The 224,758-nt window shown below is 42.8% G+C and overlaps 44 protein-coding genes, 1 long non-coding RNA gene and 4 other non-coding genes across 80 annotated transcripts; 24 read left to right on the top strand and 25 right to left on the bottom strand.

The window, feature by feature from the left end:
* Nucleotides 1–14,940: 14,940 nt before the first annotated feature.
* LOC108104608 (V-type proton ATPase subunit S1) lies at nt 14,941–17,049 on the bottom strand. The gene is made up of 5 exons (XM_017210782.2): nt 16,931–17,049; nt 16,743–16,845; nt 16,568–16,670; nt 16,224–16,485; nt 14,941–16,159 (listed from the first exon to the last, which is right to left on the bottom strand). The coding sequence occupies exons 2-5, from the start codon at nt 16,826–16,828 to the stop codon at nt 15,483–15,485; spliced, it is 1,128 nt and encodes a 375-aa protein (XP_017066271.1). The 5' UTR covers nt 16,829–16,845; nt 16,931–17,049; the 3' UTR covers nt 14,941–15,482.
* Nucleotides 17,050–17,333: 284 nt separating this feature from the next.
* On the top strand, nt 17,334–19,902 carry LOC108104612 (N-acetylglucosamine-1-phosphotransferase subunits alpha/beta). The gene is made up of 3 exons (XM_017210787.2): nt 17,334–17,508; nt 17,569–18,989; nt 19,050–19,902. The coding sequence occupies exons 1-3, from the start codon at nt 17,418–17,420 to the stop codon at nt 19,536–19,538; spliced, it is 2,001 nt and encodes a 666-aa protein (XP_017066276.1). The 5' UTR covers nt 17,334–17,417; the 3' UTR covers nt 19,539–19,902.
* Nucleotides 19,903–24,387: 4,485 nt separating this feature from the next.
* On the bottom strand, nt 24,388–27,835 carry LOC108104453 (homeobox protein unplugged). Its single transcript, XM_017210517.1, has 3 exons — nt 26,922–27,835; nt 24,898–25,148; nt 24,388–24,834 (listed from the first exon to the last, which is right to left on the bottom strand). The coding sequence occupies exons 1-3, from the start codon at nt 27,739–27,741 to the stop codon at nt 24,481–24,483; spliced, it is 1,425 nt and encodes a 474-aa protein (XP_017066006.1). The 5' UTR covers nt 27,742–27,835; the 3' UTR covers nt 24,388–24,480.
* A 2,754-nt stretch (nt 27,836–30,589) lies between these two features.
* On the top strand, nt 30,590–36,012 carry LOC108104582 (mitochondrial folate transporter/carrier). The gene is made up of 5 exons (XM_017210743.2): nt 30,590–31,374; nt 33,476–33,629; nt 33,690–34,044; nt 34,418–34,563; nt 35,569–36,012. Exons 1-5 carry the CDS (start codon nt 31,221–31,223, stop codon nt 35,726–35,728), a joined length of 969 nt encoding a protein of 322 aa, XP_017066232.1. The 5' UTR covers nt 30,590–31,220; the 3' UTR covers nt 35,729–36,012.
* Nucleotides 36,013–36,440: 428 nt separating this feature from the next.
* On the top strand, nt 36,441–44,519 carry LOC108104579 (ras-related protein Rab-32). 2 transcript variants are annotated; one of them, XM_017210736.1, is made up of 4 exons: nt 36,441–37,554; nt 43,099–43,494; nt 43,583–43,726; nt 43,788–44,519. In XM_017210736.1, exons 1-4 carry the CDS (start codon nt 37,051–37,053, stop codon nt 43,896–43,898), a joined length of 1,155 nt encoding a protein of 384 aa, XP_017066225.1. In that variant the 5' UTR covers nt 36,441–37,050; the 3' UTR covers nt 43,899–44,519. The 2 variants fall into 2 exon arrangements, with proteins under 2 accessions (XP_017066225.1, XP_017066224.1); XM_017210735.2 differs by lacking the exon at nt 36,441–37,554 and adding an exon at nt 41,152–42,708.
* A 662-nt stretch (nt 44,520–45,181) lies between these two features.
* LOC108104558 (dnaJ homolog subfamily C member 13) lies at nt 45,182–54,516 on the top strand. 2 transcript variants are annotated; one of them, XM_017210701.2, is made up of 22 exons: nt 45,182–45,270; nt 45,584–45,828; nt 45,884–46,024; nt 46,084–46,228; nt 46,389–46,587; nt 46,653–47,157; nt 47,214–47,392; nt 47,449–47,656; nt 47,718–48,128; nt 48,185–48,526; nt 48,586–48,794; nt 48,851–49,019; nt 49,075–49,842; nt 49,900–50,478; nt 50,538–50,649; nt 50,710–51,883; nt 51,943–52,465; nt 52,530–53,023; nt 53,086–53,461; nt 53,518–53,640; nt 53,716–53,974; nt 54,030–54,516. In XM_017210701.2, the coding sequence occupies exons 2-22, from the start codon at nt 45,637–45,639 to the stop codon at nt 54,143–54,145; spliced, it is 7,224 nt and encodes a 2,407-aa protein (XP_017066190.1). In that variant the 5' UTR covers nt 45,182–45,270; nt 45,584–45,636; the 3' UTR covers nt 54,146–54,516. The 2 variants fall into 2 exon arrangements, with proteins under 2 accessions (XP_017066190.1, XP_017066189.1); XM_017210700.2 differs by having other exon boundaries at nt 46,386–46,587.
* A 64-nt stretch (nt 54,517–54,580) lies between these two features.
* LOC108104560 lies at nt 54,581–55,341 on the top strand. Its single transcript, XM_017210703.2, has 2 exons — nt 54,581–54,845; nt 54,906–55,341. Exons 1-2 carry the CDS (start codon nt 54,760–54,762, stop codon nt 55,339–55,341), a joined length of 522 nt encoding a protein of 173 aa, XP_017066192.1. The 5' UTR covers nt 54,581–54,759.
* LOC108104559 (DNA repair protein RAD51 homolog 3) lies at nt 55,338–56,477 on the bottom strand. The gene is made up of 3 exons (XM_017210702.2): nt 56,220–56,477; nt 55,648–56,162; nt 55,338–55,585 (listed from the first exon to the last, which is right to left on the bottom strand). Exons 1-3 carry the CDS (start codon nt 56,468–56,470, stop codon nt 55,338–55,340), a joined length of 1,014 nt encoding a protein of 337 aa, XP_017066191.1. The 5' UTR covers nt 56,471–56,477.
* Nucleotides 56,478–57,150: 673 nt separating this feature from the next.
* Nucleotides 57,151–59,712, top strand: LOC108104467 (proton-coupled folate transporter). The gene is made up of 9 exons (XM_017210531.2): nt 57,151–57,491; nt 57,550–57,659; nt 57,715–57,865; nt 57,919–58,108; nt 58,165–58,487; nt 58,697–58,842; nt 58,909–59,098; nt 59,163–59,319; nt 59,380–59,712. The coding sequence occupies exons 1-9, from the start codon at nt 57,245–57,247 to the stop codon at nt 59,435–59,437; spliced, it is 1,572 nt and encodes a 523-aa protein (XP_017066020.1). The 5' UTR covers nt 57,151–57,244; the 3' UTR covers nt 59,438–59,712.
* A 1,049-nt stretch (nt 59,713–60,761) lies between these two features.
* On the top strand, nt 60,762–63,854 carry LOC108104604. The gene is made up of 9 exons (XM_017210775.2): nt 60,762–61,165; nt 61,232–61,341; nt 61,407–61,557; nt 61,906–62,676; nt 62,736–62,872; nt 62,937–63,126; nt 63,216–63,263; nt 63,328–63,436; nt 63,532–63,854. Exons 1-9 carry the CDS (start codon nt 61,039–61,041, stop codon nt 63,587–63,589), a joined length of 1,701 nt encoding a protein of 566 aa, XP_017066264.1. The 5' UTR covers nt 60,762–61,038; the 3' UTR covers nt 63,590–63,854.
* Nucleotides 63,739–66,952, bottom strand: LOC108104605 (proton-coupled folate transporter). Its single transcript, XM_017210776.2, has 9 exons — nt 66,641–66,952; nt 66,467–66,579; nt 65,707–65,857; nt 65,465–65,648; nt 65,223–65,409; nt 65,027–65,162; nt 64,642–64,968; nt 64,431–64,587; nt 63,739–64,371 (listed from the first exon to the last, which is right to left on the bottom strand). Exons 1-9 carry the CDS (start codon nt 66,813–66,815, stop codon nt 64,308–64,310), a joined length of 1,494 nt encoding a protein of 497 aa, XP_017066265.1. The 5' UTR covers nt 66,816–66,952; the 3' UTR covers nt 63,739–64,307.
* A 182-nt stretch (nt 66,953–67,134) lies between these two features.
* Nucleotides 67,135–70,396, bottom strand: LOC108104555 (proton-coupled folate transporter). The gene is made up of 9 exons (XM_017210697.2): nt 69,859–70,396; nt 69,675–69,787; nt 68,847–68,997; nt 68,600–68,783; nt 68,349–68,535; nt 68,154–68,289; nt 67,761–68,087; nt 67,536–67,692; nt 67,135–67,477 (listed from the first exon to the last, which is right to left on the bottom strand). The coding sequence occupies exons 1-9, from the start codon at nt 70,061–70,063 to the stop codon at nt 67,414–67,416; spliced, it is 1,524 nt and encodes a 507-aa protein (XP_017066186.1). The 5' UTR covers nt 70,064–70,396; the 3' UTR covers nt 67,135–67,413.
* Nucleotides 70,397–70,477: 81 nt separating this feature from the next.
* LOC108104556 (pre-mRNA-splicing factor 38) lies at nt 70,478–71,679 on the bottom strand. The gene has a single exon (XM_017210698.1). It carries the CDS (start codon nt 71,522–71,524, stop codon nt 70,526–70,528), a length of 999 nt encoding a protein of 332 aa, XP_017066187.1. The 5' UTR covers nt 71,525–71,679; the 3' UTR covers nt 70,478–70,525.
* A 70-nt stretch (nt 71,680–71,749) lies between these two features.
* Nucleotides 71,750–73,576, top strand: LOC108104557 (charged multivesicular body protein 4c). Its single transcript, XM_017210699.1, has 4 exons — nt 71,750–72,030; nt 72,409–72,586; nt 72,643–72,929; nt 72,989–73,576. The coding sequence occupies exons 1-4, from the start codon at nt 71,853–71,855 to the stop codon at nt 73,027–73,029; spliced, it is 684 nt and encodes a 227-aa protein (XP_017066188.1). The 5' UTR covers nt 71,750–71,852; the 3' UTR covers nt 73,030–73,576.
* A 168-nt stretch (nt 73,577–73,744) lies between these two features.
* On the bottom strand, nt 73,745–74,013 carry LOC108104554. Its single transcript, XM_017210696.2, has one exon. It carries the CDS (start codon nt 74,003–74,005, stop codon nt 73,868–73,870), a length of 138 nt encoding a protein of 45 aa, XP_017066185.1. The 5' UTR covers nt 74,006–74,013; the 3' UTR covers nt 73,745–73,867.
* Nucleotides 74,014–74,177: 164 nt separating this feature from the next.
* LOC108104553 lies at nt 74,178–76,861 on the bottom strand. Its single transcript, XM_017210695.2, has 3 exons — nt 76,646–76,861; nt 75,590–75,902; nt 74,178–74,287 (listed from the first exon to the last, which is right to left on the bottom strand). The coding sequence occupies exons 2-3, from the start codon at nt 75,817–75,819 to the stop codon at nt 74,275–74,277; spliced, it is 243 nt and encodes an 80-aa protein (XP_017066184.1). The 5' UTR covers nt 75,820–75,902; nt 76,646–76,861; the 3' UTR covers nt 74,178–74,274.
* A 1,190-nt stretch (nt 76,862–78,051) lies between these two features.
* LOC108104575 (5'-AMP-activated protein kinase subunit beta-1) lies at nt 78,052–80,524 on the top strand. The gene is made up of 3 exons (XM_017210731.1): nt 78,052–79,014; nt 79,853–80,083; nt 80,143–80,524. Exons 1-3 carry the CDS (start codon nt 78,367–78,369, stop codon nt 80,287–80,289), a joined length of 1,026 nt encoding a protein of 341 aa, XP_017066220.1. The 5' UTR covers nt 78,052–78,366; the 3' UTR covers nt 80,290–80,524.
* LOC108104574 (phospholipase ABHD3) lies at nt 80,517–83,367 on the bottom strand. 4 transcript variants are annotated; one of them, XM_017210728.2, is made up of 4 exons: nt 83,313–83,367; nt 82,542–82,828; nt 82,110–82,281; nt 80,517–82,038 (listed from the first exon to the last, which is right to left on the bottom strand). In XM_017210728.2, exons 2-4 carry the CDS (start codon nt 82,712–82,714, stop codon nt 80,827–80,829), a joined length of 1,557 nt encoding a protein of 518 aa, XP_017066217.1. In that variant the 5' UTR covers nt 82,715–82,828; nt 83,313–83,367; the 3' UTR covers nt 80,517–80,826. The 4 variants fall into 4 exon arrangements, with proteins under 4 accessions (XP_017066217.1, XP_017066216.1, XP_017066219.1 ...); XM_017210727.2 differs by having other exon boundaries at nt 83,087–83,356; XM_017210730.2 differs by lacking the exon at nt 82,542–82,828 and having other exon boundaries at nt 82,829–83,356.
* Nucleotides 83,368–83,452: 85 nt separating this feature from the next.
* Nucleotides 83,453–91,983, top strand: LOC108104564 (DENN domain-containing protein 1A). 6 transcript variants are annotated; one of them, XM_017210708.1, is made up of 10 exons: nt 83,453–83,822; nt 83,938–84,132; nt 86,603–86,873; nt 86,938–86,991; nt 87,050–87,310; nt 87,380–87,838; nt 89,124–89,156; nt 89,274–89,789; nt 90,133–90,612; nt 91,127–91,983. In XM_017210708.1, exons 1-10 carry the CDS (start codon nt 83,806–83,808, stop codon nt 91,565–91,567), a joined length of 2,727 nt encoding a protein of 908 aa, XP_017066197.1. In that variant the 5' UTR covers nt 83,453–83,805; the 3' UTR covers nt 91,568–91,983. The 6 variants fall into 6 exon arrangements, 5 of the variants coding, with proteins under 5 accessions (XP_017066197.1, XP_017066196.1, XP_017066198.1 ...); XM_017210707.1 differs by having other exon boundaries at nt 91,124–91,983; XM_017210709.1 differs by lacking the exon at nt 89,124–89,156 and having other exon boundaries at nt 91,124–91,983.
* A 5-nt stretch (nt 91,984–91,988) lies between these two features.
* LOC108104565 (glutathione S-transferase 1) lies at nt 91,989–92,974 on the bottom strand. Its single transcript, XM_017210712.2, has 3 exons — nt 92,822–92,974; nt 92,716–92,764; nt 91,989–92,662 (listed from the first exon to the last, which is right to left on the bottom strand). The coding sequence occupies exons 1-3, from the start codon at nt 92,914–92,916 to the stop codon at nt 92,126–92,128; spliced, it is 681 nt and encodes a 226-aa protein (XP_017066201.1). The 5' UTR covers nt 92,917–92,974; the 3' UTR covers nt 91,989–92,125.
* Nucleotides 92,975–93,246: 272 nt separating this feature from the next.
* On the bottom strand, nt 93,247–99,237 carry LOC108104566 (E3 SUMO-protein ligase PIAS1). 5 transcript variants are annotated; one of them, XM_017210714.1, is made up of 9 exons: nt 98,928–99,237; nt 97,552–98,226; nt 97,255–97,495; nt 96,965–97,199; nt 96,738–96,904; nt 96,589–96,677; nt 96,377–96,524; nt 95,504–95,582; nt 95,220–95,422 (listed from the first exon to the last, which is right to left on the bottom strand). In XM_017210714.1, exons 1-9 carry the CDS (start codon nt 99,054–99,056, stop codon nt 95,380–95,382), a joined length of 1,806 nt encoding a protein of 601 aa, XP_017066203.1. In that variant the 5' UTR covers nt 99,057–99,237; the 3' UTR covers nt 95,220–95,379. The 5 variants fall into 5 exon arrangements, with proteins under 5 accessions (XP_017066205.1, XP_017066202.1, XP_017066206.1 ...); XM_017210716.2 differs by lacking the exons at nt 95,220–95,422; nt 95,504–95,582 and adding an exon at nt 93,247–93,538; XM_017210713.1 differs by lacking the exons at nt 95,220–95,422; nt 95,504–95,582 and adding an exon at nt 93,656–95,035.
* A 102-nt stretch (nt 99,238–99,339) lies between these two features.
* LOC108104577 (phosphorylated adapter RNA export protein) lies at nt 99,340–101,085 on the bottom strand. The gene is made up of 5 exons (XM_017210733.1): nt 100,990–101,085; nt 100,203–100,935; nt 100,055–100,146; nt 99,724–100,000; nt 99,340–99,664 (listed from the first exon to the last, which is right to left on the bottom strand). Exons 1-5 carry the CDS (start codon nt 101,032–101,034, stop codon nt 99,444–99,446), a joined length of 1,368 nt encoding a protein of 455 aa, XP_017066222.1. The 5' UTR covers nt 101,035–101,085; the 3' UTR covers nt 99,340–99,443.
* Nucleotides 101,086–101,253: 168 nt separating this feature from the next.
* On the top strand, nt 101,254–103,712 carry LOC108104576 (protein SDA1 homolog). Its single transcript, XM_017210732.2, has 2 exons — nt 101,254–101,824; nt 101,888–103,712. The coding sequence occupies exons 1-2, from the start codon at nt 101,348–101,350 to the stop codon at nt 103,538–103,540; spliced, it is 2,130 nt and encodes a 709-aa protein (XP_017066221.1). The 5' UTR covers nt 101,254–101,347; the 3' UTR covers nt 103,541–103,712.
* On the bottom strand, nt 103,636–104,416 carry LOC108104578 (RNA-binding protein 8A). The gene is made up of 2 exons (XM_017210734.1): nt 104,259–104,416; nt 103,636–104,169 (listed from the first exon to the last, which is right to left on the bottom strand). Exons 1-2 carry the CDS (start codon nt 104,317–104,319, stop codon nt 103,733–103,735), a joined length of 498 nt encoding a protein of 165 aa, XP_017066223.1. The 5' UTR covers nt 104,320–104,416; the 3' UTR covers nt 103,636–103,732.
* A 360-nt stretch (nt 104,417–104,776) lies between these two features.
* Nucleotides 104,777–107,350, top strand: LOC108104527 (glucose 1,6-bisphosphate synthase). The gene is made up of 3 exons (XM_017210659.2): nt 104,777–105,273; nt 105,335–105,436; nt 105,494–107,350. The coding sequence occupies exons 1-3, from the start codon at nt 105,113–105,115 to the stop codon at nt 107,100–107,102; spliced, it is 1,872 nt and encodes a 623-aa protein (XP_017066148.1). The 5' UTR covers nt 104,777–105,112; the 3' UTR covers nt 107,103–107,350.
* Nucleotides 107,351–107,739: 389 nt separating this feature from the next.
* Nucleotides 107,740–111,306, bottom strand: LOC108104528 (vang-like protein 1). Its single transcript, XM_017210660.1, is given in 3 exon segments — nt 107,740–110,660; nt 110,719–110,884; nt 110,887–111,306. Coding segments are annotated over 3 exon segments (1,746 nt in total). The 5' UTR covers nt 110,962–111,306; the 3' UTR covers nt 107,740–109,155.
* A 70-nt stretch (nt 111,307–111,376) lies between these two features.
* LOC108104526 (tetratricopeptide repeat protein 37) lies at nt 111,377–115,899 on the bottom strand. Its single transcript, XM_017210658.1, has 13 exons — nt 115,731–115,899; nt 115,460–115,671; nt 115,213–115,405; nt 114,563–115,158; nt 114,427–114,504; nt 113,953–114,367; nt 113,720–113,902; nt 113,475–113,659; nt 112,625–113,413; nt 112,116–112,547; nt 111,884–112,058; nt 111,638–111,825; nt 111,377–111,576 (listed from the first exon to the last, which is right to left on the bottom strand). Exons 1-13 carry the CDS (start codon nt 115,821–115,823, stop codon nt 111,417–111,419), a joined length of 3,699 nt encoding a protein of 1,232 aa, XP_017066147.1. The 5' UTR covers nt 115,824–115,899; the 3' UTR covers nt 111,377–111,416.
* Nucleotides 115,900–115,922: 23 nt separating this feature from the next.
* On the top strand, nt 115,923–117,121 carry LOC108104529 (cytoplasmic tRNA 2-thiolation protein 1). Its single transcript, XM_017210661.2, has 3 exons — nt 115,923–116,029; nt 116,083–116,240; nt 116,296–117,121. The coding sequence occupies exons 1-3, from the start codon at nt 115,982–115,984 to the stop codon at nt 117,119–117,121; spliced, it is 1,032 nt and encodes a 343-aa protein (XP_017066150.1). The 5' UTR covers nt 115,923–115,981.
* On the bottom strand, nt 117,115–119,159 carry LOC108104530. Of its 2 annotated transcripts, none has more exons than XR_001772304.1 (8): nt 119,060–119,159; nt 118,774–118,822; nt 118,460–118,510; nt 118,207–118,272; nt 117,932–117,988; nt 117,673–117,717; nt 117,440–117,490; nt 117,115–117,214 (listed from the first exon to the last, which is right to left on the bottom strand). It is a non-coding gene; the product is annotated as an uncharacterized LOC108104530 (long non-coding RNA). The 2 variants fall into 2 exon arrangements; XR_001772303.1 differs by having other exon boundaries at nt 117,115–117,195.
* Nucleotides 117,562–117,640, bottom strand: LOC121529685. Its single transcript, XR_005993595.1, has one exon. It is a non-coding gene; the product is annotated as a small nucleolar RNA Me28S-Gm3255 (small nucleolar RNA).
* Nucleotides 117,788–117,867, bottom strand: LOC121529694. The gene has a single exon (XR_005993604.1). It is a non-coding gene; the product is annotated as a small nucleolar RNA Me28S-Am982 (small nucleolar RNA).
* Nucleotides 118,065–118,144, bottom strand: LOC121529695. The gene has a single exon (XR_005993605.1). It is a non-coding gene; the product is annotated as a small nucleolar RNA Me28S-Am982 (small nucleolar RNA).
* Nucleotides 118,339–118,423, bottom strand: LOC121529684. The gene has a single exon (XR_005993594.1). It is a non-coding gene; the product is annotated as a small nucleolar RNA Me28S-Gm3255 (small nucleolar RNA).
* A 357-nt stretch (nt 119,160–119,516) lies between the features above and the next one.
* LOC108104571 lies at nt 119,517–121,573 on the top strand. 2 transcript variants are annotated; one of them, XM_017210723.2, is made up of 4 exons: nt 119,517–119,650; nt 119,716–120,674; nt 120,808–120,864; nt 120,968–121,573. In XM_017210723.2, exons 1-4 carry the CDS (start codon nt 119,611–119,613, stop codon nt 120,968–120,970), a joined length of 1,059 nt encoding a protein of 352 aa, XP_017066212.1. In that variant the 5' UTR covers nt 119,517–119,610; the 3' UTR covers nt 120,971–121,573. The 2 variants fall into 2 exon arrangements, with proteins under 2 accessions (XP_017066212.1, XP_017066211.1); XM_017210722.2 differs by having other exon boundaries at nt 120,808–121,573.
* LOC108104570 (NAD kinase 2, mitochondrial) lies at nt 120,889–124,298 on the top strand. 3 transcript variants are annotated; one of them, XM_017210720.2, is made up of 7 exons: nt 120,890–121,161; nt 121,593–121,640; nt 122,351–122,597; nt 123,010–123,250; nt 123,312–123,518; nt 123,587–123,989; nt 124,056–124,298. In XM_017210720.2, exons 2-7 carry the CDS (start codon nt 121,601–121,603, stop codon nt 124,157–124,159), a joined length of 1,242 nt encoding a protein of 413 aa, XP_017066209.1. In that variant the 5' UTR covers nt 120,890–121,161; nt 121,593–121,600; the 3' UTR covers nt 124,160–124,298. The 3 variants fall into 3 exon arrangements, with proteins under 3 accessions (XP_017066210.1, XP_017066209.1, XP_017066208.1); XM_017210719.2 differs by having other exon boundaries at nt 120,890–121,381; nt 121,440–121,640; XM_017210721.2 differs by having other exon boundaries at nt 120,889–121,640; nt 123,022–123,250.
* Nucleotides 124,250–126,233, bottom strand: LOC108104569 (probable ATP-dependent RNA helicase Dbp45A). The gene is made up of 6 exons (XM_017210718.1): nt 126,100–126,233; nt 125,502–126,043; nt 125,276–125,442; nt 124,856–125,214; nt 124,642–124,795; nt 124,250–124,580 (listed from the first exon to the last, which is right to left on the bottom strand). Exons 1-6 carry the CDS (start codon nt 126,173–126,175, stop codon nt 124,289–124,291), a joined length of 1,590 nt encoding a protein of 529 aa, XP_017066207.1. The 5' UTR covers nt 126,176–126,233; the 3' UTR covers nt 124,250–124,288.
* A 249-nt stretch (nt 126,234–126,482) lies between these two features.
* On the top strand, nt 126,483–129,343 carry LOC108104602. The gene is made up of 10 exons (XM_017210772.1): nt 126,483–126,763; nt 126,818–126,984; nt 127,049–127,155; nt 127,211–127,425; nt 127,490–127,644; nt 127,695–127,806; nt 127,865–128,012; nt 128,065–128,236; nt 128,302–128,602; nt 128,653–129,343. Exons 1-10 carry the CDS (start codon nt 126,512–126,514, stop codon nt 129,244–129,246), a joined length of 2,223 nt encoding a protein of 740 aa, XP_017066261.1. The 5' UTR covers nt 126,483–126,511; the 3' UTR covers nt 129,247–129,343.
* LOC108104603 (uncharacterized transporter YutK) lies at nt 129,204–131,453 on the bottom strand. Of its 2 annotated transcripts, XM_017210774.1 has the most exons (6): nt 131,294–131,453; nt 130,934–131,237; nt 129,995–130,759; nt 129,604–129,931; nt 129,369–129,549; nt 129,204–129,317 (listed from the first exon to the last, which is right to left on the bottom strand). In XM_017210774.1, exons 1-6 carry the CDS (start codon nt 131,436–131,438, stop codon nt 129,304–129,306), a joined length of 1,737 nt encoding a protein of 578 aa, XP_017066263.1. In that variant the 5' UTR covers nt 131,439–131,453; the 3' UTR covers nt 129,204–129,303. The 2 variants fall into 2 exon arrangements, with proteins under 2 accessions (XP_017066263.1, XP_017066262.1); XM_017210773.2 differs by lacking the exon at nt 129,204–129,317 and having other exon boundaries at nt 129,352–129,549.
* A 66-nt stretch (nt 131,454–131,519) lies between these two features.
* Nucleotides 131,520–134,768, bottom strand: LOC108104443 (solute carrier family 28 member 3). Its single transcript, XM_017210504.2, has 8 exons — nt 134,596–134,768; nt 133,765–133,818; nt 133,503–133,698; nt 133,245–133,446; nt 132,410–133,174; nt 132,003–132,330; nt 131,757–131,937; nt 131,520–131,689 (listed from the first exon to the last, which is right to left on the bottom strand). The coding sequence occupies exons 2-8, from the start codon at nt 133,816–133,818 to the stop codon at nt 131,604–131,606; spliced, it is 1,812 nt and encodes a 603-aa protein (XP_017065993.1). The 5' UTR covers nt 134,596–134,768; the 3' UTR covers nt 131,520–131,603.
* Nucleotides 134,769–135,842: 1,074 nt separating this feature from the next.
* Nucleotides 135,843–144,036, bottom strand: LOC108104600 (protein anachronism). 3 transcript variants are annotated; one of them, XM_017210769.2, is made up of 5 exons: nt 143,475–144,036; nt 139,029–139,414; nt 138,424–138,690; nt 137,544–137,616; nt 135,843–137,058 (listed from the first exon to the last, which is right to left on the bottom strand). In XM_017210769.2, exons 1-5 carry the CDS (start codon nt 143,768–143,770, stop codon nt 136,635–136,637), a joined length of 1,446 nt encoding a protein of 481 aa, XP_017066258.1. In that variant the 5' UTR covers nt 143,771–144,036; the 3' UTR covers nt 135,843–136,634. The 3 variants fall into 3 exon arrangements, with proteins under 3 accessions (XP_017066258.1, XP_017066259.1, XP_017066260.1); XM_017210770.2 differs by having other exon boundaries at nt 139,038–139,414; XM_017210771.1 differs by having other exon boundaries at nt 136,935–137,058; nt 138,428–138,690.
* A 7,029-nt stretch (nt 144,037–151,065) lies between these two features.
* On the top strand, nt 151,066–152,456 carry LOC108104464 (leucine-rich repeat-containing protein 34). Of its 2 annotated transcripts, none has more exons than XM_017210529.1 (2): nt 151,066–151,551; nt 151,614–152,456. In XM_017210529.1, the coding sequence occupies exons 1-2, from the start codon at nt 151,131–151,133 to the stop codon at nt 152,354–152,356; spliced, it is 1,164 nt and encodes a 387-aa protein (XP_017066018.1). In that variant the 5' UTR covers nt 151,066–151,130; the 3' UTR covers nt 152,357–152,456. The 2 variants fall into 2 exon arrangements, with proteins under 2 accessions (XP_017066018.1, XP_017066017.1); XM_017210528.1 differs by having other exon boundaries at nt 151,593–152,456.
* Nucleotides 152,457–152,683: 227 nt separating this feature from the next.
* On the top strand, nt 152,684–167,203 carry LOC108104533 (putative sodium-coupled neutral amino acid transporter 11). Of its 4 annotated transcripts, XM_017210663.2 has the most exons (11): nt 152,684–153,118; nt 153,421–153,758; nt 156,524–156,583; nt 161,580–161,891; nt 162,094–162,208; nt 162,641–162,893; nt 164,495–164,565; nt 164,661–164,822; nt 164,987–165,099; nt 165,172–165,363; nt 165,943–167,203. In XM_017210663.2, exons 2-11 carry the CDS (start codon nt 153,696–153,698, stop codon nt 166,183–166,185), a joined length of 1,584 nt encoding a protein of 527 aa, XP_017066152.1. In that variant the 5' UTR covers nt 152,684–153,118; nt 153,421–153,695; the 3' UTR covers nt 166,186–167,203. The 4 variants fall into 4 exon arrangements, with proteins under 4 accessions (XP_017066152.1, XP_017066154.1, XP_017066156.1 ...); XM_017210665.2 differs by lacking the exon at nt 156,524–156,583; XM_017210664.2 differs by lacking the exon at nt 152,684–153,118 and having other exon boundaries at nt 153,130–153,758.
* An 874-nt stretch (nt 167,204–168,077) lies between these two features.
* Nucleotides 168,078–170,546, top strand: LOC108104532 (phenoloxidase 2). The gene is made up of 4 exons (XM_017210662.1): nt 168,078–169,151; nt 169,211–169,306; nt 169,363–170,124; nt 170,188–170,546. The coding sequence occupies exons 1-4, from the start codon at nt 168,168–168,170 to the stop codon at nt 170,398–170,400; spliced, it is 2,055 nt and encodes a 684-aa protein (XP_017066151.1). The 5' UTR covers nt 168,078–168,167; the 3' UTR covers nt 170,401–170,546.
* A 118-nt stretch (nt 170,547–170,664) lies between these two features.
* Nucleotides 170,665–173,099, top strand: LOC108104534 (angiotensin-converting enzyme). The gene is made up of 6 exons (XM_017210668.1): nt 170,665–170,760; nt 170,904–172,160; nt 172,224–172,441; nt 172,500–172,622; nt 172,681–172,859; nt 172,917–173,099. The coding sequence occupies exons 1-6, from the start codon at nt 170,716–170,718 to the stop codon at nt 172,925–172,927; spliced, it is 1,833 nt and encodes a 610-aa protein (XP_017066157.1). The 5' UTR covers nt 170,665–170,715; the 3' UTR covers nt 172,928–173,099.
* Nucleotides 173,100–182,435: 9,336 nt separating this feature from the next.
* LOC108104580 lies at nt 182,436–194,405 on the top strand. Its single transcript, XM_017210738.2, is given in 9 exon segments — nt 182,436–183,017; nt 189,198–191,329; nt 191,390–191,520; nt 191,745–191,975; nt 192,838–192,949; nt 193,006–193,259; nt 193,521–193,736; nt 193,739–193,813; nt 193,877–194,405. Coding segments are annotated over 8 exon segments (2,571 nt in total). The 5' UTR covers nt 182,436–183,017; nt 189,198–189,893; the 3' UTR covers nt 193,993–194,405.
* Nucleotides 194,403–195,481, bottom strand: LOC108104581. The gene is made up of 4 exons (XM_017210742.1): nt 195,116–195,481; nt 194,966–195,051; nt 194,763–194,913; nt 194,403–194,708 (listed from the first exon to the last, which is right to left on the bottom strand). The coding sequence occupies exons 1-4, from the start codon at nt 195,366–195,368 to the stop codon at nt 194,536–194,538; spliced, it is 663 nt and encodes a 220-aa protein (XP_017066231.1). The 5' UTR covers nt 195,369–195,481; the 3' UTR covers nt 194,403–194,535.
* Nucleotides 195,482–196,153: 672 nt separating this feature from the next.
* On the top strand, nt 196,154–198,777 carry LOC108104461 (serine proteinase stubble). Its single transcript, XM_017210525.1, has 7 exons — nt 196,154–196,522; nt 196,585–196,754; nt 196,809–197,098; nt 197,571–198,090; nt 198,143–198,250; nt 198,426–198,524; nt 198,578–198,777. Exons 2-7 carry the CDS (start codon nt 196,688–196,690, stop codon nt 198,643–198,645), a joined length of 1,152 nt encoding a protein of 383 aa, XP_017066014.1. The 5' UTR covers nt 196,154–196,522; nt 196,585–196,687; the 3' UTR covers nt 198,646–198,777.
* Nucleotides 198,778–199,644: 867 nt separating this feature from the next.
* On the top strand, nt 199,645–205,685 carry LOC108104607 (serine proteinase stubble). 4 transcript variants are annotated; one of them, XM_017210778.2, is made up of 6 exons: nt 199,645–200,198; nt 201,772–201,951; nt 203,646–204,167; nt 204,380–204,557; nt 204,623–205,001; nt 205,062–205,685. In XM_017210778.2, exons 1-6 carry the CDS (start codon nt 200,012–200,014, stop codon nt 205,275–205,277), a joined length of 1,662 nt encoding a protein of 553 aa, XP_017066267.1. In that variant the 5' UTR covers nt 199,645–200,011; the 3' UTR covers nt 205,278–205,685. The 4 variants fall into 4 exon arrangements, with proteins under 4 accessions (XP_017066267.1, XP_017066269.1, XP_017066266.1 ...); XM_017210777.1 differs by lacking the exon at nt 199,645–200,198 and adding an exon at nt 201,066–201,680; XM_017210780.2 differs by lacking the exon at nt 203,646–204,167 and having other exon boundaries at nt 199,648–200,198.
* A 708-nt stretch (nt 205,686–206,393) lies between these two features.
* Nucleotides 206,394–219,593, top strand: LOC108104596 (serine proteinase stubble). 4 transcript variants are annotated; one of them, XM_017210759.1, is made up of 9 exons: nt 206,394–206,476; nt 211,368–211,587; nt 214,814–214,971; nt 215,036–216,635; nt 216,708–217,142; nt 218,065–218,242; nt 218,297–218,449; nt 218,507–218,778; nt 218,836–219,593. In XM_017210759.1, the coding sequence occupies exons 2-9, from the start codon at nt 211,368–211,370 to the stop codon at nt 218,997–218,999; spliced, it is 3,180 nt and encodes a 1,059-aa protein (XP_017066248.1). In that variant the 5' UTR covers nt 206,394–206,476; the 3' UTR covers nt 219,000–219,593. The 4 variants fall into 4 exon arrangements, with proteins under 4 accessions (XP_017066248.1, XP_017066252.1, XP_017066250.1 ...); XM_017210763.1 differs by having other exon boundaries at nt 206,436–206,450; XM_017210761.1 differs by lacking the exon at nt 206,394–206,476 and adding an exon at nt 207,544–207,687.
* The last annotated feature ends 5,165 nt before the right edge of the window (nt 219,594–224,758 follow it).

Raw genomic sequence — 224,758 nt, 5'->3', positions numbered from 1 at the left:
AGCCACAGGAGCAGCGGAAGCAGCAACCGAACCCGCACTTGAACTTTCCCCGGCAATTGGTCCCCAAGGAGCATTTTGTTGAGCACCGTGCACTAATTAATCCAACAGCCGCAGACACCTGGTGGGTGGTGGTGGCAGGTGGAGGACGCGCTATAAATCCCCCGGCGATGCAATGTGGGAATTCCCTTGGCATTCCATTCGATTCAATTCCAACGCATTACGCATACGCCACGCTGGCTGCTTGGCTACAAAGTGATTTATTTGCCAGGCGGGAAATTAACATTTAGATTAAAGAGCGCGGAATTAACATTTTCCATAAATATTTATTTGATTCCGTAGCCGCAGTATGAAAAGAAGTATAAAATATCTCCAACCTCTTTTTTAGCTGCAATCTAACTTGGTTACTTCTTGGCGGCCAAAACGTAGCGAAAGTATTTTGCATTTTCCACAACGTAATCCAAATCGGATGCGAAAACGAAAACCAACAATGAGGCAGTCGAAAAAGTGGATAAATGGACCAGTGTTGACCGCTTTGCCATTGCTTCTCAGATGTGTTCTTTTTTTTGAAGGGTCCTTGCTGGTGTAAAGTTAAAAATATTTTAGTCATTTCAAAAGTTTAAACTTAAGACTTTAACAAATCTTAAATTGTATTTTAATGTTACAAATTTGGCTCCAGGCAGCACTGATTTGAACAGTATTTCCACTTCTGGCTGTAACAATTTCCATTCGCATTTTCTGGCCAAGACGCAGCTGGTCCTTATAATGCTGATATGCCATCTCGTTTTCATTTTATTTCGTCTTCTGTTATCAAAGATAACAAGAAAGGGAGCCGAAGTATCGAATCGATATGGGGCAATCAACTGCAACGGAGTTTCAAGCACAATGACAGCTTACTCCGAGGAATGGAGAAATCTATCTCAAGATAGATTCCCCATTAAATGTTTAGGGCATCTGGGATTTTCTTAGATTTATTTTTCCTTAATGCTCTGGGCGTTGATTAGGCAGGAAAAAAAAGAAAAAACTTAGTAAATTTATATACCTAAGTTATTTGATTTAAATTTTAAGATCAACTAGATAAAAATTTCAATTAAAATATTCCATTAAATAAGGCAATAAGATATTTTTGCTGGCGTATGCATAATTTTCAGTAGCTGACTGGAATTTCCTTCAATTATTCGTGAATTATTCGCACAAAAAGCCTAAAATTTGATATGCAAATTAACGAAGCGAATGCTTTAAGCCAGCACATAATACCGAACAACACCCTTGGAGAGCCTTTATTTCAATTCAAACATTTGCATTCATAAATATTTTATCAGATATACATACGCAATGGCAACAATTTATTATTGTATCTACTATGCAGAAGGATCCCTTTACAGAATATCCGAATCCGTATCTCGTCGGCTGTGAATGCAACTTCCGGTTTGATGCTTCCACCTCAGTGATTTTTAATAATAAAACGAATTGGGGCGACAACACACAAATTGATAACCCGCTGTGTGCACTTCATAAAATGTAAAGAGCCGAAGGGAAAACTTTTTTACACCTTCTCCCAAGTCTGGTGTAATATAAATAATACGTATACGCCCTGACAGCCCTGGCACAACAGGAACAACAAACAAAGGCAATAAAAGCGTAACAACTCGTCCAAGACAAAGTCAAGTTGAAGGCAACAACAAAGGCAGTTTCAAGTACGAAATGACAATTGACACGAGCTGGCACTCCACCCCCTTGGAAAATTTCACACCCCCGCAACTGCCCCCCTCCCCTCCCCCACCAACTACAACACAACGGTATACACCTTAACCCGGGGAAACTCGATCCCCTCTCGTTTTTCCCGCTTCGCACAATTTATTTTATTGTTGTTTGGCAAACAACTTTCATAAGTTTCCAGCTGTTCACAAACGGCACTCAATTTTGGTCGCCATAGCAATCGTCGTAGCTGTCGCCTTCTGCATTCTCCGACCGCCCACGGGGTTTTCCCCGTGAAAAGTTATAAAGAGAGAGTTTTACATTATTAGTTGGCCGTTGGTGTGACTGCGTTGGTCGACTCGCAAACTGCCGGGAAAACTGCCGGACAATCGGACTATGGACTGCGCACTATGGTCTCCGGACGACGGACACAGGACGAAGGACGCCGGTGAGTTGGACAGACTCATTACCATAAGCAGTTGCAGCTGCTGCGGCATTTAAATTTGCAATTCGTTGCGTGGTCGGTCTGCTGACTTTGAAAAAATAAACGTAAAGGAAACACCATGGAAATCAATGCAAATTTGAATGCTAAAAATGCAATATTATGGCTACAAAAAATGCGGAGCAAATAGGTGTAAGAAAGGGCGAAGTTTAAATGCTCTGAAAATCAGGTAATATGAAATATATCTGAGATATGAATCTTATTAAGAGACTACTTAACATATTTTGGCAACTCTAAGCTGAGAAATGTGAGTGTTTAAATATTTATTGCACTATATTTCGAGCTTTCTGAAGTTCTGAAGCCTTCTTAAAGTAACTCAACTGTTCTTATTTGTATTTAACATAGTTATGTCAAATTATATCTAAGAACATCACCCACTTTAATTAGTTCAAACCAAGAAATTCAATTAACGCAATTGTCCAACCTCTAAACACTTGTTTGCCGCCCAAACCGTTTTACCCCGAAAATCCATCAAAATACGCAAATAATTGCTGGCCAAAACATTTCTATTTGGCGTTTACATACGACAGGCGAAACGAGTCGATGCCAAAAAGTCAATCAAACTGTTGGAAATAAAAGCAATATTTGCAGTTGCAGCGTCCAGTTGGGTTATTCTGCATTTCCCTGGACCGTTCGAATGTCCAGAATTCAGGATCGTGTACACAGCATCTGTCCCTGTTTGTGGTTGAAAGGGTGCAACCAACAATAAATAAAGTCTAGCCGGAGTGCACTTCACCAAAAACAATTATGGCTGCCAGCGGGATATACACAAACATATATATAAAATAGGAGCATATATACATGCCTCTGGGTTTTTTGGGTTAGAATAGGTCACTGGCCATTGAAGGACAAAAAGTTTGTTTTTCCCATTGCCCGACAATCAATAAAAATATTAAGAAATCTGGCAAACGGAAACGGAAGTGGCCGCATAAACAAAAACCAGTCAATAATTGTTTACAACTGAAAAGTTCAACACAAAAAGAGAGAAAAGCGCAGGGCTTATTGATGGTGAGTGTGTGGAAAGTTAAATATATATGTGTTAGCTATGTGTTGGTTTAGCAGGAGTGGCGGAAATTTCTGCGAAAAACACATTCTGGCTCTAAGTCAATTAGATCTTGGGCTTGGCCAAAAAGGTTTCTCCACCAGCTGTCAGCCGGCATTTCGACGACAGGATGACAAGTTTAATATGGCTTGAAGGCAGCCCCAAACCACAATCAGTTTTTCTGCTTTAAATTGCTTCAAGATGGGAAAGAAACTGGCTTAATTTAATGCTCGATTACTGGGGAAAAAACCTAAGAGAGAGCACCCACTCAGACACACCGTTCCACAATTCACAGATGCAATTACCCCAGACCCTGGCCAAGATCAAGAACCAGAGCCAGAACCATACCCACTGGATATGTCTGCGCCTGGGTCGTAAATTGCCAGCGTGATATTGAATTACGTGTGACTTTCTACTTCCGTTGGCCCGTAATCCGTTTCCGGTTCGCTGGCTGGGTTTACATTTACCGTTAATCTCGCGCTAAGCGTCTCCAATAAATTATTGCCAGCGAAAAGTCCAGCAAGCATTCCACAGAGTGGCCCCAACTGTATGGGAGGAAAATTTGCAATTAAAATGCAAGCGCTGATAGCCGACCGAGTCAAGCGGACCAAGCATTCTATCCGACATTTTCTGCTCTTTTTCAATACCCCTTAGTGCATTGGGAAGAGGATTTGTTGGAATTGTGGGTCAACATTCCCTATAAATTACAAAGGTTATTATATAATACGTTCCTAGAGAAGATTTAGGAACACATACAAAAAGTGTTTATGATTTTATGGTAATTTCTCTACAAACTGAGTCCATCCAGATCAGGCTTAAATTTCCCTTAAACTAATAAATTGTAATTTAATTGGTAGTCAAAAGTCGAAACCCACTCTCCCTCCCAGCGGTTTTTATTCGTTTCTGTATGTGCTAGTGCTCTTTGCGGGCACCACTCTGACCTAATTCGATGCATCAGCCAGAATCCGGCAAGCATTTCGTTTCGTTTGGTCAGCATTCAGCATTCAGTAGTCGGGGTGGCCAGCAGCAGGCAGCCAGTATCCAGTATCCAGTCAGAGTCCCAGTATCCAGTGCTTATGTAGCCACTGCATTGTCGGTTAACGCATTCAACGCTAAAATGTGGCCACTTGCCCCGCAGCATCTACCGCACCACTGATGCCACTGGCACCACTCCCAGCATCATAACAGTCCTTGCCACGCGAATTTTGTTTCCCTTTTGCGGCTATCCCACCAGCTAATGCAGATTTTGGTGGCTCTTTTGACCATTTCTGTTCCTGCCCCTGCAACTGTTCCACTTCCTGCTGCGGTTTCCAGCTGTTTATCAAAACTGCAGCGTATGTAAATGGTTTAGTTAAATAAAAGTGTATCGGTTAACGATTTTGACAAATCCGACATGTGTTAAATGAATTCCTACAAATAGGGTTTGATTGAGTTTTTAAAAGCTTAAAGTTTGAACTATAAAGTACCTTAGCCTTAACTTTGATTGGTGTAGAAGTTCAATATTTGAACAAAATAAATCTAAATGTAACAAACTCTTAACCTTTTAAAGGAAATGTACAAGTTTATCTTGTTTCGCAACATCCTTTATCAAATGAAATGCCCGGGAAATGAGGAAATGGCTTAAAGCAGTTACCGTTCTCTCTATCTCTCTGTTGGCCACTTCAAAGGCGGCGAATGCAGTTAATTGAGTGGTCGTTAGTCCCGAAGGAGTCGGCAGAGCCAGTGCCAGAGCAAAGGCAACCAGATCAAAGGAGCTCAGACCAGTCAGAGAGCAACGTCAATCGGACACCTCCATTAGCCCAATCAACCTCGGAATACGCGAATGGAAATGGAAGCGGACACTCAATTAAATGCTACTGCGTATTTTGCAACAATTGGCCAACTACTTTGCAGAAGGCTTACTGCTTGTAATAGCCAAATGGTCATCTGGCCGGAATCTGTGTCATCGAAGTTCCCCGATTCGCCAATACGCCATGGCATACAGCTGGGAGGCGCTCATTACAAGTGGCGTGGCTTTTAAGTACCTTAAATTGCCACTCGCATGCACACGGAGGCATTTATCACATTCGCTGATGCTGCACGGCGGGAAAATCTGACATAAAATTTACTTAAAAATATAACAAATAAATTATATTTTAAATCTATTTTGAAGCTGAGGAATTAAGTCTTTTAAAATTCTTATTTTTTTCCAAAAACTTAAAAAACATGAATACTCAAATTATGTAAAATAAACTTAAGATGAATAATATTTAATAATAATATTTTCGGTCAGTGCATCTGTTGCTGATTTACGCTTGTGAAATGCGACAGCAGAACTTTTTGCTTGCGCCTTTATCGCTTTAATTGTGGGTCGAGCTGGGCGCGGGGGGTAACGGGGGGTGAAGGGCTCATCTCCGGCTTCCTGTGTCATACTTTTACTTCCTGTTGCAGGACTGCAGATCCTGCACCACCTCCTTCAGCCGTTGCCCTTTCATCAGGATTGTTTGCCACGCCAAACAGCGCAAACAGGCCAACAATGCTGCGGATGCGATGATGAGGCCGATGCTGGATGCTCGGTGCACGGATACTGAAAGCTGATGTTGATGCCACGATGATGCATCCACGGCTGTTTGGCCTGACAGCGATCCAGGTCACTGCACTGAAGGCATCAATTACGCCGGAGCTGGCATTAAAGTAATTTTAATTTTTCAACTCCGCTCAAACGGACGGATTTCTGTTTTCCTTCGGTGCGAAATTCAATTAGGCTCAGTGACGATGGCCACGACCGCAGGCCGCAGTGGTAATAATTACAAAAACGAAGGCTAACAGGTGTGGCGGTGGCTTCGCAATTAATTACTGCAAAAATCTATAACGGCCACTGTTTTCAGCAATTAAAATTCAGTTGTTTACTCACAATTCTGTGGGCTATAATAACTCTTTAATGAACAGCTCTTTTTCATAATCAATTTTTCAGCTTTAAACAGATTTATTAAACTGCTTAGTCATTAGAGAGAGAAATCTGCAATCCTTATCCTAAGTAATCCTCATCCTTTGAAATATTCCAATGCTAAATCAACAAAGGAGAATAATGGCTGCGCCCAACTCAATCTAACTCAGCCGTGCATCTCAAATAAGCATTAAATTATCATTATCCTTCTTGCCAAGGCATAATTCAATATCCCAGGCCACCGCACCAATATCAAATGGTTGGTTCAAAATCAAAGCTGTTAACTATTAAACATGATCTCATGGCCATTAGGCCAAAGCCGGCTGAAACCGTCCAAAGTCAGAGCCACAAACAGATGCACGGCCGCATTCGCATCTATACATTAAATGAAAGCCAGACTGGCATTGTAAATCAAATTACGCATACGACGCATGGGCCGCAGTTTGAAATTTTGCAGTGGTAGATGCAGGCACTGAAAGAAATTCCTCTCCATTCGTTTACTTTATGAACTTAAATATCGTAGGCTATTCATATGTAACTTACAGTGTCTTATTAAAGTAAACGTTTCATCAAATTAATCTTAAATTCCAATCAAGAACCACTGTAAACGTTATAAGTTTTTCTTTCCCTGTAGACATATATCTGAGGTATGGCCTGATGTTGCATTAGCTTGAGCTGCAGTTTAATACACATAGCGCAAATAATTCACACAATAAGCTGCCGCCGGTGCTGCTGCTCTGTTTCATGGCCATTATTCATGGGCTGGCCAGAAGTGGAGGTGGTCTCGAACTGGCTAGTGCCACTCGTACATATGTCCCTGCAACACCGTAAGCAACCAAAACTACGGCAAAGTTGCAGTTGCATTTCGGGGCAGTATGAGTATAAGAAGTAGGAGTAGTAGTAGGGTAGCCAACCGACAGTCAGGCCCCGGAGACCAACACGTTTATGGCATTTGCCAATGGCCGGAGTACGCTTTTCACTTTTATTGTGGCCGCACTCGATGGCTGGCAAAGTGTTTGCAGCTCGCAGTCGACTGGGTAAGGCCGACAATATATCTGTCTGGCTGTCGGTGAACACAAGTTGGAGCAGTAGTAAGAGGAGAAGAATACAGAGATCGACATGGGAAACTAGGAGGGGAAGGAGGCAGAGCTAGAGCTCGAACAGAAGCAGATGCACCACTTGCTTTTCCAAAAAGCTTGCCTGCTGTTTTTCCGTTTTTATGACAGCTTCCGGTGGAGTGGCATGCTACATGTGTTCGCATTCGTGTACAGGCTTCTCTGTGTTTTGGCACCTGGAAATACCTCAAAGAAAATAATACCCCCACAGCCCTAAAAATTGTCTAAGCTTCCGCACGATTCTCTCCTGAAGGCTTACTTTGTCTTACTGGATAGTGCTGCACTTGAAACTATAATGATAACGTTTTGGAAATTTTATCCATAAATCCTATTCTTAAAATCCAATTCAATCTTTTAAAAAGTAATTTTTAAAAATATATTAAAGTTTTAATAATATACATACCAATTTTTCCTGTATAGTTTAAGTTTTAAAGCTTTGAGGATGCATTTCCATTTTCCCCTCATAGCTATGTATGTGCATTTATTTATCAAATCCATCGCTTATGCGATTGAGGTTTGACAGAAATTTGTTTCCTCTGTCCAAACAGGATGTGTGCTCGGGTTGTCCAGGACAACCCCAAACAAATCTGACAACGAGATTTGTATGCGTGCGGAATTTTACGATTTTATTGCCCATCGAATGGGGCTTAAAGGGGTAAAGATTAGGGGGCGGGATCGAATGGCCTTCGAATGGCATTAATGTGCGGCATTTAAATGGTTTGAAACCGCAAAACAAAACACCAAGAAGCAACAACATCAACGGCTGGACACAAAATTGGGCATTTACATGTTGCCAAACACAAACAACAGGAAGAGGAAAGAAAGTTAAGACACTGAAATACCCACGGAAAGTAGTAAAAAGGAGGATTTGAAAATGACCAAAGTATTTTATATAATTATATATTTTTTTTAACTTCTAGTTTTCTTTTTAAGCAAATTTAAAAATGCTTAAAATATTTTTTAAAAATACTTTCTAGCCGGAAATAGCCTTAGAATACCTTGGCCAAAACTTCTAGGCAAAAACGGACGCACAATTCGCATTGTTTGGCTTTTGGTAGTAGCAGCTTAGCCAAGGATTTGTCCTCTCTTTGCCAGTCGGTGTGTGTGTTCGTTTGTGTGTGAATGTTTATAGGTCTGTGTGTGAATGGAAGAGTTTTCTCATGACTGTGAGTCTGTGAAATTTTCTGATTTATGGCATTAAACGCACACAAAAAATTGTTGAATTGGATTTTATTTGAATTTAATGGGTTTTTAGTGTATTTTAATGGGATCCCTTTGTGGTAGTTTGCAGATTTTCAGATTTAATTTGGTTATTTTCCATGTCTATGTGCATTCGCACAAAAATGTGTAGCTATTTGTGGCCGATTCGGGGCTAATTCAATTGTTGGCCAGTTAGGCCTATCAGAAGAATGAAGATATGCTTTAAAGCTCAAATTCGAATTTAATTGCTTTTCCATTCTGAATGTGGACAACTTATTGAATTGTCAAACATAAACAATAATGGAAATGTCATCAGTTAACAAGTTTGAGCTTGTATAATAAAAAATAGAATCAGAAAAACCTATTAAATACTAGTTTTCAGCAAACAATGCGTGTGAATATTACCCATACGCAGTGTGTCTTAAGGTTTAACCTTATTCAAGTATTCATTTAAATTAACCTACCGATTAATATATAGCTTGCCATCATGATAAAGAACTTCATCTTAACGCATCTATCATTTTGCCACATTTCAGTATGCAATTCGCAATATCGCGTATACGCCATGTTGCACGAGGCGTAAAGAGTAGAGCAGAGCGTGAAAAGGAGCCAAAGGAGGGCCAACTGAACCATATGCACTACCAATTTATGGCTTCAATAAACATAAAGTTTATAAACTCCCGAGGCGATGTCGTTGCTCATCATCTGCAGCGGATTGTCGAGGAAACGGCAGGAGCAACGATGGGCAAATAAATAATGAAAAAGAAAAGTGATGTCATAAAAATTTTATCTCTTAACTGAAATTGAGCAGCATGAACAAGCTCGCAGCGGCAACAAAAGGTAGCAGCAGTTGGAGCATCATGGCTTGGTCACTCCGACAGCAAAAAGAAAAATAAAGAAAATAATAACAACAATGGTGTGTGTGTGTTTGAGCGGGAAAGCAAGCGGAAAATGTGAAAGCAGACTTTTCCCAAGCAGCCATATAATGGCAAACAGAAAAGCCGAACAAGGCTGCAGCAGTTCAGTTCAGAGAGTGTATATGTGTGTGGGCGTGTGTGGGGTGGAGGGGTCTTTATAAAGTTGCAAAGCTGCAAAACCCTATAAAGTATATGCTATATACTTTACAAAATGCTCGACACTGGCAACAACAGACATGTGAGGGACATCAACAATTTCTGGTGACATAAACTTGTTTGCTCCACTCATGAGTTTACACCTTTGAGCTTCTGAATCATGGCAACTAGTTGGTTTCTAGTTTAAGCACAGGAAATATTTTATATTTAAATAAAAAAGAGCATTCTCTTATTCCAGTCCTTGGGCATTGAAAATTTAATTAAACTATAAGTCAAATTAAAAACCTGCTGTATTTGCCGACCTTCAATATTTACCAATCAATGCTGCTTTAATTCAATTTCCAAACGAACATGCAAAAAGACTCAATTACGAGTTTCGCTTAATTGATAACAAAGACTTGTTGACACTTTGATATCAATTTAAATATCTGAAATACAAAACAATCGATTCGTGTACACATTTGTTCATGCAAAAGTGAAATGAAATATTCAGTTAAATACTGGCTCGATATCAGCGGGTTAAACAAAAGATAAAAGCTTTAACAACATACAAATTGTGAGACTTAATTACTTCTTTAATGTTGCATGTTTCTACTTTCTCTTTTTTAAGCGGAATGGGGTTTTGCCACTTAATAAAACATATTTTCGCTTACCCCAATAAGCGACATTTTAAATTAATGTTTAACATAAATCACAAGGCATGTAAATAGATAAAATGTCATATTAAGCAAATAAAAAGTTGATTTAAATATTTATTTAATATATTTTATTCAAATCCTGGTGTAAAAAACTAATCTTTGTAAAGTTTGTTAAGTAAAGTAATTTAATATTGACAAAATAAGCTAACATGATTAATATTCCTAACTTCCAAAAAGATTAAAGTTTTTTAACCACAGGCAATATGATAGTAATTGATTACGTAAAATTTTTGGAAATTTAATTATTTATTTAAGAGCTGCAAAAGATATTACCAAGGCAAACAATGTAAATTTCCGGCACTCTGGCAATTTTGAACTTTTACTTTTTGGGGGGAAAGCCATGGTGCCTTTTGGGAGACGCAGCTAACTCATTTCACAATTTGCCAGCATGAAACGGTTTTAATGTGAAAACTTTTGCGGCAACATTGTGGCAACACGAAAAGGTACGAGCTCAACAAATGCGGCATGCCTGCCAGACAGATGGTTTCTCCTGCTGTTGCTCGAATCCTTGAATCCTTGGTCCTTGGTCCTTGGCCCCTGGCCTGATACCCTGCTCTATGATTAAGTTGTGTAAAAGTTGGGTTGGGTTCAATTTTTGGCCAACAATGTCCGTGGGCAGCGAGTGGAAAGCAAGTCAGTGGGCCAAATGCAATCAAAAGTACAAAAACAATTGCAAGAGCAATCGGTAACCAAGTCTATATGGGTTGAGGTTCAGTCGAGTGGATGGGATGTTTAGGTGGAACAAACAAAATATTGAATATGATTTGCAAACACACATGTGACGCCTGCTGCTGCTGGTTCACTCAATCAATAAAGTCGAGGGGGAGAAAAGGAGTCACCGAGAAGAGATGTAAATAGAACGCCAAGTTGGCTCCTTTCTATTCCAATTTACCCCCGTTATGGAAATCGAAAGCTCCCCCCCTGCAAATCTCCCTCGTGTCGTCTTTTCTACGCATTTTCACTTTGCCACACAATACATTTACATAAAAATGCACTTGATCCGCTTGCCTTCGAATGGTGTTCAGTTCCCATCCACATCTATATATACATCTATAGATATATCTCCATTCAACTGCCAGTGCGATTTATTTACACTTGGTGATGAGTATGTCCCCTTTATCCTCTCGCCATGTTTGGGCTTGTCTTACATGGTGGGAAAGCTAATCGGCTTTGCATGGGGAAATATTTGCGCACTAGCCATGTATTTCCCTAAAATTTGCATTAATTCGGGCCATCTTTATGCCTGAATAGCTTCTATGTGTGGCATCATCATCGAGATATTTTTCAAAATAAAAGTTGAATGTGAAAGCCATAGTTCTTACCTCTTAAAATAATATTCAAAACTAGATTAAAGATGAAATTACATGATTTAAGAGGGTGCAGTTTTTCTTTTTATTTTCTTTAAATCCAAGAATCGCAATGGTTTTATTTCATGCTAAAGTCAGAAAACTGAGCCTGTCACCTTGGTTTATGAACTGTCCCCCTCCCTACCTCATCACTCGACCCCTGATGGACTAATTAATTCCTGGCCCTGCCATCTCAGGTGTAGAGTGGAAGCAGGTCAGTGGTGGAATTACACGCTCCGGATTACACCCTAAGCCGTAGCTTTGAGCTCTCTTAAGTTGGGTCAGTGCTTGCAGCCCTGTCCAGGCTTCATGCGCTCTAATCCTTTTGCATGTCATTATGGCTGAGCTGTTGCCTAATTGCCGGACCGCTGGTTAACTGGGGAGCAGAGGCTTTAATTTGCTGAGGACTTCAGCATCCGGACATCAATAATAAATGGCAGTCGACAAAAGTTGTAAACCTTTTTCGGCACTTATCTGTCACACGTCACACGGCGCCAACATCATTTGTCAATTGTCACAGCTTCTGGTTTAACTCCGAACTGGAACAGAAACGCAGCCCTTATCTTTCCATATCCCTTTCCCGGAGGGAGAGGAGGAGGACCAGGCGGAGATGGGCTTTTCCTAGTTAATTTGCAACCGCCCACAGAGAGGCAGAAAAACAGAAGTTCGGTGTTTGCCAACATTTCGTTTCCCTTGTCACGCTCAATTGTTAAAAATGACAACTAATTAATGTCTGTCCACCCAACCCACTGACCAATGTACCACTCTATGTACGAGTGCCGGCACTTCTTGGCCCAGAAATCGAAATTCTCTATCTATCCTGCCCGGTTACAGCATCCTCGGAGTCAACTCGATTGAGCTTAATTTGAGGTCAACTGGTTCGGAATTTCAGAGTGATTTGTCGGTTTAAAGGTTAATGGGTGGTCGGTCTGTGGGTTTGGTCAGAAGAAAACTTAACTGAAAACTGAAACTAAAACTGGTCGGAAAATCAATCACATTAGCTACGGTTTATTGATGGAAATGTTACAGGAATAGCCTAACAATATTCATGAAATTAAAGTATCTTCAATTTAAAGGTCAGTCATTTGATCTTAGCTGTTTATGATGATGGCATAATTATGAATTCATTCACCCCATGTTCCGAAGAGGAGTCCTCAATCCTTAAGCCAACCTGAAATCCTATTCAAAACAGCGACACAAATGACTTCATTAGCGCGCTATACGCGGAATCCCCTTTGAGGAATCGCTCATCCCTCCTCCCAGGCGGTTGTACTTATTAGTTAATCATGCCCCGCAACCTACAAAGCGATTCCACATCCACTTAGTGGAGATAAGTACCAGAAATGGGTGGCAGATGGATGGATGAAAACTCCCGGACTGCACAAATGCCATCATTAAGTTTAGCCCAAGCCGCTCGCCCTGCAGCGATTTTATTGTTTTTGGCTTTGGCTTAAGCTCTGAGATCCCAGCTTTTAGTTCCCAGCTCCTCCAATCCTCGTTCTCTGGTTCCTGTGCCTAATGATTCGCACTGTGGCTCAGCTTAATGACAGCAAACGGGCAGCAACTTTTCAAACTGCATTGGGTGCATTTACTACTGCCACTCCTAGTCGTCCTCTTCTACTGGCAGACGAACAGGACATGTGTTCGAGCACTTGGACTCGCCTGTTTCCTCCTCCGTTTGGCCGTTGGCCATTCCCCATTCCCATTTTGTGTTTGTGCCTGCCTAATGCTGCAATTTGTAGACCGCTGGGTTTATTACGGCCTGTGGCTGCTGGCGAGGAGAGAGCGACACTTTAACCTCAGGGGTTCTCGCAGCAGGAAGGTCCAACGGCTTGCCAGGGTTAAGAACCCAACTTGCATACAAGTTCTTACAGTTGGCTTCAAAAATATAGTTATAATTATATTTTTTTTCTATAAAATCACGAAACAGTTAAAACTATTATCTTTAGCGTTCCCAGTGGTTACATCTAGTGGAAATCCTTATTTATTACGAGGGTTAAAGTATATGTGATAAATTCAGAAAAACTTCTTACGCCAAGGGTACTATAGTTCTGACCACATCCGTTAAAAATTCCACATGCCATACTTACATAGAGAACTCGAGGCTGCTTTAGGGTTGGCCGGAAACTTTCGGCAGCTGGCAAGTTGGCGACATTTTCGGCTGCCAAAAACTTTGCGAACTTGCGCTATGGCTGAGAGTCCGCAAAGTGCTCGTTCCGCTTTGAGTGGAGTTCATTACGAATGCCGCGTGTTGACTTATGCATAATTACTGTTTCCTCGAGCCCCGGATACCCTCGAATACCGCCGGTTACCCTCCAATAGCCAGCTCCCAGGACCCCACTTGGCACAAGTTTTTTGGGCGCGCTGCACTCTTCCATTGGCGGGAGGCACTGTGCTCCAGTTGGGTCATATGCTCATTTGTGTGCATGACGCACTGACCTGTTTCTAATGCAACAAAAACGTTAAGCGCCTGCCAGCCACTCGCAGTGCAGTCAACCGTGTCCTCTTGGCTCAGAGAACACAGCGTCCACCCCGCTGGTACACCCATACGCCCACGTACTCTGGTACCCCGGCCGTAGCATACTTTTTTGCGCTGTCTGCCGGAGAGTTTATTTTACGCACGCCTTGACCAGACGGAGGCGGCTGCAGCTTTCCACTTTGCACTCGCAGGCAAGTGGAAAAGTCAAGCGGATAAACAAGAGATTAAAATGTCATAAACAATGCTTTTTGCCACTCCAGCTAAGCAACTTAATGAAAGCCGGGGAAATGGGTTTCCTTTGCTGCAGTTTGGAAAGTTTCAACTTCAAGTTTCAACCGAAGAGCGGTGTGAGTATCTCTATCTCTCGAAAATCCCATCGATGCAACCCAATAAATTTCCATTAAACTTTTGATTTGTTTCCATGACTTTTTACGCCCTACAAGACCAGAGAATTCAATTGAAATTGTTTCCAAAACAAGCTACACAAAAAGTTGTTATCAACTATTTGGATACCAGCCAATAAATGAGTCTTATCGCCTACGTGATATTATAAGTACATCCCGCCCCAAATTACATATAATAATATTTTAAGCTTATTATTGTCAAATAGATATGGCCAATTATCTTACCAATTTCTATCTAAAGTTGGGATCACGGAATTGAAATAGATATCTAGAACTATTTGACTTTTCATCGACTTTTACGTTGCTTTTATGTTATTTTACATTCTCCAATGCTGGCTGGTTTATTTACAGATATTGTTCATTACCATTATCTTATTTTCAATGTCATAAATTGTAATGTCTCAGAAATCATTCTGAAAGAGTATCAAACCATCGACTTTTCTTTAATAAAAACTTTTCATTTGTAACACAATTGAAAAAAAACTTTATTTTCGTTGGGCCTGCGAACAGGAGGGTTGCACAAATGACAAACTATCATACAGAGGCATAAATTAGTCTCGCATATTTGCGCCAAACAAGAAACTATAAAACACTTAGATATATTAAAGATTAGATTTACTGCCTATGGGCACTCACACATACACACAATCGTACACACACACGTGTGCGTCTTTTTATAATTCCTTCGATTTACGACATTTAGGGGCTATACTAAATGAAATACTGGATGCCAAGTCGGTGCAAGCAAAACCTCAGACAATTTTCGGCGACAAAAACCAGTGGCACTTTGATGCTGGGCGTCAACTGATCTTTGCCGGCAAAAATTACAGATATGATACAAATTGTGAGTACTAATTTCCCGGTTATGTGTTATATGGTTACGGTATTAAGTATTGAAACGTTTACAAATATATGTAGATAGACTGAAGGAATAGAGGAATGAATATTGAGTGCGTATTGAACAATCAAATAAGGAGTGAATTAATGAAGCTAGCTAGCCGTTTAATCAGCAGCGGCATTGATGGTGATAGTCTTGCCCTTGGGATCGTCGAAGCGGTCCATCGTGTTGATATCCATCATCCAACAGACGCCAAGGAACATGATGACCAACAGTAAGGCGACCACAAACAGTCCCATTAGAATTCCGGGCGTCACGAAGCCTACACAATCCCAGGAGTCACCAAAAGCAAAGTTTGCCTGGTAGCTGTCATCGAATGGAGCCTGCAGTTGCAGGGACTTGAAGCTCAGGGTGTTGTACATGTTATTCACGGCATTGGAGTCGAGGGTGAGGTTTCCGCACGAGTAGGAGAACGTGGTGGGGGCATTTACACCGCTGGAGCGGAAGGTGCTGCCGTCGTAAGCCAAATTGCTCAGGCTAAAGTATCCACCATCATATAGAACGTCAAAGGTGATGTCCTTATCTCCCTTAAGAATAACGGAAAACTGAGTGGCCGAGCTGATTTGGACCGACATTCCGGTTCTCGGAATGGAATTGCCGTTGTAGAGCAAATCGGTGTAGAAGATCTGAAACGTTTTGTTCGACCACATGATACCGCCGGTGGTGGCGGCTGTGTCACGGCGGGTGCGACGCTGCACCACAGGAGAAGTTGAAGGGGTGGCCAGGTATAGATAAGCCACCTTGCAATCGAACTGCTTGCTGATAGCGGCAATGGCGGCATCTGAAAATTATTTTAAACATAGTAACTTAAGTGTGTCAAATTTGCTGTTTTTGGTATTACCCACCATGTGACTCCAGGCTGGACTCTCGGCTCTCTGCAGAATCCTCAAAGCTCACAAAGAGGGCCGTGCCTACGGAGCACTTGGCTGGGGTGGTCAACTTTCCGCTTGCATCGATGGAATTGTGCTCCCGCTTGGCAGCGACCGAACGGAGTGCCTCTGAGGGATTCTCCACGCTGGTGTAGTAAGTCTTGGGACTCACTCCTTGCAGCTGAGCGTAACAGGACTGCGACTGGGAGTTAGAGCACAGGAAGTCTTTGCTGCTCAGCTATTATATTTCATTATTGTAGGAATCGAAAAGTTTCACCGGTTAAGTTATCTTCTATTGACATATGTAAGCAAGCACTTACGCCATTTTCCTCGAAGGCCACAACCATGTGATCTTCCAGCAACGTTGCTAACTGCTTAGCAAACTCCGCCTGGGGGACCGTCTTCAGGGAGGGCTTCGCCGCACTAATATAATGATAATAAGATATTCGAATTTATTACACATTCAACTGGTGAGATCGCATTTGCAATACCCACCTGTTGGCTCCCCACAGAAACACGGGCGTTTGCTCCGCCAAGGCAGCCCCAATGACGCACAACGCAATCAGCGATTTCCACAACATCTCGCTGGATTCGCTTACTTCGAGGGTTTTATAAAAACAAAGGAAAACAAAGAACTCATAAGTTAAGAACCAAGGAGAACACAAGAGGCACTAGAAACCAACCGAAAAGTGAACTGAAACTACAAACGAAAAATGGTGGTGAAAATTTTCGCTTTGCCTTGCACGACGTCGCCTATTCCAGTGAGAAAAAAACCTTATGACGGTCATGTGATGTACACCAGCTGACCGTAGTGTTGTCAAATCGGGTTAAAAATATGAGATTAGAAAAATACTAAAAAATTAATTGCAATGTTTATAGCATGTTATATAAAGTGTTTTGATATTAATATCATACTTACTTTAATAATTACCTTAAATTAATTTGAAATAATCGGTATATACCATAATTCAAACAAGGGTGTGATATTCACTTAGTCGTGACATATACCTTTTCCAATTGGTGGAACCTGAACTCCATAAACCTGGTATTCTTTGATAATTTTATCAAGTCGCGCTGCGGCCACACTATCCTCAATAAAAACAAACTTTTTATGTTATTGTTTTTACTGCGGGAATTATGTATGAAATGTGCCATTTAAGGACCTGAGGAATGCGCCTTCGGCGCCGCTGGCCGCGAAGGATGAGGCGAGCCATAGAAAAATTTCGACTGCAGTCACGCAGGAAGCTGCAGTTACTCATGGGTAAGTTGCTCCACATACCCTTCCTATTACTTAACTAAATTAAGGAATACTCAAATCCAGTAATTGGTGGAATTTGTCTGGTGATTTGGGTAACTGCCAACTATTTATCCGGATCGGAGGAGTTTCAAACCGGCGGTTTTAGCAGCTCCTGCAATGCCATCGACGCTGTTTACACTTGGGTCAATGGATCCGATCCCAGCTTTATTGAGTCCATCCTTCGTTTCGATTCCAAATACGATCCATCGCGGTTCGATGACAAAAATGAGCTCCGGTACTCTTTAAGATCCCTGGAGAAGCACGCCAGCTGGATCAGACATGTCTACATAGTGACCAATGGACAGATTCCCAATTGGTTGGATCTCAGCTACGAAAAGGTTACGGTGGTGCCGCACGAAGTTTTGGCTCCCGACCCCACGCAGCTTCCTACCTTCTCCAGTGCGGCCATCGAAACATTCCTGCACCGCATACCAAAGCTGTCCAAAAGGTTTCTTTACCTCAACGACGATATATTCCTGGGGGCACCGCTGTTCCCAGAGGATCTTTATACAGAGGCTGAAGGAGTACGGGTCTACCAGGCCTGGATGGTGCCAGACTGCGCGTTGGACTGCCCATGGACCTACATAGGCGATGGGGCATGCGATCGGCACTGCAACATCGACGCCTGCCAATTTGATGGAGGAGACTGCAGCGAAACTGGGCCAGCGGATGAAGCCCACGTCTTACCACAAAGCCATGAAGCGCTCGATGTGGAACCTGCCGTTGTTCTAAAAACCACGGTCCACCGCTTCCCTCACATGGGGCTTCAAAAACTTTTTAAACAAAGCTCCGCTAACTTTAAAGATGTGATGCGCCACCGTAATGTGTCCACGCTTAAAGAACTCCGGCGTATTGTGGAGCGCTTTAACAAGGCTAAATTGATGTCATTGAATCCTGAACCAGAGGCGACGAGCTCCGAGCCGTTGACAACCCAACGCCATACACTCCACAAAGAGGACTTCAAATCATCTACTGACATCTATTCACACTCGCTGATTGCCACCAATATGTTGCTAAATCGAGCCTATGGCTTCAAGGCACGCCATGTCCTAGCGCATGTAGGCTTCTTAATAGAAAAGAATATTGTGGAGGCAATGCACAGGCGTTTCCGCCAGCAAGTCCTTAACACTGCCCTACAACGTTTTCGGGCCCCCACGGACTTGCAGTTTGCCTTTGCTTATTATTCCTTCCTCATGAGCGAAACAAAGGTAATGGGTGTGGAGGAGATCTTTGATGAGTTCGACACGGATGGCTCGGCAACCTGGTCGGATCGAGAGGTACGAACCTTTCTCACACGCATCTATCCACCGCCACTCGATTGGTCAGCCATGCGTTACTTCGAGGAAGTGATTCAGAACTGCACTAGAAATCTGGGCTTGCATTTAAAAGTTGATGCTGTTGAACATTCTACGCTGGTGTACGAGCGATATGAAGATTCTAATTTGGTTAGTACCTCTAAGTCATTTAAAAAAAACCTCACTAACACATTACTATTTTTAAATTAGCCCACTATTACCAGGGACTTAGTAGTGCGATGTCCCTTGTTGGCTGAAGCTTTGGCGGCTAACTTTGCTGTCCGACCCAAATATCACTACCATGTCAGCCCTAAGAGAGCCTCGCACAGCAACTTTATGATGCTCACCTCGAATCTCACAGAAGTGGTGGAATCCCTTGATAGATTGCGTCGAAATCCGCGCAAGTTCAACTGCATCAACGACAATCTGGATGCCAATAGAAGCGAGGACAACGAGATGGTGCGCCACCTGCTAGAAGATTTTTACCTATCTTTCTTCCCGCGGCGCAGCAAGTTTGAGCTTCCGCCGCAATTCCGTAATCGTTACGCAACCTGGCGGGACTATCAGCGCTGGAAGCGAAGGAAGCGGGCCGTTCTGGTAGTTGGATATGGAGTGAGTTTGTTACTGGTCATCTGTCTGCTGCGTTTTATGTGCAACCACAAGGCCAAGTTCGTAAGGCGGTGTGTGCAGCGTTTGTAGGATTAAACTTCTAGATGTTTTGTTCTATATTCTACAATGTTGTGATATGTTGTGAACATTTATGTAAATTGGCCATTTCTGCAAGCGATCATAGTCAAATCTAGTTGTAGGCCATGTGTAGGCTATTTTTCTAGTTCTTAAATGCATGTTAGACGCTACTATTAAGATTAGTCATTAAGAGTGAATTCGTAGTGAAATTTTCTAGAATATTCTGCTGCAGTAAAACTGTTTAGGTTGAATTAAATAATATTTAAGTTTCTTGTACTGATCGTCAATAGCTTTTAATTCTAAGCTATGTATGATGGTATGAATTCTCCAAGATGACAAATATCAATTAAAGTGTTACCTTTTCTTAGTTCAAACATATATTTTTGTTTTAAATATGTCAAATAATTTCTATTAAATATGATAATGTCTATCCATGATTTGTCTTACGAATTTCCATATGCTCTTTATTCTAAGGAAAATATACAATTTCTATTGATTTCCGCTGCTCTGGAAATTGCAAACATTCGCATATAGACGTTTTATTAAATTAGTTTTTTTTATGTTTATTGGTTGGCTGCTATCCAAAACTACAGATTGCTGGCAGCACTTAGCATCAGTTCCGGAGTCAGGACTTTGGATTCCGGATTCCCTCGCGCGTCGATGATTACCGCAAAATTTGACCACCCGCTGAGCGGTGGGCGTTGCCAAACAATTCACTGGTGGCTCGCAAACACTAACTACGTCATCACATTTTCGGTCGGTTTTTTACGCTTACGGCCAAGGGCCAGTGGGTGGTTTATAATTACGGACGAGAGCCACCCACTCACCATCCAACTCCCTTGCAGTATAGTTGGAATTATGGTCACAAAAAACCCAGACTCCGCATTTTACGGGCCGGAAGTCGGTGGGCGGAACTGGAGCGAGTCCAGACAGACTGACACGGGTCTCCGTGGTCCCCTTTTTGGGGCGTGGCATAAGCCTGGGCGATAGCTCCCCAATGTCTTGTACATATGATGATGATTTGCTCTTTTTGCGAGCGGAACATCTTCGTTTTTTTATTATTCTGCCTTCATTGGATTTGCCGTTTTATTTTGCCAACTCATGAAAAGCACATGAAGATGGGGAAATAGTGGGTGTAACCTATACGGATGCTGTGGCATAAATTGCGTCCGCCGTTTTTTATACCACTGGACGGAAAATCAGGGGTCAGATTACTATATCGAAGTGGCTCAGCGGGATGTCTGCCATCCCCCTATTGCGACTATCGATGGACAAGAATATCAATTACCCAAAACAGCAGCACGGATCTTATCTGATCCAATCTTTTATCAATTATCTGCACGTGTGTTCTGAGTTCTACGGGCCCCATAAACGTGTCCCTATATACAGGACACGTAGGCCATAGCATTCTGGCCTCGTAACTCATTCTAAATGATCTCTAGTAGGGCCACCCAGATTCTCGGATCCAGACCTGAAATACGTGCACACGCCACAATTTGGTTTATTATGGCTTATGGTGTTCCATAATCTCGATTCTTGGTTTTATGTGGTCTACCACAGAGCGGAAGTGATTGTGGGTTGTCAGAGGATTGTCCTTTGATTAATGCCGGATCGTTATGCCAAATTATGCAAAAGATAAAAACATAAGAATCTCTATGTGTGTGGGATCAGAATGTATCTGTGTGATTTAGAACGAAGGAAGTGTTTATATCCTTTTCGTCGTAGTTAGTATATGGTTGGTTTGTAAAACGTTTTAGTTTTTTATTGAATTTCTTTACCAAACCCCCTATCCGATCTTCAATGAGAACTTCCTTTCTCAATTCCCATCAGATTCAATCGATCGCAACCTATCCAGAACCCACTCCATCACCAAATCCTCAGAAGTGCCGACGCTTTGACCGAATCCCAGACATTTGGACACCCGTTTCTAATATTTTCCACCGAAACGTTTAGCTTTCTTGGGAAAGGGGTTAGATGGGTGTAATATATTTATATTTAATTGGCTGGTACACACGAAATCGTTGGACAAAATTTTGACAAACGGCTTCCTTCGTGACCAGAAAGTAGCCGCAAAAAGTCTTTTGAAAATTGATCAATTCAAATATGCATTCTAATAATATTTTCAAAATGCATTATTCCACTTATTCTTTATTGCATTATTCATGCGGTCGGCACTTTGATTTGTTGGTCACTGCATATAGTAATAATCATTATCAAATTGTTTGAATAACTCCCGCCCCCAAAAGAAGAGGGTGAGAACAGGGGGGGCGTGACTGCAACGACATATATGAAAATGCAGTATAAATAAAGAATTAAGTCATTAAATCGTTCTTTGCGGCAATTTACATTCATTATTATTACGAGCTCACCGATACGTGCCCATAAGCCATGGGAATTGGAATACGGACGGACGGCGATGGGCATCGGCGGACAGAAAACGGCGACACTGCCCCATGGAGAGGGGCTTTGGTGAGAGTGAAGGAGGAGGTAGATGGGGCGACAGCAAGAACGGCCGCCGCTTGCATGCTTTATGTTTCGGTTTTGGAAATTAATAAAATCATAAAATGGTAATTAATTAATTCACCAAACAAAACGAAAACCAATGAGAGTGCAGTAGTAGGTGCAGGGGATCGTACTCTAAAATACCCTAGAAATTATGAAAATAAATCTATAAATCTTTGAAGACTATCTGATATGAAAGGTTGGATAGATGTATTTTCTTATTCTAACAAAAAATGGTTTATTGGACCAATCGTTCTAATATACCCCACCTGCTACCGATTCGATCTGACTCGTTCCCAAAAGCCAACAACCAAATGCATTGCCGCCGGTAGCTGCCGCCTGTCCACCCTGACGGATCGTCATCGCTGTCCACTGATTAGGGATTCAGGTGCGTGAATGCATTTTCGTTTTGATTTTTTTGTTGATTCTCTCTTCGGCGGAATTTCAACTGGCGGAGTAGCTGTGGGTGCCCGACCGTCCGTCTTTCGGGGGACTGACAGATCGCATGGCAATGCCAGTAGTACCCCCTCCACACCCTGGATACCTGTACCCCCGAAAGTACCACCCCCTTTGCTTACAAGCCGTTTACATTGCTGATTGCCGCTGATTGTTGATGAGTGGCAGCCAATTCATGGGCAGTTAATTCATGGAGATATTCCCGCTGTCTTGGGCCGTTGACAAGTGCACTTTAATGAGTCGTCCTCGGTGCCTTTGAAGGCCTGTAAAGTCCGTTGATCGCCATGGCAACAAACTTGCCGCCAAACCAAGCGAAGCCCGGAGAACTCCTCTCCGCCACATGTGTGTTTTTTAAAAGTGGGCGTGTCCACGGCCTTATGACAAATTATGACAGCGCGCATTTCTGTCTTGATTTATGAGCGTCCGTTTAGAGCCCTGCATTCAACTATGACCCCCTTTTGCTGCTAACAGGATCCGGATTTGAATCTCTACCCTCGCCAACGGCCGCAAACTTCCTACCATTTTTTTAATGATTTTAAAGTGATTTTTAACGCGCTGCCTTTAGGTTGCTCTGGGCGACACAAATCCGCACGTAATTAATGGCAATATAATTTACAACAAAGGCAAAATGTACTATACATGATGGAACTACATAGAAGCAATCAGCGGTGGCTGATGATATTCCTAATGTCGACATGGCGGTTTGGTTGTCACGAATTGCGAATGCACTACAGAAATAAAGGATAAGCAAGTATATTAATATTATATTTCATTTATGAATTACTAAATGGTAGTAAAACAACCTCATTAAACATAGGAGTTACTCTTCTACTTTAGCATCTTTTTATTCGTATATCCCATATCCATAACATCCTTACTTCTTTGTAGCTCATTTCCTGAACCACCATAGCCGAACCTCGATCCTGCCGCACTTTGTTCATTTGCCGCAAAGCCAGCTTCCATCTCTCGACTTTCAGCTTCCGAATTTAGATTCCAAAAGAACATCGCTCCGCAATCCCGCAGCCGGCAGCAAATTGCCTGCAAAGTGTTACAATAATAAAAACCCATGCTTGGAGGCGTGTCCCAACATAAAGCTGCGAGGACGAAACACGAGGGTGATACCGTATAGGGCCTGTTCCCAGTTCGATTCCCATATCCTGGGGTGGTTTTTTTTTGCCCTTTCAGTTTAGTACAATTAGGCAGTTGAGAGGCGGAGAGGGGCGAACAGGGGAGTTACAACAAACAAAAGTCAGGAGGCAGCCAATAAGTCGCTAATGCAATTAAAAACTCACACACAATGGCAGGGAGATTCCCGCTTGCTAATAAGTCATGAGGCAAAGGGAAGAGAGTCCTGCATTCAGGATTCCAGTCTGGCAAAGAGGCGTGACACGTGAGACACCTGGAGTGATTGCTTGTCATCTCTCTCGCTCTTTTTCTCACAGGACATTAGGGTATCCTTTCTCTGACTCTCATTTCGTGACAATTTGGTGCGTTAAATTACAAAAATTAGTCACAGATAAATCGACCCGAACTCGAACTGCAACGCTCGATTTTCGACACTCCAAACGGCCACTTTGGGCCGTGCTTAATCGCACAAATTGGCAGTTTAATTGTTCCAATTGACATCGAGGCGAGATTTGTGCCCGGGGTCCCTTAAGTGGCTCCTGGAGGCATTCGACTTCCGCTTCTTAGCTGGGCGTGTTTTTACGCCAGGACGATTTATGTCCTTTCATGTGGTCAGTTGCACAAAGGATATATTACCAATACTAGGTTCTCAGTGTGTCTCATGACAACATCAATCTAAGTCACCCGGCATAACCAATTTTAAGTTCAATATTTTAAGAAATTTCTTTTGGAAGTCTTAAGACTTTTAACAAGAATACACTTAGATTTGAATTTGATTTTTTGTTCGTTTATTTACAAAAAGAAAACTCCGTTTGCAGCTGAACTGCCTCATTAGGTATTTACACTCGCATGTCTTGGCAGCCCAACTCTATCAATAGATACTTCTGGCAAGGGAGAGAGGTGTGGATACGCCCAAACCTACCCCCACTCCCAGTCCCACAGTTCCACCTGCTGGCGGCGGGGCATTTGTAGCTCCACTGAACTTCTCAAACCCTCCGATCGCCTCTGCCGAGAGCTTCTTGCGCAGATCCGGCTTCGGTCCACTGAGGCACATCTTCTCCAGCTGCTGGTGCTGGGATCGTACGGCAAAACGGTTAACATGCACTGGGATGGGCACCACGATCTTGGTGCCACTGGTGCTGCCATTCCTACCCAAGCCATGCGACGTAAGTCCAGCCTTGACCCTTTTCCACTTGGCTCGTCGATTTTGGAACCAGATTTTCACCTATTGGGTAAGATTTATTATTAACTTAGGTTTTCCTTTCATTAATTATTTTAACTAACTCACCTGAACTTCGCTTAATTTCAGACTGGTGGCTATTTGACTACGCTCCGTGAGGCTAAGATACTTCTTGGCATGGAACTCCCGCTCGAGTTCCAGCAACTGCTCCGATGTAAAGGCTGTACGCCGGCGACGGGACTTGGAGCTGGAACTAGAACCGTTACCCTGCGAGTCCTTGCCACCCAAACCGCCACCCTCATGCCGAGAATGTGCTCCTTCGTCATCACTGCAATCCTCACTATCCGAATTGGTATATGCTGGAAGAGGTATGAAGGATGCATTAATATTTAACTTAACTTTTATTAAATGTACAGAATATTTTCATAGAGTAATGAAGTTTATAACAAGTTAATCCCTGAGATACCCAATATCATCTGTTTAGTTTGTCTCTTCACTTCAGAGTCAATCTAGCACATTGCGTTAAATAATGTTGCCTCGGTCCAGCCCACATCCTGACTGATTCTCCTCGGGCTCAAGACACTCTCTTCAAGATGTCCATTAATGGGCCCCTAACGAGTTCGGACTTCTGGCGCAAATGGCCCGTGCCATAACTTGTGGCAAACATATTTATTTATAACTGGATACATGTGTCTGAAGGCTTGCCCCCTTCCCAGAAGAGATGGGAAGTCATCACGAATACTCGAAACTTAATCTGTTTGTTTTGGATGGACACAAGTTGAGCGTGAAAGCTAAATGCTCCATTCGAGGAGGGTGACACTCCACAGCAAGATGTACAACCTTTCCCCCTCCAGATCCTGTTAGTTTTAAGTACACGGTTAAGCGGTTTTTTAACACTTACACGCTTCAAAAGTGCCCGCTGTCACTGATTTATCTGCGTGTTTGATCCCCTCAGTTTTCCTGACAGCACCCACAAAGGCATATAACCACCCCCATGTAACTCCCTTAACCTGAATACACACCCCCACTTGATCCAGTTATGAATATATTAGTCGGGAATTTGTTGCGCTCTTTATAGCTTCGCTGGCAAATTGATTATGGCACGGCTGATGGCTCTGTTTTCAGACACTTTGCCCAGCAGCGGGAGGCTTCGGATGATTATGGTGATGTCGTGAGGTGGCGGCTGGGAGTGGTACATTTCCACTTCCATTTTCATTTCGTTTGAATGACCAAACTAAATCGTTATGATTGTCAAAACGTCAGCACTCCAGTCTCTCTTCTATTGTGGTCGAGTCTCGGGGTCTGGATCCCAAAGTCGGAGTTATGAAAACTTTTCACAGCTTTGATTGACACCAAACATTGGGTCTTAATGCATTCTATGCTAATTTTGATTATGACGTGGCAGCTTCAATTTTAATTACCGTGACAACATCACTCGACAAAATGAGTAACCGCAAAACTGGACAGGGTTTCCAAAAAGGGGAAGGGTTTGAGATTTGATATTACAAGAAGTAATTCTCTTGAGATGTTTTTAAAGGTTTTCATATAGCGGCTAAATCCTTAATAGGTTGAGTTAAGTTTTGTTAAATTTAATATATTTAAAAGGCGATTTAAAGCCGATTTTTAAATATTTTTGTGTTGATGATTTTATAATACAATATCAATAAAAGAATCAAAGTTAAATAAGTCCTTTCTTTATATAAAGATAACTTTCTTCATTTGCAACATTTGTTAATTAACTTCGGAGATCAGTGATTAATGTTTTTAGTATTATAGCAATAAAGCTTTATATATCCTTAAAATACATAAGTTATTCCAGAAGAATCTTCCAAAAATACAAGCTAGATATTTTACTTACAATTTCCACAACTTTTAAGAAGATCATATTTGGGTATCTGATATTACGTAGTTGACCTTTCATCATATTTTATAAAACCTATGCTTATGAAATCATCTAATCTGATTTTGAATCTCTTTTTCTTAATTAAAATCGAATACTTTTTTAAAAATAGTACTTGAATGCTTAGATGAAGATCTTTAAAAAATGTGTAGCGACATAAAGGAAACTATCTATCAAATTCCCGCAAGAAAATCAAAAGCATCCCAAATGTTATTCATTTTCTTGTACTCACCTCCATTGCGGCTCTTGTCCATCTCTCCGTTATAGTTCCTGGGGGACATGGTCAGGCTAATGTCACTGCAGGAGTCACCGCTGCACTCAAAGTCCTCGTCCATGCCCACATCCAGTGTCGGCTCCGCAGGACTATGGCTTCCTGACTTTGCTGGCGACGAGTGAGCCTGCGGAGGTGATGGCTCCTGGAGCTGTACCAAGCCGGGATTTGATTGATCCTCGTGGATCCTGCCGGCGGCGGCCATATGCTGCAGTCGAGCATGGACACTTAGGCTATGGACGTAATCCTGGTTCATGAGCTCAGCCAATCGCCGGTAGCTCAGATCTGTGGGCGCAACTCCGGCGGCGGCGGGATTGAAAGGCAGGAAACGCGTATCAAGCGGATGCGGTAAGGTGGGTGGAAGCTGCTTATCTAAGGCATGTGGTGGTGGCGGCGGCGGTTGTTGAGGCTGTTGTTGCTGTGAAGCCGGATGACTAGCTGGATTGGATGGCAGGTAACAACCGCCGGCAATTAAATGCGTTAATCTCTCGTGGTTTTGGGCGAAATAGCCATGCAGCCAGGGATTGTACAGCGGGAACTGGGTGAGACCCAAGGCGGAACTGGCCACCATGGCCCGGGCACTCAATTCCTGCTCCTGTTCTGGCTCCTGCTCCTGATCCCGTTCTTCTGGCGGTGATGGTGGTGCGGTATTGGCAGGTGTTTGGTTGGCAATCAGACTCTCAATCGAGAAGGGCTTGGGAAATGGCTTGCTAACCAGCCTGGTTGTAGAAGAATCCATGTTGCCAATCTCTCCATTCTGCAGCAGGGCCGGACGTTCCATTGTGCCCTCTCAAAAAGTCACTTTTCCGAATATTTAATGCTATTTTTCTAATTTTTGTTTGTTTGTTTTCCGGACCAGACACGACGCAGTGAACCGTTCAGAGATCTGCGAGCAACTGACAAACTGCAGCAGACATCACGTACGCGTACGGCACCCAAGTCAAAATTCAGAGACCGCTGAGCAACCACCACAAATGTGCTGTGGCTCCTCCTACTTTTCAATATGGCGCATGACAAACTGCTGGTGTCTCTGTCTGGCGGGGCAATACCATTGGCTGGCGGCTAATTGCCGGGTGGTGCGGACAGCGAACCAGTTTCCGGCAATGGAGCTACCCCACCACCTACACCCACCCATCCCGGCCACGCTGCACCACTTTTCCCGCTCCGTAATTGCGTTCTGCTCGAATCGCTCGGTAATCAGACATCGCCGGACTGCTGAAGAGAACGCCCTGCCATTAATGCGCCGTCATCGTTAGCTTCTTGCCGGAATAGAGGGGCACTCTGGAGGCCGGAGGATGGGGTTCTCGCGAGGCATATTAGTGACCAATTTAAATTCAAACATCAGTTTGCCAGTGGGTGTGACTGTCGGGCATCATTAGCAGACACTCTAGTGTGTGCTCACCGATTTGTATCTGCAATTTAGTTACATATCTGCGGTAAATATATCTCTGAATGAGATACTCCCATTTGGGTGCATCTATTTGGAGCCGAAGATAATCAGGTAGGCTTACTGATGGTTGGGTTTTCAATATCAGGTTTATAGTCAATATAAATAAATATTTGAAAGTAACAATCAATTCTGAAAAATTGATATTAGTTCACAGGATGTTTTGACTTTGTTGGTCTGTATATCCCATTGGATAGAATATATATCATTGTTTAACTATAAGTAAGCATACCTACTAAATGTTTTCAGTAATTGAGAAAAAGCTTTGATATATCTAAATAAATATAGGAAACATCTTATTCATTCGTTACTTCAACTTTCACATAAAATACCGATGACTCTATTATTTTACTACATCCGCTGTAGGCATATTCATATCCGTCCCCAAAAGTCCCCATAAGCCTCCATAATTGAAATGCCTATCGTTTTTCACACAGCAGGTGGCAATACTAATTTGCATGTGTATGGCTTAATTGATCGTAATTGACCAAATTTTTGGCCATAAAAGAAGAAGTGTCTATTGATCGGAACACAAATTGGCATTTGTCACGTTTGAGTGTTTGAAATCTTTTACGAGCATCGAACATTGCAAACATTTTAACCAATTCGGCGACGGCATAAATTACAATATAATTATGCGGCTCGTTGATAATTTTGGTTTTCTGATTATGATGAAAGCCTTCGGGTTTTCCTTAGTATTTTGGCAGTTTGTCAAGGATGGGCGGGGATGAACACTCATAGACGGGCAAATATTTCTGATGGGCTGATTCTCTTTTGGCAGCGGAAAACGGGCAAATTAACGAAATGCAACGAAGCGTTGAATGCGCTCAAATAAATCAGAGCGCTGTTGACACCCAGTCTTATTCCCATTCCCATTCCGATTCCCATTCCCAGTCCCCAATCTGCAATCTCATATCCCATTTGCAGTCAGCAGAAAGGAAAAGATACAGATACTATCGTATTTGCACTCTCTTTAAATTTTGACTTTGTTGACTTCGCGCAGACGGAGAACCATTCGAAATTATTTACTGACAAATTGTTGTGCATTATTGAAATAGTTGTGACAAAGAAATGCGCACACAGAACAAAACGAAAATAATTAAAGCTTTATCGAGACGTATAATGAGATACAAAAGTATCTGCAACTAAGTACCACGAATTGCTCGCTGTCTGCGGTCTCTAAATTATATCGTTCGACTAATGAAAATTAAAATTTCATGGCATTCGACGACGGGATGTGAAGGCGAACATGTGTTCCCGTGACCGCAGAACACGGAGCTATAACCCTTCTATATGTATATAGCTGTCAGATGTTTACCCAACACTGGCCACGCCCCCACTCAATTTGCTTCCTTACTTCGGATCCGACGGTTGGCTACTGATACTCTAGTACGTAATTGTGTCATTTTACCCCCTCCGTATCCCATATCCTTCTACCTGTAATTAAGGACCTCTGGCTTATGCCAAATTGTTTACACAATTTAATTGGAATATTGATGGCAAATTACAGTTGTCGATGCTCGTTTGTGTGCAAGCATGGTTTATTCAGTAATTAACGGGTTCCTCGATTGCATGACCACTCATCGAATATTCAATAGATAGGTTAATGGGTATGCATGGGAATTAGTTATATAGACTGCCATCAGGAAAACATTCACGCTGATTAATAAAGTTTTTATGATGGGAATAATAGGAAATATACATCTTGAAAATCAAATATTGACGATTACTTTCGGTATTACCCATTATTCTTTTTATCAAAGTTCTGCATTAAAATAAACATTAATACAAATTCGCGTATCTTAATTTTATTTGAAATGCCTGCAGATCTTTTAAATACTTCTTGTATAAATAAATAGTTCTTTTACAAAAGCAATTAAATTTAAACTTTAATTTTATACAACCATATAAATATATTTTTAAAATAGTAAAGTTTCCACAAGTATTTAATGTTTAATATAAATTCTCGCAATTATCAAGTCCTTAAATTTGAATTTAAGTATCAGTTTGCAAAGCGTTACCAAAATATTGACAACTGAAAAATGCCAACTTTTTATATTGCGACGGTCACCTTAAACTATTGGTAAGCCTATTGTTTTGCGATGTAGTATGCCCGTACCCGTGCTAACGAAAAATACCGCTAAAGGAAAATCCCAATCAAGTCTTAGTGGCACTAACAACGGTCACTTTTTTTCACATTTACCTGCCCGCGCGTAGAAAACTTGCTACTAAGTTTTTAATTCCCGTTTGCTGCCGCACGTGCTTGATTATTAATTCCTGCGCGCTTAATAGTCGCTTGTCAGCTGTGCAAATTCCAAAAAACTAAAACAATTAAGCAGGCTGTTTACGAATTTGGCGTTACATAAGAAACGGATGGCCAAGGGAAAATAAAAATAACAACTACGGAGCGATTATTTCATCAGCAACTTCTGGAAACGGCAGAAAAGAAAAAGGCAGGACATATAACTAAAACAAAAGTTTAATTTATTGGTAACAAACGAGTGAAAATATGAGCTGGGCAACAACAAAGCAAAGGCAGAAATGTTTGAACTGTAGCAGCGGCAGCAACAAAAACAACCGGAGCAGCAGCAGCAACAACAACTGTGCGCCTAGCAACAAGATAAATTCGGCGACCGATTTTCTTTGATTTGCGCCCATTTGTTGAAAGCACAAAAAGCCAAAGAGTGTAAATAATAGCAAGTAGTTATAGTACAATTCACCGTAGCACAAGTGAATTTCACATAGGGCAGCGATAAAGCCCACGATAGCAATAATAATACAGAAGAAGCGCTTTAGAAATCAAAAAACGCAAAATGAATCCGATTAAAGCACAATCAACGGGCAGTCCCAAGAAATTCAACGTTTTCGCCCATGTCAAGTACGAACATATGGTGGCTGGAGTTTCCGGCGGAGTGGCCTCCACACTAATTCTCCATCCCCTGGATCTGATCAAAATTCGCTTTGCAGGTGAGTCATCTATATATTCGTACAGGGGAATTCCGCTCTACACAGAAAAAATAGTTAAGGTTTTTATTTTCATGGGTAAGTGTCGATAGACCAACCAAACAAAAATAATCAGTAAGGATCGCCAATAAACATCTTAATATTTTTATATTTAAGCTTCCAAATTATCCCAAAGTTTTTACACAATTGAATTTATGTTAATTCATAATTTTTTATACTCGAACGCAGTTCTCAACTTATTATAAAATTTAATACAAAAATAGACTTTATTATGATGTAAACAGTTACTGATAAGAAAAACTGAATCCCCATTATAAATCTTCCTCTATTGCTGTGCAGTGAAGAACCCCTGGCACGTGTGAGGAAAAATGCCGCCAGTCTGGCTGCAGATTATTATTGCACTTTATTCGCTGCTCGCTTTTTGTTTGCGCTTTGCCTTACAAATTTTCCATGGAAAATTTGAGACGCTGGCGTATCCGAGAAGTGACGTATCTGTTTCTTTTTTGCATCATGGAAAATTTGAGAAGCTTGCGTATCCGAGAAGTGACGTTTAAGTTTTCGCACATCAACAAATCTCAAATGGGGCCACGGGCACGGGAACTTAGTTTTTCTTTTATTCGATAGATAGACTGAAAATTTATGGGCTTGTTGACAATTGACCGAAACACTCAAATTAGTCTAATCTGGATTTTGTGGGCCAGTGACTGGCCAACAGCAGTTTTCATTGTTTACTTGCTGCTATTTTACTGTCTGGTTCAAAGATCGATACTGGCTATCAACCTTTGATATACAGATATGATATACTGGTATTTATTAATGGCAGTTATGGAATTCATCAGGCCATTGTGCTTATGCGCCATTTGCTAAAAACTATGTTATTGTACTAAATCCGAATCTGAATCATATGTATGTTTGTCCTCGATTGCGCTTCATGCGCAAAATACGTGAACAATATTTCCGTATAGTCTGCTTTAAAATGCCAAAACAACAACAAGCTGAGCGGGTTTATTGTTTATTAAATGTTATTGCCGCCCAGTTTGTCCGGATCAGCGCTAAAAATCGGCAAAGCAGTAAAGTAAATATGTAAATTCACCAGAAAACTGATCTGTAAACAGCCACAAGCCGTGTTGTTTATGTGAATTTAAGTCGCACCATGCGAATTTTGTAAGCTGATAAAGGGAGCCAAAGTTGGGATGGTTAAAAATCCAAAAGCTAGTGGGTCTCCCTCGCTGTGAACCTCCTCGAATCTTGTGGGATACTCGATTTGGCAACAGCTGTTTTCTATTGACTTGCGCAAGGCCTTTTTAGCGATGACGCATTTTGGCCAAACGAAACCCGTTTATCTTGCTTTTGCTTTTTTGTATTATTATTATTTTGCTCTGGCTCGTTTTTAATCACGTGACCACTTGACTTGACTGTACATTCGCTTTGTTAACGGCAACTTTCAGCGGCAACTGTCCGGTTTATGGGCTGAAAACAAGTTCCAACTGTTGCCAAGCGGGAAGTTGGCTGATTCAGCTCTTCGGCGACCTTATCGCAGCGACTAAAATCGAGTGCATGTCGAAAAACTCATTACTTTGCCCAAAGCCAATATGGTTCATTGTAATACCCCCCTCTGAGTGGATAGTTGGGTTGTCCAGTCCCATTTCAAGGTCACACGTGGGGCACAAGCAGTTATTAATAGCCTAGAAGCAAAGACGAGCCCCTTTCTTCTGCCTGGTGCTGTTGTCAGGCCAGATCTTATGATTGCCTCGCTTATATATGTAGAATATATATTCTCGTATAAATAGCTAAATAGCTGCTAATGGACGCGAAAACAAGTAAACTGCTCGCTTTCGACACTCCCCGCTTATCGCATCCGCTGGCAATTAACGCTATCTATCTGTTTTTTTGGCGAAAACAACTTTGGCCACGGGCCTGGGCCTTTATGGAGTCAACAACAGATTTCCCCGTAGACGTACAGTTGCCTAAGTGAAGAGTGATACTCGGAAAATGACGTATTCTTAGACCCTTTAGTGCCAGTATCCATAATCAAGCAAGACCCAAGGTTGCAATGTCTAGACTTGTTTATCATTTACGAGCGTGATTCGTTCTTCACTTGCAGTGAACGATGGCCGGACAGCGACGGTGCCACAATACCGGGGATTGAGCAGTGCCTTTACCACCATTTTCCGGCAGGAGGGCTTCCGTGGACTCTACAAGGGCGTAACCCCTAATGTCTGGGGATCGGGCTCCTCCTGGGGCCTGTACTTCATGTTGTAAGTACTATGACGTGTAGCTTAATAATAACAAAGCTAATATACAAACATCCTCCTTAGCTATAACACCATCAAGACGTTCATCCAGGGAGGCAACACAACCATGCCATTGGGTCCCACGATGCACATGCTGGCTGCTGCTGAATCTGGAGCTCTCACCTTGCTGCTGACCAACCCCATTTGGGTGGTAAAGACGCGTCTCTGTCTACAGTGCGATGCCTCGAGCGGTGCCGAATACAGAGGTATGATCCATGCTCTGGGCCAGATCTACAAGGAGGAAGGCGTACGGGGTCTATACCGCGGCTTTGTTCCTGGCATGCTGGGTGTCTCTCATGGATCCATCCAGTTCATGACCTACGAGGAGATGAAGAACGCCTACAACGAGTACCGCAAACTGCCCATCGATACGAAACTGGTGAGTACGCAGATCGCAGATGAGCAAATCATCACATGACCGAAATGCGCGTGGCGTTGACATCGGATATATGTAAGAAATTGGATGGACAGATGCGGTCAACTTAATAGCACAAAATTGATCAGAAAGCTTCTCTTTTCTTAATTATAAAAGATATCACAATTTGTTTTTGTCTTTGTGAATCTTATCAAATACCTATATTGGTTTAACTTCTTCATATAAAAACAATATTTGCTAGCAATGTTATTGTTCTGATGACCACTTCTGTACACAACCATATCCGAATTTATCCGGCTGTGATGACGTCTCTGCGAATTGGCAGCCATTCAGAATATTCTGTTCGCCTCATTAATATGTTTTCCTTCTCCCACAGGCCACTACCGAGTACTTAGCCTTCGCGGCTGTCTCCAAGCTGATCGCGGCAGCGGCCACCTATCCCTATCAGGTTGTGCGAGCACGTCTGCAGGACCACCACCATCGCTACAACGGTACCTGGGATTGCATCAAGCAGACTTGGAGGTACGAGCGCATGCGCGGTTTCTATAAGGGCCTGGTGCCCTATCTGGTCCACGTCACGCCCAACATCTGCATGGTCATGCTGATCTGGGAGAAGCTGACCAGCTAGATGGAGTATTAAACTAGAGCTGGGAATCTAGAATCTGACACAGAATTTAAGCTAAGCGCCTAGAATACACGAATCTTTCTAGTTTCTTCTGATGTGCAGCTAACAGCAGAAAATGACAAACTTATTCTGTATTATTGTTGTAATTCAATTTCGGTTTAGTCCTAGCACCTAACCCTAGCCTTAAGTGTATTCCATAACTAGTTTATTGTATATCCTTCACACCTAAACACTTCGAAAGTAACTGATGTGATGGAGGCCACGGCAAAAGTTGCCTCTACCTATGAAATTCAATTTCAGAGACGCATTTCTTGCACTCTTCATCAAAACAAAAACACACATTTAGTTCGTAGTTTAGTTAAATTATTTATTTTGTAATTGCTCGGAATTGTGTAAGCACAATATAAAACCAGTTTACTGTTTAGTTAGTTGATACAAAATTTCGTTTTGGCAAAAAGATTCTTCATAATTTTGAAAATGGTTTATAATTTTAAGGATAAACCTTGTGACACTTATGTAAATAAGCATGAACGCATTGTGAACCCAACTAAGCCAAACAGTGGAACAATCTTATTGAAATCAAAGAAAAGAGAAGAAATGCGAAATTGTTTACATATATTAAAATGCAACGATGGCAAACACGAAAGAAAAAACCAAGAATCAAACTAAAGCAAACACTGTCAACGCGTCCAACCAGCGTCTTTTCATTTGTCAAAGGGCTCAGGGCAGCTTCAGTAAGTAGTACTTGCTCCTTCCGCTCCTTTAGCCATCAGTAACCCCCCAAATTGTGCAGAATCTCTTTGCTAATCTGAAACAGCCAAATGAAATGGGCGCTTACTGTAAGTAGTTATAGCTCTTGGTTCACAGTCACTAACCCTCATCGTATTTGGCTCTCTTTGCAGATTCGAGGGCTTCAGAGGTTTCTACAAGGGTCTTCAGGCAAGTCTGACCCGTGTGGTGCCTGCTTGCATGATCACTTTTCTGGTTTACGAGAACGTATCGCATTTCCTGCTGGCAAGGCGAAAGCAGATTGAGGCTGAAAAGAACGACTCGAACGAGTGATTCCTCCCTCTCAGCAAACCTTTTAGTTAAGCTATCTTACCTCAGTACGACATTACCATATGTCTTTATAGTCAGCGAGCAGTTGCAAACGTGTTGAGCATGCGCAGCTGCTCTTAGTTTAAGCTCAATTAGACGTGGTTGTTAAAAAAAAACCTGGCAGCTTTTCTAGTAAGTTAGTGAATGTTGTTCCTAGTGTGTCTCAGCAGGGGTTTTTGATTCTGACCGAACCCCACGAGTATGCTAAAATTGTAAATAAAATATTAAAGATACTTTTAAAATTGTAACAATTGTTGAAAATAAACCAAATTGTTATCCAAAGTATTTTTATATATTGTTTCTAAATGATTTGAGATGGACTTTATATCCTTTAATTTATATTTCAAAATTGAAGCTGCACAACAGTATAAAAATTGAAAGTAAGACAATCTGGCATCTTTACAGATCGGGTAAGCTTTAAAAAGCAGCCACAGTGGAATAAACTAAAACCATTATAACATATTTTACAACATTTGAATTAATGGCGCGGAAATTGTGAGATATAAAATCGATTTACCGACAAGCGATGGCGATTTTTAATTTATTCCTATTCGGAGTCCGATTAACGGTTTTCTATACGAAGCTTTTTGCAAAGCTCTCGCTTTCAGTTTCGGTCGTGCGCCGAAGTTTTCCTCGGCTGTCTCAGTTATTTATTTCAGTTAAAAACTGGAATTACTCGGGGGTGGACGTCATCAGTCCTCGCTATTGTTGTTGTTTTGTACCGTCTTGGCTCGATGTTATTGCCGTTGTTGTTGTTAGCGTAGTTTTGCGTGTCTGAAAATCGAACGTGTGTAAATTTAATTTACGGGTCGTAGAATTTGCCGCCAAACGCGTAAGGAACAATAAAAACAACAAAAGCCCGTTTAAATCTTATGCAAGGAAAGCGAAGTAAGTGGTGACCACCGAAGTGCTCCATTTGCATTTCGAAACCAGTTTCCAGCAATTCGAGTGCACAATTATTGTCCAAAAAAGTGCAACGGTCGAGTTCAAAAAACCGATCAGTTGAGATAACGACACAAATATCAGTGAAATTTGCAAATAAATACCCATGGTGATGATAAGTTCAAGAACAGTCTAGTCGTTGTTTACCGTTAGACTAACTAGAGGGAACCTTGAAGAGTGGAAGAGCAAACCACATGTTGCTCGGGATCTGGATTCTAGAAAGAAAGAGCGGGACAGCTAGAAAACGGCAATAGAGCGCGTGTGAATGACCTTGACTGGGCGGGGGCGTGAGATAAACCAGCAGAAGGTCTAAAGATCATACACTAGCCCATATCGGTGGTTGCATGGCAACCAGCGTCATCCGGAGCAGTGTTGTCTCGACCTCCGCCGGACGCCGGAACATATGTGACTGCCTGGCCCAGGAATCCTCAGTATTGGGAAAGTCCTTGCCCAAATCCAAGTCAGCCGACCAAATAACGGATCTCTCCTGCGCCTGCCTTCGCTGTCAGTACCTGGCCAAGGACCTCCAGACAGGCTACCCGCTACCTGTGGAGCATCGGCACCGACCCGTGAACTCAGGTTCCGGGTCTCTGGGAGCCCTCAGCGCCAAGGAATCGCCCATCTTCGTGCGTCGCCAGGCCTGGGTCCCGCCTGCAGTGTCTCAACTTCATCAACCCTTCAGCTCTTCGCAGTTCTCCCTCCGAAGTGCCGTTCCGGCCTACGCCGAACCCACCCCGGAGTTGGATCTCGGTGCCGTTGAGGCACTGCCATCCGCAGCGGTCATGCCCGCGGGAACCAATCGGAACCACATGGACATCAACCGGAACAACGGATACCTGCACAACGGAGTAAGTACCAAATCTCACAATGAATGGAGCTTGTTTACGACCAGCACATGGCGAAGTAGCTTTCGAGGTCAGGCTTAAAGTGGGGGAAGTAGGATACAGCCCAAGAAATAAGAGAAAAAATAGGTAGGTAATTATGTGTATTATATTACCGCAAAAGGTTTATTTTATGTTTAGCATAACACCAAAAATAAAATTTAAGACTGACTTTTAAGAAAGCCAAGTTAACATACTAAACTATTTTTGCAAGTGTAGGAAATGCCCAAAAATAAGTTGGCCAAGTGTTGCAATAACTTTAGCTATTTTGCCTTGTCAGGCCGTTAACACAACCAGCGTGCACTCATTAGCCGATTAAGTCGCTCAGAGAACTTGGCTAAAACTCATTGCTCGCCAGATGGGATTTCAGAACGAAACAAATGTGCGGAATGCGAAATAATTAAAATACTCGCATTGCGGAAAATCCCATAGCACTTTTATTCATTTCCATGCCCACAATGCCGGACTCCCCTTTTCAGAATTAGTTTGTTTCTAATCTTTAAACAATCGATTGCCCTTCTCCCTTACATTAAGCTACCAATTAAATGGTAATGAAATTAAAACCGTTGTTACATTTGAGTCCCCAGCGAAGCTATAAACAAACCGATAAAATCAAAACAATGCCAAAACAACACAAAAATTTCACTCTCTTTGTAGCTACGGATATGGATATACTGTATTCCATACCATACCATACATTAGAGACGGATCCGGGGGCGAGCACCATGTGGGTGTGTTCAGCTACTTAAGTGATTGCCGGCTAGCTAGATATAGATATCCGCTGCTGTTGAGAAACTATAATGTATAATGGGAATTGGAAGGGCTGCTACTGTTTTAATCGAAAAGCCAGACAACGTCACGTTTTAAGGTCAATTATTGGACAAAAGACAGAGAAAGTGTGGGGGTCTTTAAGTAATTTTAGCATTTTCCAATTACACATCGCACATGTATGTAATACCCTCGATGAATCACAAGGTCTCATTGCATTTTTGGTCACAATCTAATCAGGGCTCGTTCTCTTCCTCCTCCTTTTTTTTTGCTGATGACTCCATGGAATGATAAGATATGAACTGACACTCCACTCCATGCTGCTGATAATACGCAAAGTTGCGTGTGCAGAGTCCATTGAGGAATCGTTGTCAGCCACACGGATAGCATCCTCCTCCTTATGTAATCATCTCGAACTCCCTCTGCGCATCGCTGCCTGAGGCAATGCACTCCATATTATTATTGTTTGTTTGATTTTACTTTTGTTGCCGACTGATTTTATTTACATGACAATTGCCCAGGCCAACTGATAAGCATATGTATAAAGAAATATTACTGGGAGTTGCTCTGGTATCACGCAAACCAAGGTGGGAATCTTGAAAATTTACTATCTTATATACTCGTACATAAACTCCGTGTTGACAGTTTGAGAAATATCAACCTGTAATTTAAATGAAGGTGGCAAGTTCACATTATAATACTTAAAAAATTCATAATAAGCATGGATCGTTTTATTCCTAACGTGACCCATTAAAAGATTCAAATATATAAAAATGTATTTGGAATTTAAACTTCCTTGATCTTAGATCTGTTTTAAGTCGAACTACTTTTTGTTGAGTTCTTGTGAATGCTTATTTAACGTAATACATCCGTTCTTACTATTAAATACACACCTAGTAATACTTTATACAACATTTTGTGTACTTTTTATTAGCTTATAATTTTCAAAACAAACAAACGATTTGATAACTATTATATTTAGTCTTACATGCATTTTACATATCAACATGTAAAAATTTTAAATTTACTTCTACATTTCCTTACCACATTAGATTGCATACTTTTTGGGGGCCATTTCGAAATCGAACGACTAAAACAAATTGTTTAGCAATAAAAGTAGTTTTAGTAACTATTAAAGAAATAAGTGTTGCTCCACATTGCTCGATTTAACGCTTGGCGTGAAACATGCAATCCCAGTAGGCTCCATTCCAGGAACCCATCCACGTGCTTAGGTCCTTTTATGTGAACATACAAGCACGTGATTCCCAGCACATAGATGTGGAGACTTCTTGCGATTTCCATTCCGTATCCCATTTACAGGAAAGAAGTCCGGGCAGGACTTCATCACATCCTGGCATCCGTGTGGCTTTTGTTCGGAATGGGGTCGTTGGGGTAATTGCAGGCGCCTGTGATGGTGGGACAAATGTTTCACATACCACTTCTGTTTTGTTCCTGGATTGCGTGTAAACATTTGCAGGCATAAAAGGAATTCCTCTACGTTCGACATTTATGCGAAAGTGAATTTCTAATGCTTTCGGTTTCCATGGCATAAAATAGTTTAAAAGCCCTCAGTTCTGTTCCCCAACTGGAATTTTGAAGCCTGAGGAAATGTGTTTGCTCTAATCTCCGATGAATTATGTAAGCTGATTCGAGTGTTGACTTGTCCTCGATTTCAAAATGTACATACCGGTGTACCTATAGACAACACACTTTATTGTGTCTTGTATATAGCATCTGAGCAATGGCAATGTCTAGCCAGAACTTACGTAAATCTATGAACAAACGATGAAATACATTTATATTTGTTAGAATCTTAAATCTTAATCTATCTTAAGAGCTTAAATTATAAATATATAGAAGGTATTGGAACTAAGATTATATCTTAGTAAAGGATTAGTTAACCAATCCCCTTCTCAATGATATTGCAACCACAATATTGTGTCTATATTAGGAACTGTAATATCTAATTAACTCAGACTTGAAGCAACTTCCGTACATCTGGGGGATTGAATAAATCTTACTAAATGTGGACAGATACATGCATTTGTGTGCCATCCCGTCTGCGTTTTGGGTTATTACTTTAGTAATCGTATATGGACAATGTATCTCTTTCCCTGTCGCTCTGCTTTATGCACTGCGGCTAACCACGTTTTGTAATAAGCGTAATTCTATATAGTCACGTCGCAGCAGTCAGTCGACAATCAGCCAAGACAGCGCCCAACCCGCCAGATTGATGTGTCGCCCACTTAATGCCGAGCGACTCTTTTGGGACAAGTTGATGCGGCAAATCCTCAGCTTAAAGGAAGCCCTCCAAGTGCCATGGAGCGTGTGTTCTTGGTTGTGCTTGGAGAGGTCAGGTCCAGAAATGGACACTGAGTGCTCCTTGCTCCACTGATTGTGCCGGATGATTGGTTACTCTTCATAGAATCACGTCTTACCTTGATCCCAATGTTAGGGCCCAGTAAATCCGGAGCAGGGCTAACCAGGCTGGACAACTAGTGACCATTATATACTGACCGAACCAACGGACACTGGTCAATCTTTGTCCGGAGACAGCTTGATAAGCGGGTGTCAGCCGTTCAAACGGACCATTCAAAGGCCCACCGGCTCTTCTCACGCTCATTTCGTAAGCGATTTCGAGGCGTCAACCAGTGTTGGTAAGCACCTGGCCAGATATAGCTTTTTCGTAACTGTAATGCAAAACCTCTCACCACAAAAGAGGCGGGGCAGGGGTGATGCCAACGGGGCGTATTAAAATTTATAAAAGCCTAGTCGTCGTCATTTGGGATTTCAGTGCGCGTTTGTTTTGTTAGCGCTGTGGTTGTTAAAAAAAATCGAGGAGACCAGAAAGGATCAGGGTCAGGATAAGGATAGTATATTAATCGGTAGCAGATGGAAACCATTGAAACATTTGATCGGTAGAGATCATCAACGCCAGTTAAAAATATGCCCAACGTGGACGATCAGAGGATAAAGGGCATAAAGCGAGCGGAATCGGAATTATCAGAGGAAAAGAGTGATCGCCAAGAGGGGGAGGGGGATCCGAAAGAGGAGTCGGAGGAGGCCAGCGGCAAGATCAAGGGCCGTTCCCGATTCTCTGCGGCTCTGCGAAGCCTCTCCAAGACCAAAACCAAAAGGGAAAGGGAGCTGGATAAAAGTACCGACAGGGAAACCAGAAGCGCGGAGGAGGAGGCGCAGGAAACCCCAGGTGAGCTGGAAGACGTGGCCAGTTCCATTTCCACGGACAGTGGAGCTCTCGCCAAGACAAAAAAAAAGAGCCTGACGCGCCGCCTGCTCTTGGGTGGTCTGAGGAAAACTGGGAAAACCTCGAAGGTTCGTCCCCACAGCCTGGCCACCAGCGACGACCTCAGCGTGGAGCACCTGGATGCCACACCCTTGCCATCCCCACCCGGTTCACCCTCTTCCGCTAGCAGCAGCACACTGCAGATCACCATCAGTGGTAAGAAGGTGGAACCAGCACCCGCCAAGAAGAGCGGTAAGAGTAGGCCGAAGAGCGACACGGATTATCTGACACCCGCTGCCGAGGAGAAGAAGCCGAGAAAGAAAACCACTACCACCACGGTGACCACTAGAGATACGAGCAGCAGCACCCGCACCACCAAGCTGCTGGTAACCAAGAAGAAGCCCCAGAGCCCCGAGAGAGAGTCGCCGTCGCCCCTTATCACCACCACCGAGAGCACGCGCGATACGCCGCCCAGAGAGCGGGCACCAGCGAAACCGAGTCGCGTTCAGTCTGCCAGCGGCACCGGAACTGTTCGCAAGTCCCAATCTTTAAGCGGATCCAGCAGGAAGCTGGAATTGATGCAGCAACAGCAGCAGCGCGGCCACCGCCTTAACGCCAGACCACTGGCTGAAATAGCGAATACGGAACCCCAGCCATCCGGGCAAGAGGCCCTGGACCCATCCATATCTATAACCACATCCCCTCCGGCCGCTGAAGACGGTGTCTCGTCGGCGGAAAGTGCCCAAACCATTGCCAGTCCCCCGCCCGTAGTACGTTTTGCCGTTGGCAGCGCCGTTAGGAGTCCTTTAAGCGCCTACGAAGCCGCATTAGCTGCCGCTGCCAGTCAGCAGCCCAATTCCAACGAGGAACTCAGTGACTCCAGTCTCCGGCGGCTTAACTTCGCTCAACAACAACTCATAACCGGCGACCACGACAGCATCGAGGGCAGGCGAGAAACCTTGCGCTATCAGTCCGTAGCTAGTGAATACTCCAACCAGGACTCCGGGTCGGAGGACGAAAGCGAGGAGCAAGCGGAAGCCAGAGAACCAGACAGTGCCAAGTCCATGCCGGCCTTCGGTGACCTGACCATGGATCAGGAAATGGAACCGGTAAGGTGTCGCCGCCGTCGTCGGATTGTTAGTTTGCCATTTTACCAGCAAAGAAGCCCCACAAGTGTTATGTTATGGCCCCCTTCTAGTGTGTGTGCCTGAGTGTCATTCAACTGTGCGGGCGGGGGGAACGAGGTAATTGTCCAAGGGGTCTCGTCAACTAACCAGCAAATCTCAGTGCGGATTGACAAGCTGGAGAAGGTGTAACTAATACCCGACTTAGAATTTATTAAATCCTATGTTTGATGTTTTGAATTTGAAATTGTTAAGAATAGTCGGTTATATAGTGGTAATTAAGTTACATTATGTACAAATAATTAATGGGATTGCCTAAAGCTACTGTCTTGTGAAGATTTGACTAACTATAGTATCTTCTATCCCTGATTCCAGGCCATTATGACGTCCACCAGCGATAAGCGCGAACATCTGTACAAGATTCTAGTCATCGGTGAACTGGGAACCGGAAAGACATCCTTCATCAAGCGGTATGTCCATCAGTTCTTCAGTCAGAACTACAGGGCCACCATCGGCGTTGACTTCGCCCTGAAGGTGCTCCAATGGGACGCTAACACGATAGTGCGCCTGCAGCTGTGGGATATTGCCGGTCAAGAGAGGTTCGGAAACATGACCCGTGTCTACTACAAGGAGGCAGTGGCTGCATTCATCGTGTTTGATGTGACACGCAGTAAGACCTTCGATTGTGTAAGCAAGTGGAAGGAGGACCTGGACTCCAAGGTGCAGCTGCCAGACGGCAGTCCCATTCCGTGCATCCTGCTGGCCAATAAAGTGAGTATTAAGAAAGATTGAAATTATTTTTCAAATATTCTATTTTTCTTTTTTCCTTTTTGTAATTCATTATAAATCCAATTTTCAGTGCGATCAGGAAAAGCAGGGCATTATAACGCAGCCCGAGAAGATGGATGAGTACGTGAGGGAAAACGGTTTTGCCGGCTGGTTTGAGACTTCCGCCAAGGAGAACATCAACATCGACGAGGCAGCCCGTGCCCTCGTGAATAAGGTGATAATCTGTGATAATCCTTAGCCAAAGCTGAGCTAATCTTTCTCTATTCACCCGACAGATACTCATCAACGATAAGCTGATATCTGCCGATCTGGCCGATGCCGACAAGTTTAACCTGAGCACGGGCGATGCAGCCGGATTGGATACCAAGAACAAGTGTTCCTGCTGACCTGGGACCGAGGTCCGGCAATTTGCTATACATTTCAATTACCATTCCCAGTCTGAGCACGTCCAAAAGCGAGTTTCGAAGACAGAAACGCAATGTGCCTACGTCCACTCCATGTTCATGTTGTTAGAAGTTAGCGATAACTATGCTTAGGGTTTCAACGTAACATTTGTCTAAGACTTAGTCTCATCCGCATCCCGATCATCCCGTCCATCCATTTATCGGATTGCCTTTATCTTTAACACCCAAGCCCCGTAAATCCCGATAAGACATTTCTGTGGGTCTACATTGTAGAATTGGAATCCGGGTCACTGAGTGAATTTATACCGTGGAACATAGAACACCTAAGCATTCGCCCCATTATTATTATCATTATTATCGCGAGGATTAGCCAGAGATAGTGCAGCATCCGTATCATAGAATTCTACATTTGTGTAAAATACGAAACGTGTTCTTGTTTTTGTTTGTTTTATTTGCCTACGCTGGCGAGATTGTTTTATCTTGGAATTATTACTCTCACACATGAAAACACACTCTGCCATCTTTATTTGCATTTAGATAAAAATACGTACGATTTATGCAATACGAAATGAGAAATAAAGTTTTTAATGGTAGTTAAGTTAAGCGGGAGTGTTTTATTAGCGGTCTGAAAGCGGAAAATTTACGGGGGATCAAGAAAGGTGTGTATTTTTCTTTATTAAATTATTGTCAATCAGAAGCAATTTAGTCGACTTGGAATTTTGAAAAAGTATTATATTACTTATACGAGATGTCTAGATATTTAAATTTAAAATAACTACTTTTTGTCGTAAAAAACCGCCAAACCCCGATAAGTGATGTTTTAAGAAAAAAAGCCAACATTATCAAAAGTATCGATATTTAATAATAAGAGGGGTGTCCGTATTAAAAAAGTGGTTTGAGACAGTTCAAAATGTTCATGTTTAATTTTTATTTATAAGAAATTAATCGAATTATTAAATATATTTCCAAAAAAACACAATTAATTTTAAACATATTTACATATTATATTATTGTAAAAATGGAAAATATTTTTTACGTGCTCCCTTCTTTCTTCCGAAGTTATGGATTCCCACTAATCTGGTATATTGAAATAGTTTAAGACTACTGAATAATTTTCCTAAAATAAAAAATTTTAATTTATGGAAAGCCGACAATATTATATTTCAGCTCAGTGTTGCTGAACAGGGCCACTATCGATAGAAGTTAAATAGCCATGGGTTAAGAGTAATCGAGTGTCACCGATATTTATTAGTGTTGTGTAGCCGTGTTACTGTAAATTGTTTATTGCAAAAATTCTGCAAAAGAGAACAAATATCCAAGAGTTCAAGTGTGCAAAATGTGTTAGATGTTTAAGGTAAGCCGCCGCAAAAATTGGAACACTGCGTATAATGGGTAGGATCGCCATATCCGCTGATTGCGCTTTGGGGCCGCAGCATTCCGCAGTCGTCACGTTTACTCCCCTTTTCTGGTCTTTGTTGGGGCTCCGCTGGCACTTCTGCTGATAAGTGCCCCAACCGACTTAATTAATCAGTGCCCTGGAGTCGGGGTCAAGTCAATTGGATATTTGGCAATCGCTGGGAACCAGATGTGCGCCCGAAATATCAGTTGTGAAAAACTGTCGCTCTGATTGGACTCCCATTCCCACACTCTATATCTTTCATTTTCAGTTGCTGACTAATACTGGGCGGAAGGTAATCAGTTGGAATCCCTGCAAGAAACGATGTTGCCGCCGAGGGAAAATGTTGACCTGGAGTGCTTTATGGTGACAAAGCACTCATGGAAGGGCAGATACAAACGCATCCTCTCTATCGGCACGGCCGGCATATCCACCTACAATCCGGACAAGCTCGACCTGACCAACCGATGGTCCTACTCGGACATAGTGGAAGCAGCACCCTCCAAGACCTCAAATGTGAGTTTGTTATTAATCAAACTATGAGCAATTATCATTTTGGTTTTGCCTTTAGATACCCAATGACTTTGTGGTGACCATCAAGAAAGATAAGAAACTGGATACCATCAAGTTGTCGTCGGAACACCGCAACGACATACTCACCTCGATATTGAAATACTACAAGGAGTTTGCAGACAAGCCCAAAAATGCTCAGGTTGGCTATCAAAAATATACAAAATAATTTATATCCAAACTCATTAATATCATGTACAGCGCTTCAGTGCTTACAAGTACCACTGGTCAGGGATCAGCCTACCCACTGTGCTGGAGGTCACGCCCTGCTCACTGGACCAGCTAGATCCCACCACCAACGACGTACTGGCCAGCTATATGTATAAGGATATCGAGGGAATAATAGGTAGCTATGCACACTCAACTCGCTTTCATCAATTAATGTGTCTTGTTTTGTCTTCATATGCCTATATTTTAATTCACTTTATGCTTTGTTGTTGTTTTCTGTTTTCCGTTCCGCACTCATCTTTCTGGTATTTGTTTACGTTTGCGCACGTTTTAAGCAGGCATCTCGGACTATGAAGGAGGCATTGTGATGGCCTACGGCGGATTCAGTCGTCTGCATCTGTTTAAAGCGCTAAATCACCACGAGATCGTTCAGAATATAAAGCAGAGATCGGCTCAGTTTTTGGGAATCGAAATCAAAATACTCAGGAGTCAGATCACGCTAGAGCAGTTCGAGAGGCAGCGTTTTGGCAAGTTCAGGTAAGATTATAGGGAGGGCTATAAAAGATAAACATTGGCTAAACAAAACTTCTTACATCTTCTAGCGGAGACCAATTTCAAACTTCGTCGACCGAGTTTTCCGTGCAGAAGATAACGCCCCGCCATCCAGATCCGGTAAAGCGCATTCTTTGTCTCACCGAGGTAACTCTGCTGGAGCGGGATCCTCAAACCTATAGCGTCTGTACTCTGCGTCCCCTCACCGATGTGTTCGCTCTGGTTCGCGACAAAGACAATCTGCAGCGATTTAGCATCGAGTACAAGAATGGAATCGTGCGTAGCTATAGTACCAACGATCGGGACTCCTTATTGGCTACTCTGCTAGATGCTGTGCGCTCTAGTGGCAATCAAGATGTCCATGTCCGCATTGGTAACACGCCGCGAGGCAAGCGGTATGTGCCTCTGAGTAGCTCCGTAGACGAGGAGACAGAGGCGAACTTGATGCGCATGGTCATCAATAATTTCCAAAATCCATCAAAGCGGTATGAGATCCTGGAACGATTCAATGCCAATGTACCTCACAGTGGCCTTAACTACAGTGTTACCCAGGATGTATGTTATTGTAATGAAATTATTGAATATCATTCTAACAAATGAACCAATTCCAGAGCTTGTTTGCTGAAAACAAAGATAAACTTATCCTAAGTGCCCTACAGGCTTTGGCGCAAAAAGAGTTAGACAGTCCCACGGCTCAGTTAAGCAACCTCGAGCTGGAGGCTATATTCCATGCCCTTACGCGTCTACTTGCCAGCAAAGTGGGCTATGCAGCCTTTACCAATCTCACGGGGTAAGGAAATGTTTTTCCCATATGAAATCTGTGTTTAACCTTGCACTTTATTTTAGGTTTCGCGAGATCATCGGTACAAAGGTGGTGGCCGCTCTTAGGCGGAAGGATTTGGCTGTGACATATTCTGCCATTGACATGATCAACTCCTTAATGCATTCTGTGAATTCTGACCATGACTTGAAGCAAGAGCAACTAAACAAGTCATCCATTTTGTCCTCTAAATCGTTTCTGGAAACATTGCTAAATATGTGGACAACGCATGTGGTAATTCAATATTACAATTTCTTAAAAGAATGGTTTAGAATAACTGTTTACTTTTTTCCAGAGCCATGGAAGTGGTGCTCTGGTACTGTCAGCCATGCTAGATTTCATGACGTTTGCATTGTGCGTGCCTTACAGCGAGACCACCGACGGCAAGCAGTTCGATATTCTCCTGGAACTGGTCGCTGATCGTGGTCGCTATCTGTACAAACTGTTTCAGCATCCCTCGCTGGCTATCGTGAAAGGAGCTGGATTGGTGCTCCGCGCCATTATTGAGGAAGGTGAACTTCAAGTGGCCCAGCAAATGCAGGCCTTGGCTCTAGATGAGGCGGCGCTTTGTCGGCATCTACTGGTGGCCCTGTATACGCCCTCCAATGATCCCACACAGACCACGCAACGTCAGTTGTCGCGACATTTGATCGGACTGTGGTTAACAGACAGCGAAGAGGCCATGGAGCTCTTCAAACGTATCTTCGTGAGTTATTTTCATTTTATATTTTAACCACGTGTATCATTTTATTTAATTTCCAGCCCGCTGGCCTGTTAACCTTCTTGGAATCGGAGGAATCGGTTCCAGAGTCAGACTTGGAGGAAGACAAATTAAATTTCCGTGACAATCTCAAATTTGCAATACAACATTCCAACAAAACTCGCAAGAATGTGATAGAGAAGCATTTACAAGGCATCAAGCATTGGGGAATGAACCTCATAGAGAAGCAGGATGGAGCAGCTCAGGCATTAAAAAATCGACCTGTAGTTCTAAGAAATAGGCGCCAGAAGAAAAAGACATCTGATGTCGTTGTGAATCTGCCTTTCTTTTTTTACAGCTTTGCCAAAGATCACAGTTTGCCTAATTTAATATGGAATCATAAGGTACTTATTCCAAGAACTCTTAAAAGTATAAATTTGATTATTGAAGAAACTTTTTTTAGACCCGCGAGGAGCTGCGTATGTGTCTGGAAAACGAGCTGCGGCAGTTCCTCAACGATCGTGACTTGGCTGGCCAGATGATTGTGGCTTGGAATTATCAGGAATTCGAAGTGGGCTACCAATGCCTAGCTGATGAAATCAAAATTGGTGACTACTACATTCGCTTGATACTGGAGAAGGACGACTGGCCGCAAAATCTTGTGAAGGATCCGTGAGTTTACCAATATGTCTTACTAATGAAATATCTAAAATAAATTATCGTTTCAGGATTGAACTGTTCAATGCCCTGTATCGACGGGTTTTGTGTCGGCAGCGCGTAAATGATGACCAGATGACTGTGTTTTCATTGCAAGCTTTGGCTAAAGTTTATCGTCGATACCACGCTGAGATTGGCAAATTCAACGATATGTCGTACATCCTGCAGCTCAGCGATAGGGTATATATGATAAAGATTTTAAATACGGGTCTTTCATAATAGTAAAATCTTTCAGTGTCTGTCACCCTCCATGCGTGATGCCCTGATCAATCTTATTTCTTGCCTTGTGCTGGAAAAATCCAACAGTCGAGCACTTGTCGATCATGTGCAGTGCCTAGTGGATCTCATTACTCTAGCCCATCTACACAAAGGACGGGCTCAGCTCAATACCAAAACGAATGTGATTGAAGCAGGGCCTAATATGGCTGTTTACGAAGAGAAGGATTGGTACTACAACATCGAGAAGGACGGCCAGAAGCCAGAGCGTCAGGGACCTATCACTTATTCGGAGCTCAAGGAACTTTGGCAGAAGGGGCTAATAACGCCGAAGACACGTTGCTGGGCCATTGGCATGGATGGTTGGCGATCGCTGCAGCAGATTCCGCAGCTAAAGTGGTGCCTCATAGCCAAAGGCACACCACTCTACGACGAGACTGAGCTGTCTTCAAAGATCTTGGACATACTGATCAAATGCACTAGCTTCTTTCCAAGTCGTACTCAGAACGGAGAGGCAGTGCTCATCCCAGGTCCAAAGTTGTCCCGAAAACTTTCGGAGTTCATCTGCCTACCCCATGTGGTACAAGTTTGCCTCACCCACGATCCTGGATTGCTGGAGCGCGTAGCAACGTTGCTCTATCAAATTATGGAAGACAATCCGGAAATGCCCAAGGTCTACCTTACGGGTGTTTTTTACTTCATGCTCATGTATACTGGCAGCAACATTCTGCCCATCACCCGATTCCTAAAGATGACGCATATGAAGCAAGGATTCCGCAGCGAGGAGGTAACGCATAAAATAATCCATGGCTGACAACAATCTCAATTTTCTTTTAATCAACAGACCTCTCAATCTGGTATTATGCATCGCAGCATCCTAGGTCAGTTGCTGCCCGAGGCTATGGTTTGTTTCCTGGAAAACTACAGCGCAGAAAAATTTGCCGAGATCTTCCTCGGCGAATTCGACACGCCCGAGGTTATATGGAGCTCAGAGATGCGACGTCTTCTTATAGAAAAGATCGCCGCCCACATAGCGGACTTTACGCCTAGGCTTCGGGGTCACACAATGGCAAGGTATCCTTACTTGGCCATTCCAGTCATCAGCTATCCACAGCTGGAGAATGAGCTTTTCTGTCACATCTACTACCTGCGTCACCTGTGCGACACCCAAAAGTTCCCCAACTGGCCCATCTCGGATCCGGTGCAGCTCCTAAAGCACACTCTCGACGCTTGGCGCAAGGAGGTGGAGAAGAAGCCTCCTCAGATGACAATCCAACAGGCTTACCAGGACCTAGGCATCGACCTTACCAAGACCCCGAAGCCAGACGAGTCTATGATTCGTAAAAGCTACTATAAGCTGGCCCAGATGTATCACCCCGACAAGAATCCCAATGGGCGCGAGATATTTGAGAAAGTGAATCAGGTTAGAAAATGAGGTTCTATAAATACATTGTGATATACTAAAATGATTCCTTTTCTTAGGCCTATGAGTTCCTTTGCTCGCGCAATGTATGGAGTTCAGGTGGGCCAGATCCCAATAATATTGTGCTTATACTTCGCACACAGAGCATCCTTTTCGAACGTTACCCGGATGGTAAGTGTTTTCAAAATATTACATTTTGTAGTGTTCAACTTCATTATTTTAATATTACAGTCTTGCGACCTTACAAATATGCTGGCTATCCACAACTTATTAAGACCATTCGTCTGGAGACTCGGGACGATGAGCTGTTCTCGAAAGAGGCTCAACTGTTGACCGCTGCGTCTGAGTTGTGTTACCACACTGTGCACTGCTCTGCCTTAAATGCTGAGGAGCTGCGGAGAGAAGAGGGTATTGAAGCGCTTCTGGAAGCTTATACCCGTTGTGTCTCAATTCTCGGTGTGGACTCTAAGCCGGACTCTCTTCACTACCAGGTCATATCAAACGTGACGCGTTGCTTCGAAGTTGCCTGTAACTTCGAAAAGTGCAAGCAGAAAATTATTCAGCTGCCGCAATTGCTTTCTGACGTGTGTCGTGTGGTATATTTTAAGCACACGCTCTCGGTGAGTCTGGTGACCAGTTTGGCAGCTAATAACTATGACCTGCAATGCCAATTATCACGGAATGGTGTACTCTGGTCCCTGCTACTATTCATCTTCGAATACGACTACACGCTGGATGAGAGCGGGGTAGAGGTGAGCGACAAGTCCAACCAGCAACAGCTGGCCAACAACCTGGCAAAGATGGCCGTCCTTGGGTGCATCTCCTTGGCTGGTTATAGCATGGAGCTGAGACAGAAACCGATAACGGGAAGCGAGGCGAACTCGCCCGCGGCCAAGGCGCCACCAGCCATCAAACCTAAGCCAACGGTGACCTCTGCTTCAAGTTCAACGTACACCCAGAACGCCCACAATCCGCTGCAAAGCAAACAACTTGCTATCACGAGCGGAAAGGAAAAGGAACCTGACACTTCCTCTGGGAGCAGCGACACCTCCAGTTCCACGCCCACCGACAGTGAGCAACAGCAGCAATTGACAAAGAGCAGTACCAGTGCCATTCAGCAAAAGTACATTGTGACGGGGGAGGCGAAGAACTCGCTGATCAAGCAGGTTCTCGATCGCCTTCTCACACGTTATATTGCTAACCAGTTGGCAACGGCTCGCGATAGCGACGTGCTCAAGCTGCTCACAGCTAACACCCGCAATCCCTACCTCATCTGGGACAATGGCACCCGCGCTCAGCTTAAGGATTTCCTTGAACAGCAGCGAACAGCATCAGCCAAGGAGACGCACGAAGACATTTCCCAGGTCTCCGAGCTAGTTTCCGGCTTTGAGTTCGATGCACACAAGTAAGTCGTTTGAAGTGCAGATAAAATAGTTAGTCTATAACGTCGATTCTTTCTTCCAGAGACGAGCTGCAGATCGGCGGAATATTCATTCGGATCTACAATGATATGCCCACCCATCCAATTGCTCATCCGAAACTCTTTATCATAGACTTGCTGGAGTACCTAAAGCACTCCTTTCAGTTTCTGCAATACAAAAAGAATCCGGCATCATCTACCGCTGCCGTTAGCAGTACACCTAAAATGGGTAATGATGGCATCCTAACACCCACTCTAGCTCCCAATCATCCCCAGTTGCAGCAGGCTTCGACGGGCAAAGCCGGCAGTACTTTCGACGAGGTTCTTACTGCTTACAATCGTTCCAAGAGTCGGAAAAAGCTTGAGACGGATGCACAGACAGAACAGCAGTTGGCATTACAGCAAAGCAAATACGACTTTGGCAGCGATGGAAAACTTGAGCAGCACATCACAATGGTGCTAAAGGCATTGATAGCAGTGATCAAGGCAAATGCCGAGGTGGAGATCCAGTGCATCGGAAACTTTGATATGATCTTTGGTTTCTTGGCCAGCAACATATTCACCGATGTAAGACTTTGTTTTTTAAATATGTATGGAATCCAATTAGCCTTGTTTTTTTTTTTTTTTTTAGAATTCTACTGTAAAAACGGTGGCTTTAGAGGTGGTTTCTCTGGTTTCGCGAAACAAGGAGTGCGTCTCGGAGGTGGCAGCTTGTGAGATCTTGGGCAACTATTTGGTGGCCCTTAAAGACCCAGAACTTCGTGCCAGCCAAGTGAAAGTGCTGGAGACTCTTTCAGGACTAATGAACGTGCAAGAGATGATTAAGGAAGCCCAGACCAAAGGCGCCACCATCTATCTACTTGACCTTTTCTGCAACTCCCGAAATCCGCAGATCCGTGAAATGTGTGCCAGTGTTCTGGCCAAGATGACGGCAGATCGCCTGAGCGGTCCAAAGGTTCGGATAACGATATCGAAATTCTTGCCAGCTCTATTCATCGACGCTATGGTGGAGTCGCCTCCCACGTCTGTGCAGCTTTTCGAGTCTATACACGAGCATCCAGAGCTTATTTGGAACGACAGCACGCGATCGAATGTCTGTGATGCTGTGGCAGACACGTGCCAAAGGTACTTAAAAGCAAACTACTGTTTTGTTATTTATATTCTGATATTAACTGTTCTTCTCGCAGATTCTATCAGCTGCAAAAGGCAAATCCCCGCCATGTGTGGAAGGATCCGGAAATTCTTAAAGACATTGTATCCAATGAAATCGTTGTGGCAGGCGTTTACCTCAGACTATTTGTCAGCAATCCCGCTTGGACACTTCGCAAGCCCAAGCAATTCCTCTCCGACCTCCTGGACTTTGTCGTAGAACAGATCGGCAAAAGTTCCTCCGAGCAAGATGTACTGGACCTGTCTACCACGGCGCTAGTGGAGCTTCTACGGTCGCAGCCCAACTTGGCAGACGACATCCCAGTGCTTGGACATATACCGAAACTGTTCAACCTGCTCTCGGTGCAGCCAAAGAACACGCTATCAGTATTACATCAGCTTTCGCTGTCTGAGGTTGGACACTTTTATTTATTTGGTTATAGCATAACGCAAGTTTCAATATATTTTAGTTCTGCGTGAGTGCCATCTCACAGACGGAATGTGTAGCGCCATTAAAGAAGTGCATGGAGCACAATAGGGATTGCATCGAAAAGGCCTGTGAAGCACTGAGTCGTCTTTTTAAACACCAGCATGTAAGTTTTTTATGAAAAGATTAAATAATTTCTAGATATGGTATAATCCATTAAAATCCATCTTAATTTTTATAGGACTCATTGATCAGCCAATCGCTGGAGGTGGGACTTATACCATTTTTGCTGGGGCTGCTTGACAGCCGTCTGGAGTTCGTGGACAATCCATCAGCTGTTAAGGCGCAAATTGTAGCGGCACTTAAAGGCATGACGCACAATCTTAATTACGGCGATCGAGTCACGCAAATTTTGCTCAAACATCCCGTATGGGCCGAGTTTAAGGACCAACGTCATGATCTATTTATTGCCGATACCAGTGTTCGTGGCTATCTGACAGGTGGGTGAAGAATTCTTATAGTAGTACGACATATAATTAATTTCACCCTGTTAAGGTGTCAATCCGACGGCTGGTTACCTGACGGCGGGTCCTGCGCAAAGCGTCGAAGTTCTTACCTCACCGCCTCCCATCGATCGCGACGATCCTTCGGCCCGTCCACCCATCGATTAGCGATTCGTTACTCGCCGGACCAAAGCTAAAGCTTAGGCTGGCATTAAGGTTGAAGGCGCAATCAAATAGCCTTAGATTGCCACGGAATCTGACATATGGATAAACGAACACGGACTTGCACGGGTTTTACCCAAATTATTGTATTAAACTTTTTCATAATTTTTACACTCGCAGCCAATTGTACGTAGCGTGGAAAGGGCAGGCGTGGCTATCGTCAGCCAACATATTAAACTGTAACAAAGTTTCATTTTTTATATTTATAAAAAATTGTATAAATAATTAGTTATTAGTTTATACACCGAACATAAACCTAACTAGAGCATGCATAAAGTGATTATACATATTATGGAATAAAGCCGATTCATTACAAATGAAAAAAAAAAACTATTTCCAAAAAAAAATTTTTTTTGATGTATCTTAAATATTAGGAAAAACAATTTTTCTAATTTTCAAAGTGTGCTCAAACTCTTTGGGTTGCAGTATACAGGGTATGAAATTTTCTGTCAGTATTAAAAAGTATATTTTTTGGTATATTTAATGTGCTACAAAAAACGCGCTAGGTGATTTTTCATAACATATTGTCTAGTTCAACGTTTGTAAACAAATAAATAACCATGTCGCTGGTGGCAGATTATAGCGATTCCTCCGAATCCGAAGATGATAGCAGTAGCCAATCCTCTGGAGATGAGGACAAAAAAATGTGTGTTTCCTGCTTACCTCTAGTTTGTACTTAGATTTCATTTCCATTATTTTCCTTTAGAACTCCACCAGCAGAAAAGGAGAAGTCACCTCCTAAGTTGCCCAGTGCGAGTCAAGCTCTTTCCCAAGGAGCAGGCAAGGGAGATGTTTTCGCCAATCCCTTCCTGGAGGCGGAACTCCAAAAGACCGCCTCACTGGAACGACACGTAAAGATGGTGGATAACGATGCACACCTGAAGTTAAAGAACGGTCTCAAGATTTGCTGGAACTTTAGAAGGGGTCGCTGTCGCTTTGGGACCGGTTGTCAGTTTGCCCATGACTCTGACTTGTCGGTGGATGAATCGGCAGATCAAGCAGTGCCTGTGGCCATGGAGGCTGTCCCGGTGAATTCCAACAGACGCAAGCGTCCTGGACTGGGTGATGCGCTGGAGCCGAGTAAGAGAGTCATGAAGGCCTACAAGCAACAGAATCCGCAAAATCCGTTTGCCCGGCCCTAAACTACGCCAGTCTTCGTGATACGTAGCAGGCAGTGTTCACCCGCGGAGCCATAGCTGTTCGAAATGATATGCATCAAACGCAGGCCGTCGTCTTGGCGAGTGAAGTCATTATCAACAGGCAGCTCCAGTGACAATCTCAGAGTGCCCACCGATTTCCAGTAGGCACCAAGCGTGGGCTCCAACTGCTGTCGTTTAGCGGTTTTCCAATTGTTGCCGTCGTCCTCGCCGTCATCATTACAATTATCTATTAAGACAGCATAGAATATACATAGTTTCAACTCCGTTAGATAAAAATAAATTGCATACCTGTATCTTTTCCAAGGAAAGACACATTGCCAATGATGAATGCCACGCCGCGTGCAGCCAGTTTTCGAATTTTGCTTGCTATCTCTACTAGCAGGGATTGCCTATGCACATACATCTTCCTGCCGCGGTAGTGGACAAAGCAAGCAGCTAGGGAATCTATCAGTACCAATTTGGTTTGCATGGTTTGTTTAACTGTAAACGTGAGTTGTTGATCGAAGGCTTTAAGCACATTAATTAGATCATTGGCTTCATGTGCATCCACCACATGGATAGCTTTCATAGCTTTCTCACAAGTTACCGGATCTGCGTTTCTGGCCCGGAGCATGTCCTGTATTCTCTTGCAGGAGAAGTCCCGTTTGGTGTCGATGAAAAGTGCGTCCAGGGCATGCTTCCACACGAAATTCAGAGCCAAGGTGTGTAAAACCTCTGTTTTGCCAACGCCAGGCTGGCCACAGAGTTCCCAAACCCTTCCTTCCCTAAAGGGCTGTTCCACTGATTCCGCAAGTTTGTCCAACCTGGTTTGTAATCAATGACATGCTTACCAATCTTTTTAATGTAATAAAAAAACTCACTCCTCGATTCCCGTGCCATAGTCCGATTCAGGAATGATTTTTTCTTCAGACACTTTGGGCAACAGCGCCAATTCCCTCTTCAGTTCTCGAACAGATTGTATATGGATGTCAAGCAGCTCATGGATCTTCCGCTCATCCGCTTCATAGAAATCGTTAACGGAATTCAAATTGTTTTTCCTGAGCAAATTTAACTGGTATACGGATAATAGTTTTCCAGTAGATGTTTTTAAAAGCTGAAATTGAAGATCCATTTTTCGCGGTTTTATTTGTTTATGTTTTTTAAGTTTCGAAATCGAAATATTGTCATCGATTTCTATGAAGTCGATACCTTTTTGATAGCTGCGCGGCTGTTTTTAAAATATGTCTAGCATTGTACGAAATTTAATCCAAAATGTAAAGAGAAAAATTAAATGAAAATATTTTAATAAATTAATTAATAATTTTAAACAATTCATGTCTTATATTTTTTATGGATTAAGTATGTTTCACTTTGAGCGAATAAGTCAAAATATATTCAGTTCAGTTTACTTTTGAATTAATTAACTAAGCTAAGCTCACTTGACTCACAACATACATATTAATGAGGGTTTATCGTTTTTACAACCGCAACTAAAATGTCAATTCAGATAAGGCACGTCAAGTCAATAAAAAAGTCCCTAAGAGCAAATGCTGGGTTTAAAACTGATTCACGTTTTGGGGATCACAGCAAAACTACAGTACAAGCTTGATATATACAAATAAAAATAAATATTTATTATCTTAACATTTTCTAAAATAATTTGGTTTAAAACTTCAAGAAAATAGGAGGCCAAAATAGCTAAACAATTTTAATTTTTTTTTTTTTTTTTTTTTTTTGTATTTTCGATAAGATCTTGCAAAATGAGAAACTACTTTATATACATAATTACCGAATGGAAATCCCAGAAAAGAGAACAGCTCCCACACATAAGTGTATTCCGTCTCTTTATCTGAAATGCGTCCACTGTCGTCTGAGGCAGAGAATAAGTCTCAGTTGAATTACAGAGATGATGGAGGAACCTCACGCCCACGAAAATCTCGTGGCTAAGGCTAGCAAATTAAAGGGTGATGATCCTGAATCTGGTAGCAATAGTAGCCAGGAGAGTCTGAACGAAAGCCTTAGTTCCCTAGACGCAGCCATTAGAACTACGACTGAACTTCCGAGAGATCCTCTGATATTAAACCCTCAATCACTGGGTATCTATCTACTAGAGCCGTTCATTTTAATCCTGCTCTTTGCCTATAACTTTTCATGTAAGTGCCTTGGGAAGAGTAAGGTTAGCCGTGATCACTAATCTTTTTCCAATTTTAGCAACCGTTTTGAAAAATGAAGTAATATATCAAAGCTGCACAGCGGGTTTCGGTTATCCGGATAATGTGTGTCAGTTGTTGGGCTCCAAGAATGCCACAAATGAGACAAAGGTTGAGATATTGGTTTGGGGATTTATTTCATTCATTTAATTTCATTTTATTTCAGCGAATTGAAGAGATAGTGCAACCATATGCCGCAAAGGTCACTCTGGTAATGCGATTAGTGGAGTGCTTTATTCCAGCCTTTTGTGGTCTCTTCGCCGGAGCATGGGCGGATCGTTACGGCCGTAAGCCACTGCTGATGTTATCCTTTTTGGGTGGGTGTTGAGCTTTCTTCATCATAGTCTTTTTTTCTTATCCCAATAAGCAGGCTACGGTCTGCAGTATCTCAATTCAGCCATAATAGCCTATTGCTCCAAGCTAAATCACGGTTTGGTTAGTCCCTGGTGGTATGTGCTCTCCATCATACCGCCTTCTTTCGTCGGGAGCAGTGTCACCTACCCAGTGGCCGCAGTTTGTTTCATTGGCGATGTATCCGAGGGCAGAGCGCGATCCTACAGGTTCTTAACCACATAATAAAAAATTTAAAAATAAAAAATAACTTTTTTCTTCTTAGAATGATCGCTTATGAACTGGCCATATATGTGGGCCTGCTTCTTGGCAGCTTTGGTTCTGGATACGCATATGAGGCCACCGATTCCTATATTGTATTTAGCATTTCTGCAGTTTCCATCCTCACAGCTCTCTTCCTAATAAAAGTCCTACTTCCGGAGAGTTTACCTTTAAGGAGTCAAACAGGAACAGGTTCAATAACTGACACAAGTGTGATCTCTTTATTAAAGAATCTGTGGAAAACCTGTTGGAAGTCCCGAGAGCACAAAAATCGCTTTATTTTGCTTACCATCATGGTAGTACTATTACTAACCGCTTTTGTTTCTGGTAAGTCCCGAAAATGATCAAAAATTCAAACGCCGTTTAATAATAAATAGTTAACGTCAAGGTGCTTGCTTATAATGCATATATTATATTATTTAATTTAACTAGACCTCTAAAAGGTTACTCAACTACTTATTTAATTAATAATCAATATTTCATGGGTAGTATATAATTTAAATTTTTTCTTTTAATGATAAATCCCCTATCTCCAGATGGTAGCAATTCTGTTTTCTACAAGTTTATGAGAATCAAGTTCCATTGGACCGTAAAGCAGTTTACGCAATATGAGACGGTCAGTATTTTGGTTCCAGCAGTGGCTGGTTTCGGCGGAGTACTCTTCATTTGGACACTGAGGAAGGTAATTTTATTTGTGTGGGTTTCCAACTGAGGACTTTCTTATTTAACCAATCCTTATGATTGATAGTGCACCAAATCAGCAATCATTTTGCTTGCCTTGGTCTCCCTGTTGAGTCACTGTTCCAGCAGCCTGATAAAGGCTTTTGCCATGGTAGACTGGCAAATCTATGTGGCCATTGGGCTGGGAGTGTTCAAGTCCCTTGTGAATCCCATGTGTCGTACCATGATCACCAATCTAGTGCCGGCTGATGAACGGGGTAAGTACAGATTGAATACCTTGTTTTTCTGTTCTTTACCCACATCTGTGGTTTCCCATAACAGGTAAAATTTTCTCCCTACTTGGTGTCTTGCAAGCACTTTCCCCCCTTATCTCATCTACACTGTACGTTGCTATCTACACCCTTACACTTAACAGTGATCCGGGGATTTTCAACTTTTTTAGCGCCTTTCTATATGGCATTGGTATTATTCTTCTGGGGTAAGTTGTTTTGACCCATATCCGATTGGCTTTTATAAGTTTTACTAACATAAATTTCAGCATTGTTTGGCATACAAAGTCAAGAAATCAGGTGTATTATGAACCGGTTTTTAAATGATCAGATGACCATACCAAAGTCCAGAAAGAGCAAAAGAAATCGCCAGTCATGCCAAATTTTGTCTATCCCAGACTTACTCATTCATTACCCATTTCGTACTTATTTACATACCTGATTGTCGATCATTCAAATGTGTGAAACTGTGTGAGGAATTGCAGTTTCGTTAATATCTCGCAATCTCACTCTCCCTTAACTTGGGAAAAATTATTTAATTACAGAACTCAAAACATTTTCTCATTAACAAAAATATGGGTTATTATTGCTGCAAACCTGTGGCGTGTGCGCAGTCACTTGACAATTCTTACGGAATATCTATAAAAACATTAAGAATGTGAATATGTTTGTATGCCCAATGATTGGTGCTAAATACAGATTTGATCAAACGCTAATTTCACTTGCTAATTTTAATTAGTCCCCAGGTTTTTTACACCCTTGATCAAGATCGGTCTTATAAGAGTTATAAGCAAAAAACGGTATGAAACTCAATTTACGCATGAATTTATTGCCTCAACAGAGCAGAACGAAATCCCGGGATTGTATCAGACCGTATCGCATGAATTGTCATCAGGCCAATTAAAAGTAATATAAAATAATTATCAAAACAAATACAATTAAAACTATAACTATTTCGTGAGTTCTCTGACTTTTTTCTTATATAACGTTTTACATTAAAATTTGAGATTTGTAATTTAATTCTTTGATAGGCGCTTTTTGAAATAAATATATGTTAGTTTTTCTAGTAACACAAATCTATCAAAGAACTTATATTTACAGTATCTAACATGTAAAAAGTGTGTTAATATTTTTAGTTCATTATGAAATTTTCTCCAATATTACTAAACAATTTTTCAACTCTAACTCGCATGGGTCTGGCTCGTGCTACTCATTTGCACGATCCAAAAATACGCAAATTACTATGAATTGCCATCGAAAAGAAAACAAACGAACGATTCAAAGCTCGGACAGCGTTTCTCACGTTTCCCCCCTTTTAGTGGGCCAAGTTGGTAGTGAGGGCCCAAATCTAATTTAAGCTCGACCGACAATGAAATTGAATTTAGCCGAACTAGATTTGAATGGAATCGAATCTGGTTAGTTGAGGCTGCAACACATTTTTTGACTGTCAAATGCAATTTAACGTGAATCTAGCGAAGCTATCCACTGGAATTGATTCGGCCCTAGATGAACAACTGTTCACCTGTGTGATTGTGTACCTGTTGTATACATTTATACCCGTTGGTGATTCTGATACTGCCGAGAGCTCCACTATATAAGCCCACGGATTTCGCGGTAGCCGCTCATTTCGAGAACGAAACTCTAATTGCGAACCGTGTTTCGTTGCTGCCGGATTGGATGTTGAATTCGGTTTCGTGTTCCCGGCTATCGCATCAATCAAGCGCTTGAATAATAATCGAATTAAGCATTAGTAACCCATAAATCTGATCGGAAGTGCCGGGCGCCAGGGAATTCTCTCCCATCGCGGTTACGTGACAGGTGTTGCAATGTGCCATTGAAGGCCATCAAGTTCAAGAACCCCAAAACCATTCAAACAACCGGCTAGACATTAAATTTGGTTCAAGAATTTGTCCGTAGCCAAAAAAGCCATGGTTGAGAAGGCCTCGAATGCATTTACGCTGGAAAAGCTACGAAATCTGCAATGGCAAAAGGTGTTTCATATGTTCTACGTAGAACCGGTTGTCTTTATGCTGCTGTTCTCGCACACGCTATCGGGTGAGTGACAAAGCTCCGCCAATCCTTCGAATCTATCATCTATTTAATATTGGCCAACACACCCAGGCACTATCCAGAGGAACCAAGTCATCTACCAGACGTGCACGGTAATCTTCCACTACAATGAGTCCGATTGCAAGCAACTGGATGTGAAGAACGCTAGTGCTGAGATAAATGTGGGTTACCTAAGCTTCAAAGTTATAAGTGCACTCTGACCTGATCATGCTCCTCCGCTTTGTAGGCCATCGAAACAGAGCTACAGCCATATGTGGCCAATCTTTTCCTAACACGCACCCTCCTGGAGAGCATTGTTCCAGCTTTCTGTGGCCTATTTATCGGCTCGTGGTCGGACCACTATGGACGGAAACCCCTTCTCATTGTTTCAATGATAGGTGAGACCAGTTTTATTGAGATTTGTCCAATCAGATTATCCAATTTAATGAATTTCAAACATGTAAATACATTACCCAACGTAAATTACACAATATGGGATGCAATGTAAACGCAATCAAGCATCTCTAACTCATCTTTGCATACAGAGAACACATAGAGAAAGGGAGGTATAAACAACTATAAAGCTTTAGTTCTCTGTAGTTCAAACTTATTAGCGACAGACTCTAGTTCAAGTTATAACAAATGGGTCTAATATTTTTTGCTTATTAGGCCTTAACCCTTAAAGGGGACCTACGAAAACTAAAATATATTATAAGACTTTGGGCTTTCCCTCCTTTCCTGTTCAGGTTTCTCTGCGTCTTTCCTAATGATGGCTGCCATTTGTGAACTGTCCAGCTACTATGTTATCAACCCTTGGTGGTACATCCTTGCAGCAGTGCCACATTCCCTGCTCGGCGGGAATTGCGTTTTCTCGGTGGCAGCCTTTTGCTTCATCTCAGACATCACGGATTGCAAGTCGCGTCCCTACCGCATGATCTTCATGGAGTCGCTATTCTTCATCGGTTTGACAAGTGGATCCCTGCTGTCCAGTTTTGTGTACGCAGCTGTGGGGTCAGCGGCGACCATCTGCCTTTCTGGCTGCATAGTGACTTTTGCAACGCTATTCGTAATCTTCTGTGTGCCCGAGAGTTTGCACTATCGCCAGAAACAGGATGCAAAGAACGCAATCACCGCAAATGGAGAAAAGGATGGCAAGGAAAAGGACTTGTCAATTACTGCCTCCGATCTGCAACTTGAGTGTGTTGCTATCGATTGTCTGCCAAACTTTATGGACAATGAGGAGCCCCAAAAGGATAAGAAGATGGAGCTGCCTACTCCGGCGACTCCAGCGATGAGCTTTGATGAAGATATGCTGGCCAAGTATGTAGAGCGATTACCTCAGAAGGCAGAGGAGCGCAAGCGCGAAGAGGCGGAGGAGCTCGCCAAGAAGGCGGGCCTGTTCAGTATGGTCCACATTAGAGACATGATTAGCACCTGCTTCAAGCGACGCGATCATCACGCGCGTGCCATCATCTGGCTGGTCACCCTGGCCATGTTCCTGTCAATCTTTGTCTTCGGTAAGTTTCGGCACGATCTTCCTATTAATTCCCTAGCTTATGCAATTGATCGCTGCCAGATGGCGTGATGACTGTGATGTACCTGTTCGTGCGCGAGAAATTCCACTGGACAGTGCGGGATTACACTTTCTTTGAAACTGTCAGCCACCTGGTCCCCATGATTGGAGCACTCATTGGATTCCTTATCCTGCGAAAGGTGTGTTGCCTTAATTCGCGTCCAATGTGTGACGTTTTTTTTTAATATTTCTCAAAATTTGTAGGTCTTCCGCTTGTCTGTTGTGACCCTGGCACTACTCGCATTCGCTTCCGAGATTTTCAACAATCTAGCTAAGGGCTTTGCAACCATGCCCTGGCACATGTATCTCTCAGTCGTTTTGGGTGTTTTTCGCTCCATCTCAGGCCCCATGTGCCGTACTATAGTATCAAATATTGTGCCTCCCTCAGATCTGGGTAAGTTTCGTGGTTTATAGGTATACGTTTACCTAGGTTATAGACAGATGTTTCCTAAACTAAAATATTTTACCTCTCCCTTACTGCAGGCAAGATTTTCTCCATCAAGAATGTTTTGCAGTCGTTCGCACCATTTGGTAAGTGGAGCTAGTGCCGCTTGATTGTTTATCATTTTATTGACTCTTTTACTGCTAATTACAGTGGCGGCCCCCCTGTACACCCTCATATATAAGCAATCGCTAACCACGTACCCGGGTCTGTTCAACTTCGTCAGCTCGTTCCTGTACCTGCTGTCGTTCGTGTTTATTGGGTGAGCTTACTGCCCCCCCTATCCGTAATGGGACGGGGAAAGCCCCTCTTCAAACCCGCTAATTATTCACACTTTTTCTTCTTCTCTTCCAACAGATACGTTTTACGGATCAAATACCGACACAAACAGCACTACGCCAAGGTTCTGAAGTGAGGCGGCGAGTGCGGATTTGTGGCCAAATTAACATGTGATCACCCCAACCAAGCAATAAAAATTTACAAGTGGAGCGAATTTAAAGATGCAAATCCGGAAAACACGCCCTAAACTGTGAGGCATGAGTAGTTTAAGGCTGAACGAATGGATCTTGTTTGACTTGTTTATTTATATTTTACCCCTTAGTATTTTTAAATTGTCTTAAGATAATATTAAGATTTTTCTCCCATTGTGGACAATTAAATTGTTATGATTCAGAAAACAATATTTTATAGTTGAAAAGTTCATGTTCAGTATTACTTTTTATAACTTTTAAGCCTAGTGGGATTGTACATGATTTCTAAGTAAAGAAACTATATTGTGTAGTCAAACTGAATTTGTGCTAATTTAAAGTGTACATTTCTTGAATTACGCTAAAAGAACAGATACAAGCAACTTTAAGCAAAGAGCCTCTAAGCCGATCCAAATGGTGCGAATTAGAAAATGCCACTCCATTTAAATAAGAAAACTGTTTCGCTATACATATATTAGCCTTTAGTCTTTGGTAAATTTTGTATATTATAATTTAAAAAACCTTTCCTAGAGCTTGATATTTACACTTAGCTAGACTTAGCCTATTTGGGATAGCTAATTTACAATAATACAATACGGAATGAAAAACTTCTTGATACATTGGCTTATTAATGGTAACGATTTCACTATCTTTTGATTAAGGAGATCAACTTCCTATAGCCTGGTAAGCGCTATTGCTACCCATGGATTTTTGAATTCCAAAGACCGCTCTGCAATAAGATGTTAATTGACTTTTATACAATCTTTGCAATTATCAAATTGGACTTACGCTGACATGCAGTAACACAGGAAGTAAAGTCCAACGCTGATAAAGTTGAAGATGCCCGGATAAAAGTTAACTGTGGCTTGGTAAACGGCCGTATAAAGTGGTGCCGCTCCTAGCGGGGAAATGGACTGCAGGGATGTGGTTAGTGAGAAGATTTTACCTAAGAAAAGAACTGATTAGTACTTCTAAGGCCTTTAGAATATAGATAACTTACCCAGCTCGGAGCTGGGAGTCACATGCGACAGTATAGCCTTGCACATCGGCGACATTACACCGCGCATCATGCCCACAATCAGGGCCAAGTACAGCTCGCTTCTATATACGGCCGTGCCCCTGACCGTGCTTTCGAGCACGCAGCAGGCAAAGGCCAGGAGCGTCATCATGATGGTCGATAATCCCAGAAGGCGACGCAGCAAGATCATGGCAATGGTACTGCCCACCACTTGGATGACAACCTTTGCCGCGTTGAACACACTGTAGTCCTGGACTGTGTAGTCAAACTGCTTTCGCATGAACATGTAGTTCACTGTGGACTCACCCTCTGAAAAAAATTACCATTTAGTCCCTGGTCATAGAGCAAGTATCAGCTTATAACTAACCCATAGCAAAAACGCACAAGGTCAGCGACATCATTACAAACCAGATGATAGCCCGATCGTAATTCTCGCGTTTTTTAATGCAGGTCCTTACGAGCACCTTCACCAGATCCAGACGGAAGAACTCACGAATGCGGGACTAATGGAAAGTTTCATAAATTAGCTATAGTTAAGATATAGTCTTATATAATATACTTACCCCAGTTTGCATATCTTCAGACTTGAGACTCTCCGGCACAAAGAAGTAGACGTATATTAGCGCAATAGATATGATGGAACCCACCAAGATAAAAAGAATTGACGCTCCGGTGGCGGCATAGATGTAACCACTAGCCACACCGCCAGCCAGCAGGCCCAAGCCTAGGGATGCTTCCATTGTCACCATTCTAAAGGAAATAATAATATAAATATTAAGAAACCACCTTTAACCTCTACACTCACCTCATTGCTCTCTTGTCCTCGGTGGCAACATCAGATACATGGCAGTAGAGGATGGTGATCAGAGCGCAAGTGCCTCCACTGAACACCGATGGAATACTGGATAAAAGGAACCACCACGGACTGATATTGGTGGCTGCCGATATTTGAGTAAGGACAACCAGAATTATGGCACTTATGAAGTATCCTATGAAGGAAATTATTAATCAGATATTTTAAAGGGCTTAAGTAGTATTTCATCTAACCTGTAAACGTGGACAGCAGGATAGGTCGTCTCCCGAATTTATCGGACCAGGGTCCCAGGAATAGACTTACTATGGCGGGAACGGTGCTCTCCAGCATTGAGCTTATCATAGTGATGGTGGAGGCATACTCCTGAACTTGCCCCTCGATCTTCTGCAAAATCGGAAAAACTGTTGATAGGGGATTCTCTAACGCTGATAAGGCTGAAAAGTTGTCGTCACATTTCCATGACTCACTATGTGGGTGGGGGTTTTGGAACAGCTTAACTATCTGCACATATGCATGTCAAAATAATATAAACGTATGTATGTATGTACAGTGGTCGATAACTTTTGTGATAAGACAATCCATTAGTCATAAACAATTTGGGCTTACTTTTGTTTTGGTCAAATGATAAGGAGAAACAGGTGGGACAACCTTTTATACAAACATATTATTGTACATACATATATGAAAATACAAAAAGAACATTAAATTCAGTTTCTAAATTAAATATTTTCAAAATAATAAACCAAATTGTAACTATTGAAAGCATAGGCGACCCTGGGAATTGTAATTATTAAAAAAAAAAGGATACACTATTGTTATAGAAACCAAATTTAATTCACCGAAACAACTTTGTCTCAAACACAACCCCTCTATAGTATACACCCATGCAGTTGATGAACTTTGCTAACGTTGCTAGTTTGTTATAATCGTTGAAATTGCATGCATTAATGCATAAAAATACGTATACGGCCTGTTGGCTAATGCTTTACTTGCCTTAACCTCATCGGAGGCACGATCTGTACCGAGAAATGGCTCGCATTCGGTGGCATTATATTTCATGACTGTGACGCAGGTTTGATAGAGAATCTGGTTCTGATAGACAGCATCTGGTTGAAAAAAAAATCAGATTTACAAACGCCTACAACAAGTGTTGCGATCCATACACACCTGTTAGGAATCTACCAAAGAAAACCAGAAATACGGCGGGCTCTAGAATCAGCGAGCGGGGTCGCTTTAGTTTTAGCCAGCTACCGCATGTCCAATTTCTGGGTGGGGCGAGTACTTCGGTATCCAACAGCTCATCATCACTGCCAATAATTGGCTCCTCATCATCTCTCGGCATTCTAGTTAATCAAAGGTCACGGCCTTATCGCACACCTCTTCAGACAAACTGATCGCAGCAATTATCGTGTAGACAAAGGAATTAGCGATTCATTCAGCTAGGCAATATATCGTAGAGGGAACCTCCGCGCGCGCCGAACTCGAGTGCTACACTAACTGCTGGGAGCAGCTGAATTGGCGTCGTAAACAAACAAAGCGAGCGATTGCCAATTTGAGCGCACAAAACCGTTTGCTGCTATCTTCACCCGCTCCAACAGCTCCCTCCCGAGAATCTCCCACTCCTCGAGGCACTATCAGATTTATGCTTCAAGATATTGATATTTTGGCGTATATACATTTTATTGTCATTGCAAATAATTGAATCTTCTATTCTTAACTTTATAATGCTTGCATATGCAAAGCACAGTCTAGATAGCAGATACATGCATACAGATAAAAATCATAATAATACTTGCAAATAGAAATACAAGGAGTACAAACACTAGATTAAATTACAAAAATAGTTTCTAATCGTTTAAAATGAGAGCTCTTTCCAGCACTTGCAGAAGGAATTTAACTTATGAGATACATTCAGCTAAATCGAATCGCCATGGAGCTTGTTAACTTCCTATAGCCTGATAGATGCTGCTGCTGCCCATCGATTTCTGGATGCCGAAAATCACGCTGTAATAAAAATAAATATCAATTAGGCTGATTACAAAATCTAACAGCTAATACTTACGCTATCAGTATGTAACACACAAAGTATAAAACGGCGCTAATGAAATTAAAAGCACCGGGATAATATTCCAACGTTGCCTTGTAGACGCTTGTGTACAGAGGTGCTGCGCCCAGGGGCGAAACCGATTCCATTGAGGTAGTTAAAGCGAAAATCTTGCCTAGAATATATGATAGCGTATTAGTTATTTGTGGGTACATCCCCTGATAAATGCTATAAGTCACTTACCAACTTCCGTTGCGGGCGCAACGTGCGAGAGAATAGCACGGCACATTGGTCCCATGACGCCCCGCATCATTCCCAGTGTCATGCCGAGATACATTTCCTGCCAATAGACGGCTGTAGCTCGCACTGTGCTCTCCAAAACGCAACAAGCCAGTGAGAGCATTGCCATGGTTACAATGGACATTTTCAGGACACGTCGCAGAACCAACATACCGACGATGCTGCCCACAATCTGGATAACGATGCGGGATGCGTTGAACAGGCTGAAGTCCTTGATAGTCCAGTTAAATTGATCCTGCATAAACATGTAGTTTACTGTGCCCTCGCCCTCTGAAAGAAGTTTTGCAAATTCAATTAGAGCCAAAATTTGGAGATCCAAAGTCTGAATTCACTTACCCATATCGAATATGGCTATAGTGAGGGCGATCATAGTCAGCCAAATGATGGCGCGATCGAAGTTAGGGCGTCTTTTGAAACAGGTACGAACCAAATCCTTAACCAGATCGAAACGGAAGAACTCACGGATTCGGGACTAGGATTATGAAACAAATGTTAGCAATTGATATAAATTTATATTACGAAGCAGCGTACTCCCGTATGAATGTCGGATGGACTTAAGCTCTCCGGCACAAATAAGAAGACGTACATCAAAGCCAACATCATCAGGGTGCCAGCTATTGAAAATAGGATCAAAGCATTCGTTGCAGCATAAATGTAGCCGCTGGCCACATTGCCCACCATCATTCCAGCGCAGAGAGAGGCCTCATTGAGAACCATTCTTAAGAAAGAGGATGTAAATTTGGTTAATTTATAAGGATTACTTTCAAAAAGAGTACACTCACCTCAAAGCCTTCTTTCGGTCTTTGGCTACATCCGATATGTAGCAATAAATTCCCGTTATTAAAGCGCAAGTTCCACCGCTTAAAACCGAAGGAACTGAGTAAAGGAGGAACCACCAGGGGCTAATATTTCTAGACATCGTTACATAGGTAATAACTATCAGAATTAGGGCGCCAGTGAGGTAACCTTCAGAGACAAAAAAGGGAATTAGGGAAAGTGTCGAAAGGAGCCCCAATGGTAAAAACCAACCCGTAAAAGTAGTCAGCAGAATTGGCCGCCTTCCGAACTTGTCGGACCAGGGTCCCAGGAATAGACTGGCAAAAGCTGGTATTATGCTCTCCAGCAATGAGGTTGTCATCATAATATTTGCCGAATACGTCTGTACTATAACCTCGACTTCCTGAAAAAACAGAAGTTACTTTTATAACTTACTTTTGCTTGAGTCATCGTTGCATAGCTCGTAAGTATTATTATAATTTTATATAGATACTTTTTCTAGAGTTCGATACTACTTTGAAGTTTAGTCACAAAGGATTTTGTTTACTTCAGTTTTGCCCTCCGATAAGACTTGAATGCCGATCTGAATACCTTATCTCTAAGCTTCAAACAATGGAACTGGTGCATTAGATTACACCGATTTGCTAAATTGATTTGTGCTGTGTCACGGCAGATACTAATACATACTTAGCATAAGGGGGTCACGTCTTAGAAGTATGTATTAATCTCAGTACGCCAAATACTATAAACTTTACAGCAAAGGCTACAATATTAGCATTTAAACCACATTTGTAAGATACTATGCGTGCATAGTTTAGAAAGTAAGAAAATCATAAGATAAATGACACGTTAATAATATTTAGAATTTTTTCCAATCCTTTAAATTTTAGAGCTATTTTTCTGTTCGCTACTATTTACTAAAAAGGCCGAAACGCCCAGCAAAGCAGCAAAAACAATTGGTACAGAGATAAAAACGATTCAAGCGCAAACCAGACACGAGAACAGCAAAAACAATAAGTACAGATACCAAAGCTATATAATACATTTAGTATATAGCTGTAGGTCAATTTATACACTTACTTTATCCGCATCCGATCCCCGATCGATGCCCAGCAATGGTTCACATTGTGTGGCATTGAATTTCTCAATGGTGACGCAGGTCTGGTAGAGAATCTGATTTTGAGCAACCGCCCCTAAAGCACACAAAAATATAGTTAATTGAATGATGCACTCAATCTGAGATTTAGTCTGCTTGCCACCATACCGATTAAATATCTGGCAAAGAAGATAAGAAAAACTGCGGGCTCCAGAATGAACCATCGATAGCTGTTGTAGTCATGAGGCGGGGGAACTGGAGATGGATCTACCTGCTCATTGCTGGCCGCTGATGAGGCGTCCAGAATGCGTGGCGCCGAATCCTCGCCAGTCTCCACATCGTCCACTAAGGCCTCCGTATCAGAGCGAGGCATTCTGTCGTTTGACTCTGCTCCCTACTTTGTAGTTATCTGTTAACAAACTTGGAAGTCGTCTGCCTTCCACCAGACTTCCGGAGATAATGGAATTAGCAATTCATTTACTAAAATGCAGCGCAGTTTCTCTGATTCTCTGACTTCCAAACGTGGCGCTGGTTTTTCAGATACTGAAGCTCCAGCTGCTTTATTGCTGATTAACGTGGATTTATCGTGGTTTAAAAATAATAATGATAGTATGTGTATTATTTTCACTAACACACTTGTCTGGATTTTTCCGCAATTATTGTCGTTATTTAAAACTTTCTAAATGCAACAGCTGATTGCGTCTGCTTCTTCTATGTTTTTGTTTTGATTTCGATTGTCGATTCTTAATTCTGGGGATGCCAACTTGCGGCACATTAAAACCAGCCGTTTATTTTTTTCATATTTTTTACTGGTCAATTCGAATAAATCTTAAAATTAGTAGCGGCGTCTCTCTCGTTCTCCCCGCGAATCTCGTTCTCGCTGATCGTGACGGCCACGGTCGCGTTCCCGTTCCCGATCCCTATCCCGACGATCTCTGTCTCCGTTTCTTTCACGCTCTCTTATCCTGTCCCGATCCTGGCGTTCCCTCTCTCGTTCTCGGTCCTGGCGTCCACTGGTCTGCCGACGGTCGTAATCCTCATTTTGGTTGTCCCTATTGCGCGCCCGATTTCTCTGACGGTCGTAATCTTCCAGTTCGTCATAATAATCCCGAGAGCGAGCGGTATTGCCCTGTCCAGATCTTCGTTCGCGTTCCCTGCTGCGCGACCTGGACTTCGAGCGACCTCTTCGCGGACGTCGCACTGATGTAGAATTCTCTTTGGGCCTATTGGACTCATCCACTTTCTCCTCATCGCTGGGCAGCTCGTCGTCCAAATCCTCGTCCAAGACTGACACTTTGGGCTCGATCTCGTTGTTCTCCTCCAGAATGGAACGCTTTTGGATGCGGGGCAGTATTATATCGCAAACGCGGTCATTGCGAAGCAGCTCATCTATGTACTCGTCCATATAAACTATCTCGAATTGCCCAGCGCGGTTCTGGCGGCGCAGCTTGCGATTGTCAATGTACAGCGGCTCTAGGTACTTGTAGCAGTCCAGGGCGGCTCCGGTGAGCCGAAGATAGAATGCTCCCAGGGCTCGCACGTACTTGAATTCCTCGTTCTTGATAAACTCCACCACGATGTCTTTCTCCGGTTGAATCTGCAGCATCTTCAGTGTAAGGCAGAGGAATTGAGTGGGCTTGATGTTTCCACCGTAGACGCCGCCGACGAAACGCAGCTCCATGGCCTTGTCCACCAGCAGTTCTGCGGTTAGGGCGAAGCACTGCTCCTTCCAATATTTTGAGTCGTATATCCTCGAGCGGATGATTTTCTCTATGAGGTACTGCGGATTGGTGCCATGCACGTTTTTGGCTTCTTTTACCGTGCGATTGGCCATTCTTCCTGGATTCCTGTTTCCTTGTTCGCCGTAAGAATCACGAAGCAAACTGCTTCTTTAATTCAAGCTTGTGGCTAATGTCAGCGGAGTTTATTACAAAAATGCACAGAATATTTATTTTCCGGCATTTGCTAGCCAGAGTGACCAGCTATCAGACATCGAAATATAGCACCCTCCCAACCGCATACACAAATATAATAACGATAGCCTATCGGTATCGATATCGGGTGACGCATACGGACAACAGCTCCCAGACAACCAAGAAACGCAATAGCAGGGAAAAATTTACTTTTTCGCTAAATCCAGGTGAAAAAACAGATCAGCCAGGATGAGTTTCTTTGGAAAGATGTTCGGCGGCAAGAAGGAGGTGGCCCCCACCACCGGAGAGGCGATACAAAAGCTCCGCGAGACGGAGAATATGCTGATCAAAAAGCAGGAGTTCCTGGAGGCAAAGATCGAGGACGAGCTGAATATAGCTCGCAAAAATGCGTCAAAAAACAAAAGAGGTATGTGTGCAACCTGTCAAGATCCTGGAAGAGCCAGTTTAACAGTTGGATGGGCCAGGGAATAATGACTCATTGCTTTGTTATTGTTGTGGCCGAGAGGCCTTCGCTACTAATCAGTCCCCATGCTGCCAGCAAATAGAAAACTCAATAAAACAATCTGTATTTCTTCGCCCTTCTCATCCGCATACCATTCGATGCCTGGACGTGTCCGGAAATCGCTAAGAACGTAATATAAACATTCCTTTTGATACTCAAAACAAACACAAGCTATGCAGTAGAGTAATTCGATTCCACGCATTGCAAATTGGCCATATCATATGTAGAATAAATAATCCAGTATTGAAAGCTTTCTTATTCGCACACTTTACAAATTTTCAGTGGCTCTTCAAGCCCTTAAAAAGAAGAAGCGTCTGGAGAAACAGCTACAGCAGATCGATGGCACCCTGTCCACCATTGAGATGCAGCGAGAGGCTTTGGAGAGCGCCAACACAAATACTGCCGTCTTGACCACAATGAAGAATGCCGCGGATGCCCTCAAAACCGCTCATCAAAATATGTTAGTCATATATTCGAAACAGTATGTTCGATGTACTAACTTTATCTATCAAACAGGGATGTGGACAAGGTGCACGATATGATGGACGATATTGCCGAGCAGCAAGACGTGGCTCGTGAGATTTCCGATGCCATTTCTAACCCTGTGGCGTTTGGGGCCGATCTTGATGATGAGGATCTTGAGCGCGAACTTGACGAACTGGAGCAAGAGAACTTTGATAAGGAAATCATTGGTATTCCCGAACCGACGCCCACATTGCCCGAAGCGCCCACAGAAGATTTGCCCGAAAAGGCCAAAGAGAAGAAAAAGGCAACTACCACGACGGCTGTAGCGTCCGATGATGGTGAGTTAACTCGCAGTTTATAATTTATGCTTTTATATAACACCTAAATGGCATTACAGATGATCCAGACATGAAGCAGCTTTTATCCTGGTCCAACTAAATCAAAGCGCTATCGAAATCTCCACACTGTTTTGCAGATTCACCCACGACCCAAATCGTTTTGTTTTAATTAATAATCAATAATTAATTAAGCCAAATTTCAGTTAGAAGAGAGGGAGAGAAAAACAAGGCATCAATTCCTTTGGAAATTTATCAAGTGGCACATAAAATAGGATTGTGATTTAAAAAATAAACGAAAGGAGCATAGTCAGGCCATGCATCAAAAACCGTATATAATCACATTGAAAAAAATATATTTATTTGATAATTAATTTGTTTAAAGTTGATTGGCCATCAACAGATTGTGTATTCAATATTCCAACAATAGTAGCTTTTTGATAAACCAGCAATATGTTTTGTGGCACTCATATATCCGCAGACTTAGCTTTGTATTGAAAGATTCACATAAATAAAATTAAGATGCCGCTCGACTGCAGAGAATTCAGTTCAAACGAGAGGTGCAAAGAAAGAATAAACCAAAATATTTTATTAAAATGAGTTTGCTTACAGCACGGTTCTAATAAAACACCGGAAATGGAGCTTGGAAATTCTGGTTTTTAATCTTATCTTACCTGTTGGTAGGTTTCTCCATCATTTAGTTGACAATGCTCGTACACTTTTAATCATCTTTAAATTTGTATTTTACGTTTCTGTGGGATTTAAAAAAAAACCTCTTACCTTACTAATTTAAACGCATTACATATTTAATTTAAATGTATATTTGAGTAGATTTTTATTACAAATCGATCGGTTGTACATCAATTTAATTTCAGCTATGACTTGATTAATTTATGTACTACGGACTTGGATAATTATTGGTCAAGTAGAACTGAAGGTACTTAGGTCTGCTGCCTCAGACTCTTCACATATCGCACCGGAACTTCGGGCAGGTAAACGCAGACAAAGAACATCAACGGCCCGAACAGAATCATGCAGATCAGCCAATAGACCAAGCCGAAGATGGTGATGGCGTCCATATAGGAGTTTTGGATCGATCGGACAGTACGTACAAATATGGTGGGGGTTAATATGAATGTTTTTGTGTATAATTGTAAATAAATAACTAGTATCACTAAACACCGGACTCGGCCAATGGAGATGGTGCAACAAGGCAAAAGGCTGTTGTTGACGTTAGCGCTCCGATGTTCCTAATAGGGTTACAGATACATATATAGCTGCAGGTCACTTTAGATATGGATCACGACTCATCCGACTGATGCTCCGATCCACAATCGTCTGGTAATCTTCAAGCGCGCCACCTAAAACGAGACGAAACAAGAGATGGTATTGCATCAGTTGTTGTTTGGTAACTATAACCGCGATTGCGGATCTTACTGCGTGCTGAGAGTCGGAATGCCCAATGGTAACTGCCCAGCTGGTCCACTGAATCACGCACTTTATACGTATGAGTCTACCACCTGGCAAGGCCCACGCCCAGATTAGTTATTTTGGGGGCTATCCCCGACCACTCACATTCTAAATACGGGACTTTCTCAGCTGTTCGCAGCGGCAGTTGATTCGAAACTGATTCTTAACTGGTTATGCAGTTCCAGTCCAGATCCCCTCCAAATATCAGGCTATCTCGCTCAGAACTTTGAGCCAACTTAAGCCGAACAGCGCTCAAGGTGAGCTTACGAATCTATGACCGCACAAACTGGTTTGCCAGACTCTAGAGAACGTTCGTTTACAGTCTTTTGACATTTAATTAATCACATTGATAGAGCTTAACCCCTGTCGTAATCGAAAATTGCAGGCATTGAACTGAATATCAGGGATCCGAAATAAATGCAGTTACTAAATACAATTTACCCATGGGTCTTCATGTGCAATGACTGATAAGGCGGCTCTAAGATAATCAAATTATTCCCTAGAACCAAGTAAACAAAATAATAAACAAGCACAGGAAATAAAAACCTCTTGAGAGCTACTCAAAAATAGTAATAAAAGGTAGAAAACCAAAGAATGGGAAAGAAAGACAAAGATACGAATATAGATATCCACGTACAATCGTAAAACTGTGTTGTTCATTAAACAACTCCAAGGGTCATGGATCAACTATTATATTTACTTCCTATATACAACATAAAGTCTCCTGAGGTTATCATTCTTTTCTTAGAAAGGAAGCTAGGATTTGGTAGTATTAGTTTTACCAGTAACTTTGCCGAATAAATTACTAGGCAATAACATTTTTAATGAAACACAACCAGACACATATGTATGTATGTATGTTTTAAAGCAAAATTACATACATATATTATTGGAAATAAAAGTCTGAAAGATGATAATCATCTAGGAATTGAACTCTAGACTCTGAATGTTTTTGGACTATCGGGAAATATGTTGCTGGAAAATAATATACATCTTTTTAAAGAAAGAATATAATAAAAAAGAATATAAATAAGTTATATATGATATTACACCCTTATAAGAAATAAAACTAGTGGACTTTACCCCCAGGAGACCAACCAGATGTAAGTTCCCTAGGTTCTATCTTATCTAAACTCTTAAGAGTAGACTTCGGCAATTCATTATACAAAATTCTAAAAATAAAAACAACTTACATAATGTAAAAGTAGTTATCACTATCCTTGCGCTTGACATCGCAGGGATTTCCGCTCTTGCTGGCCGGAGAGTTGGAGGATCCTGGTTCAGGATCCGTCTGCTGGGAGCTGGTGCTCCAGCTCCGACCCCAACGGCTGCTAATGGATGATCCAGGTACATTTGACTGTTGATTATTGGTCAGGTTTCCATCTTTGTTGGAACCGGCGAAGAACGACTTGACGCTATCCATGTTGCGACCCTCGCTGCGAGTCTCGTTCCGATTGGCTGTGTATATTTGTCGAGCCTCCGAAGAAACGCCCGAAATTGATAAAGCTAAAAATATATAGATGAAGACACCATAATTTATTTATTTTGACTGAAATCTTGTTTTTCGGTGGGCTCGTGCCCACCAAGTTGTTTCCCAGTGTGGGATTTTTTTTTTTTGGCTGTCATACGATCTATGTATATTGAATTAATTTAAGGTGCAGTTAGAAAACAAGTCAAGTTATTGATAAGGCAATATGGTATACATTTAATATTATCGTATCTGCTCCAGGTGGGGTGGCCATCTTGAAGGTTTCTGTTTGCTTATTTCTGTTTTTTTTTTTTTCAAGAAAGTGGTAGTGGGGTCTTTTGTTCTCCATTCGAAAAGAGTATATGAATGTACATATATATAGCAAGTTATTTTTCATTTACTTTGGCTGTTCAAACAAACTTTGATAAAATTGCAGGTAAGTGGCAAGTGCGTCGTAGTTTCGAGTTAAATCGCATGCCAATCTAAATATATAGGTGTTGCCGCATACATATTATCAATTAGCAGTTCAAAACAGTTCACTGACTAAGCTGATAATCTTCTGGTCAGGAATCGATGGGAACACGCGCCGCCCTCGGGAGCCATGGGAAATAAATATTTAAGTTGTTTGGGTTCTCGTTTGCTTAGATTAACTAGTTGGTTAGTCGGACGTGGCACGATAAGAGGAGGTGGAGGGCCTTGGAAACACATCGATATGAAGAAAGTAGTATTGGGTATGCGGGACTGATAACCGGGCGAGGTCAACTATACAACCAAGACCTACCTCAATTGCGCGCTTGCCACTTGCGTCGTGATTAAAATGTTTGACTCTGTTGCAAGTTTAATGAATCCCAATCAATTTGACACCGATATTCCCGACTTCTTTCTCAGTGCACTCCCACAAAATATAACAGATCACTTCCAGTCGCGAGGAGAGAACTGTGAACCGTTTTGCACAATGTCTGCGATCGCACTGAAAACGAAACAAGGCACGGCTTCACATCGGCATCGAGTGTTTTTAGTTTTAATCAATTTGAAATGCGAAGGCGTCGGGTTTGTACGAGTGTGAGTGTCTACCACGCAGGCACCCATACAAAACACCATTTATACGCCGAAAGAAATTGTGTAAATTTTGATTTTCAAAAAAAAAAAACGACGATTTCAAAAATATTAATATGCCTATAATATTAATAATGAAAACCATAAATCTTTTGATCTTTGAAAAATTTGTCACATTATTTAATAAGGTTTATATAAATACTGTTAGTATTTGAAAGTATAATTTTAAATCGCTTAATTTTTCCAAAGTGTATACATAAGTATGTATGTTTGCTATAGCATTGTACACATATGTGTTTTCCTCGAGTTTGTTTGGGTATTGTTTCCACTGTCTGGAAAGCGTCTGATTTCTAGTATTCAGACCTGACTTTTCGAGGCGGTTTTTCTAGTTTGTTTTGATCATCGTTTCTTTTCAGTAATTCGTCTGTTTGGTCTGTTTTTTGGTTGCATCTGCTTTGGCAGCTAAATTTACGTTCTACATAGTTCATCACAGAGTAGCCTTGCCATCGAACTTCCGCCCTCGCTCTTTGTTTTATTTTTCTGTCTTCTCTTTTCTCGTCATTCTCTACTTTTTTGTTGTGCTGATGCATCTTGATTGTTTGTAGTGGACTTTGTACCTTTGGCTTTTCCTCTGTTGTAATGCTTGTTTTTACGCACTTACAAGGGAATATGCGACTTTATAATCACTCTATTTTTAGATTTGATACGCTATTTTTAAAAACTTCATTCATTCACCCACAAATTCTCTTGAATTCCTATATTGATAGTAAACAAAATGATTCATTGACCTAATTAAAATATGAGTGATATCTATATAGTTAACTGTCTGCCTTAAATTCAATAGAAAAAGGCAATCTATTAATTGTATTGATATGATCAGTAGAGGTAATTTTTTGGCATTTTGTATTTTAACTTTGTAAAAAAAATCTGACAAATGCAGCACAATAAAATTTTTAAAACAATTAAATGAATACAAAACAAATTTTCTTTTAAAGTAATATTATTAACAAATTTCTATCCCTTATTTTTAAAGTAATTTCAAAGCCAGTGGCAGCACCGATAACTGTAGCAGCTGTTACAACCAGGGCGGACAAAGCTATATTATCGCCCGATAGCTTCTTTGTTTTGAATCCCCTCCCCCGAGAAATGCAACTCTGCATAGGTTCTCGCCAATTGGAACTGTATATATGTAAATTGTTTAAAATTAGCCATTTTTCTACGAAACAAATGATTAAATAATGCAGTTTTCTGCACACTGAATGCCAAATATAACAAACAGACTGCAAGCCGTGACAAGTGATTTGATTAGAGCAACGAGAAACACTAGACTTATAAACAAGAAAACGCAGTGCCAAAACAAAGGGGGGCCATAGAACCCAAACCCAAACGCAAATCTTTAAACTCGGTCCGTGACCTGCCGAAGAGCGAGTGAGAACGGCAATAAACATGGGTAACGCCAGCTCCACCGTGCACATGCAACGCGAGCGTCATAAGTCTACCGACTTGTCCACGCCGAGCTCTCCCGCACATTTCCGCGATTCGGTTGTTGGTGGAGGAGCTGGAGTAGTTGGTTCGGGAGGGGGAGCGGTACAGGGTGGCAGTGCTGGCGCAGCAGCATTGGGTGGGGCAACGGGGGCGGCGGGAGGTGGAGGTGTCGGAGGCCAAGCTTTCTCGTTCGACAAAAAACATACGGCAGTCTTGAACGAGGGTTCGTCGCAAGAAGACGACGACCCGTACTACACGGGAACTGGAACTGGATCAACTAGACGCGGCACCACCGACGACTCGGCATCAGCTGTTCCGCGAGAACAGTCCAGCATGGATAACAACGAGGAGGAAGAGACAGGAACGGAGCCAGCGACGGGATCACAGTTACTCGGCGAAGAGGATGACATCCGAAAGACTGCTCTGCCTACCGTACTCCGGTGGGATGGCGGCGGCAAGAATGTTACCATCTCGGGCACCTTTTCGAACTGGAAACCAATCACAATGGTCAGGAGTCACCAGAACTTTGTGACCATAATCGATCTGCCGGAAGGCGACCATCAGTACAAATTCTGCGTGGACGGCGAATGGAAGCACGATCCCAAGCTGGTCAGTTGGGCGGAAAATCAATATAGTACCCTTTTCATGGGCAGTGTTTACGATTCGGGCGCCCGAATGACGCAGTTACCGATTTTCGCCCGCGGGTTGTGTAATCATCGTAAACAAAACGAACTCTCCCCAGTAATCAGTAGTGGATTTCAATTGGGTTCAGAGATGCTCATCCAGCCAGATTTAGCTATTTTCGGGAACCCTTTCAAAGTGGTTTGCTAAGTGGGATTTTCGAGATAAAACTCTTTTTAGATTATTAAAAACGGAAACAATTAATTAGTTTTAGTTGTTATCAAGCAGAGATTTATTATTATAGATTACAGTTTGGGGAAACCCTTCTTATACAATTGTCTAACTTTATACTTTAATCAAGTCATCATCCTTTATAAACATTTCATAAAAATTCAATTAAGCCAGCGCAAACTAACTAAACTTTCTACTCAAAGAAAATATTTAGCCTAGTTTCATTACGATACCTAATTTCGCTGTGCGAACGATAATATGTTTGTTTATCTCAACAAAAAGAAAATTAATATGAATGTGTATATTTATCCTATCAACGGCCATATTTCATATAAGTTATTAAACCCAAATAAGAAGAAACCAGATACCCCCTAGAACTTAATACATCGAATAGTCCACCCAATTTCTATTTTATCGCTTATGCCGCAATTTAATTGCATCAGTTTTATTAAAACCAACAGAATCATGGAATTGTATTTGGGTTCTTGCCCATTAATGGCAGGCATCTAAGGGGCTAGGAATTATTACTTACGTCACTGCTTACACAGCTTTAATTACAAAAAATTAATTATTGCTCATGGTTTTGCGATTTCAGAAAAGCGTTGAGAACGACGAGGGACAAAGAAATAATCTGGTGTCCGTGCGAGAATCCGATTTCGAAGTGTTCCAGGCCCTGGCCAAAGACAGCGAGAACGTGACAAACTACGCGGAGAAAGAGTACTCTCAGGAGGTGCCCCAGGCTAAGCCCTGGGAGAAGGTATCAGGTCCACCGGTTCTGCCGCCTCACTTGCTGCAGGTCATCCTGAACAAGGATACACCGCTCTCTGTGGGTATTTCCATGTATATCGAGAGTTGGCTTCTTTAACGAAAAATTTTTTTTTCCAGTGCGAACCCACTCTGCTGCCAGAACCAAACCATGTGATGCTGAACCACTTGTACGCACTGTCCATCAAGGATGGCGTCATGGTCCTGAGTGCCACACATCGTTATCGCAAGAAGTACGTGACCACACTGCTGTACAAGCCTATTTAGGCAACTCGCAATTGGTATTTTAGCTGTAGGAACCTGGTTTTTATGTGTGGGTAATCCCGGAGCCCTTTAAACGATTCGTGGAATACCCCAAGCCCAACATACGTCTCGCTTGTCAAATTTACCTTATAATGCAGTGAAAGTGTTTTTATTTTTCTCTTTATTAAGCGTTGTATTTTTATTAGTTATAAATATATACGGAACTTGTAAAAATATATAAGATTATTGCATTGTGTCAGATAGTTATCTTTTTTTTTATTTGAATTTAACACTACGATTTGTAAAGCCATTTCAACTTGATATGTCACTAATGTCACGTTCTAAGAGTAATTTAAGCAACTATGCGTATTAACTGACAATTTGGTTCCCTGTTCGCTGACTTAGAGTATAACAACACTTTGGATTTTGTTCAACGTTTCATATCACATGTGTACGAAAGTCTTCGGTCACGGAAATCTATCGAAATACATTTTCGAATATCTATGTATTTAATTGGAAATCCTAAATGGACAAAAACTGAGCAAGAGTAGCACATCTCGTTCACATCAGCTTGACCTTATGGTCCAACTGATCGGCGTCTAACTTCTTGGCAAGCAGCACTGGTGATGAGGCTGCCATGGCCACTGTTTGCTTGGCCAAAAATCGTTCATGCATCTTATTGGCCGTATGCTGGAACTCCCCATCTTCGTCAAACAACGCCTTGGTGAAGTATTCAGTGAACAGACGACCCATGTACTGGTCTTTAGTGGATGGCCACCAACCCTCGAGGAACCCGATGTGCCCACCACGTGCAGTAATCACAATAGCCACATGAGTGCACTGGTTGGCCGCCTTGATGGGGATGGCATCCAGTGGCTGGAACGGATCATCGGCAGCACTTAGGCAGAGCAGCGGCACTGAGATGTGATCCAGTTTGTTGTGCAGTGTGGCATCCGAGTAGTAGTCATTCACATGGGCATAGCCGAACTGCTTGGCCGTGAACAGTTCGTCGAACTCTTTGATGGTTTTACAGCGCAGAATTCGTTGAATGTCGATGTCAGAGTCCTGGTAAATATCTCTGTATATGTCAAGGTGGTTGCGCAAGGTACGACACAAGCTTCCAGCCAAATGGCGGCCGAGCAGGCTGTTAATAACGGGCTTCTCGATGCTTGCGCTGCCCTTGTGAACGTCCCAAGGCACCGATATAATCTTTGCCGCCGATAAAATGTTCCTAGCCTCGTCGCTCTTACGGGCCAAATAATTTCCTAGAATCAAACCACCCATGGAGATTCCAGTGGCTCCAAGCTTGCACTGTGCGGGCAAAGTGCGGCGCACATGTTGAATAACTTCACACAGATCTTCACAATTGGCGGCACAGTAAAGGCGCGGTGTCTTAAGCTCTATGCCACCGAGTCCGCGGTTGTTGAATACCACCACACGCATTCCAGCCTGCTGGGCGGCGAAGACCAGGCATTTGATGTACTCCGCTTGCGACTCTCCGGTCAGACCTGGTAAAATTATGATACATGGAGAACTGGCGTCGCAGCCTTCTTCCATCCAGTCCAGTGCTACCTCGCCACCATCCTTTAACGACAGAATTTCACGGCGGTAGTTAACGCCAGGTAGACTCTTGGAGCGCAGCAGGCTCGCAAGAACGGTCTGGGCACGGCTCTCCACACACCAGAAGGTAGGCCAGAACTTGTTCTCTAGCGTTGGGACCTTGCGAATAAGATATTGCTTGAACGGTCCGTCCGAACAAGCGATAATCGGTCGCTGTAATTATAAGCCCAATTTGATGATTAGTCACGCGTCGGATGTGATGCAATCATTGGCATTACACTCACCTTGACCACCTGGATTAGGTAATAAACTACATAGGCCACCACTGCCATGCCCAAAACATGAAGGCGTGGAAGGTTGGATAGGTAGGCGTACATCGAGTAGAACATGGCGTCGTGCTCCGAGTGAAGGCTTCGCACTGATAATTTTGAACTCTCCGCTAGCCGGGAAAGTGAGCTGAAATAGCGAACAAGCCAAAAATGAAATGAAATTACAGACTGGCACGACTTGCTAAAGGTATGAATGGGCTATTTTGGGCTAATAAGTACAAGAAGGCATATCTAATCGCCGCGCGGTAATGTATGCACATGGATTTTGATTAAACGAGTGGTCGTCCGTATCAAAAGGCAGACGACACACGCCCTTAATTGGGTGCAGGCGGGACGGAACGGGTTCAGGTACACTTGGCTCGTTTACGGCGCTTATCGCTCACTCACAGCAGATCTTGACGGTGGGTTGGGTTCTGGAACTGTGACTGGGGCTGCCGCTGATAGACGCCTCTTCCGGCGGACAGCCAACGGACATCGTGAACCGCGCCAAATAGCTCGGTCACGGAGCGATATAGGGCCTTCTGACCAGTGGATGGACTACGAACAAGGGCGCACAGCATGGCGACTTTAATCTAAAGACTACTAGTATGGTGTGCTTAAAACGAGGATTTGTGTCCGGGGGTTCTGCCAATTGTGCTGCCTGGCATTAAGTTCCAGAATTTTTGGGTGCTTACCTTAAAATAGAGGTTGAAATAAAAGAATAAATACAAATTTAGACAAGGCGACTTCAAAAATCTGTGACTGGGTTGTGACACAAATCGAAACTATGCCCGCAGAGCGATAGTATCAGTAATTATTGGATTGACCCCGGGCTTTCGGACTTCTCCTCGGCGTCATCACGTGCAGCAACAAAACAATGAGCGTGAGTGGGTGGTGGGCGGTAAAAATGGTGTTCTATCGATTCCCCCAGTTTAGTGGGTGCAGGTAATTACCGTGCCAAGTATGACGGAATCGAAACTATTGTATACTACGTATTGTAGTTCGTAGACATATATACAGGAACTTTTTTGAGGCAAGCTGGTCCGTCGGTTACACGCACTTATGTAACCTTTTAAAAAATATTATGCATTTTTTGTACGCCCGCCGAGAGAGGAACCTTGAAAAAAACCTTCTGGGATGCAAAGAAACTTAGAAAAAATGATGCAGGGCGCACACTACCAAAATATAAACACATTTGCGGGACGCTAACGGTGCAACTACAGTGTGACCAAACTGAGGCGAGAACTAAATAGTACGTGGTTTGAGACTTGGATAAGCCAGTGGATTTTCAGTTAGTACGGTTTTCTAACAGACAAAGGACGGTCACATTGTTCGCGATTTTTGTTGTAAAAGTGTTTTTGTTCTATTTGCTTGCATAAAACTGCGGGTTCCAAGTGAAACATTTATTGTTGTGGAATAAAAATGCCAGAAAATTAGTGAGCAGTGCTTCCCGCCCCGAAATTAAAGCAAGCAGGTGCGAAAATTCCGCGAACAACGAACACTAACCAATGACGTCGCGAATCTGTGGCGACAAAGAGCAGTAGGAGGAAAGTGGTGGTCATACACCCGTATTGTGTCAGCATAATCAGTATTAGCAGCCCGGATTGAATACACAAGTCAAACGAACATCCCCCACTAACCGAAACAGAAACATGTGCTAGATCTCCTCGAAATGGGATCGCGTATCAAGTGAGTATGCTGCCCAGTTCCAGCTAGTGGCTGCTGTGGGCGTTCCGCTCCACTGGTCACTATCGCAGCACTTTTACTCCCACGAGTCATCGCCAATCTCCCCGCTCCTTCCCAGAAATGACGTGAAGAAGCTCTTCGAGTTCTGGTGCGAGGTCTCGCCAACGCCGGGATTGGAGAGAGGCACGAGTCCCAGAAGCGGTGGCCCAGCGGCTCCCGCCGGTGTCATCGTAGAGAGCTTTCCTGAGGGATTCCGCGACCAGGAGGTGCTTACCGGCATCCCATCGTTTGCCTTTCCCTGGGAAACATTAAGGTGCGTATACAAGTGGGGATTATTATTTAATCCTCCTCACTTCCGGTAAGAGTTTTTTATTTCTCGGTCTATATCGCTAAAAGATCTATTAAATGATACTTTCAAGATTCCCTCAAAAGTAGTATAAGTCGACAACAACCACATTTTTACACAATTATTTTGAAAAACAATCGACGTCAGCATTAAAAAAGTAAAATGTTTTATGCCAGCTAAAGCAGATAGTAATACTCCCCCAAACTTTTAAAGCGTACATTAAAAAGGAACGGGCACTTTTCAATCAAGCTGGTGATGCTGATCAGCAATGTCTTTGATTTATAGGATCCGGAAATGGCATTAGTCAGAGGGGCGTCCGTTTTATAAATAATATGCAACACTAACAGGCTAGCCAGACGCAGACGAATAACCAACGATCGTCCATAGACAGACATAAAGAGGGTTCCGGCGTTGATGAGTCACCACTCGACCCGACCACTTCCACCAACTAACAACAGATATCTTGTCCATGAAACGAATAACCTGTTGTGCCGTTTCTGTTTCTGTTGCTGTTTCGCTTTCGGTGTTTGTTTACACAGCGAGTTCGCGTAATGAACTGTATTATTCAATGGCCATTGTTCGACGCAATTCGCTTAGCATTTCCTGGATGACCTGGAACTGTATCAATTGGCTCCTTGGTGGCCACCTGCTTAGTCATATGTTTGCGAGTGCCCTCGGACTCATCCCATTCTCGCTTATCTGGCCAGCTGTCCGTGTTACACCGCTAACTCATCACTTGATAAAACATTGGGGAAAAACATTATTGGCGATTAATTAACTTTTCGTTGTTGGTATTTCTAAGTTTGTCTGCCAGATTACCTACTTTTGCTTTAGACAAAAATTGGTTTGACCTCATAGCTTATCGTTTCTTGGAAGCCACGCCAGCCACCGTTGTTTATATTCGAGCAGGGATTTCATTTACTCATAGACAGCAGAGGTTAAAATAATAGGACTACAAAAAAAAAAATGGAAAAGTATTGAATGAATATAAAATTTTCTAATGAAAAAATTTTCACTTAGCCGAAGTCTGTAATAAAAATAAATTAACTAGCTTAAAAGTACGTTTTTATGAAAGCTTTGCACAAAAAAAATGTTGTGCGAAACATTTTGATAGTTTGTAAAGTTGGAAGGGCAAACAGTTGATTTATCTTAACCGCAGCTGTTTATTCGGACACAGAAAGGGCGATAAAGAAAGTCAAGTCCAAGTCAACGTCCCAACCGTCCAAGATAGCCTCCCTTACACTTCACATTTTGTCTCCACTTCCTCGAGCTCTGGGAGCAGCGGTATCAGCTGCGGATTCGGCGTAGTCCGCCGCCTGACTTTGCATATTAAATTGAGTAATGGCACGATCCGAAACACTTAGATCTAACGACTTTATGTAACTAGGCGCGAAAAGAAAAAGAGACGCATTCGAAGCTGAGGCCAAACAATATGCAAATCGCCTCACAATGGGAAACGTGCCCGAGTAATGAGACTGCGCCGTCATTGTTGCAAAATTGCGATTTATTTAATTTGTTAAATGCGATTTCAACACAATAATAATTAATCCGGACAGCGCGTCGCATAAAAGGCAAAAGAAAAATATCAAACAAATGGAAAGAAAGCAGAAACTAGGCATGTTGACTTCAGAGTAGTCCCCTTTGTCCAAAATTCCCACCATAAAGGTAAAACGATTGAATCACCAAAAGGTGGAGAGTATCATTTGTCAATGAGTGGCCAAGTAAAACAATATTTTGAAATCAGGATATCAAAACAAGTTGTTTACTATTAACTTTGAACACTAACGTATTTGTTAGGGTATTTCTCAATTGGGCATTGGGAAAATCGCTGAAAGTGGAGCGGAAAGAATAATAAAAATCTAAATGATTTGTATGCTTTTATAATTAACCCTGAATTCATTAGCCAAGTTTGTTGGCATCTTGTTTCGTCACTTTACGACTAAAAAGCGTAAGTCGTGCGAAAAATCACATTTATGTGGGCTATGAGTTGAAAATCAAGAGGAACTCGGGGTATTACTCATGGAGCATTGTACACTTGGGGCAATTCGTGGTAGCTCGTACTCATCCACAGTTGTGGGGAAAATAATCGATTTGAACTTTCTACTTTGTATATTTAGAAAACTAGCCTTATTTAGTTGCTCACCAGAAACATTGATTACATATAGAAATAATTTCTCTAACACCAGTAAGACCAATCCAGTTGACCGCAAGTGTAGTATATATTTATGTATACATATTTATTTTTATCCGGTGCTCAATCAAACATCATCGAATTCATCATGCATAACATTGGGCAACGCACGATGAGCAAGGCCAAACATTCCGCGGCTAGGGCAAATTGACTTTAAACTTACGTTGGAAACATAGCTGTTGTTAGCCTATTAAAAGTTATTGCATATTTTATATAACATATAATATTTTCTTCGTGAACTTTCAGCTCCTCGGTGCAAACATATTCCTTTGTGCATACCACCGGCGATTCGAAATGGCGGTTTGGCTTCTGTCGGCAGGATCCCAGGACGAACACGGCCATGGTGCTTATAACCTACCTGCCGTGGCACGACACCTTCCTGAAACTACTACCCATTCTCTCCGAGCTAAAGCGTACGGATTCCAATGGATTCCGCGTCTTCCTGTCCGAGGCCTACAACCAGGGGATACCAGACTGTGGTGGTAGTCTAAAAGTTTTCTATAACGCAGGGCAAAGTGTAAGTGAATAGTATTTGATTAGTTATGTATAAATTTTAATCCAATTTCCTCTCTTTTAAACAGCACTTTACCTTTGAGCGTCCACTGCAGTTTCAGTTGCCCAGCATGCCGGAAAATGTAAGTTTTATCAAGTTTTTTAAAATAATGTGAAAGTTAAAAAACTGTTTCGTTTTAGCACAACTTGAATTTATATTACAATTTCGTGGAACCCAAGGAGATGATTGCTGTGTTTGCTGCTATGCTGGCTGAGCGTCGAATTATCTTCACATCCAGACACCTGGACCGACTGTCCTCCTGCATCCAAGCGGCGAATGCATTCCTATATCCTATGGTCTGGCAGCACATCTTTATACCAGTGCTGCCGTGGGAGTTCAAAGACTACCTGGGGGCGCCCATGCCATATCTGATTGGTGTGCCAGAACCAGTGCTCGAAACTGTAAGCTCCAAAACAAAACAAAAAAACTTTAGGTTCCAGAAAATACTTATGATTTCCTTTCTCGACCAGGTGACCAGCGATGAACTTGGTGAAGTTGTGATCCTGAACTGTGATACGAAAATATTCGAAAGCCCATTCGACGATGTGCACAATCTGCCGACGGAGATTGTCTCACAGCTGAAAAAGTATCTAAATCATACACATGACCACATCGGCGACCGGATCTCGAAGATTTTTCTTAATGCTCTTGTACAACTGATCGGTGGCTATCGGGACGCAGTCGAGTACCATGAGAACAGCAAGACTTTCAACTCCCAAAAATTCATCGAATCTCGGCCGGCGCATCTGCGCCCGTTTCTTGCCAAAATGATGGACCTGCAGATCTTTGCACAGTTCATCGATGATCGCCTGAAGATGCTCAACAGCGGACTCGGCTTCTCCGACGAGTTCGAGCTGGAGACGGTGCGCTATGCGGAAAAAAAGAAGCGCGGACGAAACTACACCATTATGAAGAACCTGAAGGACAAGGTGAGCCGAGGAAGCTGTGGCTACCCCACTGGCCATCACCGTTGGGCCAATACTCTTAACCTAACCCTCATGGTGTCACATCCGCCTTAAAAAAAACCACCATCATCCTCCTCAGTTGCCTGGCTTGGAAGGTACCTGGGAACAGGGCTTGCATTTCGTTATCGCCTCTCTCTGCGCTGACCCGCTAACTCACTGTATTCTTAAGTTTTACTTTTACCACCTTTGCCCACCTTATGATGTTCTTTTATCTGATTTGATTTAATCTATTCCACAGTATTTGGGAAAGCGCAGTTTGTCGCGATTGTTTGCCAAGAACAATATTTAGACTGCCAACCATGCCAAATCCACCAAAACCAAATACCAATATATAAACGAGTAGAATGTAAATTCCCACACACCTTATTTGCAATGTTAGTTCAAATTATTTCTTATTCTTATGCAAACAAATTATTTAACGTCCTAACAAGCAACCGCACCGAATAATTTATGTTGCCATAAACTAAAAAAGAAACGTCTAAATGTTTGTTAATTTATTCTCAATTTATATCTTATAATTTATCATTCTATGTTTAGTTAGCAATTGTTTATTATTCTTCTTTTTTGTCACCTCTAGGTGTGCAACCAAATTCTAAACATTTTTGTTTTCCAAATTAATCAATTGAAATTTTATTTATTCAGACTAAAGGCATAAGTAACCTTGATGAATTGGTGATGGTCCCGTGTACTTAAACTTCCAAGAAGCTTTCATACTAACACATTGGCTTAAAATGAAATTCTCTTTCGAAACTTTGATAAATTTAATATGTAATTTTAAAAATATGTAAACAAACATTTAATCTACTTTCTTGACAAGTGCTACCAGCGCAAATGTAGATCGAATTACTAAATATCTTGTAGTTTTGCTTTTGAACTAATCCCTTAACGTATTAACATTCTACACTGCAATATATGGCCTTCAACTTGGGTTTCGTTTAGAACGCACCTTTTAATCGCAGGTTATAATCATCGACACAACATGTCAAGCCCCATTGCCCGTGATCCTCAGTACCCATTACCCAAATCAACTTTGTCATCGTAGTCATTAAGCCGTAGTTAGCCGTAGCTTAAATAACCCACTGGTTGTTCTGCGCATCTCATTCACACCGTGTCTCGCTCGTATCTTGTGTGTCTCTCTTCCATATGCCGCTTGGATCGCTCATCCTACACTACTCTGTGCTTTCTGCTCTCGCTGCGGTTTGACCAATCGTTTTCTGATCCAAAACATGCGTCTGTCTAACCATTGCAGACTAATCCGGCTGTAAAGTCTGCCGTCAAATCGGTGAGTGGTCCAATCCCCCCGTTTAATGCCCGTTTCTGTGTTGTTCCCGCGTACGCTTTTGTTAATTTGTTCAGGTTGTGGAAGATCACTTGACTAATTTGATTTACATCCCCTCAGGTAAAGGAAGGCTCACGGGGCATGAAAACAGCTTACAAGGGATTCAAGACAAAGCTCCGCGAGAACGGCAACCAGTTTGGCGGTACTCACTTTCACTTTGGCCTGGGATCTCCGAACCACTCAGATCGTCCGGACGGTGCCAGCGGAGGTTACGTTCGCGGTGGCAAAGCCATTGGAGCTGCACACCATTCGGCACCCAGTTCACCAGTGACTAGCAAGCGGCTAGATGGGATTGCCTCCGTCACAGGAAGCAGCAGCAGCGGTGGAACCGGCGCCAGGGAGCAGAGGGAGTTCTTGCGACGTGGTCCCATACCGCTGGCCATGTCTAGCTCAAGCAGCCACATTCAGCCGAATGGCCATGCGTACGGTTCGAGTGCTGGTGGTCATTATGGTCATCACCTCGCTGCGTCTCCTGCTGTTAGCTCAGCGAGCTCGCTCTGCTCATCGTCGGAGATGAACCTATCCCAGGAGCTACAGAACCATCCGCTCTTCAAGACGCCGGCCGTGGACCGCAGTGTAAGTAGTCTGGTGCGGGCGTACGAGCTTCGGCTGCAACAGCTCCAATAATTGGACAGCAAAAGTGCAGCCGTACACATGCTTGCCGCTAAGCTTAATCGACCACTCATCTTGATGTGCTGTGAATTTATGTTGTTCTCATGCTCTTCTTGTTTTTGTTTCCTTGTCTGTGTCGTGTCTGTGTCCAACTGTATGTCGCCATCGATCGATCGTCTGCTCCCATGTCATGCCCACAAAAACATCACACTCCACACCCAACACACCGATATAACCGATCACACTCGACTTCCATTTGCACCCACCCCCCATCCCGGCATTGCCCATTGCCCATTGGCCCACGCAGCTTAAGCCAAACGCAGAGCACAGGAGAGGAGCAGCACCGCCAGCGCGACCACCGCCTCCGCAGTCCACGCCCGCCTCCTACTACAACCATCCCTATGCCGCGCATCCTCATGTGGAATCGAAGCCACCGAGGCACACTTCTACGCCAACCAGAGCACGCCAACCACTGCCCACCGCTGATTCTAGCTTTGATAGTCCTCCGGATGTGCAATCTCCACCGATTCCGCCCCGAAGGCAAGGCAGCTCGAATACTATTGTTGCAGCAACAGCAGCAGCCGTCAGTGCAGAAATCAGCAAGCTGGAACGCAACTGCTGGGAAGACGAGCCTACCGGAAACGACTCAGTTCGCAACTCGAATGCATCTTCATCGTCGGCCACATCATCCTGCTCTTCGGGCGCATCCTTTGTGACGGCGGCTTCGACGTTCTCGCACCTAAATGTCTCCGATCCGCCTATTCCGACACCGCGGACCAAGAGAGAGGTACACCAGCTGCGACGTTAGATAACTAAGCCCATCCTGGTTGTGGTCTCCCAGTCAAAATCACACTAACACTCATCAAAGGGCCCTCATGTAGTCTCTCCATGAATCTAAACTAACGCCATTTACTAGCTAAAGTTAACCTTTTATATAAATTACTTCCATTTAGGATAATAGTACCATGAATTCATAACGAACTTTTTCCTGCAACCATTAGCTCATTATCGTATCCCATTGTAATTTATTTGCTTACCCGAAAGGGCGTTTAATTTGATTCCGGTGGTTTAAAGATCTTTATTATATTTTTATCCAGCTTTTTTTCTTAAATTCATTTCACTGTTCATTATTCTACTGCACTCATTGTAGTTTTCAATCGTATTTAGATGCTTGTAACTGCTTTAAAGTAACTTGAGTTGAATGTATGTATGTTTCGTATAAGTTGCGATAAGCACCGTAGAGTCCAAGAAACTCACTCCCAGAGCTTTCTAACAACCCGTACCTCCCCAACCCGCAGCAGCACCAGCCACTGGAGGACAGCATGAACGATCTGATATCGCTGAGCGATAGCAACAACACCAGCTTTGACCTGGAGGACTTCGATCCGCTGAATCAGAATGCTCGTCCGCTACCGCCGCTCAGCAAGGCATTTGGTAAGAAGTGCAGCACACTGCCCGCTGGCGTCAACAGCAGTGTGGTGGCGAATAGCGTCAGCAATCCGCTCTACCCATACTTCGCGCCAAAGCACATGGCAACAGTAGCAGCGGTAACAGGACGGACGCCGCCGATGCATCCACCGTCGCAAAACCAGCGTAGCACCATTGCCGCTAAGCCCGATGACGATTTCGAGCTGCTCCGCAAGTACGGACTGGATCAGTTCACCCTGAACGCCAATGGAACGGAGAAGCCTCAGCAGCTCACCACTGGAAAGGGGATGAACAACTGGACAACATTCGATTAGAGGGACATTGGTGTGGACAACTCGCTTCAAATATGATACCAAAATAAGTGTGATTAATACATTGTGTTGTAAATAGCTAGGAGAGATAGGCAGAATCAAGGATAAGGAGACCGATGATAGTAAAGTAAACCCTAAATACCCAAATTGTATGTCAACCATAGTCAGTTAGTTATATTCAGTGGCCCCGTTCAGCAAAGGATCAAAGTAAAACGCTTGTTTGTGTAAATAACTGTTTAGTGGCAAGTTTTAGCAATTTGCATGAATTGGAACTGTTGCTAACATATACATATTGTACACTGGACTTCCAAATCAAAAGACACAAGAATCTAGAGTAGCATGAATTTAAGCCAACTAGCCTAACAAATTACAAATAAAATACAAAATAAATTCCAGTAAAAATATCTGGCTCAAGATAATTGGCTTTTACAGTTTTCGACTGAGTTTTACTGACAATTGTTTAATATCCTCCTCTGTAAGGATTGAGTATAATTTGGAGTAATACCATATACCACTTAAAGGTAATTTGTCAGAATGGAGATTTCGTGATTAATGATCAATCTACTGATTTTTGGTTTTGTTATCGGCCATGCAATTCCGAATGCGGGTCTGCAGGGCCCGTGCACCGTTAAGGTTGATTTCTTCGTTGTCCGGCAACAGCTTATTCATGCGCTCCATCCAATTATTGGTCTGTGGATACTTCTCCAACTCCACTGGTATAAGCAAATCCAAAGTCACCAAAGTAGTGTGAATAGACACATCGGCCACGCTCAGCTCGTTTCCCACAACAAAGCTACCTTTCTGCAAAAAGTGCTCCAAATCGGCATAGGCGTTTTGGCAGAGGGTCAAAGATCGAGGGTTGAACTCTGCTTCTCCACCGTAAATGTTTCGAGCCACAATGTCCTTGATCACCTGAAAGAGAACTCCGTTCTCATAGTGCATGCGATGGTCGATGTGGGCTCGCCTTTTTAAATCTTTCGGATACAGCTGGTCGTTTCCAGCGTACTTGGCTACCAGGAAACACACGATGGCGTGACTGTCGACGTACACCTCCCCATCACTGTCCACGAACACCGGAATCTGATGCTGTGGGTTGAGCTATAAGGAACCATTGTTACATAACGAACTTTTAGATTTGAGATCCCTCGAACCTTAATAAACTCTTCGCTGAGGTGCTCCTTCTTGGCAAAATCAACGGGTCTAAAGAATTAAAAGGCGCCATTACTTTCCACTATGGATGAAAATGAGTTGACTTACTTAAGGTCCAAGTCCAGACCAATTAGTTTGGCTATGAGGATACAAGCTCTGGCCGGAGGGCTAAACAGGGCGTAGTACAACGTTGGCTTCGACATTCTCTTAAAGATTTCACACAATTAATGGCGATCAAGGTGAACGAGATGCCAAAAGCATAGGCGTAGCTTTAGACGGAACAAGGTAAACCTTTCACCAATTATAATTTTTAATACTACTAATTGGAATTCCGTTTTGGTTTTCAATTCAAAACCGAGCCATAATATATATAAATTATAACTGTCACCCGAGAAGTTACATATTTTTTTTTGTTGAATCCCCCTACAAAATGGGTAATACGTCTATGACCGAAAGAGAAAGTTAATGTAGAGCTGCCAACCTGTGGTGTCGCCTAACACAGCTGATGCGCGGGAAATTCAAAATGCCACAAGTTGACTTCAACTTTATTGATGCAGTGCTTAGATATATCTATGTATTAGCCACATTGTCTTACCCTAACGAATACTTTTTTATACAATAATTAAATTGGTATAATATTAACCAACGAATTGTGGCGCATTATAAAATGCGCTAAACAGTCCAAGTCTAATTCTTTGGGGTCGCCCATTATTGCGTAGGATCTTACTTGTAAGATCGTGCGGCGGGCTGGCTATGGTGAATCTAAAAGTTCAATTACGGAATCCTCTTTGACCACCTTATCCGGAACGTTTCCGTCAATCTCTTCTGCAAGTAAAGAAAAGGTTTCGGGTGGGCTCAATTAAAAACGGGATGCTAAATTAAAGATCGGTATAAACTTAAAACAGAACTTGACCCCCGTTGGTAAATAAAACAACAGCAGGGTTTGGTTGAAAATTGTTTAATAATATAGTTAAAGTACACATCTCCTTGTACATTGATTTCATATTTGTTCGTTCAGATATTTAAGGGGTTTTGGCATCAAATCAAAGTCAAAGCATTAATTTAAATTTTAAATCTTAACATATAATATAAATCCGTAATGGTACGGTTTGAGCTTAAATAAACGACAAAAGTCTGGGGGCTTGCTTATCAATTGAGTGTCTAACTGGACGTCATGAAAATACCGCCCGTTCCCAATCGGGTTTTATCAATAAAAATGCGTTCGTTTGTTGCCATTTTACGTGTACATTTAATGCAACTTCGCCCCGACTTGCAAACACAATATAAATACGTACTTGATAGGCAGCACCCACCGCTCCACACACTCAGTATCCGTAAAGCAAGTAAAATAACTTAACTAACTTAAATGTCGGCGCCGCGGCTGGCTGCCGCCTGGCCTGCTCCTCTCGCGCTTCTTGAATAGGAATATAAATACGCCCAACTTGCATTGGCAGGACTTAGGACTAACATCTGATTCAGGCTTAAGCTTAAGTTATAAAGTTAGTAGTGCGTAGGGCGATTAGGTTTTCAGGACAATGCTGTGGTCATTCAGCAGCCTGCTTCAAAATAAAATAAATTAATTGAGTTTCCTATGGGAATTGCTAATTAATGCTGGTGCTAGTTTGTATAATTATATCTAGGATTATTTCAGTTGGTATGTGTAGGAGGGTGAGTTTGTGTTGCTAAGAACCCTGGGGAAGCGTTACACAACTACTCGAGACAATACAGAAACGAAAGACACAACATAGCCAATGCAGGGTGAGCCAAATTAAAGGGGGCAGGAACAATCTATCCGATGGGGGATCAGGAGCTGTTACTAAGAACCAGGGGATCCTATAAAGCCTGTCTGTTTTGCCTGCGTCCTGCAACACAAGAATTACAAGCATCAGTTGGTGGGTCGCGATCGAGTGCGTATGAAAGATGAGGTGACTGCGAATGGAACGCCGATAATAGCCTCTAACTCTAAGGAAAGGTCTGGCCGTATGCCGCCGAAAGAGAAACGAAAAACTAAACTGGGTAGCCAAATCAAGAATCATGAGAATGAGGTGCTAGCCATGAGGTGTGCGATGGATGTGGGTCCTGCCTACGGGCCGGCATTCTGACTCTGGCCGGAAGACGCCGTGGCAGCTGCAGCAGCCGCAACCGCAGCCAGATCCAACAGTTGGAAGTGCTTTTGATCCGCGACCGCAGCAGCTAGGGATTCCAGGAGAGAGGCATGGACGGCTGCCGCCGCTGGCTGCTCGGGGTGTTGCTGCTGCAGTTGCTGGTCTAAAACTGGCTGCATCTCTGGCGATTGGCGACGGGCCTGCTGTTCTGGGGACTCTACAAGTTTCATCGGCGGCAGCATGGACGGGTCACACAAAAATATCAGGGGAAGAAGAGAAAGAGAGAGAAAGAGAAAAGACAAAGAAATGCACAAGTTACTTCAATTAGTTCAATTATAATGATCATATCAACGTGGGGTTAAAAACAACAGCAATTAAAAAAAAGCTTTCTAACAAAAACCTCCACTAACCAAAATAGAATGATTTATTTAAATATCACTTAACATAAGAGTACATTTTGCGGAATAATTTAGAATCGGTGACAACACAAAATACATATCAAATGACAATGCATGGACAACAATTAGTGGTTTTGAAACCGAAAAATATGCTAATAACTAGTTAGCCCACGTTTGGGCGCCTTGAACTGTCTGGCTTGGGCTTTCTGTAAAAAATATACTTATTTAAGTATGGGAATTTGTTGGGCACCCGAGCCATGTCACGATTGATCGATGGGGAAACCTACCGTGAGCGCAGATAATCTCGTTTATTAACACGACGGTAAAGCTCCGTTGTCGTTTTAGGTTTCTTAAAAACTTCACCATCTACAATACAAACAACCAAATCGAAGAGAATAAAAAATCAAAATCTGTTCCTAGCTTTTCTGTGCAGTGGAGAATAATATCTTTGCCTACTTAGTCTATAAAAGTCTTGGCTAGGAAATATATTAAAATTTAAGCACATTCTTGAGGCAGGCTGGATTTTCTTTTATCCTGTGCCGCACCTAATTTTAGCTCAACAAAATAATCCGTTAATCCGTTTAAGAATGTTAATAGTTAAGTTTAAGTTATATACGCAAACCTAATAAAAATCTAAAATGGGATTCATATGAACTGTGCACTAAAATCGATTGAGGAACTAAAATTTAAAGGAAATGACGATCAAAAATATTCGAGTAACAATCTTGTTGTTAGAAAATTGAAACCAGAAGATATTTTCTCTTTTAATTTAAAAACACCTTTTTCTTAAAATCCCAATGCAAGTTTCGTTTCAAGTGGTTTATAATTAAAAACAAAGACATGTATACTCATAAATATTTGAGATAAATTATGCACCAAAAATAATACAATCGCCGCAGAGCAGGCGAAGTGTTTTTTTTTATATTAAATGTGAAACGAATCTTTCATGGGGAGACTTGAACTTGGGATGATGTTAACTCTGGTAAAGGTTCTTGGTTCGAAAGCGTGAGTTTGTGTGAATGAAAATGGGATATGTATGGATTCTTATATATACTTTAACCTACAGTCTACAATTAGAATTTTTGTAAACTTATAAAGGTTTCTTGGCTATACAGTTATAATTGGTTTACTGGCTTATTGCAAAAAGGGATCCAACGTACCGGATTGCTGCGGCTGCTGTGCCGGGGTGTAGGCACGTTGGCCGCCACCGCTGCCATTCGACGTTGAACTGGCAACAGCTTGCTTCGCGGGCGGACGACGTTTAGCCAGCGGCATGTCATCGTCGGAATCACTCAACGTTAGATCAACCTGTTGCATAGACGGAAGACAATCACATTATAGCACAGATTTCCAAATTCAGCATTCAACTTACAGTTTCACTGTTTGACGTGGAGGTTGGCTGGTCGTCCTGTGCTGGAGTCAAATCGCTTTTTACAGGCTTAGCATCGTCCGAGATGAGCTCTGGTAGCAACGTAAGTTAATTTATGGCAATGTTATTTATCACTAGCAGAGAAAGTTTACCTATATCGTCCGATATAACTTCCACCTTCTGAACGGGCTTTGAGGGTGTATCTAGAATCTGCGCCACGCTTCGAAGTCCTGGTGTGCTCCACGACCCATCTTGGTGTAGTTGGATCTCAGTGTCATCACTCTTCAGCAGCGACGAACCTAACACCTCTTGGAAGTACCTGCAAAATAATGATGGAGTCAGTTAATTGCTCGTGCTTTATGAATCGTTATTACCATACCCATCTATAACCAGGTTGTCATATATGGCTGGTTTGTCGCACACGGGGCAGTTCCATGTTGGCTTTCGCTCGTTCATTTGGAGGTATAAACTAGCGTCAAAACATTGCAGGTGCGAGCAAGTTGATGCTCGGCAAGGCAGCAACATTTTCATCTTACCCAGCGGGCAGTTGAGTGAAACTTTAAGCATAGTTGTGGCTATCTCACAATCGGCATCCTCAGTTAGTTTCTCCTTGACTATATTTAAGGTTTTCATTAGTAACGGTAAAACTTTTAGGCAGTGGAAACTCACTCAGGCCGCGGGTATAGTCGGCAGGCTTAACGCCTTTGGTCTTCATTCGCTGTAACAGCTGCGCGGAGGTTAGCTTCTTTACCAGGTATACGGCTAGGCAGTAGCTGCGCGTGTAATCGGGGCACCACTGCACCATGATGGTGTTGGTCACGGTTGGCGACAGCTTAACATTGGAGGTGACGTTGACAGGGCGCGGTGGCCGCTTGGGTTCCACATTTGGTCGATTTGTAGGAATGACATTCTGTGGGATTAGGAAGATATAACTTTGTTCCGACTGGACGCTTGATGGATACTCACAGGCAGCTGACACAGCTTGTTGTTGACTTTAACGTTTACGTTTGGCGGAAAACAATCTTCCTGATCGCACGAGGTCTCTACGAGGCAGAAGCGTAGCTGCACCTGAATTGCATGCTCCACTTTGGAGCTGTTGCGGATGTCTCGATTAGAGGCAATCTCGGTGGCCTGCTGTGGCGTAAGTGTGAAGTAGAAAGGCACCTCTTGAACGCGCTGTGTGTTGCGTGGCACCAGCGTAGAAGGCTTGATCAGTGTGCCAAGGACATCGTAGAAGGCTAGCTTCTTTAACCGGACATCTGGATGGATAGGCAGCTGACTGTTGATGTTGTGCGTGTGGAGGAAGGGTGTGCCGCCGACTACGTTCATCTGGCCACCAGGCACCTGGACGCCTGGACCTCCGCCCACCAGGCCCACCGGATTCGCCTGAACGGCGGGCGTCAGCTGGATGTGCGAGTACATCCTGGTTGGGTCGATGTACTGCAGCGTGGCGCTTTGCTCCTGCACGGACTGGGCGTAAACTTCCTGGATCTTCGGGGCTAGCAAATCCAAATTGGTGCGCAGAAACGAAAGGATACGGCTCTGCAAGTCAGTTTTTCGTCCAGCGAAGGAGATGTTCAGAAACGACAGAACTTTTTGTAGCTCAACCACTCGGAGCATCTGCACCATTTGCTCACATTCCTGGAAGGATGGCGTACAATGAAAAGGGGATGAGATAAATTGGCAAAATGTCTGAGACCGAATAGCGGGACTTCACACCAAGCACCAACGTTCACACACACACAAGCGCGAACTATGTGCGAATATCGCGTTTTCGCAAATATGTACACATGTGTATGTACCCGTGCGGCATTATAAACTGAAGTTTCAAATGCTTGAGCCTTTCCGGCAGATATGTGATATTCGAGCAGAGCTTTAGCTCTACATATTTTCAATTCATCTGACGTTAACAGGTCCCGAAATTCTGGCATGCCAACATATCTTTACCTAGCTGCTCAAACATGGCGTTCACAAAAAGAGCCTCATTTGGTTAAACCGATTCGCTTTCAATGGCTTATAATACAGGACAACTGTAGAACTTGAGTACATCAAGTGGACACAACGAGCGGATTTCTTTTTTTCCGCAAAATGCTCTAAAACAAATGACCGCAAAAATGCTCTTTTTTGTCACCACACGAATTTTGTTTTGTCCGCACGGTCTGAAGAAATATGGCGGATAGCAGTGTTGAATAGCGAAAGCAGACTATTTCGCGTTGTTCACCCACTCGGCGGGGGGCAGCCACACTGTTTTTGCTGCGGCCACTCTGCCTATATAAATTTATCCCCCCATATTTATGGAAAATATTCATGGATTGAATTAAAAGCTGCTGGCGGAAACAAACCTTGTATTTGCCCGCATCAAAGGGATTCACTGCTATTGGCGCTGATGCTGTAGATTGGTGCCCAGGGCTCGAAGATGTTGCGGCATTTTCCGCCTGCGTGCGAGCCGTCTGCGAGCGGGTCTTTCGCATTACTGTTATTTTCTGTCCTTGGCGGCGTTTAGGCGGTCAGCAATTGCAGTCGCGGACTTGGTTGCATTTGCCTGCTACGCGGACGACATATATAAACAAACACTTTAAGCAGGTTTTTAACTATTGCGGCCGAAACAGAAAATATTTTCCTCGGCGTCGTCGCGACTTGCCAGTTCTAGAGTTGTCACTATCGATCGACACTCATCCAAAATACCCTAACGCCTCGTCAGCTTCGACGCTGGAAAATACCCTAACGCGTTATTTTGTTTACTGTTTTTAGCCGTTACTTTTTTAGTCCTAATTCGCTAGGCATTTATTTAATTGTACAAATATGGGTCTATCTATGCAAGTTCGTGGTATAAAAGGGGCCCAGCGCTTGGCGTGGGCCTAGAAAAAGTCCATGTCCCCGCAATTGACGTCTAGAAAGTCGTCGTCGTAGCTAATTAATTCCTTGAGTGGTTCTCCTTTAGCCGCTGCCGCCGCCGCTGCCTTGGATGTAGAGGGTAGTTCGGTGTTGTCTACTAGATTTATGTTGATTTCGTGCGTCCTGTATTCGGGACTATCCTGCTCCTGACCAGCACCAACGGGAGAGGGCGGCGGATTGGACACTTTGGGTATCATTGTACCAGTTAGTAAAGGTTTAAATATATTTATGGTGTATCCTTACAGTTTTCTGGCTGATTATCTTCTCTAAGCTCGTCGCCCTGCATGTAGTGCTCCTTTCGCTGGCTCAGGGTAGGCAGCTCAGTGACTTGCTTGCTGAGGCACTTCTTTAACTCCTCCACTTTGCGGTCCCGCATCAACGTCTCGATCTGTTTTCTCGACTTGCTGAGGCTTTGGCGATCCTCGCTAAAAATGGACTTCTGCTGTTCCTGGGTTATGCTGTCGTGGTGTTTTAGTAGGAACAGAAATACACCGCCTGGTGTACGTCTCCGGTTGCCGTTCTACATGGGAAATGGTAATCAGTATATTGATTGGAGGTGTTTAGGCTCACTCACTTTGATCATCATGCCGCCATCGGCTTCGATGCGCTGTGTTTCTTTGTATAGCTCAAGGGGCAAGTCCACTCCGAGGACTTCTACAACCCGAACTGATGAAAAAAATATTACAGTAAATAAGTATGATATGGATATTCCACCATCTCACCTAGTAATTCATCTTTTTCCTCGTATAGTTTGCTTGCCATCTCTGTGGCCACATCCGAGGGGTCCCTACCTGCCACTTCGTTGAGATCCAAAATGTGCCTGGGCTCGCAAGAATCTGATGAACCGCTGGCCGATGAAGTGCCCCGTTGTGACCGGTGGCCGAGTCGGCTTTTGACCGATCCGCGCTGTGGGTACTCGTCTGTGGGCCGGCTAGAAGGCCTTCCTCGTTTGTGGGCTGGGTGAGAGGACTCGCCGCCGTCCTCCGAAGAATTTGAGAGCCTTCGTTTTAGGTTGTTTTCGCCGTTGAGCCGGTAACGCAGCGAAAAATCGTAGTTCTCCACATTCCGATCCCGGCCGCTACGAGTAACGTCGCAGCCACGCATGTTCTCACTGAGGGCGTCTTCCTGCAGAGCTGAGGCCCATACGTTGTACTTTTTAAAGCGTGCTCGATTGGGTTGCATTTCGGCGTCTGTAGGCGGTACGCGTCGCATAACCGTACGCCGAATCCGCTTTTTTCGCTTCTTGTGCCCTCCCTGTCCACTAGAATCAGTGCGCAGTTTCTTGATGCACCCATCCTCGGAGGACTCAGCCGTCGAGGATTCGCTGTTGCTCTGTGATTCGTCCTCTAGCGCCGTCTGGATCTGGTGGCAGGTGGTAAGGGGGCTGGCCACCTTTTCCGCACCTGCAGGTCGCTGCAGCGGCGTATAAACGCCGTCGCCGTCACTGTCAGATAGCTGAAACGGCAGCAGAGGTGGTCATTGGTGGCTCCAAGGAATGAGTGGTGTTACCTCGCCGTCCTCCAGATCAACGTCGTTCGAGTGCAGCTCCATCATTTTTCCAGCCAAGACGAGAGAGCGGCAGACTGACCGTTTGTTGTTACTTCGGTAATGTTGAATTGTATTCCCAATTTATTTTATTTATTTATTTTTTTAAATAATTCTAGGTTTAAATAAAATCTAGAATAGCTATTTTTTGCAATTGAAAAATAATTTGTTAAATATGCCTGAGTTATAAAACCAAAATTGGACGTTGGTCAGGTATTTCAATTCCACCCTCAACTGGTCACACACCACACGTGCATTTGCTTTAGCCGAACATAACGTGGTTGGAAAGAACGTAATTTCTGTATAGAATTCACGCCTCACCATGGTGCGGCCCAACAACAATCAGCTGCCGGAGAACCTGCCACAGCTGCAGAACCTGATCAAGCGAGATCCGGAGTCGTACAGCGATGAGTTCCACATCCAGTATCAGCACTTCCTCAGCTTGCTAGAGGTGTTCGCGTTGAATCCCAGCGAGGAGAACAAATCCCTGGATGACATCGTCATGTTCGTTGCCCAGGTAGCCCAGTGCTATCCGGCCGTTTGTGAAGAGTTCCCCAAGCGCCTGGCCGATCTGCTAAAAAACTACGCCACCGTCCTGGATCCCGCCATGCGCAATTGCTTTGTGAAAGCCCTTATCCTGCTAAGAAACAAGAATCTTGTGCCCGCCCTGGATATACTGGAACTTTTCTTCCAACTGCTCCGGTGTCCGGACAAGAATTTGCGAACCTTTCTGCAAACTCACATCGTGACCGACATTAAAAACATGAATGCAAAGCACAAAGATATGAAGCTTAATTCGGTAAGATAGAGAACTACATAATCAGGTTTAAATTAATTTTAGTAATCTGGCATTTCATTATAGAGCTTGCAAGCATTTATGTACTCCATGCTGAAGGACGCTAATCCCAAGGCGGCTAAGATGTCAGCTGATATCATGATCGAGTTGTACAAGAAGAACATCTGGAATGATCCCAAAACAGTAAACGTAATAGCCACCGTTGGCTGCTTCTCCAAGGTGACGAAGGTGCTGGTCACCTCGCTCAAGTTCTTCCTTGGTCACGACGAAGAGGACGAGGAGGAGGACTCTGATAGCGAAAACGAGGTGGACCTTAAGGGCGCTCTGATGGCCAATCGTGTCAACAAGAAAACTAAGAAGCGGACTAAACAGTTGGCGCAGATTAAGAAGCAGGCGATAAAGGCGCAGAAGAAGAAGAAAAATGCTCCCGCATTTAACTTTTCGGGCATTCACCTGGTACACAATCCCCAAGGCATGGCCGAGGGTCTCTTTAAACAGCTCCAGGCCACCAACGAGCGATTTGAGGTTAAACTGATGCATTTGGACGTCATTTCCCGCCTTATTGGCATCCATGAACTATTCCTTTTCGGTTTCTATCCGTATATAACTCGCTTTCTACAGCCCCACCAACGTCAAGTGACTCGTGTACTTCAGTTTGCCGCTCAGGCGTCTCACGAACTTGTCCCTGGAGACATCATCGAACCTATCCTTAAGACGATAGCCAACAACTTCATTACAGAGCGAAACTCCAGTGATGTAATGGCCATTGGTCTAAATGCCACTCGTGAAATTTGCATGCGCTGTCCTCTTGCCATGGGCGAGGATCTGATACAGGACCTTGCAATGTACAAAACTTATAAGGAGAAATCTGTTATGATGGCAGCACGGTCCCTAATCACACTATATCGGGAACAGCTGCCGGCTCTCTTGCACAAGAAGGATCGAGGCAGACAAACAGAAGCCCAGGCCGAACGAAAGGTCCGAGCCTATGGAGAGCGGGAAGTCCACGATACTGTGCTGGGTGCAGAGGCTCTACTCAGGGACTCCAAGACCATTGACATTGAGAGCGATGACGATACGGACTCCAATGATGGGGAGTGGGTTAATGTTACACACAGTGATGGTGAAGGAGGCGGAGACGATTTGGATGAAGAAGATGTCGACGATGATGAAGAGGAAGATGATGATGAAGAGGACAACAGTGACCAGGATGATGAAGAGGACGAAAACTCCGATGAAGGCGTGGAAAGTGGAGAAGAATCCGCAAAGGCCAAGAAGGAGAAGAAAGATATTAAAATCCTCAACCAAAAAGAAGCAGCTCAAGAACTGGCTCTTACGCGCATATTTACGGACGAGGACTTTAAGCGCATTAATGCGGCAAATCTGAAGAAGACTGTTACCAGTGCACGGAAACGTCCCTTAGAACAGGACCGTGCCGAATTCGTCAAACTAAACAGCATCGAGATGATTTATAAGAAGCGCAAGCACGACAAGGAGTCGCGTCTGGAGACTGTGCAGGCGGGCCGGCAAGATCGCGAGCGCTTTGGTTGGAAGGACGGACGGGTAAACGAGAACTGCTCTAAGACGAACCGCGAAAAGCGGAAGACTAAGAACTTTGGCATGCTGCGACACAAGGCGCGCTCTAAGGTCAAAAAGAGCTTTAAGGATAAGCAGCAAGCTCTGAGGAAACATCTATTACATCAGAAGAAGATGAAATAGTAGTCTTTGGGTCTAAAACCCCTGTATTAGATAAATACTAATATAAGAACTATTTCTAACCATTTGTATCCAATTGAATGTATAAAGGTAGTCGATAGAGTTTAGTATCTGCTTTATTTCACTTCAAATAGACTTTGTACGGTTGCCTATGCATTAAACTAATTAAAATGTATTCTTGTAATCGGGAGACGTCTATCTGCGGCGCTTGTCGGACTTTTTCACGCGCTTTGGTCCCTTGACAAAGCACCAGTCCACTTGGATGGTCTGTCCCATTATTTCAGAGCCGTTCAGTGCCTCCTTAGCAGCGAGTGCTTGCTTGTGGGTTTCGTATTCGACAAGGGCGTAGCCCTTGGAGAACCCAGTGCGCCGGTCGAGATTTAGGTGGATGTTCTTGATCTCGCCGTAGTCGCAAAACTTTTCCTGAATCTCATCCTCCTGCGCTTCCTCGTGAATGGAGGTCACGAATAGGATCCAACCCTCGACGGATCGCTGTGGTCCGGGCTCCAGCTCATCATCATCCTCGTTACGCACTCGCTCATAGCTGTGGATAGCTTCCCGTGTATTGCTGTCGCTCCCAAATCCGCGTCCCTTGCGGTGCTTTGCCTTCTCCTTCAGACGTACAATGCCCTCTGTTTTGAGTGTAGGGTGTACGGTTCGGCGTGGGAGAAAAAAGGAAGCATGACGCCGGTGGAAAAAAAAGCGCATTTGCACTACTTACGGTCACCGTCCTCGTCCACTTCAAACTCCTCCGCATTATCAATGTCCAATACATCTGCCATTTTCTTTATTGAATTAGTTATTTGAAAGGAAATCAAATGGTTTATTTTATTTTTGTTCCGCGTCTGGTCAGCCGCAAGACTAGAGATGACATGTGTTGTAGTGTTGGTTAATACAGATATATCGGTTAATGTTCGGAAAAAATGTTTGAAGAATTTACTGTGAACATTATTTTAGTTTACGATGCGATCAAAATATAATAGAAGTTCCAGGTCATTTTAATTTGATACACGACTAAAAAGGGCGTACGGGCGCAACACCGCAGGTAACTTTAATATATGGAACCCAGAAACTTGTTACTTAATTATTTCTACAACTGACATAAAAAATGGACTTTAACTAATTAAAATAAAAGTACATACATTATTCAGCGGAGGCTTGAATCAATTTCCCCACAAGTACACTTTCTAATCCGACATAACGTCGATATTTCTGCATCCCTGAATATCGTGACAGCGCACAGTCACGCCGCCATCTCTACCTCACGGCATTCAAAAAGTCGCCGTGCCGCATTGTCAAAATTAGCGTATAAAAGGGGGCGTGGTAGATTGATTGTGTGTATGTGGCCCCACCAGCGAACTTTATCAATCTAAAGCAGCACAACCTAACCAGTCGATCGTTAATTGTCGCTCACAACGGCAGCTCAGTGTGCTTTGTTGCCGGGCTGTGACATCACTGTCAGGAAGCGAGTGCTCCCTTTTCTCCGCTCCCGTTCGGCTTCCTTCTAAATTCTACTTGAAAATAAACAGATTTTCCGCACAGCGATCTTTTGGTCAAAAACACTGAGCCACCACCATGTGTCAACCCACGGGGCAGATGGTCTGCGAGATCAAGAACATGGCGCTATCGGGCGATCCGGAGCTGGACGGCCAGATCCGTAAGTGGATTCGTTGGGACAAATGCGCCAGTACCGCTTGCCAAATCATGGACGCCGTTCGGGCGCAGGATTGGGATACGTAAGGTCAATAATATCTAAAGCTATTCTAGTTTAATTGGCTTACCTTTATCCTTGAACAGGCTACGCAAAAGGTTGTGCAACCGCATCAGTTTCGGCACGGCTGGATTGCGGGCCTGCATGCGAGCTGGCTTTGACTCTATGAACGAGCTAGTAGTCATCCAGTAAGTTCAATTTTAATTAAATCCAACGAGTGATTACCTAATCGAACCTTTTGACAGGACGGCACAGGGCTTATGCGAGTACATAAAAGAGCAGTTCCCGGATCCGGAGGACTGGTCCAAGCGTGGCATCGTTTTCGGGTATGACGGTCGATACAACAGCCACCGCTTTGCCGAGCTTTCTGCTATTGTCTTCTTGAACAACGATTTTAAGGTGTGGAAGTACACACGCTATATAGCCACACCCATGGTTCCATACGCAATCTTGAGGTTGCAGTGCCTGGCCGGAGTCATGGTGACTGCCTCACACAATCCTAAGGAGGATAATGGTTACAAGGTGTACTGGAGCAACGGGGCCCAAATCATCCCGCCCCACGATGAGGGAATCCAGGAGGCAATCCTGAATAACCTAGAGCCCAAAGAATCTTCCTGGGACGATTCAGCTATGTGTTCAAACCCCTTGCTAGAGGATCCGTACGATATAGTTGTGCCGCCATATTTCGATTTCCTTAAGAAAGATTTGCCTTGCACACTGCTGGAGGTAAACGGAAGGTGCCCGATCTCCTTCACCTACACCGCCATGCATGGCGTGGGTTATGAGTTTGTAAAGCAGGCTTTCGCCCGAGTGAATCTAAAGCCATTTATTTCGGTGTGCGAGCAGCAAGAGCCGGATCCGGAGTTTCCCACCACCCCCATGCCAAATCCGGAGGAGGGAAAAACTTCGCTGGATTTATCCATCAAAACGGCGAAGGCCAACGGCAGCCAAATTATTCTCGCCAACGACCCGGATGCAGATCGTCTAGCAGTAGCCGAAGTGCGTGACGATGGTAGTTACAAGTTGTTTAGCGGCAACGAGGTAGGCGCCCTCCTAGGCTGGTGGGCTCTGGAGTTGCACAAGATGCGCGAACCCGACTGCGACGTAAGCAATTGTGTAATGATAGCCAGTACGGTGAGTTCGAAGATTCTAAGAGCTATGGCCGACCGGGATGGTTTCCAATTCTTTGAAACGCTGACAGGATTTAAGTGGATGGGTAACAAGGCCATTGAGCAGCAGCAGGCGGGCAAGACGGTGTTGTTTGCCTTTGAAGAAGCTATTGGATTCATGGTAGGCACTGCTGTGCTGGACAAGGATGGTGTCAGTGCCGCTGCCCACGTGGCCACCATGGCCACCTACCTACGCTGCAAAAAGTGCATGACGCTGCAGGAGAAGCTTCGCGACATCTACGAGACGTATGGGTTCCATACGACCATATCTTCTTATGTCATCTGCCGCTGCCCGCCGGTAATTGTGCAGATCTTCGAGCGTCTGCGCACGTGGGATGAGGGTAAGGCGGACACCTATCCGACCAGCATCATGAACGGCGAGTTCGAAATTGAAAACGTTCGAGATCTTACGACTGGCTATGACAGCAGCACCGGCGACAAGAAAGCCACACTACCGACCAGTTCCTCATCCCAAATGATAACATTCACCTTTAAGAACGGCCTAGTGGTAACACTACGAACAAGCGGCACGGAGCCTAAGATGAAGTACTACGCCGAGATGTGTGGCAAGCCGGACGAGAAGAATTGGGCCAAACTGACTAACACAATGAAGATTATGGTGGACGCCCTTGTCGAGGAATTCTACGAGCCAACTAAGAACGGGCTGCAGCGCAAGAAAGACTAATCTGAGAGGCCTCTTTTGAGAAAACAATGGGAAATGGACGAAATATCTGTCATATTTACCTGGCTAAAATTATTAAGATCTATAATAACAGCACTGACGCACAAGCCAAAAAGCAACAGTTGTGCAAGCTGTTGACTATTAGTCTTAAAAGTATATCTGATATGTTAGTACTCGATTTACATTAGGCGAATATTTATGAAACCGTGTAAATAAAAGCGAACGCTATTATCCACCAGGCACCACCAGAATCATATCAGTTGCATAAATTTGATATTTGATTAGCCAAACAGAGCAATTGTTCATTTTACTTCCTTATCTAAAAGATGTGGTAGAGGCAACCGCCAGGGGTCTCACCGCACTTGAACTAATTACACTTAACGCCTTATCATCAAAACTTGAGTCTTGGCGATAAGCAGACTTTAAAACTGATTGATGTGGGATTAAATCTAGACCTCATATATTGTACTTATGTGCAATATGGTAACCCGCAGCTGGCTCATTTATCATTATCGGAACTGCTTATTAATCGAAAGCTGATAAGGTCTGTTTCAGGCAATATTATAAGTGCTGAATGAATAAATTAATTACGTGCGTATTGCCATAATTTGCGTCATCGTATCGACAGAAAAACATCTCGTTTAAAGCTGTTAAAAAAGTGGGTTTCAGTTTATTTTACGCCATGTGTTTTTATAAGCTAATTACAGTTACAACAGTTACAGTTTGAGAGTTGATATATAGATGGTATGTAGCTTAAAAGTTTTCCAATTGCTTTAAGTAATTGCTATAGAATTGCAATATAAAGGAGTGCTTCGTAAGAAGACATTTAGCTAGAAAACGAAAATTAAATCAAACCTCAAGCAAAAGTTCTCTAAGTAGTTTTGTAAATAGGTATATATACTATATAAATATGTATATGATTGGGCTCACTGGAACGTACATATTTTCAAATACGAATTCGCGCTCTTATCGCTATAATTTTGTTTCTAAAAATACACAGTTTTTGTATATATGTGGTTGCTATGCACAGGTTAGTACATACACCTGTTAGTGGCTGTTGGCAATTTGTGTGTATAAAATGCATATTCAGGCAGTCTTTGCTTAAATTATGTATTTGTCATCAGTTGCATTCGAGTTATAGTTTTGTCGTTTCTCAACATTCGTGGCAGATGAGTTTAGGACCTTTCGGTTTCGGCTTAAAATGTGCGTATGTAAAATCCTACTGAGTCGCGCTAAAAGTGTAGCAGCCACTTTTCGCGCAAGTCCGAGACTTAGCTAAAATTTCTTGGGTTAGCCAATGGCTCAATCCACATATCTTAAGGCTAGCAATGGGGCTTAAACGTCACACAGAAATTCGGTAAAATAATAGATATTCCGAGACGATTAAGCTTAACTTTATACTAAACATATTTCCTAAAATAAAAAACGTGTATAAAAAGAGCTGCACTGAAGAGTTGATATCTTATGTTTTGCGGTTCTGCAAGCCAAACCATTATTCTTATAATTAATACTTTGGGAACTTGTAAGTCATGGTTTCGTATCAAAGGGTCGTGTGATATGTTCGAGTAGGTTTAGGATAATACATTGGGCTTTTGAGCATTGGCGTTGATATTGGGGGCATAAGTTTAAGTTCATAGCTGATAAGTATGTAAACAATAATTCATATGAACAAACAAAGTAAGGACCTGTTTTGACTTTTTGATTTTATAAAATTTGTTCGCTTTCAACCTAGCTATCAGTTTCTGTTTTTCAAAATTCAAGGATTTTTTCTATTTCCGGACAGCTAGTTTTTTTCGGGTCATATTCATTAATAAATAATTTTGATTGCTTAATTTGATTGATTATGATGAAGTTTTAGTATATAAATATTAATTACTTTTTAAAAGTCCCTCAAAATCAAGACCTAATACCTAAGGGAATTCGCGATCAGGCTGAAACATTAGGAATAGGAATATAAGGGTACTAGTTGGGATTATCAGACAAACACATGGAGATAGGACGATTGGGTCTGGTTGCTGTGCGTAGGTGTTACGATCGGGGGGGCATTGTGGTGGTGTCATACGGATGTTTCAGAATTCAGTTTCAATACAAACTTATTGCTTTTGGGATCCACAACCTCCTCGGCCAGGTTAAAGTGTGGCAGCTTGTGCACGGTGACCATAAGGGAAACATCGTTCTGGATAAGCTGAAACGTACATTCGTTACCGATTGGCCGGGACACGATCTCATCACAGATCAGTGACCACGACTGAACCCAGCGGCGCTCCTTCTCGCTTTGCATTACCGGCGATTCGGTCAAATATGGTTCCAGGAAGGCGCGTGGCGATAGATCGTGCTTAAGACAGTGTGCCAAATGCTTCAGGATGCTTTCAAAGGTGTGTCGGGGCTGTTGGCGTGTTACCCGCAAGTATTTTTGCAGGGCTCGGGCCATTGAGGGAAAGACCGCCGATGCTGCTTCCTGCGGATCGAGCGGAAGGGCAGGAGCTGGTTCATTATGGATGCGCTTAATGTGGGTGAATGCCTCCTCAGCAGCGGTAATAAGACGGGCACGCCGCTTCTTCACGCGACGCTCGTACTCGTGTTCCTCGTAGAATCGCTCGTTATGTGAAGAGTCGCGCCTTCTGGCATTGGCCGCCAAAACTGCCCGGCTTTGGCTTTGCTGCTGCGAATTGCTCACCCCGTCCACTTCGTAGTACTTAAAACTGTTTGATATTTTGTTGCGCTGCGACTTGGAGACCGAGATGGGAATGCGCTCCAGGTACGGGTTAAAAATTGGGAAATCTACGTAGTAATGCTGTAGCACCCACACGGCTGCACGCTGTATGCTCAGTTGGCCCAGCATGTAGGAGCGCGAAACGCCATCCGGAGAACGAATAATCTTGACATAGTAACAGGGTTGTTGATGGCGCAGCTCCAGTAAAACCACTGCCACGTAATGGATGAATAGCAGAGTGTCCACAAAATTGGTGGCATATCCCACCAAAGATTTGTAGTCCACGGCATCGCCGCCCGTCTCCACCACGATCTTGGCCCCATTCGTGACCTGCACAATGTAGAATAGCCAGTACGCGAACGTGCAGATAGTGACCAGCAGGAGAACCAATGCACGGTACAGGAAAATCCGTGGCATGCTGGCCGAGGTGCGTCGCATGAAGACCGCCCACAGACCGATGGCCAGGAGAAGAAGGCGTGCAGTCAACGAGACCAGTTGGCCCTTACACTGTTCGCTGCAAGCCAGCAGCTGGGTTCGCACTGTCTGCGTCAGCTCCGGGTGATCGAAAGCTGAGGGAAAGAAGCCCACATAGGGCATCACCACCATGGCCACTGGCGAAAAGAAGGCGCCGCATCCGAGCAAGAAGTAAAAGATAGACTCCACGTAGCGACGGCAGGCAAAGCCGAATCCTTTGTCGTTCTCGCGGTGCCACATGTTGTTGATGTCCTCCATGGAGATGCTCTGCTCCGAGGTGTTGCCCGTCACAGCAGTGGTATTCTCACCCCAATTCTCGTCCTGTGGCAGGATTTGCACTTCAATAACTTCCTGACCATCGTGACTGCCGTCTCCTGGTGAGCGAAAAATGTTTGAAGGGTGGTCTTTGACTAATATATCCATGAAACTCACCTGTCATATTAACACTGGTCTGGTAAGGTGCCATGTCACTTCGCTGGAATCCCTTGCCAGACTTGGAGGAGTGCGTGCTGCGATGCGAGTGCCTCGAGCGATCCCGTTCCCTATGGTAGCCGTTGTTTACACTGCCACCTCCGCCGCCACCGCCTCCTCCTCCCCCCCACCACCGTTGTTATTGTGATTTCGCGAGCGTCTGGAGCGTCCACTGTGTTCCGACTTGACGGATTCGTTTTCCATTGCAGTTGGGCTAGAGTGCGTGGGTTACACCCGATCCCGAAACCCCTTCTCTCCTAGTTGAGAACCCCAAATCACCTCGCAACCTGACCGTGCAGCTATTTTAGTGTCTAACTGTAATTACGGCCGCGGAAGCAGGTTTTTCATATGCAGGTATGCAGGGCGCAGTGCATACCTTTCACAGCGATCTTGAGCTGAATCTCTGACAAATTTTACGGAACATTGTCACATTGGGTCTCTTTGCTTGCTATTTCATTTGCATTTTTACCATTTCATACACATTTTACGCTTTTTATTCACTTTTTCGTGGACTTGGCTTCACCCCCGACGCACTGCGACCGTCGTACTGAAGCTAGCAGTACGGTCACACTGCTCTTTGACGTTTTTCAACACTTTGATCTTAGGTGGCAAAAATATATAAGTTTAAATCGCTAATTTACTTTTATTAGATATTTAACTTAATGGGCAGTGATTACGGACAGTAATTGCCTGGCTTGCTGATCAGTTGGGCTCAGCCGAATGGCACGTTGTACCAACTTCAATGAACAGGCCTTGTCCACTGGACTTACCGCCTGGCTGGCATATATTGCCATCTGCGCTTCCTCGCTAGCCAATATGCTATATAAAAAAGTAAATGTAACCAACAAAACATATTTTATAGAATATCCTCTAATCTCACCCGTTTTGCTGGTTGGTGTGGCCCAGCGTGAGAGCTTTCAGAGCCATATTTGAGGTGACCAGTTGGTAGGATCGATCGTCGTGGAAATAGTCAAGAAGAAACTTAAGAAAGACCCTTCGAAGACTGGTGGATTGAGGAAACATGCGGACACGGGTCTGTAGAAAGCACAATGCCTGCCGGACTCCTTCCTGAAACAATTTAAGCATCATTTTTGTAAACCCAGCACAGTTAGCCACTTCAACGCACATTTATCAATATATAATAGGCCTTTAGATAAGACATATCGGCACAATATTCCTCCTCAAAAGCGTATGCTTCTAGCTCCGTCATTATTGTCCGGCTCAATTCATTATCTCTATGAATTATTCCCAAGGCAAAGGCCGAAAACAAAGCCTGAATTGGTACTTCCTTCAACAGAACACTTTGCAAAGTCTAAATGTTAGGAACAGTGGAATCAATAAAGTATTCTTGCACAAACCATTGATAGAGTAGGGTTTTGGTGTCCGCTTCTCCCTGGAATGCGTAAATCATCGATGCCATCGCCACTAAAATGGTAGCAGCTTTGTCATCATCATGACCAACCACGTTACTGAGAACAGAGTTGTAAATCGAATAGGATTCCTGCAGCTGACCAGAACGGTAATAGGCTTGGGCCAGACCTATAATTGGCTTAAATGATGCATGAGCTACAGTGTTCAGCGCATTTGCAGCTTGCTCTGGCTGGTCAATCTTCAGGTATAGGTATCCCAGATTTGTGTACAGCTTATCACGATCCTCTCCAGGCTCGCACAGCTTGCAGGCTCGGTTAAGGGTTTCAATTGCTTGATGATACAGCTTTTTCCTATCGTACAAAAATCCCTGGAATGACAGAGATGCTATACTAGCATCAGCCTCCTCATTTTGCACGTACCTAATATAAATAAATATATAAATAAAAATATAAATGCTTTTTAAAATGTTTTAAAACTTAAATTCCTTAGTACCTACCAATTAATGGCATCCAGTGCATAGACATCCGCATACATATGCTCGATAGCGTGCCTGATGTGCGGCTTATTCCGGGAGCTTGGATCCGACAGCATTTCGCACACCCAGTGGGTGAAACCCAACGCTGCTTCCGGATGATAGTCAAATTGCTGGCAGTGGCGGAACAGGTCAAAAGCTTCTTCTCGGTCACCAATCGTCTCGGCCACCATTGCCTGGCCGATCCAAGCATTGGCATACACAGGACTCGACTGTTGCGCTCGCGTAAAAGCATCGTTGGCTAGTCGGATTTCGTTCAACTTAATATAAAGGACACCAAGATTGGTCCACGCCGTATAACATTTTCTTTCCAGCTCCACAGCCTGAATTAAACAGTGCTGAGCCAAGGGCAGATTTTCATATTCGGAATGCATGTTAATCACCCCTAGTAGATTCCAATTCTGCCATCGATTACAACGTTCCTTTATGGCCATTTTGCATACCTTAGCAGCTGTCTCTAAATGACTTTTTGCTTCTTCCGGAATATAAATGGCACTGTAGTAGCTGGCCACAGACATCTCGTACCACAAGTAGGTATTCTGCTTCAGCTTTAAAGCGCATAGATAAAAACGCTGCGCCAGCTGCAAGAGATCCTTACGAGACAGATACGCAATGGGTTCATCGCGCTTGGCCAGACTGCCGGCCACATCGAGGTTGGCCAACGAACGCGGTAGTTGGGCTGTCTGAACAAATACACTGGCCGAGAGACGCCACAACCATACCATGGTCTGAGCCTCTGGCTGAAGAAAGGCGCTGAAAGGGATGTCATATATATATATATCAGCTGTATTACTAAAATACTGAATTTTTAAACCTTTGAAGGTGTCCGGACGCCAATTGGAAGTGCTCCTTAGATCTTCCGTACAGATTCTGAGTCTTCAGACTAAGCGCCATGCCAAAATGCGCCTCAGCTGCTCCTCGAAGACCAGGCAGGTAACTAGGATTCATCCTTAACAGCGCATCGTAATCTTCAATAGCCTCCGGATACATGCGAATTGTCTAAATAATATAGTAATTATTATTTTTTTATGTTTTATGTTTTGTTTATCATCTTTGCACCGTTTTAATTGAAGCAATCTGAAGCAGTGCATAACTATTCTCCGGGGACAGTTCCAGGATCTTTTGGAAGACCCGAATGGCCGAGTTGTAGGAACCACGAGCCGCATAAGCATCGCCCAGTGACTCCCAGTAGACCATACAGCGTGATTCATGCTTAATGGCAATGCGAAAACATTGAATTGCCTGCAATGAATGTGTTAAAAAGTGTACTTCATAAATAACCAGTTACCTACATTGTCCCACTTTTTCACTTGCAAGAAGTGCAGTCCCAGCTTATACTGCAGTCGGATTGATTCGTCGTTGCCTAGATGCCGCAAGGTATTCAGTAGCAGCGTCTCGTTTAACTCCTCCTCGCCCAGTTCCTGGTAGATAAAGCTGAGAGCATCCACAGCTTCCTCGGCTAGGGCATTGAGGCTAATACACTTTTCATAGCACTTACGGGCACGCGCTAAATCCCCGGTGGCCAATGGATACAGTTTTCCCAAATATCCGAAGCATTCGGAAAAGTGGGGACGCAGACGAGTTGCCTTTAAAACATAGTTCAAGGATTCTGAATAGTTTTTCAGGGACATGTTGAGCTTGCCACAAAGCAGATGAGCTTCAAACGACTCCCGGTTTCCAATTGCTTGCAGAGCTTCAACTGGAGATCTAGATAAGGTAATAACTATGTTATCAATTATTTTTTTGATTTTTGTTACTTCACTTACAAGATGAATTCCGCTTTGGAAACTTCATCCAAAGGCAAATCTTTCAACAACTGCACTTCACCCAGCTTGAAGTAGCAACTGAAATAAATAAATTTTTTTAAGTGGATAATTTACTAGAATATTATTGATAGCTTACCGAGCCAAAGACTTAACATTGTCCTCGGTCTTCTCTAACGCTTGCAACATACGAACGGCTTCCCTTAATTTTGAATCATCCTTTTCGTGGGACAAACATAGAGCATAAGCACTATTTTTCTCACCTAATTGCTGCCACAGGTGAACTGCAAGCTTATACGCGCCCAGTTCCATGTGAATGCGAGCCAACAGCTCCAGTGTAACCTTGTATGTGGGATGACTTTGCTGCGCCTGTAACACCAACTGTCTCGATGCCACAAACTGACCCTCATGATACAGATCAAGTGCCTTGATCAACAAAGCCAAGTTAGAGTTTGGATTCAGTTCCAGGAGCTGCTCAGCGTAAATCTGAATGGGATGCCTTAGCTCTTTCTGCCACAGTTCTTTTTTGGGTTGATCATGGTTTTCGCAGTATGTCTTGCATATCCACTCGTAGCCATAGGCATCTTTTGGGTGCGATTCGGTCATATTGCAGGCGTTCCGCACACAGGCCAAATAGTCCTTTTCCTTATAAAGCCATTTGAGATAACGCTTGTAGACGACACTCTTTGCATTTGCATCCGAGCTCTCCAGCAGAGTTTCTATCGTTGTCTTGTACTAAGAATAATTTTAATTAGTAGCTATAAACCGACTTAGGATTCGGTTGCTTACAAGTTGAGTATCCTCTGGGTTTATTTCTAAATCGTTAGCGAACCAAATACGTCCCAAATATTCCTGTATTTTTAAAAAATTATTATCCTTTATGTTCTTAACTCTCTTTTTCAGAACAGAAAAGCAAGCGGGTGCAATACTCGCGTCCGAGGCCAAGTTAAAAAGCTTTTCCCAATATTCCAGGGACTGTTCTCTAAAAATGTAAGACGTGAAATCAATTTACCCACGAAAGCGACCACTTTCTTACGGTTGCAAATCAGCCAGTTGATCATAGATTTCCGGCAGTTCGTTAATGGGCGCACAGTTGGCCAGCCCCAGAAGTGCAGCGGTGGCGGGTCCCTCAGTGAATTCGATGCATTGCCTCAGGTTCTTAGCAGCCTCTGCCTTGTCCAGATTTTGGTAGGCGGCTCCGAGCAACAAGTAGCCCATTGCGTTTTTTGGTTCCGATTTCAGTAAGCGCTGCAATAAACGTCATTAGGATTATGCGCAATAAGGATATTCTACCACGGTGACGTCACTTGACACTTGGGTATGGCCTCTGCATGTTTGCCCAGCTTGATCGTATCCCGGATGTCCTTGATTAAGGCCTTTATCTCTTTTCCGGCGCTCATTGTAAATATAAATATTTATTATTTATTCTAAAATGCCACAGACTGTTCGGAACAGTGATGGATAATGTTTTCTCTAAAAAGCCAGTGTTAGTCAGTGCAGGAATACATGCAACAGCTGGTTTCGTTTCTGGTGGATTGAGAATTAAATGTGACTCAAAATGCCTATAAACTGCAAATCCCAGTGCGGCAATCGAGCTGCCTTGAAGGTAAGCCTTTTTAACATAAAACTGAAATAAATCCAATAATTCATCCTTTGAAGCGTCCCAAAACCGGCGATGCCCTATGCAAGGAGTGCTTCTTTGCCGCCTTCGAGGCGGAGATTCATCACACAATCTCCTCGAGCAATTTGTTTCGGCGTGGTGAAAAGGTGGCAGTGGCAGCTAGTGGAGGCAAGGATTCCACTGTCTTGGCTCATGTGTATGTTCTTGATTTTCCCTAATCCCACCAATCTAACATTTAAATTATTTGTCAGCATGAAACTGCTTAACGAACGACATGATTATGGTCTTGAACTGGTACTTCTGTCCATTGACGAGGGGATTACTGGTTACCGGGACGACAGTTTGGAGACAGTCAAGCAGAATCGTGATGACTATCAAATGCCCTTGAAGATTTTGTCCTACGAGGAGCTCTACGGATGGACTATGGACCGCATTGTAGGACAAATCGGACGTTCCAACAACTGCACCTTTTGCGGAGTTTTCCGCCGACAAGCTTTAGATCGCGGGGCCAAGCTGCTGGGCGTGGACAGTATAGCCACCGGTCACAATGCCGATGACATTGCAGAGACAGTCCTGATGAACGTGCTCCGCGGGGACACGGCACGCCTCCGACGCTGCACTGACATACGGACCGGCGGCGGAGAGGATTCTATTCCGAGAGTAAAACCCCTTAAGTACAGCTACGAGAAGGAGATCGTTATGTATGCTCACTATAAAAAGCTTGTCTACTTCTCCACGGAGTGTGTATTTGCTCCCAATGCGTATCGTGGACATGCCAGAGCATTTCTTAAGGATTTGGAAAAGGTGCGCCCTTCGGTTATCATGGACATCATATACTCTGGAGAACAGCTACGGTTCAAGGACACCGTAAAAAAGCCAGTGCGCGGCATCTGTACTCGATGTGGCTTTGTTTCCTCACAGCAGCCCTGCAAGGCTTGCGTTCTCCTCGAGGGTCTCAATAGAGGATTACCCAAGTTAGGCATAGGCAAAAAGTCTAAAGGCGAACGAATGATTGCTAAGCAGGATAAGGAACTAGCCCTTCGGGAGCGTGCAAATTTAGTAAAAAACGATTTTTAACCTTTCAAATTAAGAATTTTATTCATTGTATGGGTTAACAAGATTTTAGTTGGTGTCCTGCAACGGATTGAAATCTGAAAAGATATAAACGGCCTGGATTAGTTATATTTCTGAAGTCATGGATAAAGTTAAAGGTTTATTATAAGACTCAGTGCCAAGTTTTTAACCAGGGTCCATAACCAGCCAAGCAAGACTCGCTATCTCCAAAAGAATATTGGAGGAGTTTGTCAGCGCTTGACCTTTATATGTTGTCTGTGAATGGTTTAAGTGATCATCATAGAGCTTTATATCCCTCATAAAACATATTTTTATACTAACCTTGGGATTAATATCTGACCAAAAAAGGATTTCTTCTTCTGTTTCAATAACCTGTAAAATATTAAAAAAAAAAAAATGTATTAGCACAAAAATATACCAGATTCGCTTTAATTAGTTTAAAAGTCATCAGTTGAATATAGTATGGAGATTGAATCACAACGGTTCATTAGAGATGTCAGAAAATTTAAGCATCATATAATCTTAATAAGGTTTTGAAGTATCTTGTAAATTACCTTTTCAATATGATATTGGGGCATCGACTGTGGAATGTTCCTCAACTGCAAAATAAAAAAAAACCTGTCATTTAGAGTCAACATTTTTTTTTTTACATAAAAACAAAATTTAAGAAAACGAAATCAGTGAAAACTTGTATAGCATCAATACATTTTTCAGTCGAAAGATGGTGTAAGTTTCATTCATCACTAGTTTTTTCTTCTTAAATATTAAAATATTCAAACTGAATGTTTGATGTTAAATGAAGAAAACATTTACCTTTTCTAGTTGCCTCTAGATTTCCATAAGACAAAATAATGGACTTGTTTCTACCGACTGTAATCAGAAAAATAAAGTTGGGGTAATGAGAAACAAGATAATCCCAAGTTTTTACAAAAATCCAACATTGTGTGTTAAAATTCAGTGAAAACTTATATAGCATCAATATATTTTTCAGTCGAAAGATGGTGTAAGTTTCATTCATCAGAAAGTAATTGCAATTCTACGCTAAGAGGACTGTATATATTTTTTTTCATAATAGGAATATAAATTACCAATTTAACATGTTAACCCTCCTCCCAACTGTAAAGATGGCGATCGTGATAATTTCATATTTAGATCTGTAAATAAGCAGAAAGTTTTAATTAGTTAAAGCTACTAGGTATAAAACGATTGTTTAATTGTTTAACTTCAGATTTAGTTATAACTGATTTGAATCACAACGGTTCATAAGAGATGTCAGAAAATAAAATAATAAATCATCATAGAATGACGAGAGACTATCATAAGATTTCAAAGTATTCTTACCATATTGATCTTTTTAGAAAGCACGTGTTGGTCTGCAACTCCATTTTGTTTCTGAAAAAAAAAATTTATACAAATTAAACACTACAAATATCATAAGCAATTAATTTAGATTTAAAAGTAATGTCGGCTTTGCGAATAAAATATGCACCGCAAATTCGGGTATACAAATTTGGGTTATGCTTGGGCAAAGTATTTGATCTGCGAACAAGTAAAAAGCACTAGCTAAAGGTAAGTTTCTTTACACCAGCGACTCGTGTTCGCATAGGAAAATTTTAAATATAAATTTTATATTTATGGTTAAAGATTTAACTTACCATTTATCATTTTCGAGCGCTTGAACGCAGCATCCCATAAGTGGATCACCTACAATATAAGAAAATTCATCATTTAAATATAATACTTATAAAATTAATTGCTTGTTGAGATTGCAAAGGATCCTTAACCACGTGACTGCAATTTGAGTTGCAACCGGTAAAGTGCATTCCCTGCGCATCGCAAATCAATCTTGCAACATTGAGTTCTGCAAACAAGCCAATAGAACTCTATTCGCAGTTATATTGGCTGCAATTTTGGGCTTATCCATTTATCTAAATTACTTACATTTTGACAGCCGTTTTTGAAACAAAGTGATGTTCGTTCCACGTTTTCCAGTAAAGTGAGAAGTCGGTGAAGTTGGCTGCGATAGTCGCATTTTTGCAGTGTGCACACAGCAGGTATCTCTCAAAATACTGAAATGCCTGTCAAAAGTGGTATCTGGTCGCTCTGCTGAGCCGGAAAATGTGTTTTCCCGGTCTTTGACATTTTTGAAAATATGAGATTATATTTTCGAAAATGTGGGCTAAGAAGCTAAACAAAGATGTTAGTAAGGGTGTAAAAGAAAATTTGTTATTTTAGTTCCTCATGGGTTTCACATCATCTAAATGTTTGCTCTCGCTAAATATTGTAATTCCAAATTGAAATTTTTAAAATATAAATTGCGTTCAGTGTTGGTAAATACATTCTTTGCATCGACTGAATTATTCGATAGTTGAGATTTCACTTGTGCGACAGCGGCTATTCTATTTTAACAGTTATTTTCGGTAACCAAAGAGACGCGAGCTTTTGCTAAATTTTAAAACTTCTTGATTTTAACGCGGGAGGGAAAACACAAAATGACGCATTTCAATGCGACTGGCGCAATGATGCCTTTGGGTTTGTATTAGTTTCTTCTCCATTCGAAATTCCCATCTTAAAAAGTTCGCTTGCCAATACAACAGATGAATACTATGAGCAGTGCGTAGTACCAAAACCCAGAGTACCACGCCGGTACTCTAGTAATCCCATCCCAAAGAGGTGCAATCGTCAGGCGGGGAGGTTGCGATCTTATAAAGACGTAAGACAAGATGATGAGGAAGACGAAGAGGATGAGGATTTCCTGGACTCCGAACTGGTGTTAAATGATGATGTCGACGGATATGGTGCCAGCGAGATCCATTCTAGTACGAGCCAAAATAACTTTGAAATTAATGACTTTAACAAGGTGTTCTGCGAGGAGTCGTCCGAACCGGAACACACTAAAAATTCTGCCCAATGGCGTATTTACGGCAACAACATTAACCGGGCAGACGGAGCAGCTCCATTGACTTCCAATAACCAGGCACGTGATCCTGTCAAGTCACGCCTTGATCTTAGAGGTGGCTCTCGTTTCCGGAATCAACACAATCAGTGGCGCAACCTTAAAAACCTCAAGAAACGTAACGAGTTTCACCGTCGTCAGCAGCAGACTCAGGGAGCTAAGGAGCAGCGCCTGCGTACCCCCTATAATACCTTCAACAGCCAAACGAACCAAGCCAAACAGTCAGCTGACATTGTAATGACTATAAGGAATGAATATCAGTACACTAACAATGTACCCATTGATCTCCATACAAGCACCAATCTATACAACAGGACCAGCTCCAGTTCAATCAGCTCTCTAATCGATTCGGTATCCCGCATTCCGGATAATCGCATCAATAATCGTTTAGCCTCTGAAACCATCTCGCACTCTCCGAATCTCTCTAACGAAGTATTTGCCGCAGGAGCGCCGGCTAATTGTCTTCTCGAGCCGAGCCTGGACACAACCACGGCGGATTCCGAGAGCATTAAAGTCAGTAAAATGGCACATAACGTTCTGCTTTTGCTGAAAAGCGTCGCCCAGAAGACAGCTCAAGGGGAACCCTCTGAACTTTTTCAGGTAGTGCTATGACAAAAATAAGATTTTTATTTTGAGATAACCTATACGCATGCTTGTACAATTTGTAAACTCAGGGGCTGCATCCTATTGATCCCATGTTTATAAAGATATACTTTTGAATTCTCTTTTCTAGAATCTAGACTGGTTAAACGGGCTGAAAGATGAGCCCCAAAATGACTCGATTCAGAATGTAAGTGGACAGTACCAGCAGTAACGTTTTAACTAGACAGCGGACAATCTAAATTAAGTTTACGTTAAGTACCAGCTAATGATGTTTTAAATCAAATTCGTAGTAGGATTGGCGCGAAAATTCTGTTTGAATTGCTAATCCGGCAAGAAGAAGACTTCAATGTGTACAAGTGAATGGCAGAGAGTGAATAGTCGCCAACGGAGTTTTTTTATATACAATACATATTTCGGCTGATAAGAACAGGCTGGGCCCCTTATCAGCAATGCACAACAAGATGTACACACGGACGGGAGAGATGTAAGAAGCGAAAGCGGACGAAAATAGAAACAAACGGCGATAAATTTACAGCAAATGCGAATTTTCATACATAAGCGATGTGTCAAAGAGGAATAGAGTAATAATTAATCAGTTAATCTGCAAAATCGCCGGAGAGTGGACGTGAAAATGATGAACGGAAACGGATAGCAGTGAGCAGTGATCGTAAATCCGAATAGGACTAACAATAACCTCAACCTATGTATTCTGCTTGTCGAATATAGAGCACGGCCACTTAGTTATTTGGTTTTTTTTGTTAGGTGCCGACAGCAGCCAAGAGAACAAAGAGCCATCGATTCTTCGTTTAGTAACTTTTAGATCAGAAACTTGTCTTAAGCTACATTCTTTTTTTTCAAAGAATTTGAAATAGACTTAAATAAATACCCTAAATGTGTGTGGTTGGTCTTTCCTAGTGCTCAGCATGTTGAAATCGAAGCAGTTGTTCCAGCAGTTTTCCAAAGGTAAGGATTCCTATGTTCCGGAGTCGAAATGGCGCAATATAAGTTATATTTACACGCATTGGCTATCTGTGTTTTCGTTGCCGCCTGTATTATCAGCATTAGGCATGTGCTGGAATAAACATAATACTATATTACCAGACTAAACGTAGGCTCGCCTTGACAGGCCTTAATCGCATCTGACTCTGGCCAAGCCGAAGATTATCAGTAAACACTTTTTTTTTGCCAAATTCTTTGTCATGATGAACTTTCCCCAGCTACACTCGTTAAGAAAATTATTCTCTCAATAAATTTATGTTACCTAAAAACATACAATAATTATATTTATATAATACCTATAATAGCTTTGAATTGATTTTATATTGTTTAATGGGTAATATTTGTCAATAATGATAATTCAAAGATAGCAAATGTGTGTTCAGATAAGCTTGCCTAAAATAAAATGCTGGCAACAAAAAGTTAAATTTCGAAAGGAAAATAATGATAGGAAATCAAAAGTAGATGGGAAAATACTTTCGTATCTCACTGTAAGTTTCATCAGCTGCTCCAGGAAATCCCCATCGAAACCGAAACATTGGCTTTTCTTATTTGGGCGCAAAATGATTAAGAGTGGCAGGAAAATTGTCCCAGAAGGGTTGCGTAAATTTCCTGTCCGCAGGACACAATAAATATTGGACTAACAGGCCATCAACCTGAAATTGAATATTTTACAGAGTACGCGAAATTTACGCCGACTAACTTTAAGCTAAAACGGGCACTAGTGGTCACCAAGTTGTCCCGCTATGAGTTCGAGCAGCTTCGGTACCCGGAACTATCTCCAGATCAACTGCAACAAAAACTCCGGGACCGGGGCACAGACGTGGAGATGGTCCTTCACCTGCACAAGGTGCACAAGGATTTCGAGCGGCGGGTAGTGCAGAGTTTCCAGAATGTTGGTTGCGAGGTGAAGTTATCCAGCAGGTGCGTAAAACAAGTCCCAATTTGCCCTCCAGATCGGTGATCGGATTTAACCGTAGGGAGGCTCCGTACATGATTTTGATCCAATTCACTTGTTTTATAAATGACTATACCTCAAAATATGTTTGTTAATTAGAATTCATACAGAATTCTCCCTAAGACTTTTGTTTTTGTACTATGATTACTTTATATATAATCTACGAATTAGGATATGTACCGAAAAACCCTATCTAGAGACTTCCAATCACTGCTCCCAATGTTGTGTTTTGTATCTCGTCACCTCGTCACATACTATACTTTATATGTATCTTCGATTCGTGACTACTATCCACTACAATTGATCTCTACCATCCACACACTACGTGTCTCCCCATGCGGCCCATCGCCTTGTGTGTTGACTTTACTAAACGAGCAGACTTGAATTTAGAAGCTCGTTGAGCAAGGATGTCATGAGCTGGGCGGACGTCATCGTGCCGGTGGGCGGTGATGGTACCTTCCTTCTATCAGCCGGTCGCGCCAGTCCACTCTTCGCCCTCAGCCAGCAAAAGACACCGATCGTGGGCTTCAACTCGGATCCTCTTCATTCCGAGGGTAGACTTATGCTACCCAAACACTATTCCGACAATCCTGCCGATGCCGTTTCCCGAATAAAAAGTGTAAGTCCTGAAATCAGCAATTTCATTTGGTTATACTATGAAATATTTTGATCCCTTACAGGGTGACTTCAAGTGGATGCATCGCTCTAGGGTGCGGACCACGCTGTTGGGCAGCAACGGTAAGATCCCGGAGTCGACGGACCTCTTCCGGCATACAGAGGTTAAGATGGAGCAGGTCACCACGGCCCCAGAAATGCTTGATCAGAACATGGCTTATAAATATAAAGCCAAAATGAAACGTATTCTCCCGTACTTGGCTCTAAACGAGGTATGACAGTGAAGTTATGAATAAGGATTAACCACTAATCACTATGTTTCATAATTTATGTTCGATAGGTATTTATCGGCGAACATCTCTCAGCACGAGTGTCCCACTTGCAGCTGGTGCTGGACCACCAGGACGTGGTTAACAAGACCAAATGCTCCGGGTTATGTGTCAGCACTGGGACGGGCTCAACTTCCTGGCACACCAGCATCAATCGCATCACCAGCCGGGATGTGGACGACCTTTTGCGCTCGCTGCCCAACAGTGGCTCCAAGGAAGTTATGACTCTGCGAAAGAAATCGGGGGAGATTGCCCAGCGGTACAACCAAGGGCTGCTATTCGCGCCAGATGATCCTCGTCTCTGTTACTCGATCCGGGAACAAATCTGCGTAGGTGTGTGGCCCTCGCCAAAGACGTTTAAGGAACGCGACTTTGCGCAAACTGTGTTTGTGAAGTCGCATTGCATCGATGCCAGTGAGTAGTTTTATATCAAACCACAAAACAAGATATAATTCTGTAATGTTAATTACCATTTCACAGACCTGGTTATAGATGGAAGCATTTCGTTCCCTTTCAATGATGGCGCCAAAGCCTTGCTGGAGGTTCATCCAGAGGATGCCCTTCTGACAATCGCTTTAGACTGAACCCAGTGATGCGTCCCAAGTGCCTGGTTATCTAGCATGTCTGAATTTTTGAAATTATTTAAGTATGCATTTTGCAACTACTTAGAAATGTAAGCTCAAAAGTTATTTTGTTATTATATAAACGTATATTTAAACATCACGCTTAAGCTTCCCCTTTGACTTTTTGATATTTGGTTTGCCCTTTTGGAAAAGTTGCTTGCTTTTGTCGAACCTTTTTAACGGTTTATTTTTTATCTCTCTACCGTCTTTAGGCGCACGACCTTTTCCTTTACCCTTTTTCTCGAAACGCGCACTGTCTACAGATTTAAAGCGCTCATCTTGCAGTAGAGCCTTGCCTTCCTCACTAGCAGCTGACTCCGCCTGCTGAAGTTTTCTTTTCCTACGTATTTCCTTCAGTTTATCCTTTTGCTTTTTCTTATAGCTGAATTTTAAAACAACAACGTTTAGGTATATAAGGATTGGGAGTGTTTTTCAAAGCTTACAGCGCTTCCATTTGATCAGGATCTTTGCCCTCCATAATCCACGTCTTCCTCCTGTAGTTCTGCGCTCGTTCATCGAAATCGTTATTGTCCAATTGCATTTCAGATTCACGACGCGTCACATTCACTTGCATAAAGATTCGCTCCACCATGCGCTCTAAAGTATATTTAAGTTTATTAACAAAGGGAAGACTCAATTTTTCTCTTAAAAACTTACGATCGATGGGATGCTCTGTAAGTTTAGTGTTGATTTCCTCTTCGATTGCGCCTAAGAGTTCCAGATCACGCGGAAATCGAAAAATAGAGATGGACATACCCTTGCGTCCCGCTCTGGCTGTTCTGCCGACGCGGTGGATATACTCTTTGGGTGTCCTGGGAAGCATGTGATTCATAACAAGCTGGACACTGGGTATGTCCAGACCTCTGGCAGCCACATCCGTTGCGATAAGTGTCCGTATATGGTTCGACTTAAACCGGCTGAGAGCAGCCACGCGTTCCTTTTGCCGCATGAAGCCATGCAGGCATACATTGTCAATATCCATATTTTTTAGGGTCATGGAGAGAAGCTGGCAGTATCTAAAAATGATTTTAAAAGATTTTAAAATATACTTAGATGCCTTATGCTTTTTAGACCTACTTTTTTGTGTTGGTAAATATCATTACATTGGCGTTTTCATTATCCTCCCGATATTTCCTGAGTGCCTCGATCAAAACCATGTCCCGATCGTAGTCGGCGCAAAGTAAATACCGCTGGTCCAAAGTATCCACAGTGGCTACATCTGAGTCTTGTGACCACTCGAGACACTACAAACAGAACAAAAGCATTAAACAAATCAGCCCAATAGCAAATCTTACAAACTGACATCTTGGGCAATGGGAAAGATGCTAGACTCCTTCATAAAGTCCTTCATGGTGGCGGAAAAGAAAAGGTTCTGCCTTGTCTTGGGAAGACAACTTTCTATTATGGACAGGCTTTCGTCAAAGTCGCCGTTCAGCATTCGATCAGCTTCGTCGACAACCAGATATTTGAGATTATCGAAAGAAAAAGTGTCGCAGCCGGTCAGATGATCCGCCAAGCGTCCGGGCATCGCAACAACAATGTGCGGCCGCTGCATAAGCTTCTGACTCTCGATCATCTGGTCTGTGCCGCCAGAAACGACACACACCCGCACACCCATCGCTTGTCCAGCTACCATGAACTGCTCTGATATCTGGTAGGCCAACTCGTGTGTGGGAGTCAGTACCAGGGCGAAGTGACTAACCGGTTCCTCGCTCAGACGCTCCAGAATGGGCAGGGCAAAAGCGAAAGTCTTTCCCGAGCCTGTCTTGGCCGCTCCAATGCAATCCTTTCCTGCCAAAATCGCCGGAATGCAGTTTTGTTGAATGGGAGTTGCTCCTTTCAGGCCTGAAATGAGTAGTGGTTTATTTCCTTGGTTCAGACATCGGCAGTCTTGTCATTACCCAACTTGGTCAGTTGCTTCACAAGCCAAGGACGCAGGCCCAGGATCTGGAACGGATTGGCCTCCTTCCGTTGCATTTTAACAAATAAAAATACAACGAAATAAAAAACGAAAACAACGTGCGCATTAACTAGGGATGAGAAAATGTTTACAATCGGTAGCAGTATAGAACTGTCGATAATTAAATTATTTCTAATATCCTCTATTAAATCGAAAAAATACAAAATATTTGTTAGGAAATATATTTATTTATTTTATTTAATCTATTTAAATAATTTAGATCCTAAATTCAAACAAATGAATTTTGTATTTTAATAATTTCTTTCTCGGCTATCGATAGGTTGGTTTTCTCATCTCTAGTTCTCTATTGGCGCCATCATTTTGTAAACACACAAGGGATTTTAGATCCCAAAATGTCCAAGGAGTCTGGTGATTTGGGTATATCCGTAAGCTACAGCGAGTTAGAGGCTATAGACCAGGATGATATTATCCTGCTTATAGATGTGGACTCCGCTATAAATATCTCCAAAGAATGTGTCACAGACAAATCGGCAAATCCTGTGGATGTCTTGTCCCTGTGGTTCAGTAAGCTATTAAGGGCGTACATTAATAAATCTGTGTGCTGCGTCAGAGCGGCTAAGGAAATGTGCAAATGGTTTAAAATTGTAGGTTTCGTTATATATTATTTTCAAGTTAATAAAAGTTAACTTCATCCTCAGGAAATGGACTCTGGTGTTGAAATTCACAAAGCCCATATAAAACTGCTTAAAGATGCGCTTGCCTTTATAACCATATCTAGAAGTCATTTGTTGACAGCAGGCGAACGTTTGATTCATATCTTGGCCTACCTTTTATTTTCATTAATTGAATTTTTTCTGGGAGGAAGGTACTCTGCGTCCAAATGTTATAAATAGGTTTAAAATAGTTATAAATATTTATATTTTATACAGTGACAGTAGTGAACATCACCTCGTTGTAGATCTTCAGATTGCTGTGCTTTCACTGGTAAAAGAGATTACCACTGGATCAGAAAAGGTTCACCCGCTCCTCACACCCTGTAAGTTAGCGACACTGCGATAAGAAACATCAAAATTATATTCTCTAACTTTTAGTGATGCAGAAGATAATGTATGTCGGCGATATTGAAAGAAAGAATATTAAGGATGTAATGATACTCGTAAAGACTAGCGAGACGTTAACTTACATCAGCTTGCACTACATGTCTTACGTTAATTTCAAGGATGAACAAATACCCGAATGGCTAAAAGAAACTATATCGTATTTATGTGAAATGATTCACGGTTACTTGGAGGATCTTTTTAATAAGGTATGTCAGACATAACAAGTCGAACTCCTATCAATAACTTATTATAATTACCATTAATTTTTAGGGAAAACTAACTGTTACCATGGATAGTTTGGAAGATTATTTGAAAATTGTACAAAGTTACTACTTAATGTTGCTTCAGATTTTCAATAATAATATGACACAAATTAACGATGATGTCGCTACTTGCATCATGGATTTAATTATGTGTGAGGAAACGTAAGTTTTTTAAAATGAATAAACATTTTTATTAATTTCCCTTTCTTCAGGAAGCTTTCAAATTATTCCGACAACCATGTTCATCAACTTATATCTACATATGTGAGTCCCTACGAAATGGATCTTTTTAAACTGGTTTACTCATTTGACGAATGTCAAAAGGTAAAAAAAATCTTATTTTCTAATCCCAGCTTATAATAATGGAGAGTTTTTATTTCAGTACTTAACCATAAGTATGCAGTATACACCAGAATTCGATTACTTCGACGTTTGCATAGATTTTATAACTGCTGTATCTGCAGACAACTCAGCTTTCCTTCCGAATACTTGTCAAACAATGCAGAAAATTTTTGAGTATTTGTTTAAAGGTAAGGGTTCCTTCAGATTATCTTCTTTTCTTCTTATCTACTTGAACCATAGATGCAACCAACTTTATCCATGCTGAACGCTACGAAAGAGTACTGAATGCCTATGCATGCTTCTTATATTTGGTGCCTGACAAAGATATACATAGATATTTCTGCGCCGGCTTGTTTCTAAAGGATATCATTTCATCGCAAGTGTGTGCGGATATACTTATGTTGTGCTTTCAGTTAGTAAACGCATTAAATTAACTTTTTAAAAACAAATTATTTTTAATAGAAATCTATAATTTAGCTTGAAAGAGGTTAATAAGTGTTGGACTGACAAAGCCATACAGCAAGCTGCAGTTTTTTGGAATAAGTGCAATAATTCCTATGCCATGTTTTCTACAAATATCAGCCAATTGCATGTGCAAAGATTTCTAAAGTATTTTCACCGTCTGGGAAAGCAAGGACTTCCGGCCATGAGCACCCAAAACTTTCGTCACCTATCTGCGGTAGCAAAAGCAAACGCGCAATTAGGAAGTAAACTATTGGAACGTTTAGATCACATCTCTGTTGCAGTGCCTACGAAAGTCGAGATCTACTATGAAATGGTAAGCCTAAATTGAGTTTTAAGCATATCTAAATTTTGACTTACCTTTAGGCGGCTCTTCTAGAACTGTTAGTGCAGCAGAATCAAACTGACTGCTCCCAGTGGTTTCAGAGGACATCAGATATGGTCAAGAAACTTCTAAGCATTGGCAAGAGTTCAATTTTTACCAGTGCTTATTTCAAGCTGCTTGCCTTTGGAAATAAATCTACTCAATTGCTGATATTACGAGGATTGGATCCAACTACTGATTGCACAAACTGGCATCGACAGAAATTCGTGGCAGCTTGTAAATTCAGTGATGATGGTCAATTAAAAGCGTTTAGTGCCCGCCACGTCATTGGGTGTGATGAGCTATTGTATAAGGCTTTGCAGCAGAAACTGGGAACTCTGGATAAAGCATCCATTGAGGGTTTAGTAAATGTAGCTAAATCAAGCTACACGCGCCAGTCTGAACACAATTGCCGAGGCTCTGGGCTAAAACGTAAGCGGAGTATAATGCGGCCTAAGGAAATCCTACGTGAAATCTATGAAGGCACTCTTCAGTTAGGCCAGTGTAGTGAGGATTTCGATGCTTCCGATTGGGATCTTCATAAAAAAGTGATGTCAAATTTAAGTAAAATCGTTCCAGGATCCAACTTTGTTTAGACATATATCGCCCAATGAATTCCGATAATTATGCATTTAAATATCGCAGAGTTTTTTTTAATAGAGAATGCCTAATAAAGACAAGGTGTGGAGTTAATAGTAAAATTAAAATATAATATTACCTGCAAAGGAAGCTGATGTAAAGCTGACGAAGCTGCCAGCGAAATAGGCTCGAAAGGCCACCTTGATGATGTCTGTTCGTCGAGATGGTGCCATTGCACTTAATGCAGCGATCAGAATAGCCAATGAACCGGGGTTCGCAAATCCGCAAAGCGCGAAAGTAGCAATTGCAGCGCTTCGTGGCTATAAGTATTATTTTGTTTACAAATAGTAATGGTGCATAAAATGTATACTAACTTCAACACTATTTTCACTGATCAGCTTTCCTAAATGTTGAAAGGCGACAAACTCGTTGATCAGCGATTTCTCAGCCACCACCAAGCCAATGTCTTGACAATCATACCACGGCACTCCCATAACGAAGACTATAGGTATAAATATCTGAGAAAGAATAAAAAGCAGGGTGATTTTTTTTAGGCCGAGCAGCTCAAAGCTCCACTCTGTTACGGCATCAAGGAAGAAAACAAGAGACAGAAGAGCAATGATGTTCGCCACGATTCCCAGAACAATCCACATGGCAGTCATAGCTCCACTGGCGGCTGCATCCAGAATGGACGAATCGGGTCTAAGCAAGGATTTAAGTTATAAATTTCCTAAATGTAATTATTCCACAAGAAATATAACTTACGATTTTTCAAGCTGAATGTTATCGGACCTGGTCTGCGATTCTTCGGTCTCCGGATAGAACAACTTGGAGAAGGCCAGCGACCCAGGAGCAGCCATCACGCTTGCCGCGATCAGAAGGGCGGGTGAGGCACCAAAGGCGACATACGCCCCCAGAACGGTACCTGACGCTGAAGCATAGCCAGAAGTACAGATTGTATGTAATTCACTCACTGTTAGTATTAGGATATACGGCCGGATGACGAGAGGGCTCTCGGACATACTCAGGAAGACGTTAGCCGCTGCATTTACGCTTTCACATACCGTGGTGCCCACCGTGGATTGCAGTAGAAACCCAAAACAGTTCAGGACGAATTGCATCCAGCCCAGGTAGTACATTATGTTTGTGATCACGCTGAAGAAGAACACCACTGCCAGTATGGCAAAAGCAAAAACAAACTCATCACATATACGGTCTCCGTAAACAAAACGGGCTCCATGCTGAGCAAAGTGCAGAAATGTTGTCATCTTTTCCCCAAGACATTGGAAGATTGAGCGTCCAATAGGGACGCGCAGGCAAAGGATACCCAGTAGAAGCTGGCCCAGTATACCGTGTGTCACAATGCGCCAAGGGACACTTTTATGGTGTTTGCTCACTGCATATCCGATCAGAATAAAAAGGAATGGACCCAACAGTCCGATCGCCTTGTAGCCGTTATCGCGACACTCGAAGCCAAGGTACGCCACCGTCAGTGATATTACAGCCACCAGCATTACGCCGGAGACTATCCTAGATTTGAAAAATTTAACAAATATTTTGGAAAATATTTCGTTTTAGTTAAAAGTTAAAGTTAATGATTTGTTTTATTTTGTAATCGTTGTTAAAAAAATATATTTCGTATTTTAAAATTAAAACCAAATAGTAATTTTTCAAACATTCAGTTTTTAACCATTTACTACTTACATTTGGCGACTAAACTCTATCCATTTGTCGATAGCAGGTTCCAGGAAATTGTTATATAGCTTGATGCCAACGTATGGCTTGAATACCCAATAGTACAGCCAAAATATGTAAAATAAAACAAATAGGATGATAAGTAGCCCATAACCAGTGCACCAGAACATTTCACACAGAATATATGGCTTAAATTTGTCCTCTTTCGGCTTTTCAGTAGTTTCAGTTGCTTCTGTGGTAACATCGTCAGATGCAGTAGAAGCTTCTGTTGTTTCTGGTTCGGGAGGAGGAAAGCAATCGTCGGATCCCTTGTCTGAATTCGTTTTTCTTATATCAGTTTATAATTGATAGGGCGGGTTATACACTCACCATACAAACTAAAAATTACTGTTGCTGCAATAAAATACGAAATGAACAATACATGAAAAAGCACATGGAGTATAATTCGAATGATTCTTTGGGCCTTCGTTGGAGGCGGCTTTTCCTCTGGAGATTCCTCTTCCGGTTCAGCCATTTAACATAAAATTTTATTGTGCTCCTTTTAAAGAAAAGGGTATGTATGACTAACAAATCAAAGCCCTCTTTTAACTTGAAATAATCTTAGAAACAATATTTATTTAATAAATAAGAATTTGTTGTATTTCATCAGCTAATTATTACGATCTAAAATTGCAAGGAACTAAAACTGTGTGGCGTTTGTCCGACCCAATTTTTGAAATATCTTGTTGTAGTTTGCCCGTTCATCGTCTTCTTGAATAAGGATTCCTGCAATAAAACAAAAATATAATATTAAAATAAATAAATAGATATTTTAGATAGCTTAACTACTGACCTGCAAAACTGGCGGAAACAAAGCAGACTATGCTGCCCACCACAAAGGCTCGGAAAGCCACGGATGTGATGGTGGAGCGTCGATGAGGCGCCATGGCACTGAGGGATCCGATGAGGATACCCAAGGAACTGGGATTGGCAAATCCACAAATGGCGAATGTGGCGATACCAGCACTGCGGGCCTGTGTAAATTCAATGGGTTTTAATTTCCTGCTAAATGGTTACTTTTAATAATTTGATAACTTACAGTGATTTCTCCACTTTCGATGTATTGACCGAGACGCTCATAGGCCACAAACTCGTTGATTATGGTCTTGGTGGCCACCACCTTAGCAATGATATCGCAATCCTGTGTCGGCACACCCATTGCCCAAACGAGCGGGATGAACAGCTTAGAAAATATCCACTCAAAGTCGATGTCGTCCAGACCCACTAAATATCCAAACCAGCTAACCAGACCATTGAGGAAAGCGACGAAGGCCACAAAAGCGACTATGTTGGCGATAATACCAAGGACAATAGGCACGGCGTTGCTGGCTCCACTGGAAGCTGCATCTAATAGCGACGAGTCCTGTCTATAAAGAGACAATTCAATGAATTTTTCGAATTGATTCCAAAATTTTTGCTAAGGACAGGCTTTTTTGAGATACTTACGATTTTTCCAGTTCAATTGAATCCGATGAGGTCTGGCTCTCCTCAGTCTCGGGCATGTAAAGCTTGGATATGGCCAGCGTGGCGGGAGCTGCCATCACCGAGGAAGTGATCAAGTGAGCAGCCGAGGCGCCAAAGGATAAGTAGGCTGCCAGGACGGTTCCAGACACGGTCGCAAAGCCGGAAACCATGATACTATGGATTTCGCTCTTTGTCAACTTGTTGATGTATGGCCGTATGAGCAGAGGACTCTCGGACATTCCCAGAAAAATATTTGCAGCCGCCGTCACGCTCTCGCAGACAGTGGTGCCCAAAAGCTGTTGAAGGATCCATCCCAGCTTGATCACCACCCATTGCATCGTACCCAAGTAGTACAGAATAGAGATGAAGAAACTGAAGAAAAAGATCACCGGCAGGATGGCGAAGGCAAACACATCGTTTTTCACTAGAAATTCGCCAAAGACGAACTCGGCTCCCTCGGTGGCGTAGCCCAGGAAAGTAGCCACCTTGTTACCCAAACATTCAAAGATTTTGCGCCCCACATCCCAGCGAATGCAGAAGATGCCGAGCAGGAATTGACACGTAATCCCTGTGATGACGATGCGCCACTTAATGGCACTACGCTTTGTAGAGAAAACATAGCCACATAGGATAAAGAAGCATGGACCCACTAGGGATACTAGCTTTTGTGTATCGTTACGGGTCTCGAAGTACACGAAAATGGCCAAGAGAGCCAAGAGTATGGCGATACTGGCAAATGAGACAACCCTAGAGAAAAATGAACGGAAAGTTTTAACTTTATGAGAGTTTATGAGTTTAAAGTTAGTGATAGTCCTACCTAGTTCTGCTGAAGTTGTGCCACTTCTTGGACAAGGGGCTTAGGTAGTTCCTGTGTAGGTTTCGACCAACCGTTGGCTTAAAAATATAGTAGTAGAACAGTCCGAAATAGATAAATCCGAGGAGGAGCAAGAGCATTCCATAACCAGTGCAGAAGTTAATCCCACACAGTGGGTTTTGTGACCAGTAGCACTCATAATTGGCTTCAGGAATAAAGAGATTATTATCTGTATTAAGGATTACTTCGTGGTATACTTACATATGTCGTGATAGTGATAGGTCGCATATGAGAAGTAACCCACAACAACGAGGTGAAGCAGTATATAGCAAGAGATCTTTACAATACGCGCCACTTTCGGATTGTTATCGAAATATCCATTTTTCTGTGAGTCCTCGGAATGGTCTACCGGTGGCAGCTCTTTGAATTCTTCAGAGTCATGAATTTCCAATTCTTTCTATAATAACTCTCTTATATTTAAACCAAATTTAATCATGATTGGCATTTTAAAAAGATAACTTACGTGATCCAGTTCGTAGCCATTGTTAATAGCTCCTTTTGGTGATTCGGCTGACATCTAGAACGAAATTATAGCACACGACATTATTGGTTATGGGCCGCAATCGTAATCAGGTATAATCTGTATCAAAGTATCACAGCCATTGAATGGGCAGATATGTCAAGTGTCTAACGGCACAAGATAGGTTTCTTTTGGCCAGCTAAATCAAGATTGGACGAGTTGGACAACTCATGCCCACTCAAAAGAAAGCGATAAGTGTTGAAAAGACGTTTTCCAAAACTGCACGTGGGCGCGAGTTCATTCCACTTGGAGATTATTATTTTAAAAGTCAATGGCTTTACTCCACCACGCGGATTGATAATCATATAACTTCCGGTTAATGCATCAAAGGGTTAAGGGCTGGTATCGGTGATAAACTATGAAATTGGTCGTATATATGCCACTTTAACTTTTATTCTTGATAAGCTCAGGTTGTAAATCCCCTTCAATATAGTATAGATCCACGTTGGGAGGTATTTCGGTTAGGATTTTCCATTAAGGGTAATCGAAAGCGTGTTGATAGCACTATCTGAGTGGCATTTAGCCAAACTCGTGAAAGTTAATAAAGCTCTTGTGTATAATCATAATGTTCTTAGAAAACGGAAATATTTTCCGTGTTCTGTGCACCTCGTAAACATGTCACTAAACCACACGTGTCTACCCTAGATAATGTATTTATTTCACTGTAAATTGTAGCAAAATAATCATATTTAAGTTAAACTCCTCTTGCAACACAGCTAAATAAAGTCTTTATAATTATAGCACCTTGATGTCGTGCAACACCTGTTGATTCACCTTTTTATATTGTTTGTTTTCGCTTTGTATTTAATGAGTACTGTCGGTGTATAGCCGAAACGGGTTTTCAAAGTCGTTACTCTCGATGCGTACTGGCCGAATACTAATGACTGATTAATGCATCTGCTTAGCCTGGCTAGAAACTGTGGCTAACTGCCATCGTTGCCCGTTGAAACTCGCGGAAAGACTAAATTTTTTTAACTCCGTCCGGGTGTTTTTAATACGATCGCAAGTACACGGTATTTGATAAGGGAATATCAGGTTCGGGTCGACACAGCTCGATTAGTTACTTTTGTATCTAATGATTTATAATATATTGATACCATTTGACCTTGTCAATTAAGAGAGGTAGTATAATTTAAAGGCAAGTCTAATCTCAAGTTTACAGAAATTCCGATTGAGAATTTCTCTATCTGTTTTACTTAATTTCTATTAGCCATGGGTACCTCTCAGCCGTTACTTTATTTAGCTACGTTTTTGGTAAGGCGTTAATTTGCTTAAATACACAGGGAAATAAATATTGATTTCTTGATTGAGTTACAGCATTTTCTCCAAGCCTATTAAAGTAAAATGACAGAAACATTGTTAGAGATTTTTATTATACAGTTGCTAGAGCCGTTTTAACTGATTTTGAAGAGATCTTAACGTGTGGATCCCCTTCATTTGTCTTCTATATTTAACCCTATTTTTTTGCTGTGCAATAAAAATTATTTCTGTATTTTTCTCTCTATTTATCTGGCCAATTAAGCGGAATACATCTCCAATGGCAGTGTACCGCTGAATAGGTAATTGGGATGACATGTATGCTGTTTTATCAGCTGCTTGTTTAGAGTGATACGCTCTCGGCCTGCCTTCCATGCCGATATTATAGCGAGATAATTTCCAGGAGGGCCATAAACCAGATTTTTAGCGATAGCAATGACGTTTGAGGAATATGATTACGATAGTGTAGAGGTACTAAAGGTGTTCGGCTGTCGCGATACGGAGTCGTACACCCGCCCATTGATAAAGTCCTCTACTGGTGGTCGAGGGCACCGGCGATTACAAAAATGTTCCAATTGATTGGCCAATCGGTGGTAGTCATAAATAGTCAAGTGCAAAGTTGAAAGAGATTAGCAATCGGATTTTATAAGAAAACATATCTTATCGTCAAGCCCCTGGTGTGGCAACAAGATCCAAATGGGGGGATAACATAAGGGAAACGGTAGTCAACTGTATTAATCTTATTCAATTCGCAACTTTATACGTTTGCGTCTTATATTTATTTAATATATTTATTTTTTTCATTTTTTATTCATAATTGCAATCGACATACAAATGCACTTAGTTAGGATGGAGGTGAAGGATTAGGCATCGTAAGCTGTTTGACTTAATGAACATGTGGTTCTTATGAAATCTTAAAAACAAAACAGAACATTGGGTTCCAAAGGTTCCAATTTGCAAAGGAATTTCGAGATTTAGGGCTGCTCATTGGCGCTCTGTTGCTAGCAGGAAGGCACTTTTAACCTAGTGACTTATTTATATAACAAAATTGTGTGTCGGGACTATAATCGCTTATCAATGGAATCGAAAATGCTTGATTTGGTTCGTCCTTGGCTTGCTGGTTTTTCGAGTGGATTGTGCAGAAGTCTGGGATTGTAATGCTTCGATAAGGCATCGATTAATTTTGTTTACGATCTAAAAATATTACTTAAATTCGTATTAAATGTTTTCCGGGTTTGTTTTCCATTCTTGAGGTTCTAACAATTTTTTTTTGTTGCGCAAAAATGTACGAATTCAACCCCATCTAAATCACAGGCTTCTAATATAAGAGAGATTTTAAAAATTAAAATCAAATTTCGACCGAAAATTGGCTTAGCTTACAACGAATTTTAAAAATATATAATTTAAATAAGGTTACGCGGTAGAGGAAACCGTTCAACTAAAAACTAATTAAGTCAACTGGCCCTAAAGTTACAAATATAAAACAAGAAATTAATATAAGACCAGCATGAGTGTGGGTGAGAGAGAATGTGGGTTCGGTTGGATGATTGTGACATCTATTCCTGCTTGTGGGTCTGGCTCTTATGGTGTTTGGGATGACGATGATGGTGCTGGCGATGCTGATGCAGCTGATGGTGCGTATGGTGGTGGCCAGTTCGATGGCGATGGTGATTCGAGACAGGCTCCATCTGCTGTTCGCTATTACTCGCCGAAGACATCAGCTCCTCGGCCTCGAGCTCGGCCTCAATTTGGGCGGATTCGGAGTCCGATTCCGGGCGCTGGTGACTGTGGTGGTGGCGCTGATGGTGCTGGTGAGTCCGACCTCGCTGCTGACTGTCGTAATCGCCGCTCTCGTCCAGCTGGTTGTCGATCGTGGGTGAGTTGGATGTGGTGGATTCGATGTGCACTTTGTTCTTGGGTGTGTTGTAAATGCTCTTCATAAAGCTGCTGCCGTTGAAGAGAATATCTAACCTTGGTTTTCTGTAAAATAAAAAAGTTCATTTGTTTAAAAAACTAAAAATTTGAATTTTAATTTCGAATTGTATTTAATTATTTCCAATTTGAAGATTGAGAACCTAATGCTAACTAATAAATGTTTATAAAAATGAATATTAAATATTTAAAAGCAAAAACATTAATTGGATAGACATTGTATTAAAATATAAATAAATAAATATTACACTTTTTAACTACGAACAGTTTGAAACAAACAAATATTGTATTTAAATAATTTAAATAACTAATTAGGCACTAGTAACTGAACACCGTTATTCAAACAAATTTAGTAGGGTCATACACTGCTTAGTGTTGTGAAACGCCATAACCTTAGCCGAGATCATTTGCAAGCAGTTGACAAGCACTTGACAAGCAGTCTACTGTCTAAAGCAGTGCTTGGCGGCAAGATTTAAATCGAAATCGAAAGTTGGAGAGCAAAACGACTAAATGCAATTCCATTTTACACTTACCTTGGCAATGTCCAACTCTCCAGATAAGACTTAAACGGTTCTGTTCGGTAAACGCCCCATGGGACAGCAACGTCTGCAATAATATATGTGGCCAAAGAATACCATTAAAATTCTGTCAAAAATATATGGTAGGTCATGCAATGCAAATTGAAAATCGGGCAAATGAAGGGCATGCAAAAGAGCAAAAAACAACAACAATAACACTTTTGGCCAGTGAAAAGCGCATAAACTGAACAACAATGAAAGCCGAGCACTGCGCACAACGGTGCGTATGAGCAATTTCGATTAGTAGCACCTTGAGCTAGATCTGCATCTGCGATTTTGTATCTTACCGATCCAGGGCGATATCTTTCAAGACCTGAGTCAATCCTAAACAAACAAATCTCTGCACATTCGTTACTTCCGCTCCACTTTGAGCACCCAAAACCCAAGCCCATGAATTTTAAAAATATACGGACGGAAGCATTTCGTAAGAAAAACGTGCAGGCTGCTAAGGTAAATTGTAAATTGAGACTTTGATTCTGCCGACTGTGCAGCCACAATTCGATGACTAGGTAAATTTTGAATTACGTCTACCGATATTCGAATTCGGTCTGAAATTACATTGGAATTACATTTTTTTGTCTCTTTTTTATTCGATAAGCTCAATTTACGTCTGCCTGCTGTCCGGCCCCCCAAAATCGCCTGAGTAATGACCTTTTCGGGAATGTAAATAAATTCAAGTCGTCGAGATGGTGGGAAAGGGGCCTGTCGCTAACGATATGGATGGGATATAAATGTGAAAAGTGAGAGATAGTGAAAGTGACTGATGGGGAGGTCTAGGCACCTCCACTCCATTCCCAAAGAGCAGTTAGTTGGACATGGCAAACAACACGCTTACCTGCCTGATCACAAGTGGGTGGGTCGAAGTAGAGACCCGGCTTCAGGGGATTCTCTTCGTCGTCGTGCACCTCGATCATCAGAATGCCCACCATACTGGAGGTCAACTGGGGATGTAGTGGTTGCTGTTGGCGTAGTAGCTGGCGGTGCTGTTGCTCCTGGCGGTGTTGCTGCTCCCAGTAGGCGAGGGCGCACTTTACATCGATCTCCACCCAGCCAGTGGAGGAGGTGCTCAACATAGCGGTGTTGCAGGTGCGCTTCTTGCGCTCTGGAAATGGAAAAGAGAATCAGGTAAGCTACTTTTAAACATGTAACATTTTAATATATTTGGTAGTACTTGTTATGTAAGCTAAATTATTGCCAACATGAAATATTCCTATGCTGAATGCTGGGTTTTATGATATAAATAAATAAAGGAATATTGCTGACAAATCAAAGCTTCCGAATTAAGGCAATTTTTGTTTTATTTTTCCATACAATATTAACCAGCATATTATTTGATTTTGCCTTTTAAAAAACAATTCAAGATTTAAGTTATTTTGCATTGCAATTGATTAATTGATTGTTAGTAAATGTAACTATAATAATTTTGTGGAGTCTTCCTACCTAACTTACGTTTCTTCCTCTGCTGATGGACAATGGAGACGGTGACTCGGATTTGGGGACCTACTGGCGGCTGCTCGGCGCAATTTGCCATGCTGCCCGGAGTCTCTGTGCTCACAGACTGAGATGGAAGCTGAGTGGGATTTTGGTCGCGATTCTGGCCAGGATTGATCTTGTAGAGGCGAAGCAGTGCACTGCTCAAACGGTCGCCATTGTTGGAAATGAAAACGCTGCTGGCAAACTGAAGAGTCACGTTGTTGCCCAAAGGCCACTCCTCCGGACTGGTAGTTTCCGTATTACAAATGGGAAATCCGGCCTTTTCCTTGGAGACACTGCCATTGGGTTCATTGGAGATGGCCTTTTGCACGCGCTTATAGATGTCATTGAGTCTGGAAAATATTAGAGAACAAATAATGATATATATTATGACATTTTTTGACTTGGAATTCATATAGTCCCCCTTCTCATGGTTGATGTGTACTAAGAACTGGCATCATTCCGTGGCTCATCTCAAAACTATTTGTATGCCCGAGTTGTCCAGTTCAGAAAATTTAGTTCAAGTGTTTATGTAAGGCTCACTTAATTGACATTAGAGAGCGGTCAGCGTTACAGACATTCACAATAGAAAAGCCCAGAGATGGGCAGCGTGAAATACGTGCCCGCTTCCATTTGACGAGAATTTATAACTTTGATTCAATTTAGTCGGACAACACTCGCAGCGAATAAACTAGTTCTTATCGAGGGACTGGCAAAACTGCCGCCAAACGGGAGCCAAATGTGTTGGGAACCACCCATAATGATTAAACTATTTTCCATCCATAAAAACCAATCGCGTGATAGCCAGAGTTCAGTGCACTGTTTGGGCATAAAACTAATTCCCAAACGTTTATCAATTTATGATAGTAAGCATTTTAGAAACTAAGATAATCCATCTACTTTGGACTGACTGCTCGCCCTCAAAATCTGAGATTGCAGGAGTTCTTAAAATACATCATTGAAAATGTTCTTCAATATTCAGGGCAAATAATTATTTATTTACGGAATAAACTACGTGAGCACTTCAGACTATGACCAAATATTCGACTTGCCGCCTACTTAACTATTTTTCTTCCTTAAACTAAAAATATAAAAAATGCGACTGGCCCGTGATATCTGTGCTGATTAAATGCTTCCACATGATTCGCTCGCTTGGGATATTTCCCAAACTTGATTATTAGCTAAGTGCGCATAGTGGAGCGAATGACAGACCCGTGTCACTTAAAAACCCATTCAGATCGAGACAGGAATCTGTCTGTGAGTGTGCCAATACACTGAGAAAAAGGTTAAAAAGGTTAAAAAAGATAAGTAGTTAGTTAAAATAATAAAAATGATGTTTCCAGTCAGAACATATTACATTAGTTTTTGTTCTTTAAATGTAAAATGCAGAGAAAATAATTAGATTATTTTATCGAAGGCTTGAACAAATATGAATGGGAAAACACCTTAGATGCTAGAGCAGATTTGAAACTGAACTTATCCACAAATAGGAATAGGCAATAACACCTTTTCTCTAAGTGCACGATCTTCGGAAGCCGGACAGACAACAATAGTTAGTTAGCTATGATCTAATCTGTCCACACTCAGTTGCCAGAGAATTGGACAATTGTATGCGTCTGGATCGGTAATTGAGAAGCTCTTGATGTTTCGTTTTTTTTATATGCCCCCCTTTCCACCTCTCGAAATGCATAAAAAGATCACGAAAAAATAACTGATTAATTGTTTTTGGGTCTTTGGTGTTGCCCGCGGCGCAATTTGTCTAGCCAAAAATACAATTATGAAACACGGTCGCCGGCTGACTGTCTGCCTTCCAGTTTTCAGATCTTTTGGCCTTTTGCTCCGTTCCAAAACTGAACCAAGCCCCATGGCTGATTATCGGTTCTTGTTTATGTTTATGTTTACTCTGTGATCGCATCAATCGCACCGAATCGAATCTGTCTGGCTAGCTGGCTAGCCAGTTAGCCAGGCTAACTGGCTGGCTGGTTGGCTGGTTGGCTGGCCAAGGAATGCCAGAATGCGGAGTCGTCTGGAGCTGGCTGTGTGGCATGAACTTGAAAACTCGTTGAGTCGTGCCGTCTGTCTGGCCACCGTCTAGACATATTGTCAGTCTGTCAGACAGGCGGTCTTTCCGTCCGCTTGTTGTTTGCTTTTGCTCGTTGCCTGTCTGCGGGCCTAGATGCTGCACCGAAAAAAACTCACACGGAATCCAGGTCGATCTGATCGAATTCATGCTAAAAATGGCCTAATGTAAAGGGTAATAGGTAATAAGCGGATTCTGGTTAAGATTTATGTTTACTTTTCTATTCCTATTAAGCAGTTTTTTTTATGGTTTTGTGTCTATTTTTGGCTTATTATTCTTTTTTCCGGTGCTCTATAGATGCTACCGTGATACTCTGCCCGCTGTAGATACTATTTCTGTTCATGCGTGAGTCACGCATGCGCAGAGGCAGGGTTCCAATTTGGGGGGCAGGTGCCTTGGGGGCAGAAGGAAATTTGCATTGGCCTCCATTTGCTTGGGGCAGACATCTCTGAATGCATCGCCTCAGTGTCTGCGTCTGCGGTTTTGCAGTCCGTTGCCTTTGGCCACAGCAGCAACAGCAACACCATCAATACCAGTAGCAACAACGGCTAGACAGTGTCTCGCCGGCTGCACTTCATTATCATGCAACCAACAGCGAACTGCAGTCGGTCTTAAATGCACACGCCTACAACTGTTTGCATTGCACCATTGCGCCAGTTGCTGGGGGCAGACATGTCTGCTGTCCCGATATTACTCATACGTCATAAGTTTTGCCTTTTTGCCCGTTTTTGTTTTGTATTTGCCTGTGTCTGTGCTGAGCGGAACAGAACAAAACTCTGCCAAAGCAATCAAATAAGATGAAACAATTTAGATATCAGCTGTTGGCCCCCACGAATGCCCGACTGGCATAGCAACGACCTACAAAAAGTTCATTACCGGAGACCCGGAGACAGAGACGGAGTCGGAGTCGTACTCGGAGCCCGGATAGCTAGACATGGCCCAGACTGCTCCCAGACATGTGCCAGACATCCATACAAAGATACAGAGGTCGCCGCCGCTGCCGCCAACGACGACGACGACGGAATTCGATGCAGCCTGCAGTTTTCTGAGAGTGCGGGTGTCAGAGTGTCCGCATTGTGCAGCGGCGTCGCGACAGTTGCACTACCGTATCTGATGGATACAACAGATACCATTGATAGATCTGGGGCTGCCAGGCCCTCGTCGCTTTGATCTATTTGATGGTGAGTGGTCAGAAAGTTGGTTAAACCGCATTAGAAATTCTTATTTTGAATAATATTTTAGAAATTAGGGTAATTGGAGTATCTGATGGATACAATAGATGCCTTTTTAACTTGGGATTGTTGAAAATTGGTTGGTCAGAATGTTGGTTGAACTTCATAAGGCATCAGGTATAAATTCCAGTAAAAAATAATAAATGATGTGCCTATTGATAGATCGATGCAGTCATACCCTTGTCACTTTGACCTATTTTATTTTGTAACTTTTACATTTTACTGAAACTGTTTTAAAGGAAAACACATACCAGCTCGACAATCCCATAAAAAATTCAATTTAAAATATTCACTTTATAGTAGTTAAATAAAATCTTTAAGCTTTTGTGATCCTAATCGGTCTTCTTTTCCGATAATCACAAACAAAAGGCGCAATTTGTGGGCACGCTTCTCGTGTATAGCTAAAATAATTTATTGATCATAAGTTTCGGTCTGCTAAGCGAGGCCATTACATTTATGACTTTTGGTAAGAACATCATGCATTCGGTGAAGCATTCAATCAATAAATAAAAATATATAGAAATTAAGTACACATATGGAAAATTCCCATGGGAAAATCTATATTTTCTTAACTTATATATATTAATTCGCCGAATCGGTTTCCATGAGGGCAAATCGTGTTGAAGATAAACCAAATGAAGCAAATCGTGTACAATGTACTTTTCAAAATAAACTCGAATAAGGCGCTATAGATTTTTTGTTCGGGTTTTTGGCCACAATTGCGAGATGCACAAATGGTTTTAGCCTTGACTGAGACTGGCCCGTGTTTGGACAAATCTCTCACTTAACAGACGTCAAATATTCAAATATTTTTTCTGGCAATTTGGCAGCAGGGAAATTGTGTGTTTATACACATTGTATGGCCGAAACAGATTGAGCATTTAATTGCGAAGTGCACCGTTTGAAATTGTTGTATACAATTTAGCTAGCAACTTTTTATTATTTTTTGTTACACATTTCTTTTCGGCAAGTCATTTGTTTGAGCAGAGCGCTTTGTTTGGTTGATTTTCTATTTAGCTTTCTATTCTTAGGAAAATGGGTTTCTATTCTGGGAAAAGGCGTGTGACAGTGATTGACAATTTCGAGGTGATTGGCACTTACCGGTGAGTGGCGACCTGCTGCAGATATTGCTGATTAGAAGACTGGGCCGTATCGTCCCTCATGTTTGGATTGCTGCGGTTCTGGATGCTCAGGATTTGCTCCTCGGTCAAGTTGAATCGGTTCAAGATGGTCCTGTTGAAAGGATTGACCACCTCTGATTGCACACCCTCTATGAAGAAGGCAGGATCGAAGGGAGTGGCCTTCGAGTTTCCGGACATTATGACCAAAAACAGGACCATAATTAGCCCTCTCAAACGATTCCTTCCACATTTCTCACCACGCACAGCACTTGCCATTTTTCAGTTCTATTTATTTTCTATTTTAACCAAGCTAAAAATGTTTTCACTGGGAAATTGTTGTCTCTTTTTGATTAGCCAACACTAGATCGTGAAACAAATTAATTTTTATTTATTTCTTGCACATTGTTCACTGCATCTTGGCCACCAATTTTAAATGTTTTCTTTTCCTTCAACTGGATTTTGTGTATTTTTTTATAGGTGATTTGATTTTTGTTTCTTGCTCTCTGGCCGTTGTTCAGCTTCTCGATGTGTTCGCTCTAAGAACCAAGTATGAAGTGATTTGCGCCAGTCGGTTTTTTAGTCTTAAATAAGAAAAAATTTGGTTGTGCCGGGGCATATCTACTTTGTTATGGTCGTAAACGCTGCGTTGCTGCCGACACTGCTAGAAAATGTTGGCAATTGGGAATGTCAGGAAATGTTGGAGGGCTTGTTTAATGCTGATTTTAGTTGGAATATTTTTTCATTTTATTTTTGATAAGCAATGGGTAATTCGCTATCTTAAAAATAATAAAAATATAATAAGCCATGCTAAGGTAAGGGTTATACTTCATCTAGTAGTATTTATTATTATCATTGGTTAGTTTTTATTAGCTTGTTTGATATTTTAGCACTTTATAAACATAATTTAACAATCAAACACTTACTAAAATAATACTGTGATTTATTTTTCCTAATATAGCACTGCACTTTCCAAGTAAAACCACTTTGCAGTCGAACTAAGTTTGCAGTGTAGCGCTTGCAGACTTCGGTCGGTGGTTCGGCTGGCGCTCGGAAATGCGGTGGCCGACCAATCAACGCCGCTTGAGGATCTGCCGGCGCAGCTGACGTCGTCGTGTTTGTGTGGGTATGACTATGCTTATGATTATACATATGGTTATATGTGTATGTGTGCAGTGTGCCTTGCGTGCTCGAGATGGCTTATCTGTGGGCCCGAAAGTGATACTTCTGGTCCTAACCTAGGTTTGTTTGGCGACTCCCTTAAGTGTTAAGTGCTATCAGATAGAACTATCGGATAGAAACGTGTCTATAGCTTCACATTGGACGACACACTCCAAACACCAAAACTGAAATACTTGAACTTGCAAATTAACCAGCAGTCTAAAATCACTGTATTTAATCTATTAAATGCTTTTGCACTCATCGCAGCTCACTATATGTCCGTAAATACTAGACCTGGTTTTTCCGAACATTATGTGCGTGACGGATTAGATTATTCTTAAGTGATGTTCTTCAGGCGACCGCACAATTAGTATGACTTAATCAAATTGTTTTGATAGGTAAGTTATGTATGTAGATAACCTGACTATTATTATCAGTTTGGTTGTTATTTTTTGGGGCACAAAATCCAAGATGCCGTTGCTCTTGACTTTCAGTTGTCGCCAGCCCAGGGTAGTGCGTGCTGATTAATCAACGGACAACAAGATAGGCCAGAAAGTGCGTAGTCCATCAATTGAAAGGTGAATTGGGCGGATATATCCTATTAGGAGGTGCGTGTGGTGCCTGGTACGGCATTAACCCCAGAAAGCCCCATCCTTTTACCAGCTCTTCCGCTATTCCGCTAACGCTAACACGTTATTATTCATTCCATTCGCATACGGAAATCCAAACAGATCCCAGACTTCAAGGACGTTCTTGATTTATTTATTTATTTGCAACATCTAAACACACATCTTTCCCAGCATTTCGTCTGGACCAAAATTGAATTTCAAAATGATTGTATAATTCGAAGCACTTTATAAAGTCTGGATTCGGTACCGCTGTCCCGCTGACTGTCCATTCATATGATGTGTCTACACACCGTTTAAGTTCTGAATAGAGTGATGGCCAGGAGTGGCAAGAGAATGCCGGGTAGCTTGTCCAGACGTCGAGTGTTATGTAAAATTGCAATCGCATCAAATGCCCAGATTCATAATCTCCCTGCTGGATAAATGAAAACAAGATATATATACATATATGTAGAACGCAATCAGCGCGCCTCTTGTCGTGAAGTTTATATAATAATGTTTGTTTATTTGAGCGCTGCTCGCATAGAATTTGTCCCACTTTGTGGACAATGTGGATATGTCAGCAACAACACTAAAAAAAGAGCCAGACATTGGATGGATATATCTAGACAATTGGTATGCGAAATGAGTCAAGTCAAGTCTGGGTTTTTGATTTTTCATTAACTCTTCAAGGCTGAATGTTCGCGTGGACATCTTGGACATATATTTGGCTAATTTCTAAACATAATATGTAAATACTTCTGGTCTTCCTTTTGATCTTTTTGTTTTGGCATTTCTTTGCGGCTATTTTTGAAAGCAATTTTCTGACAAATCCGTAGTATGTCTCACGCTCGTGCCAATTTGTGGGGCTTAATTTTAAACGGTAGCCGGCAATTGCCGCCAATGAGCAACAATTTCCCCTCCAGCTGGGTGTGGGCACGCGAGGGCTCTAAAGACTCTAAAGACCGGTAGCACCACCGTCACCACTTGGGCACTTCACCATTACTATTATCACTCTATGGCCACGTACAACACCACCTGGCCTCTGAAAAACATCTGGCTATTGACTTTAAAATGATTTTCTGGATGGTTGGTTACAAGTGCTAAGCTCTGTTCTATATTTAATTGATAGCATCAGGCGAAAATACAAATGGGGACAATAAACTGATATGGCCAAGTTATAACACCTCACATTAACACCTCAGTATATGTTATGAAATAGTGTGAACTAGCTGATAAAGTTACTGGGAATTTCGAACACCCTGCCAGTTTATTTTGAATACGTTAAGCCAATTGACTGATTTTCTGATAAGTATTTAAAGTACCTGTAAAGTGGCTTTGGTAATAACGTAATATGAATAATTTTATGATCATTTCTTTGGCAATTAACAAATTACAATTCAATCAAGCCTTATCACTAATTTAGAGTATGTCTTTATCTTTCGGTGTTATTTTTACTAGTTCTTAACCAGACCTTTTAAGGCCGTTACTCTATAGATTTCTGTCGCAGTGTCGTAGTAAATATGCGGACTCAGCAGTTTTGGAAAAAAGAAACCATAGATTAAATATGGGCTAATGTCGCATCCACTAAACTTACGTTTAACACTGCTATTGGTATGCCAGATATTGGCTTATCGCTTTGTTATGACTTGTTTTGGATTTATAGTTCTTATCGCTCATCAGTTTTCGGCGTTTGTAAGGCTTAAACATAAACTTTATTGAGCAGTCATAGCGTAACTAATGAAACTATAAATACTTTTAGGGTGCTGAGTGATTTGGTCTTCCAGGTTACTTGGTCTGGCGCTTCTTGGAATTAAGTAATAAATTAGATTTCGGAATTTCAATGTACTTTAGATCAGTGTAAATGCAAAGGCATTTCCATGGATTTTAAATATGCAAGTACGGAGGCAAAATTATTTAACCATCAACACGTAGTTAGCATAATTATCCCTTACTTCTGTACTTTCGTGTTTCAAGAGGCTATGCAAACCCAAGTCAACTCCCTTCTACAATTAAAAGAGTAAAAGAATGTACTGACAAAAAATGTATGTACCTTTTCTATAAAAGAAAAAGCTGGAATCAAGTTATCTTTCTAACAATTTGTATAACAGTTCCCAATAATTGTGATTAGTTATTGATGATTGAATTTTTCCCAGTCTAAGAAGAATCGAATGGAAGAACATATAATGGACAGGGGGACCGACAGCGTGCGATAAGGTCCGGTGGGCTGGTGCAAGTCTATTAAGAATACACGATGTTCGTCAGACGGCGAACCAGACGTGTCAAGTCAGCACCGGCTCATACTCATTCTCAGTCTCAGTCTCAGTCCCTCGAACCAAGAAGAGTTTCCAGGGTCCAGACATATAGCATGTGTGCTGGTTAGTTAGCCGGTTGTTGGAAGAGCAGGCACCGAGGGTGTTACCATCTCTGGATCTTGGCTACTGGCTTTTAGCCATGGTAAGTGATGGCGACTGGTGCCGGTTGCCCAAAGCTGAGTACCGATTGCCAGGTTCCTGGGTTGTCGGTGCAACCGCTGAATGCAGTTGTCGTGATTGTTGTCTCAGATTGCATGTGGAATGCAAAGACCAGAAGCCAATTTGTTATTGTGTTGTTTTCTGCCCTCCGGGCCGGAGCTACCGTTTATTTGCAGCCGCTTCTTCCTTGGCTGTTTTTGGGTATACCCTATCTTTTGGTTAGGGTATCATTCATACGCCCAGTGGTGTGACTTTCATGTATACTTTTATGGGAATTTGTAGGATAGTTGGGTTCCTTACGCATTTATCTATACATACTCTATAAGTAAACTCTTTTCTTTATCTTTTATTGTTTTCTAAAAGCTTGTTTGATGAATTTTGGAAAATAAGTCAACTACCTGATAAGGGTATTTGGCATTCATCATGGAAATGTTATCCCCTTGGCTGATTGTTATTAATTTTTGCGCATTTTCATTTTCGGTTTTTAAGACTTTCGCGTGCCGTCGTTTGGCTTCTGTTGGTGTTTTGTTTGGGCCCAGCCCCTTCCAGCCAGATCCAGATCTCAGCAGACGAAGATGCAGACCGAGACCAAGACCCCGAGAGCCAGACAGTCCGTCGCAGAGACTGTGGCTGGAGGTGCTACACGGAGAAAAATTCTTGTTTAAGTACATCACCGAATATATGTTTGTTTTATATAAAATTAGATTAATTATAGAGATAGCTTGAGCTTACGTATTCCAATATATATTTTGAGTATTCTAGAAGTAAACACAAAATTCATAAAAAATACCCAAAAATTTTTCTCTATAATGGAATTTTGAGGTAAACTTTGATAGGTGTCAATTAAACCCAAATTATAAACAACATTTAAATTCTTTTCCGTTTCTTGTTAAGCAGAAGTTTTTATATAAACAAACAATTACCATTTGATGTTCATTTTTTTTTCAGCTGTTTACATAAGTATTAAAAATATTTGAATGTAAATAAGGAGAGTGCGTAGGTACTTGTGAAATATTCGATTTTGGTATATCAGTTTTTCGTCTGTATGGTGATGCTGTTGATGCTGTTGTTGATGCAGCAGAGGCATTTAAGCAGGCGTATGTGTAGCCGCGTCTTGTTGATTGTCAAAATTGACAATGAATGCGTTCGCCGGAGGATGCAGGGGCAGTTGGAATGGAGTTGGAGGCTGACCCAGCCAGCCGGAGACAAGTGCATGTCTCGCGTCTGCAGTTTGTCTGGAGGCCGTGGCAGACACTCAGTGCTGTTGCTATTGCCGCTGCTGTTGGCGATTTCGATATGTTGTCCTTAAGTAATGCAGATGCGCCGACGTTGTTGCATCCAAATATGGACCATGGCTGCTGGTTTGGATGCTCGATACTGGAGCGAGGCGACGGCGGAGCAGGTGAACCGATGGATAGTGGCTGCTGCAGTTTCACACTTGTGCTGAGCAGCTGAAAGTTATTTAAATGATATGCACATGCAGTGCTCCTCCGTCGCGTCGCGTTGTCTGGTAGCTGTAAACTGAGACTTCGACTGATTCTCTGTCGTCTGCGATTTTGCCTGGGCATGGGCCTTTGCCACTGCCTTTACCATTGCCTCTGCCATTGCCAGCAATTATGAGCGTCTGGCCGTCTGGCATTTTACAATATTTTTAATTATCGCGTTTTTTTCTAAGCACAGATAAGCATCTGAGCGACTGAAGGAGGAGAGCTGCTGCTCTTTTTACACTCCTGCCACTTTTCGAATTTCAATTTGAGGCCCCGAAGGCAGGCCGAATTGTCGCCACTGTTAATTGCCTCTGGTCAACAGCAGCAGGAGCAGCCATCTTGATGACTAAGCCCTGGAGTAAGTCTTGATGCCTCTTGGAGCCTCTTGGGCTCCCGGCTGTCTGCTTTCTGGACGTCTGACCATCGCGGGCCGTAAATTAATGCAGATTGGAGCCAGTCCATGGCCATGGCCAGGTCTTGGTCCCAAAGTGGAATCGCCAATCTTGTGGCCATGGCCAGGTAGTAAAAGTGAAAAATAATTCCCAGCCAATGGCTGTCAGTTGTCATTTGGTCTATTGATTAGGCACCTGTCGTCGGCCTTAGAGAAGCTTCCCATTCAGACGCAGACAAAGGCGGTGAGTTCTCTTTTCTAGCAGAGATGCCAAGAAATATTCTTAAACACTGTCATTAATTTTACTGTTTTGTATTTTTTTCTTTAGACTTTTCATAAACATAATCTAAGACTCTCATTCAATTTTTGGATAATTTATTTTAGCTGAACCTAAATAAATATAAACTACTTTGATATTTCTAAAGAATTCTCCATATAGCAAAAGAGCTAAAACGACAGCACTGTCCTTGACTGGCCACGTTCTTCGAAGTCTTCGAAGCACTGCCAAGGTAATCAAATAAATGAAGATGCAACCTGACCATAAATGGTGCAAATACCATTCATACTCCTGCATTCCCCACTGGCTACGTGCACCTCCTGCCTGATGTCAATAAGTACTCGTACATATATATACGAGTATATAGCTATATTGGTTTTGGGTTCCAACTTTATTTATAGGACAGGAACGACGCGTGCCGGCACGCCAGGATGCCATTGCTTGGAGACCACGTGGCGGACAATGAGTTCCCATTGTGGAATAGGATACATAAATGAATGAAATGGCGTTTATGGTAATTCGCACCAAGTTTGTGCAGCCAGTTCTCAAACTATGCTAATGAGACCGTGGATGCCTTGGGCTCCAAAAGCGGATTTCTTGCCATCCTGCTGATGGGGAATATGACGAAAATGAGGAAGCATTCCGCTCTATTTAAGGTGACAACACTTTAGTCCTTCGAGGAACTACTGCCAACGGACTTTTACCTGTTTTAAATCCTGGCCTGAAAAACTGTTAAAGTTATTTTTACTATTTATCAGAATTTACAAGTATATTTTATATGAACTATTTTTGTTTTTGGTTCCCACAGTGCCTTGACGATAAAACTTTTTACCATCGATTTGGAAAGCGACGATTTTAGTTTAGTCGAGAGACAACAGACTTGGAGGCAAGTTTTACGCTTAGGGAAATAAACAGAAAACAACTTACAGAACCCTATTTTCTAAAGTAACTTTGGGCTGAAATAGTAAAAAGGTTAAAGGGAATAGTGTAAGCTCAAATTCGATTATAGATTCGTCATGCCTATATTTGACCTGTATTAAACTTAAGTATCCGTGTAAATAATCTATGCCTTAAACATAAGAAATGTAGAAATGCAGTTGGTATCCAGCCGAAAAGTATGCAAGGCTTTAAGAAATACTTAAATTTCTTTTTAAACACTATCTGCGCTGGTTTTAACTGTCAAAAATTAACTATTACAATTTAAAATATTTAATTTACAATTATTATACACTACGAAGATCAAGATGTGTGAAGTGATTCTACCATGTGAATACAATCCAAAGGAATGTCCCAGTCTTCCCAAGGAAAAACCACGTCTCTTCACGAATCTACTTCTTTACTGTTGGCAAAGGGAGTATGACAAGCGACCCTATCGTCAATTTCAGTTCAAACGGTTAGAGTTTGAGGAGAGGATTGGTCGGAAGTACCACTGCATCCGCGACCTTCGGGTCATTGTTAACTATCTCCTGAGGCGTCCACAGTTATCCGTGAACATTTCTAGCCTGGTCGTTAGCAACTGGGATGCGGGTCTCCTGAAGGACTTTATACGAGCCCTAATTCCCGTTTGGTATATAGACTTGACACTAATGAACTTTCCCCATGAGTTCTTCGTGATGATGCGGCTCAATGCGGGAAAGTTGAATGTTAGCCATTTGAGCTTGCAAGGTTAGTGGTGCTTCGAATTAAAATATGTTTCCTGTCCCAAGGTCCCTCTTGTGATCCCGCAGGCACTCCACTCACAGACAATGATGTGCGCATCCTTAGAGAATTTCTTCTGGTCAGCAAGACCCTACGAAAATTAAACGTCTCTAGATGCAGCCTGACCCAATATAACTTTGCACTGATTGCGGATGGAGTCTACAAGTCGCCAGGAGTCCGTCGCTTAAATGCCAGCCGGCTGTTAGGAAAGGGTCTTACTCTGGACTCAGAAAAAATGGCCTCCATACTTGGTTCACTGCTGATGCAGAACACACTCTGGAGCCTAACGTTGGAGCACTGTGAACTGACCGCCCAGGATATGATTCCTATCGCCGAATACTTGGCACTGCCCGATTCGCGATTCCGGCGTCTGCGAATCGCCTGCAATAAGATTGGCCCGGATGGAGTCTTTTTTCTCATGCGTGGGATGTCCTTAGGTGGGTATCTGGAGTTGCTAGACATTAGATACTGTTCAATTGGCACCCATGGTGGCGAGTGGGTGGCCAAGTACCTCACCTCCTGTCGCAAGCTGCAGAGCCTACACTTGAACTACAACGAAATAGGCAGTGAGGCAGTGAATTTAATCCTTTTGGCCATGAAAAAGCGTTGCAAGCTGGAGCGCCTTACCTTGTATGGTAATACGTTCGATTCGCGTACGGCTATGATTGTGCGTCGTCTGCTGGACGCGGAGGTCGTTCTTCACTCCGAGCTGGACATTAGTTATACCTACGACGAGGCTCTGCAGGATTACAGGGTAGTGCCTTGGAGATAGAAAATGGTTGGTAAAGTATTGGTTCTGTGTGCAAATAGATTTATTAATGGGAAATTAAAACAAAAGTTACTAATAAAATTCTTTGTAGAATTGAATGATGTCTCTTTAAGGTTTTTAAAGACTTTTTTTTAATCTGCAAGTAAAAGATATATGGCGCCAGTAAGTATGCTATAAATTGTGTAACAGTGTTCTGTAACTTGACCGAAAGGTTATGCTGTTCTATATTTTAAAGTACTTATAAGTTATAGTAATCATAATTCCTGTCCCACTGTGCGAAGGAAGCTTTTGAACCACGTGCCCACTCTCTCTGACTCTCACTCTAGCATTCCCGATGAATGAAGAGGAGGCAGTGCTACCAGACTGCTTTCGAGTAGGAGTGAAAGCTTGGCTTGAGAGCGAGCTTTTAGGAGCCAACAGCTGATGCGACAGTGTGGCAACTTTCGCTTTCGTTTCCGGCTTCTGTTTGTTGTTATTGTGAGAGCGCTGTGTCGTGTGAGTGTGTTGGTGCACTTGTGAATGTGTGTGGCGATTTCAAAGTCAGACAGAAGCAGCAGCAACAACAACAACAACAACAACGTGAGCATAATGAGCGAAAGAGAAAGCGACTGCGACGCGCGGAGAGAGAGGCCAGAGCGGAGGCAGGACTTCGGGCAGCGACGCTAACGGTGTATCCTTGTTGAGAGTTTCGCAATATATTTTTATTGCAGCAGTCTCATCGAAAGCGTCGAAGCAACCAAATCGCATCGAACACCCGATAAATCGGTTAGACAACAATGCAAAACTCCATTAACAAACATACATCCTTACAAAAAAAAATAAAGAAACAAAAATACATAATAAAATATAACAGGAAATACTGAAAAACAAAACACCAAACAAGATATCCTTTAAATTCCCAGTTTATTTATCATTCGGTGACAGTGGCAAGATATGCGCTCCAGTTCTTGTATAACTTCTTCATAATTAACAAGGAAACTAAAACTGTGTTGTGCCTGCGGCCAAATTGCGTTTCTTGGCAGTTGTTTTATCTTATTTCAGTTGTAAATTTGTTTATTTGCTTGCAGGCGGGCTGCTCGTACATATCCAGCTACTTCATAAAGGCCAGCCAACTACCCACCTAAGCTAAACCAAAATCAAAAAAAAAAAAAAATAACCAAAATCACAACTAAAACTACAACTACAACTACAACTACAACTAAAACTAAAGCTAAACTCGACTAAGTAAACGAACTAAACTAAAATTGAAGCCAGAGGCTCTTACAACTTTTACTATTAGCTAAAGTTAGACCAAAAAAAAAAAAAAACAGAGGAAGACCAAAAGAATCTCAGACCAAGCAAAATGAACATGAACGACAGTCGACGCAACACGGCCACGGAATTCAGCTATATACTGCAGCGCCAGGTGAGTGGGTCCGTAATTATATGCACTTAGTTTTATTTTTGAGGAGCGCCTTCTTTTTCGAGTCCTCACCCTGAGAAATCACTGAAGGCAACCACAACTCAAGCACTTCCCCAGCAGCACCCTAATTGCACACTTCCCAGCCGCAGGAACTCCGACTAATTGCAACCACACGAACTGACTGATTGGCCAACTGCCCCCGCAGAGTGCATAATGGCCGGGAATGTGGCCAAAAGTCGGTGTTTCTCAGAACTGCTATGTAGTTTCATTCTAAGGAATCAATTTCTCACTATAAAGTTGTCATGTAGCTTGCAGTTAAGATCTTTAAACCAGAATTATATAAATAAGTTGTAATTCAGTTTATCAATATTTTCCTTCGATTACGCATTCATAAGGTGAATCAACAAAAATCTTTTTATATTTTATTAATATTTGCACATCATTGGAGTTTCCCTTTCAACTGTAGTTAAAAAATGTTTGTATATAAACTTTAAATTTCACGTTTTTCCTGAAATTTTCTCTATAATTTTTTATCTTTTTCCCCCTTTGCATATTTTAAAATTAAGCATTCATAAAATCTCTAAAACGTAATCAATTTCGCGCTTTGTCTGTCAGAAAACATGCAAATTTTCTCTCTTATTTTATCCTCCACAAAAATATTTCCAAAATTCAAACTGCAAAATGAAAAATGTGGCTGTCATAAATCCTGTAGAGCGTAATCAATTTCGAGCTTTTTGTCAACTTTTCGGTTAAGGCAAATTAAATTTTTGCAAGTGGAAAGCCACAAAAGATTTAACGACACATTTTCATGAAGGCATATTCCTTGCTGTGCCCAATGAATTGTTAATAAACAAAATGCCCCGTCGATCAATCATGGCTTAATAGATGCCCCAGCCCGACATTTGCATATGAATCTGGCCAAGGGGATTTGGCTGGGGATTTTGGGAGCTGCCGACGGGTTATGCCCGATAATCCCTTAAGCTCGTTATGAATTCCATTTCGCTCAACTGCTGGAATTATTGGCTTGCGTGTCTGTCTGTCTGTCAGCACATATGTATGGATGTATGTATATACTCGTACATACACGCAATCACACATACTTGAAATCGTGGCTCGCAACTCGTAAATTTGTACTGTGAAAAAGATTGTTAAATCAATTTGTTTTCAGCACCCCTCAAGTGCTGTATAGCAGCGAGTTTTTCCGACCCCCCACAGTGTGTCTGAGACAATGACACATTAGAACCATCGAATCGTGTCCTGATTGAGTGATTATCCCAAACACAATTCACAACATGCTATGATTGATGACAAGCAATTGAATCACTTGGGGTCTTCCAAGGATTCAGCTATTTATTGTCTCACCGATGACCTTTGACGGGCGTGAAAATTTGTCCGAGATCCTTCAAGATTTAATTAAGTTCTCCCTAGGGGGCGGCCGCCAAAATACTTGAGATAACCAGAAAATCAATAAGGCGGAGAGCTCGACCTTTAATTACACAACAACAACAATTACAACAGCACCCACAAAGAGGCGGCGAAGGATTTATGAGATTTCTGCTCCAGTTATATATCTATGGTCACAGCCATATCCGCATCCACTTAATCGTCGCTTAGTATGCATGGCATGTGGTGGCAACGCCGCGCATCTGCTGTCTGGCCTTGGACCTGCTGATTCTCCTGCAGCTCCTCCTTCTCTCGATCCTTGTGCTGCTCCCCCTGTTGCAGCTGTGCCAGCTGAGGCATCAAATAAGAATGTCAACGGCAGCTCACCCCTTCCATCCCTTGTGAGATAACAGAAATCAATGTCAGCTGCAGCCTGCAGTTCACTTGGCCCTGGGGGAACATTCAGTTCTCAGACACTTCGTGCCGACAATTAAGTTCACATTGGAATTTCAAATTGGCCCGCAAGCCTCTCTCGAACGCTTAACTCAATCCCAATTTCAATTGACCCAATTAAATCAAACATTGTTCGGCGAGGAATGGGAAATCGTTGTCCGGAAAACCCAATTTAAATAAATTTCAAAGGCAATGGCCATTGATGGTGCTCAACAGGGTATCCTGCCACTGACAGGAAGTAAAGTGGACGTAGTGTTTGAGCCAAGTTAAGTTCACGTGGCGTATGGGTAATACTAAACATCACGCATACGCCACCGCTAAAGTTATGCAATAACTGTTGCATACCCCACGGCTTGTCAGCAATTCCGGCTCGCAGGCAATCAAGGTGAATCGCCAAATCCCTTTCGAGACCCGACTAAGTCCATCTCCAGGGTCTCAAGTGTGGGAGTGTGGTGGTCCGTACAATGGGTGTCTTAAATGGTTTCGATTTCGGCGCCTTACGGATTCCAAGCGCCTCGCGAACTCCCCGCTGTGGCAGCAGAACAATAAAACCAAACACTGTATCTCGGAAATTGACGGCCAAAACGATAAAATGAAAAAAAAAAGAGGAAAACTCAGCCAACCACTGAAACTCGCGCTCGCATTTCCCTCAGCGATATACGTATATATATAGAAACACGTGTTCCATAAAGATATGTGCGGGTATATATAAGATATATACAGTATATACAGATAGTCTATGTATATATATATTCGGCATGCGAATAAATTGGAATTTTTTTGCGATATGATTCGTATATGCATGCTTGTTTGATTTGATATGTATTTTACGTTTATGTTTTTTAAGCGAATCATTCAGAGAGGGCACTCGATTGTTGTTGAAGTGAACTCGATTTAATGGCTAACAATTTGATTTTCATGCATTCCATCAGGGCAGCGATGTGTCGGTCGCCGAGGCTTATGCATTCGATGACTTCAACAATATAATGAAGGTAAACTTTGACCCACATTCGCATTCACATTCCCATTGCCGGCACTGCACTTGCATAGCGAACCGTAGTCGTATTCACACTTCACTCCAGTTTCTCCTTCACATTCATTAAATTCCGAGTAACGCCTACACACTCGGTCTGAGAGAGAGAGAGAGACGGGAAGAAGGAGAAGTGATAGAGACGGATAGAGTGGGACACACATATCTGGCATTCTGGCCGCGACCTTCTCTGGGTCTTTCGGGCGGTACAAATTGCTTTTGGTCTCTGGACATCAAAAGAATTTTCTTATTAAGAAATACTTTTCTTGCCTACTTCGCGGCGCCTTATTAAATATTGCATTGAGCAAAGTCATGTGCGAGTTCTTAACGAAGACAAATTACGATTGAAAGTGTGCTCTTTTATTGCATACTTTTAGCCAGAATTTCTGGGAAAATAAAAAGTTTTATAAGAATTTATTGTGCGGCGCTTGGGAATATTAAACTAGTTTACTGGCATTAAAGAGAAAATTTTAGCACGGGATGGTATGGCTAACAAGATAAGTGAGTTATTAAAACTTGAAATGCATAAAACTGTCAAAACTTTTAGAACAAATTAATAGTAGGAAATGTTGTATTAGGAAAAAATCATTTTAAAGAGAAAATCATTTTAATACATCCATAAAACTTGTAAAATTCTTAAAGCTAATGCGATTCCTAAAGCCATGTTTCAAAGCCTTCCTTTACTGATAAGAAATAAACTCATCCATCTAGCTTACAGCTTATTAAATACTACCAAAAAAGTGTGCTAAGGCCACTGCAAGCTGACTTGGCTTTAAGCCGAATCTAATCCCGGCAACTAATACCAGAGAATGTCTGTCGGAAAAAGCAGGAAAGGATTTCCCATACATATACTCGAACATATTTAGTTGGGGTTTTTCTCCGGAGGGACAGGGGAAGGAAATGAAGGCCAGAACTTGATGGGAACATTGTGTAATATTTGATGCATTACCATGCATAAGTAAGGAATGCCAGGGAATGTGAGTGAGTGTGTTGGCCCTTTGTTGTTTTCTTAGGCCTCGCACCGAAACTTTTGCTGTTTTTCTTGTTGTTGGCAAAGCCATTAGGCCAAGCCAAGGCTGTCCGAAATAAAAAAAATTCCAGCATTAACGAGTGGGAGAGGGTGCGAATAAAAGAAGCCAAAAAGCCCTGATTGTTTGCACAACTAATGGTCGCGCGCCGGCTCAAACTCAAAGGCGAATTGCCAATAGTTGGGACACTCGCCCGGCTGTTTCTCAATTAGGTTAGTTCCAGCAAAAAAGTGGAACAGCCAGCTCTTGGCCAGCTCGGCAAAGACTACTCATTAATTGCAATGAAAGGGAACTGCACAAATTAAATTAAGCACCAAAATTACAGAGCACAGTATGAGCAAAGAAAATATACACTTAAAGAACATTGAATTAATTTGGAGAGAAGTTTTACATTTTTGAAAGATAAATATAACATTTCTATGTTTCTGGTTTTAAGAGAGAAGAGTTTCCAGGAAAAAAGCTTAGTTTCTAGAAAACAAAAAACTTTGAAGAAAAGATTTTAATTTTTCTTAACACTCTCAAATGCAAATTTTAGACGCTTCTCTAGTTAATTCCAATCCAATCATACTGTAAATGCATATTTCGAAAAGTTTAAACTTTCTTTGAAACTCTTTTTATGGGGAACTGAGTTGGAAATTATTAAATTAAAACGAAACTTTTCGGTTCATTGAAGTTCCAACAAAACTTAACTGTGTCGCCAATTTCGTATTATTTTTGCTGTGCAGGCGGCAAAAGGTCAAACCCTTTTCCATTTCCCTAAAACAACACCCCATTCAGAGCACATTCCTCGCCCCTGCCCCGTGATAAACCTGACCCTAGGACCATTTGGCTGCCTTGCATGTTTGTGTTTACTTTTTCACTATACAAGTATATGTGCATGAATCGGGCAGATCGGAGGACAGGGACCATAGGCCCTGTTTGTCTATCGGCATGGGGTGCAACCCCGGGCAACCCCTGGCAACGGCTGAAACTGAAATGACAACAATGCCGACATGGCTATGTCAATAGTTCAGCGGGACACGAACGAATTGCATTGCAAAAACTGGCTGCAATTTCTGCGGCAACTGGCGGCTTTTATGGTACTGTCATTGTGCCATTTTGGCTCGCTCATAATTTTCAGGTCCCTGGTTAATTGTTTGGCCTGGCCCAGTGGACCAGGACCACCTAAATATGCTCCAACCCTTTTCAATCTGGCATGGGAATGTTTGTGTGTGTGTGTGCGCCTGGTGTTGACCAAAACGCTTTCATTAAAGTGCAAATTGGTTGCTCCCATTGTCCTGTCGTCGTTCTCTAATTTCATTAGGCCAGCCAAATATGTGTCCAGAGTTTTGGCCAAACAAATTGTTTGGTCTCTTTATGGTATTATGTCTGGGGTATGTCTAGTTATGGGTGGTGCTTATCCCAGAGGTTTACTAATATAAAAATACAACATTCCATTTTTAAATTCTTAATAAAAAAATATTTGTTTAATATTTTAAATGCCTTTTAGTATATATCTTGATATTTGTTTTGGGTGATTTTTTATTATTTATATAAAACTTTCTTATACTTTTGTTTTCAATTACTTTTCCTCCTAAGAAAGTTTCTTTTCCCTTTCATATTTTTTGTACATTTTATGTCTTAGTAATATCCTTTAAAATTAATTAAAATTTCAATTATTTTTCTCTTTTTCAAACCCTTTATTAGCCTTTCTTCACTTATATATGCTCTTATATAAGCAAAGGGTATTTTTAATTCCATTTCGGGGTACAAGGGTTCAACTTTGTTTTTCTGCTGCTGAGCAGGAAATAGGAGTTGGAAATGAGAGTTTGGGACACGGGCGAAGGACATGAGTGTTATTAATTAAAATCGTGCAGTGCATAAAATGGTTTGTTTGCCATTAGAAACGGGGATCCTAGAATATTTTCAGGATCTGTTTTGGGAGATTCCCCCAGTGGAGATTGGCTTTCGTGTGCGGCGTTTCTATTTGTGTTTGAGTTTGTATTTGCCTTCGACAATGTTTGTCTTTTATTAGAAACGTTCTGTTAGACACAGGTATTTCTGCCAGTTGGGTGGGCCAACCTGTGGGCACGTGCACCTGAGAAGCCACCAAACAATTTTCATCTCATGTTTTCCCTTTTTTTTTTGTTTTCCCCCTTCGCTTTTCCCAAGTTTCACACGCTTTTGAGTCAATTGAGTTCCGACTGGGATTTTTGTTGGTTGGTTTTTGGTTTTTCTGCTTTTTTCCCTTGTTAAATTAATTGGATTTTCAGGGCTTAATTGCTGACTGGGGGGATATATGCTAGAAAATTATTTATGTGAATTCCAGCGAAATATAATGTTGGCAGTTTTAACCGAAAATGCGAATTTGACCCGAAAATACGCTCGATTGAGCACCGGAAACAGATTTATTCATTCATCGATATCATTTATTCAGGCAATTATTTATGATTTCTGATGCGCTTGGCTGGATTCGGTGATGAAACTTTAACTCGTCCAAGGACAAGTGCCCATCACAATTTAATGGCGGGGTAATCTTCTATATGATAAACTAATCAAGGCAGCTGGCTATAAATTATCCTGTTGAGAGTGCCGCTTCCTCCCCACCCTTCAAGGGCTTTTCCGCCCCGGCTCGAGATTAACGTTGGCCCATTTGCCTTCGACGGCGCAATTTGTTTTTTCCTTTCTTGTTTTTTGTTTTTCGCTTTTCTTTTGACTTTTTTTTTTAAAGGACGAAGGACTGTGGGCCACTGACAACGGACACTCTGTAATTTCATTGGGCCGCAGCTGCCGTAACCTGGCCTTGCTGTATCAGCCTTGGCACTGAGACTTCTAGCTTGTGACTTTGGCGATTGGGCGATGGGTTTCCCGTGCCCGAGCCTCATAATTAGCCATTTTCTTTGATACTCAACAGGGGGGCCACCAGAGCCAGAAAAAACCTCTCGGCGACCTTTGACGCCACTTAATTGAATTGAAAACTCAACTCAACTCGCGCGTAATTTGCCTTTGGAAATGTTCATTAGCCAAAACACCTCCAAAAACCATTTTAAAGTAGTTCTGGCAAATGTTTACTTTACACTCGCTCTCTTTTAATAAAGGGTGTTGGGAGGTAAGGCTGCAGAGAAGTGTAAACTTTTCCATTGTTTGTTTGCCTTTTCCCTCGAAGTTCAGTTGCCAGAAGTTCTTTAATTGCCAGCTGGCTAAAGTTTTTTCTCCAATTTATCCTTATCCCTTCGGTTTTTATTATTTTCCTGCCACGGCTACTGCTGTTGCTGCTGGTGTTTTATTTTTTAGTTGCCATGCTGTAAATGCGGACAACAACATTGGCCTGCTTTTCGTGACTTTATGACGTGGCTGAGGAATTTTATTTATGTTTATGTGAGAGCTCTTGATATAAAATTGTCTTTTATGGCAGTCGGCTGGAGCCGGGGATCTGGGCGACCCGTGCTACCACCACACGTCCATAAACACACAGAAAAAATGCAAAAGGATATTTTTAATTGGATAGATTTACCCGTAGAAAATGTTAATTATACTTCTCAGCTTAAAAAGTTCACATAAACTGTTTATTTGATTCTTAATAAAAAGTTTTTTTAAATAGAAAAAATCAAGAATTTCCATTCTTGCTCAATCATTTTTATCAGTGTACACACCCACTTCCAGAGTAGAGGTGGAGAAGGGTTTTTGGCACAACCGCAATTTACGATACGGATACGAGCTGCCTTTGTCTTTACCTCTACCTGAATATTGCGTATACGCAACATTGGCTAGCGGGTGGTATGTGAGGTAGATGGGTAGCTGTGTAGAGATGTGCAGGTCCTCTGTTGGTTTTGCTTTTGATGTAAAGAGGCACTCGAGGCAATTTTGCGCTCTTATCCCAATCAACGTGCAGTAATGGAGAGCACAAGGGAGACCGATTGCTAACCTTTGTTGTACGTTACACCGTCCTAGAATAACCATCAGACACATCAGCAACAGGGCCAGCCGCAACAGCAACATCAGCAGCAACAGCAACAGCAGCAGCTACAGCAACAGCAACAGCAGCAGCAACATCGTCAACCTTCGCAGCAGCAACCACACCAGGATGCTGGACTGGGCGACACGTTGTCCTCGCTGCCACAGGCATCGTTCAACTACATCAACTCCATTGTGGGCAGCGGCGTCATTGGCATACCCTACGCTCTCCACAGGGCCGGATTCGGCCTAGGTTTGGCCCTGCTCATCCTGGTGGCCTACATCACCGACTACTCACTCATCCTAATGGTGAGTGTGTGCAAGCCCTAACTAATGAGATGCCTTCCTCCTTCCTAAAATCGGTTTAAAGTGGCAATCAGGCCTCGCTACACCGAAGTCACATGCAAAACGCATTTCCGTTCGATTCCGGGCCTAGCATTTTCTCCATAATTAACGAGCGCACTCATTTGCGAGGGCGTGTGCAGCCGTTTAAGCCTCATTTCATTTACAGGTCAGATGCGGCCACATTTGCGGCCGGTTCAGCTATCCGGGCATCATGGAGGCCGCCTACGGCAAGTACGGCTACTACTTGCTCTCCCTTCTGCAGTTCATGTATCCCTTCCTGGGTGAGTTTGTCAACTCCTCCTTTACTGGAGGCTAAAATAACATTGTACAGAGATAAATGTGTTTTTGGTGGCCATATCGGCATTGCCAATAAATCATTTTTATTTTGCTAAGTAAATCTGTAAATTTATCACTTATTTATTATATTAATTAATGAGAAAGAAGAAATGTTTTACTTATTTGCTTTACTATTAGAACCAATTGTTGCTTTCTGTTATAAGAAAAATATTTAACTTAAAAGAACTTCTAATAACTAGTTTTTTTAATACTTTATTAATAAAAGATATTCTAACATTTTCAAGTTACATTTCGGTATTCGCGATATCCTGCTAGATATCTTTGAATCCAACATTTTTATTACGTCATATAAATTTGATGAGCATTTTTTGTGATAGAATTTTTTCTGATGCTTTCACCAAACTCTCTCTTTACAGCCATGATATCCTACAATGTGGTGGTGGGCGATACGTTGTCGAAAGTGCTGGTTCGCTTCTTTCCCTCCTGGGGCGGTTCCATGGGCGCTGTTCGACTGGGCGTTGTCTTCTTCGTCAATGTGGGCGTGGTAATGCCTCTATGTCTTTATAAGAACGTCTCCCGACTGGCCCGTGCAAGCTTCATTAGCCTGGCCTGTGTGGTCTTCATCCTGTTTGCGGTCATCATCAAGCTCATGTCGGGCGATTATAAAGTGTAAGTATGTTGGGTTAATAATCAGTGTTTTTTCTTAACAAGAATGGGGACATACAATGTCTGATTAACTCAGTTGGTTTAAAAAACTCTTGATTTTAGTATCCTTAAGTTTAGAATGTCAACCCTTTTCTACAAGAGTTAGGATCAAGATATATATCTATGTCAAAATAGTTGGCGTGTGTAATTAATCGAATAATGTTTTCACCGAAATGCCAACCTCCATCGATTGAGTCAATTAACGCTGGATTTCAGCTAATAAATTCCAATTGCAACTACCTGACGGCTGACCCACATAAATAATTCATTAGCCGAGTTCAGCCAGTGGGAAAGAAGACATATAACAAATGAGATTTTGAAAATTAACCCATTTTCATTTCGAGCTTCGCGTTTTCAATTAGTGACAATTATAATAGGAGTATCAGATCAATTATTGGCATGCACAAAGCGTCGAAATGTCATTCAATTGGTTTCACTTTTCAAAAGTATTGATTTCATTGAATTCGATTATAAAGAATATGATGGCTCTGGACTTTGACTGTTTTCCACAAAACTCTTCGTCTTAATTAAAGCAAAAGCAATTTGTAAAAAGACTGAAAATATAAATTTATTCGAAATTTAATTATGATTTGTGTGACTTGAGCACAATTTGTTTTAAAAATTCGATTAAGGAGGCAATAAAAGAAAAATTAACCGAAATTTAAAAGGTAACATGCCTTGAAAGTTGCCTAAAACATTTTACCGCCAACTTGGCTGGGAACTTTCTAGCCGCCAAAGCAATTTATAAAAATTACCAAACAAAAAACAGAAGCAAAATATAGCTGGTTAAACGCGTGAAGATTTATTTACATTTTAATTACAAATTGTGTACTTTGCTCGATTTTCCCGAAAACCGCTAACAAAGTTGCAACCAGTTGGACCTGAGCTTGGGAATAGGGCTATGGATGGTGGATGGTGGATGGAGGATGGTTGATGGTGGTTTTGTCTGGGTTGGGGGTTGGGGGTGGTTCTGGGCTTTAGTGCTAAGTGGCGCTTTAGTGCTTTCAAATCTGTGGCAACTGCCCAGGGCGGTGGCTCTCCAGCCCTCCACTCCCTTATCCACTCCCATCCCTGGTGATGCAGAAGCTGCTGGGGAGCACAGAGCTCATAAAATTTAGTGTGCCACTTGTTTGCCTTTTATGGCTTTTCATTAGGCGAGTCGAGTTGAGTCTGTTGCAGTGGCAACTAAGTTGTATGCATACATACATATGCGCTGGAAAAGCGGAGGACGCAACACTTTCCCCTGCAGTTTCAAGGTCAGCAGGTCCCCTTTTTCTGCTTTTGGATGGGTGAACCTTGAATGCTGCGTCTGCGGCTTGGTATAAAATTTAAATAAATTTCCAATTTGCGGCTGCCTGGCTTTTTCCACGTTTTCGTCTTATCTTACGGTCCGCACCTTTTGTTTTTACTCATTTTTTATGCGAATAATTCACATTTCCTGGGGCTGTCCGAGGGCGAGCCAACGAAATGTTAATTTGGTGTTAACTTTTGTGTAATGTTTCCTGGAAAAACCTTTTTTCACCACCTCTTTTATGCTCTTCACGGATGCGATGATTTGTTCTCAGAACGGACACGGCGGAGTCTTGGCGGTTCGCCAACTCGGATCTTATCCCGGCCACGGGCATCATGGTCTTCGGTGAGTTGTGGGTGGATTTTCCACTCGAATGTCCTTCTATATATATATCTTTCTATCTATCTATCTATCTATCTATTGGACATCTGTCTGTGCAGCTTTCATGTGTCATCACAACACCTTTCTCGTTTATCAATCGATGCGCGACGCGACCATGGAGCGCTGGGAGAAGGTCACCCACATTTCGATTGGATTTGCCTGGACGGTGGCGGCCCTGTTCGGCATCGCTGGCTACTCCACCTTCCGCGCCTTATCCCAAGGTGAGGGATTGACACAAATTGCATTTAATTGCACTGACAGGCAATTTGCGGATGTATCCTGTCTGCTGTTTTTGGCATTTACTTTTTTACTATTTTACTATTTTACTATTTACCGCCCACCAATTCCCCTTTTGGGATTTCCTTTGTTTCTTTGTATTTTGCAGGCGACCTGCTGGAGAACTATTGCTGGGATGACGACCTGATGAACTTCTCGCGTGTACTCTTCTCTATATCGATACTACTGACCTTCCCCATCGAGTGCTTCGTTTCCCGCGAGGTTTGATCCCAGATACTTAAGAGAAAGTTTCACAAAACTTATGTGTATTTTGGGGCTATTTCCTCCCAACAGATTGTGCGCGCCCTCGTCCATCGGTTCGTGCTGAAGGAGCCCATCAGCGAGTTCACCCAGGACAAGGACCCCAGCCTGGAGAAGGGGGCCATAATCGATGAGTACTCGAAAGCCATTACCATGGCCATCGTGTTCAGCGCCTTCGTCATCTCGCCCATGACCGACTGCCTCGGTTCTGTTTTGGAGCTGAATGTGAGTAGGATTTTCCCATGTCCTTAATCCATGATTTCTGTTCACGTCCGGTTGGAAAAAAAAAAGGAAAACGAGGCTTTGTACCCTTGACCAGAACAAGTAGGCAAAAATTAAATAAACGTTGAAGTAGGGAAGGTACTTAGGCTATAGATTTCTAGGAATATTATTAAAGACATTTGTCTTTGCAAGTTAAAAACTTATTTATTACCAATTTATAAACTGGTTTCTGGATAAACCTATTTATTATTCCGTTTTCTGATGTTATCGCTGAAATAGGAAAGTATAAATCCTAGAAAGGCATCGTCAAGTTGAGGGCTAACCAACAAAGAATCCATACATTTCAAGAGCTTTATTAAATACATCTGAGACTAATTCGAACTTCAGCATTCACATTGTCCCGGCCAAATGGGGCAACCTTATGGCCAAGTTTATTATCATCAGTAAGTCGTTTGCCCCTTGTATTCTGGTCACGGGTATTGGCCACATTGCCGATCCCAAATGGCATCCACAAATTGTGGCCCAAAAAGCGTCTGTGTATTTGCCATGCAAATTTATGCCCCAACCATTCACCCATTTCAGGGTCTCCTGGCGGCCATACCCTTGGCCTACATCCTGCCCGGTCTGGCCTACATCCAGATGGAGCCGCATGCCCTGCTTAGCCGCGAGAAGCTGCCCGCCTTGGGCCTGGTGGTCTTTGGTGCCCTGGTGACTATCTTGGGGGCGGCAGTGCTCCTGCCGGGACTTATGGGCGGCGACTGCCGGTCGGATATTGTGATGGGTTACTGCCGGCAGGAATTCCAGAATGCCACCTCAACGAACTAAGTGGTCGGTCGGTCGTTAGGCTGGCCGGAATGGAACGGAAGTCAACTTACGATTTAGGGTGCGGGTTAGGGATCGTATATTTGTTTTTTTGTTTTGGGTTGAAACTTTTAAGTTCACCTTCGGTTGGTTAACACAGCTGCACCATGTCGCATCGAAAGAAACTTGTACCTGAGTCCCAGACGTTCAAAGTATCTGCGTAAGTAAGTAGTAGGCACAGTGTTGTATTGGCTAGTGGAAAAGTGATACGGGCGAACCTCAGTACAAAGGCCAGGCATTATCTCCGATCGAGCAAAGACCCCTGCATATTTGCACCGGATAGTTATTTTCCATTTCGTTGGATCCCCGTTGTTGATGTCGATATTGTTGAAAGTAGTGAAAGTTCCTCGATACTCGTATATATGTATGTATGTTTTTATGTACGCTCAGAAAGGCATCAAAAATTGACGAAAACGAATTGAATGAAAAATCGAAGAAAAACTAAAACCAAAACCAAACTAGAACTAGATGTTATCCGTAGCTTTAGCGTAGTCTGAAACTTTTTGGGCACCAATATACACATGCAAACCTTAACGACAACCGACGAGAGACCCTACAAAGTTGAGAAGCAAATCAAAATCGAACAAGTATTATATGTATGTATGTACCGACAACTATTTGTAACTATGTATGTATATCTATTGCCCCGACGTTACCAAATCATATTCCAATATATGATTTTGATATATATATATATATATTATATATATACAAGGAGTAGCTAACTGCGCTTTAAACCGAACTAAAATCAAATTCTAACCATCAAAACACATCGATTCGAACAACAGTTTTTAAGTTGTTAAACAGCACTGAATTCTTTTTTGAATTACGTATATATATACACGACACAGACACACATATTTATATATATACACATAGACATATATTTTTCTATAACTCTTGATTTATACTGCACGATATTATGTAAATACATGTGTATGCATTTTTGGATGTGATTAAAGTCTTTATACACAAACACCCAGCTAACCATTCTTACTTTCTCTTCGGGCTGAGAGATCGGAACCAAGCTGAAGACCCCCTCCTACCATTAACTCTATCTCTCTCTCTATATATATATTCTAAGAGCTTAAACACAACATATCATGGCCAAGGAACACGGGACATGCCCAGGGCTTTTCTAAGATACTTTTTACAAGATCTACACATATGTAACCAACTGAGAAACAACAACAACTATCGCCTATACTCGTACACAACGAAAACGGAGCGACTAACAAATGCAGCAAAATATAGCAATTTCTACAGATTTCTTGTATATACACGCTATATAGATCCGCTTGTCGTACGATATTTCTCATGTTCTCATTCGCCAAATATCTCGTTGTCTCTATATATATCTGTCTTTAGCGCTATACTATATAATAACGAAGTTGTAGGGAATTAGGGAAGTGTTGATCGATTATAGCCGAGTTGTAATTATTATTATTATTATTATTATTGCCGTATAATGCATGTAGCGACATATATATACATATATATATATAATTAATTGTTTGGATGGGATGTAAGCGAAAAGAGCGTCTATGTAGAGAAGTTTTGATTTACAACGCAGGCATAACCCAGAGATAACCAAATCCGATTTCATTCCAATAGTACATATGTATAGATAAGCAAAAGCAAAACCAAAAAATAAAACAAAACAAAAACTAATAATGAAATATTCTTGAAATAATAAAAAAATGCATTTTAGAAATATGCTAAAAACAAAATTTGCGGTTTTCAAATCCTTATCATCGCGTGAGAAGAAACTTTCACAGGCGTTCTTGCGGTTTCTCCAAAAGATATTAGATATTTCGTACCTCCTAACTTTGCTATAAAAAGGGAAACCATTCAGTGGATAGTCACAGTTGTGAAGTGTTCAGGCTTCCAGTGACATTTCCTCAGATAGTTTCCTTCGAGATCCTGTAGTAGAACACTCATCAAACATGGCCGATAAGAAGAATCTTCTCCTGCTCTTCGATCATCCCACTGAGCCTGTGTTCATGGACAAGGGCAAACGGGTGACCGTGTTTGATGTTCCTGATTCCTTCTTGACCGATCGTTACCGCCCAATCAGCAATGAGGTTCAGAGCCGTGTTGGCGATAAGGTGGAGCAGCGAGTTCCAGTCCGGGAGATCTCCATTCCTGATCTGAGGATTCCCATGTCACTGGGACGCGATGAGCAGTTCTCGCTGTTCCTGCCCAAGCACCGCAGGATTGCCGGTCGCCTGATAGACATCTTCATGAACATGCGCTCCGTTGATGATCTGCAGAGTGTGGCCGTCTATGCCAGGGATCGTGTTAACCCAGTTCTCTTCAACTACGCCTTATCGGTGGCTCTACTCCATCGTCCAGACACCCAGGGTCTGGATCTGCCCTCATTCTCGCAGACCTTCCCCGATCGGTTCATTGACTCCCAGGTTATTCGTCAGATGCGTGAGGAGTCGTTTGTGGTGCAACCAGGTTCCCGTATTCCCATCACCATTCCCAGGGACTACACCGCCTCCGATCTTGATCCAGAGCACAGGCTATGGTACTTCCGTGAGGATTTGGGCATCAACCTCCACCATTGGCATTGGCATTTGGTGTACCCCTTCGAGGCCTCTGACCGCAGCATTGTGAACAAGGATCGCCGTGGTGAGCTGTTCTACTACATGCACCAGCAGGTGATTGCCCGCTACAATGCCGAGAGATTCAGCAACAACCTTGCTAGGGTACTGCCCTTCAACAATCTGCGGGACCCCATTGCCGAGGGATACTTCCCCAAGATGGACTCTTTGGTGGCCAGTCGCGCTTGGCCTCCTCGCTTCGAGAACATCAGGCTGAGCGATCTCAACCGAGAAGCTGATCAGCTTAACGTGGAAATCGGAGATTTGGAGCGCTGGCGTGATCGCATCTATGAGGCTATCCACCAAGGATTCGTCATGGATGTGAGTGTTAGGTTTGATTTTTATTAAGGTAGTGTGTTAAATTATAAATAACTTCTCAGGAGCGTGGCAACCGAGTGCCATTGGATGAAGCTACGGGCATCGACACCCTTGGCAACATGATTGAGTCCTCCATTCTGTCACCTAACCGAACCCTGGTAATATTCTTCAGGTTTCTTAGCCGGATTGTAGATTAATCTCTCTTCCCTTCTAGTATGGTGATCTGCACAACAATGGCCACACCTTCATCTCTTATGCCCATGATCCGACCAGCAAGCATCTGGAGTCCTTTGGAGTGATGGGTGATGTGTCCACCGCCATGCGAGACCCGGTCTTCTACAAGTGGCACTCGTACATCGATCGCATCTTCCAGGAGCACAAGAGCCGCCTGCCGGCTTATACCGATACTCGGCTAAACTACTCTGGCGTCACTATTGAGGGCATCCAAGTGGACACCAATGGAGGTCAGCCCAACACACTGACCACCTTCTGGCAGCAGTCGGATGTCGACATGTCCCGTGGCTTTGATTTCCTGCCCCGTGGCAATGTCTTCGCCCGCTTCACCCATCTGCAGTACTTGCCCTTCACCTACACTATCAGTGTGAACAACGATGGCGGTGCCCAGAGATTCGGCTACGTGCGCATCTTCATTGCACCCAAGAATGATGAGCGTGGTCAGCCCATGTTGTTGCGCGAACAGCGTTCCCTGATGATTGAACTGGATAAGTTTGTGGTTGCCCTGAACCCGGGACCCAACACGATTCGTCGCCGATCCACTGAATCGAGTGTGACTATTCCATTCGAGCGCACTTTCCGTAATCTGGATGCCAATCGCCCGGCTGCCGGCACTGCTGAGGAACTGGAGTTCAACTTCTGCGGCTGTGGATGGCCTAATCACATGTTGATACCGAAGGGTCTGCCCGAAGGACTGCCTTGTGTGCTGTTCATCATGGTGTCCAACTATGAGAATGATAGGGTATGTTTCTGACAAGGATTACCAAGAATCTTTCCTGATCCTTACCTTATTTATATCCCTCAGATTGACCAGCAACTGGTGGGTCGCTGCAGTGATGCTGCTTCCTACTGTGGTGTCCGTGACCGCCTGTACCCGGATCGACAGTCCATGGGTTATCCTTTCGATAGATTGCCCCGCTCTGGAGTCGATCGCCTGGTGAACTTCCTCACTCCCAACATGAGCATTGTAGACGTGAACATTCGCCACGAGAATCGCACCGTTCAGCGCCAGAACTAGATGACGAACCGCTCCTGATCCACATTTTACCGCCCTGACCCGAATCGATGGCCTTGCCCATTACTAGATATATAACTTTTAGCAATCTATTGCATCTTTATTGAGCCGCTTAATAAACAAGACATCATCGTCAAGCATTCCACAAAGCTACGTTTTGTTCTCAATTATTGTGGGTCGGCCTCCGGACGAGAATCTCTCGCTGATTGCGCTTATCAGCTACCCGGGGAAAGCTTTAAATGCCAGCTTAACGTTGGAAGCAGCTCAGTTCGAGGAGATCCGGTGTTGAGTGCGAAAGTGAAACTGATTCCAGGGGAGATGAGCCTGCTGCTGCTGCTGGTGCTGCTGATAGCCGGCATTGCCGTAAGCATTATAGCGATTAAATAATAATCTTTGATTCAACCATGAGATCTTAACAAAATAGCTCGAAACACAAATTAACTCATCTTATTGCGTATCAAGAAATGTGTTTCATTTTGGTCTTCATCTCTTTCATCTAATTTTAGTGCTCAACTGCGGCTGCCAATGTTGACCTCGAGGCCAAGACTTTTGTGAATCAATCGAGTGAACGTTACTACAAATTCTACAACGAGATTGCCGCCGAAACGTATTCGGCCAACAATGAGGAGGACTTCGATGCCTTGTTCTCCAAGCTGAACAATGTGAAACGCATTGCCGAGGAGCTGGTGAGCATTTCCCGGCAGGCTGCTAGATTTGATCTGGACAGGGTTCGCAATCCGGAGACCAAGACTGCTCTTCAAGAGCTGCGCACTGCGGGAGATTTGTTTGTCCTGGGCGATGATTACTTTTCCTCCGTGCAAATGAACTTGGCCGCCTTACAAACTCTCTCCACGGACCAGGATATCGAGCCGTATCTGGGCGGAGCAAATAGGCCCAACGAGGATGACAGTCCACTGGCCTATTTCCCGGACATCCAAAAGATTGTTAAGAGCAGCCAGGATGCTGATGAATTGAAGTACTACTGGGAGGCATGGCGCGAGAAGAACCAGATCTGGGCATCTGTCAATTTCTATACCATTGTTCAATCTTATCAGAAGGCTGCCAAAATCCTAGAGGTACCAGTCCATAAGTTGTGGTATAAATACGACAGCCAGGAGATGCTACAGCAGATGGAACAGGCGATGGTGGAACTTCGCCCAGCTTACCAGCAACTCCACGCCTTCGTCCGCCAGGAGCTGCATAAGAAATATGGTGGCGATGTTGTAAATCTCAATGGACCCATACCGGATCATCTGTTCCAACAGGTCCTTGAACAGGCCTGGGCCAGTGGCAGCATCCTGGAGCAGTACTATCCACGTGCCCAGTTGCCGGAGTTCGATGAGTTTGTCAAAGACCTGAATGCCAGGGCTATGGTGAATGAATCCGAGAATTTCTACACTTCGCTGGGCTTCGAGCCGTTATCTGAGGAGTTCCACAAGAACCAGTTGAAGGAACCCAATCAGGATAGTCCAAATGACGACTGCCGACCCTCCATCTTTGACCTCACCCCGCATGTCTACCTTATGTACTGCGAGAAGGTCAGTTTCCGGAAGATGATGCAGTATCACAGTCACATGGCCAGGGTTTACTATGCCCAGCAGAAGAGGAACCTTCCCTCGTACTATTTCAAGGCCTACAATTTGGAGTTTGCTGTTGGTGAGGCTGTGGTCCTATCCGCCTCCTCGCCAGCACATCTTACTGGTCGCCGTTTGGCCAAGGAAGCACTCAGCGAAACCGCTCTGATGAGTCGTCTTTTCCGCATGGTGAGTACTAAAAGGTACTTAATCATATACTTAAGTCTAAAGACTGTATAATCCCTACTCCAGGCCATCCATACAATTCTTAGTATTCCCTTGTACTATGTGCACACCAAGGTGATGCATGATCTTCTCAACGATACAGTGGACATGGACACCGTGAACAAGCACTACTGGCGCCTCATGGAGCAGCATGCGGGAATCGAACCGCCTTCGGATCGGTCAGAAGGAGCTATTGATTTCCCCTACAAGTTCTACGTAAACATTGATCAAAGCTTCCAGACTCAGTAAGTTAAGTAAACTAATTTCTAATAATAGACTGTAATTTTGAATTTTGAATTTAAGGAAATTCATTTCGGAGATTCTTGGGTATCAGTTTTACCGCGAGCTCTGCAAAAAGAGTTTGAGCGGAAAACCACTTCACAACTGCGATTTCTATGGAAGCTTGGCTGTGGGCAATGATTTAAAGTGAGTTTTCCTTTCCTTATTATGTAATTAGATAGACTAAACAGCTTATCTTTCCCAGATCAATGATGTCTTTGGGTTCTACTAAGCCCTGGAAAGAGGTGGTTGGCAAAATACTGCCCAATAACACTGGACTCAGTAGCCTGGCACTGCTGGAATACTATCAACCTGTTTTGGATTGGGTTAATAAATACAATAAGGATGCCAATTCAAAGATTGGATGGACTGCCACCAAGAAAAGTAAGAATAAATATTTTAAAATTAATATTCATAACAATTATTCTTATATCTTTACAGAAATTGTTTGACGACTTCAAGGTCAGCTTTCAAAGAGCTTAATTCAGCTAGCGCACAAAGATTAATCAAACACCTTGTAATTTTTTGTTAAAACTTATTTAATTTTCAAATTTTGATTTGAATTTAAAACGGTTTTAATAAAAGTGTTTCGCAGCCCTGGCACGAAGCGGTTTTAAAAATTAAGCGGTTCACTTAAACTAGTTGTCTCACTTGCACTTCATCTATCTTGCGTGCTGGTGGTTAATACAAGAACGCATCCGTTAGAGGGGGATGACAAGAGTGCTGATAAGGCGCGAAACAAACTGGATTCAAATTTGAAATGTAACCGATATTATTATTTTATGATGTTTTTGAATCATTTTTATATTAACTTGAGTCCTACTATGATTACAAAATTAATTTTCTAAGATGAACAACATACAAAAAGGCTTTATTCCACATTTAATATAAGTCCGCGTTATCACAAGTTTAACAAAATCCAAAAGAAAGAAAATATTTTATCAATTTGTTTCTTGTTTTCAAAAAACTGGAAGCCAATCTATTCTTACAACTAAGAGAATTTCCTAACTGTCCACCAGTCAGCTGGAAAATCGGTTCCGGTTGCGGGCAGCTTTGACTTTTCCTTTTTAGTTTCCATCATGTTTGACCACAAATAATCGGTGACGGCTGCACTGCAACCTCCAAGAGTCCAAGAGCCCTCGAAATGTTGCTTTGGCTGCGTTAAAGTGTCGCAATCCGGAGCCGACAGCCTGTCCATCCAAGCGCACCGCAGCTCGTTGTGCGTTCGCCGCTTGATTGCATCCACTGGCCAGTGGCCACATCCACCAGTCACATCCACATCCGACCCGGCCACTCTTCCAGTGGTTGTCGCCAGACAAGATGACGATATATATTTTGCCCACGTCACAGATACACTTTCCCTGGTTTTAGTCGAAGAGATTGGTGAATATTCACTAATAATAATATTTTATTTAAATTAAATTATAAAGTTCATAGTTAAAAATATAGAAAGAAATTAAATCATTCGTATAGAATTATTTATAATTAAACAAGGATTTTAAAAATACTTTACGCATATTATTTACAAAGTTTATTATGGTTTCTGTCCTTTTTTAATTAGGGAACAACATTTTCGGCTTAAAGATGCCATGCCGGACTTGGCGACTTGCAGCTGGCACGCTTCACTTGCTCTGCGACTGGCGAAAGGTCAGCGGTTCTGCCTGCGTCCAAGCGATGGTCATTAGCCAAGACAAAGTCCAGGCCCCACAAATTGTGGAGCAATCGCGGGCGGCAAGGTCGGTGGATTGGCCAGCCCTCCCCCTTTTGGCCAACCCGTCAGCAGGCGTTCCTCATTTAGCTAGACGAGTGCTTTTCCTCGCAACTGGATTTCCTTTTTTTTTGTTCGTGATGGGGTTTTCGAGTGGGGGCGTCTGCGGCAAATGGGCGAATGGGCGAGTGCATTGCGTGCCGCCTGCTTGGCTGTCAGTTAGAAAAAAAGTCTGCCTGCTGCTAATTGCGCCAAATTGCGGTGGCCGCGCACTCACTGCGGCTGCGGAATGAATGGCCATGAAATTGAATCATTTCCAGCTGCAGCAGAAGCAGACTCTGCACACTCGACTCCACTCGAATCCAACTTTGACATGGCACGCCGCCCATCCGTCCCGAAACGGAGTTGAGTGAAAGGCACCCACGCCGCCATCCAGGTATTTCTCTGGCTTTTATGCAAGCAGTTACCAAAATCAGAAAGAAAGAACCACCAAAACTTTATATGCTCTTCTAGAAATTTAATTTTATAAATTTAATATTTTATAATATTAGTATTATCTAAAAAATAGTATTATGAGCCGTTTTTAAGCAAAAATTTCACTTGATAAACCTAAAAGTAAGCTTATTTAATTACAGCATCTTACCTTATTGAGTTGCAAATTTTGTGCCAAAACTGGGACAGCCCCTTTGGCAGAGTATAAAGAGTTAAGTGTCCAAATTATGCATAGATATACGGGTATGGGAATGCTGTGTGGATGGATGGTTGGAGAAAAGAGCCGAAACGGAAACCGCAAAGGGAAAACAAGTTAAATGAAATTTGCATGTCGATGTCAGACAATTTGGTGAACTTTTTTAAATTGCCCATCAGCAGATGCATTCGCATTAACATTAACCCAAAAAGTAAATCCCCATATATGAGCACTCGTTAACAAGTTCGGAACATGTGTAGGGGTATGTGAGTGTTATATGCGAATTTTGTTTACATATTCATCAGGCACGTTGTTGGTGGCAAATATTTTAACAAACGAACGGGTAAGCAAATACAAACGAAATTCGGCTTAAGTCCAGCACAATGGGTCGAAATCAGAGGTGAATAGTGTATTTTAGCATATGGTATTGTGTGTGCGGGGATTTGGGAATAGGAGAGCAGGGAATAAGACCCCCAAATGGCTTTGTTACGTGAGACCATTGTCAAGTTCAGATTTGCAAAAGACAAAACAATAGGTGGCTTAAAGCCAGCTTACGAGTAGGATCTGTTAAGAAAGACTTGGTGAAATCGCTGAGGTCAAGGAAGTGAGATTTTAATTAAAATCAAACTTCTTCTTTCTACTTAATTTAATTACCCTAAAATTGATGGTCATAGTTGAGAATGGAAAGCCTTTCTGTTGATATTTTTACCTGAAATTACTTTAATATCCTTCAAAACATGTCTTTAAACTAGTTATTGCCCACTTAAAATATGTGTTTACCATTTAGGGTCCTGACAATTCAGTTAAAGCCTTGTTAAGAGAAAAAATAACATATTTTAAGCCAAATTCACCAAAGCCCCCAAGATTTTTTAGTGCTTTGCCAAGGTAAATTTCCCATCAGCAAACTTTGTTCATCGATTTGACTTGTGTCCTGTTGTAAGGTAATTATATTTCGGCGCTAACTTTCATAACGATTGCGGATGATGAGTTGAATTAGCAGGCTGTTGCAGAAAGATCAGCTCGAACTTCGGGCTGAGGAAGAAACTGCAGATCACCATCAGCGTCACGCGCTCGCGCAAAAATTATGATTATTTGACGAAATCCCATGCTGAGTTTTACCCAGCTGCCGCAGCGTGGCGCCCCAAAAATATGGAAGCCAAGAAGGAAAAAAAGAGTCCAAAGAGGGGGAAAAAACACAGAAGAAGCAATCAGCCATAACAAAACCAAGTAAGCATCCATCCATCCATCCGAGAGCTGACCCCAAGCAATTAAGAAATTATGTATATTATGACGCGCGCTGTGATGATGGCAGCGCAGTCGAATAAAAAGCAATAAAATGTTACAGCAACAAATGCGAATGTCGGCTGAGCATTATGTATACGCACCGCTGGACGGCGGGCCCTGCAGGCGGTTCGCTTTGCTCTTTTCACTGCGTTAACCTTTCTTCGGTGCGACTACAATAACACAATGATATGTCTGAGCCATAATTATCATTTGTTGCATCTCTCTTTGGAGTTGGAGTTTCAGCTGGAGTGGAAGTTTTTTTCGGGGGATCATTATCCGCACCGCACGCCGAATTTTCGGTTCAGAATGTACGAGTATTTATCATGGAAATGAGGGAGCTTACGATTCCTGCAAAAACAAAAGACTGAAGACACGAACTCGAGTCCGGGGTCGCCACGGCCAGGTTTTGACTTACGTAAGCGCGTGCTCGCCTTAAATTAAAGTCCACAATCACGCAGCGACGACAGGGGTCAGAGTGAGAGAGGGCGAGAGAGAGAGCACGAGAGAGAGAGAGTGGAGCAAGGCGGGATTGGGATGGATGATGGCCTGCTGTGTAGGTGGAGAAATTATGTTGACATCATCGCCAAAAAATGGCCAAGAAGCGAGCGGCGATCAGGCAGCGGGCGCCTCTTGAAAAGCCGAAAATAAAAAATTAATTTTACTTTCATTTTCGTTGTGGCGATATTGCTGGCTTCTTTTACTTTTTAATGTAATTTTTTTTTTCGTATTATTTTTTGGCCAACATCTTGGGATCTATTTTTGTACTTTTGGCTTGTGCCACTTCAGCTGGCTGATTGCACTTTGATGGCACAAAGACAGATGGGTTCCGTTTGGCCTCCGGCCAGATTCATTTTCCAATCTGCAACTTGCAGTTGTCCGTTAAGTGGAGGCATTATCAGGCTAACTGATCGATCTTTCGATGAAGTGAGCGGCTGCTGCAATAAGGAAACGTCTATTTATGAAAAGCTCTCTCGAATGAAAGTCAAACAGCGAACGCCGTTTTGAATTGTATTTTAATAGGCCAAAAGTCAATTTCCTGGCCCGCTGCCAAAAACGGTTGTTCGCTCGTCAACAGCGATTGCCATAAACGGACCAATTTTATTGCCAATTTCGGCTGAGCCTTATGAAATGTCTTGCACTGTCAGCGTATGCAGCAATTTTCTAGGTCGCTCATCGTCTCTGACTTGTTTATACTTACGAAACGTCAAATCTCTCCCACGCACTAATGTGCAAATTAAACGCATTTCCAAATGGCTTTGCATATATCATCTGGCTGGGCAATTACATTTACTCAACATAATTTCTTGCACTTAAGTTTTATGGGCCTTTTAGGCTGCTCAGCCAGCGAATAGTAGATGGTCTTGCCATCCCGCATTCGTCATGTGGTATTTCTTGTCATATTTCAAAAGGAAAATACACCGAAACACCCTCGGTTACGCATGCTCCCCATCGAAGTCTGCGTGTTGTATAAGTCTCAGTCTCAGTCTTCCCGCATATGACACAAAAATGTGAAAAAAAAAGTCTCGGCCGAGACAATTGTGTAATTAGCGAAAAGAAAGAAACCAGAAAAAGTCGGGATATGGAAGAGGGCCGTCGGTTGCTAGACAAAAAGATCTAAACGTCTATTCATAACGTCACACATTTCCAGCTCTACGATTCCGTTCAATTGTCTGCAGATTCCATTTGGTAATCCCAATCGAGGAAAGCAACAGCTGCCAGTTGGCCATCTCTCTTCATCTTAAGCTTCGAGGTAGCTCTTCTTTTTTTCGACAGCCGCATCTTAAATTGATTTATGGCATTTGAGGTGTTTAATATCTGGCTGCTCTTCAGAAAGGTGTGTTATACAACGCTGGGATTTATTAAATGTGCATTGTGCATTGTTACCGCCTTGGATATTAATCTTTGTTTTGAGCTTAAACTGAATATTTGTTTAGTGAATTGATTAATTATAATTGGTAAAAAAAACTACAAACAAGGCTCTTTGAAAAACATTTATTAATTAATTATTCATTTTAATAACTGAAAGTGGTAAACTAAAGCCAAATGGTTTTTCCCTAGTTATAATTTCTTTCCCCTAGTAATAATTTCTAATTTGTATAAAAAAAGTTTATTGGACTTTAACAAAGTAACTTTACGGTAATAAAAAAAATATAATAATAATATTAATACTATTCAAGAACTAATAATTAAAGGGTTTTATAGATTAGTAAGAGTATTTCCCATTCCTTAATGTTTGGCTAAATTTGGTTTTCGTATCTTTCAACCGCAGCTCACTAATTGCCGCGAGTTTTGCGATCAAGTTTGGCTCGTGCCACAGACCCTACAACCATTTACTTTATATACATTTCTGCCTGGCACTGAGGAATACACATATATTGACAGATCATATCTGTTTTCGACATATCAAGATGGGAATGGAAAGTTTTTAACATCCTAGCCACGCGTCTCTGGCAATCTCCCTCTTCTTGACTGCATTCATTAGGTTTCGGTTCCTCGGCATTTCTGGCATTCATTATTTGTCTCAACTGAACCGACATCTGCTAATTGGCTAACTAAATATTGGCAATTTGTCAAGCTTTGCTAATCGAATTAGAAGGTGTTGTTGATAATCGTTAGCAATGATCGAGACCTGGTGCTAAATTCGCATAAACAAAAAGCAGATCAGATCAGTCCGGGGTTCAATTGTTCTTGGAACTGCAAATGGTATTGGGGGTGCTAAAACGGATCACGGGGTTTGGAAAGCCCAAAGAACGTATAGAGAATGGGGGATGAAAAGGAAAGATAAAGAATTTGATTTGGTTTAAGATATTTTTATTGCTATAAACTCGTACTATATCTACCTTAAGTAATAATGAATGAAATTTGTATAAAGATGCAGAGAATTTTCCTAAGTATGGTTTATGATTTTACAGTTGCAAAATAAATTGATTATTTCTTTCTAGGAAACAGATTATTGCTTTACTTATTTAATAGTTTTTTAAGAAATAGCCCGAAAAGACTTTTATCCACCATTAAGAAAACCATATAGATTGATTTAAACGATTTTTACACTTTGTTACCCAACGAACTATTAGGCAAAGAAATACATTTGTTTTCCGCAACGCAGGTGGATTGACTTTAACGATCACCATCATTGGCAATTGAAGGAAGAGGCGAAGATTAGTGGCAATAATCTTCAGTTAATGTCTCAGGAAGAGGCATCTGGTGTCGGTGGTGACGTAGTCAGGGGCTCGCTGGGCTGCCTTCATTATATCACCTCTGGGTGAAAGTGATGATGGCATACGCGGCGAGGCCTCTCCGCCAATACTCGTTTGCGAATATTTTCCTGTATGTGGCACACAGGGTGAGTGCCGCACACCCGCAGTTCCCTCACGCAGCACCCTGTTTTTGGGGCAAATATATGCTAATGCCGAAGTTTTGCATTTTTTTGCCTGCAAATATTTTTTTTCAATTATCGATTTTCGTTTTGCTGGCTTTTCTTTGGAGGTGTGCCACTCTGTGGGTATGTGGAAAAGCGCAACTGCAACTTCCTCGTATGTTTTCTTTCCTTGGCGATGCTTCAATTGCCTTCGATTTTTGACTCGGCAAAAAGGCAAACGGTAGAGAAATCTTGCCGGTGAATTCCAAACGCCAAAACCAAATGCCTGTCATCGATTAATGAATATTCATAATTGCGGACAGGCCAGAAAGCCGAGAGTAGCAGCAGCTGCCTCTTTGCAAAATTGTGCCACACGAAATTAAGAGCAATTGCTACTCGAATTTGCGGTTGCTGATGGCGTAGAGTATGCAAATATTTGCCCTGGCCGCAAAACAAAAAATAAAAACAAAATTAAAACACGACTTGGAGAAGGCAAAGTGGCAAACACTTTCCAACTGTCGCAAGCATCCGCCAGCAGCTGGCGTTGGAATTGGAATTGGAGTTGATGTTGAAGTTGAAGCGTTCACGCGGCAGCAGCACCCGCACCAATCCCAATCCAGATTGGAATCCAAAGCTCCAACATCAACCCAATCCCAATGCCATTGCCAAAGCCGATGCCCATGCCCCGCAGACATAAGACACACAAAACACAAATGCAGTCTATAAGTTACATTTTTCATTTTTTGTAAGATTCCACAGAGATTTTAAGAAAGTATAACAACAGAAACATAAATTCTAATTTTAAATCTCAATAGTTTTAGTTTTGTTACCATTTTTTCTATTTTCTCCTTAGTAACCTTAGTTTTTTTCTGTGCATCAACGTCTTGACAGCAACTGCAGAAACAGATGAAGAAATGCCGGCGCTGCTCCTTTCACTTTCGATTCGTGTGCGAATCCGAATCGAGAGCAAAACGGACTTTTAGCTTTGCTAAATAGCAAGGGGCAAGCAATCAAAAGTAAATAGAAGAAATTCGACAAAAAAGTCGATGCCGGATGAATCATCTGAAAGCGGCAGCGGATGTTGTCTTGACCGCCTCGCGGTTTCCCAAAGGCCATGCCAAATGGCATGGGCGACACAAAAATCATCACATGCCATCCGTCGATGTTTTTGTATCGGGGTAAAACCCGTACCACCCCGTTTTAAGATCAAGGCTTCCCCATCGTCGAGCCTTGACGTTGAATTGTTAAGTATTCACTGTACGGGCTTGAACGTTGGAGTGGCTCAAGCAGATAACAGATGAACCATTGTGCCGAGCGATTTGTTTTGGCCGTAAGTAAGTTGTCAGACTTCAGCTTTTGAACTCGGGGTCGGGTAATTGTGGGCAGCTGCAGAAGGTCTGTTGACTTGGAATTAGATTAAATAGAAAACTTAATTAAAGTTTACGTAAGTCTTTGTATTTTTTACCTTTCTTTCTCTGATACTTTTTATCAGTAAAGATTTAAACTTTACTGAGCTTAGGTATTAGGTTTTTATATTTTCATAATTTTGCAACTTTTCCACATTGAAAATCTTCTGACTGTACGATGGACCTCTGCCGCACCCTTGAGATATGGCTTGCAGTTAATTTTCTGTTTGCTCTCCATTAACCATTAGTCGGTGTCAGCTGGACAAGGCGCACACGCTGCTGCTTTATGTACATTTCAATCAAATCAACTGCAATTAGCTGTCACAGCCGAGTCACAACCTGTCACAGTCTGTCAAAAGGCATTAAATGTTGCGACGCTTTCGTGAATTGCGGGTTCTGTTTTTCTGGCTGTGCTGCTTTCCTTGGCGGCCAAAAGGCATTGGGAAAATATGAACTGAAAATGTTTAATTGGCGGCTGTCATGTTTGGCCGGCAATAAAAGAAACAAAAAAAAAACTGAAATAAAACGGTGGTGCTTACTATTGGCCATGGCAACCAATGATGCTTTACGACTTCATATCATAATTGCAGCTTAAGAAAAGGGTGGCTAGGGGGGTAGATGAAGGCTAACAAAGGAGGTAGGTGTACACTGAAAGAAAGGCAACCTATTAGTTTTAGACTCTACTCTGAACTTTACTAAGATTACTTTCTTCTGACTGTCAAAATGCTTGTAGAATTTATACATTTTTGTTGATTTTCAGAACTGCAGAAAATTTAAGTAACTGTAGATATGTAACTCTTTCTTAGATGTTTGCTTTAACTTTTGTTTAAAGTGTTTTACGAAAATGAAAAAGAAATACCTACACCTAGTATCAAGTCTAATCCACATAGTTAAAAGCTATCAGATTTGAGTTAAGATCTGAAAATTCACTGATATCGGCTAGCCTGGAATTAAACTTTATAAATTTTCTTTATTTTCGGTGTACGTTCGTCTGCCGGCATTAAGCAATAATTTGTATTATTTGTACAATGCGGTGGCTGTTACAGTACTCCATCTCCCTGCTCGATCGGTCCCCTGGCTCACCAACCCCCCTTTTCATATCTTTAACGCTTGTCTGTGCATTTATTGTTGCCTAATCGACGCATGGTGAGGGGTGACGTCGAGGGGCGTTGAGGATGATGGCAGACAGCTGATTTTCCCAGTATCGCTTTGGCCTCTGCTTCGTAGGAAGAGTAGCGACGGCGCTGCGACTGCGGCAGCGCAGCCGCTTGAAAAGCTCGCGCTCAGCTTCGCTCAGCTTTTGCGCCTGCGCAGACCGTTCAGACTTCTTTGAGACTCCGCTCAAGAAGGTCGTGTTCGCGCTTCGTTTCGTCCAACTTCGGCTCCACTTCGGTTCGCGTTCGCAACTGCAGTTTAACATATATATACATTGATATATATATATATCTCGTATCGCGATCGCTGTAAGTGTCATTGTGTGAGTGCAGGATTAAGATAAAGCCCAGGACTTCAGGCGAAATATGGCCAAAAACTGCAATTAAAGTGGCACCCAATAATAGCAGAAAGAGAGAAAGAGTGAGTGAGTGCTACGGATTTTGGATTTAGCTTGCAGTTGCCTGCAATTTCAAACGCGCCACCGCCACCCCTCACCCACCGATCTGCGCCTGACAGTGAAAGTGATTTGATTTTGCAATTGGAGTCGCAATCGCTGCTGCTGCTGCTTCGCTTGTTGTTGTTGTTGTTGTTGTTATTGCGAGCGACTTTGAACAATATTTCTGCTTGTTTGCTGATCCGATCAGCCAGCAGCGAAAAGCAAAAAGCAAAAATATAAAGGAAAAATATATTGTATATATAGCATTTTTTGTTTTTATTATTACTCTCGCTTTAACCCAACGAAACAAAACACGGCGAAACAATAAAGAAAAGTGCAAAGAAAACAGCCACATAAATTGCAAGCAATTTGTAATCGGTATCCTAATACAATTTCTTTCTCTCATTTCGCACAGTGACGACACTGTGTAACTATCAATCACATCAAATCAAAAGCAAACCTAAATTGGATTAATTCTCAGCTGATTTGAAACGATTGTTTTCAAAGGTAAGACCAACTAAATTTGTTAATTAAATTCATTTTACTATAATATGGCTGGGAAATGGAGTTTTATCGATTTGTGCCGCTTCCAGTGCGATTAAATCATTTGAACGTTGCAACATTCGCACAGCTCACGAACCGCAAAAAAGAAACTACTCAGTTATGGTGCAAAAGTAAAGCGTCATTATCTAATAAATCTTACCATATACTCGTACCACTCGGCAAAATGCATAAAACGCAAACCTCATGGCGTGGTCGCGGTCTCTTGCAAAATGTGGAAAGTATTTGCGCTTAAATGCTTGCAAAATGCCTGGACACATAATCCACCGCATTCGATCCACCACCAAAGTGTCCAGTTAGGGGAGTGGTTGTGGTCTTGGTACCACCTGTGATACCTGTATATATATTTCGATCATTCGTATATACTAGAATGCTCTGCACTAATTGCTCTTAGTGCATGCAGATAGAAATTGGGGCAGCTGTCTGTTAAGAGAGGAAAACGTTGGGGCACAAAAAGCCATTTTAATTACCAAAAAGGAGTTTGGTTGGTATTCTAATGTCTTTTCATTAATTCATATTTGATTGACGATAACTGACATGTTAAATTAAACTCTTAAATAGCTAACCATATTTGAAGAAACTTTAAGATATCTTAAATCAAGTTCACTAATCCAAGAGAATTTATTAATTAATCATGTTAAATTGATATAAAATACATTAAATAGGCAATATCTAATTTTCCTAATACCTCTTAACCACAAAAAAACATAATTTACATCCATTATTTTTGTCCCCAAACTATAACATTATATCTGAACTTCAAAAGTCGCACTTGATGACCCAATAAGCAATAAAGCAATGCCAAAAGTCGGTCGATTATTCAATGTATTTCCACATTAACGGCTTGATAATTGTTATATAACTGCCACAGACTCGGAATAATAAATAGGTTGGCTTAAAAGGGCTAAAACAAAACAGAAAAAAAAACCATGTCAAGTCGCCAATAAAACAAATAAAAGCCAACGAAATGCAAAAAGGAAAGAAACAACAAACCGGAAAACATAAATACTGAGCCACATACAAAAGTGCGTAAAAGAAGGGCAAACGAAATGTGAAATGAGTCAAAAGCCAAAAGCCAAAGCCAAAGCCAAGAAAAAAAAAACGAGGAAAAGAGTGGCGCATCGTCTTAGCCTCAATTTGGTTAACTGCAGCTTGAGCCACAAATTATTTGGCAACGTTTTTATGGCTCCGTCGATGTCTTGTGTTGACTACACAATATATATACTTTCGTGCGAGTATAAGTATGACATGAACTTCATTATCAGCAACGCCGACGCCGATGCCGTCTTTTTATTTTTATTTTTTTGGTAACATCTCTTTACTTTTTTTTCGTTTTCCTGAAGTGGTTTTATTTTATTTTGCTTTTTCAATTTAGGGCTGGCTTATTGCATAAGCGGAGAAACTCGTATTGCTCGGCCTGCTCTCTGGAGCATGCTACTTACTATATATAGATATAGGTGCCATATTTATATAGCTATATACATATATGACTCGGTTGTTGTAGCTGAGAACTTTCTTTCCAGCTGCTCGACACAAATTACTTAATTTTAGGAGCTGTTGTTGCTGCTGCTGCAGTGGCCTTAAATCCGGTTCGGGATTTTGGACCCTTTTTCATCATGTAATAAAATCCCAAAAATACGATCGTCGAGCGTTGAAAAACAAGTTCCGCCAAATTGTGACCATGGCCATGGATTTCTTGGCTTCATTTGCCTTGCTTTTATTTTCTTTCTTTTTTTTTTGGTTGATGCTTTATGTAAATATTTTTCTCTCCTTTACCTTCTTTGTGCATTGCTGGCTTATGTAAGCCAATCGAAATGCTCGAAAATTGTTGCTGCTTTTATGCAAATGATTTCTCAATTTTTGTTTTCATCATTTTTCTTTTTTCCCTGCTTTGAGTCCAATTGATTATGCATTCGGGTTGTTTGTTTATCGGCTTGTTGTTGTTAATTGGGCGCTCTGTTTGAGGGGGAGTTGACCGCAGTAGCTACTGGCTTTGGGTCAGCTAATTATTTGTATTTCACTGAGCTTTATCTCTATGGTTGGGGTTAGCTTAAGCCCTGGGTCTTTTGTTTTGTATAATTTTGGAAGAGATGGAGGAGGGAATTTCCCTAGCCGGATATGTTAACTCTAGCAGCAAATTGTGATTTGAGTAGGTTTGTGCTTGAAGTTTATTTTCACGAACTGATCAAGTTCGTTGCCTAAGTCATTTGTTTCTTTGCGGTTAGAAGAAGGCATTTCCCTCAATATTTGAAGTCTTACAGCACGCCACTAGTCATTAGCACGAAAATCTCTGAAAGTTTATTGTGCTTATCTAATCGGCCGGCTTGAAGCTCACACAATCTATTGATTAATATTGCTCATACGCCGTGTGTTCCTGGCGTAGTGTGAGTGGCGCTAATTACATAATCATCAGCATTGGTATAACGCTGGCGATTTGCATGCAATATATACATATACATTTGAAGCTATCAGTTTTTGTTATTGCTGTTACCATGGCTACTTCTTAACACTCGGCTGCTGCCGGTGTTGACTTAACACATTCGTAACAATTGCGCATCAGCCTTGCGTATGGAATATTAATTAACACTCTATACTCTGGCAATGTGTGAGTGAGTGTGCGTAAAGCAGACGTCACAGATGCCATATTTTGACCATCGATTGATTAGGTAGTTGGGAGTGTTGAAACGCTCTTGGCTGCGGTTTACAACGGCACTTACCTTACCCAACTCTCGCGGCACTAATATGTATATTTTGTCTCTGTTTTGAGCTGGACAAAATGTGCCAATGGCATGACACCGTTTTCCATTTAATTTGGCTTTGGCCAGGCCAAGACGAGCCCAGCTGTTTGACCCACTTGAGCGATAGGTGATGGCGGTGCCGTTGGTGGGAAAGTCAAATGGGTTTAACCTTTTGGCTTGTGCAAACAATTCGTAATTGCAAATGGTAGCAATTCAAAATAATTGAGCAAATCTATTTTAATTCCACTCTGCCAAGACAGCGAAGACAACCACCGAAAGTGGGTGTGGGTAAGGAGAGGCGGAGGAGCTATCAATTTTGTGGTTGCTGTGATTGTCTTCTGATTGCTTGCTTAAATAAATGTAAACGTTTAGCCAAAGAAAAGTTGGAAAAACACGAAAAGTGTGTTGGCGATTAAGTGCCGAAAAAATGCAGTGAATGCTAGCTATGGTGAATAATATAAATATTAATTTTAAATTTGCTTAAAATGTTTTGTATGAAAGAAATCTAAAGAAAATTTTCCCTTTACTTAGAAACTCTTCAAAAATCATGCCAAGTGGTCTTAAAAATTAGAAAACTTTTTCCACATACAGCATACAATTTTTGATTAAAGTCACTCTTATCTTAGTGGTCTCAAGTTATGCATATTAATTCTGGTTTGTTGGTAAAAGAAATAAAGCTTTGTTTACAATTAGTTCGGAGGCATTGTATGCAGCTGGCATTTTTCACAGCTTTTCTTGTTAAGGAGCCGCTAACTTGGTTGTGGCATGAAAGAGATTTCAGCTGTCTTCTGCTTTTGGTTTTCTTAATTTATTAGGCAAGCGTCGGGTTTTCCTACTCCTCTATAATTTAAGCATTTTCCGCCAATTCAACAAAATGCATAAAAATTTCCTCAGGCCAGCGGGCTTAGCTTGTCTCGCATTTATTTTATGCGCAACTCATCAGCCAGCGACAAACGGCAGACAACGAAAATGACAATTTTTTGGCTGAGCTTTTGTTGGGTTGCCATTGTTGTTGATGTTGCAGATGTTGCTGCTGGATAGCTATTGCCATTGTCATCTGCCGCATTAGCCATTGTCTTCAGTTGCGGGGAGAATTCATTTGTCGTGAATTATGCGTGGCCAGATAGGAGAAAAGTCTTTTTGAATTGATGGAGCATAATCGACTGCCCAAAAAGCAAATGAGCAGTGGAATATAGCATCTGCATACGCAACACAGCCAGGCAACTGTGCAACTGCAACCAGTTGCGGCTGCTGCTGCTGCTGCTGCAGCTGCGGTGGCGCATTTAAAATGCATTTATCTCAATTACGAGCAGAAAAGCAACAAAATCGCTTGTTTACAACGAAATGGAAACGAAACGAAATGAACGACGCATTGTTTGCAGCAGAAAAAAACTTTCACTGCCAGCGCAAAACTAAAACAAAAGTAATGATGTTGCTGGAGCGGGAAATATGAGGGAATCCGGGGGTACTATACGAGCATATAGCTCTAGAGACCCTTACAGAAAATCCCAGCAAAGTATTGTTAATTAAAACAAATAAACCGAAAGCCCCAGGCGAAAAGCAACAAAACAAAGCGATTGTAAAATATGCGTAAGATGCAAAGAGAAAGAGAAAGAGAAAGAGCCGCAGAAAGCCAGTTTCCGGCGTCCTTCACTCAAGGCCGTTTCCATATGGAAGCGTCACGCATGCGCATTGATAATGATACTGATGATGATGGTGATCATCATCATGATGATGGGGCAGCTGTCAGTAAAGTGCAGACTTATGTAACTCGATCCAGGATGGATTAGCCCGGACTTAGCATGCACTGCCCAAAATGTAAATTGACTTTTGCTGCAGTTGCATCATGGTGCGTCAGCGAGGGAAGACAACAGCAACAAAAAAAGTTTAATAAAAAAAACAGAAAAAAACAGCAGCTGGCAAAACCAGTTGAGTCGCCAAAAAAATATTTCATAACCCAACCATCTATACATAAAGTGTCCGCAAAATGTGTTAACTATTATGCAAAGCTGTCGAAGCGCCGAGTCACGTTTTTGGTAGGCAGCTCAGCTTCCTGGTGCATTGGAAAATCGCAAAGCCTAGCCGGCGAAAAACACACCGCGAATCAAGTTCCAAATGTCAAGTTTGAACAAAGTTAAAGGAAGCGTTCGTTCGGCAGAGCGGTAAATAAACAAAAAAAAAAAAGAGAAAAAACGTCAGCAAAAAACTATTCGCCGAGCAGCTGCTCTCGTGGTGCTTGAACTCGAAATGAAAGTGAAAATACAACGACTTCGGCTCCAACGCTGCCGAGTAGAGCGAAAAAGCTGGCTAACTCTTACTTTCAAGGCAATCACTCAAGCCCGGTTGATCAGGCACTGTAGTCCATGTTAACAAAGAGTTCTGAGATTGGGCGACTGCTGTTTTGACTCAGAGAGATGATGAGAGAGGCAGGAAATCGATTCATACTCAAAAGTGGCAGAAAATCCCTTCCACATTTCAGAATGAAGACATTCAAGTTGTATATTTTTTTATGTTTTTTTTTAAAAGATTTATGTTACCGAAGCTAAAAGATATTTTATGAATCTATGGGTTTATGATCTTAGTTATAGTTTTATGTAGTGATTGCAAGGTTACTCTAAGATATTTTCAAAGAAAATCGTAACCAGCGTACTTTCGGAGTTATGGAAATTGTGACTGTGCATTTGTGTCCATCCTACTTATCAGTTTCACATATTCATAATATATAAATATGATAACCAATCTTAACAATGCCACTTTCCCAATCAAGTTCTTCCGTATTACTGCTTGTTAGTTAGTAGTAACTAACTAAAACTCATATGCCTCTTCGGCATCCATAGGGTACTGAACTACACCTCTTTTTCGCTTTTATTGCACTTTTTCATTACATTCATTTCATTTCCTTCTATCGTTAAACGTAAAATGTAAAAACAAGGCAACAACAACGAGAAAAACAAACAAAAAATTATACAAAAAAATGGGCAAAAAGTAAAAAAGGGAAATTAAATAAAAAACACAGCGAGTTTGCCAGCTGGTGATGATGGTTTTTCCAGTTTTCCCAGATGCTTTTAGCGCGGCGACAGGTTTCCCAAAAACTCAGCTGTGGATTGGTGTGACCGAGGAAACGCATGTTGCAACAGTGGCAAGTGCAGCCACGGCAACAACGGGTTTTTAGCGTAAATTGATGATTTAAAATTAATTTGCCACGGGATTAATGGGAATTTAATGCGCAAAGCGGAGATTATGTTTTCCAGCAAGTCATAAGGCGAGAGACGAAAGCGCATTTGATCATTTGAGCGTTGGAGCATTTACGGCACCCACTCTTAATTGCCGAAATAAAACCGGTCTTTCGTTTAATAATATCTCTCTGTTTACTGTTTATCCGTTGCAGGCAATTAAGGAAGTAATTCGTGGCCAGATTTCCTTCATGGACGTTGTCGCGATGCGATGCAGCATGCAACCACATGAAACCGCTTGAAAAGTCGCTGTTAAAGCGTCAACAGCAATTGCCATAATTGCCATTGGAGCAGCACAGACCAATAACCGCTGGACCCAACAGCACATACCCAAACACCAAGACACCATCCCACCAATCCATTCCGATCCAATCCGATCCGAACCCATCCCGGCACCCGGACCAATTCAGCGATCGAAACTGGCAAACGAAACCCGCCACACGAGCTGAGCTATCGGCGGCAGGCACACAGATTGCCGCAAATCCAGCTGAATTGTAACATAGACGCCGCGCCGGAAAATCGGAAAATCCCAAAAGCTGATAGGCAGCAATAGCAAGACCAAGACCAGGCCAAAAACCAGTGGGGAGATCAATGAACGCGGCACGCAGCTGACAGCATTTGGTATCCACTTTTCAGCAGCCAGCGGAGCGTAAGAAAAGCGAAACGGACCAGCCTGGTTTGGGCGGCATTCAACGTTCATCGTTCAAGTTCAGGCGGCGCTAAGCAGGAAGTTGTGTGCGGCAGCACCTTAATTGGAGCCAAAGCCAGAGCCAGTGTCATTACCACCGGGCCAGACCAACCATCCACAATCCAATCCACCATTCACCGCCGCTCATCCTGCTCGATGTAAGATGTTAGTGGCCAGCAACAATAACAATACCACCGCCAACACCAGCCAGAGCACACGCAACATTTCATGGAGATGGAGCCGACTGGCGTTGGCCGTTAATCTGTTTGCCTACTGCTGTTGTGCCTCCTCCGGGGCCACGCCCACCACAGCAGTGACCACGGCAGCCCTGCTAACAGGTCATCAATTATTGCCATGGCAAACGGCAGCGGCAACGGCAGCCACCACACCCTCCACAGCACGCAATCTCTATGCTCCCTACCAGAGCTTCAGTCGGCAGGATGACATCAGCTTCAAGGATGTGCGTCAACGCAGTGATGGCACAGTCTTCCAGTCCTTCGGTTCCTATCGCACCGCTCGTCAATTTGGTAGTTCCCCTGCCTCCACTATCGCCCAGCGGCGATCTGACTCTACCGTGGAAATCGTTCCGGCTCCTTCCGTGGAACTGCCACAGAGCGAGCTCATCACGGTGCCCAGGCAGCTGGTGCCAACCATGCCAGAGAATGTGACGCGTCAGGGTAGAAGACGCAACTATATGTACATCCCACTGCAAACGGAGAGCGAGAATGGATCCTCGGGAGCCTTGCTCCAACTTCGTCCCAGTCGCAATGCTACTCTCTCCGCTCTTGGTCCTCCAGCTGATGGTGTTGCAGCCGTGGCCCATGAATTTGGAGCCGAACTGGCCACCCAGGGCAGTCCGGAACAGCAACCACTAGAGTTGGAACTTGGACCAGAGCGCACGGAACGCAGTGATCTCATGGCTGCTGCAAGCTCCACGGATAAACTGGAGTACGCTGAGCCAGAGAATACCAGTCGGCGTGTGGGCTTCCAGTTTCCGAGCTATAGCCTAAAGCCAGCCAGCCCCTTCCACCCACAAGCCTATCGTGAGGATAATCCCATTTTCGGAGAAACTAGTGCTGGGGGCTATGAACCTCAGCCTTACAGCGAAGATGCTGCACCTGCTCCACCACCAACTCAGTATGAGCAGCATGAGACGCGGCACACCCGCCAGCTTTACTTCGACTCGGATACGGCTTCCTCCAGCTTTGAATTCCCCGGCCTGGTGAGCAACTCCAAGCCACATGGACTCAAGCTGTATCGCGATGATGTGACCAAATTCGGGGACATCAATGGACCAATTACTGCCTTGCCCCAGCAGCGACCACAACGTGGCTTCTACTTTGGCGACACCGAGTTCCGAACGGGCCCACCCGCTCCAGTCCGGCAATTTGGACCGCAGAAGAACTTCCAGGAGTATGTGGGGCCCAGTGAATACCAAGGATCCCGCAAGAGCCGTTACTATCCCTACAAGTCATCGCGCAGTCCACGAGTCGTCTTTCCCACCAACGACAATGTGGGAACAACAGGACCAAGTGGCCCTGCTGGCAGCAGCGGACCATCCGGAAATGGAGTTTACTTCAGCGATAATATTGCTTTCAGGTGAGTTATTATACAGGATTAATGCTAAAAGTATATATTTAATCCTATCTATTCGAATAGGGACCAGAACTTTGGCATTAATGAACTGGCTGCCGTTCAGGATGTTCGCAATGACTACAGTCTGCAGGAACTGGACAACGCCTCGGAGGCGACTAGCAGTCCACAGTCAGCCAGTACATTCAAGGAGAAAGGTAAGTGCCCGCGCACCCGACTCGACCAGCACCTTCTCCTCGCATTTAGTAGGGCTTAGGATGGGGCTTCAGTCAGCTGCTGGGAAACTGCTTGCACTAGGCCACGTAACACCCAGAAACCCAGAACCCCAGAAAAACACACAAAACCCTAAAAACACACCTCGAAAAAAGAACACCCAAAACACTAGAACATACCGATTGCAATTCCGATTCCCATTCGACAGTCGACATCACAACGGACACGGAGTGCCAGCACCGTGGCGGTACGTGCGAGTTCTTTTTGGGCTGCTGGCTATCCGGTGGCCTCATTCAGGGCACCTGCGATGGACTGCTGCGCGGCTGTTGCCACCGCACGGCCAAGTCGGCCAATCTGGGCAGCTCGGACTTCGTCGGCAATGCCGTAGATCTCACCGATCTGCCGCAAAAGAACTATGGACCCGTTAACAATGAACCCAGTGAGTGTGTGGCAGCCTCAGCTCGAATGCCAAGCCAATCCAAACCAAAACCAAATCTCAACTCAATCCAACTCCAAGCACGTGCACACTAAACCCAAATACAAAATACCAAAAAAACAAAAAACTATAAATAAAAATCGGTTCAACGAAAAAGTTGAGAAATAATTTGCATGCCACCTTTTAACAATTTACGTATAGTTTGTAGTTCGTTTTGTTATGTATCGTAGTAATGCACTCGTAATTCGCATTTGTTTATGTTACACTCTTGGGTAGTTTTCAGTGCCTAATTAAGCCTCAATCTTGGCAACTATTTGGCTATAGTTGTTTAGATGGATGCCTAATGCCTATAACACAATACACGCCATGCCACGCTGCCACTAAAAAAAAAAAAACCAAAAAAAGCCACCCGCGAAGGAGGCGCCACCATCCATCTAAGAGGGAGCAAAAGAAAGGCTGAGCACAATATACAACAGAAAAACAAAATGTATAAGTTTAATTGCCCGGCATGAGCATGTTAATTACCACAGCACGCTAATGATAATTAAGCCATATATTACACATAGCTTAACGGCATTACGCTCCATGTCCAGACCCCAACCAACTAGAGACCCCAAATCCCATCAAGACGCTACAACGACGACAACCACAAAGACAACGACTATTACTCGACTCTAGAAAGCTGATTTGAACCCGGCAGCTGCCCGTTGCCATATTCGCTTGTTTGCCTAATTGCTTGCTTGGTGGCCAAAACCCCCGTTGTTAATGCTTCTCCACTAATCCGATCCCAGAAATCCCCCTTAAGCTAAGAGGTCCTGGTGCGTGGTTCCAACTGATTTCACATCCTTTTTCCTTACCCTTTCAGGCTGCGGCATTTCGCTGGCCAAGCAGACCGCACAGCGGCGCATTGTTGGTGGCGATGATGCTGGTTTCGGTTCCTTTCCCTGGCAGGCATACATCCGCATCGGTTCCTCCAGGTGAGCATCTAACGGCTTAACTTACTTTTCCGTGAACTCACAGTTTTCCCTTTAAGATGTGGAGGTTCGTTGATCTCGCGGCGTCACGTGGTCACCGCCGGTCATTGTGTGGCTCGGGCCACTCCGCGCCAGGTGCATGTCACGCTGGGCGATTACGTGATCAACTCGGCCGTGGAGCCGCTGCCTGCTTATACTTTCGGAGTCCGGCGAATCGATGTGCATCCGTACTTCAAGTTCACACCGCAGGCGGATCGTTTTGACATCTCAGTGCTGACGCTGGAACGCACAGTGCACTTTATGCCTCATATAGGTGAGTTTTTAGGGTATTGCTTAGGAGCAGTTTTAACTTAATAATACAAAAGGTTAATAAACATATTTTAGTAGTTAATAATTGAATCAGGCTTTTCTGGAATTAGAAAGAATCACATTTAGTATTTGCCTCCTATTTTTAGAATCGCAATTAGAAAGGTGATAACTAAATTGAGATAATTATAAATACAATTCCTAAGTTAATAATAGAAGCGCTAAAAAGTAATATCTAAACAACAAAATAACGAAAATGCCTTCTCAGCTCCCATCTGTTTGCCGGAAAAGAATGAAGACTTCCTGGGCAAGTTCGGCTGGGCCGCTGGCTGGGGAGCTCTGAATCCGGGATCTCGGCTGCGTCCTAAAACCCTCCAGGCTGTGGATGTGCCTGTGATCGAGAACCGGATCTGCGAGCGCTGGCATAGACAGAACGGTATCAACGTGGTCATCTACCAGGAGATGCTGTGCGCGGGATACCGCAATGGGGAAAGGACTCGTGCCAGGGCGATTCCGGAGGACCACTGATGCACGACAAGAACGGGCGGTGGTACTTAATTGGTATGTACTGAAAAGGGATCTAAATATTGTAGCCCTCTAACTTACCCTTTCATTGAACTTTAGGTGTGGTCTCTGCTGGTTACTCCTGTGCATCCCGCGGCCAGCCTGGAATCTATCACAGCGTCAGCAAGACCGTGGACTGGGTATCCTACGTCGTCGGACTCACGATGAACATCTAGATGGGGCGACACTAATTTATTCTCATCGCATTCGCAATCGCAATCGCAATCGTATTCGCACCTGCCTGCTAAGTGGGCCACAGATTGTTTTGTACATAACTCACTTCATTCTGCTCCTGACTCCGCTTCCGAAACACGCCGTCTTAATTTATGGTTACACAAGACAAAATATAATTATAATTTAACAAACAAATTAGCGCAGTACAATTTAGCAGTTAGGATTGGCTGTGTGTATCTGCAAGATGCACACGTGTGCGATAAATTTGCAAAACCTAAACCTAAAAACCTTTAAATTAATTATAACTGATAATTACGGTCTAATTTACTTAGTCATATGCGCTGTTATGTAATTTTAAAACTATTTATGAACTACATATTTCGAGTGTAAATAAATTATACAAATGTTGAAATGACTTCGAACCCGTCAAACGTTTATTAATCGTACAAACGTAGTCCAAATTTCATTTTCTTTAATTTTCTCAATTCGTTGCTGTTGCTGTTGCAGTTGCATTTTCAGTCTGGATGTTGATAATGTGGATTGTGTTACTTTTGGATTGGCAGACGCGGCATATAGACCTGCTGATAGGGAACTCCACTGACGGTCCATGCATGCTCAGCATCCTGGTAGTAAAGCCCACCCAATCCACCACCCTTCGACTGCTGCTCAATCACACGAAACAGGGTGAAGACCTCGTGGTAGATCTTGTAAAAAATAACTATCGGAGTGGATATATATAATGAGTGGCATCTTAGGTATATATCAGACCTACCCAGCACAAGGTTGAACACCAGAAGACACATTAGAAAGCTTGAAAGGTCAATAAACAGACCTGCGGTTGCATAGAAAACCCCCAAATAAAGACCAAATCCAAAAATAACGCCATTATAGATCAACCAGGGATACATCAAGTAACTTGAGTCCTATTATATGGGTATATCATATCTAAGATTATCTTTAATTCATGTTACTTACCCGAGCTATACCTATTAACAGCAGGAGACTGACTCCCATGTTGATCAACGACAGTCCGTACACAATGGAGCTAAAGATGGTCAACACTGGGATGGAATAATACAAATTTAGTACCTCCAATCTTTATACCCAATACCTAGCAGTACTCACAATTGATCAGTATCTGCTGTTCTGTAACCGGAACCAAATTCAATGGCCATTGGTTGAGCAGCAGCTCGATGTCCGGACGCAAGTGGATGGTCAGCGCAGAGCTGCCCAGGATAACGGTGGAGAAGATTACGCCTAGCCAGCCGATGATGATGACATTGTACTTCAAATTCTGACATTGTACATAAGAGATGGTGGCGGCCATTGCCACGTTGGAAGCCTTGCTACCAGGATGCGATGGATCGTTCGTGGCCATTGTTACCGTTTGTTGGAAGCCAACTTAACGTGCTTTTTGCCGGATTGTACTGTTTAAGGAGTCCGTTTTGGGGTTTTGATTGTGTTTCCGGTTAGGTGTTTGCAACGAAACAAACAACGATATACTGAGTAAGAGGGGGGGAAACTACTAGGTGACAGGAGGGTTTGGGATCAGGGCCTGCTTGATGTTCTATTAGAAGAAACTATTCCCCTAAACAGTTTTTTGTTAATTATTAGATAAAGCAATAGGAATAGAAAATTAAAACAGATATTAAGTATCGCTTTCCTTTACCACCTCTTCCAAATTCAATCTCACTTTTTCACCCAGTGATAATAAAAAGAGTGACACTCAAGAACCCTATTTAGTATGCTAATCCCCCCTCCAGACTTTACCCATCTGGCGACAAATTAGAAAGTTACATAAATAGATATGTGGCCCCCATTTCGGTTAGTGGTTCGCCTTTGTCTAGATGGCCTAACCCAAAAACACTCGGATTGTTCCCATTCCATCGAGATGTGGCAGCGGTTGTTGCAATTATGTCGCATAAAATAATTATAACAGACTGGGGAGAACATTTCCTGCGCCGCTGGCGTCGTCATCAGCATTTCGTAATAATTAGTAAAGATGAAGAAGATCGGTGGCAACAGCAGCAACTGAAGCGGCAGCAGCAACTCAACCCAGCAGCAACATAAACAACTGGCGACAGCAGCAACCCAAACAAGAACCAAGATCAACCTGTTGCTGCGTCTTGGCTAATGGCGTGAAGTTAGTTTGCGTTTGGCCAGCGGCGCGTGCGGTTGTGGCTTATAATATCCCAGCTAGTGACTCCCAACATCGAAGAACAGTTCTTGGAAACGGAAAATGTGTGAAACTCGGGTGCGTGGCTGCTGGGAAAAGGAAAACTAATGGAAAACTGTGCCATCCAGCCATAGAGCCAACGATTTGGCACAGTTCCCATTATGATGATTGTTATATAAAAATCCATTAGCCCGACTGCCGACCCATTTGCAAACGAACCCGAAACTTGTTCGCCTATCAAGGACACAGATCTCTTTCTCGTCGAGAAGCTCTGCATGAGCTCCGTGAGTCACCCATAAACCAGCCCATAAACAGCCGTGTCTTCTAGTAAAAGTGGAGCAGCAATAATAGGAAATGTAAGAAGAAAACGGCAGAAGCCAGCTTAAAAGTGAATAAGAAATTGTCATGCTTTCATTAGCAACAAAAGCGTTATAGTCCATTCCAATGAGCGTTTGAGTGTCATCCTCCTCCGGGGTACAGTGAAGTGTGAATTGTGACCCCGAATTTTAGTAGACTTGAAAATGCAGTTGCTACTTTGGCTGTGCCTGCTCCTCCTGCTCCTCTGTCATTGTAGTCCCAGCCAAGCTAGTAAGTACCAATTGTATGTGTTCAAACAACTTCAATGACCTTGATCCCCTCCAGATATTCTCAACACTTTGCTGGGCGTGCCTGCGGAATGCGTCCACCAAACTGGTGTTTGGCCCTGCAAGTTGAGCTTCTCCTGCTGGCTGCAGGGCGGCAAACATGCCAAGGGATGTGGCAGCAACAAGTGGCTCTTCAGCTGCTGCGTCGCCGAGCCTCAGCACCAGCACCACTCCCCCTCGCCACTGGCCAATCTGGTGGACTATGGGAAGCTGAAGCTAAATCTGAACAGCCTTCCCAAGCGAATCATGCTGCGCAGACGTGACGATAACGAGCTTCTCAATCTCAAGGTAGGTTGCTAGCAATAGTAATTGAGCCATTGCAACCGCAGAGCGGGATAATTGAGCAATTTCAGCTGACAGACAGATAGGATTTTCCTTATTAGGGCTAGAATAAGGATAGCTTTTTCTTATCTCTGGGGTTTACTACTTTGAAATCAAATCTTAATTGGTAATTAAATGTGGTAAGAAGTGGGGAATTTTTGTAATTTAAAGAAGTGTAACCAATCAAGAAGGGCTGTCTTAAAGAGAATCAATCACCGATGAAAAATTATGTGAAATCCAATTTCGAATGGGAAAATTATGACTATGAAAGTGATTTATTAAATAATTGGAAAGCGAAAGAAAAAAATTCAAAATTAAAATTATGAACCATGAAGTACGGGATTCCCCCTGTCACTTTGAAAACCATATCACAGGTCTGATAATCTTTAAGGGACATGATTAATTGCTAATCATCTGAATAAAATCTCATTTATTACAGCCCGAATGTGGACTACCAAGAACGGCACAGAACACGCTCCAGAAGCGCATTATTGGCGGTCGTCCGGCGCAGTTCGCGGAGTATCCATGGCAGGCACACATCCGCATTGCAGAGTACCAGTGCGGCGGAGTGTTAATCTCGGCCAATATGGTGGCCACAGCCGCCCACTGCATTCAGCAGGCTCAATTGTCGGACATTACAGTATACCTAGGAGAGTTGGACACTCAGGATCTGGGTCATATCCACGAACCGCTGCCAGTGGAAAAACACAGCGTTTTGCAGAAGATCATCCATCCGCGCTTTAACTTCCGTATGACACAGCCAGATCGGTATGACCTGGCTTTGCTTAAGTTGGCTCAGCCGACTGCCTTTACGGAGCATATCTTGCCCATCTGCTTGCCGCAATACCCAATCCGGCTAATTGGTCGCAAGGGTTTGATTGCCGGATGGGGCAAGACGGAGGCGCACATGGGACACGCCGGCACTAACATGCTGCAGGTGGCCAGTGTTCCAATTATAAGTGAGTAGGGTTGGTCGTAATCCTGCCTTAAACTTACTGCAATCTTTTTTAGCCACCTTGGACTGCATTCGTTGGCATGAGAGCAAGCAGATAAATGTGGAGATCAAGGCGGAGATGTTTTGTGCTGGTCATTCCGATGGCCATATGGATGCCTGCTTGGGTAAGCTAATGTCACTGAACTTCTCTTTAAGATTCCGTTTGTGTTCTATCAAATAGTCGTGGGAATACCAATGCTAAGCAAACTTCTGTTTGTTAGCAAATTTATAATCGTAAAAATTCAAGGCATACTTTTGGGCTTATAATTTAATATAATCTTTGAATCTGTACTTTGCCAGGGGACTCTGGTGGCCCGCTAGTGATCAAGGAACGTGGACGTTTTGTGCTCGTAGGCATAACCAGCGCGGGCTTCGGTTGCGGAGTAGATCATCAACCAGGTACGATTTTGAAACCTTTAAATATTATTCAGTATTTCATAATATTTTCACAGGCATCTATCACAACATTCAGAAGACTGTGAGGTGGATACAGGAAGTGGTGACCCGCAACGAGTTATAGCTGGAGATGACCCTGAAAATCCCCTCCGAACCTTTGGCAATGCAACCCATCTCATTAGTTTACGACTCGTAGCATTAGGCAATGGAAATGTGCAATCCGCCGCCAGAGACGCAATATTTATTAGATTTAATAAACAATACAATTAGCTAATTGTAATTGCGTTTGCCATTTGGGGAAGCGGGTTGGCGAACGACCTTGAACGCCGCCCGCCGCCATAAATAGAGAAAACCAAACGGCCCAAAAACAAACGAGCCTCTTGTTGGGTTATGTCACTGGTTTTGGCCTATTTGGTGGAGTGCCACAAATGGCACAATCCCTAACTGCCAGGCGGTAATTTGTACATTAGGCACATTAAGCCCTGGCAGCCTGCGTTGCCCAATTGTTGTTGCGCAGTGCAATTGCTGCTGCTACTCTTTCGGTTGCTGCACCACAGCAACGTATACAATATGCTTGTTGGTGGGCGGTGGCAATGAAATCGAAAATGTGTGTCATTGAATGGTCAATAATTATTGATAGGTAATCATTAGGCCTAGCTCCAAAGCATCTTTACTGCGTAAGTAAATGTCACGCTTGAGACGAAGCTCGGTGTTGTTGAGTGGGATTTTCCGGCTGCAATTTGTTCGGCAATTGTTGGTTTTGCTAAAACACCAATTTGAGTTTTACGGGGGAAAAAGCGACTTCCTCTTTGGAATGGCGAAGTTAGAGAGGCGCGAGTGGGCAAAGAAATTGGAGATTAGTCATGGCGACAAAAGCAGCAACAACAAACAGCGACAGCAGCACCAGCAGCAGCAATATGCAATTGCCAGTTGCCAGTTGAGCGACAAAACTCGTTGCCTTGGCCACTTTCGTTTTCAATGCGGGTCTCTCGCCGTCTTAACTTGGCTTAACATTTCTCTCGTTTCGCTCTTTGGTGACTATTACTCAATAGTCGGAGCTCGGCTGCTCGCTGCGTACCGCTCACCATTCAGTGTGTGGCGGTGTTGATGGCATTTTGATTTTGAATTTGTCAGCCAACTGTTTATTAAGTGTTTCGACGCGACGGCATACTGTTCGCGAACTGCGGGATTGCATTTTTTGGGCGACGCGAAACCGCAGAAAGAAACGAGAAGTGTAAAATATTAAAAGATACACTCTGAATTATTGCAAAATCGGTGAAAGAAGAAGCAGAGTGGAAGGTGGAGAAAATTGTGAACTTAATACCATTTACCGGGCCACCAACACTCTTCGACTCGGCCTGCTATGCAAACGAGGTGTGATTATTCAATCAAAAACTCGCGCCGCTACGTGAATTAAGTGAAACACAATTGCAGAAATCAGTGACAGGTGCGGCAACAACAAGTGTAAACAACAACGAAAGTATTGCAAAATGCGCTCGCCGCAGCAACTGTTGATGTTGCTGCTTGCCACAGTTGCTGTTGCTGCTGCGGCTGTTGCTGCTGCCGCTGGCCATAGCAATTACAATGCGGTATACAACGAGGTGATCCCGCCAGAGCTGAAGCAGGCCATTGATAAGGAGCTCCCCAAGGAGGCCAAGTTCTTCGATGAGCTGGACTGTAAGTATTACACACGAAATCGCCCCTCCCCTGCAGTCAAGTCAAATCGAGTTCGTTGCCTAAGTCTTTCGTTTCGCCTGGCACAATTTGCATATTAGTTAACACGCCATGGTTAACCTTGATCTTCGCTGCTCCTCCATGTCAAGTTCGGACCCAGTTCCCCAATCTACCCGATTGAGAAAGCCCTTTGAAACATTTGGACTTGGGCCCTCAGGGAAAGTTGAACATTCCGTTCTTGGTCTGCCCAATTCATCTTGTTTAATTGGACTTTCCAAAAGAAAGACACGAAAGCCAATTAAGACCGAGCTTAAGGTGATTACACATTAACATAAAGGCACAAACTCCGAGATGTAGATTCACGAAGAAAGCCCGCGTTTTTTGGTCAACTGTGAATGACTATTAAAACGATGGCCAGCCGGGCAAAATATTACAAATCAAAATGCCTATAAAAGTATGGCTGCTGCACAAGTTCAATGGCAGCTGCTGCCGCCACGGATATATGTAATACGAGTCTGAGAAAAGCAAAAGTGTTTCCAGATACCGATACACAGACAGGAAAATCAACTGCAATTAACTTCAATTGCGCACTCGCAGCATTCGAAAGTGTTAACAGCAAAAGCCGTGAGTCGGCCATTTTCCCCAAAGATTATAGATTATTTGGATTTAGCCTTTTATGTAAGCAGAAACCTTGGCCAAAAAAAAACCAAAAACAGTCCAATTGAAGTCGAGCAAATCAATGGGTTGGCAACATGTTGCTCGATTTGCTGGCAACATCAGCTGCGCAGCCGCTCTGCTCTGCTCTGTTTCCATGAAGTTGCTCTGCAAGTGAAATGGCCAAAAGCGGCATGTCTTCGGGTCTTCGGTTGCTTTTCGTACCGAGTTGCTCGGCTCTTGGGTTGGCAGCCGCAAAAGCTTAACTTAGTTCTGAGCCGATTTTCCCGACGCGCGGACGCCTTTTCAGTTGGCTCGCTCTTCGCCGCCTGTGTGTGCATGCGTAAAGAAAGATAATTCCAGGCGCATAAAAGTGAAGCGGAGATTACAATTTTCTTTTTTCGTGCGTCGAAACTGCGCATGCGTGAACCGCACACGAAGCCGCAAATGAAAATAAAAGTGAAATCCTTGGTGAACTAGTGGCAGGATTGTAGCTCAGCTTGATCCACTTACAGTGTCTCATAAAAGTATCAATCATAAGCCAGAAAGCGAAAGTGCAACTACCCCATCGAAAGTGAAAGTCCGCGTGAAGCACCCCCTTACATTCCATTCACTTTGCCATGTTGCCATTACCCAGGCACTCCAAGGACACCTGGCTGCGGCTGCTGCTTCTGGGAGTAATAACCTGCTTGATAGCCCCTAGACAAGCTGATGGCCTGGGATATCCGAGTGCCCAGCAGGAGCACGACATGCTCATCCTGGACGCCCTGTCACGCCGTAGTGGAACCGGATATTATGGCGAGAACAGCGTGATGGAGATGCTTTCCCGAAGTACTTAACCTCGAACAATTTGACTTGACTCAGATCCCCATTCTCCGACCTCTTAACTAATTTCGTTCCCCCATCGCCCCTGTCTTTACAGTGATACCGCAATCGTGCCGCTTTCGTGGCCACAAGTTCGAGTGCGGCCTGTCCATCTCATGTGTCTTGGGCGGCGGCAAGCCCCTGGATCTTTGCTCCGGCGGCATGATCTGGTCGTGTTGCGTGGACAAAGATCTCGACGCCGAGGAGAGTCCGCATGCCGCCCCGGTTAACAACACGAGTGAGTATAGCCTGACCCAACATTCACATGCTTCCCCTCAAACCGATTCCCAAAAACCAGACAATCAGTTGATTCTGAAAGACATTTCGCCTCCTGCTTTCCCCCGCGTCGTTCCCTACGTATTGCAAATTGCTGCGCTTCGAGTTATGCAACTCGGTTTCGTATAATAGAGCTATAAATTAGCTTGCATTTCGAAAATGACAACAAATTGCTCTGTGCAGATATACACAAACGAGAGCCTTTGGGCCTTGTCCGGGGAAATACAACAAAATAGCGGAGAACAAGTTAATTCAAAGGGGAATATACCAAATATTGGACAGAAGATATAAGCCAGATACAGAAGTCAACAATGAGATGGATATAGATATTTGGAACTCCTCTGTTAATGATAATGATTGGATATCTTGAATTAAAGTATTTTATACTTTCTGATACTCAGTATAATGTAGAACTCTCTCAAAGATCAATCATTTATTCTATTTCATATTATAATTAAAACCAAACCGTTAAGAAAAATGATTAAAAACACATATTAGTTATTTCGTTCAAAACCTTTCCTTCAAACGTTCACATTCCAAAAAGCCAAACATAGACTTCACCAGTTTATGGATCAATTGGTTTGCCATCAAGTGCATTGGTTATATCGTAATCGCAATTACCAATTCGGCAATAACTTCAGCTAGAAGACTTCGGAGAAGAGGCATAGCCAGTTATATTATGCCACACACGCAGGTTTTTTTATTTATTTGGCTAGTTTAAGTTGCTGTTTTCCTTCTTCAGCTGTTCCGCAGCTATTTTGTTGTGCTCTGTTTAGTTTTCTAGATTTCTGCCTTCTTTTTTTCGAATGCGCACATTACAAACATAAAAGCAACCTGAACAATAACAAAGCATTACAACATGTTATGAATAATTCTTAGTGGAAAATTTTGTTTTCCACCGTCTCTTTCTTTCTGTTGCCGCCGCTTTTCATAGGCACATCAATCTTGACTTCAACCTTTTCTTTTACCGCAATTTAACTTAATTTTGAGAGTTTGCTTCCCCACTTTTCGGCTGAACATTTCCACGAAGCCTATAAAGAAGCGGGTTCTGCGTGCTTTCTTTGGTAGTTCATGTGTAAAATTTTCCCAAGACGTCTGGCGACAATGATAAAGCCGAAAAAAAAATCAGAGCCAACCCCCGAAATGGGCAAAACTCACTTGCGGAAATAAACGAAGGTGAACGTTTTCGCATTTAAAAGTGAAATTTTTGGTTTTCTTTCTTTGTTTTAATTCGGCTAGGCACCCTGCCCTGCCCGGCCCTGCCCCTGCCCCTGCTCCTCCGAGATCTTTATTATTTTGTTTGCTTTCAAATGTGGGAAAAATCACAGCGACAAAGTTACGGCATACCCGAATCGGGCCGAGCTCCTCGAAAGTGTTAATCATGACGCCGTTCTGTGTCTCCCCCGAAATGGCTTTCGGATTGGTTTGAATTACGTGCGAAAGACCCAGTCTTTGTCTTAATGGCCAAACTGACCAGTCTGGGCCCCAACCTGTACTGACATAATCGCAATCGTGTCTAGGGTCTCCACTTTTTATTATGATTGCTTGCCAGTCACTAGGTTAGTTTTTTTGGGGAAAGTCTGACACCGACTCCATTCCATGAACTCCGGAATCGGTGGTCAGACCATCATCCTGAATCATCATTCTCACACACAGGCGACATAATACACTTGCATGACATTTATCCCGACCTGTCGACGAACGCCAACAAGCCGCAACACCACCTGCACCACCACAGTGGCAACGGCCTGTCAGCGGGCCCATCCACATCATCCACGGCGTCCTCCTCCGCACGACCAGCTTATCCCAGCAGCAACTACTACGGCACCAAGCGACCAACCCTCTACAGCGGTTCAAATCCCTACAAGCCAGGCTCCAGTGGGGGATCCAGCCGACCATCCTCCTCCTCCTCTGGCCTGAATAGCTGGGAGCATGAAAGTAATGGCGGGCACTTGGGATCCATCAATGGGATAACCAACCATCTGGACAGCTTCTTCGATGCCGAATCCCCGACTCCGTTGGATTCCTCCGGCGCACCACCGCCTCACGAACCACTTCCCAACGCCCAGGCCTTTGCGGTGGGCAATGTCTTGGACCTTAATGCAGGCGAGGCGGCCGACGAATACCAAAGTGGAAGCAGTGGTGGCTACCACGATGCCAGCTATCGTCCAGTGCCGGGTACAAAGCAATCTCACAAACTCTCTCTTCTCTGGCACCACTGCAATTGGTTTTCCTTTGAGATGCACCACACAACCACTCACCCACTCTGTCACCACTCACCCTATTGTTCTCTTAGATTCTGTAGATCTTTCCATTACTTACTTTGGTGATCTTTTAAGGGTTTCCTTGATTTGAACTTTGTAATAACTTGTCCATCTCTTCATTACCAGGTTGCGGCGAGGTATATACACGATCCAATCGCATTGTTGGCGGACATTCCACGGGCTTCGGATCCCATCCCTGGCAGGTGGCGCTGATCAAGAGTGGATTCCTCACCAGAAAACTAAGCTGCGGCGGAGCATTAATCTCGAATCGATGGGTAGTCACGGCTGCTCATTGTGTAGCTTCGTAAGTGTGAAAAGCAATCAGAGAGACTTTCATATATACTAAAAATACATTCATTTGCCATCCAGCACTCCCAACTCAAACATGAAGATTCGCCTGGGCGAGTGGGATGTTCGTGGCCAGGAGGAGCGGTTGAATCATGAAGAATATGGCATTGAAAGGAAAGAGGTTCATCCCCATTATAATCCCGCCGACTTTAAGAACGACGTAGCCCTGATACGTTTGGATAGGAATGTGGTCTACAAGCAGCACATCATACCCGTCTGCCTGCCACCTTCGTCTACGAAACTGACAGGCAAAATGGCCACCGTTGCGGGCTGGGGGCGAACTCGACATGGGCAGAGTACAGTACCTTCTGTATTGCAGGAAGTTGATGTGGAGGTCATCTCCAACGATCGCTGTCAGCGATGGTTCCGTGCAGCAGGGCGACGAGAGGCCATCCATGATGTGAGTTAAATAGATTATTTTCTTAAAAACGAGAGATGTTAACCAGAAACTCTTTTCCAGGTCTTCCTGTGCGCAGGCTACAAGGATGGCGGGCGGGATTCTTGCCAAGGCGACAGCGGCGGGCCGCTAACGCTGACCATGGATGGTCGCAAGACTTTGATCGGACTCGTTTCCTGGGGTATCGGCTGTGGGAGGGAGCATCTGCCCGGCGTCTACACCAACATCCAACGCTTCGTGCCCTGGATTAACAAGGTCATGGCCAATGACAATGCGTAGGCGCCACTGCACCACTGAAACCAGAACCGGAAGACTGCAGTCACCGCTCGAGGAGTCCTGCAGTCGTGTGCGTCCGCTGCGGAGATGCATCCCGTTAGCTAGGCCATGTGATTCCTCTACGACTCGGGGTTGCTAGTGTATAAGACCAAGGCCAATGGGGCCTTGTATTTATTTTACCCATATTCCACTTCCCATTGATCCCTGCCCTCCACATCAGCTCACTTCGGTTGATCCTTTCGCCTTCCACTCGTTTCTCATTGCATTCCACGCATTCGATTTAAGTTTTCGATATTTATTATTCACTGTTCGACGAAAGATTCCTACATTTGAGATCCACTTTCACTTACATTTATATATTTATAACTTTAATTATGTTTTAAATTACAAATAAAAAAGTATTAAAATTAATATCGAGTTTTTGGGGGAAATGAACGAGGGACGAACCTTTGTATTCAATTTTTTTTTCTGTTTTTGTTTATTCCTATTTTAAGACACAACAGCGAAAGTTTGACATGATGTTTGGCTCGATCATACCAATAGTTGGTGGTTCGTGTCTTGAATAAGTAAAAATGCATTGCATACTTTTAGTCAGCATTTCATCCATGTCAAGACAAACCTCAACCTAACAATTCCAAAATAGATTGGAATCTGTATTTATCTTGTTAGACAAATAAGAAACAGAGGCAGCAAACATCAGCCAGAAATGCACAAAAGACACGAATAACAAACAGAGATATCTTCGGTGACTGAGATAAGTTGAAAGGTCCAAAGATAGAGTAACTGGGTTTATGACCATGCAACAGGTGCCACATGCCGTGCCTGAGCTGAATTTCTAATGAGACCAACTTCCGCTGGCCACTAACCAGTAACCAGTAACCAATATCATCATTGGGCATCATGTGGATTGCTGGGCCATCAAAATTCAATAACATAATCAACGGGAGGAGAGATACCCGGGACAGTAGGTAATGAAGGAGCTTATCAGCTGCTCTCTCTCTTACCAGTTTTATTGACTCTCCGCTCTTAGCATCCACATTGGCATCCACTTCTTTGGGCCATTTGACCAAAGAATCGGGGATCGCTTGGGTTTCCAGTCCTCAGTTGCTGTGGAGCAGCGCCAGTGTCAAGGTCTCTCGAGTTCAAGGAACGGCCAAAGACACGCGTCATCGCCAAGTCAGTCAGTGGTTGGATGGTTAATTGTGCGTTTTGTTTTGTTTGGTTCATTAAACAAAGATGTTGTGAGACGCGATTTGTGTGTGATTTATAATTGGGTTTCTTTGGCAGTTAAATGGCTTTTTCATAAGCCCTAATGATGAGTGCTTGTGATGATCTTATGAAACAAATACAAATTACAGCAAAGAGTGCATTTGATAGATGAATTGAAGAGGATTTCCACATAAATATTAAACTTAATTCTAAAGTCAATACATAGGAAGTGAATATTTAGCTGGAAGTTTACAATCTAATAAGTTCTTTCCCACAAGATGCTGTGACGAATTCTCCAAAATAAAAGAAGTCACCATGCAATTCTTATCAGCGAACTGGTTTGCCTGTAAACTCCACCACAATAAAGATTGACTTTCTTAACCTGACGACGTGCATAAATTAAAACACAAACAAACGGCGGCCCACACACTTACACAGGTGACAAAGAATGGCAAGCGGCAGCAAAAACAAACTCATTTGCACCACAAAATATTAAAAGAAAAAGCCAGTGTATATGTATATATGCATATGTAGATGTGTGTGTGCTTGTTGGCCGCTCTGTTGTTTGTCTGCTTCTTGCTATTTTAATGTGAAAGCGCTGTTAGCCCCAAAACCAACCCCCACCACCCCCCGCCAAACACCTTTGGCCGCCAATCAGCTGTGAGCCGCCTCAAAAAACAAAAAAAAATAGAAAAGAGAGAGGTGGCCAAAAGAGAGAGAGGTTCATTTGAATAAGAAACAGAAAAACACAGAAAAAGCGCCTAGCTTTTGGCCGTTCTCGGTGTTGGCCTTAATGGAAACCGTTATGCGCGTAGCGCAGCCGACGCCGACTGCACGCATGCGCACATGTTGGTGGCTTTTGGTTTTGGCTTTTGGCTTTGCCTTTGAGCCGGAGCGAGCGAGAGAGTGAGCTTACTTACCAATTTCGCCTTACCAAGTTCTTCAGCTCTGCAGCGGCGTGGCCAAATCTCAGTCAACGCCGGCAGCAGCAGAAGCAGCAGCGGCAGCGACAGCGACTTCACCTGGTCTCACCTGGTTTGTGGATCTTTTGTGTGAGCCCCACTCGGCAGACGTGCGCAACTTGTCGCGCTCTTAACTTGGTCTTCCAGCTCGTCTTCCGTCTTCCGCGAGTGTGTGTGCGGGGACCAAAACGACTCCGTGTGCTAGTGTTAGTGAAATAATTGGCCTGACCCAAAGTCCCGAGGCAAGTTCAAGTGCAAGAGAATACAATAACGTAGGAAGAAAGGAAACGAATTTTGGGAAACAAAGATTTTCCCAGCCGGCTAACAGTGCTTTGTGTGATTTTTTTCTTATAAAACCAAAAAAAAGAAACCAACAAGAAAAGGTAGAATTCCGGAAAAAGGCCAAAAGAGCCAGTGTCAAACAAACAAAGAAGTCAAAAGTGAAGAAACTCATAAAACGAACCAGCCACGATGCTATAAGAGTTATAATAACACTCATATGGTAACAGCAAATTAAAAGAAATGACCCAAAATAGCTGGTCGCAGTGAACCGAACCACGAACAGCGTCTACTTGGCCACTGCCAACGCAAGTAAATGCAAAAGATCCGAGACTAAGATACGCATCCGCCAGATAAGCCGGCTTTTGGCCCAAAGTAGCTGTGCACTTTCTACCGCGTACAAGTCAATTAAGCGCCAACTCACTATGGGCACACAAATACCGATACAGATACAGATGCAGTTTCACGTTCAGATACAGATACAGATTCAGATGCTGGGATACAAAGATACATCCGATAGATGCGCATAACTGCAACTAACTGCACCAGCAGAGGCAGCAAAACAAGAGCAACAAGTTCAAGCGCCGCAAACACGGCCAAAGCTTAAAAACGAGTCCAAAGCAAAAGTCGCTCCTTCTGTAAAATTTATTGAAATTCCTGTAAAGTGCAAGCGAGCCAAAGTGAGCCTGCCACAAGAGTTGGCAACAGCCGCCACAACAGCAGCAGCAGCAGCGTCAGCGGCAGCTTAGTACAAGTGTTTCAATTGCTCTGCGACTGCTTCTGCTTTTGCTGCTTTTTTGCTGTTGAGAAAAGGCAAGAGCAGAACTTTGCCTTCTCCAGCTTCCTCTGCCAGTGGTTCATCCTCTTACTCCTCTGCAACTTGGCAAACGATTTTTGCTTTTCGGTTTAAAGAACTGGTCTGATAGTGGTTATGCCAATGCCCACAAGAGGGTATCATGGGTTGGATAGACTGGTTGGGCTCCTTCCAAGTGATTAGGATAACTTACCTTAAGCTGGAAGCTGTCTGATATCCGAGATTCTTTAATGAATCTTGTTGTCTTGACACAAAAGAAGATCAATATACAAGTTAGTTTGGAAGATTTGAAAGAGACTTAGATTGAGAAAATGCAGTCTAAGTTCTTAGTCCATCTTTAGTTAACAAATATCTTTAGCTGAGTACCAACCGGTCGACTATGTGTAAAACACACATGGCTCTTCCTTATTGTTGGAGGCCTGCCAGTCCGCCTGTCTTTGGTCTAAAACGCACTCAAAAGCAGAGATGACGAGGAAGGGGGGACGAGCACGTTTGTCTTGCGGCCACAGATGATCTGGCAGTAGGATGCCTGTTGCGTTATTTGCATTTCACGTTCTGGGGCCGCTCTGGTTTATACAGGTTTGCCTGGGCAGATCTCCTGCCAGGTCGATGATGATGATGATGCTGATGGGATGATAGGATGAGGCTGCGTAGAGTAGCATAAAATCACTTGGCGTAATTATTGTAATTTGCATTCGGCATTTGCAATTGAGAAATTGCCGTTGATGGTTGCATTGAACCTGCGATTGCAGCTGCCGAAACAATTAGCCAGCCCTCAACGACAGGCGATGCGCCCGCCTGGCCATTAAGTTTGTGGCCAGAGTCTTTCGTTTCATGAACTAATGAACTGGTACCGAGCTCCCTTGGCCGCCACTTGGGTAGCCCAGAGATATACCAAATCGCTGAGCCATGGCAGCCCGCAGCTGAGTGGACACAATACGAAAAAAAAAATGAAAAAAAGTTTATAAAACATACAAACAAAATTTCTCCGAGCTCTGTTTTTGGTAAGCAGAAATGAAAGCAGCGCCAAGCGAGACGCACTTCTTATTTGATTACACTAGAAACGTAGTAACCGGTGTGTATGTGGTTTCTTTTGACGAACAACTAGCCGTTCCACAGCAAATGGCATAATTCTTTTGTTCAGCATTTGAAATTACAAGTTGCTTCTGCTGCTGCTGCTGTTGCTGTTGCTGTTGCTGGCATTTCACTTTTCTTTTAAGTAAATACTAAAAGTAAAGCCACAAAGAAATTCGTTGGCTTTCGCTTTTACGCAGGGCAAACGCGGCTGCAAAATGTATTTTTAATAACAAACAAAACAAATTGTAATTTCACTTTTAACGAGCAAATGAAATTGTCACTTGTATCGAGTCGCGAGTGGAAATTACTTAATTGCCCATAAAGCGAGGTGTAGCTGGAGCTGGAACTGAAGTTGGAGGGACAGCCCCGGACGAAAACCGATGGAAATCATGCAAATCATCCGCTGCTTCTGACCCAGATCCGGCCACAACACATCTCGCTCTTCCCAGGCATTCTGGTTATCGCTCAGAAATTCATGTTAATTTGCACACACAGCCAACGCCAACACAATTATACAGATACGCATACCGATATGGTCTGAACGTGACCCAAATACACAAATAGCTGGCCAACATTTTTGAGGCTGCGAAAAGCCAAACAATCGTGGAACTGGACTTGAGATCGTGTTTATAGTACTGGTACTAGTTCGATTCCAGCATTTAATTGAAGCAATCCGCCTGCATAGATATGTTTTATGGCTTCCGTTCTTGATTACGGATTCTTGATACGGATTTAGCATTCGGGCTTAATTAAAGCTATTTACTGAGCTGCGGTCCAAGTTGCTCTGTTGCCAGGTTCAACGACCGTATTACGCAACTCCCAGAAGAGTCGTGCTAACAATGAGAGTTACTCTATCTCTGCCCCCTTCCAGCGCCAAACGCAGCTAATTTCTCAACGCTGCAAAATCGTGACTGAAAGAAAGAGCCCAAAGAAACCAAGCAAACCAAACACAGAACCCAGAACACCATAGAATAGAATGTGTTGTCGATCAATGAATGTGTTGTCACCGCAAGATAGGCCTCCGGGCATGGGCATAAGTATGCGAGATATAGACGCGCCTTGTCATCGGATCCCGGAGCAGGTCCAGTTAACTCCAGCCAACTCATCATCATCATTCTGCTGTCGCCAGTTATTGGTTCGCTTTCTTTGATTGCTCCGGTTTATGTCATCATTTCTGTACATTTTCCAGCTCTGAACTTTCTTTGCCAGTTCGAACTCCGGCTCAATTAGGCGTGTGTTGAACTCGTATCTGAGCTGGTCTATGAGAACCTGTTGGCACCACACGACCAACCTGGCCCTGGGAATGCGATTTGAACTCACGGGGGTTAAAATGCATTTCCGTACGGTTATATAAACGTTGGACAGATTATACAATCAGTTAAATGGTTCCCGCTTGGGTCGCTTTCTATGCACACACTTTTGCTTTCCATTTGGGGCATTTTAGGCATGACTAAACAAGCAGTCCGGCATATTACACATACGCCCTGGGTTTTTTTTTGCATATGCAAGTCACCGAAGACAGACTTTCACCTACTTGAGTCAGCGGCTTCTACGCACTTGTTGCTTCCTCGGTTTCGCCCGCTTCTTTATTGTTGTTGTCTCTGTGGTTGTTGGGCCGTGCCCATTGGTTTGGTGTAGAAAAAATTATGGATAAGTTTGGTGATCAATTTGAATAGGGCCGTAAAAACGTTTCACATTTCACATGACTCATATGCAGAGCAGAAGACTAACATTTTTACTCTCTTTTTGCAGATGGGTGAACAACACACGGATACAGACACCTATACATACACAGCAGCCAGGGCGGTAGAAGTCTCAGATCTGACCCCCAACAAAAATAGAGCATCAGCGATAACCCCAGCTAAGATGCCACGCCCCAGCCTTGTCTTCATCCTCCTCACACTGGTCAGTCTGATGCTGCTGACGATAGACGCCACTCCAGTCTTCGTGGATAATCCCAGCTTAGCACAGTGTAAGTGCCACTCTCACTTCCCTTATTGAATCATCGGTCCAATCAAGTTTATGGGTGTCAAGCAATTGACGCTCTCACTTAGCTGGAATTACTCAGCGGGAAGATTTAGATACCGATCCCATCTTGCCTTTTCTTCTACTTTGTTTCCCAAGAACTCCAGCACTTTCTCTCACGTAGACAATTAAATGTTATTTCTCTTTCGGGTAGCCACGGTCTGGGGTAGCATCCACAGTGATTACAATGGAATTAAACGCAGATCCCAAGTAGCCGCACCTTCAACCAGAAGCCAAAAAGAAACTTAAGAAAATATAATAAGCACGTTTGATGTAGTAAGTATGGGAAGATAAGTCTGGCATAACCCAAATTGTTTCAAGAACAATGCAACGCGTGATTCATCTCCTTTGGAAAAAAACAAAACTGAAAATCAAAATTTTCAGAGCTTCCAAGTAGCACAAAGAGCATTGCAAATATCAACCAAAATAAAACTTATTAAGAAATGGTTAACGATTGGAGAAATGCGGTTTAAGAATCTATAAAACTAAACCAGTTTTTTAACTTTATTAAGATCGTTCCGTTCATAAATAATAAATTCGTGGCAGATAACTAATTTGATAAAACCAAGATTTAAATCATAGAAAAACCTACAGAAATTTTACAATACTTAACAAAGTTTCTGACCTTTATGCTTCGACAATTATGTTTAAAGTTAAAGTTCTTGTTCATAAACAACCATCTCACGATAACAGCTGCTGCCGGCAATAAACTTTATTGCCAAAAAGACGAGAGCTTAGTAGCTGAAAACAAAAGACTTTAGCGACGAACGCGTTCACAGTGAGACCAAAATGAGAACAGAAACAGCCACAGAAGAGCAAGAGCCATAGCCAGAGCATTTCTAATGAAAGTAATCAAAATTAATGACAATAGAGACAGGCGTTGCCGGGAACGAAGATTAATTGGGTCACAGCCATTAAGAATCAAATTTATACGCTATTAGCACTTCCTCTCCAGCGCCGCACAGCTGCCAATTTGTCTGCCGAAAGACAACAAAGCGCAGCCTTTTTAGCGGCCAGCGGAGAGATGAAAATAAAACTACAAAACTTTCATATAAACCGAAGCTGACTGCCTGACTGGCGTACTGACTGACTGACTGGCTGGCCAAAGAGCCAAACTGGCCAAACGTCAGCGAGCAAAAGCAATTGAGGTCAGCCATCAAAGAATGTTGCCATAAAATAAGCAACCACTGCCGCCAGTCAGGCCAGTCCGACTTGGACACTCGGACGCGGACCGGGAATCGGATTCGGAATCGGAATCATACTCGAACTGGCCAAGACTCTGGCCAAGAAAGCGTGTGCCGGGGCCGGCTAACATTTCATGTTTTCTGACTGGACCGCAGCGGCAACAAAGAAAATATAAATAATATGGATACACACAGTCGGGCAGACAGGCAGACAGACAGACAGAGAGACAAACAGTCAGATACCCGGAGACGGGAAGAGGCGGCTGCAGAAAGCGGAAAGTAAATTTGATGGCAAGTGAAAGGGAAATAAGACAAACAAACCCGGAGATCGAACAGAACCGAACCGAGCCCGGCTCGGTTCTGACCCACTTAACCGCTGCGCCACTCACCCACAATCGGGCCACGAAAAGGTGCTGCCGCGCATTCGCATGCCAAAAACGAATTTCCTACATTGCAATGCGGGTCTGAGCCACCACATTTCCTACCTTCCTCCTCTCCATCAAGCCACCTTCGATTCTGGCTATTTGGTAGGCCAGGCGAGTGGCTAGCGAAACATATGCTAAGCTGTTGACCCAAAAAGCCACAAAACGAAATGCAAACAGAAACAGAACCGCTGCCGGCGTCTTGGCCACGATCTATGGAACGTGACAATGTCTCGTACTGAATCCACTTTTCGATGGATTGATTTTCAGTTTTTAGGCTCTGCTGCTCGCAAGTTCGTGTCTTGAGTCATCTGTTTTTTTGGGCCGCCTTTCTGGGCACGGAAACTCAAATGCCCGGGAGAGCTCAGGCCAAAATGTCGTGTTAATTGCATAAGAAATGCGCGACACTTTGCGGCCAAAAGTTCAATAAACGCAAAACACCAAAAAGGCAGTTGGCAATATTTATTCGAATACCCTTCACAAGGGCGGGAATATCATTGAGTTTGGGTTGCTTTAAGATTAACTCCACAAATTGCCTTTTGAATTTATTAAAAATAAGTTACGATTTTACTTTCAATATTTGAAGAAGAAATTATTATTTTAAGCAGCGTTTATAAAGACTTACTTCTCAAAAGTTCTACCGAAAATGAGTAATTGATAGTCTATAAAATCCAAAATGAAATTTAAATCCGAAGTTCGCACCTTCTATAATGCTTTCCAGAAAGGTATTTAAGAAATCGTTTTGCTTAAACGATACTCAATTTGTTTTCCTTGCATTTAGCAGCAAAAAGTGGCTTATTTATGTGCGAGTATTTTAAGCGTTAAGCTTGTTAAGTTAATTTATGGCCAAAAGGGGGATATCAGGATCGCCAACTGCGCTTTCTTCGGACACTCTTAAAGTTGCAAGTTCTCTCGTCCCTGGCCGCGATTTGTCAGAGCCCCAAAACACAAATAACTCTTGGCCCCGTGCTGCTGCCTGTAATTATATAAGTTCAAAGCTCGAGCTCTCGGATAATTCTCGGCTCGATTACACAATGAAGATGATGATGAAGACGACGATGTTGGCGGTTCTTAAAGAAGTAGCAGGGTCTGCCGCAGAAAAGCAGAAATCATAAATAAATAACAATAATGCGGATGGGCTACTGTTGCCTCATCGGGCGGTCTTATGTGTATGTTTTGGCCGGGTGATGATGACGCCCTTCAGCGATCTGGGGGCTTTTATGGGTTCTCCTCGTGCTGGGCTTTTGGCGTTGACTTTGGCTTTTGGTTCATGTTCGTGTTCGTAGCCATGTTCGTGTCTTCGTTTGTTGCCACTTCATTTTCACTTGTCTTAACTGTTTGCCTAACGGTATAGGCCTGGGCTCAAATTGGCGTACAAATTCGAAGGCGTTAATCGCCGCAGCAAACGGAAATGGTGTGGAGCAGTCGATTCGAGTCGGTGGAACCAGAATAGAAGTCGTTTTTGCTTTGTTCCCTATCCCCCAATCATTATCGTCATTATAATTATGATGGTTGTTCTGTGCCACCATTATACTGATTGTTCTGGTAATTATCTTCCTATTGACAGTCCAATCTGGTCGAAATATCCGTCATCTGCCCTGCATCGTTCGCAAATCGGGACGTTCGGGAGTCTGTATGTTTGCCATCGATTGCATCAAGCAGAATGGCACGCACCTGGGCACCTGCATTGATCGGTTTTACTTTGGCTCGTGCTGTGCCATGAAGGTGAGTAATTAGCACCTACAAAACCTTCTTTGGGTGCCAATAATTCCTTATTTTAAATCCCCAGGAGGAAGCCTCCCTCTTCGCTCCAGAGATCAACGACAATAGCATTGACCAGAACACCATTTCCCACTTTGCCCACGAGTCCACCACGCTACCAACCAGCGCCCTCTTCAAGTTAACCACCGAAAGCAGCTTATCCAGCAGTAGCAGTAGCAGCAGCAGCAGCAGTAGCAGTGGTAGCAGCACCACCCACCACCACACCACCAACGAGCTGCTCAAGAACGTCACCCAATCCTACCTGAGCACTGCCAAGCCTGCACCTGTTCGCACCACTAGCAACAGTTCTCTCTTAACCACTCGCCGCCCACCGATGGCACACACCACACACAAAAACTCACACTTCGTGGTTCGCACCACTCTAAAACCCAATGTGGTTCCGACCACGACGTTGAATCCAACTATTAAGCCGCCACGCCGTCGCACCACAACCGCCAAACCGGTGCTGACAACCGCTGCGATAGTGGAGCAGCGCATTGAAACCACCTCTATACCCACCAAGTTTGTGACTTTCCAAATTGTGGAGACGACGACACCACCCGTGACAGAACCCACACATCAGCAGGAGACTACAACAACAACGACCAGGCGGCACACAAGGCCAACGGGGAGTAGCTCAGTAGCCAGCAGGACAACCAGCAAAACAACAACAACAACTAGCACCACCACCACAACTACAACGGCTGCTCCACCCACAACAACAACAACAACAACAAAAGCACCAGTTACCACCCAAAGGCCCACACCACCGCTTCGAACCACCACAGCTAAGCCGCATAAGACGCATTCCAGCAGGAGGCCAACGCCTGCGAAAAAGCCTACAAATGCGACAACAACCACCGCCAGTGGAACGCAATCCACACGGAAGCCGGTAGACAGTCTAGCCAGTAGCAGCACCTCAGCGAATGCCACCTCAGCCACAACTTTGCCAGCTCGCAGGCCAGTCATTCAGACAAGCAGCAGCAGCAGCAGCAGCAGTAGTAGCATCAGCACGTCGAGCTCAACATCAACAACCAGTGTGTTCAAAGATGAAGTAACGAAGAACCGGACCACCACAAGGTTGCCAGAGCGCACCACCCAAGCTCCGCGACCCAAACCAAAACCCACCGGGGAAATTGTCAAAGTGCCTGCTCTGCTTGCTGAACCAACAACCACCCTGACAACAGATTCATCCAGCAGCACTAGTCCTTCAAAGTCGCCAGCAAGTAGCACCACTCCTTTGGTGACCAAAAGGAAGCCAACCACCACCACTGCATCACCACCAACAACCACTACTACATCCACCACAACGCCGAAACCTACGCGGAGAACCACAACAAAAGCTCCAACAACAACCACCACAAAGGCTACAACAACCACAACCAAGGCAACAACCAGCACCACAACAACAACTACTGCAAAGCCACTGCTCACCACCGAGGCACCCACCATTGCACCCTTAACAACAACCACCAAAAAGACCGGCCTGATCACATGGACAGATGTGGAGGCTGAGCCACCGACCAATGCCAGCATTTCAAACGATTGGCAGCCAGCACCGCCTCCAAACTGGGTGGCACTATCCACCCAAGCACCAGAGATAACGAACAAAACATCGGCAACAGCAGGTGAGTCTTACAATAAGCAAAGGAAATACATTCGAGAGCGAAACTAATGCCTGTTTTTCTCTCCTTTCACAGCACCACCCAGTTCCACCGACAAAGTGGTCATCTCGGTGGCCACCAGCGTCAGTGAAGTGGAGACTCATGGTCCTGGCAAGCCGCACAAGACCACAAAGCCACCGATATCCACTATCCCAGCCAAGCCCACAACAAAGACAACAACAACAACCACGGCAGCACCAACAACAACAACAGAAAAAACCACAGAGGCACCATCGAGCAGCATAGAATTAGCCTCATCTACATCATCTTACACGGATCTCAGCAGTGAGGTGGCATCGAGCAGCAGCAGCAGCAGCAGCAGCAGCAGTGCTAGCACCACCAGCAGCCCAACAACCACAGCTGAAACCACCGATTATAGCGGCGAAGAACCGAACACAACGACCATCGAGGCTACAGGCAGCACCACCGTGGCACCCGCCAATGCATTGGAGGGCGTCGATTACAAGGAAGGTGAGTGCTGAGAAAACCCGTTTCCTCCCGGGAGAAATCTATTAATACCTCGTGGCTGACTTTGGCCATAAGACAAAGCCAACGTGCGTGGCCATTAAATTCAATTTGAAGGCTAAACGCTGGCCTTGAGCGTGGTCGGACTGAAGACCAAGAAGCGGAGACATCTTCCGAGATGCTGTCCTGAGCCAGCTCATAAATGATTACACAGGGAGAAAGTAAAATCAAATTAGTTGCAATTATTGAAGTTATCAATCATTTTTATGTGATCTTTATTATCATGCGAATTTGTATTCTTGGGAATCGAACCTTTTAAATCAGAATCTTTATACTAATTTGTAATTTTAAGTATTACATTCAATTTAATGTGATATTTTCTCACCGTGCAAGACCACTCCTAAGCAGGACTTTTGCTAGACGCAGTCCACAACAATTTTTACAGCAATCATTTACCATAATGACTGCATCGTGTATGGGATCGCGTCGGTCATTGTGCCGCATGGGTCACGTTGTCGGTCGTCTGCCAAAGCCCAAAACCGAAAACCACGCCAATGCAATCCGCACTTCCCTCCTCCCCCTGCAGCCCGTTGACCGATTTGCGGCGGCAAAAGGCAATCTTGATACACGAATCGAAACGAGTCGCGGTGCGGTGCAGTTCGGTTTGGATCGGTTCGGTTCGGGCCAAGACAAGTTGCTGGCCATAAAGTAGGCCGTTGACTGCCTGCCTTGCGGCTGGCCAAAGTCAAGGACTGGGTCTGCTGCTGCGCCTCCTTGGCCAAAGCACATTACATTTGGGCCGAAATGACTGAGTGCCAGGCGGAGTGATTAAAATGTTTAAGGCCCTGGCGAGCCCATTACTTTAATTGTGACCTGGCGCAGGCCTATTAACCAAGATCCCACTCTGAATCTTCTTTCTGTTTCTTAGTCTGCGGTCGTCGCATGTTCCCCGAGCCCAGGATCGTTGGAGGAGCTAATGCCGCCTTCGGACGCTGGCCCTGGCAGATCTCACTGCGTCAGTGGCGTACCTCTACTTACCTTCACAAATGCGGAGCTGCCCTGCTGAACGAGAACTGGGCAATTACGGCTGCTCATTGCGTGGACAAGTGAGTAACCGATGGCATTTCCAAATTCCAGTAATCATAATATTTATTTTTCAGTGTGCCACCTTCTGATCTCCTGCTGCGCCTGGGCGAATACGATCTGGCGGAGGAGGAAGAGCCCTACGGCTACCAGGAGCGACGTGTGCAGATCGTCGCCTCGCATCCTCAATTCGATCCTCGTACTTTCGAATACGATCTGGCTCTGCTGAGGTAAGTTATGTCGCACCTAAGAGGGAATATTAATTACAACTTCCGTTTCTTCAACAGGTTCTATGAGCCCGTGGTCTTCCAGCCCAACATCATCCCAGTTTGCGTGCCCGACAACGATGAGAACTTTATTGGCCAGACTGCCTTCGTCACCGGCTGGGGCCGCCTCTATGAGGATGGACCCCTGCCCAGTGTGCTGCAGGAGGTGGCCGTGCCCGTAATCAATAATACCATCTGCGAGTCCATGTACCGCTCTGCGGGCTACATCGAGCACATACCGCACATATTTATCTGCGCTGGGTGGAAGAAGGGCGGCTATGACTCCTGCGAAGGTGAGTAATGGTCAGAGTTTAAATAGCACTTCTGTAAACCACTCTGTCTTCCCTCAGGCGATTCCGGTGGCCCAATGGTGCTACAAAGGGAGTCGGATAAGCGATTCCAGCTTGGAGGTGTTATCTCATGGGGTATTGGTTGTGCGGAGGCCAACCAGCCGGGCGTTTACACCCGCATCTCTGAGTTCCGGGACTGGATCAACCAGATTCTGCAGTTCTAAATGCCGCAGAGGCCTGATCCTTAGTGAATGCCTAGCACGTCTTCCCCACAAAACGGCATCGGAATCCAACTGAAACTCGGACTCGTGCTCCGGTTATGGAGAGATCGGCGGATCAGATCAGCCATAACCCGAGCAACGATTCCAGTTGCCACCATTTACCTCCACCTGCCCGCACAGCAACCACTGAACCAGAAACTGATATAGCACTTCCATTGTCATAATCGTAATCTTACACTTAGCGTTGCCTAGCCTAGCCTAGCCTAGCCTAGCCCTAAAATCTAGTTAGTGAATGTGATTAACCAGAGATCACTGTTGCAGTCACGGCTCATGTAACGTATTAATCGATTGGACTCCTAATTTATTCCCATTTGCTGTACATAATTTTCTAAATTATTGCATAACATTTACACTTAGCTTTAGTCCTAAACAATATTAATTAAGGGGACTCGACGGCGGTTGGGTCCTTTGGTAGGGCATCATTATCACGTAAGTCGCTTCTAACCGAACCGAACCACGCGGCAGAAGCTATTGTAATTTTATTTTATAACGTACTGTAATTATTTATTTATAGCAGCTCATGCACTACAAAATTAATTCAATTAAAATGTTTAAAACAAAACAAAAATCCGTGTTTTTTCTTCCCCTGTCAGGTTAATAACGCAGTTTATTGATAAAAAAGAGAGTTAGTTTAAAGAGTTCCAACCTCAAGCCATTACTTTCCGAAGTAAATAATTTATTTTCTACACAATTTCTACAAATCTAATTGTGGCGCCATCTATCGTGAAAATGTTTTGTACACAACTTGGTAGATATCCTAGATAAATAGTTTAGTATATACATCAACCACTGTAATGTTAATAACAGCCATGTTAAAACCAACAACCACTATTCCATTTTACACATTTAAAACACTGGGCAATGATATCATCTCTAAGAAATTCTCACTTGCATTTTCTGTAAAATTTGAATGCTCCCAAAAGTATGCATGGCTTAGCTAGTCAGTAAAAAATCTAGTCAAGAGAATTACTCAAAGTTCTCACTTTTTTAAATAATTTTTTCCAAGAAAGATAACTTATTTAAAAATCATTTCAATTTAAGACGTTTGACGTTGCTACTATTTTTCTGTGTGTATACAACAAATGCAAAGTATAGAAGCTCCTCGATAAACAAAAACTGAATTCCTTATGCATGAGACGACGCCGAACATAGGCGACGATTCAAATATTATTTGGCAGGTGCCACTGCGGCCGAACTTAAAACTTTCTTCGCGTGGAGGGCGGGCGCACGTCTCTAATAAATAGAAAAATTTCCAACATTTGTTTTGCATATGCGAAACATGTCGCCTGAGATTAACACGCAAAGGCGGAAAACTAGTAAGGTGCCAGGTCGGTAAAAAATATATCGAGTCTTTTCCCGGCTTATCGACAAAAAAGTCAGTAATTTCAACATAGCTCAACCAAAAATGGTTGGAATCTGAAGTTGAGTTTGTATACAAATCGTTGTTCTGATTTATCGGATCATGTCAGTATTTTGGTCGGAACATGGAATGCGATATCTCGTTGAGTTTGTAATTAAATTTCCTATAAAACTGTGTCCACACCTAAAAATGTCAATTTTTGGCCATTTTTCGCAAAAAAGGATGATGGTACCCCTTATCAAAAATGCGAAAAATGACAAAAAAATTAATTTCACACAATCATGTGGATAGTGAAAGAAATGATAAGTTTAGGTCGTTAGCTGCACAAAACAGTATTTCTTTTAGCCCTACGTCTTGTTTTGACTATTTTATAGGCTAAAATCTAGATAAAATATTGCAAATATTACTTAGAAATCATTATAAAACTTCTAAAAATACAGTATTTTGATGATAACATGCCAGATATGAATATTATATTTTAAGTTTCGAAGTTATTATTGTAAAACCACCACAAATCTTTAGAACTTCTGTTCAATAGAATATTTCTAATATTCAATACCAAATCCAACCAACTGCTGGGTTGGAAACAAAGTCATTGTTGTCTGGGGATCGGTATGAATGCCCTACAATTGCCGGCATGTCGTGGAACTTTCGCTCTCGGTTGATGGCTGATAATTGCTGGTCATTTGCATATGACGACCCAAGTGCCGCTCCCCCACCTCCACATTTTATTTATGGCGTGTGGGAGCCAGAGTTCGGGCCTCGAGTGCGTTGCAAGTGCATGTCGTGGCCACAACTCGAGATCTTCGGCAAGGGGCATATCATAATTTGTACGGATATCACGTACTCGGACTGGGGTCATGCGTCCGGATTATCAACGGCTGCGATCACGAGCTGGCGCTTCGGTCCTTGGAACTTGAACTTTCACATGCGATTCGTGGCGGTAATGGGCCTCAGATTAGTGGATTACCTGGCAGGCGATGATCCTCTGGTATGATTAGCTAACTGAATCAAAGTAATAGGCGAAAACTGCGCCTGGCGAAAGTGAAAATTTAACCGATTTAATCTTCGTTTTGGCCAGACTGCTCCATTTGAATTAATTGGTCGACAAATTGGGGGATTTATGACATTCGATGGCTTTATTTATGGCTCGCTTTATATAATACGCAGTGAAATTTCCATAGCTTTGCGCAACGCATAGTCGCAAAAAAACTTTATTGTTATTGGCTAGAAAAATAAGAAAAATATATAAAAATAAAAAAGCGGTGAGCTCGTTCGAACGGAATCCAGAGCATTCCCAGGGAAAACGAAAGCTATGAAGTAATTCAAGAGTCTTGCATTTAATTTCTAAAGAAACGTTGCACAATTAAAACTCTTCAAGCATCATCAAAAGCCGCACATACACACGATCACAATGAGTGAGGGGGCGAGTGTCAGGCAGAGATCATGGGGCTTCTGGCCCAGAGATGACCACCAACTACTCCGCGAGCAGTTACCCGAACCGAATGCACAATGACGACTCTTGGACTTTCCCAGCGCTCCATACAATGGAAATTTCTTATTTTTCTGGGCAAAAAGATTTATAGGAATTGCCGGCGGAGCCGCCACTTGAGAAGCAAACAAAAAACGAAAGTCCAAGTGCTACAATAATATAAGATCTTTCTCCAGATTTATAGGCCCATCTATGGAAACAATTGAAAAGTACTCATGGACAATATTTTCCCTTTCTTCAATTGGGCGATGGGGAATGGGGCATTGAGTTGACTCTGGGAAATGCCACCGTTCTGGTGGTAGCCCGGATAGGAGCCATCTCCCACCTATTCCTCCAGTATCGCTTAATGAAATCGCACAAGACCCAAGACTCAAGATGGTCATTAATTTGACGGCCCTGCCAGCCCATTTGAAACGTAACCCGTAGGAAATTACTGCTCATCCGGTAATTATTGGTCTTGGGTCTTCTTCTTCACATCTTGATAGATCGATCGCCAGACAGATATCTAGCGTTTTTTTTTTCGGATGCAACCAGCGTCTTCACACTGCCATCGGCTCCGATAGATCTTTATTTGGGAGCCAAATGTTTACAGGTGTGTCGTGTCGGTTGAATGTCTAAATATGGCAGTCTCAAACTCATCGAAGCCATGAGAATTGCGATTTTAGGTCTCGTTAAACATTTTGGGGAAAACTATTGCCCAGCCTGCTGAACTTCTCCATTTCACCGGCAGTCAAAGTAAATCATTTACCCGTGGCCTCAGGCCATCGAGTCTTCCCTTTCCTTTTCCCAAAATGTAAACCTTTTTCTGGCCTTTGCCCTTCGGACATCATCAAAACAAAAAAGTGAAGGCAATTGAAAAAAAAATATATAGTTTTCGGGCCAACATTTATCAAGAAAATATTAAAAACTTGCTTCTCTGCCCGCCGCCCATCTCGCATAATCTAAACGAATTTTTTAGTTTCGCTTTCTAATTAATTGCATTATCTGCGGTGGACGCCTACACAAAACGTTTTTGATGTAAAATGTTTTCCCTTTTTAATTTTCGCCAATTAAATGGCCGCACAGTCAAGCCTTGATTACCAGCCAACTAAACAAATAAGTAAAAAAAAAAATATAAGAAAAGAAAATACACACAAGCCAGCTGAAGGGAAGCGAAAAAAAGCGGTGACGGAAGTCAAATGGATTCTGTGAAAGGTGCAAAATTTTTATGGAGAGCCGCCAGACAAACAATGTGCAGAAAAAACGCACCTAATGAAGACGAAAGTTGTTGCGCAAATGGAATTAAATTAAAATGGCATCAAAATGAAATAATAGTGCAATTAGACGAGCCCCAAGCTGGCCAATATGACCACCAACAAAGCCAGTGCCAAAAAGTGGGTAAAGCAAATAGCTTTCAGACAAATACTCTTTATTTAAAAATGAAGTTAACAAATAATGTCTTAAACAAACTGATTGCCACTTGCAAGTAGATTATAAAATCAGATTAGGGAAATAACATATAAAATTTAATAAAATATTAAACTTAAAAAAGCCCATATAATTCTCAATCATTTTTGTTTAATTTGTATTTTTCATCAACAAAATAAAAAACAATATGTCCGCTTTATAAATAAACTTTTTTACTTCTTCAGAAGATTAATAATAACTTTATTTTCCTATAAAATATTAAGTTTCCTCTATTACCAAACCGATACCAAAGCCAACCAACTCTTAGCCTGCCCCGAAAGCGGTGCCAAAAGTTTCCCCCATTTCTCTAATCGCGAGCGGGCTCGACTCGTTTAGGAGTTTATTGAATAACATTTGCGTAATTAAATTTGTGCGAAAAGAAACCGAAATTAAATCATAGGTATACCATCTACCTGAGACGCCTAGGGAAACCCTTTTCGTGGGCCATTGACACGAGCTAATTGAAAGCGCAAGTTGTCAAACGGTGGCGTATGCGTGATTTGTTGTCGTTTTAGAAAACAAGACACATGTGTACTTAGCTAGCAAGGGGATATGTGTATGTATGTTTAAAGAGGGGGGTTGGAAGGTAGTCCTGGTCACAGCCAACATGTCATACATTGGCTTAACAATCGTTGGCTGTATATGATTTGTACTTGCTGCTGCCGTTGGCTACCACTACTCACTTTCATTTATTATGCCGAAGTTTCTTTTCTGCCCTGTCTTGTTTGGCTTAGTGGGCAAACACGGCTCACAACTTGCTAAAAGTGAAATTATTGCCTTTTCAATTAGTCACAGATCCCCAAATACCGATCCGCTGGGCTACTGAACTCCGAAGTTCAAACCCTTTGAAGCTGCGAAATTAGAAGAAAGCCCCGTCAAGATGAGTTTTCGGTTCAATTTGCAGGTAATAAATCATAAAAAAAAACACGTCGACGCCTCATTTTGATTAATTGGGTCCTAATCCAACGCAGACTTCCAGCCCAGACAGACCGGAGACCATTGACCAAATCACAACAGGCCGGCATTATGAACTTGATGGCTTTCGTTTTCAATCGCCGACGTTGAAAACAAATTAATGGCAGTTAATAAACTGTAAGCCATAGGGGAACACACGGCGAATTGGCAATTTGGTAGGCGTTGACATGGCAACATCCCTGCAACATTGTTCAAAATCCAACCTTCACTTTGTGGAGTGAGATGCTGGATAGCTTTTGGCTTGTCTTGGAAATTGAATTTCTCACACTTGTCGCTCACTCGCCGATCATTATGTTGATGTTTTCATCGATCGTCCGGCCCCCTGTCGATATTTCTGCTTAGTCTGCAAATTATTTTGCCAGCTGTGAAATAGAAATTTTGACGGCTCATCATTGAGAGATGTCTGTATGCAAATCGAAAATCAAGTGG

This window comes from Drosophila eugracilis, unplaced genomic scaffold, assembly GCF_018153835.1.
Source record: "Drosophila eugracilis isolate 14026-0451.02 unplaced genomic scaffold, ASM1815383v1 contig_1765, whole genome shotgun sequence".
NCBI classification, from domain to species: Eukaryota; Metazoa; Arthropoda; class Insecta; order Diptera; family Drosophilidae; genus Drosophila; species Drosophila eugracilis.
The sequence above is the reverse complement of the archived record's forward strand: the minus strand, read 5'-3'. Positions and strand labels throughout refer to the sequence as shown.

Bases quoted from the DNA above. Each gene is read 5' to 3' on its own strand.
- LOC108104608 (XM_017210782.2), bottom strand. From the start codon at position 16,828: ATGTTGTGGAAATCGCTGATTGCGTTGTGCGTCATTGGGGCTGCCTTG. The intron at 16,671-16,742 runs GTGGGTATTGCA...TCATTATATTAG, and splicing joins TTTCTGTGGGGAGCCAACAG to TGCGGCGAAGCCCTCCCTGA. The intron at 16,486-16,567 runs GTAAGTGCTTGC...GAAATATAATAG, and splicing joins TGGCCTTCGAGGAAAATGGC to CTGAGCAGCAAAGACTTCCT.
- LOC108104612 (XM_017210787.2), top strand. From the start codon at position 17,418: ATGCGCCTTCGGCGCCGCTGGCCGCGAAGGATGAGGCGAGCCATAGAA. The intron at 17,509-17,568 runs GTAAGTTGCTCC...ACTCAAATCCAG, and splicing joins GAAGCTGCAGTTACTCATGG to TAATTGGTGGAATTTGTCTG. The intron at 18,990-19,049 runs GTTAGTACCTCT...TTTTTAAATTAG, and splicing joins GATATGAAGATTCTAATTTG to CCCACTATTACCAGGGACTT.
- LOC108104453 (XM_017210517.1), bottom strand. From the start codon at position 27,741: ATGGAACGTCCGGCCCTGCTGCAGAATGGAGAGATTGGCAACATGGAT. The intron at 25,149-26,921 runs GTGAGTACAAGA...TACCTCTTCCAG, and splicing joins GGACAAGAGCCGCAATGGAG to CATATACCAATTCGGATAGT. The intron at 24,835-24,897 runs GTGAGTTAGTTA...CTTACCCAATAG, and splicing joins TGAAATTAAGCGAAGTTCAG to GTGAAAATCTGGTTCCAAAA.
- LOC108104582 (XM_017210743.2), top strand. From the start codon at position 31,221: ATGAATCCGATTAAAGCACAATCAACGGGCAGTCCCAAGAAATTCAAC. The intron at 33,630-33,689 runs GTAAGTACTATG...CATCCTCCTTAG, and splicing joins TGGGGCCTGTACTTCATGTT to CTATAACACCATCAAGACGT. The intron at 34,564-35,568 runs GTACGAGCGCAT...CTCTCTTTGCAG, and splicing joins TGCATCAAGCAGACTTGGAG to ATTCGAGGGCTTCAGAGGTT.
- LOC108104579 (XM_017210735.2), top strand. From the start codon at position 41,302: ATGCCCAACGTGGACGATCAGAGGATAAAGGGCATAAAGCGAGCGGAA. The intron at 42,709-43,098 runs GTAAGGTGTCGC...CCCTGATTCCAG, and splicing joins TGGATCAGGAAATGGAACCG to GCCATTATGACGTCCACCAG. The intron at 43,495-43,582 runs GTGAGTATTAAG...TCCAATTTTCAG, and splicing joins GCATCCTGCTGGCCAATAAA to TGCGATCAGGAAAAGCAGGG.
- LOC108104558 (XM_017210700.2), top strand. From the start codon at position 45,637: ATGTTGCCGCCGAGGGAAAATGTTGACCTGGAGTGCTTTATGGTGACA. The intron at 47,158-47,213 runs GTATGTTATTGT...AACCAATTCCAG, and splicing joins ACTACAGTGTTACCCAGGAT to AGCTTGTTTGCTGAAAACAA. The intron at 53,462-53,517 runs GTTGGACACTTT...AATATATTTTAG, and splicing joins ATCAGCTTTCGCTGTCTGAG to TTCTGCGTGAGTGCCATCTC.
- LOC108104560 (XM_017210703.2), top strand. From the start codon at position 54,760: ATGTCGCTGGTGGCAGATTATAGCGATTCCTCCGAATCCGAAGATGAT. The intron at 54,846-54,905 runs GTGTGTTTCCTG...ATTTTCCTTTAG, and splicing joins GGAGATGAGGACAAAAAAAT to AACTCCACCAGCAGAAAAGG.
- LOC108104559 (XM_017210702.2), bottom strand. From the start codon at position 56,470: ATGGATCTTCAATTTCAGCTTTTAAAAACATCTACTGGAAAACTATTA. The intron at 56,163-56,219 runs GTGAGTTTTTTT...ATTACAAACCAG, and splicing joins TATGGCACGGGAATCGAGGA to GTTGGACAAACTTGCGGAAT. The intron at 55,586-55,647 runs GTATGCAATTTA...CTGTCTTAATAG, and splicing joins TTTCCTTGGAAAAGATACAG to ATAATTGTAATGATGACGGC.
- LOC108104467 (XM_017210531.2), top strand. From the start codon at position 57,245: ATGATGGAGGAACCTCACGCCCACGAAAATCTCGTGGCTAAGGCTAGC. The intron at 58,109-58,164 runs GTTCTTAACCAC...TTTTCTTCTTAG, and splicing joins GGCAGAGCGCGATCCTACAG to AATGATCGCTTATGAACTGG. The intron at 58,488-58,696 runs GTAAGTCCCGAA...CCCTATCTCCAG, and splicing joins ACTAACCGCTTTTGTTTCTG to ATGGTAGCAATTCTGTTTTC.
- LOC108104604 (XM_017210775.2), top strand. From the start codon at position 61,039: ATGGTTGAGAAGGCCTCGAATGCATTTACGCTGGAAAAGCTACGAAAT. The intron at 61,342-61,406 runs GTGGGTTACCTA...TCCGCTTTGTAG, and splicing joins ACGCTAGTGCTGAGATAAAT to GCCATCGAAACAGAGCTACA. The intron at 63,264-63,327 runs GTAAGTGGAGCT...TGCTAATTACAG, and splicing joins GCAGTCGTTCGCACCATTTG to TGGCGGCCCCCCTGTACACC.
- LOC108104605 (XM_017210776.2), bottom strand. From the start codon at position 66,815: ATGCCGAGAGATGATGAGGAGCCAATTATTGGCAGTGATGATGAGCTG. The intron at 66,580-66,640 runs GTGTGTATGGAT...TTTTTCAACCAG, and splicing joins CTTTGGTAGATTCCTAACAG to ATGCTGTCTATCAGAACCAG. The intron at 65,858-66,466 runs GCAAGTAAAGCA...CCGATTTTGCAG, and splicing joins GTGCCTCCGATGAGGTTAAG to AAGATCGAGGGGCAAGTTCA.
- LOC108104555 (XM_017210697.2), bottom strand. From the start codon at position 70,063: ATGCCTCGCTCTGATACGGAGGCCTTAGTGGACGATGTGGAGACTGGC. The intron at 68,290-68,348 runs GTACGCTGCTTC...TCATAATCCTAG, and splicing joins CATCCGACATTCATACGGGA to TCCCGAATCCGTGAGTTCTT. The intron at 67,478-67,535 runs GTAAGTATTAGC...TTTTTATTACAG, and splicing joins GTGTGTTACATACTGATAGC to CGTGATTTTCGGCATCCAGA.
- LOC108104556 (XM_017210698.1), bottom strand. From the start codon at position 71,524: ATGGCCAATCGCACGGTAAAAGAAGCCAAAAACGTGCATGGCACCAAT.
- LOC108104557 (XM_017210699.1), top strand. From the start codon at position 71,853: ATGAGTTTCTTTGGAAAGATGTTCGGCGGCAAGAAGGAGGTGGCCCCC. The intron at 72,031-72,408 runs GTATGTGTGCAA...ACAAATTTTCAG, and splicing joins TGCGTCAAAAAACAAAAGAG to TGGCTCTTCAAGCCCTTAAA. The intron at 72,930-72,988 runs GTGAGTTAACTC...ATGGCATTACAG, and splicing joins GGCTGTAGCGTCCGATGATG to ATGATCCAGACATGAAGCAG.
- LOC108104554 (XM_017210696.2), bottom strand. From the start codon at position 74,005: ATGGACGCCATCACCATCTTCGGCTTGGTCTATTGGCTGATCTGCATG.
- LOC108104553 (XM_017210695.2), bottom strand. From the start codon at position 75,819: ATGGATAGCGTCAAGTCGTTCTTCGCCGGTTCCAACAAAGATGGAAAC.
- LOC108104575 (XM_017210731.1), top strand. From the start codon at position 78,367: ATGGGTAACGCCAGCTCCACCGTGCACATGCAACGCGAGCGTCATAAG. The intron at 79,015-79,852 runs GTCAGTTGGGCG...TTGCGATTTCAG, and splicing joins GGAAGCACGATCCCAAGCTG to AAAAGCGTTGAGAACGACGA. The intron at 80,084-80,142 runs GTGGGTATTTCC...TTTTTTTTCCAG, and splicing joins ACAAGGATACACCGCTCTCT to TGCGAACCCACTCTGCTGCC.
- LOC108104574 (XM_017210728.2), bottom strand. From the start codon at position 82,714: ATGCTGTGCGCCCTTGTTCGTAGTCCATCCACTGGTCAGAAGGCCCTA. The intron at 82,282-82,541 runs GTGAGTGAGCGA...TCGCTATTTCAG, and splicing joins ACCCACCGTCAAGATCTGCT to CTCACTTTCCCGGCTAGCGG. The intron at 82,039-82,109 runs GTGAGTGTAATG...TTATAATTACAG, and splicing joins ACCTAATCCAGGTGGTCAAG to CGACCGATTATCGCTTGTTC.
- LOC108104564 (XM_017210707.1), top strand. The intron at 89,790-90,132 runs GTAAGTAGTCTG...TGGCCCACGCAG, and splicing joins CGCCGGCCGTGGACCGCAGT to CTTAAGCCAAACGCAGAGCA. The intron at 90,613-91,123 runs GTACACCAGCTG...CCCAACCCGCAG, and splicing joins CACCGCGGACCAAGAGAGAG to CAGCACCAGCCACTGGAGGA.
- LOC108104565 (XM_017210712.2), bottom strand. From the start codon at position 92,916: ATGTCGAAGCCAACGTTGTACTACGCCCTGTTTAGCCCTCCGGCCAGA. The intron at 92,765-92,821 runs GTAAGTCAACTC...TTAATTCTTTAG, and splicing joins GGTCTGGACTTGGACCTTAA to ACCCGTTGATTTTGCCAAGA. The intron at 92,663-92,715 runs GTTCGAGGGATC...GGTTCCTTATAG, and splicing joins TCAGCGAAGAGTTTATTAAG to CTCAACCCACAGCATCAGAT.
- LOC108104566 (XM_017210713.1), bottom strand. From the start codon at position 99,056: ATGCGAAAGACCCGCTCGCAGACGGCTCGCACGCAGGCGGAAAATGCC. The intron at 97,496-97,551 runs GTGAGTATCCAT...CTAATCCCACAG, and splicing joins ACAAGCTGTGTCAGCTGCCT to AATGTCATTCCTACAAATCG. The intron at 97,200-97,254 runs GTGAGTTTCCAC...CCTTAAATATAG, and splicing joins CGACTATACCCGCGGCCTGA to TCAAGGAGAAACTAACTGAG.
- LOC108104577 (XM_017210733.1), bottom strand. From the start codon at position 101,034: ATGATGGAGCTGCACTCGAACGACGTTGATCTGGAGGACGGCGAG. The intron at 100,147-100,202 runs GTGAGATGGTGG...TTTTTTCATCAG, and splicing joins GGAAAAAGATGAATTACTAG to TTCGGGTTGTAGAAGTCCTC. The intron at 99,665-99,723 runs GTAAGGATACAC...TGATACCCAAAG, and splicing joins AGATAATCAGCCAGAAAACT to TGTCCAATCCGCCGCCCTCT.
- LOC108104576 (XM_017210732.2), top strand. From the start codon at position 101,348: ATGGTGCGGCCCAACAACAATCAGCTGCCGGAGAACCTGCCACAGCTG. The intron at 101,825-101,887 runs GTAAGATAGAGA...ATTTCATTATAG, and splicing joins AAGATATGAAGCTTAATTCG to AGCTTGCAAGCATTTATGTA.
- LOC108104578 (XM_017210734.1), bottom strand. From the start codon at position 104,319: ATGGCAGATGTATTGGACATTGATAATGCGGAGGAGTTTGAAGTGGAC. The intron at 104,170-104,258 runs GTAAGTAGTGCA...CACTCAAAACAG, and splicing joins AGTGGACGAGGACGGTGACC to AGGGCATTGTACGTCTGAAG.
- LOC108104527 (XM_017210659.2), top strand. From the start codon at position 105,113: ATGTGTCAACCCACGGGGCAGATGGTCTGCGAGATCAAGAACATGGCG. The intron at 105,274-105,334 runs GTAAGGTCAATA...ATCCTTGAACAG, and splicing joins CGGGCGCAGGATTGGGATAC to GCTACGCAAAAGGTTGTGCA. The intron at 105,437-105,493 runs GTAAGTTCAATT...ACCTTTTGACAG, and splicing joins AACGAGCTAGTAGTCATCCA to GACGGCACAGGGCTTATGCG.
- LOC108104526 (XM_017210658.1), bottom strand. From the start codon at position 115,823: ATGAGCGCCGGAAAAGAGATAAAGGCCTTAATCAAGGACATCCGGGAT. The intron at 113,903-113,952 runs GTAGGTAACTGG...CATTCATTGCAG, and splicing joins AAGTGAAAAAGTGGGACAAT to GCAATTCAATGTTTTCGCAT. The intron at 111,826-111,883 runs GTGCGTTGAAGT...AAATTGTTTCAG, and splicing joins CCTATTATATATTGATAAAT to GAAGGAGTCCGGCAGGCATT.
- LOC108104529 (XM_017210661.2), top strand. From the start codon at position 115,982: ATGCCTATAAACTGCAAATCCCAGTGCGGCAATCGAGCTGCCTTGAAG. The intron at 116,030-116,082 runs GTAAGCCTTTTT...CATCCTTTGAAG, and splicing joins GCAATCGAGCTGCCTTGAAG to CGTCCCAAAACCGGCGATGC. The intron at 116,241-116,295 runs GTATGTTCTTGA...ATTATTTGTCAG, and splicing joins TCCACTGTCTTGGCTCATGT to CATGAAACTGCTTAACGAAC.
- LOC108104571 (XM_017210722.2), top strand. From the start codon at position 119,611: ATGACGCATTTCAATGCGACTGGCGCAATGATGCCTTTGG. The intron at 119,651-119,715 runs GTTTGTATTAGT...CCAATACAACAG, and splicing joins TGGCGCAATGATGCCTTTGG to ATGAATACTATGAGCAGTGC. The intron at 120,675-120,807 runs GTAGTGCTATGA...TCTCTTTTCTAG, and splicing joins AACCCTCTGAACTTTTTCAG to AATCTAGACTGGTTAAACGG.
- LOC108104570 (XM_017210720.2), top strand. From the start codon at position 121,601: ATGTTGAAATCGAAGCAGTTGTTCCAGCAGTTTTCCAAAG. The intron at 122,598-123,009 runs GTGCGTAAAACA...CTAAACGAGCAG, and splicing joins GAGGTGAAGTTATCCAGCAG to ACTTGAATTTAGAAGCTCGT. The intron at 123,251-123,311 runs GTAAGTCCTGAA...GATCCCTTACAG, and splicing joins CCGTTTCCCGAATAAAAAGT to GGTGACTTCAAGTGGATGCA.
- LOC108104569 (XM_017210718.1), bottom strand. From the start codon at position 126,175: ATGCAACGGAAGGAGGCCAATCCGTTCCAGATCCTGGGCCTGCGTCCT. The intron at 126,044-126,099 runs GTAATGACAAGA...TACTCATTTCAG, and splicing joins GAAGCAACTGACCAAGTTGG to GCCTGAAAGGAGCAACTCCC. The intron at 125,443-125,501 runs GTCAGTTTGTAA...TTCTGTTTGTAG, and splicing joins TCTTTCCCATTGCCCAAGAT to TGTCTCGAGTGGTCACAAGA.
- LOC108104602 (XM_017210772.1), top strand. From the start codon at position 126,512: ATGTCCAAGGAGTCTGGTGATTTGGGTATATCCGTAAGCTACAGCGAG. The intron at 127,426-127,489 runs GTATGTCAGACA...ATTAATTTTTAG, and splicing joins TGGAGGATCTTTTTAATAAG to GGAAAACTAACTGTTACCAT. The intron at 127,645-127,694 runs GTAAGTTTTTTA...CCCTTTCTTCAG, and splicing joins TTAATTATGTGTGAGGAAAC to GAAGCTTTCAAATTATTCCG.
- LOC108104603 (XM_017210773.2), bottom strand. From the start codon at position 131,438: ATGGCTGAACCGGAAGAGGAATCTCCAGAGGAAAAGCCGCCTCCAACG. The intron at 131,238-131,293 runs GTGAGTGTATAA...AAACGAATTCAG, and splicing joins AGTAATTTTTAGTTTGTATG to ACAAGGGATCCGACGATTGC. The intron at 129,550-129,603 runs GTTAGTATACAT...TAATACTTATAG, and splicing joins TCAGTGAAAATAGTGTTGAA to CCACGAAGCGCTGCAATTGC.
- LOC108104443 (XM_017210504.2), bottom strand. From the start codon at position 133,818: ATGTCAGCCGAATCACCAAAAGGAGCTATTAACAATGGCTACGAACTG. The intron at 131,938-132,002 runs GTAAGTTATCAA...GAATTTACACAG, and splicing joins TCGAAAGTGGAGAAATCACT to GCCCGCAGTGCTGGTATCGC. The intron at 131,690-131,756 runs GTCAGTAGTTAA...GTTTTATTGCAG, and splicing joins TGTTTCCGCCAGTTTTGCAG to GAATCCTTATTCAAGAAGAC.
- LOC108104600 (XM_017210769.2), bottom strand. From the start codon at position 143,770: ATGGCAAGTGCTGTGCGTGGTGAGAAATGTGGAAGGAATCGTTTGAGA. The intron at 139,415-143,474 runs GTAAGTGCCAAT...AATATTTTCCAG, and splicing joins CAGCAGGTCGCCACTCACCG to ACTCAATGACATCTATAAGC. The intron at 137,617-138,423 runs GTAAGCGTGTTG...ATATTATTGCAG, and splicing joins ACCCACTTGTGATCAGGCAG to ACGTTGCTGTCCCATGGGGC.
- LOC108104464 (XM_017210528.1), top strand. From the start codon at position 151,131: ATGTGTGAAGTGATTCTACCATGTGAATACAATCCAAAGGAATGTCCC. The intron at 151,552-151,592 runs GTTAGTGGTGCT...TCCTGTCCCAAG, and splicing joins TAGCCATTTGAGCTTGCAAG to GTCCCTCTTGTGATCCCGCA.
- LOC108104533 (XM_017210663.2), top strand. From the start codon at position 153,696: ATGAACATGAACGACAGTCGACGCAACACGGCCACGGAATTCAGCTAT. The intron at 162,894-164,494 runs GTAAGTATGTTG...ATTTGTTCTCAG, and splicing joins ATGTCGGGCGATTATAAAGT to AACGGACACGGCGGAGTCTT. The intron at 164,566-164,660 runs GTGAGTTGTGGG...CTGTCTGTGCAG, and splicing joins CACGGGCATCATGGTCTTCG to CTTTCATGTGTCATCACAAC.
- LOC108104532 (XM_017210662.1), top strand. From the start codon at position 168,168: ATGGCCGATAAGAAGAATCTTCTCCTGCTCTTCGATCATCCCACTGAG. The intron at 169,307-169,362 runs GTAATATTCTTC...CTTCCCTTCTAG, and splicing joins TGTCACCTAACCGAACCCTG to TATGGTGATCTGCACAACAA. The intron at 170,125-170,187 runs GTATGTTTCTGA...TATATCCCTCAG, and splicing joins CCAACTATGAGAATGATAGG to ATTGACCAGCAACTGGTGGG.
- LOC108104534 (XM_017210668.1), top strand. From the start codon at position 170,716: ATGAGCCTGCTGCTGCTGCTGGTGCTGCTGATAGCCGGCATTGCC. The intron at 170,761-170,903 runs GTAAGCATTATA...ATCTAATTTTAG, and splicing joins TGCTGATAGCCGGCATTGCC to TGCTCAACTGCGGCTGCCAA. The intron at 172,161-172,223 runs GTGAGTACTAAA...TCCCTACTCCAG, and splicing joins TGAGTCGTCTTTTCCGCATG to GCCATCCATACAATTCTTAG.
- LOC108104581 (XM_017210742.1), bottom strand. From the start codon at position 195,368: ATGGCCACGAACGATCCATCGCATCCTGGTAGCAAGGCTTCCAACGTG. The intron at 195,052-195,115 runs GTGAGTACTGCT...ATTCCATCCCAG, and splicing joins ACAGCAGATACTGATCAATT to TGTTGACCATCTTTAGCTCC. The intron at 194,914-194,965 runs GTAAGTAACATG...CCCATATAATAG, and splicing joins TGTTAATAGGTATAGCTCGG to GACTCAAGTTACTTGATGTA.
- LOC108104461 (XM_017210525.1), top strand. From the start codon at position 196,688: ATGCAGTTGCTACTTTGGCTGTGCCTGCTCCTCCTGCTCCTCTGTCAT. The intron at 197,099-197,570 runs GTAGGTTGCTAG...CATTTATTACAG, and splicing joins ACGAGCTTCTCAATCTCAAG to CCCGAATGTGGACTACCAAG. The intron at 198,525-198,577 runs GTACGATTTTGA...ATATTTTCACAG, and splicing joins CGGAGTAGATCATCAACCAG to GCATCTATCACAACATTCAG.
- LOC108104607 (XM_017210777.1), top strand. From the start codon at position 201,470: ATGTTGCCATTACCCAGGCACTCCAAGGACACCTGGCTGCGGCTGCTG. The intron at 204,168-204,379 runs GTACAAAGCAAT...CTTCATTACCAG, and splicing joins CAGCTATCGTCCAGTGCCGG to GTTGCGGCGAGGTATATACA. The intron at 205,002-205,061 runs GTGAGTTAAATA...ACTCTTTTCCAG, and splicing joins GACGAGAGGCCATCCATGAT to GTCTTCCTGTGCGCAGGCTA.
- LOC108104596 (XM_017210759.1), top strand. From the start codon at position 211,368: ATGGGTGAACAACACACGGATACAGACACCTATACATACACAGCAGCC. The intron at 211,588-214,813 runs GTAAGTGCCACT...TCCTATTGACAG, and splicing joins TAATCCCAGCTTAGCACAGT to TCCAATCTGGTCGAAATATC. The intron at 218,450-218,506 runs GTAAGTTATGTC...TTTCTTCAACAG, and splicing joins TACGATCTGGCTCTGCTGAG to GTTCTATGAGCCCGTGGTCT.